The sequence below is a fragment of the Hypanus sabinus genome, chromosome 18, assembly GCF_030144855.1.
Source record: "Hypanus sabinus isolate sHypSab1 chromosome 18, sHypSab1.hap1, whole genome shotgun sequence".
NCBI lineage: Eukaryota > Metazoa > Chordata > Chondrichthyes > Myliobatiformes > Dasyatidae > Hypanus > Hypanus sabinus.
In genome coordinates, this window is record NC_082723.1 from 54651490 (window position 1) to 54939847 (window position 288358).

Here is a 288358-nt window from a genome sequence, read left to right on the forward strand (position 1 = left end):
ATTGCATGTTGCTGAGAAAAAGGGAAGAGAAGCACAAAATGAAAGGACTTGTTGAGTATTTCCAGCATGTGCAGTTTTTTGCTTTTTGACTACAGCTGAAATATTCATTTTTTAGTGAAATATTACAAAACTTTGGCTTTCACACGCACTACCTGGCCTTTAGGGAAAGGCAGCGGCTTAGGTGAAAAAAATGCTTATGAATGTGTTGACAAATCTGATGGGAAGCTCACAGAGCAGTGTGAAGTAAATGCTGGTCCAGAGGTTTTGCCAGGCCTGTCTATGGCTAATCCAAATCTGACCAGAGTACAATGATAGAATTTTTTTTGATCTAGCACACAGCCAGACTAGATTGGGTGTATGTTAGGTAACCAGGTTCAACTCACAATTACAGGTTCCTCTACTCAGCAAATACAGACCACTTCCTCCACAGTCCATCCTAAAGTGCTCTAAGTGTGTCATAAGGGAACAGGAGGCTGGACCCAAGCGCAGGATGCAGGCACTGAAGTACTAGGGGCAGGACAGGAACAACTAAACGAGAGACAAGACATGGGGAGACCGTGGTGTGCGTGAGGGACCAGTTCAAGGTGATGCTGGGGTTCCGAGAGAGTCTTAGAGTCCAGGCAGGCAGGAGGATCCCAGAGTTCAGAGATGGTCTTGGAGTTCAGAGTGGTCACAAGGCTAGGCTAGAGGATGGGTTCTTGGGACTAGGAATGCTGGGAGGATAGCTCCCAGGGCAGGCCGCAGAACTCCTGGGCAGGGCCAGGACCTCCCAGGCAGGACACAGGGGCCTGGGCAGGTTGCGGGGCACAACCCGTAGGAGGCAAGGGATCGGAAGGGGCAGTGTCCCCTTCTGGGCAACGGCAGTCCAGCCTGGCTTACCCGTTGGAGGCCAGGGATAGGAAGAGACAGAGCCCTCCACCAGGCAATGGCAGTCTGGCCTGACTTACCTGACAGAGGCAAGGGATAGGAAGGGACCCCAGTTCAGGGTGACTTCCAGACTCACTCGCAGAACTCGTCTATAACAGTGGGTACTCCAAACCAGGATGAACAGAGTGAACAGGACAACTCAGTCTGGCCAGGACTCCCCAACTCCACGCAGTCCCAGAGCCCCCTATATACACCACCAGCCGATGGGCATCAGGTGCACCTCCTTGAGCCCCAACAAGCCACGATGATCCACAGGTGTGACTACTTGGGCTCAAGGGTGAAAGGAGGGACGGCTACAAGACCGGGAGCCTGGAGTCCGTGGACCGGATCAAGAACCGGAATGCGGGTTCTGGACCAGACCATAACAAAGTGCAAATCTGAAAAAAAGCACAGCAGCACTCTGCTTCCTTATAAGTTTGCGAAAGTTTGGCAAGATATCTAAAACTTTGACAAACTTCTGTTAATTTGAGGTGGAGAGTATATTGACTGTTGCATCACCATCTGGTATGGAAACACTGATGCCCTTAAATGGAAAATCCTACAAAAAGTAGTGGCTATGGCTCAGTCCATCACGGGTAAAGCCCTCCCCACCACAGAACACATCTACATGGAGTGCTATCACAGGAAAGCAAAATCCATTATCAGGGACCCCCACCACCCAGGTCATGCTTTCTTCTTACTGCTACCATTGGGAAGAAAGTACAGGAACTGCACATCCAGAGCACCAGGTTCAGGAACAGTTATTACCCGTCAACATCAGGCTTTTGAACCAGAGGGACACTTCACTCAACTTTATTTCTCCCTTCATTGAACTATTCCCACAGCCTATGGGCTCACTTTCAAGAATTTTTCATCTGATGTTTTCAATATTTATTGCTTATTTATTTATTATTTTCTTTTGTATTTGCACAGTTTGTTACTTTTTGGACCTTGGTTGTTTGTCCATCTTATTGGGTGCTATTGTGTTGGATTCTATTGAGCTTCTTGGATTTACTATGTATGCCTGCAAGAAAACGTACCTCAGGTTTGTATATGGTGATATATACAGTATGTACTTTGATAATAAATTTACTTTGAACCTTTGGTGTATTCTCCCAAGATGCTGAAGGCGTGGCTTGACTTGGATTTATTGCACTAAGGAACTTCTTGCTTCTAACCCCATACTGGTCTCATTACAGCAGATTTATCCATCGTTCCAATTCAGAACAAGCACTAGGTATATTGGACCAGACTCATTCCTCGAATGGATCCACAGGGCCTGAGTTAGGCTGGGAACTGATCCACCCAGGGGAAGCTCTATCACCATGTGAACTGATGATCTACTAACCAGGAGTTGGGGTGCGAGGGAAGGGCTGTTTTTCACAACTGGGGGCTACGACACTTTACAGTTTTTAGTGGCTTTGTTGGAGGCAATATGCTCAGGCTGTTGATGTTTGCTGAGCTCCAGGCTGCTTTACTGCCTTAGTTCCTTTGTGCTCTCTCTCACTGCCCGTGCACTGAGCTCTCTATCTTACATACACTCTGCCACCAAAAACGTCTGTAAACAACAGTATTACACATTCAGATTCTGAGGTGCCCATAGAACCCGTACTCTTAATAAGATTGATATCCCTAGTCCAGCTCAGTCTCCTGGCTTTCAGCTATTCACTCATCACCCACCACTTCAAACCCAGCAGCATACACTCATCACTGACTGCGCTGTGATAGGTCAGCTGGGCAACACAATTCCTTGACCCATGATCAGGTTGTGTGGAGTTATGTCCTAGGTTGACATCATGTTGGATTAAAAGGGACCTTCTTTGTTCGGTGGGAGGGAGATGATGAACAGTGAGCCAAGTTCCAACAGTGCTAGAATCTCACTTTAACTGTAACGATTGGATTAATATTGGGATGACAAGACGGGAGCAGGGCCCAAAGGAAGGGATCTTACAGTATAGGGAGCCAGTGGGAGAGAGACTGGAGGCAGAGTGTGCATGAGTGGGCAATCAAGGTGCAATGAACAGTAGAAAGGTTCAGTGGAAGGCAGACCAGTGGCAAGGAAACAAGAGGAGGGGAAGAGATCAGGGTCCAGTAGGAAAGCGATTAAAGGCAGGATTCAGTGGGAATGCTGGGTCAGTTAAGATTTGCACTTTCCACAAGATCCTGGCTGATTTTCTGACCCCTATCCCCGTATCTCTTGATTCCTCCAATTTACAGATATCAATGTCTTAGATAGATTTATCGAATTTGTATTCACTTTTTTTTAAAACAAAGGAATATTTTAGAATGGAATCAAATGGCAGCTATTTGTTACTGTGTTCATCCAATACATATCTCAAATATTTTTTTCCCAAACACCTCATCCTGACATGGACCCAATCATTACAGTTAAACTCTGATAATCTGGCACTGTTAGGACTTTGGTGGTATGAGACTGGCAGATTTTTCAAACTATTCAATGTTACTGCTATTAGTATCTGAGAACACGTATTTCTTTTTTAAAAAAAACAGTACACAAAGTAGTATAATAACTTTTCTAGTGAAGCCAGTGAGTTAAGTGGGACAAGAATATTCTGTGGCTCTGGCTGGAAACCTACCCACATTCCTGACTTCTGGCATTCTGGATCCCAAACCTGGCTGCAGATGTGCTTCTGCTCTGAACTCCTGACTCCCCTAGATTAATGAGTGAGCAGATGCCGAACCACTTGGATTTCCAAAAACTTGGGTGCTGGATTATTACAGTTTTACTCTTGACTGGGTTTAATCTGTTCTCTAGGGTCTGTATGGTTTGTAATTTGTCAGTTACACATAACACCCTCTGATGCCAGCAACGATTTTATCCAATGAACCAAGGTGGAGTATGTAGGGCTGTCTTAGTAGAGTCAATAAATATTAAAAAAAACAACAGAGTTATGAAAACAGGAAATTCTGGAAATAGTCAGCAGGTTGGGCAGCATTTGTGAAGGGTGAAACACAATTCACGGTTCTGACCTATGACTTTTCTTTCACTTGAAACACAAACTCTTTTCCTCTCTCCACAGATTCTAAAGTTCCTGCTGAGTTTACGAGTCTTGTGTTTACTTTAGAATCATTGAATGTTACAGCATGAAACATATTTGTGCTAACTAACCTTCACCAGGGGTTAAATCTCATTCTCAATATCAATTAGTCTTCACTTTCCTTTGTATGAATGGATTTGTAGATATGAATTCTATAATTTTACTTGAATATACTTCGAAGTTTGCAAAGATTCAGCATGTCATTTAAAACTTCTATAGATGTATGGTGGAGGGTATATTGACTGGTTGCATCACAGTCTTGTATGGAAACACCAATGCCCTTGAATTGAAAAGCCTCCAAAAAATAGTGGAGCCCAGTCCATCATGGGTAAAGTCCTCAACGCCATTGAGCACATCTACATGAACTGCTGTCGCAGGAAAGCAACATCAAGAACCCCACCATCCAGGCTATGCTCTCTTCTCACTGTTGCCATTAGGGAGGAGGTACAGGAGTCTCAGGATTCACACCACCAGGTTCAGGAACAGTTATTGTACCGGTTATTGTTCACTCAACACAACACTGAACTGTTCCCACAACCAATTCAGACTCTTCATCTCATGTTCTTGATATTTATTGCTATTTATTATTATGTTTAGCTTTTTTGTTTCTTTGTATTTACAGTGAATGCCTACAAGAAAATGTATCTGAGGGTTGTATATAGTGATATATAACTACTTCGATAATAAATTTACTTTTAACTTTACTACTTTCCACATTATATAACTGTTAAGTTTGGACAGTTTTAGTTATATTACTAAATTCTGTAAACAATATTATTATTAACCTTTCTTAAAATCTCTGTCAGGTTATTCTTGAGTTTGAGTCTCTCATCATGAACACATTTCTTCAACCCTACAAAACTATCTATTGTCCATTGTTTGAATCCTGACACCATTTTACTAACCACAATTTGGCTGAGATTGGCAATGACTATATTTAGATTCAATGTTACACCAAGTAAATGGTGGTATGAGGTTTTCATCATAAAATTATTACAGCTCTCCTCTCAAAGGAGCTTTTGCAAATCAGAGAATGATATGGATAATGAAGAAATATGACAATGGTCCTATCCTAAATAGGGATTCACCATTCAGAATATGACATTATGGCACTTATTTTCCTATCTATCCATGACAGGGTGATAGAAGGCTTTTCCTTAGCCATCTCAATATGTAGTGAAAATGCTCCCATAATGCTGATGGATAGAAAGTTTCAGGATGTTGATGTAATTCCAATAATAATGTAGTATTTGGATGGTGTAACTTAAGTGAGGAATTTATAGGTGACAGCATATCCACACACTTACTGCATGGCCCTGCTGAGATGAAGGAAATGAATACTTAAGCTAGTGCATGGTGTGACAAATAAAATGGATTCTTTGTAATGATGGAATCTCACTTTTTGGGCAGTGCTGCTGCTGCTGCTGCATTCACTCGGACAAATGCAAAGTGTTCCCTTACACTCCTAACCAAGTTTGATGGTTATGGGGAGAGCCACATCAAAGAATACCCGACTGCTGATTGTTTTGACAAGCAAAAGTTGATGCTTGAGCAATGGTGTTTATTTGGTTGACAAATGATGAATCTGAGATGTAGATAATGGAGGCATGGCATTAAATGTCTTGAAGAATTTCCCTTTTTGACAACAGATATTAGTTTACACTTGTCTGACCTTTTATCTTGCTTCATGTATGAAATGTTTTACTATCTGAGGACTGTGGATGTGAATAGCCCCATTGTTGACATTTTGATGTCTGAACATTCACATATATAACAGTTGAGAATGGATGGTTCTAGGATGCTGCCATGACAACCACTACAATGACATCCTGAGGCAGATGTGACTAGCCTCTGACATCCATGGTTATGGTTCTTCATATGGTGGAGGTCTTTCCCCCCATTCTAATTGACCATAATAGCAGAGCTGCCTGATGACACATTCAATTAGGTGTTGCATTGAATATAAGATCAGACTCAAGTCTTTGTAAATTATTCAACCAAGGTTTTCAAGAGGTCTTGAGATAAGCAATGCAGATAGAACTACATTTGAAGCAGATTAACTGATAAATTGGTTTTAGTTGACAATCTTTTACCAGCATATTCCATCATCTTGCTGATGAATGGGTTAGTTTGACTGTTTGATAGCAATGTTTAGGTTGGTTTTCTTTGGCTTGCTGTGGCTATTCCATAATAACACAATCAAAGCCATGTAAGACATTCTCTATTCATCTTGGTCTGGTTTTATTACAGAGGTAGGAAAAATAATTAGATTAATAATTCATGAGATTGTTCATATGCACATTCAATCATTCTAAAGCTATATTAGCAATAGCATTTACATAAATTAAATATTTAAACAGATGATATCTACTTCTAAATTCTTTAAAACAGTTATTTACATTTTTCTTTCAAATAAGCATTTTCTAGTGTTACAGGAAGCAAAATTTACTTTGGTGCCTGCAAATTAAACAGGTGTACCACAATGATATTCCAGAATTATAACCCAACAAGTATCCTACATATATAAAGGCATTTTACACTATAATTCATAGTGGATGTGTCCCATACAAGTGATATGAAAAGATATTAGTACTAATTGTTTACTTTAATGCTGACTTCTTATTTACAGATTCTTGCTTTGGTGGCATTTTGTAGCTAACTTGCAGCATAGCTGTACAGGATAGGACAGAATGATCAGATTGCTAAGCACAGTAGGAAGCCATTTATCCCACTGAGTCAATTGGCTCTCAGCAGGGTATTTTGCATAGCTCAAATTTTGCTGCTTACTCCCCTTTGCTATTAGCACTAATGTACAGAACTCACTAAAAGAAACGTGCTTTTTTCCTTCAGCAAGGGCTCTAATCAAATGGGTTATGTCACAATACAACTTTACATAATGTGCTAGATACATCAGTAATAGCATCACAGTGGTAATGGAGTCAGGAGTCTGCAAAAATGGCATTACCTCATGGAAGGTTGGAAGTTTGCAAATGACAATAATGAGCTTCAGAGAGGTCTGAATTTCACTTTATCATCTCCCGTTCCTTGGAATGTCTTCTGGTACGAAAGCCTTATCGCTAAACTTCATAAATAGAATGTTACTGTATCTGCTGACTTTTACCGTGTCTGAGGTTGGAAACATTATTATGTCTAAAATTCAGTTATTCAACAGCTAAGTAATAAAAATCTACAACAATGCATACCGATTTCATACAATGCAGTCAATTAATCTGAACTACATTGACATAACCCACATTGTGAATCTCATTGCATATGGACATAATTCATAAGTGCTAACAGAGGCCACTACTCTTTGAGTTGTTGGCTTCCCACTCCGTAAGTATCTTACTCATGTGATCGCCTGTTGGGGACCTCCCACAAACCATCCTCAGTTCCTCTGCAATGCTGTTGCAACTCCCACTTATTCACCTGTTCAGAACCTAGCCACCTCACTCAGGCCGCAGCCGCCTGAATGGTTCAATTGGAGGTGATGAATTCCTGTATTGAAGCTGCCACACAGGAGACTGGCACGATCACTGGAGACTAATGATGTGAGGGGTCCAGCACCATCCAGGCAGAGAGACCCTACACAGACTATAATATAGAAGAAAAAGATTCTGTCAATCTCTGTCAAGCTTCCGATTTCTCCCATCAGAGTAATGCATACAAATGTCTTGCACCTTTCACAGCAGAATGTTAAAGGTAAAGGTTCCCCTCTTATCCTTGACCGGTTTTGATTTTACCGCAGCTCACTGGATAATCGATAATAACATCTGTGTCACTAGTAAAAGCTATTGAAAGAAATAAAGACCCTGCTTTATCAAGACTGAGAACAGACTTGTGCTCTCAACCAGCAGAGCATGGCATAGAAAGATAAGGATATAGATACCAGGCTGCACATAAAGAAAGAGAAGCTTTGAGTTCTAGTACTGATCGACAGGGCCTGCCTCAGTTGTTGCATCGTACTTGGCTGTACGGCTGCAGAAGGTAAGCAGCAGCAGAGTCCAAAGCAGTTGATAAATCCAAGCTCAATTAGAAAGGCAAAAAAATTTATATTTAGATGTAGCATCAATGAGGACTTCAGAATATCCCAAAATAAATGTTCCAGGCAATGGAAGTACAGAGTCAAGTTGTTTGAAGAGTTGTGAGTAATCTTTTGAACTCTTTTGCTGTTTTCCAGTGCCACCTTTTGGCCAAGGCACTAAACTGACACTTCATCTGTTCTCTCAAGGAATTAAAAAATCACATGGCATTTTAATTCAAAGAGCAGGGGAGGAATTTCTCATGCCTTGACCAATATTTATTCCTCTATCAATATCATTAAGATAGATTGGACTATAAAGTCAGTCAGTAGTTACTTATTTTAATTTTTAGCACAGTGAAATTTATTTTGGGTTGAGGGCGCCACGGCAGCATAGTGGCAGCATGATGCTATCACAGTTTGGAGTTCAATTTTGACACTGTCTGTAAGGAGTTTGTATGAATGCTCCGGTTTTCTCCCACATTCTAAAGATGTTCTAGTTAGTAGGTTAATTGGTCATCGTAAATTATCCCGTGATTAGGCTAGAATTAAATAGGTAGGTTGCTGGACTGTGCAGCTCATTGGGCTGGAAGGTCCTGTTCTGTGCTATATCTCTGAATAAAAATAAAATTATGGAATTTCAGTCAGACACTTCAACAAATTGTGTTGGTGTGGTTCAGCATTTTCCGTAATGATATGTGTGTCAAGGAATTGCTCTCCATGCAATACATTTTTATGGGACCTAGGGATTGACTAGCTTATGTGGTCCCATGTCATAGGATCTCAGTCCTTCTAGTTTTACAAGTGCTAGAGATTCTGCAGATACTGGAAATCTTCAGCAGTTCCCATAAAATGCTGAAGGAACTCAGCAAGTCAGGCAGCTTCTATGGAGGGACTAAACAGCTGACATTTTGCTAGAACTGCTTACCCTATAGCTATCAATTTAAAGGAGGCTAAACACATGCAGCTCTGAAAAAGTAACTGGGCAGGGCTCCCTGTATGATTTTGGAAAACCAATCTTCCCTCCATCTCAACAACTAATAAATGTTGCTGCTTATTGTGTGAGAAATTAAGTACAAAAGTACAAAGGTTATATTTCAGTTATATAGGGCATTAGTGGGAGTAACAGAATCAACAAACTTATTTGTAAGGCCAGTGATGTGGGGGTGGAACTGGACTCTCTGACGGTGGTGTCTGAAAAGAGGATGCTGTCCAAGTTGCATGCCATCTTGGACAATGACTCCCATCCACTCCATAATGTACCGGTTAGGCACAGGAGTACATTCAGCCAGAGACTCATTCCACCGAGATGTGACACTGAGCGTCATAGGAAGTCGTTCCTACCTGTGGCCATCAAACTTTACAACTCCTCCCTCGGAGTGTCAGACACCCGGTGCCAATAGGCTGGTCCTGGACTTATTTCCACTTGGCATGATTAACTCATTATTTAATTATTTATGGCTTTCTATTGCTATATTTCTTCACTATTCTTGGTTGGTGTGGCTGTAATGAAACCCAATTTCCCTCGGGATCAATAAAGTATGTCTGTCTGTAAATCTGGAGAACTGTATACAGTATTGGTCTTCATGATTAAGGAAGAATGTTAAAAGCAAAAATTAGTGGGGATTTAGGGGACTGGGAAGCTTTCAACAACCAACAGAAGACAACTAAAAAAAACCATGAGGACAGAAAAAATAAAATATAAAGGCAAGCTAGCCCATAACATAAAATAAGATACCATGTTTTTTTCAGATATATGGAGTAGAAGAGAGATGAGAATGGAAATCAGACCACTGGAAAATGATGCTAGAGTAGTAATGGGAGACGAAGAAATGTTGGGCAAATTTAATAAATAGTTTGCATTAGTCTTCAGACGACACCAGCAGTATGACAGAAATAATATCTGGGGTGGGGGGGGGGCAAGAAGTGAGTGTAGTTGATTTTACTAAGGAGAAGGTGCTTTGGACATTAAGAGGTCTAAAAGCAGACAAGTCACCTGGACGTGATGGACTACATACTAGATTCTGAAAAAGGGAGCTGGTGGAGATGCTTGTAGTGATCCTTCTAGAATCACTAGATTCTGGAATGGTTCCATAGGACTAGAAAATTGCAAATGTTAGTCACTCCACTCTATAATAAGGCAGGGAGGTAAAAAAAAGGAAATTACAGGCCAGATAACCCGACTTCAGTGGTTGGGAAGATGTTGGAGTCCATTAATAAGGATGAGGTTTAGGGTACTTGGAGACACATGATAAAATATGCCAAAATTAGCATAGTTTCTTTAAGGGGAAATCATGTCTGACAATTATTCCAGGAGCAGATGGACGGAGTGTTTTGGTAATACACCTCATAAGAGAAAATAAAATATCATGGGATATGTAGAAAACATGTGCTTTAATTTCAATTGAAAATGAACAAATGCATTACAACAAAATATCTGTCTTTGAAGTCCCATGGTATTTAGCTATTTATTGAAATGACTTTTAAAACACTGAAAATTAAATGAATAAAATACAGCTTTTTTTAATAGTAACAGTTATTATTTTAAAGCACTGAAAATTCTGTTATCCTTCAAGATATTATCATCATCACTCTCCTCCTGACCGTCTTTATTTCAAAAACGGTAGGAGATGCAGGTCTACTTGTCCTGCTCCTTCTTATTCAATTGTCCCCTGTGCCAAAACTCAACAACGACCCGCACAATGACAAAGCAGGGAGAGCGTGCCGGTATGCGGAGCTCTGTGCTCGCAAATCCCCGCAGGTGATCTCTCTTAGCCGGAACGCTGGCTAATTGTGAGCCGGTTCGGATGTGCCAGGAAATGGGTCGCCACAAGGTCACAAAGTAAAGCACAAATGTGGAGTAATACGCTGCACCTCAACAAAGGTCAATGTATATAGAGTGCGTCATCTATTGGGAAAACGCCAGAATTGCGGGCAGAAAACGTTAACAAGGTTTATTAATATAATTTCATCAAGTTCTGCGGGCCGGATTAAAAAGCTTAACGGGCCGCATATGGCCCGCGGGCCGTAGTTTGCCCATGCCTGGTTTAGAGCATGGATCGGTACTTGGAGCAATGATGTTGTTGCCATTATTACAGAGACTTCGATGTCTCAGGGCAGGAATAGTTACTTTGAATGTCAAGCTTAAGTTGTTTCAGAAAGGACAGGGAGGGAGGCAGAAGAGATGGGGGCATGGCGCTGTTGATCAGAGATCGTGTCACGACTGCAGAAAAGGAGGAAGTTATGGAGGGATTGTCTACAGAATCTCTGTGGGTGGAAGTTAGGAAGTTAGGTCAATAACTCTACTGGGTGTTTTTTTATAGACCACCCAAAAGTAACAGGGACATCGAGGAGCAGATAGGGAAACAGATTCTGCAAAGGTGTAATAATAACAGGGTTGTTGTGGTGGGAGATTTTAATTTCCCAAATATCGATTGGTATCTCCCTAGAGCGAGGGGTTTGGATGGGGTGGAATTTGTTAGGTATGTTCAGGAAGGTTTCTTGACACAATATGTAGATAAGCCTACAAGAGGAGAGGCTGTACCTGATCTAGTATTGGGAAATGAACCTGATCAGGTGTCAGGTCTCTCAGTGGGAGAACATTTAGGAGATAGCTGATCATAATTTTATCTCCTTTACCACAGCTTTGGAGAGGGATATGAACAGACAAGTTAGGAAAGCATTTAATTGGAGTAAGGGGAAATATGAGGCTATCAGGTAGGAACTTGGAAGCATAAATTAGAAACAGATGAGATGTACCCCAGGCTACTGTGGGAGGCAAATGAGGAGATTGCTGAGCCTCTGGTGATGATCTTTGCATCATCAATAGGGACGGGAGAGGTTCCAGAGGATTGGAGGTTTGGGGATGTTGCTCCCTTACTCAAGAAAGGGAGTAGAGATAGCCCAGGAAATTATAGATCAGTGAGTCTTACTTCAGTGGTTGGTAAGTTGATGGAGAAGATCCTCAGAGGAAGGACTTATGAACATTTGGAGAGGCACAATATGATTAGGAATAGTCAGCATTGCTTTGTCAAAGGCAGGTTGTGCCTTACGAGACTGAATGAATTTCTTGAGGATGTGACTAAACACATTGATGAAGGTAGAGTCGTAGATGTATTGTATATGGATTTCAGCAAGGCATTTGACAAGGTACCCCATGCAAGGCTTATTGAGAAAGTAAGGAGGCATGGGATCCAAGGGGACATTGCTTTGTAGTTCCAGAACTGGCTTGCCCACAGAAGACAAAGAGTGATTGTAGACAGCTCATATTCTGCATGGAAGTCAGTGACCAGTGGTGTGCCTCAGGGATCTGTTCTGGGACCCCTACTCTTTGTGATCTTTATAAATTACCTGGATGAGGAAGTGGAGAGATAAGTTAGTAAATATGCTGATGACACAAAGGTTGGGGGTGTTGTGGATAGTGTGGAGGGCTGTCAGATGTTACAACAGGACATTGATAGGATGCAAAACTGGGCTGAGAAGTGGCAGATGGAGTTCAACCCAGATAAGTGTGAGGAGGTTCATTTTGGTAGGTCAAATATGATGGCAGAATATAGTATTAATGGTAAGGCTCTTGGCAGTGTGGAGGTTCAGAGAGATCTTGGGGTCTGAGTCCATAGGACGCTCAAAGCAGCTGCATAGGTTGACTCTGTGATTAAGAAGGCATACAGTGCATTGCCCTTCATCAATCTTGGGGTTGAGTTTAAGAGCCAAAAGGTAATGTTGAGGCTGTATAGGACAGATCACACTTGGAGTACTGTGCTCAGCTCAGGACGTGGAAACCATAGAAAGGGTGCAGAAGAGATTTATAAGGATGTTACCTGGATTGGGGCACATGTCTTATGAGTGAGCTCGGCCTTTTCTTCTTGGAGCGACGGAGGATGAGAGGTGACCTGATAGAGGTGTACAAGATGATGAGAGGCATTGATCATGTGGATAATCAGAGGCTTTTTCCCAGGGCTGAAATGGCTAGCACGAGATGGCACTGCTTTAAGGTGCTTGTAAGTAGGTGCAGAGGAGATGTCAAGGTGTGTTTTTTTATGCAGACAGTGGTGAGTGTGTGGAATGGTCTGCCGGTGATGATAGTGGAGGTGGATACGACAGGGTCTTTTAAAACCCTGAACTTAGAAAAGTTCATGGAACTTGTTCCATGGAACAAAGTTCTAAGTACATGGAACTTAGAAAAGTAGAGGGCTATGGGTAACCCTAGGTAATTTCTAAGGTGAGGACATGTTCAGCGCAGCTTTGTGGGCCGAAGGGCCTGTATTGTGCTGTAGGTTTTCTATGTTTCTACATCTTCGGAATTCTTTGAGAAAATAACGTGCATGACAGAGAATGGAGAGTTGACCCTTTTGTACATGTCTTGCCTTCCCCAGAACAGATCCCAATGATCTGCAAATCTGAAACCGTGAATCCACGCCAATTCTTCAGCCACACATTCATCTGCTATATCATCCTATTCTTATCCTCACTGGTGCATGGCACAGGAAGAGGTTGTCCAGAGATATCCTGAGATTATCTCTTAGTGATCCCAAGATTACCAACTTTTTTTGAAACTTTGTTTCACTTTTCCACTTTTAAGTTCATCTTCTCGGTGTCTACCCTACCAATCTCTTCATAACTTGAGTGGTCATCTCTCAACTTTCTTCCCTTAAGAGAATCCCAGAATGAACTATCCAAGAAAGACTCCAGAATTTATATTACAGTGCAACTAAGGGCAAAGGGACAGACAGAAACTAGATTCAAATAAGTAAGTATGGAATTAGGAGTAAGGAGAGTACCTGCACTGTCACGGTTCCAGATCCTCACAGTACAGTCATGTGCAGAGGTGGCCACCAAAGGGAATGAAAAATTCATGCTTGGAAGAAAGATGCAGGCTGCAGTACTCTGTAGGTGTCCCTTATACTCACATACTTTATGTTTTGCCTGCCTTAAATCCCATAGCTGAAAGAGAAAGGGAAACTGGCTTGTCAGAACTCTGCTGGCTCTTTTGCAGCTGATCTTGTAAGTCTCTGATTTGCCAGATATCTGACTTTATTCCTTAGCAAAAAAAAAACTTATAGCAGGTTAATGATTTTAAAACAATTCTTCAAAAATCTTTTTGTTATATAATAATATTAATTATTTTGTTACAATCTGCTTGTGGATAAAAATAATATTTTCTGGCAGAGGGCAGAAATTAAACTGAGAAATGTTGCGGTCGAGGCTGGGGAAATGAGAACAAATGTTTTGGGGCAGAATTCCAGTTATACAAAGCAAGGCATAAATTCCTGAAAACCTAGGACACTCTCTGCTGAATGGACCATCTTTTATCATATGATTGAAATGCCAACAAGACAGATAAAAGGGAAGTGCGTCTCATGTTCAAAACAGTAACCATGGAGTGCAGGCAGACAGAGATTTCCACATTATACATTAATCTGGGCAATTCTCTTGTTTTTTTCAACTATTGATTATCTCTCTTTACAGAGAGTGATTAAATAGAATTGTAGACATGTGGAGAGGATGGGGGACAGGACAGAGAAAGAATATCAAAATGAGAAGAGAAACAAAAATGAATCAAACAAACAAATGTTTGCCTGTGGATAATTGAAAATGGCTGTTTCTATATGCATCCTCCAAGAGGACCACAATCTTAGGGTCATAGGGTTTGAAGGCTTGTATGCCTCAATGAGCCAGAGTGCTATGTTGGCTGGTGTCAGGGTCTTGTGCTTTGGCTCTTCATGGGGTCACCCATGCCGAAAAGGTCAAAGGGTAGAGACCAGGCTAAGAGTGGTCCACTGGTTCTCCAAATTCTAGAGTTCAGCTTTGGGCTAACAGTCCTGACTGGTCAAAAAAAAATTGTTACAGAAGCAGCAATGAAGAATCCTTCTATCCAGACAGAGATGGAGGACCTTCACTGCTGCCTTAAACGCCAGTGGCGTAACGAGCAGTAGGTTTACTACATGCATGGATAATCTTTTAGACAACATTCACATTGTTGGACAGATGCTCTAGTTTTACAAGTGGAATCAGAGCCCAATGCAATGAGAACTGGGAATATATAGTGTGGGAAACAATGGAAGGAATTTCAGAGCAAAGACAAATACCCAAGTAGCTGATTTATAAAAACTAAGTCCAAGAGTTTAAATAAGGAAATTGTGGGAAAAATGATAAATAGATGTGCAATATCTAAAATGGACATTGATAAAGTTCAGGAGGAATATAGTTTTCTAGGGGGAAAAAAACAAGAAAACTGGCGCAATTAAATACCACAGCAGAATTATATATGAGTGAAACTAGAACCAAAAAAGGAGTTTTTTAATGTTTTGTAACTTTTTTCGTTTATTAACACTACCCTCAATTGTGTATCACCTGAAATTTCTGTTACTCTACTTTGATTCTTGAACTGAAATTGCTATCGTAAATGATTAAGAACAGTATCCAACCAGTCCAGGTGAAACACTAATGCATGTTGATGTACATACTCTTTTTCTATTCAGTTCTTTATTTTACGTCCAGTTTTCTATCTTTGCCATAAACTAAATAGACTATGTGGAGAAATGCTGGAACAACTCTTGCATTGAGCTGCTCTCCCTTCTTTTTCCTCATCTTTCTATTAGAAAAGAGTCCTCGTCCTTGAGAAATAAAAACAAGAAATTTTTCAAGAAGTGAGAAAATAGCAAATAAACTAATTTGAGCTTTCAGAAGCTACACAAAAAAAATCGTGGTTAAAAAGCAGAAATATGGAAGTTCCTTTGTCTTAGTATTTATCTGTAAGACTTGGAAAATAGGTCAACATTTGAAGATAATAGCAATAATAAGAAGATTTATTAAAGAAAGAGATAAAATAATTAATGCCACATCTTTAGAGAGAATCAAACTCCTGTTTGGGATAGGTTATATATTGAAAGAAGTAATGGAACAAAGAGATGAATAAAATCAATAATGCTAAAGGATTAATTAACAGGTAATGTGATTTTGACATTTAGAAAGGAAGACAGAAAAAGTCAAAGGAAAAATTAACTAGGTTAACATCAGTGGTAGAAAATATAAAAAAGGCAATCACAATTTGCACAATTTGACAATCATCACCAAACTTAAACTTATTTTAGCTTAAAAGCAAATATTGCAGATGCTGGAAATCTGAGAAGGGAACTGAAAGTACTAGACACACCCAGCTGGTCATGCAGCTTCAGCAGAGAAAGAACCAGAGCTGAAGTTTCAGGTCAATGACCTTTGATTTGAAATGGGAAAAGTTAGATATGAAATATTCCTGAAACTTCAGTGGAAACGATATGGTGTGTTGCAGGTTCAGAGAAAACACGGGAAAGGATCTGTGACGGGACTAAGATCAGGATAGACTGGAAGGTATGTGACGGTGATCCCTGCTAAAAGATGGGGTTAAAGACTGGTGAATAATTAAAGGTGAGCTTAGGAGATAAATAAATAGGAGACAAATGAAATTTGACCTTAATCAGAAGGGAATTGAGGAAGAAAATAATGACAGAAATGTCATACAGAAGGCTGAAATGGTTGAATATCTGAAACTGTTGAACTCAATGTCGAGAGCTGTACTGTGCTTGGAAGGAAGATGAAATTACCTCAGTGGAATAGTGTTGGAGGCGAAACCTGCACAGGAGAATGTTTTTGAAGGCTGAATTTATCCTTGATCTCTATATTGTTTCTCCATTGTAGAGATCACGACAAGCACAGAATGGAGTGCAATGGATTACAAGTATTAATAAATTGCCAGGAACTCAAGATGACCCTTGTGATTGAATGGTGTTCTGCAAAGCAGTTTGATAAGAAGGTGGAGTACGAAGACGTCATTGTTCTCTCTCCTTCAGCTCATCAACACATAAAATAGCTACAAAAGAGTCAACTTGAATTTGAGTGTATTTCTCAGCCATGGGAAGGAATAATAGTTTTTAATAAAACTTCATGGAATATATTTCTCTTCTCCATATTATTAAACTGAAGTAGTGCTATTTGAAGAGATGTAAAAGAGTTTCAGAACATCATTTCACTAGGAAGAAGCAACTATGAGGAAAGATGGAACAGGCTGGGTATATCATGGAATATGCTCCTAGAAGCCATAGCTGAGGCAAGTAAAAGATGCACTTATGAGAGAATTAGACAAGCAAGAAAGAAAGAAAAATAAAGAACACTACTTTAAGTATCAAGGTGAAGGATGTGAACTGACTAGTATCTTTTTATAATATGGGTTTGATAAACCTAACCAACCCTCTCATGCAAGTTAAGTGGCTCAGAAGATGCCTTTCCCAGTACAACAGCTTATTTTTAAATGTTCTGACAAAATGTATTATTTTATTGGACTACAATATGGTAATTACGTACTGTGGCCTCACAGCCCTCGCCTCCAAAACCGTTGCTACAGGAGATGCAATATCTTCCATCAGGACTGGCATCACAGTGTGTCTGAATGTACTGTTTCATGGGGAAGGTGTGGGTCACCTGGAGCTCACGAATATCCCAAATCCTATAAATAGAACACAGATACCAAGAATTCAGAAACCTCTGGTTAATACTTCTAGCTTTTATTTTAAAACCCATTTTTAGATTACTTCAGTTGCCTTATCATTTAGAAGAAAAACCCAATTCCCTACTCTGTACCTCAAAATCAAACAGTACTTTCTATAATAAGAAATGTGTAACAAATCAGTTGTTGGTTTGTATGTTACACATTTCTTATTGTAGAATTGCTATTCTTAGAATAGTATGCCCAAAATTTTTTTAAAGTTTAAGATAAATTAACCAAATTTGGGTTTTTAAAAATTTATTTTAAACTTTAAAAAATGCTTGGGCATTGCTCTTCTAAGAATAGCAATTCTACTCCCCCCCCCCCCCATTCCCCATTCTGACCTTTCACCTCATCTCCTCTGCTTATTACTTCCCCCTGGGTTCCCTCCTCCCCCCCCCCCCTTTCTCCTATGGTTCACTCTCCTCTCCTATCAGGCTCCTTCCTCTCTAGGCCTTGACCTTTCCCACCCACCTGGCTTCATCTATCACCTTCCAGCTATCTTCATCCTCCTCCCCCCTCAGCTTTTTATTCTGGCATCTTCCCCCTTCCTTCTCAGTCCTGAAGAAGGGTCTCGAACCAAAATGTCGACTGTTTATTTATTTCCATAGATGCTACCTGACCTGCTGAGTTCCTCCAACATTTTTTCATGTGTTGCTTTGCATTTCCAGCATCTGCAGACTTCCTCGTGTTTATGCTTTTGCAATCTTGAATGGGCTTCTTATATGCTAAAGATGAACCCATAATCTCTCAATCTACCTCATCACGGTCCCTGCATTTTATGCTGTTGAATGAAAAGAAGAATCAACTAGAGATCTTCCATAAGTGATAATAACTTGCTACTTGTGTTCTCAAGGCTGATCTTATGAAGCTCTTGCTGTATATAGAAAAGATTGTTCTGCTCAGACCAGATTTGTTTATTACATGTCATTGAAACAGAGTGAAATGTGTTGTTTACGTTTACAACCAACACATCTGGGGCTGTGCAAGTGGCAGCTTGCAAATGTCACCATACATTGCGGCACCAATACAGCATGACCACCTTGGTCGGTAGAATAACACAAAACACAACAAAGCAGAAGACAACAAGCAACCAAACAAAAGAAGCTGCTTTCTGCCCTCACACACAGTCCACCAGTCTCCAGGTTTGGGTTATCGGGCTTCGATTTCCCATTGGTCTTTGGTATTGATTCCCAGACTAGCCAATGACAGGACCTGAAAACCAGGCTTACTGACCACCTCTTGCTTGCATGGATATCCATTCCTGGGACTGATTTCAGATAGACCGATGTCCACCGATCTCCTTTGCTACCGATCTACATTACTGGCTTTCGAGCATGGAGAGGAGGTCCTTCAGCCCCATGCCCACACTGCTGGCCTTTGAGCACTGAATGGATGGCTTGAATCTGGATGTCTTTTGTCACCTGCTCATGTCGCTGGACTTCAAATGTAGAGCAGAGGTCTGACCTTTAACTCCTCCATCTCCCTATTCATAGACCCCAGTTGGATCTCTAGATCCCCATATCAATGTCCCTAAACCCTAACTTGACCTCTAACTCCCCTCTTCATTCCCTAAATCATACCTATGAACTTAAAAGAACAGGTAAGTCTGATCCACAATCTTGATGGAGATTGAAAGTTAGTGCCATCTTGCTTGGATTACTCCAGTTCTGTGGACTGTGGTCTTCAGCTCAATTGCAGGGTGACAAAGCATGCTCTGACAAGATGTTGGGAGGGGGCCTCTTATTGTTGCATCATGCCTTTTCCTTCCAGTCTTCCTCCTGCTTTAGCAAGAAGCAGAAAATCATTGTGCTTAAGAAGTGGCCAAATTGGGTCAGATGGAGCAGGGCATTACAAGGGAGGAAACCCTTTCTGGAATGAACTCCAGTATATCTTTACTAGTCCAGTTACCTAAATTGTCGACAGAGGATTTTAGCAGTTGTCCCCACTATGCTCCCAGCTTTTCCTCTCTCTCATATCTAAATCCACTTGGCAACAGTTGTAAGATATTGGATGAGAATCCATGGCCCTAAAAACCAGTCAGCAATCCAAAATAAAGGGTTGTAATGTTGCAGGCACTGTGTATGGAAACATCTTGGGTGCATATGGTTGACCATAAAGATCTTACCATTGCATTTCTATACTATATGTGTATCCCTATTTTTGAATAGGTCAGGAATCAAGTGTGAAGCAGCATGTAAGTGCCATTACAAAGAATGCACTGCAGCACCTTTACTTTCTTAGAAGTTTGCACAGATTTGGAATGTCATCTAAAACTTTGACAAACTTCTATAGATATTGACTATCATGCCCTGGTATGGAAACACCAATGCCCAAGAACATAAAAGCCCACCAAAAGCAGTCGATACAGGTAAAGCCTTTCCCACCATTAACCACATCTACAAGGAGCACTATCACAGGAAAACTGCATCAAGGATTCCACCATTAAAGCCATACTCTCTTCTCACTGCTGCCACTGGGAAGGAGGTATGGGAGCCTTGGGTCCTACAGCACCAGCATGGATAACTTCACTCACCTCAACACTGAACTGTTTCCACAACTTATGGCCTCGCTTTCAAGGATTCTACACCTCAAGTTCTCAATATTATTTATTTACATTTTTTTTTGTATCTACAGTTTGTCTTCCTTTGCACAATGGCTGTTTGTCAGTCTTTGAGTAGTTTTTCATTAATTCTATTTTTTTAAAACTTTGTTCTACTCTGGATGCCTGCAAAAAATGTATCTTAGGGTTGTATATGGGGATAGTAGTTTGACAATAATCTTACTTTGAACTATTCAAGGAAATGCAAATTGAGAACAAAGCCTTGATGAAGTCATGAACAAAGCAACGAGCTGCAAACTGAGACTTCTGAATGTTAAAATGGTTGGTAGGATAGGGTCAAGCCTTTTGTAATCTTTGGACAGAATTCCTGGAATTACTCCTTGGCTGCAGCAGTTTGAAAACTTGGGTCATTGCTTCTTTGGAAAACTGTAGTCTATCGATTGCACATCTGTAGATTGCTTCTCAGTCAGATAGAAGATAACTCCTGAAAATTTCTTGACAGTTAGTCTTAGAACCATCCTGGCTAGAGAACTACTCTGCTTTCTCTTCCCTCCTTTGGCAAGAAACATTTGCCTTTGCAACCCCTCTCTTTTTGCCCCTGGTATGCTTAGCATCTGCCCCAATAACAACTCTGCTTTCATTGCAAAGACAAACAATAATGTTTCATCCATGATGGACACCTAAAAGTGTTCTGTGATTCAGTCCCCATTAAACCAATACATAATTAGAATCTATTTACAAAATGCAGGTGAAGATGCTTACACCCATTTCTTGTCCCCATTTCTGACGGTCTTAGATGCATATTACATAACTTAATTTGCCTGTGTTGACGTGAAATTGGCAATGCCTGAGGACTGACATCACAAATACCAACTCGACATACTTTGAACCTGTTGTACAACTCAATTTAATAAATAATGCAAGTTGTGTAATAATGTTGCAATCTCAGTTAATGGTTGAAATTTAGCACAAGTTGCTGAGAAAGGTGATGCTATACTGTCCAGTTTCTGGGCTATTTCTAACAGTCATTTCCAGAACAGTACAACTAAGATATATAATCTTTGACAGATATCACAGGGTCACCAGATGCTGCAGGCATTCACACAGGTGTAATTTTACTCTCCCTTTCAAAGAGTGCACAAAAAGCATTGAATTCATCTGGGAGTGAAGTATCACAGTCATTCATGATGTTAGGTTTCATCTTGCAGGAAGTAATGGCCTGCAACCCTGCAGGAGCTGACATGCATCCAATTCAGTCTCTAACTTCAATCAGACTTCTTGTTTTGCTTTTAAAACAGCCTTCCATAGATCACACTTGGACTTCTTGAATAGTTCTGGATCACTGGTCTTGAACGGCACAGATCCAGCCCTCAGCCGACTATGATTCTCCTGGTTCATCCACGGCTTTTGGTTTAGGTATGTCCAGAATGTTCTTGAAAACACAAACTCATCCACACAGGTTGTGATGAAGCCGGTAACAACTATGGCTTACTCATTCAGATTTGAAGATGTATCCCTGACCAGTCCACTGATTCGAAGCAGTCATGTAAGCACTCCTCCATTTCCCATGACCATAACTTCTTGATCCTCACAACTGGTGCTGTAGTATCAAGTTTCTGGGTGTCAACATCTCTTAAGATCAATCCTTGGCCCAACATATTGATGTAATTACAAAGGAAGCACAACAGTGGCTATATTTCATTAGGAGTTTGAGCAGAGATGTCACCAAAGATCTTGAAAATTTCTATAGATGTGCCATGGAGAACATTGTAACTTATTGCATCACTGTCTGGTATGGAAGGGCCACTGCACAGGATTGGAAAAAAATACAGAAAGTTGCAAACTCTGCCAGCTCTGTCACGGGCACAACCCTTCCCAGCATAGAGGACACCTTCAACAGGCAATGCCTCAGAAAGGTGGTATCCATCATTAAGGACCCCCATCACCTAGGACATACCCTTTCCTCACTGCTACCATCAAGGAGGTGGTACAGGAGCCTGAAGACACCCAAACAAAAGAACAGCTTCTTCCCCTCCATCATTTTCTCTTTTTGCTCTAATTTTGCACTCTTTTTTTTTTAAATATATTCCTTACTGTAATTTACAGATTTTTAAGATTTTTGCTGGCACAAAACGACAAAATGTCACGACATATGCCTGTGATATTAAACCTGATTCTGATTCTTTGGCTTCATACTTTGAAATGCTCAGGGGAGCTATGTTATGCTGCAAATTCGTGCATTCTCAATGGCTCCAAAAAAAGATTCATACACTCCCAACCTAATTCACCATCTTCCTTTTCACAGCAAAGTATTCTACATCCTCAAAGGGGTAGGTGTACTCCCTAAAAATATATAATTCCTCAGTTTAGCCCTGTGTACCTTCCACATTCTAAAAGACCACCAATCCATCCCTTCAGTACACCTCTATACTGTATATATTTCTATAGAAAAGGACAATCCTTCCTGATGTGCATCCAGCTCCTTTGTACTGTTGAGTTGAAATATGTACTAATCCAGTTCCTCAACAAGGTGGACAGCAAACTGTACTTAAATGGGGTGGTGCAGTGATGCAGCAGGTAGCTCCACTGCTTCACCGCTCTAGCAATCCAGGTTCAGTCTGGATGTTAGTATTGTCTGTGTAGAGATACTACACAGACAATTTGTGACTGACTGGACTTCCCGGAGTGGTCTGGTTGCCTCCCCAAAAGAAAGGCATACTGGAAGATAGGTTAATGGGCTACTGTAAAACACCTTTGGTGTGGGTGGCACAGACAAAATGCTGGAGGAACTCAGCAGGCCAGGCAGCATCTATGGAAAAAAGTACCATCGACATTTCAGACTGAAACCCTTCGGCAGGACTGGAGGGAAAAAAATGCTGAGGAGTAGAGAAGCCTTTGGTAAAACTTGGGGGGGGAGGGGGTGAGATGAAGCAAAGAACTGAGAAGTTGATTGGTGAAAGGCAGAAGGCTGTGGAAGAAGGAAAAGGGGGGAAGAGCACCAGAAGGAAGCAATGGGCAGGCAAGGAGATAAGGTGAAAGAGGTAAAAGGGGATGGGAAATGGTGAAGGGGGAGGAGCTTAACCACAAGTTTGAGAAATCGATGTTCATGCCATCAGGTTGGAGGCTATCCAAACAGAATACAAGGTGTTCCTTCAATCTAAGTGTGGCCTCATTATGACAGTAGAGGAGACCATGGATAGACATATCGGAATGGAAATGGGAAGTGGGGTTAAAATGGGTGGCTACTGGGAGATCCAGCTTCTTCTGGCGGACAGAGCGTAGGTGCTCAGCAAAAGTTTCCCATCTATGTTGGGTCTCACCGATGTACAGGAGGCCACACCAGGAGCATCACACACAGTATATGACCCCAACAGACTCACAGGGAAGCGTCACCTCACCTGGAAGGACTGTTTAGGGTCCTGAATGGTAGTGAGGAAGTGTAGGGACAAGTGTAGAACTTGTTCTGCTTGCAATGATAAGTGCCAGGAGGGAGATAGGGAGATCAGTGGGGCGGGACAAATGGACAAGGGAGTTGCATAGGGATCAATTCCTGAGGCAAGCAGAAAGAGGGATGAGGGAGGGGGAGGGAAAGATAAGTGGGATCCCATTGGAGATGGCAGAAGTTTCACAGAATTATGTGCTGGATGCGGAGGCAGGAGGGGTGGTAGGTGAGGACAAGAGGAACCCTATCCCCTGTGGGGTGGCAGGAGGATGGAGTAAGAGCAGACATGAGTGAAATGGAAGCGATATGGTTGAGGTCAGTGTTGATGGTGGAGGAAGGGAAATCCCTTTCTTTGAAAAAGGTGGATATCTCCTTCACTCTGGAATGAAAAGTCTCATCCTGAGAGCAGATGCAATGGAGTTGGAGAAATTGAGAAAAGGGGTGGCAATTTTACGAGTAGTAGGGTGGGTTGAGGTGTAGTCCAGGTAGCTGTGAGAGTCCATGGTTTTATAATAGACATCAGTAGATAAACTGTCTTCGGAGATAGAGACAGTGAGATCGAGAAAGGGAAGGGAGGTGTTGGAAATGGACCAGGTGAATTTGAGAGCAGGATGGAAGTTGGAGGCAAAGTGGATGAAGTCAACATGTTCAGCACTGATGCAGGAAGCAGCACCAATGCAGCTGTCAATGCAGTTGTCGATGTAGCGTAGGAAAAGTGTCACTAGTGTAGGCTTGGTACATAGACTGCTCGACGTAGCCAACAAACAGGAAGGCATAGCTGGGACCCATGCTGTGTGGGTGATTGGTAGAAGAATTAAGGTGCCATTTAAGTTTACGTGAGAGGGAATGGATTACAGGGAAAATAGTAGTTGAATGGACTCAACTGAGTTTTTTTGACAGCCAGCATAGATTCAATAGGCTAACATTTCCTTCACTGACATAAGAAGATAAGGTCAACTTTCAGAAGGGGAAGGAAGAAAATTTGTCAGATATCAATGTCCACCTTGTGCTGTTTAGACACAAAATTGGTGTACTTAAATTCAAGCTTCAGAAGTAGTAAATGGTTTTGATGTCTCCAAACAGCATTGTGAATGAACACAACTGCACAATTTAACAGGGGGGTTCTGTCAGAGGCTGCATGCTTCACATCATGCTCACTAGGGTTGAAAGATAAGCAGCACTTGTAATAGCCCAAAATTAATAACCCATTTTAAATTAATTTCCTGCTATTGGTAGTATCATTTAATGGAATATTTTAATTTTAGTGCTTTAAAATTTAGTATATAAAGTAATGTATATTAAATTTCACATTTACAACAATGACATCTATTTGGCAATGTGTTCATAAAAATGCAAGTCAAATCTAATATGACTAATTACTGCTGAATCAATCAAGGTTCAGTCATTAGCAAGTGATGCTGTCCAGTGGCACTTCCTCTCAATCACCATCTTGCAAGGACAAGACCATTTGGCTCCAGTACCCAATCAGTCTCCATCCAGGCACAACTCTGTGACAATGTCACATGCAGCATATGGCAAAGACTGCACACCATCGTGGACTTCAAGAGGAAATGCCAACATTGCCACCTCACTCCTGGATGAGCTAAGTTTTTCTTTTACTCTTGATCTGAGGTTGATAAGACTGAACCCCCAAGGAAAGACATTGATGAGAGCTGCTCTTTGGTCATCTCTGAGGCTGGTACGTAGAACATTCTAACCTGTCAACAGCTGCAAGGCAGGGGGGCCGGACGGCATCCCAGGGCAGGTCCTCAAAGAATGTGCGGAACAGCTGGCTGGTGTGTTTATGGACATTTTTAATCTCTCCCTCTCCCAGTGTGTAGTGCCCTCCTGTTTCAAATCATCCACCATTGCCTGTTACCATAGAAAACCAAGGTAGCATGCCTGAATAATTGGGAACCTGTTGCACTCGCCTCAATTATAAGCAAATGCTGGTTAAAGACTACATCTGCAGCATGCTACCACCCACACTGGACCCCTCACAATTCACCTACCAAAGGAACCAGTCTACAGATGCTGCCATAACCACAGCACTACACACCGTCCTCACTCAACTGCATGAAGTGGGGTGCATACATTACAGTGCTGCTCCTGGTCTACAGTTCAGCATTCAACACCATAATTCCCTCCAGACTTGACAGGCAGTTCAGAGGCCTTGGCCTGCACCCCTCCTTATGCAGCTGGATCTTGGACTTCCTATCGGATCGCCGACAGGTGTTAAAGATGGGGTCCCTCACCTCTGTCCCTCCGACCCTCAACACAGGTGCCCCCAGGGTTATGACCCGAGTCCCCTCCTCTATTCCTTTACACCCATGACTGACCACACAGCTCCAATCTGCTGATCAAATTTGCAGATGACACGACATTGATCGGCCTTATTTCTAGCAATGATGAGACAGCCTGCAGAGGGGACACAGTGGTACCAAGATAACAACCTCTCCCTTGATGTCCAAAAAACAAAAGAGCTGATTGTGGATTACAGGAGGAACGGAGACAGGCTTGCCCCAAACAACATCAGTGGAACTGCAGTTGAGAGGTTGAATAGTTTCACATTCCTCAGTATACATATCACCAATGATCTCACCTGGACTGTACACACTGGCTTTGTGGCAAAAAAGCAGCACAACAGCATCTCTTCCATCTCAAGCGACTGAAGAAGTTCAGCATGAGCTCCCAAATCCTCAAGACTTTCTACAGGGGCACCATTGAGAGCATCCTGACTGGCTGTGTCACTGCCTGGTACGGGAAATGCACCAACCTTGATCACTGGGCACTGCAGAGAGTGGTACAGACAGCCCAGCGGATCTCCATTGAGGACATTTAAAGCAGTAGGTCCATAAAGGAGGCCTGGAAGATCACTAGGAACACCAGTCACCCCAATCATAAACTGTTTCAGCTGCTTCCATCTGGCAAACAATACGCAACATTAAAGCCAGCTGTCCCAGGCTACGGGACAGCTTTCTACAAGCCATTAGACTTATAAATTCATGTGTCTGTACATTACAACAGAGTCATAACACAAAGATTTTTTACTCCCTCACGTTGTGGAATGGACTTAAGATTTTAATAAATTCAAATTCAATTTTATTCAAACATAGACCAAAGATCTGAATTCAGATAGGGAGGCAACAGTAAGTGTCTTTGACATCAAGGAAGTATTTGAATCAAAGTGCTCTGATAAAACTGAAGTCAACGGGCATGGCCGAAAAAACACTGCATTAGCTGGAATTGTATTTTGATTAAAGGAAAATGGTTGTGATTGTGGGAAGTCAATCATCGCAGCCCCAGAACATTCATGAAGGTGTCCATTCAGGGCAGTATCCTAGCCCAGCCATCTTGAGCTGCTTCACTGGAGATCTTCCTTCCATCACAGTATCAAAAGCAGAAATGTTTGCACATTGACAACTCCTAGCATATGAAGTAAGAGTCAAGCAACATTCAGACACAAGCTGATAATCAGCAAATAACATTCACTCTACACATGAAGGATGTGGTTACTATAGAGAGAATGCAGAGGAGATTTATAAGGATGTTGTCTGGATTGGGGAGCATGCCTTACAAGAACAGATTGAATAAACTCGGCCTTTTCTCCTTGGAGCGACGGAGGATGAGAGGTGAGCTGATAGAGGTGTGCAAGATGATGAGAGGCATTGATCATGTGGATAGCCAGAGGCTTTTTCCCAGGGCTGGAATGGTTAACACGAGGGTGCATAGTTTTAAGGTGTTTGGAAGTAGGTACAAGGGGGATATCACAGAGATTTTTCACACAGTGAGTGGTGGGTGCATGGAATGCACTGCCAGTGAAGGTGGTAGAGGTGGATACAATAAGGTCTTTTAAGGGACTCTTAGATAAGTACATGGAGCTTAGAAAAATGGAGGGCTACGTGGTAGGGTAATTCTAGGCAGTTTCGAGAGTAGGTTACATGGTCCACACAACACTGTGGGCTAAAGAGCATGTAATGTGCTGTAGATTTCTGTTCCTATGTCTAAATGTACCAGGCAAAGACAGGAAAACAACAAAAGGAAGTGTTGCCTATCTTTGACATTCAGCAGCATCGACAGTACCAATCCCATCCTAAAAATAACCCCAATGCCCACCATTGACTGAAAATTCAACTAGATCAGCTAAGTAAGTTCTGTGACAACAAGAGTACATTGGAGACAGAGTACCATGAAGTAACTAATTCACCTTCTGATACACCATATTCTTTCCACCATTTGTAAATCATGGGTGACTTACAGTGGTGCAGCTACCAAGTAACTACAGTGTCCCAGTTCAATGCCAACCTCTGGTGCTGTCTGTGATGGAATTTCTATATTTCCCCCTGTGACTGAGTGTATTTCTTCCTGATGCTCTTATTTCCTCCAACATCCTGAAGATGTGTGTGTTGGCAGATTAATTAGCTACTGCAAATTGACTCTAGTACGTAGGTGAATAGCAGAATATGGGGGCAGTTGATGGTAATGTGGGAGAATCAAAATGAGATGTGTAAATGGGGGCTTGATGATAAACACTGGTATGATGGGCCAAAGGGCCTGTTTCCATGTTGTGAGGCTGTGGCCTTTGACATGATTTGTTCTTAAGCTGTCTGGATGAATGCAATTCCTACTGTACTTAACAAGCATCAGCACCAGTCAGGGCAAAGCAACCTGCTTGATTAGCAACCTGTGTACTAACTGGACACCAGCAGAATTCGCTACAGGATGTGCCATCTACAGAATGTACTGTGGTTACTTCTCTAGGGTACTCCCACAAAACATTATAAACCTATGACTTCTACCACCAAGCAAAGGGGAACGTGCATGGGAATATCATCACCTCCAAGTGCTTTTTCAAGTAAGACAACACGTTGACTCAGGAATATTATTTCAATGTTACTGGATCTAAATGCTGGCCCAACCTATTCAACTGCATGTAGTGATAAAAACAGAAAATGCTGGAAAAACTCAGCAGATTAGGCAGCATCTGTGGGAAGAGAAACAAAATTAACCTTCCATCTTCAGGATCCTTTGTCAGAACTGGGAAGGAGAGCAAACAGGTTAATTGACAGTTGCAGAGAGGATGGCTGCCTGAACTGCAGAGCATTTTCTGTTGTTGTTTCAGATTTCCAGTGTCTGCAGTTTTTTGATTAGCATTGTAGGAGTATTTTCACCAGAAAGGTGGCAAAGTAGCGTAGCTTTTAGCATAATGCAGTTACAGTGGCACTGATCAGTGATCAGAGTTCAGTTCCCACCGCCATCTGAGAGATGTTTGCCATTTTCCTTGTGACTACATTGATTTTCTCTGGGTGCTCTGGTTTCCTCCCACAATACAAGTTGTGGCATACTATGTTGGCACAGAATGCATGATGACTTTTGTGAACTGCCCCACCACACACTTGGACTAGGTTGGTTGTTAACGTGAATGACGTATTTCACTGCATCTCAAAATACTGTACTCATGAGAAATAAAGATAATCATAAAGTTTATCTTAAATCTTACACTCAGCAGCTGTTCAAATTAGCTCACCACTAAGGATGATTAAGGATGGTCAAAATCCACATCCTGAAATATAGGTAAATAAAAACAATAGCTGATTCCATTTGAGTTTGTTGCATGCATATGCACAAGCAAATGATGCCATGAATATCTTTGCTGGCAGATTATCTGTGCCGGACACTGAGTAAAGACTCCTACTGAATTGTCTCCTGGTTGAATTGGGCCACGGTTCACCCACCTGACCATCTTGTCCTCTGAAGTCTGAATGACAAGTGACTCTGTAGGAATCCAGCAGATATGTGTCACCTAGAAAAGCCAAAGTCAATCAGTGCTCCCACATAATCAAATGGCAATAGGTTAACTAGTAAGTGAAGCAGTAATATATGTAACATAGAACAGTACAGCCCTGGACAGTTGTGCTGATCTTGATGCTGATTTATAGTAAATCTCCTCTTGTTTATCATTTATATACCTCAGTTTCCTTCATATTAGATCATAAGACAAAGGAACAGAACTAGACCATTCAGCTCACTGAGTTCGCTCTGCCATTCCATCATGGCTGATTTATCATTTCTCTCAACCCCATTCTTTCTGTAACCTTTGATGTTCTGACTAATCAAGAACCTATCAAGTTCCGGTTTAAATATACTCAATGACTTGGTAATGAATTCTACAGGTTCACCACGTCTGGTTAAACAAACTCCTCATCTCTGTTCTAAATGGATGTCCTATTCTGAGGCTGTGTCCTCTAGTCCTAGATTCACCATCCATAGGAACGTCCTCTCCACATCCACTGCATTTCAATATTTGATAGGTTTCAATTAGATCCACCCTCATTCTTCTAAACTCAAGTGAGTACAGGCCCAGAACCATCAAATGCTCCTCATTCCCAGAATCAATCTCGGGAACCTCCTCTGGACCCTTTCCAATGCTAGCACATCTTTACTTAGATAAGAGGCCCAGAATTGCTCACAATACTTTGTGTGGTCTGACTAATGCAATATAAAGCTTCAGCATTACATCCTTGCTTTTATATCCTATTCATCTCAAAATGAATGCTAACATTGCATTTGCCTTCCTTACAACTGACACAATCTGCAAATAAACCTTTAGGGAATCCTGCACAAGGACTCCAAAGTCCCTTTGCAATTCTGATACTGAAATTTCTCGCCATTTAGAAAATAGCCTACACCTTTATTCCTTCTACCAGATTGCATGACCGTTCACTTCTCTTCACTATATTCCATCTATTACTTCTTTTCCCATTCTCCAAATCAGTCTAAGTCTTTCGGCAGGCGCTCTGCTTCCTCCACACTACCAGCCTCTCCACCCATCTTTGTACTGTCCCCAAAATGGCCACAAAGCTATCAATTCCATCATCCAAATCATTGACATATAATGTGAAAAGAAGCGGTCCCAATAGTGACTGGTGTGCAACACCACTAGTCATCAGCAGCCAATCAGAATAGGCCCCCTTCCCACTCTCCGCCTTCTGCTAGTCAGCTAATCTTCTACCCATGCTAGTGCTTTTCTTGAAATATCATGGGCTCTTATCTTGATAAGCAGCCTGATTTGTGGCACCTTGTCAAAGGCTTTTGGAAAATCCAAGTACACATCAACCACTAACTGCAAACAATACTCCAAGTGTGGTTTCTTTTGTCAATCCTGACTGTTACTTCCTCAAAGAATTCCAACAGATTTGTCAGGCAAGATTTCCCATTAAGGAAACCATGCTGACTTCTGCCTATTTTATCATGAAGCCTTCAAGCACTCCAAAACTCATCTTAATAATGGACTCCAACATCTTCCCAACCTTGGCTAACTGGCCTTCCTCCTTCTTAAAAGAGTGGAAGGACATTTGCAATTTTCCAGTCCACTGGAACCATTCCAGAATATAGTGATTCTTGAAAGATCACTATTAATGCCACCACAACCTCTTCATCAACCCTGGGGTGTAGTCCGTCTAGTCCAGGTGACTTATCTACCTTCAGACCTTGCAGTTTCCCCAAGTACCCTCTTTCTTATAATAGTAATTACACTCACTTCTGTTCTGACACTCTTGAATTTCTGCTAGTGTTTTCCACAATGACGACTGACATAAAATACCTATTAAGTTCATCTGCCGTTTCCTTGTCCCCCATTAATACCTCTCCAACGCCATTTTCCCATGATCCAATATCCACTCTCACCTCTCTTTTACTTTTTATATATCTGAAAAAATATTCTTATATCTTCTTTTATATTATCAGCTAGATTACCTTCATATTTAAACTCTTATCTCCTTACTGCTTTTCTAGTTGCCTTCTGTTGGTGTTTAAAAGCTTCCCAATCCTTTAACTTTCTGCTAATAGTCATGTATTTATCTAGAAGCCTCTTAAACTCCATCAATCTGATCTATTCTGCTACCACCATTCCAAGCATCAACTACTCTGTCTAAAAATCCTGCCTCTCACATAACCTTTAAATTTCCTGCTCTAATCTTAAAACCATGTCCTCTAGTATTTGACAGTTTTGCCCTGGGAAACAGATTTTGACTGTCTGCCCTATCTATATCTTTCATAATTTATAAAGTCTCAGCCCGAAATGTTGACAGTGCTTCTCCCTATAGATGCTGCCTGGCCTGCTGTGTTCCACCAGCATTTTGTGTATGTTGTTATAAAACCTCTATCAGGTTTTCTCTCAGCCTCCTGATGCTCTAAGGAGAATAGCCCAATTTTGTCCAACCTGTTCTTATATCTTATACCCTCTAATCCAGGCAGCATCCTGGTAAATGTCTGCACCTTATCCCTAATCTCAAAATCATTCCTATAATGGGCCAACCAGAACTGCAAACAATACTCCAAGTGTGGTCTGATTGAAGTTATATATACTGTAATTGCAGTAAGGGATCTCTTTACTCATACCCAAAACCCCTACCAATGAAGACAAGCATTCTGTAATTTATCATTTTATCTCTGTGTAATCACTTTCAGTAAACTATCGACCTGGACCTCAAGCTCCCTTTATACATCAATACTATTACAGGCCTACCATTTATATGCATTCTCCTTCCATTTGACCTCCCAAAGTGTAACACCTCACACTTGCCAAAATCTTCAACTGATCTATGTCTCACTGTATTCTTTAGTAGACAAATTACCAGACACCATGCTTCTGTTTTTTGTGTGTTACTGAATCAGATGTACAGAGTACACTTCCAATAAAAAATGTAAGAGTATAGGGAAAAGAAATCAAGCTGCAATTGAAAATCAATCTTTTGCTAGAATTGAAATGTAAATGTTGTTTCCAAATTATGATGAATTATATACGTAATTTGAGTGGTATTTTTGGGTATGTGTCACCTTGATACTTCTGACAGTAGGGCATATTGAGAGAGAATTTAGACCATCTTGTCTCTGAATAAATATGATTGGTAACTCCTTTGGCAAAACAGCCTTACCTTTCCCCAGCTGTTCTGTGACCCTTACCAGGCGACTGTCAAACATATCCCAGATTCAAAATTGTAACGGATCCGATATTCTCCTGACCTTATAATTTCTCTAAGCCTCAGTCTCCAATCTAATGATCTCCCTCTACAACAATTAAGCAAAGCCCCTGATGATGATCACAAACAACCTTATCCACACTCCTCTAAGCCCTTCAACTCTCAGGGTCAGGATCAGCTCTGATCCTCGGCAGATCCTGTGCTTGATCGTCACAACCAGTAACCACTTACTCAGGTCACACTTCATAGCTGCGGTCCCCTTCTCCTTCCTGGCTCAGACAGATTTCTGATCCTTTTCCCTCCTCTGCACCCACACCTCCCCCCCCAATCCATCTTCTTCAGCACAACAAGCCACTTAGGCCTTTGCCCAGTGACCACCACAATCCCTGAATTTACCTTCATGTCAGCTGCTGATTTTCTTAGGTTTAAAAAGAGGCAATAATTCCAAGCCTCTGATCCCAAACCAATGGAAACTTACAGTAGGAAGGCACGATTGAAACAGTTGTTGCCACCTCAGTGCAACATCTATATAACTCAAACTTTTGGGTGCACTGTGGTTTCTAGCTTGAGTCACATTAACAAATTAAGTTCGAACAAAATAAGTAACAGTCATAACCAAGTGATCAATGTAAAGAAAAGAAAATGTGGCATCTTTCATAACCTTAGACTTCTTGCACTTTGTTGCTTTTTTTTATTTTGGAATGCACTAACAGTTCCAGTGCATGAAATGTAGCAGCCAACGCACACAACAAGCACCAGTGAGATGTACAGTTAAATAATGTATGTCGTTAACTACTTCTTTTGGATTTGGGTATTGATGGCAAATACAGGCTGGCTGATCCCTAAATGCCTTGAAAAGTTGGTGGTGAGCCACCTCCTTGAACCTCTGCAGTCTTACTGGTGAAGATGTTCTCACAGAGCTGTTCAGTGGGATACAGATGCTAGCAATGACTAACCCCACGCAGACTAGCAAAACATTTCCAGATCAGGATGGGGAATGATGTGGAGGGAACCTTGCAGGTAGTCATACTCCCAAGCACTTACTGTCTTTGTCTTTCTTGACAGTAGACAGTGAAGATTTGTAGGTGCAGCTGGAACGCATTTCATTTTATAGATGGTGCCGTGCACTGATGGTAGAGGGGATGAATATTTAGGGTGGTGGGATACCCAGTTTGGGTTGGTTTGTCCTGAAGCAGAGGTTATTCATTCCATCATGCCCCCAGTTTGTGCCTAGTAGATGCTGAAAGGACCTTGTGGTGTCAGAGGTAGAAATAACCCGCTTTTTAAACCAGTCCATGGGATCTTTTACAGTCCTCTGAGAGGGTACATGGTGAATCGATTTAACAGGCCATCTGAAATACCGGTTGTTTTTCTGCATTGTATTTGTAAGTATTGGGTGGTGGTGGGGTTGTGGGAGGTGGAACACAGCAAACATTTTTAATCAGCCCTACCAGATTCCTGGAAATAGCAGATTTCAGTAGACAGATTCCAGTTTCCACATCCCAGGTACACATGGAGTTATCTCGAGATCCTGTACACAGTTGCAAGCCACCTGGAAAGAGATGGAAAATACAATAATATTCAAAAAAAAGGCAGTTTTGCACCATAATCAATCAGTTTCATAATGGAAGTCCCAAGAAGGTGCAATGCCTTCTTGAATGTGGTCCCAAAAAAGAGTCAGGAAAGAAGAGACTGAACATCTGTTAACAAAATACTAATTAGAGCTCACAGAAAAAAAAGGCATTCTTCTCTTCTTGTCCTTTTCACTGCTTCGTGTCCATTCTGTAATCTTCCTCTCAGTTTCTCCTTTTCTTCCTGCTTATCAATTTTTAAAAATTATCATATAGACATCACTTTTTCCTTAAATATCCTTTAGATATTTTTCACTTGTCTCACCCGGTGAGCCTCTCACTTTGTCATCATTACTCAACTTGCCTGAAAACATACAATTTAGAAGGACTAGATTATTTGGCCTCCTACATTTGTTCTGCCATTTATTAAGATCTTGGCTGTTGTAATTATAACTTCAACTCTGCATTGTCTCCATCCACATAATGTTTTATCCCTTGGCTTATCAAGTATAAATCTGCTCCTGTGTAAAGAGTACTCTAAGAGTCTGCTTTCCACCATCCTCTGAAGTGAGTTTCAGAGACTCATAACCCCTGAGATAAAATAATTTAATTCCATTCCCTTTTTACACGGGTGATCCTTCAGTTTAAAATAGTGACTCCCCTTTGTTTTAGATTCGCCCCAGAGGAAATACCCTGCCATATCCATTCTGACCCAGGCATTAAATTTGTGAATCTTTTTTGAATTGTTTCTTACACCTTAACATCTTTCCTTAAATAAGTAGAATACTGGACACAGTGCTCCAGGTATAGTTTCACCTATACCTTATCTAACTGAAGCCTAATCTGCTTATCTTTGTATTCAACCCCATTTTGAATTTTCTCCTGACCCTCAATCTACCCTATTCAAATATACAATGGCAATGCACTCAACAACAAAATAAAAAAACTAAGGTGTTACAGAGAACAATAGCTTCCAATATCCAAACCTGGGCTCACAGCTAGGCCTGATACCCCCAGTGCATGGCCAGTAAACTCCTGCAGTGGTCCAGCTTTACAATCCACATCCCACATCAGGGCAGTTTTATCACGTGAAGCACTGAAGATTCTATTTGACTGAAAGTTGCAGGTTACCTGCAACGAAATGAGATGAGAGGTATAATTTAAAATAACCACATTCAATTCAAGTTTAATGTCATTCAACCATACCTGAATACTCACGAACACAGCCAAACGAGACAACACTATTCCAGGTCCAAGGTGCAAAACATAGTACCTTTAGTCACAGAAAACACGATGCACAGATAGCACATACAGTATAAATTCAGAATGATACAGCCACTCAGTAAGAGTCCAAACTCAAGCCACCCCTGGTGAAGTGCACTGGCTTTGACACCTCTCTCTGGCAGCTATAAACAGGCAACATTGTGGCTTTAGGCCTTGAATCCATTTAATGATGCCGAAGTTTGCAGTTGACTACAGCAGAGCTAGTTGTCTGTTCAGCAAACATTGGGGTGGGGCGGGGGCAACAACTCCAGCCTGGACGCTGCACTACACCGCCCCTGGCAGCTGCAAACAGGCAACACCATGGCTTGAGGCCCGCTCCTCACTATGAACAAGGCCACATGGCTCCCACGCAATCCACCCCTGCTCTCACCAATAAACCGGTAAATTGGACTTGCAGCATTCCACATTAACAATGTTCAAAAGGGCCTTGTGATCACAAGAAAAGCAAACAAGATGGTCACTCGCTAGTAGACTGTGAGTGTCCTTTGACTCAGACAGCAGCACGCTGCGCAGCTCCTTCATTTTCTCCATCAGGGAGCACCTTGCTGAAGGGGCAGACCTGTAGTACTTTAAGTTCTTGATGCATTGCAGGATTTTGCCATTATTAAAAATATGTTTAAAAAAAAGTAGCACTTTTTGTTGACTCCACAGAAGCCGCTGTGACCGAATGCACTGGTTATTTCAATGTAGGGTCGGATTTCAAACTACCACTGACCGTTTTGCACTCTCACCTACTTCACCCCTTAATCTCCTAGTAGACAGCTGGAAATAGCAGCTGACAAATTAGAAAACCTTGCACTATTTGGCAGCTTTATGCATGTCATATGCACATTCAACAAATGCAAAGACAAAGCACATGCATTAAATTGGACCAGATGATCTTCCCACACATCAGCTTCATCACACAGCCCAATAAAACTGCTCAAAATCTTAAAACTAGATGCCTATGAAAATTAATCTAGTCCAAGTTACTTACTTAAAGGTGATATTGGGGATCCATTATGGCTTTTGATTTCAAATGGGCAAAATAGGAAATAGAAATGAAAACAGGGAGAAATGTAGAGAGGCTGGCTGAAATTCAATTGCCCCAAATCAAACAGTCTTATCACTAATATTAATCTTCAAACCAGGGGTTTTGGTGACAATCTAATAAGGTGGCTGGACTTGAGCAGTTTGAGCTTTAAGTATGCATACTTATGGGACATGACCAAAGTTTCTAACCTTCTATATCCTCCCCCATCCATTTTTGTTAAGAAAAGATGTGTGTACATTCCCTGCATAGTTATAAAGAATGTAACACTCTAAGTTTCATTGCCAAGGCTACTGTAATGGATTTTATGTAATGTTCCACTGCTAAGGTAATGGTTTCTCTGTAGCAGCAATGTTTTTGTTATGACTAGAGATAATGGGGCTTTGGAATGCAGAGGCTATCCAACGAGAGAAATGTTGTTCTTTCTTGTGAGTCTGTGAGTTGTGAAGAAAGATTTTCATGGTCTTTCGTCGGGGGAGCAAAGGTGAGAGAGGACGCGAATGGAGAGAGCCAGAAAACCACCAGAGTGGACTGAGGAGCGAGGGGCCAAGGGCTGGCTACGCTTGGAGGTCGACGGGAACAAATTAACAAATGGTGAGCTCCAACAATGCGCAATGGACTGTTCTATGAGAATAGGCCCTTTTCTTCCGACGTCTACTACAAACCTACAGACTCTCACAGCTACCTAGACTATTCCTCCTCCCACCCTGTCTCCTGCAAAAATACTATCCCTTTCTCTCAATTCCTCCGCCTGTGCCGCATCTGCTCTCAGGATGAGGCCTTTCATTCTAGGACAAAGGAGATGTCCTCCTTTTTTTAAAGAAAGGGGCTTCCCTTCGTCCACTATCAACTCTGCCCTCCATCACATCTCCCATATTTCATGCACCTCTACCCTCACCCCATCCCACCAGCCCAACAGGGATACAGTCCCCTGAGTCCTCACCTATCACCCTACCAGCCTACAGATCCAACATATAATCCTCAGTAACTTCTGCCACCTCCTACAGGATCCCACCACCAGACACATCTTCCCCTCCCCCCCACTCTCGGCTTTCCGCAGGGATCGCTTCCTACGCGACTCCCTTGTCCATTCATCCCCCCCCATCCCTCCCCACCGACCTCCCTCCAGGCACTTATCCCGGCAAACGGAAAAAGTGCTACACCTGCCCCCACACTTCTTCCCTCACCACCATCCTAGGCCCCAGACAGTCCTTTCAGGTGAGGCACCACTTCACCTGCGAGTCAGCTGGGGTGACATACTGTTTCCGGTGCACCCGATGTGGCCATTTATACATTGGGGAGACCCGCCGCAGACTGGGAGACCGTTTCGCCGAACACCGGGGCTCAGTCCTCCCTGTGGCCACACACTTCAATTCCACAGACCACTCCCACTCCGATATGTCTGTCCATGGCCTCCTCTACTGTCAAGATGAGGCCACACCTTATCTCCCGCCTAGGTTGCCTCCTACCTGCCGGCATGAACATTTAACTCACAGACCTCCGTTGAACATTCAATTCACAGACCCTCCCTTACCCCATCCGTATCTATAATTTTAGTCTGGTTCTCTTTCTCTTTCTCCCCCCTCACTATAATCTCCCCACAGCCCTACCTTTCTTTTTATTTCCCATAATTCTCCAACTTCCCCCAGCCCATTTCCCAGCTCTCTACTTCATCCCCCCCCCCACTTCTTATCCCCTCTCAACCATCCCATGTTACTTCACTCCTGATGAAGGGTTTTGGCCCGAAACGTCGTCACTACCTCCTCCCATAGATGCTGTCTGGCCTGCTGAATTCTGCCAGCATTTTGTGTTTTTATTTTCTTTTTTTTTGTTTCTTTACTAACCATATAGTCAAATTAAGAATTATAAAGATCAATTGTTTAATTGCATATTGTATACTGTTTGATATCTTGCGGTTCAGATTTGTAACCGGGCAACACATCATGCAGCATCCACACAAACGAGATTTCTCAGTTTGGCGGAGCCAGAAGTTGTTTTCCCCTAGAAGAACACGTGCTGGCCGAGCCTGAGGGTTACAAGAAGAATTACACGTTTTCATAAAGGCAGGAGAAAGCTACAGGTCAGCTCACAGGCCTGTGCAATTTCTCATGTCATTTCATAGTCATGAAAAGATCCACTAAAGCAGAAAGCAGGAGTGAAATCATGGATTCTATTCAATTGAAAATTTGTATAAGAAACAAAACACACACATTTAAAACACATAATAAGATGAGTAGGGGAGAATGTAGAGGGTTGTAAACATTACAGTTGGCCCTTCTTATCCGCGAATTCCACAAGCGCGAATTCAACCAACCGCAAATCGCGAAAACCCGGAAGTGCTCTTCCAGCACTTGCTGTTCGAGCACGTACAGACTTTTTTTTCTTGTCATTATTCCCTAAACAATGCAGTATAACAACTAGTTTACATAGCATTTACATTGTATTAGGTATTATAAGTAATCTAGAGATGATTTAAAGTATACGGGAGGATGTGTGTGGGTTACTGTGGATCGGGATCAAAAACAATCAGAAGTTCTCTTACTAAGTAAGTCAGAACAGGTACATCCAGTATTATTTAGTGTCAGTTAGTCAAACGTTTGTCTTATATAGTATATATATTATATATAATATATATATTATATAGTATATGTGTTATATATTATATATATCTTATATATTATATAGTATATATTTTACCTTTCTATGCATATAAAACACTTAAAAATGTATGTTTCAGCACCGGGCTCAGGAACAGAAGTTCCTGAGTTTGATCCAGTGACAGATCGCTCCCGAGTGCGCTCTCCACCATGCCAGGTTGATGTGGAGGATCAAAAACACAAAACCCGAAAACCCAATAATTAAACTACTACGTTGCTTAGTAATAATTGTAGCTTCCATTGGAGCACAGCCTTTCTCACTTTATCCTTTAAAATTGCTCCGATTGTTGACTGATGTAGCCTAACACTTTTCCAATGACCGATGGCGTTTCACCTCTTTCTGATCGCTTTATTATTTCCACTTTATTTTCAATCACGATCATGATTATTTTCGTGAACAGAAACATTGCGGATTCAGATGTCTACCGCCGGGTCCTAATGTCCACCACACTGCGACAGGTTGAATAAGGTCTGGAGTTCTGCTGGGTCCTAAGGTCCATCGCATTGAGACAGGCTGAATAAGGGACTTGAGCATCTGCGAATTTTGGTATCCGTGAGGGGTCCCAGAACCAATCCCTCGCATATTAGGAGGGCCAACTGTACTTTTTTTCAACATGGATATCACTGTTTATAAATAGTAATTGATTTGAAGAAACTAGAAGATTAGTGAGGCCATAGTTGATGACTATCCTTGGAAATATAGTAATACTGCTCTTTAGATTACTTATAACAACTTTTAGAACTGGCAGTATTTTTGTGACAAGTACTTCAGTTTAAGACTGCACCACAGAATTGTAGATAGATATACAAGTTATTAATCCCAAAGGAAGTTACAGTGTCACAGTAGCATTACAAGTGTACAGATATAAATATTAGAAGAGAAGTAGAAAGAGTAAAAAATAAGTTGCCCTAAACAGTTCAACAGGAGAGGGCCATCACTTCCCCAGCTATAGGTTGACTTATTACAGAGTCTAATGGCTGAGGGTAAGAATGACCTCATATAGCACTCTTTGGAGCAGTGAAGTTGTCTTAGTCTATTACTAAAAGTGTTCCTCTGTTCAACCAAGGTGGCATGCAGAAGGTGAAAAACATTGTCCAGAATTGCCAGGATATTCCGTGGGGTTCTTTGTTCTACCACAGCCTCCAGTGTGTCCAGTTTAACTCCTATAACAGAGCCAGCCTTTCTAATCAGTTTACTGAGCCTGTTGGCATCACCCGTGTTGATGCCATTGTCCCAGGACTCCACCGCATAGAAGATTGTACTGGCAACAACAGACTGGTAGAACATGTGAAGGAGAGGCCTGCATACTCCAAAGGACCTCAGCCTCCTCAGGAAATAGAGGTGACTCTGGCCCTTTTTGTACATAGCCTCTTTGTTGGTGCTCCACTCAAGTTTGTCATCCAGGTGCAGCCCTCAGGTACTTGTAGATTCACACCACATCCACGTGGTGTGCCTATTAAAATGGATTACCCTCCATGATTTGAGTTTAAACTTAACACACCTATTTAAGATCCATACTTCAGAACAAAAATCATTACAAAAGGACTATGTTATTCTATTACAAATGTGTATCTTAATCTCTAGGATTTAAAACTTGACCTCAGAAAATGTAGTCCATGATATACCTCCACTTCTCCTCTTATGCATCTTGACTGGTAAATACACTCACTGGCCACTTTATTAGGTACCCCCTGAAGTGACCACTGAATATATGCGAGTGGTCTTTGCTATTGTAACCCATCCACTTCATGGTTTGATGTGTTGTGCATTCAGAGATGCTCTTCTGCACACCACTGTTGTAACACAGTTATTTTGAGTTACTATTGCCTTCCTGTCATCTTGGACCAGTCTGGCCATTCTCCTCTGACCTCTCTCATTAACAAGGCATTTTTGCCCACAGAACTGCCACTTACTCGTTTTCTTCTTGCTTTCTCTGTAAATTCTAGAGACCTTTATGGGTGAAAATCCAAGGAGATCAGCAGTTTCTGAAATACTCAAATCGCCCTTTTAGGCACTAACCATCATTTCACAGTTAAAGCCACTTAGATCACATTTCTTTCCTATTCTGATGTTTGGTCTGAACAACTTAATATCTTGATCATGCCTGCTTGTGTTTATGCATTGAGTTGCTGCCACATTGATTGGCTGATTAGATATTTGCATCAAGGAGCAGGTGTACAGGTGTAATGTATAAAGTGGCCACTGTCCTTACCTTGGTGACAGCATGTTCATGGCCCACAAATTTCTGCTGCACGCCACCAGATTTCCAGTTATATACGACTACAATCTACAAGGCAAGGAAATGAGACCTATGTGATTCCAGTACTGAGTTAAATTGGTACATAAATATTTGCAAGAATTTACATATAGACTGTAGATGCCATAACAGCAACCTATTTTGAATAACCATGTCAAATAGTAAATAAGGTGGAATTTATACTTCAGGACGAATTGACATTACAACACACACAGTACACTAGCTGTACTACCCTTCATAAATTAGAAAGAATACTACAGTAAGACACAAAACTGGAGAGATGGGAGAAAGAGGTGCATTATGACAGTATGGGTATGTATGTGTGTGTGTACATATACATGCACACACATGGATGTATATATTAGATTTAATATCATAAAGCTCTTTTGTACTACACATTGAGGTAAAGTCCCTCTCAAACACCTTCCTTCCATTTTTACTCTTTCAGAAGGTAAAAATCTCACCTTGTCATTTCCACCGGACACACATCGTTCACTTGAGAGGGAGGCTAGTGATGTCACAGCATCAGTGTGTGCAGGACTGTATTGCTGCAGGGTTCGAGTGGTGGAATAGCAGTTCTCACCTCTACCAATCCTGGAAAGAATAATCAAATTCAAAACAAACTTCAACCTACCAGTGCTGAGGCTTTATAACGCAGACATTACAGTCTAAGAAACAATGTGCCAGGAGGTTTACAAGAATGATCCCCAGAATGGAAGGGTTAATGTATGAGGATCATTTGGCGGATCCAGGCCTGTACTTGCTGTAAATTAGATGAATGAAGGGGGAAATGAAGAATCAAACCTACTGAGTATTGAAAGGGGGAATATGCAGAGGATGTTGCCAATAGTGGGAGAGCCTAAGACTAAAGGACACAACCTCAGAATAAGAGAACATCCCTTTAAAACAGCAATGAAGAGTAATTCCTTTAGCCAGGTGGTGGTGAATCTGTACAATACATTGTCACAGATGGCTGTGGAGGCCAAGTCATTGGGTATATTCAAAGCTGAGGTTAATAGGTTCTTAATTAGTACGACGTTAAAGGTTCTGGGGAGAAGGCAGGAGAATGGGGTTGAGAGGGCAATTAAATTAGCCATGTTTGAATGGTGGAGCAGACACAATGGGTTGAATGGCCTAATTCTGCTCCAATGTTTTATGCTCTAATAAATGAAAAGCAAAACAAAAATACTGAAGTCAGAAAGCTGAAATGAAACCAGGAGTCTCAGACATTATTTGTTAACTATGTCCTGTCCAAAGATTATGCCTGGCCAACTGAGTATTTCAGCATTTCCAGTTTTCAATGCCAGAGTAAGCCACATGGATTAGAATTTAACCTCTACCCCCTTCATTGCTTTAAAAGTAAAATGACTACTTACAGTGCAAGGCTGCTGCAATTTTATTCACGAGTAGCTGTCAGATCACAATGCATCACAGATTGATGTGATGCTACTTGTGTGAGTGTGAAAAGAGTTAACACATCACCTGCTGGCAGTTTCTGTGCCAGATGCTGGGGGGTGGCTTACTTACCATCAGCAATACAATAAGGAGAGACAACTTAGTAAATCTTTCCATCAGGAAGTCTTCTGTTATGCCTGCACATGGCAAAACAAAGAAATTGGTTCTACTGTGGCCTTTGCTAAAGCTATAGGGGAGTTTTGGGTCCTAGACATGCAATGCACAAGTCAACGGGCATAATCACAAACAAGAGAAAATCTGCAGATGCTGAAAATCCAAGCAACCCATAGAAAATGCTGGAGGAACTCAGCAGGCCAGGCAGCATCTACAGAAAAGAGTATAGTCTGACAACTCCTCCCTCGGAGTGTCAGACACTATGAGCCAATAGACTGGTCCTGGACTTATTTCCACTTGAAATAATTTACTAATTATTATTTAATTATTTATGGTTTTATATTGCTATATTTCTACATTATTCTTGGTTGGTGCAACTGTAATGAAACCCAATTCCCCTCGGGATCAATAAAGTATGTCTGTCTGTTTGTCCGTCAATGTTTAAGGCCGAAACTCTTCATCAGTCCTGTGGCACATATGAACCAAATCCTAGCATTGGACAAGAAGCTCTTTTTCCTTGTCTTGTGTTAACAAAAAGGCACACAGGTACAGGGAGGAAACCCAAGGCAGTAAACTCAAAAAGTCTGAAGTAGAATCCAAACATGGATTAATGCCGTGAATGTGTTTTCATTAACTCTTGCAACAAAGTCGGTGTCAAAATCTGCATTCCTTTGGACCCTGCCACTGATATCAGTGGTGGAGGAAGGGTAACCATATAACCATATAACAATCACAGCACAGAAACAGGCCATCTCGGCCCTCCTAGTCCGTGCCGAACTCTTAATCTCACCTAGTCCCACCTACCCGCACTCAGCCCATAACCCTCCACTCCTTTCCTGTCCATATACCTATCCAATTTTACCTTAAATGACACAACTGAACTGACCTCTCCTACTTCTACAGGAAGCTCATTCCACACAGCTATCACTCTCTGAGTAAAGAAATACCCCCTCGTGTTTCCCTTAAACTTCTGCCCCCTAACTCTCAAATCATGTCCTCTTGTTTGAATCTCCCCTACTGTCAATGGAAACAGCCTATTCACGTCAACTCTATCTATCCCTCTCAAAATTTTAAATACCTCGATCAAATCCCCCCTCAACCTTCTATGCTCCAATGAATAGAGACCTAACTTGTTCAACCTTTCTCTGTAACTTAAGTGCTGAAACCCAGGTAACATCCTAGTAAATCGTCTCTGCACTCTCTCTAATTTATTGATATCTTTCCTATAATTCGGTGACCAGAACTGCACGCAATATTCCAAATTTGGCCTTACCAATGCCTTGTACAATTTTAACATTACATTCCAACTTCTGTACTCAATGCTTTGATTTATAAAGGCCAGCATTCCAAAAGCCTTCTTCACCACCCTATCTACATGAGACTCCACCTTCAGGGAACTATGCACTGTTATTCCTAGATCTCTCTGTTCCTCTGCATTCCTCAATGCCCTACCATTTACCCTGTATGTTCTATTTGGATTATTCCTGCCAAAATGTAGAACCTTGCACTTCTCAGCATTAAACTCCATCTGCCAACGTTCAGCCCATTCTTCTAACCAGCATAAATCTCCCTGCAAGCTTTGAAAACCCACCTCATTATCCACAACACCTCCTACCTTAGTATCATCGGCATACTTACTAATCCAATTTACCACCCCATCATCCAGATCATTTATGTATATTACAAACAACATTGGGCCCAAAACAGATCCCTGAGGCACCCCGCTAGTCACCGGCCTCCATCCCGATAAACAATTATCCACCACTACTCTCTGGCATCTCCCATCTAGCCACTGTTGAATCCATTTTATTACTCCAGCATTAATACCTAACGACTGAACCTTCTTAACTAACCTTCCATGTGGAACTTTGTCAAAGGCTTTGCTGAAGTCCATATAGACTACATCCACTGCCTTACCTTCGTCAACATTCCTCGTAACTTCTTCAAAAAATTCAATAAGGTTTGTCAAACATGACCTTCCACGCACAAATCCATGCTGGCTATTCCTAATCAGATCCTGTCTATCCAAATAATTAATACTATCTCTAAGAATACTTTCCATTAATTTACCCACCACTGATGTCAAACTGACAGGTCTATAATTGCTAGGCTTACTTCTAGGACCCTTTTAAAACAATTGAACCACATGAGCAATACGCCAATCCTCCGGCACAATCCCCGTTTCTAATGACATCTTAAAGATCTCCGTCAGAGCTCCTGCTATTTCTACACAAACTTCCCTCAAGGTCCCGGGGAATATCCTGTCAGGACCCGGAGATTTATCCACTTTTAAATTTCTTAAAAGCGCCAGTACTTCCACCTCTTTAATTGTCATAGGTTCCATAACTTCCTTCCTTGTTTCCCACACCTTACACAATTCAATATCCTTCTCCTTTGTGAATACCGAAGAGAAGAGAAGGTAATGGGACTCTAATGTATAAATAGCCAGAACTTTCATATATTTTACCCAGGCTTGTGACATAAACATAAGACTACATTTTATTTGTAGAACATTAAAATAATACTTTAGAATGAGAATCAGATTTAATGTCATGAGCATATGCTATGAAATTTTTTTAACTTTATGGTAGCAGTACAATGCAATACATGATAAATATAAAAAAATTGAATTGCAGTGTGTATGTGTATATACTAGTTAAATTAAGATAAGTAGTGCAAAAACAGAAATTAAAATAAAAAGAGTGAGGCAGTGTTCATGGGTTCAATGTCCATTCAGAACTTCGATGGCGGGGTGCAGGAAGAAGCTGTTCCTGAATTGCTGACTGCGTGCGTTCAGGCTTCTGTACCTCCTACCTGATGGCAACAATGAAAAGATGGGATTGTAGCGGTGTGCTACATGCAGCGCTAAAATTACCACACGGAGTCGGTAACTGCGGTCGAAGGAAAAACTTTATTCGAAATCCTCAGCCTCACTTTTAAGCCTCCCTCAACCTGCCCCCCGTGGCGCAGAGGCTCCAAAGCTCTGTGCTCGCAAACCCCCATAGGCTATCTCACTTAGCCGGAAAGCTGGCTAATTGTGAGCCGGTTCGGATGTGCCAGGAAATGGGTCACCACAGGATGTTCTGAGTGGTGAGGGTCCTTAATGATGGAAGCTGATTTTCTTAGGCACTGGTCCTTGAAGATGTCTTGGATACTACAGAAGCTAGTACCCATGATGGAGATGACTAATTTTATAACTCTCTGAAGCTTACTTCAATTCTGTGTAGTAGCCCCCACCCCAGACAGTGATTAGCCCAACTTGACTGGTGTAGAGAATGGACAGCAAAGCTGCTGCCATCAAGTCCAGAGGTCAGCTGAAGTTGCCCCCCCCCTTAACTATTAAGATATTGACCTGCCACTGTCCAATTACTTCAAGGTATCCTTGAAATGTAAACTCAATATGTGGACCATATGCGTTGACGCAGACAAAACAAAATGAAAAGAAGAGGAAGACCAGCCCTTTGGCAAATTGGAACGTCAGGACCACATACACAAGATTGACAGCTAAGCTACAGCTTACTGACAACACCTGCACAAAACCTGGGATTGGTACAGAATGGGAACTTCTCAACATTAGTGTAGGACTCCTTGAATAAGACAAGACTTGATGCAAGTTCGTTAATGTTTCAGTTGAATGTAAAAATTTGAGATAAACAGGATTTTTAAGAAGCAGATTATGTAAGTCCACAAACATTTCTTAAATAGAAAAAGGCAATAAAGGAAAAAACACATTAAAGGTTCTGGGGAATAGTCAATGGATTGGGATCACACCAGTTAAACACAATTCATATTCAAGCTCAATTCTTACATAATTAAAAGAAAGTCAGATCAGAGATTGTTTTGTTATTGTTGCAGCAGGCCACAAGTCTAAAAGTTCAAATATCTCTGTGGCAAATAGATGTTTTTAAAAAGGTGGATTGGTGCCATGAAAATAAATATCCTGCCTCACATAACGTGTATAGCATGTGTTATACATTAGAATGAAGTGGGCTTCAAACAACTTGGGACGAGCATAAACAGTACATTAACTTTGGTGTTGCACCTGTGTACATCGAATGTAAAGCAACAGTACACTGTTAAAGGGAAAGACCCTAACGAGTGTTGATAAGCAAGTTTACAGCTCTATGAAAGTGACTACATAGGTTGATAGGGTGGTTAAGAAGGCATATGGCATGCTTTGAGGCAGTGAGTTCAAATGTCAGGAAGTCATGTTTTACAAAACACCATACAGACACATCAGGAATATTGCATACAGTTCCAGTCGCCCCATTATGTGAAGGATGTTGAGGCTTTGGAGAGGTTGCAGAAGTTTACCAAGATGCTGTAAGGACTGGAGGGCATGTGCTATAATGAGAGGTTGGACAAACTTTGGTTGTTTTCTTTGGAGCAGCAGAGGCTGAGGAGAGATCTGACTGGGTTTATAAGATTATGAGGGCATAGATTGAGCAGACAGATAGTACCTTTTTCCCTAGGGTTAAAAAATGTCTACTACCAGAGGACATGCACTTAAGGTGAGGGGGGCAAGTTCAAAGGAAATGTGAGGGGCAAGTTTATTTTATTGTATTTATTTTTTTTAAAACAGAGAGAGGTAGGTGCCTGAAGTGCTCTGCCAGGGGTGGTGTAGAGGCAGATGTATCAGGGACTTTTAAGAGTTGTTTAGATAGGCACAGACATGTGATGGAAATGGTAGGATATGGACATTGTGTAGGCAGAAGGGATTAGTTTAGTTGGCCATTTGATTACTAACTGAATTGGTTCTGCACAACATTATGGGCCAAAGAGCCTGTTCTAGTGCTGTACTGTTCTATGTTCTATCATCATTATGTGCTGTGTCATATGACGCAGGCCAGTGGTCCCCAACCACTGGGCTGCGAGGAAACAATATGATTTGGCGGTATGAAGCGTTAAGAGTCAGCTGCAGTGCAACTGACATATCGCTTCATATGGCCAAATCATATAGTTTCCTCGCAGCCCGGTAGCACATGCTTTGTGGCCTGGTGGTTGGGGACCACTGACGTAGGCAATCAAGGTCTATCCTTGACCATGATGGTTCTAGACAAATATTTCTACAGAAGTGGTTTGCCATTGCCTTCTTCTGGGCAGTGGCTTTACAAGACAGGTGACCCCAGCCAATATCAATGCTCTTCAGAGACTGTCTGTCTGGCATCAGTGGTTGCATAACCAGGACCTGTGATATGTACAAGTTGTTCATACGACCATCCACCATCAGCTCCCATGGCTTCACATGACCCTGTTTGGGGGGGTGGGTCTAAGCAGGTGTTACACCTTGCCCAAGGGTGACCTGCAAGCTAGCAGAGGGAAGGAGTGCCTTACACCTCCTTTGGTAGAGACTCATCGCTACCCCATACCAAGTTCCTTTGGTAGAGATGTGTGTTCTATATTTAACCATATTCCAAGAAGAAACACCAACAAATTCTTACTTTGCACATCCTTATTTCTAGAGAGTAACCTGCAATGTGATGATATATTTGTTAATTGTTGTTTATCATTACCACTGTTATTTATGGTCTCTGTGCTCTCACAATACCTGTATCGAGATATGTTGTGTTTCTGTTTGCTTTGCAGTTTCCCCATGCCAGCAAAGCATCAACTGGTATCAGCTAACGCGCATGTGAAGAGCTTACTTGGTGACATGGTATCAGCTGCACTTAATGGCACCCTTCAACTCGATGCATGACAAAGTCCAGGCCCTATGAGAAAGGAAAATAAACTGTGCAGGAATCAAATTGAAGTCGCAGTTAAGTAGACTTCTTAAAACTTTAATTAGATACACATCTACAATGTTTCCAAAAATGTTTTGATAAATATCTTTTTGCAACAGGTTTATTTAAAGAATTTGTTATTTGAGATCAATAAAGTACTTATTATTAGTTATGTAGCCAAAGAAACTATAATTAGGTATCAGAATACATTAAAAGGAGCTATATACACAGCAAAGCTCCAACAATCCTGCATCTGACCATTCAGAATCCCGGCGGTACAATATTAGGTTCACCAGGTAATATTTGCTCCTTTCCTACTCACCAGGAATTCCTTCCAATTTGGAGGAACACTAGAACTAGGGGACATAGCCTCAAGATTCAGGGGAGTAAATTTAGGATGGAGATGAGGAGGAACTGCTTTTCCCAGAGGGTGGTGAATCTGTGGAATTCTCTGCTCAATGAAGCAGTGGAGGCTAACCCAACAAATATATTAGAGACAAGGTTGGATAAATTTTTGCATAGTAGGGGAATTAAGGGTTATGGGGAGAAGGCAGGTAGGTGGAGATGAGTCCATGGCCAAATCAGCCATTATCTTATTGAATGGCAGAGCAGGCTTGATGGGCCAGATGGCCTATTCCTGCTCCTATTTCTTAGTTCCCACATTACCAGTCAACTCACTGGGGCATTTCTTTTATGGCCCTCTTCTATCAGAATAGCTTCCAATTTTCCACATGCCATTGAAACTTAACTGCTTATTAGAAAACTTACTCAAATATGATATAGTGTTTAGAAAACAATGAATTAAAGATTTATTTGTGTAATAATATCTAAAACTCTGGAAAACCTGCTAGTCCTGCACTGCCAAAATTCTGTCCTTGCCAAATCATTAGAGATCTACTGTAATTGCGGAGCATCAAAGTAAATGTTGTCTGCTGGCAACGTGTACAGAATGCAATGACCAAGACTGCATGATATTAAGGAAAATTATTGTTGCCTTATTTACTTAAATTATCTAGAAAAGTAAAAGCTAACCACATATAGTTACAAACTTGATGTCATGTACCATCATCTTTATCATTCTTCTAACATGGAGTGTGAACTTGGCACATAAAGTCTCCACATTTTCAAACCCAAAAGTGAGGGGGAGGTTGTTTACAGAAATGAAAGGGTTGGAATTAATATCACTGGCATATGTCATGAAATTTGTTGTTTTAGGCCAGCAGTACATTACAAAACATTGTAATAAAAACTAAGTTACAATAAGAACTATATATATATACACATATATACACACAGTACTATAAATTACAATAAGAACTATATATATACACTATACTATATATATATATATATATATATATACACACACACTGATTATTGCAAAAAGAAAGTAAAAAAAAGACAAAAAAGTCTTAACACACAATACCTTGAAAATTCAAAAAGTTCAAATTCATTAGGCTGAGGAAAATGACTGTCGACCTAGATACCGGACTATTTGTCAGGCTGATGGACCATGGGAGAATGCCAATCTCAGTAAGTTCTTTGCTTTGTGACAAAAGTGTTATCATTGCAAATCCTTTTGCCGCGGACTGATCCGATCAACATCGCTTTCAATGTGTTGTGTTAGGATTACTGTCTGCCAGAATGTGGTAGGATATTCTACAGGATATTCCTAGGCTCTAATGTTCTTCATATCTGCAGCTACTCGGCAGAACAACGGTAACCGACAGGACGGCATTGTGCTCTTACCTTAACACAGCAACAGTCAAAGCGGTATACGCTATTCATTATCAACATGGGCTGCATCCTATTTATGTATCTACTTCCTCTCGAAGGACTGTTTCATTACAATTTCTATAATTTCCCCATATTTTCCAATCTATTCATTTCGATATGCATTTATTCTTCTTCGTCTCTGCATTTTTTTTAGACCCACCTGCTTGCTTTTGCTCGCACCTGGCAACGCCTCTCCGGTATCCAAGGGAGTCCCTCCCTCTAACCAGCCCCAAGCCGCTGCTTCCGGTCCGTCAAATTAACTCCTCCCATCGCCGTTTGGTGGGAGCGGGGGACGTATGGGGTGCAGGGCATTGCTCGCTTTGTGCCCTAACACCAGAAGCAAAGTGAAGGAAACGCAGCCAATTCAAACGCTTTCATTTTTTTAATACGTAAAGATGTGAAAATCAATTAGGGATAGATAGTAGTCGGTTCTGACTTTCATCAAATTAACACGTAAATAAATACTGATTAATTTAAAATAGATACATGGATCGAATTCGAGTTATTCATTGCCATATGCGCAAATACAGGTATGCAGTGCTTAATGAAAAACTTGAGGCAGCAACTCAGGGACAGCATCAGATGCAAAACATACATAAAAATTATTTTTTAAGGAAGAACATAACTAGAACAAAAATACAGAACTTCATTTCAGAATTCAGACTCAGGTTTAATATCACCGGCATATGTCATGAAATTTGCTGTTTTTTCTGCAACAGTACATTGTTAATAAAAAACTGAATTACAGTAATATATATAATAGTTAAATCAAATAAGTAGTGCAAAAATGTAGTTCATGGGTTAAATGTCTGTTCAGAAATCGGATGGCAGGGGGGAAGAAGCTGTTCCTGAATCATTGAGTGTGTGCCTTCAGGCTCCTGTACCTCTTTACTGACATAACAATGAGAAGAGGGAATGTGCTCTATGGTGATATAGGGTCCTTAATGATGGATGCCGCCTTTTTGAGGCATCACTCCTCGATTCGGCGCCAGCATGCAATGCTCCCTTGGTTGACATCTTCCAGATAGCTCATGAAAATGCCTTTTTTACTTCCTTTACATCTGTTTTTTTGCCTTAAGTGTGTTTCTGGACTGTTAGAGCCTGTGATTTACAGTTTGGAGGTTGACTGAGTGATCCAGCATTTTGCTGCCTCCAAGAAGATTCCGGCAAACAAGTTTGTACTCAAACAGCCTCAATGTGAAGAAACTTTGAGACGGGGCATGGGTTATTGTTTGACTCTATTTCGCCTGTTAAAGCATTCCTTAATCACTGATTAAAACGTTGAGGAAGATTGATATATTGAGGCGAATTCATAAGTCAAATGAGAGTTCAGCCAGCGCCGAATGCCTACCTTTTGATTGCTGCTGGAGAAGGAATCTGTGAGTGGCCTCTCACCACGTGTCTCACTGTGGCAGGTGGGTAGGCCCCTCTGCCTCGTGTGCTTTCCCTCTTTGTTGAATGTCAGTGATATCTTAGGATGGTGTTGTGGTTCTGCGTCTATGGACTGGGTGTGGACATTTTCAGAATTATGGTTTTTATGTTCTGTGTTTCTTATCGCCCGTTCCTTTTCCGTTTTGTTGTGGGAAGGGAGGGTGTTTGGGGGTCGATGTTCCTGTTCCATTTTGTGCAGGGGAGGGGGGTTTTGGGGATTGATGATCAGGATGCTCTTCTTTTTTGTGCAGGGGGTGGGTTTGATGTTTCTCTCTGAATGACTTTCATGTCCTTTCTTTGTTTCGTGGCTAATTGGAGAAGACAGATTTCAGAGTTGTACATGGATACATGCTTTGTTAATAAATGAACCTTTGAACCTTTGAAGATGTCCTGGATGCTGGGGAGGCGAGTGGCCCCGATGGAGCTGACTGAGTTCACAACATTCTGTGGCTTCTTTCGATCCTGTGCAGCAACCACCCCCCCCCCCCCACTTCATACCAGACACTGGCACAGTTATTGAGAATGCTCTCCACAGTACATCCCTAGAAATTAGCGAGTGTCTTTGGAGACATACCAGATCTCCTCAAACTCCTAGTGAAATATAGCCACTGTCTTGCCTTCTTTGTAACTGCATCAATATGTCGGGCCAGGATAGATCCTGAGAGATGTTGACACCCAAGAACATGAAACTGTTCTCTCTTTCCACTTCCACTCTGCTGATGAGGACTGGTGCGTGTTCCCTCATCTTACCCTTTCAGAAGTCTACAATCAGTTCCTTGCTCTTCCTGACATTGAGTGCAGGGTTGTTTCTGCGACACCACACAACTAGCTGATAACTTGCTCCTGTACACCTTCTTGTCACCATCTGAAATTCTGTCAACTATAGTCATGTCGAGAGCAAACTTACGGATTTGAGCTGTGCCTAGCCACACAGTCGTTGTAGAATAGAACAGTACAGCGGAGTACAGGCCCATTGGCCTATGATATTATGCCTTCATATATTCACCTACTCCATGATCAATCAAACCCTTCCTTCCTGCACAGCCTAATGCATAACTCTCCATTTTCTTACATCGATGTGCCTATTTAAGAGTCTCTTAAATGTCCCGAATGTACCTACCTCTTCTACCAGCCCCAGCATTGTGTTCTAGGCACTCTCCACTCTGTGTTAAAAAAACTACCTTTGATATCTTCCCTACACTTTCCACTACTCACCTTGCAGTCTACATCCTATTTCAGCATCAAATTGTCAGTCCAAAGCCAAGAGCCAATTCACACCCGATTACACACGTCATTCAATGAGGACAATGTTAATCCTACATAACAGTTGACTAAGGTTACGTCCATACTACACCGGATAAATCCGTAACCAAAGCTTTTTCTCCGGTTTTCCCTCCGTCCACACAAAATGGCGTTTTCATCCCCCAAGACCAGAGCTTTTCAGAAACACTTTCCAGGGTGGGTATTTTTGAAAACGCCGCCTGGGCAGATCAGTGTGGACAGGGTAACCAGAGAAATCTGAAAATGCTGTCAGAAGGCAGCGCACTATTTCATTGTTTTCTTGAACGCAGCCTATCAGTTTCAGAACAGACAGCAATGAGACTGAAGCCAGAACTATTAGAAATGTACTCAACAAATACTTTGACCCATAACTCACTGAATAAATAAGTATACTCACTTTGCCCTGTTTTCTGTCCTTGCTTGCATGAAGGTAGTTTACCTATTTCTGCAAGTACTTCTCTGACAATAGATGTGTAACAGCCTAATGTAACATTGTATGGAAATACAAGATAACACTGATGCAGACATGTTTTACACATTTAACAAGGTGCTTTATTAATGCAACAGAGTTAGTCAGTTTTTCAATATTCGTTGTCAGCCGGGTCATACTGTCTGTGAACTCCCTGTTGGTTGCCTCCATATGCTCCAGTATTTGTGTTTTTTTACTTTAAGTCCTCCTGTGCGAGAGTCAACAGCTGCCCGTTGTTTAAGTTTTTCTAATCTGTAACTGAACAAATGCTCAGTGAGATTCAACACCAAGCATGTCGCCTGTTTTCGGTAATGTGTTCTGCGCATGCGCAGTAGCAGGAGATTCGCCAAAGTCCCTGTTTCAATGCGGACAGAGATATTTTTTAAAACGCATAGTGTGGACGCCTATCATTTTTACGCGAAACCGGCATTTTCAAAATTATCTGGTCTAGTGTGGATGTAGCCCAACACAGCCCAGACAACAGTTATCACCAAATCAGATTTTAACGAGCCAATCACGGATTACATAATTGGTAACCAGTAGAAATGGCACATATACACACACACAGACCGACTAATCACAGGACACATAAAAGACGAACAAAGTAGATCACCAACATTTCATTTGAAGTTGCACTGATGACGATGTTGCCCAGCTGGGTAACGAAATGCCTGCAAGATAACGAGCCAGTCAACAACATCCACTCACCTTGATCCAATATGCTCTGGTATTGGCCATTGCCACCCTGGGAGCAAAAGGCCCTGGCTGTCCATTCTGTCTAGGCCTCTCAAAGTCTTATACATCTCCACCAAGTTGCCTCTCATCCTCCTTCACTCAAGGGGTCAATATCTCACCAAGTCAAACTTTCAAAGTGGTCTTAGGGTTGCTATACTGAGGTTATGCAGGTTAGTTCACAAACTGACTAGTTGAAGGGAAGTGGCTGTTCTTAAAGCTGTTGCTGTGGGATTTCAGGCTATCTCTTGGCCATGAGAAGTTGGCATGATGATTGACGTTGGCACCTCATGCAGGTACCACAGATAGTGGGGGTTTCTTTTGGCTCCGCTTTTACCACTGAGGTTCGCCACCTCCACAATCAAAGTTCAAAGTAAATTTATTATCAACGTGTATTATATACTGAGATTCATTTTCATGTGGGTGCTCACAGAAAATACAAAATAACATAATAAAATCAAGGGAAAACTGCACATAGCTTAGGCGGACAATTAATATGCAAAAGACAACATACTGTGCAAGTACAAAAATAAAAATAAAAGTAAATAAATAATCAATAAATATCAAGAACACAAGATGAAGAATCCTTGAAAGTTGTGGAATAGGTTCAGTGTTAGGGTGAGTGAAGTTGAGTTAAGTTCTCCCCACTGGTTCAAGGGCCTGATGGATGAGAAGTAACTGTTTCTGGACCTGGCGGTGTAGGACCTGAGACACTTGTACCTTCTTCCTGATGTCAGAAGCAAGGAAAGAGCATGGCCTGGATGGTGGAGGTCCTTGACGACTGATGCTGCTTTCCTGTGAGAGTGCTCCTCAGCGATGCACTCAGTGGAGGGGAAGGCTTTACCCATGATGGACTGGGCCATATCCATGACGTCTTGTAGGATTTTCCATTCAAAGGTATTGGTGTTTCCACACCAGGCTGTGATGCAGCCAGTCAGTATTCTCTCCAAGTGGAGCAAGTGCCACACCTGCCCCTACACCACCTCCCTCACTACCATTCAGGGACCCAAACCTTCCTTCTAGGTGAGGTGACACTGTGAGTCTGATGGGGTAACATACTGTAGTGGAGCCTGGTTCAAAGGGTCAGAAGGGCCTATTCTGTGCTGTGTCTTTAAGATAAAATAAACAAATAAATCCAATTTTGAAATAGCGGTATAATGCAAAAGGATAAAATTATTATAAATAACAGAGATAGACAAATAGTGCAAACATTAGGGAGAATAATGGTAGTATTCGTGGACCATTCAGAAATAAAAAGTTTACAGCAGTCATTTGTATCTCCAAACTCAGCTGCTGGCCACTTAAAAACTTTACTTTGGCAACCTCCTCAGTGGCTCCTCTGCTGTGAAACACAGTGTCACTGTATTCCATCAGCCATTTCTTTCCCATTCTCCTAATCTAATTCCTTCTGTAGCCTCTCTACTTCCTCAAAACCACCTGCCCCTCCACCTATCTTCATTTTGCCTCCAAACTTTGCAACAAGGCCATCAATTCCATCATCCAAATCGCTGACATATAACGTTAAAAAGAACCAGTCCCCTGTGGAACTCCACTGGTCACTGGCAGCCAAGCAGAAAAGGCTCCCTTTATTCACTCTTTGCCTCCTGCCGATCAGCCACTGCTTTATCCATGTGTTCCTAGAATATCACCCATTCTCTTATATCTATATAAGAGAAATGCCCCTTTTCTCGTAAGTTAAGCTAATCTATGGGGTACGTTCATGAGGAGGGAGGGAGGGCAGGACGTGGATGGTTTGTGGGAAAATGAGGGTGTTGGATAGCTGTGATGCAAGGAAGGAGGAGCACGTGTCTCTACGTCTCCTTGAACCAAACAGGATCATCCAAATAATCTTCTATTTATCAATTATCAAGCTCTTAGCACAACAGGTTAATGTGTATTAAGCATTTCATGTAGCTTTGAACTCATGAGATGGCAATGGAGGTATTTTGCTTCCTTTAAACGCATATGTTCCATCAAACCCTGAGATTGTCATGGGCCTCTGAGTTTACCCGTGAGGACTGGCAGGCTCTTTGTTTAACATCTCAGCAAGTCTGAGGTTGCAGCGCTCATTCAACCACTTACTAATCCATTGTGGGCCAAAGGGCCTGTAAAATGCTGTAATGTTCTCCTTGGGTTCTGAAGTGACGGATAATGATAATTTCTTGCCGTCTTTATTGTCTTGATCCTTATAAGCACTATGTTGCTTGAACAAGTCATTGTGTATATCAAGCACACGTTCTGATAAAGTTAACACTGGGACTTGGGGGATAGCCAATTGTTGGCTATTTTGCACGTTAGGTTGAAAATATTGTATATAATTGCAGTGCCTTTCCTCAAGTTGTGAAAGCAGAGGCAAGATACATTTAATCCATTTGATTCTTGCACAAGTTGTTCTCACAACATAGAACACAAAAAAAACTTGCATTTTGGAATGAGCTTCCAGTAGAAGTGGTAGAGGCAGGTTCGATTTTTGTATTTAAAAAAAAAATTGGATAGGTATATGGACAGGAAAGGAATGGAGGGTTATGGGCTGGGTGCAGGTCAGCGGGACTAGGTGAGAGTAAGCATTCGGCACGGACTAGAAGGGCCGAGATGGCCTGTTTCCATGCTGTAATTGTTATATGGTGATATTTGTTTTGTGGCTTTTGACATTCAAACTGGAGTAGAGTCTCTGTTATAATTTGGCAGCTAAATATTCAGTGAACAAGGTCCCACAGATAACAAGGATATACTGGCTGGCTGACCTGTTTCAGTAATTTTGAAAACAGAAGTAGCTTGAAATGCTTAGCGGGTCAGGCATCATCTGCATTTCTCTTTCTGCTCATGCAGTCAGACCAGCCGAGTTCTTTTTCCAGCATGTTCGGTTTTAATTTCAATTTTCCAGAACGTAGATTTTATGTTCATTTATTGTTTTGGCACCGTGTGGAGGACAGATACTGGCCTTGAACTTGGGAAGAAGTTCCCTGCTTTCTTTGAGCATTACCCTGGGCTGAGTTTACCTGTGAGGGCTGACAGGATTCAGCAGACCTGACTGTGCAGCCCTCACTAGAATGATGGTCTGGAACTCACATTAGATATTACCTTGAAGAAAAAAAATACAAAGAACATTTTTCACATTGGCAAATCAAACCTTTATTTGGAAATAAATGCATTTCAACAAATCCAACAGGAAATTTCAGGTCCAGATTCCGGTACCTGCTTTAAACAGTCATTATTGACAGTTTTAACCATTTCTTTGCATACAATATGTGAAAAGTTACATTTGAGATTTTAAAATATCTACTGACTGCAGTAAAAAATACATATAACCTAATATCTTTCCCACTAATAGAAATTGCCAGATTCCATCACAAATACAAAAAAACCCTTTAAAATCAGACTTCTAATCTCCTGGAGTGCTGATTGTAGTCCATGAAACATTGAAAAGATAAGTAAATCTGTCAAATGTAATTTTCAACATCCATCTCATCTTCACCAATGAGAAGTTTGCTTAACAGTACATGCTGTCTGTGCAATTTTGCTTTTGTAATCTGAAGCACATTTTATTAAGACAGAACTGACCATGCTGTAAATATTTGAGGTATGCAAACAAAATTTTTAACTTGGAAAGCAATAGTTCAATAAGGGGTTTCATTAACAAATTAGTCAGTCAGATGGGGACAACAAAAACAAAAAGAAGTAATTGGCAAATAACCCACAAGCAGGATCTGGAGATTTGTTTTTAAATACTGCAAATTTTCATGACCTGGAAGGGTGAAGCAAACAGAACCATGGAACATCACAGCACAGAAACGGGCCTTTTGGCCCTTCTTGGCTGTGCCGAACTAGTCATAATTTCCAAAAGAGACTTGGGTACATAAATTAAAGGAAGAAAAAAAAACCGCACGAGTGGTGACAGAGAAGGGAGGTTACTTGAAAGGCCGATTCAGAGGGCCGGTACATATGATATGGGACAAATGGCCTGCCTCTGTAATGGACAATTCTAGGTGGGTTGCTGTGGTCATTGTGGTTCACAGGTTTTTTTCACTTATCCAACAGGAAGGGTTGGGGATCTTATAATTTTACTCAAAGCACATGCAAAGTTGGCAGGGAGGCCTTTACTTATCTGGTGGGTTAGTGTGAAACAAATCAGAAACATTTGCTGTTCTGAAGGCCAAAAGTGATATTTGAGACCAGCTCTATTGGCACACAGTCCCCTCATTTCAGGCTGAAAGTGTTCTCATGGGTTAGTTTCTGAACAGTTAAAATACTGATGGGAATAGAGGGTATTTCGATCTGACTGTGAAAGAAACTACTGTGATTCTACTATATGGAAAACTGTTCCACTGAGACTAGGTTTCTGGTTCTTGCTTCCACACCTCTGTTCAAATGTGGAGTAGCACCAGAGCTAAGCACAGCATCTGATAGATCAGGAGCTCACAAATTAATCATCTCATCTGTACCCTATTCTTTCCAAAACCAAAACTCCCCCCCCCCCCCAAGGCAAGAATGGTGAGTGTTAGGGGAGAGCAAGATGCTACCAATAGCAACAGTTTACTTCAAATGCACCTGATCATGAAGAACTTCCATCATTTGCAATTTTCCTCTGGGACTGGGACAGACTGTGTTCTTTTAACAGTTGGCCCTTTACATGTGCTAAATGAAACCAATTTTGGTGAAAAGGTTGGAAGCTGAAATAACAAAATAACACTGCTACAGAACAACTATTATGGTCAGAAGAAAGAAGGAAAAAAGAACAAATTAAACGCCTTATTGTTCTTGGAAAACTTGGCAGACAGAAGTAAACAAAAAGCAGTGCGGATGATTTCTTGAGTTGTGTTTTCAAGAAGCTTATGAGAAGAAATTACACTTGATTGATCTGATCATTTGGCCTTTAGAGCAAAGGAGACTTTGACACATGCCAGCTCTTCCTGGTTGCTGGTCAGCACTGCCATGGCCTTGTAGTTCCCACTGGTCATCCAAAATGGTAATTCAACAAAAGGGATGTTGAACTCAGTGTTTGGAAGAGAGTATCTACCCTGGTTAGCGAAAAAGAGAGTAGTGTTAAACAAGAAACACTTGTGTGTGACATAAGCTACCAGTTCTTACTTGCAGTAATTAATGATAATCTTCCTTATACCACCCAACCCTTGAATGTTGCATGTTTTTCTTTCCTCTTCTTTCTCTCGCTTTCCTCCTTCCCAGACTGGAACTGTGCTGAGGTTTTACACAGGGCTACACTTCAGTTCCTCAGTTTTCTGTTCCATTTTTCACATGAAAATCTAGAACAAGCCAAGTAACATTCCTATCCCTTACTCAATTCACCCCCCCCCCGCCCCCCACCCCCCGTCCGAAGTCTGGTACTCAAGAACTACTCACCCTGGCCATCTCAGACTTCATGAAGCAAGGCTCCCCCCCTCCCCCCACTGCATGTTTTAAAATTGTATTTCAATTTATGTCAGGCAGTGCAATATTTGTAACCAATTCATCAACGGGCTCACCAAGTGACTTAATCAACCTCTTACAAATTTGTTCATCCATTATTAGAGTGATGGTCACATTAACAGCTCTGAATAATTGTCCAAAAAGGAGTCTTGCTTGCTTCACAACCTCTCATATTCTTTATTTATCAGTTTCCTTTACCTTCTCCATACTTAAAACAGAATACCTGCCAATCCCTGATAAAACACATACGTCTGGTGTCTTTCAGCATAATCTGATTCAATTGTAAGATTTTAACACAACATGCAGATAAGGGGCAATTCATAATCTGTATACTTCATCCCACTTAAAGCATAACTAAGCTGGGAGACAATCTCCAAGAGAAGCTGGTTTCATTATTCCACCTACAGCGCTACAGAAAAGTGATTATTTCAAAGTCAACACCTTGAGTCCCTCTTACTGGAGTCAATTCAGGACACTGAGAGGCCGAAACGGAGAAATGCAAGCTGAGATATTAGACAAAAACCTAGCTGTGGCAACAGGTGAATGTGATGGAAATTGAATTTTTAATGAGAATGCCGTGCAAAGCATCAAGAGTTTATAAAGCTGGGATGGCAAGTTGTAACCCAACTTAGTTTTAGATATCGCAAAACACTCAGCAGATAAAAAATTCTGGTGGAGTTGAAAAATAATGCCATACATGAGAATTAAATGAGCAGATAAAAATGAATGGATGTATTAGCACCTATGGAGCCAACAGAGACATAGTGATCATGTGACTCTGTAATTGCCATTTTCAATGATGTTGAACTTACTCAGTGGTTTCCTCCATCTTGGAGACACATTAAATATTAAATTTCAGACATTGCTGCAGCAGTGACTCGAACAATTCCTAACCCGCTCTAAATCGAGAGCCTCCACTCCCAAGTTCCCATATTTATCTGGAAGCACTTTGTGATAGGATTTTCAGCTTGTCCAAGCTGAAGACCACCTCATGGAAATGGTTTCTTTATTTCCAACAGTTAGGGAGGGAATGAAAGCCGGGCCATTTATACAGAATGGCAGGTTTGCAATGACAGCTCCATTTTGGTCTGATGAACCATAAATGTACTTTGTGTCTGCACACTCTGATCAAAGCCAAGTTTTGAGACGTTGATCATATGGTACGAAGAAATGGTCAGAGTTCTACAGTGTGGAAACAGGTCCTTCGGCCCATCTTGTCGTGCCAAAGAAGGCAGCCCATTTGACCCATAAGCTTCTAAACCTTTCCTATCAATGTCTCTGTCCAACTGTGTCTGAAAAGTTGCTATTGTACCTGCCTCATCCAGTTCGTCTGCCAGCTGATTCCACATAGATACCACCTTCTGTGTAAAAACATCGCCCCTCTAGTTCCTCTTAAATCTCTCCTCTCACTCTAAACCCAAGCCCTCTAGTCCTTGATTCCCCAATTCTGAGAAAAAGACTGAGTGCATTCACCCTATCTATGCCCCTGTTCATAAGACCACTTCTCATTCTCCTTAACACAAATAAAATCCCGGCCTGTCAGTTTCTCAAGTCCTGGAAGGAGAAGAAGAAAGCCCTTAGGAGTCATTGGGTCGCTGTCGTGACGGTGTCTTATTAACAGGCTTTCTTGTTTTTAACAAGGCCGAGTTGCTAGCTCGACGCTCAACCCAGCACGGATGGAAAGCGTGCAAGGGAGTGAGTCCTGGAAGCATCCTTGTAAATCTTTGCTGCAATCTTTAATAACATCATTCCTATACCAGGGCAACCAAGTGAACACAATACTCAGAGTGCGGTTTCATCAGCATTCTGTACATCCCAACTTTATACTCAATGCCCTGACTTATAAAGGACAATATGGATGAAGAACTTGCATTCCAAGGTCCCATGTTCTATACTATTCCCCAGGGCCCTGCTGTTCACTGAAAAACCAACTTCTAATTGACTTTCCAAAATGCAACACCTTACACATATCTGAATTAAATTCCATTTGCCACTCCTTGACTAACTTACCTAGCTGATCAAAATCCCCCTACAATTTTTGATAACTTTCTTCATTGTCCACTATACCACACATTTTTGTTTTATTTGCAAACTTACTATTGTACCTTCTTATCCAATTTGCTGATAGAATAGACAAATAGCAATAGGTCTGGCACTGACCCTTCCACTATCACCCACTGCTTTCCACCACCAGGCCAATTGAGTATCAAATTAGCTAGCTTTACCCATTCGATATAAGCACTTGGGTTTAATAGTATTTCCAGGGCTATGGGCTTGGGAATTGAACTGGACCTTGCTTCTTGTGTCCTTCACTGCATTCATTGGGGCTGAGCTCCACAGGAATGATCACTGACCAGCACCGAACTTAGTCCGACTGTTGAAAAATAAACTGCAGGCCTGCTGTGAGGAGGAGGAAGAGGGTAATGGAAGATAATGCTCTTAATCAATTCTTGTTTGTCACTTCCAGCACCTTGGAGGCCTGCGATTTAGGCAGACTACCAGCGGATAGAACTGGTGTAGAGAAAAGTACCACTGGATAGAAGATGGTGTTGGAATGTCTGGAGTAACAGAATTCTGCCGACAAAACAACAGGCACCAGTTGGATAAAAGAAAGCTGTGCTCCCATTTGTTGGTGTGGGTTGTGCTCTTGCCTGTTATTTTACACTGAGTGTACTGAGTTACAGAAGGGTACATTTCGTTATGGTGTTGTGTGGCTCACTTCCAGACCCATGCTGCAATTAGGAAAAGACAATCGTCCTTTTCCAATTTTAGAGAGCTTGCCCATTTTGGAGGTAGCCATGCACTTTCAACAAAGATGAGTAAAAGCACAAGGGCTACAGAAAGAGGGCAGGAGAATGTGCTGAGAGGGAGATAAATCAGCCACCATCGAATGGCAGAGCAAACCGACGGGCCAAGTGATCCAATTCTGTTCCATTGTCTTCTGGTCTCAAAGGTGTTTTATAACCACACTTAGTAACAGTTAATTTTACCTGACACTATGTGGCTCATGTTTGACATCAGTAATGCAAGAAACAGAAGCAAGAACTAACCTTCCAGCTTCAATTCAGTCACATTGGTCATGTCCACTCCTTCACGCACAGACATATAGAACCAAATCTATCAAGCGTGATGCATAAAGCATTCACAAAATCTTTTAGGTAGGGAACTCCAACGATACAGAATCTGCTTCATGAAGAAATCTCTCATCACAGACCAAAATGGCCGATTCCCTTATTCCGCAACCACAGCCCCTAGCCTAGACTCTCTGGCTGAAGGATATAGCCTCTCAGCATCTAGTCCGCCAATCTCTCTCAGAACCTTGTATATCTTAATGAAATCATCTTTTTAAAAAAGACTTAATTGAAGATCAACTAATCTTGTTTCACAGGACAAATCCTTATAATCAAGTGAATTCATGCTCCAAAGGAATTATACCTTCCTTCAGAAGGAAAGTGCATTGCACTCTGAGGCTGAACCACTGCTCTGATCAATCTTAGAAGGTTGCTTACTTTGGTAGTTAAATCCTTTGGCACTCGCACTATCAATAGCTAATTGTATCTTTCCACTTCTGATAAACTAATGCAGCACTCTTTCTACAACTGGGTGCTTTGGAAGCGTGCTCTCTGTCGGAAAGCATAAAAAGGCAGCTAATCTGCAAACTGCTGTATTATTTTATTTCTGAATCAATGATCTGAAAATTAGTTACGAGCGTTATTAATTGAAGGACAAAAGTTGACTGGGATATTTGGGGAAATCCTCTGCTTTTGCTGGCCATTTCCTTTTTCTAGTGATACCCTCACCTGAAGAGGCTGACAAGGGTTCAGATCAACATCTTAGTTCAGATTGCACCTTTTGGTATCAATCTATTCGGCAGCCTAGTGCAATGTAGTCAAGACTCAAGAGTTACAAATGTGGAATTCCTAGTTCTGTTTCTAAAGTGAATAAACCAATTAAAGTGTGGGACAAATGGTTATTTGTGTGAAGAGGTGAAAGTCACATTTTGTTCCATTCCAAAGGCTTCAGCACAACATCTACATTGGCACGGTAGTTTAGTGCTTTATTCACAGAAATGCTTTATTTCAGAAGAGATGTCAACTGAAACCCCATTGTGTTCTAGCGTCCCAAAGCACTATATTAAAAAAGCAAAAGGGTTGATAGCTCTCATGTCTGAACCAACATCCATACCAATAACAATGGTCTAAGAAGGCGTGCTTCTGATTTAAGCAGCTACTGCTGAGGGCATGTAATTACTTGCTGGCAGTTAACAAAACAAGAAATGAAACTAAATTCTTTACTAATAACACTTCTTATGTTAAAAAATAATTATGGTAAATGATCACTGCAAACAAAAAAAGAGGTTATCTTCATGTCTTTTTTTTAAAGTGGGTTCCTTTCGGTTTCTTATTTTCTGGCAGCCTGTGAGGACATGAATCTCAAGGTTGTATTGTGTGTGTGTAGGCCTCCATTCGTCTCGATAGACCATGGATCTGCACCTTGGAAAGTTTCTAGGGCGCAAGCCTGGGCAAGGTTTTATTTTAAAAATGGAAGACCGGCAGTTGCCCAAGCTGCAAGTCTCCCCTCTCCACACCACCAATGTTGTCCAAGGGAAGGGCATTAGGACCCATACAGCTTGACACCGCAGAGCAATGTGTGGTTAAGTGCCTTGCTCAAGGACACACATGCAAGCCTCAGCCAAGGCTCGAACTTCAGGTAATTAGATGAACGCCTTAACCACCTGGCCACGAGCCAACACAAGGTTTTCTAACGTACACATAACTGGATGATAAATCTACTTTGAACAAGTACCTGTTTTTTTTTTTTGCTTCTGACTTGGGTTGTATGCAAGCCCTATTTGTAATTTGTGAGAACTTGTTATGTAGAAACCGACAGCCAGATCTGCTACTTTTTCATGACAACACTTGCGAAATATCTAATTTTCCCCAGAGTGCTTTGTGGTGAACTGCCAAGATCCAGAGCAAATGCACCTTTGACTGTATAAACTGTAGATCAAGCAAGACATGCACATTCAGAAGCTGGTGATGAATGGAATCACAAGTTCTTTTCGAATTGCACAGGAATTGCATCAATTAGAGCTGTATAAATGACCAGATCTCCTGCAAACACGCGGCTGATTCTGTTGGGAATATGAAATTTCAGAGCACTCCGTCAGTTTGCTTATGGGAAAAATTGAAGAGCATCTTACCGCTTTAAAAGGACAGTGACACGGGAGCCCGTATGTAAACAGTGGTTCTGGGCAGTTCTGCCCCGGTGGGATCAGCATATTGAGCAGTGCACAGACATCGTTGTAAGTGCAGCTTCCAATTTTACCCAAACAAGGAACTTCAATCCAGATGCCAGCTTCTTCCTTGTGCAATGTTAAATTAACCTGTCGAACATAAACTTGAATTTATATAGTGACTGCAACATAAAATACCCTAAGGGGTTCCCGCTTGTTTTCTCCAACAAAAAAACACCATCAAATCACGGAGGAAGCAAAGAAAACAAACTACAGGAGGAGTTCAGTGGGTCAGGCAGGATACAGGGAGACAGAGGGATGGTCCACTCACTGAACTCTTCAAGTAGTTGTTTTGTTTTTCCGTTCCATATTCCAGCATCTGCAATCACTTTTGTCTCCAACTAAGGGATAATTACAAAAGTGACAAAAAGTGTTGGCAAAGTTCAAGGGAGGAATTCAACCCTATGACCTTGTCTGCTGAAAGTGCAACCAACTATGGCAAAAAATGAGAGAAAGAGAGAGAGAGAGAGAGAGAGAGAGAGAGAGAGAGAGAGAGAGAGAGAGAGAGAGAGAAAATCAGGCATGTACAAAAGGCCAAGATTTGAGGGATATACAAGCCGTAGTGGGATTACAGCTGAAAGAATTTGGAGAGTGGGTTGTGTGAGGAAAGGTAGAGCAGGTACAGGAGGTACTTGAAGAAGTGTGAAGTCAGGTCAGGAGCAAAGGTAGATTGCTTTATATTGGGTGATGGGTGAATAGCCCTGTTTTGATACTGTCACAATTGTGGAGGGTAGCAAGTGCGAGCCCAGTTGGGGAAGTATTCGAAATAGTATAGTCTGGAAATAACAAAGGCTCAGATAAAGGTTTTCAGCAGCACATAACCTGTCTCTGCAATATAAATGGAACAAGCAAGGATAACTAACGATAAAGGATGTATTTATTTTCGGATCACTGCTACACGGATAGAACCTCACATAAAGAACAATATACTGGAACTAACATAGCCATTTGAGCCAATCCCAAGCCAGATATTCCGCAGCAAGCAAGAAGCGTAATGGAACTCTCTCTGGATTAGTGCAGGCCCAACACTAGAAACTCATTACAACCCTGGGCAAAGCAAGCAGCTCGACCGTTAGTCCCAACGGCAGATTCCCTCCGGGGTCTGCATGCCCCGGCTTTAGTGTGTCCTGATCACAACAATTACTACATCAGGGCCCGCTCTCGCACCCAGGAGCTGCATCTAGTAGAAAGTGGACAGATTGCATTTGGGTCCTACACCACTGACTTGGTCAGGGCAAGGCCCATCGTGGAACTGAACAGGCTGGGTACAGGGCAGTGGATTGATTCTTACTGTTAAAGGCGCTTCAAGGGTAACACTGGTGGAAGCTGTTGCACTGGCTTGAAGGTCCCCAGGAAGGTTGATTGGATCTGGTTGGATGGACAGAGCCTCAAGGACTGCAGGGTTCTTCTTACTCCCGCAGTTAGCCCAGGAAAAGAAGCCACGACTCTGAAAGAGAAGAGCAATGAACGAGAAGTGAACAAATGTCTGCTGGGCGCAATCTTGATCTTTCCTGAAAGGCTTTAAAGAGTGCATTCTGCAGAATTGCAAGAATCTGGAAACAGCCATTCGGCCCACTGAGTCAGTCTGGGTTCTATGCAAGAGCAACCAGTTGCCCTCACCCTGTAGCCCATCGAATTCTCTCTTTCAAAACCAGCCTCTTTACTATCTTGGTAGAGCACTCCACACCCTAACCACTCACTGTGTTAAAACAAAGCATTTCCTTGTGTCATTTTTATCTCTTTGACAATCACTTTTCCCTCGTTTCCTGTTCCTTTGCCCTTCTGCTGGTGTTAACAGTTTCACCACGTCTATTCTATCCATCCAGTTTGACATTTTACAGCCCTGCAGTTAATCAATTCTATTTCAAGAAGAACAATCCATTCCAAAGCCAGTTAACCCTGAATCGCTGAGGTAAATCTTTCCTGCAACCTCTCCAATGCGTTTACATTGTACTGAAACATGTTGCTCAGATCTGGACCAGTACTCCATTTATGGTGGTACCAATGTTTTATTAAGGTCCATCATGACTTCCTTGTGCTTGCCCTTGATGTCTGCTTTCAAGGCCAGAGCCCCCGTATTCTTTTCCTATTTTCCCAACCAGCCCCGTTGCTTTCAGTGAAATACCTGTGTTTCACCAGATCTTTCTGTTTATGTAGGCCTTTTAGAATGGAGCCCTATGGCTTGTAATACCTCACCAAAAGTGACCTGCACACACTGCGCTGGACGCCAAGCCAGTTACAGCTATTGTGAAATTTAAAAGGCTTTTACACAATCCAGATTCTTTTCTTGCAGCAGAAATGCATCAGTTATTCTTCCGACAGTTCTGCTTAATGGAATCAAGATTCAGTGATAAAATAGAAACGGCATCTCAGATCAGAGAACAATTAACAAAATATCCAAATGTCACCTTTCAACATTACACATCGCCTACTGTACCAAACTTTTCTATGTTCATGCCTCAGGATTCACCCCACTTCTAGCATTGTGCCAAATATAAATTTGGAAATTTTGCTCATCACTCTCTGATTAGAAATGCCAGTGTCCAGGAACAGAGGGGCCGTGGATTCAGCCCAGTCTGTCTCAGACAAAGCCCTCCCAATCATTAGGTACATTTACAACGAGTGTTGCCGCAAGGAAGCAGCGTCTATCAACAAGGACCCATCATCCAAGCCATGCCCTTTTACCATCGGGCAGGAGGCACCAGAGACCTTGGGGCTCCCACTCCACCAGATTCGGGAACTACCCTGCAGCTATCAGGCTCCCGAACCACTATGGATAACATCACTCACCTCAACGCTGAATTCACTCAACAATGTACGGACCCAACAATTCATGTTCTCAGTATTACTGATTTGTTCTAATTTATTACTTGAATAATTTGCCCTCTTGTGCACATTGGCAGTTCGTCAATCTTTGCTATGTATAGTTTTTCATAAATTCTATTGTATTTCTTCATTTTCCTGTAAATGCTGGCAAGAAAATGAATCTCGAGGTAGTATATGGTAACATATGGGTATTTTAATAATGAATTTACTTTGAACATTGAATACTTTTGATTTTATCTGTACCTCATACCACAAACAGAACAAGTGAGAGAATGACTGCGACTGTTTTACTGCCAGAATGGAACCGAATTGCTGAATATGGCTATTGATTTCACAACCGCGGTAACTGACCGTCTGGCATCCGGCACAGTGTGCATGGGTCGCTTTGTGGCCAAATTAAACCTCCGGAGTTAACAGTATGTCTGTCCCCGTTTGGACTTGGCACTTTTGTGCTGCCAAAACCATATCAACAAAGAATTTTTAAAAAGCTGGACACTTATTCAACACCTTCTACAGCCCAAAGAGGTCAATAAATAACCTTTTAGAGACGTCAGCACTTTAGAAACACAGGAAAGCAAGACTGGGTATTGATCAGAAACCTCTCAAAGCAAGAACAAAAAAACCCCACAAAAATTCTAGACATTTCAATGTTACTTTGGGATACACAGGGTGAGGACATTGCTCTTACATTTTACGCATCTACATCTCTCATCTTGTAAATAAAGCACGTTATTACATATACCTTTCTAACTACTTTTCCAACCCACCATGCTGCTTTCAAGGAACCTGATCGGTTCTACAGTGCATGGGTATTCTTCTATGTTTGAACACTCATCTGGAAAATGCCGCCCTGACACGGGGTCATAATTGGTCTCTGCATTTGTCTTTGCCTAGTGTGTATATGGGGTTTGGGTCAGTTGGGATATGTATTCTTATAAAACCATGGCAGCTGACTTATTGCTTTATTGTCCAGGATTACTTGCTTATGTGAAAGATAGATATTTCAGATATAATTACTAAGCTCTTAATGTTTCAGAGGCATGCAGCATCCCCGCTAGCCACTACTACCCCGTGCTTACCCCGCTGTCACCATTGCAACTGCCTAGCTGTTGAACTGCAACCCACCAAATTGGTGTCACCAAGAAGACATGAACCAAAAATAGCCCCTTTAGCTTGTGTCTCACTCCCTGTGACAACATATCTAATATAAACAGACCAGATGCTGGCGTTGAGCGACATCGTCCAGAGAAGAAAATTAACAGTCCACTTTTCTGCCCTGTCGGGGTGTCACGGCCATCTGAAGAGTACCTCCATTATACTTGTGTGTGACATTGCTTATAAAACTATGTTTCGCTGCATTTAAAGCCCTCGGAAGCTCACTCCTCTCTCTCTCTCTCTTCGGACCCGGCCCTCCTGGAGATTTCGTTGCTCCTCTCAATACCAACTTCGCATTTGATCTCCCACTAGTGGCAACTTTCTCATCTCACTTACACAGTCCCTCTGGTCCAAAACAGATCACTTCTCCATCTCATCTTCCTCTTTTACAGCGCTTCATAGAACTACTTACAGTAACCTGTCCTAATATTTTCCTCCCCAGCTATGTGACTTTTTTGTGTTTGATAATGCTGGATTATTAAATGACAGGCATTATATAAGATATGCGGCTGTTTATAATGTGCCGACTGCCCGGATCACAGTGAGAGTAGACGACGTACCAGCAGCTGCTTCCCACCACTCAACTCCCCATTATCCGCCAGAGACGTAGAGACAAACCCCAAACAAATGAGGAGGGTAAAGGGAATCGTCATTGCACCGAATCCTGTGTCGGAAAAAATGCAGAGAGTACAGAACGAATTAAAACAGTAATATGTCAAAACAGGCTCGGCTCCATCAATAAGCTCTTGCAACTGTGTTATAAACACAAAAGATACTTGCAGATGTTGCTCGGGCTGAGTTCAGCTTCCTGGCGCTCCGCTCGCTGCAGGTAGAGCGCCGTCCACAGCCCGACCACCCGAATGGGAGCAGCAGCTCCGGATAATCGGGACACAAGGACGCGGGGGAGGGTGCAAGAGGTGTCAGTTCCCTCGCAAGGACGTGAGCAGAAACGTTTCTTCGCCCTCTGCGGGCTGGATGTCCATGTATCGTCCAGTTAGCATTGAGTGTGAGGGCGATGTGCACCTGATCCTGCACTTTGCTGAGGGATCTGACCTGAGCCCTGAGCCAGGGCACACATGCAGACCTCATAGGTATTGCATCGGACTTTAAATTTTAAAGCATAGGGTAGCCATCATGTCTGGTAAAAATAATAGTGTTGATGACCTAGAATGGAAAAATAAGTGCAGGTGTTTTTTTTTAAGTTATTATTTTAAATTAATTTATAGCCCAGAATGGTGTTTGCAATCATTTTTCTATGTTTAAATCATTTTGAATTATTTTTAATCTCTCTGCTCATCAGAGACACTTAAAAGCAGTTCGAAGATATCTGACAGGGATGAGTCGAGAGTCAAGCCATCAAGGCAGTTCAGGAAGAGTGGCCCCTACCTCCGGCCTAGGTGTCTCTTGTGGCCTGTCAGCTCCACTGTGAAAGCTGGAGCCAGCGGGCCTCCTGTTCGCCAGTGCCCTGGGGGTTGGAAAAGTCAGTGTAATGGGGAAATAGTGCGGGAGGAGGCTCAATCGTGGCACGGTGTGACCCGTTGTCTGTGGCTCTGCTCACTGCACTTCAGGATCGACACCAAGAATTGGAGTGGGTGTGGAAGCTGCTGAAAGCTGAGAGACAGAGAGAGCGGGGGGTGGGGGACCTGGATTGTCTTTCTTGTCGCAGAGGAAGTGGAGGTGAGAAGTAACGGAAGTGCTGAAGTAAAAGTAGAAATAGACAGCAGCTCAGGCAGCATCTGTGGGGGAGCTTCCCACTGGCAAAACATTTTAATTCCCATTCCCATTCTGACACGTCGGTCCATGGTCTACTCTTGTGCCAAGACGGGACTGCCCTCAGGGTGGGGGAGCATCTTCTTATATTCTGTCTGTGTAGCCTCCAACCTGATGGCATGACTATCAATTTCTCCTTCTGATAAAGAATCCACCCCCTCCCCGTTTCTCTATTTCTCATTCTGACCTTTCACCTCTTCTCCCCTACATATCACTACCCCCATGGGTCCCCTCCTCCTTCCCTTTCTCCCATGGTCCACTCTCCTCTCCGACCAGATTCCTTCTTCTCCAACTCTTGACCTTTCCCACCCACCTGATTTCCCCATCACCTTCCAGCTACCCTCCTTCCCCTCCTCCACCTTTTTATTCTGGCATCTTCCCCCCCCCCCCCCGCCTTCTCAGTCCTGAGGAAGGTTCTCAGCCCAAAACGTCGTCTGTTCATTCATTTCCATGGATGTTGCCTGACCTCCAGCATTTTTCATGTGTTGCTTCCAGCATCTGTATTTACTGTTTCTATATGTATACTTAAGGCAGATGTTGATAGATCCTTGATTTGTCAGGGCATGGAGGGATACGGGAGAAGACAGGAGGTTGGGGCTGAGAGGAAAATTGGATCGGCCAAGATGAAATGGCAGAGCAGACTTGATGGGCCCCATGGCCTAATTCTGTTCCTGTACCTTATGGTCACCTACAGACTTTCTTGTGTTTATGATATATGGAAAGAGGAGTGTTGAATATTCCAGATCAGAAATGAACAGCAAAAGAGAGAAAACAAGTTAAACAAGTTAAAATACATTTCAGTTAGAAGTGGGAAAGGCGATGGGTGGAACAAAAGGAATATATCAGATAGCATGAACCCAGGTGGCTCAACGTTGAGTAATATTCTCACTTTATCAGAAATATTCCTTCTTTTCCACCCATCCCTCTTGCTCACTTAAACTCCTTGCTCTCTCATCCTCCCAGTTCTGATGTAGGGTCCTGGATTTGAAACATTATCTCCATGGATGCTGCCCTTCCTGCTGAATGTTTCTATCATTCTCCGATTTTTTTCTGCTCATCTCTACAAGTATCTGCTGCTTTTATTGACTTTCACTTAACAGAAATGCTTACTGTTGTAAGGGGTTTGACAGAGTTAAGACTGTAAGTCATAGGAGCAGAATTAGGCCATTCAGTCCATCTAGTCTGTTCCATGATTTGATCATGACTGATTTATTCTTCCTGTAAAGCCCATTGCCTTGCCTTCTCCCCAAAACCATGGACACCCTTACTAATCAAGAACTTATCAACCATCGCTCTAAATATGCCCAATGGTTTGTCCTCCACTGCCACCTATCACAATGAATTCCACAGTTCACCACTCACTAGCTGAAGAATTTCCTTCTCATCTCTGTTCTAAAGGGACATCTTTCTATTCTGAGGCTGTGCCTTCAGTCCTAGATTCTCCCTCAACTGGAAACATCCTCTCCATGTCCACTCTATCAGGGCCTTTAAATATCTGTTAGGTTTCAATGAGGTCACCCTCATTCTTCTAAACTCAAGTTAGTACAGGCCCAGAGCTGGTAAATGATTCCCATTCGTTAACCCTTTAATTCCCAGGATCATTCTCAAGATATGGGGCCCAAATCTGCTCTCAATACTCCGAATATGATCTGGTCAATGCCTTATAAAGCCTCAGCATTACATCCTTGGTTTTATATTCTAGTCCTCTCGAAATCGCTCAACCTGCAAGTTAACCCTTAGGGAATCCTGCACAAGGACCCCCGAGTCCTTTTGCACCTCCGATTTCTGAAATCACTGCCTGTTTAGAAAATACTCGATGCCCCAAAACCATCAAACCTGTCGTCCAAGTCATTGACTTCACATGAAAAATAGTGAAGCCCCCGTAATGTCAAGACTTGGCATATCCCTCAGTCTGCCCTTGCAGCTGGGCCAGGAAATCAATTCTGCCGCAGCGAAGAGTGTAGGAAGATGCTGCAGGAGCTGCACCAGGCCTGCTTAAACATGAAATGCCAGCCTGAACTACGATCATGCAGAGTATCAAAGGCAGTACACAATGGGTTGAGTATCTAATTCCACAGTCCGCAGATCAGCTCAGAGCTCTGCAATCCCGTCACATCTAGTTATGAATGACGATGGACAGCTAAATAAGTAATGAGAGAAGAATGTTACTGAGGTTGCTGCATTTGGATTTTTGGACCATGGACTATGGGCTTATCATTTTTATATTCTGTGTTTTCACCATTCTTTCTCATTGTTTTTGTGTGGGGGAGAAGAACTGGGGGGGGGTCGATGTTCTTGTTACATTTCATGCAGGGGAGGGGAATTTGGGGGTCGATGTTCCATTTCGTGTGGGGAGGGGAATTTGAGGGGTGTCGATGCAGGGGAGGGGGGATTTAAGGGGGGGAGGTCAATGTCCTTGTTGCGCCTTGTGCGGGGGAGGGGTGCTTTTGGCAGGGTTGATGACAGTGTTGGTGGTTTTTTTTTAATTTCTCTCTGAACTGACAACTTTTCTTTGCTCTTTGGCTGGCTGGAGAAGATGAATCTCAGAGTTGTACACTGCATACATACTTTGATAACAAATGAACGTTTGAGCTCGTAGAGATCCCGCCATTAACAATGGCAGGGCCCAGCAAGTGGACGCGGAAGGTAAGGCTGTCACATTTGTAACCATGCTCAGCTGGAAGTGCTTATTGTATGAACCAACTCAGCTTCCTTCTGAGATCCCTAACCTTGCACTCTTCACCAGTTCGACTCACTCCATTTGATATCAGCAAAACGCTGCGAACACTGGGTAACCAGACAACATCCCATCTCATTTACTGAAAACTTGTAGTCCAGAACTAGCCGTCCTCTAGCCAAGCTATCTCAGTTCCTTACAATTCTAGCACCAATTCAACAATGTGTACTATTGTCCAGATCTATCCCGCTCACAAAAAAAAACAGAACTACTGTAATCCGATCTGGCTAAATATTGCCCTATCAGTTTACACTCAGTAATCAACGAAGTGACGGAAGCTGTCATCAACAATGCCGTCAAGTGGCACTTCTCTCAACTAGCCTGAACATTAATACTGAGTTTGGGTTTAGCAAGGACCACTTTACCCTAGGCCTCATCCAAAGAGCTGAATTCTACAGGTGAGATGAGAATGCTTATTCTTGACACTTAGTCAGCATTTCACTGCGTGTGGCATAGTTTCACAGAAGTGACTTGGGATAAAGGAGGAAACACTTCGGTGGTAGAGACATGCCTCAGACAGAAAAAAGCTGATCGTCCCAGCCTTGGGACATCACTGTAGGAGTTGCTCAGTGGATCTTGCGCCCAATTATTTTCAGCCTCATCAGCGATGGTATTCCTTCCATAATCAGGTTGAAAGTAAGAAACAAAAAGCATTTCAAGATGTATATTGTATAAGACCATAAGATATAGGAGCAGAAGTGGGCCATTCGGCCCATCGAGCCTGCTCCGCCATTCAATTCTTCCAGCCAATCCCACTCCCCTGCCTTCTCCCCCTACCCTTTGATGCCCTGGCTAATCAAGAACCTATTTCTGCCTTAAATCCGTCCAATGATGGCCTCCACAGCCATTTGTGGTAACAAATTCCGCAGATTTACCACCCTCTGACTAAAGTAATTTCTCTGCATTTCTGTTCTAAATGTATGTCCTTCAATCCTGAAGTTGTGCCGTCTTGTCCTAGAATCCCCTACCATGGGAAATAACTTTGCCGTATCAAATCTGTTCAGGCCTTTTAACATTTGGAATGTTTCTATGAGATCCCCCTTCATTCTCCTGAACTCCAGGGAATACAGCCCAAGAGCTGCCAGACATTCCTCATACGGTAACCCTTTCATTCCTGGAATCATTCTTGTGAATCTTCTCTGAACCCTCTCCAACGTCAGTATATCCTTTCTAAAATAAGGAGCCCAAAACTACACACAATACTCCAAGTGTGGTCTTATGAGTGCCCTATAGAGCCTCAACATCACATCACTGCTCATATATTTTATACCTCTAGAAATGAATGCCAACATTACATTCACCTTCTTCACCACTGACTCAACCTGGAGGTTAACCTTTAGGGTATCCTGCACAAGGACTCCCAAGTCCCTTTGCATCTCTGCATTTTGAATTCTCTCCCCATCTAAATAATAGTCTGCCCAATTATTCCTTACACCAAAGTGCATGACCATACACTTTCCAACATTGTATTTCATTTGCCATTTTTTTTTGCCCATTCCCCTACAATATCTAAGTCTCTCTACAGGCTCTCTTTCCTCAACTCTACCCGCTTCTCCACCCATCTTTGTACCATCGGCAAATTTAGCCGCAAATCCATTAATCCCATAGTCCAAATCATTGACATACATCGTAAAAAGCAGCGGTCCCAACACTGACCCCTGTGGAATTCCACGGGTAACAGGCAGCCAGCCAGAATAGGATCCCTTTATTCCCACTCTCTGTTTTCTGCCGACCAGCCCATGCTCCACCCATGCAAGTAACTTCCCTGTAATCCCATGGGCTCTTATCTTGCGAAGCAGCCTCATGTGCGGCACCTTGTCAAAGGCCTTCTGAAAATCAAAGTACACCACATCTACTGCATCTCCTTTGTCTATCCTGCTTGTAATTTCCTCATAAAATTGCAGTAGGTTAGGTAGGTGGAATTTTCCTTTCAGGAAACCATGCTGGCTTTGGCCTATCTTGTCATGTGTCTTCAGGTACTCCGTAATCTCGACCCTAACAATCGATTCCAACAACTTCCCAACCACTGATGTCAGGCTAACAGGTCTATGGTTTCCTTTCTGCTGCCTCCCACCCTACTTAAATAGCAGAGTAACATTTGCAATTTTCCAACTGTGTGTATGTCTCTCTCTTGCCATAGGTGCCACTGAACTGCCGAATATTTATAGCGTTTTCTGTTTTTACTTCAGATTGCAGTGCCTACAATGTTGTGCGTATCACAGATAAAGTTGGTATCCTTTTCATTGTCACATAATAATAGAACTTTTATAGCATGCAAGGAGGCTATTCAGCCCATTGAGTCTGTTCCATGTCTAATCCTGCTAGTCCTGGCCTCATATCCTCTTCCCAGCAACCCTTTAAGATACTTACCCAGCTCCCCTTTGAACAATTAATTTGAAATTGTTTGTAGTGCATTCCAGATTCTCATCCTTGCCATATAGCAATATTTTCCTTAAGTCACTTTTGGTTCTATTGCCAACTATCTTCAAATTTTAAATACTTCCATCTGCTCCAGGGAGAACAGTGCCAGCTTCTCCATTCTACCTACATAACTAAAGCTCTCCTTGTCCCTGGAATGGTTTTGATAAATCTCTTCTGCACTCTTTCCTGAAGTGGGTCACCCAGAAAGGGTTCACAATATTCCACATGTGGCCGAACCAGTATTTTAAAAGGTTGAACATGACTTTCTTGCTCTTGTACTCTGTGCCTCCATTTATAAAGGCCAGGATCGGATCGGATGTACTTTCATAAGCTACTTGTGCCGAGATGAAGCACTCTTGGGGTGGAGGAGCAACACCTTATATTCCGTTTGGGTAGCCTCCAACCTGATGGTCTGAACATCAATTTCTCCTTCTGGCAGAAATAAATCCCTCCCCACCCTTTCTTCATCTGTTCCCCAACTCTGGAATTTTACCTGCCTATCACATCTCCCTGGGACCCCTCCTCCTTCCCTTTCTCCTGTGGCCCACTCCCCTCTCCTATTAGATACCTTCTTCTCCAGCCCCTAACCTTTCCCACCCGCCTGGCTTCCCCCATTGCCTTTCAGCAAGCCTCCTTCCCCTCCCCCCACCTTTTTATTCTGGCATCTTCCCCTTTCCCTTCCAGCCCTGAAGAAGGGTCTCGGCCCAAAACAGCGACTGTCTATCCATTTCCACGGGTGCTGCCTGACCTGCTGAGTTCCGCCAGTATTTTGTGTGTGTTGCTTTGGATTTCCAGCATCCTTAGACTTTCTTGCGTTTATGTTCTTGCAGATCTTTCAGAATTGTGCTGTCTAGTTTAAGTGGGCCTCTCCCCCATTTTTCCTACCAAGACGCAACTCCTGGCATTACTCAACATAACATCTTACCCACTGTATATCCCTGGTCCATATCTCCTTGAAGTCTCTTCCTCTCCTCCTCACAGTTCATTGCCACTCCAAATCTTGTGTCCTCTGCAGAGGCCAAGGATAACACCATCCTTTCATCTTCTCCCGGGGACCCAATGAGTCAGATTCGTTTGCATTTCTTTGTGCCTCTCCTTTACCCACTAGATTTCTCCGTTCCTTCACTCCTGGTTTGCCTATCCTTTGCCCTTAGCCGTTCCATCGGCAGACTAAGGCAGGGGTGTTAGGGTCGATGGAGCCCTCAGGTAACGGTGGGGTGGTCCACGGCCTAAAAAAGGTCGGGAGCTGCTGCTCTAAGGGATCCCTGGAATGAACGGTGAGGGTGGCTGCCTCCAACTTGCCTCCCTATTACGTGTGAGGAGACAGTGGATCAACAAGTTTAACAAGCACTAATGGTATCCCTTGGGCTTGAGTTTATACATATCAAACTCCTCTTTGTATAATTAGTGGCATTGCACGTCAGAGTTAACTACTTATTTGCTGGATTTATCGTTTCTCAGTAAGACGGCTTTTCCTGCTTTTTTGTACACTGCATCCCACCTATAACACCCCGCTGTTCTTCACTTTCATTGTTGCCAGTCCAGCTTGCCCATCTTCCAACACCAGTTAAAAAGTAGGATCGGTGATTCTTGATCGTTAAGTTGCCTGTTCCAATCCCAACTTGTATCCAAGGATGGAGTAGGTCCTACAAACCCACTTTTCTGTTTGGTAAACTGTTCCCCCTCTGCCCCTTTCCCCTTGCTTCCTGATCAGCACAGTTCCCCCTACACACCCTGTTTCTTTTCCCTCTTCCACCCATTTCATCTGCTCACGGTTCACACGTGCCTCCACTTATTCCCCTCCCATGACTACTCCTATCTTCTCTGTCCACCTCCCTTGATTCCAGGCTCCACCTTCCTTTCCTATCAGATTCCATCACTTGCAGTTGTCTGTCGCCTCCACCTATCAGCTCCCGGCTTCTGTCACTATTTTCATATTTCTCCTCCTCCATCTGCCTATCTCCCCTCCACACCCGGATCCACATCACCTTCCCCTTGTTCCAACCCTCCCCATTGCCTCTTTATACTGGCTCGTCCTCTCTTCTTCCCCTAGTCCAGCTATAGAGTCTTGACCTGAAATGTTGACCATCCATTTCCTTCCACAAATGCTGCCTGACCTGCTGAGTTCCTCCTACATCTTCACACACAAGATGCTGGTGGAACACAGCAGGCCAGGCAGCATCTATAGGAGAAACACTGTTGACGTTTCGGGCTGAGACCCTTTGTCAGGACTAACGGAAACATCGACAGTCTTTTGGTTAGTCCTGACGACGGGTCTCGGCCCGAAACGTCGACAGTGCTTCTCCTATAGATGCTGCCTGGCCTGCTGTGTTCCACCAGCATTTTGTGTGTGTGTTGTTGTTTGAATTTCCAGCATCTGCAGATTTCCTCGTGTTTCCTCCTGCATCTTGTTTGTTGCTCCAGATTCCATCGTATGCAGTCTGTTATGTCTTCTTGGTTTAACTGATCTTGGCTTCAACTCCACCTTATGGTCTGATCATGATAGCTATTGAATCTCAAAATCTATCTCTTTCTCAGCCTTACATGTGCAGGTATTTAACAATTCAGTGTCCTTAGTTTTCTGAATAGTGGATCCCCAAGGTTGCATACGTACATTTGAGAAGAGAAATTCCTGCTCATCTCAGTCTTTAATGAAAGTCCATTTATTTAAGACAGTGCATCCTGTTTTAGGAGCTCAAATCCTGCAATAAGCAGTCAAAACTCAAATTCCTTTATTCACTGAATTGTTGATGCAGACAGAGAGTTTGTACAACTCTTACAGTGATTACTATGTTTTTTGCATAGTAACATGTGATTTTATTTTTCACTTCCATTACACATAATGGATCAGCAATCTTTGATCAATCCTCAGAATTTACCTTGCAATCAATCTATGTTAGGACTCTTCAAGGTTCACTGAAAATTATTATTTTATTGGCCATATTCTGGTAACTACAGCCATCAATTATCCCTCTTTCCTACAGAGGTTAATGGCTTTGGAAATCAGCTTGTGGTACCTTTGAGCTGGAAAGCATCCCATCTCAAGCCAAGAGGTCAATTAAGTCCTTAACCTTCCTTTTGAAATCAAATCTGGCTTCTGTAATTGTTTAATAGGACAGGGACATTTGGTGCTTCATCAGCAGTCCTGATGAAGGGTCTCGGCCCAAAACGTTGACTGTTTTGGGCCGGCTGAGTTCCTCCAGGATTTTGTGTGTGTTGCTTGGATTTCCAGCATCTGTAGATTTCTCTTGTTGGTGCTATTTCAATATATTTTACCAGCTGCACAACTTCCCAAAGATGCCAGAGTAAAAAGGTGGGGGAAGGGGTAAGAGGCTAGCTGGAAGGCAATAGGTGAAGACAGGTGGGTGGGAAAGGTTAAGGGCTGGAGAAGAAAGAATCTTCTTCCCTCTTACTCAATCTTGAAGAAGGGTCTCAGCCTGAAACGTCAACAGTTTACTCCTTTCTGTCGATGCTGCCTAACCTGCTGGGTGCCAGCATTTTGTGTGTGTGGCTTTCTGTGACCGCGATCGTTCTTGGCGATTTTCTCTGCAGAAGTGGTTTGCCATTGCCCTCTTCTGGGCAGTGTCTTTACAAGACGGGTGACCCCAGCCTCCAGAGATTGCCTGGCATCAGCAGTCACATAACCAGGACGTGCGACACGCACCAGCTGCTCATAAGACCATCCACCACCGGCTCCCACGGCTTCACGTGACCCTCATCAGAGGGTTAAGCAGATGCTACACCTTGCCCAAGGGCGACCTGTAGGTTGGCGGAGGGAAGGAGCACCTCACACCTCCTTTAGTAGAGACGCATCTCCACCATGCCACCCAAAGTCCTTCATCTGTTATAAACCGGCACAAGCTCCAAGATATTTGATTCAAAGAAAGTAATGTCCTTATTTTTTCCCTGTGTTTCTTAAACTGTTGTCTTTTAAAATGCTGTTAATTCATAGAGATTCCAGGGCAAATCTAGATTGTTTGCACTCATTTATAATCAATCGAATGTTGAAATGTTACATACTGTATAAAAATATCCAGCATATTCATCATGAACTAGGTCATGGTGTGATGTGGTGAAAGGCACTTCTGTAAGTAAGTTAGCATTTATCAGGTAGTCAATCAGTTTCCTAACTATCTCCTCCTCACTAAAGAATCTTCTTATCTCCTAGTGTAGGCATCAGAAGGAATGATGCTATTTGAATTTGATTTACTAACCCTCAATTAGATCACTTCTAAACTGCTGAGTAAGTCAACGACACCAACTCAAAGGAGGCCTGAGAATAAATATTCAGGCGAGCTGCCTGGGTGTATCCAGTAGACTTCATTAAGTTCTGTTGCTAGCTGAAAATGATTGTACTTTCAATGAGTAAAACGTCAGCTGGTTCCTGAACAGTCTGAATATATGTATGGAACCTATACATCATCCGTGCTTGTGTTCTGTCACTCTCTAAACGAGGAAGTGTCCTGCTATTTTGCGCCCTGTATTCTCCCTAGATAGGAGGAAGGAGATGAAGCTCCCTCTCCTTGAGTAAACACCTTTATAGTAATATGAAGCGAGCCAAAAGCAAAGGAGTCGTCTGCCTGAGGAATAGTAGTTGAGATGTGGATTCTGGGGGAGAGCTACGTCTGCAGGAAGGTGGCAGATCTTTGAAAGGCAGTGCCTCTAGAAGGCTGCACCCATTATTAAGGAACCTCACCATCCAGGTCTCGCCCTCTTCTCATTACCTACCGTTGGGTTTGAAGGACAGGAGCCTGAAGACTTGCCCTCAACATCTTAGAGACAGCTACTTCCCCTCCACAGTGAGATTTCTGAATGGCCCACGAACCCTACCTGACTTTTCCTCGTTCTCCGCTACTTATTTAAATATTTTTCTTGTAACCTAGTTTTGTCTTGCACTGTCCTGCTACCAAAAAAACAACAAATTTCATGACGTATTTTAGTGATAATAAATCTGTTTCTGATTCAAATCCAAAGGAGCAAGTGCTTAGAGGATGTTACCTTCCTGAAAAAACATCAGATACAATTCCTATTTTCTCCATCTGGTACAAGTGTAATCGGAATCCCTAAGAGACGTTTATTGGATACTTTGGCTTTTGCTGGCAAGGGCTTTTGTCTTTGGGCCCTGGTCTCAGCCATGCTGAGGGAGCATTTGGGCTAAAACCAGAAAGGGGCATCCTGTATCTTGGATTGTACAATGCAGTTGTCCCCAGCTATTAATCTCTTCCTCATTACCCAGAAAAGGGTATTTAGGAACCCCTTGAGTATCCAGAATTTGCAGGGGTGGTGGCGGGAAGGTGTGGATATGGTTAATCAGACTTGGTTTCCAGTGTGTGGTTTACACTGTGTGATAGCTTGAACAGATGTGTCTCATTTTGGTCAGACAGGCGTCATCAGCATGGCAGCAGAATTGACGTCACCCGATGCAATTACCTTACTATGGTTGCATACAAAACTGTATGCGAATCTGCACCTGTAATGCTGACACTTCTGTGGTACAATGACCCTGTTTCATAGTCATGCTGGTGTCTTCTAGATAGAAAAATGATCAGTAGTTTGGTGATCCTCTGTGACCGTCATTTCCGAACAAGTTAGTACCGTAGCACTGTGTCAGCTCCCCGAACCTTGCAGACAGATCCACACAGATCAAGGGACTTTTACAAAAACCGTTTTGGAAATAAAGTTAATTAACGAAAAAAAAATACGAAAGACAACATGATTTTTCTGTACATTCACAACATCATTCAAGTGTTGTGAGTTGCTTACAAGTTAACAAAGTGCTTCTTCCTTGAACCTAAGCCAGCGTGATGACTTCATGACATTACTACTTAAACGTTTGTGTTCAATATTTGATAGCTTAATTTAACTATTTACTTCACAGGATTCAGTTCAATATCTGGACTCCATCATGCGTGAATAATCCCGAAGATATTTTTAATGTAATTCCTTTGTGAGTCTTGGGGCAAGTTTCAATGCTCCACCCATGTAGGTGCAGGCATGTTTCTGACTTGATCTTTGATTTTGTAATAAACTCTTGTAGAAAATCACTGTCAGTAACATATTAAAAAAGAGAACTGATATCCTTAATTACTATGTGATTTTCTCTTGCGCACGGGTTCCTGACGATGAATGAACTGATAGGAAAATGAGCAAGCCACAAGTTTCTGTGTCATTAGGTAAAGATAATCAGAAACATTCATAAAGCCCAAAGTAAATAAGCCTTCAATTGTGTCTGTTGAGTATCCTTGGCATTTGGTCTCATTTTAAATGCTTTTGTGATTTCCCAACTGGATAGGCAAAAACCTGTGTCTGCTTTGTTTGTCAGCCATGGTCCTGTGGCAATATTCTAGCCTCCACGAATGTATGTTGGCAGCCCATGCCAGAAAATTAATTGCATTGTCTACCAGAGCAATATTAATGAGTGATGGGTGAAGATATGAAATACATGCTAAGATAGCGAATGCTGAAAGGGTGTAATGGTTAATTTTATTTAAGTTGTATATTCCAGAAAGCACCAGACACAGTTCTAAAGGAGGCAAACTTTATAAAGGAACAGAGACTAAAGTCTATAATCAGTCAGATGCCAAGGCTTGTTACAGAACATCCTTATGTAGAACTAAGGAACATATCAACTTAGATCTTTACCTACATTTGGAGTATGGATTTAATTGTTACTAAAGTTTTCGTAATCATCTGCTGTAATTTAATTTAGGATCCAAGGATACCAGCAATGCAAGTTGTCTTTCCGAGGTCTCTGAGACTCCGGAGAATCAAGTGAAAACTGTTGGCCTAAGTCTCTTACCACTATAGAATAAACTGAGGTAAACTTTAAAGGATACCATGATGTTGCTTCTTACTCTTACTGAATATATTTGTAAGCAGACTTTAGAGTGGACCATTCAGTATTGATGTATGCACAAATATATTCCCATAAAGATGCACCACAAGGTGTCTTCATGTATTAGAATAGCTGAATAATGCCAGGGTCTAGAAGTGGTCAAAATACACTCCCAACATAGTTAAACTAAATGAATTTTCAAAGACTTCTTTGCTTTTACTTTAGCCTGGTTTTGCTTGATAAACACTACATATCGATTAGAGACGAGGCGAGTTGAACCACTCCCAAGCTCTCCCCGTTGCTGATCTGAAATAAATTGGTAGACCCCTTAATTGGGACAAGTCTGGGAAATACAAGGCTCCATTTTTTTTATGTTCACGCAACTTTTTACTTATTGATAATTTGTACACTGTGTGTTGCTGCTGAAATCAGCATCTATTACTCATCCCTAATTGTCCCCAAGAAGTCGCCTTCTTGCTCCTGTGCTTCTGGTGAAAGTGATACTGCAGCGATTTCAGGGAGAGGGAACAACAGTGTGATACTTCTGCGAGTCACGAAGATGTGGGATTTGGATGAACCTGAAGAAGGTGATCATTTCATGGTGGAGGACATGTGTCATCTGGAGCAGCCTGGCCATGTGACTGCAGGGCACCTAGCAGATGGTACGCACTGGAGCCACTCTGCTCCAGAGGCGGAGGGCATGATGGTGGATAGGCTACCTATCAAGTGGACTGCCTTTTCTCAGGATGGCGTCCACTTTTGTGAATTCAGCTGGGGCTGCACCAACCTTGGCAAGCAGAAAGTATTCCGTCACGTTCCTGAAATTGTGCCTTGCAAATGGGAAAATGGAGGTGCCAGGAGGCAGGCCTCTCCTAAAGTTCAAAGTTCGAAGTGACCTTATTATCATGCACATTTATGTCACCGTATATTGCCCTGAGGTTCTTTTTCTTGCAGGCATTCATGGCAGATACAAAGAAGCACGGTAGAATCAATAAAAAGCTGCATACAGAGAGGATGGACAATCAACTAACATACAAAAGATAACAAATTGTGCAAATACAAAAAAATGTAATAAGTATTGAGACCATGAGTTGCAGAGCCCTTCAACGTGAGTCCATATTTTGTGAAATCTGTTCAGTGTTGGGCTAAGTGAAGTTATCCACTCTGGTTCAAGAGCCTGATGGTTGAGGGGTTTCTAAACCTGATGCTGAGGGACCTAAGGCTCCCATGCCTCCTCCCCGATGGCAGCAGTGAGGAGAGAGCATGGCCTGGATGGTGGTGGCCCTTGATGATGGATGTTACCTTCCTGTGACCATGCTCCATGTAGATGTGTTCAGTGGTGGGAAGGGCTTTGGCTGTGCTATATTCATTACTTTTGTAAGCTTTCCCATTCTTACAGAGTGGTGTTTCCATGCCAGGTTGATTCCCATGAACCTCCTCTGGATTCTCTCCAATGACAACACATCCTTTCTGAGATATGGGGCCCAAGACTGTTGACAATACTCTAAGTACAGCCCGACTTATAAAGCCTCAGCATTTTCTCCTTGCGTTTGTATTCTATTCCCCTTGAAATAAATGCTAACATTGCATATGCCTTCTTTACCACAGACTCAACTTGTAAATTAACCTTCTGGGAGTCTTGCGCGAGGACTCCCAAATCCTTCTGCATCTCTGATGTTTGAACCTTCTCCACATTTACATATGTGGTCAGATGCTTTCTGTGGGCCCACCTTCCTGAAGGGTGCTTTCATGTTGGCCTCAGAGTCTGAAATCACGGGGTTGTCAGGGATTGTGGGAATTTGTGAAGGTGTCTAGTGAAAGCAAACATTGAGCTCATCTGGGAGCGAAACCCCGTTGTCGCATACGTTGCTTGATTTTGCTTTATAGCATTCAAGCCTTTCCATAGCTGTCGAGCATCTTTCCACGATTCAAGTTTAGTTCAGAATTTCCACTTTGCAAGTGAGATGGCTTTCTGGAGGTCATACTTAGATCTCCTGAATACCACTGATGAGGCTCTCAGCACATTGCGGATCTCTTGGTTTCAGCCAGGGCTTCTGGTTGGGGAGGACTCTGAATGTGGGGGTGCACTTGTCCACGAGTGACCTGATAAAGTCCATGACAACCTCAGGGTATTCATTCAGATCCTCTGACGAGTTCTTGATCACGATCCAGAACACTGACTCAAAGCAATCCCATAGCCGTTCCTCTGCGTCCTGCAACCACCTCATTGTTGCCCTTACCTCTGGGCCCTCGCGGTTTAGCCTCTGCCTGCATACAGAGTCAAATGATTCAATTTCCTGAAATGCAGTTTAGGTATGCAATGGTAGACATTTCTGATGATAATGTCGTCAAGTGTGTTGGGACCCCAGGTGCTGCAGGTGATATGCTGATAATAATTGGACAGAGATTTCTTCAAGCAAACCTGCTTGAAGTTCCTGGCAATGACTTGAAAGGTGTTGGGGTAGGTTGTTTCTTGTTAACTGTGGTACTCAATGCATTGAGTGCTTGCTTAACATCCGCCTTTGACAGCATATAAACTGCGGTAAGCATCATGAAGGAGAACTCTCTTGGTAAACAGACCAGAAGGCATTTAATTATTAGATGTTCCAGATGGGAGAACAATGAGATAAGATTGCTACATCAGAGCACTATGAAGAGTTTATTATAAAACACATACACCCCCCCACCACCACCTTTTGCCCTCTTTGAATCAGCAGTTTGGTCCACCCAGTGGATTGAGAAGCTCTCGGGTCTGACCGCTGTATCAGCATGTCTGGAATGAGCCATGTCTCCGTGAAACAAAGAACACAGCCATCACTGCAAAGTACCCCAATCTGACCTCCTCCTGTGGCCATCGGAATCATGTGGTTGGGCCAGCTGAGTTCCCAGCCACAGATAAACCAAGGACGTTAATAGTTGGGGACTTGAAACACCACCAACATCAAGGCCAGATGGTTTTCAGAGGAGGCTGAGAAGAGCTGGACGATGCACATACATCCTCAGGTCAGTCTGCAGATGCACAGGAGAGAGCGTCCTGACGAGCTGCAGTACTGCATGTGGCAAACATGGAGATTCAACATGAAAGTGGGCCTCTTTCGCCCACACTGACACAGTCTCCACACCATCCCCATTCCTAACCCTTTCCCCACACCCTGCCTGTCTCCCCCCTTTCCCCACACTCTCCTCGTCTCCCCCTTTCCCCACACTCTCCCGTCTCCCCCTTTCCCCACATTCTCCCCATCTCCCCTTTCCCCACACTCTCCTCGTCTCCCCCTTTCCCCACACTCTCCCGTCTCCCCCTTTCCCCACATTCTCCCCATCTCCCCTTTCCCCACACTCTCCTCGTCTCCCCCTTTCCCCACACTCTCCCGTCTCCCCCTTTCCCCACATTCTCCCCATCTCCCCTTTCCCCACATTCTCCCCGTCTCCCCTTTCCCCACACTCTCCTCGTCTCCCCCTTTCCCCACACTCTCCTCGTCTCCCCCTTTCCCCACACTCTCCCGTCTCCCCCTTTCCCCACATTCTCCCCATCTCCCCTTTCCCCACACTCTCCTCGTCTCCCCCTTTCCCCACACTCTCCCGTCTCCCCCCTTTCCCCACATTCTCCCCATCTCCTCCTTTCCCCACACTATCCCCTACTCCCCCTGTCCCCACGCTCTCCCCTTCCCCACATTCTCCCCATCTCCCCTTTCCCCACACTCTCCTCATCTCCCCCTTTCCCCACACTCTCCTGTCTCCCCCCTTTCCCCACACTCTCCTGTCTCCCCCCTTTCCCCACACTTTCCCTGTCTCCCCCCTTTCCCCACACTCTCCCCCGACCTTGCCTCATACTCCGACCTCATCTCAATCCTCCCCCCTCCACACCCAGCCTGAGCCTCTTTCTCTGCACTTTGACCCTGTCGACAAGGTCTTGCCCCAGGAAGGACAAGGGTCCGCTTACAAAACATGGAAACATTCTGTAGCTGGTGCAAGATTAAAGAGCTGATTTCTCGGCCCTTGCTGCTGCCGGTTTTCTATTGTCACATGCCCAGAGATTCCGCAGTGGCAAGCTTCTGCTTTGTGTGCGGTCCGGGCAGACCATGCTCGACACAAGTAATAGGGGTAGTCAAAAGAAAACGGAATGCGGTATTTAATGCTGCAGTTACGGAGAAACCTAGGATAAAAAGCCGCATAATTCTCAGCGAGGCGTCTATGGACGTCCTCGGGTCCAGCAAGAGAAAAATAAAATGCAAAGCAAATCTGTGTTTTATTTGTATACGACAGACTCACGTTTTAAAGGCAATCCCCTCGGGACATTTACCACTGCTTTTGGGCCCCGCACTTTTCAAGGACTTGTTCTTGATTAAGTTTAAAAACCACCCGAAGGTGAGAGCTAAGGAGTGTCTGTTCCAGTATTTCCTGCATTGCCTGCCTGGCCCCCTCCCTCCACAGTGACCTCTGTAGCGATCTCTATTTCCGCGTTCACCTGTTGCCGGCTATGTCTCAGCCAGGGGCCGAGAACCAGGCAGCTTCCCCCGCCTGCCTCAGCTGCTCGGCTCCCGGGCAGGGGTCGAGCCAGCCACAGTGCACCTGCCTCCGAGAGGGGAGCCCGGAGCTCGCCGCCCCGCCGGCGCTGGAGAGCGGCGTGTGCCCGGTTCACCGAGCCCGGGCAGACTGGTTCTGCTTCACCGAGGGCAAGGCGGTGTGCGCCCGCTGTGTCATCCCGGGAGCCTGCAGCGACCACCTGGGCGCGGGCATCGGGCAGGCGGCCGACTGCATGAGGGTGAGTGGAGAGGGGGCGTCAGGGGCAGGGCGAGAGGTTAAAGAGGGCAGTAGATTGGGGTTCAGGCAGAGGATACAGGCTGAATGAGAACGGGAGGGGTGGGGGAGATAGGGTTGACGTATTGGAGCCGAGATGATCAGGTACAAGAAATCATAAATTAATTGGGATACAGGTGTGGTACAGTAGTATTGTGTACAGGTGGATTGGGGTACAAGGAGTTAGGTACAGGTGATTGGGGTACAGGAAATTAGGTACAGGCCGACTGGACTACATTTGGATGGCATACAGGTGGATTTGGTCAGGTGAATTAGGTATAATTGGTTTCTAGTACAGGGGTATTGGGTACAAGTGAACTGTGTTATAGTTAGATCAGGTTACAGGTGAATTGAGCAAGGTGAATTAGGATATAATTGGTTTCTAGTACAGGTGGATTTTGGTGAAGGGAAATATGGTACTGGTAGATTGTACTAGTGGAATGTGGTACAGGTGGATTTTGGTGTAGGGGAAATGTAGTGCAGGTAGATTGTTGTACTGGTGGAATGTGGTGCAGGTGGATTTTGGTGTAGGGGAAATGTGGTACAGGTGGATTTTGGTGTAGGGGAAATGTGGTACAGGTGGATTTTGGTGTAGGGGAAATGTAGTGCAGGTAGATTGTTGTACTGGTGGAATGTGGTGCAGGTGGATTTTGGTGTAGGGGAAATGTGGTGCAGGTGGATTTTGGTGTAGGGGAAATGTGGTACAGGTGGATTTTGGTGTAGGGGAAATGTGGTGCAGGTAGATTGTTGTACTGGTGGAATGTGGTGCAGGTGGATTTTGGTGTAGGGGAAATGTGGTACAGGTGGATTTTGGTGTAGGGGAAATGTGGTACAGGTGGATTTTGGTGTGGGGAAATGTGGTGCAGGTAGATCGTTGTACTGGTGGAATGTGGTGCAGGTGGATTTTGGTGTAGGGGAAATGTGGTACAGGTGGATTTTGGTGTGGGGAAATGTGGTGCAGGTAGATCGTTGTACTGGTGGAATGTGGTGCAGGTGGATTTTGGTGTAGGGGAAATGTGGTACAGGTGGATTTTGGTGTGGGGAAATGTGGTGCAGGTAGATCGTTGTACTGGTGGAATGTGGTGCAGGTGGATTTTGGTGTAGGGGAAATGTGGTACAGGTGGATTTTGGTGTAGGGGAAATGTGGTGCAGGTAGATTGTTGTACTGGTGGAATGTGGTACATGTGGATTTTGGTTCAGGTTAAATTGGAACCCACAGAGTGTGGTTGTGGAGGAGAGCTGTCAAAGCTTTTAATGAGCTACAGACATGGTTATTTGATTAAATGTTCTGTGCCTTCTCCCAATCTAGTTCATCTAGGCTTTTGGTGTGTATTTTCCATTCTTTCCATCGTGTGTGTACTTAGCTTCTTAAATATGTATCCTCGTGCTATTTGCCTCAGGCACTTCCAGCGACGGTTCCACTTTCCTGCACCGGTTGTTCATTGCCCTTCGGGAGTGGATAGTGCAGGTACAGTTGGTGTGCTGAGGGTTCCAGCAGCTCTGCGTTCCTGGAGAGGTGCCACCGACTCCTTGGTCTTCTGGGATCAGTGAGCACCACAGGGGCTGAAGTGCATCCTGGACAAGGATGATAATGCTTCAGTTTTGGTGTACAGTATGTTTGTAAAGAATGGTGTAGGTACAGTATTATGTAAGTAATCCTCAATTTGGTGGGGGTGGGGGGGGGAGTCTAATGTTTTTGACCACTATCAAGCAGAGAGTTCAAGATCCTGATCATCCTGTGAGTGAAAATACTTTTCCCCACCCTTCTACTAATTTCTCCACCCAGCTTGAGAAAATTTGTCCTTTATAATTGCTCGGTTTAGACTCCCTGGAATTTTAAACAGCTCCTCTCTCTCTCTCTCTGTGGCCTTGTCCAACCCAGTAGCACCAGCCTATCTGATCTTCCCTAATAGCCTCTAGCTACCAATCCTGGTAATTTCTTCATCAGTCTCTACACTCACTCCAGTCTAATCGTGTCTTTCTTGAGATGTGGTTGTCAGAAATGTACTCGGATCTGTAGTCTAACTATTATTGTACACAGTTTCAGCAAAGACAGCCTCCAGTTGTTTACCTTTTAATGTTATCACCTTTAATGTTATCGTTTTGGCCAGACTAATTGAGGAAGTCTTCAGGAACTTTTCACTGGAGTTATTAGTAAACTTCTCACTCATTTTCACGCTTGAATCCTGGTTTTGGTCTCCCTCCAAAATGGAAACCTGATCAAACAATCACGAGTGCTCAACTTGCCCTGCACAGGAAAATTGATGACTGGGATTGGGCGTCCCAACAGAACAGCACGCGATCTTGAAAACAATAAGCCATCCTTCAGCCTACAGTTTTCTCAAGAAAAATGCATCTTGACAGTCATAATTTCTTGATTCTAAGCGTGCAAGTGCAGTGGTGGGGGAATTGGGTACAGGAGAGACGAAAGTTGAGCAGTAGAGGAGAAATAATTGAGCCAAAGCAGACATTCTTGCAGATCTCCTCAATGTTTTCTCTAGGAGACTCGAGACTGGCAAGACGTCTATCGTAGAAACTTTCTCATTCTGTTCACCGTCCTTTTTGTGTTTTCTTTATATTGGTGGGTGTGACAAGCTTCTTGCTGCCTCATCGCTGGCGGAGTCAGTGTCTTCCTGGGGAGCACTCGGCTGGGGTACAGTAGAGCCTTTGCATAGACATATTTACCAAGACAATTCAGGTTTTGATTCATTTATTTATCACATTTACAGTGAAATGCTTCATTTTAAACCATTTTAATTCCATTTCCCATTCCTATTCTGACATGGCCTCTTCCACTGCCACAAAGCAGTGGAGGCTATCTCAATATATTTAAGACAAGATTGGATAGATTTTTGCATAGTAGGGGAATTGAGGGTTATGGGGAGAAGGCAGGTAGGTGGAGATGAGTCCATGGCCAGATCAGCCATGATCTTATTGAATGGCGGAGCAGGCTCGATGGGCCAGATGGCCTACTCCTATTTCTTATGTTCTTATGAGGCCATTCTCATGTTGGTGGAGTAGCACTTCATATTTCATATGAGCAGCCTCAACCTGGTGGCATGAATGTTGATTTATCTAACCTCTGTTAATTTACCCCCTCCCCCTTCTTCAATTTCTCACTCAGGCTCCCCTCTTACCTCTACTCTTCTCCTCACCTGCCTTTAATACCTCCCCTTGGTGCCCCACCTTCCCTTTCTCCCATGGTCCACTCTCCTCTCCTATCAGATTCCTCCTTCTCCAGCCCTTTACCTTTTCAACCTATCACCTCCCAGCTTCTTACTTCAACCCCACCCATCTGGCTTCACCTATCACCTTCTAGCTTGTACTCATCCCCCTCCCCCTGCACCTTCTGCTTTTGGCCTCCCCACCCTCCCTTCCTTTCCAGTCCTGATAAAGGGTCTCGGCCTTCATTTCCATAGATGCTGCAGGTCCTGCTGAGTTTCTCCAACGTTTGTGTGTGTTGCTCTGTGAAATGCATTTTAACAACCAACACTACCCAAGGATGTGCTGGGGGGCAGCCTGCAAGTGTCACCTCACATTCCATGCCATCATGTTCACAAAACAACACAGGCAACAGAACAGGAGCAAGAAAACAACAGCAAATCAAACCCCTCCCTAGCACACGCGCGCGCGCGCGCGCACACACACACACACACACACACACACACACACACACACACACACACACACACACACACACACACACACACACACACACACACACACACACACACACACACACACACACACACACACACACACTCACTCCTCCAAGGGCAGGCAGTCTCTGAGCCTCCAGCTTCCAGTGGTCTTGGACTTGCAGACATTGGACCTTCGACTTCCCCAGTGGTTTCACAGACTCAGGACTCCGGTCATCGGGCCTTGACTTCTGGACGTCCGATTGACCTTCGGGCCTTGACCTTTGGAATCGATCCCAGGACGAATGAGGATCCTGATCTTCAGGTGTCAAACTCCGGACTCTCTGATGAACAAGTTGCCGAACACTTGGTGTCGAACCCTGGTCTTGCGGACTCGTATACATGGGGGGGGGGGGTTCACCAGCCCACTGTGCCAACGCAGAACTCCAAACCTGGAACCTGCCGATGACTCGTCTGGCCCAACATCTGACCATGGATGTCCTTCATCCCATGTACACGTTGCTGATCTTCAAACGTGGAGCGCAGAGCGGAGGCCTAGACTCTGTCTGACCTCTAACTCCCACACATCCCTGTCCCTAAACCCTAACTTGACCCCTAACTCTCCCCTGTGTCCCCAAAACCATTGCTATGAACCAAAAAGAAACCAAGTCTGAGCCATGGCCTTGACAGAGACAGCAGCTTGGCGCCATCTTGACTGAAAGTCACCATTACTCCTGTGTGAGCCTAGATATAGAGCTTTGTGGATTTTCTTTCACTACAAAGGGTGGATTGCTGCTGAGAATGATTGTGGGTTTTAGTGTCCCAGTCAGAGGAAGGAAGTAATATTCTATTATAATCTTGTGCCCCGGGAAAAACTTACTCACAGATGCTCGTATTGTGTTTTGCCAGGATCACTTGGCTCCAGATTCCTTCACAGCCTTGGCCTGAACATAGGCCAAAGAGCTGGATTCTAGAGGTGAGGTCAGAGTGGCATTAAGATAGCATTTGATGGAGCCTGACATCAAGGTACCCTAATGGTGGGTATCAAAGACTCTGGCAGTTAAATTCTTAGCTTGTTCTGGTTGTGGTAATCAGAAGTCAGTCAGTCTTCACTGCCCCAGAATATCACCACTGGAGCGAAAATATAACCTCCACTGGACCCAAGCTACAATCTGTCACGAAATGAGCAAGAATACGCAACTTATACCCTTCACTTTTGTTACGCCCCCCACTCGTGCGACTGGTTACCATAATAAACATGACAAACGCACAATGCAGTTGCTCCTAATGCAGACAGAGAACAAATACATGGCTCCTACATTCCAATCCTCTAATTGATTTTAGCATTTCTAAAATTACAAAACTTATGTTTTTTTACTTGTTTCCCATCTGACTCTTTTTGTTCTTGATTGTTCCCTCATTATTCACGATTTGACTGCTTGACTTTCCCTCTTAGTTATTCATCTGTATTTCACTCCGTAACGTGGTGCTTAGGGCCACTACATTTTGCTCTTACTGCACAGTTTCAGTCATTCATAGAAAAATAATTGTGCACAACGCAGCCTTAAAAATCCCTGACAACAAAATGCACAACAGGATGGCTGCCCAGTATGAATTACTCAGTTAAGCATTACAAACTCTCACAAATTATATTGAGTTGCATGAGTTGGTGCCAGCTGTCATTATTTTAAGTCTGCAATGCTTCTAAAATCTAATTTGTTAAGAGAAGCAAATTTATTTATTTATTATTGAGATCCAATGCAGGAAAGGCCCTTCTGGCTCTTCAAGCCATGTTGCCGAGCAACCCCCAATTTAATCCTAGCCCAATCACAGGATAATTTACAATGACCAATTAACCTACCAACTGGTACATCTTTGGACTGTGGGAGGAAACGGAGAGAATGCACAAACTCCTTACAGGCAGCGGTGGGAATTTTACCTCAGTGCCAACTTCCTTCACTATCCCTATATTTCTTGATTTCCTTAAAATGATTGTTCCATTATTGTCTGTAATTGATATGCTCAGTAGCTAAGCTTCCAAAATCCTCTTTCCTAGAGAATTACAGAGGTTTAGACCTCTGGGTGAAAATGCATCCCAGTCACAGCCCGAGGAAAGGCTTCATTGCATTATTAATCCTGTGGAAAGAGGAGCAGAGTTAACGCTTCGGGTCACAGACCCTTTGTAAGAACCGAAAAGGGAGAAAAGACATTGGTTTTAAGTTGCAAAAGAGAATGGCGGTGGGATAGATAGCACAAAGGGAATACTTGTGATCTCTCTGACAAATATGTCTGACGCCTCTTTCCACTTCCTCATTCGGTCTGTCTCTACTTCTGGAGAAAGATTGTCTACTGATATGTTTAATAAACCTACCAACTCTCAGAGTTATTTTGACTGTACCTCTTCCCACCCTTTCACTTGTAAAAATCCTTTTTCTCAGTTCCCGTGCCTCCACACATCTGTCCTCATCAATGGATTTCCCTTTCTTTACAACTGATGCTGCCCTCACCCGCATCTCTTCCATTTCCCAGACATCCACCCTCATCCCATCTTCCCAGTCCCATGACGGGGACAGGTTTCTCTTGTCTTTACCCACCAGCCCACAAGCTTCCGCATCGGGCACGTCATTCTCCGCAACTTCTGCCACCTTCGATGAGGTCTGACCACTAAACACATCTTTACCTCACCCCCACTGTCCGCTTTCCACGGGGGTCACTCTCTCTGATTCTTCCCACTTATCCCTGCAAACGGTGTATGTGTGATGCACCATCAATAACTCACACTAAGACGTAAGGCGAGATATCGGCTTTTATTGACTGGAAGAAGGAACCAGGAGTGAGTGTCCATCATACAATGTCCTGGAGACTGAGGCCGAGCGTCAGGCCTCAGATCGCCTTTATACAGGGGCCTGTGGGAGGAGCCACAGGAGCAGTCAGCAGGGGGCGTGTCCAGACAGGCACATAGTTCACCACATTCACCCCCCCTTTGTTTGAAAGAGTCCCCATGTGGCGAAGTTTCTTACAAGTCAAGCCTATCAGGTGGTCGAATCTGTCGCTGCGATCTACGTAGCACCGGCTGTGATCGCATAGGTGCCGGCAACATTGGTGATTGCACAGGGGACGGAGGTTGCGCTTGTTCTTGCCCACTAGGCGCCGGTGATCCCTCATGCATGTGCGAGGCGCCTGGTATAAATGCGTACGAAACGCCCGGTATACAAGTGTCGTGAGGAGTCTGTGTAGGGCCTGGTGTGTACGGTGTCACCTCTGGTGCAGGGTTCATAGTTACCGGAGAGCCTTCAGGGTAGTGGTCTGCTGCACCTACGGGTGCCAGGTCGCGGATGGAGACCGTGTCCTCCCGCCCATCAGGTAAGACCACGTAAGCATACTGGGGGTTCGCATGTAGAAGGTGAACCCTCTCTACCAGCGGGGAGTATTTATTGCTCCTCACATGTTTCCGGAGCAGCACTGGCCCTGGGGACGTCAGCCAAACTGGTAGGGTGGTCCCAGTGACAGACTTCCTGGGAAAAGAGAATAGGCGTTCGTGAGGGGTGGCTTTGGTGGACGTACATAACAGAGAGCGGATAGAGTGCAGTGCTTCAGGGAGGACCTCCTGCCATCGAGAGACCGGCAACCCCTTTGACTTAAGGGCTAAAAGTGTGGCCTTCCACACTGTGGCATTCTCCCGCTCCACCTGGCCATTACCCCGGGGATTATAACTCGTGGTCCGACTGGTAGCAATGCCCCTAGCTAGCAAATACTGGCGCAGCTCCTCACTCATAAAGGAGGACCCTCTATCACTTCCTGCGCGTCCCTTTCGGTGTCACGAATGGTGTCTCTGTCTTCCAGAGGGAAATGGGCCGGATGGTGGACCAGTACCAACTGCAGGCCACATTTCCCTATCTGGATAACATCACCATCTGTGGTCACGACAGGCCAGATCACGACGCCAACCTCCAACGATTTCTCCAAGTGGCCGCAGCTCTGAACCTTACTTATAACAGGGACAAGTGTGTGTTTGGAACCACCCGCCTTGCTATACTTGGGTATGTCGTAGAAAACGGGGTTATTGGCCCTGATCCCGAACGTATGCGCCCCCTGTTAGAACTCCCTCTTCCCACCACTCTCAAGGCCCTCAGACGGTGCCTGGGTTTTTTTTCCTATTACGCCCAATGGGTCCCCCATTACGCAGACAAGGCACGCCCCCTGGTCAAGTCTACCTCGTTTCCCCTCTCTGCTGAGGCCCGAGCGGCCTTCAGCTGCATTAAAGCGGACATTGCCAAAGCTACGATGCATGCAGTGGACGAGACCGCTCCCTTCCAAGTGGAGTGTGACGCCTCCGATTTCGCTCTGGCTGCTACCCTCAATCAGGAAGGCAGACCAGTAGCATTCTTTTCTCGCACCCTCCAAGGCTCCGAAATTCGGCACTCTGCGGTGGAGAAAGAAGCCCAGGCCATAGTGGAGGCTATTAGGCACTGGAGGCACTATCTTGCTGGCAAAAGGTTCATCTTGCTGACCGACCAGCGCTCGGTTGCGTTCCTGTTCAGCAACCAACAGCGGGGCAAAATCAAAAATGATAAGATTTTGCGATGGAGGATAGAACTCTCCACCTACACCTATGATATCCTGTACCGGCCTGGCAGACTCAATGAGCCCCCTGATGCTCTATCCCGGGGAACATGTGCTAGCACACAGCTCGACCAGCTGTACACCCTTCATGCACAACTTTGCCATCCGGGGGTCACCCGATTTTACCATTTTGTGAAAGCTCGGAACCTGCCATACTCCCTGGAGGACATCAGGACGATGACCAGGGACTGCCAAATTTGCGCTGAGTGCAAACCGCACTTCTGCCGTCCTGACACGGCACAACTTGTCAAGGCCACCCGCCCTTTTGAACGACTGAGTGTTGACTTTAAGGGCCCCCTTCCCTCCACTGACCGCAATGTCTATTTTCTCAGTGTTATCGACGAGTACTCACGGTTCCCCTTTGCCATCCCCTGCCCCGACACCACTGCCACGTCCGTCATAAAAGCCCTGCGCCAGCTCTTCACTCTGTTCGGGTATCCCTGCTACAATAAAATTGATGCACCATCAATAACTCACACTGAGACGTAAGGCGAGATATCGGCTTTTATTGACTGGAAGAAGGAACCAGGAGTGAGTGTCTATCATACAATGTCCTGGAGACTGAGGCCGAGCGTCAGGCCTCAGATCGCCTTTATACAGGGGCCTGTGGGAGGAGCCACAGGAGCAGTCAGCAGGAATCGTGTCCAGACAGGCACATAGTTCACCACAATGTGCTACACCTGCCCATTCACCTCCTCCCCCACCACCATTCAGGGCCCAAGCAGTCCTTCTGATGTTCCTGGTGCGGCCCCCTCTACATCGGTGAGACCTGATGTAGAATGACAGACTGCATTGTCGAGCACCATCGCTCTATCTGCAATAGGCATACTTACCTGGTTGCCAACCATTTTATGTGCACTCCCCATGAGAAAATAGTTAATATACTTGTTATGCTTGCTGCAAAAGGCGGGATTCTGTTGTGGCTACCCATTTAATTTGACTTCCAATTCCTATCCTGACGTGTAAGTCCAAGGCCTCCTCTGCCGTGATGAAGCCACTCTCAGGTTGGCGGAGTAACACCTCATATTCTGTTTTGCTGGCCTTCAATCTGACGACATGAACATCGACATCTCTAAGATCCAGTAATTTCCCCCGCTCTCCTTTTTCTCTTTCTTTTCTCTTCTCACCTGTCTATCAACTCACTCTCTTGTCCCTGCTTCTCTTTCTCCCATGGTCCTCTCTCTTCTCCTATCAGTTCGTTCTTCTTCTGCCTTTTACCTTCTCCACCTACCACCCTCCAGCCTCTCACTTCATCCCCACTCCCCCATACATGCACAGAAAAACTGTGTTGTCCGATATCGCCAATTTTGACATTTCGTAGGGAACTTGTACACTTGAACGAGATCACTTAGCTATGGAGAAATACGGCCAGTTTACATTCACTTCTCATTGGACACTAAACATATCCAGGAGAGGCACCACTTCACCTGCGAGTCTGCTGAGGTCGTCTATTGTGTCCGGTGCTCCTGATATGGCCTCCTCTACATTGTGAGACCTGTTGTAAATTTGGGGCAGCTTCATCAAGCACTTCTACTCCATCTTCCAAAAGTGGAACTTCCCGGTGGCCAAACATTTTAATTCCAATTCCCATTCCTGTTTCGACATGTCAGTCCATGGCCTCCTATTGTGCCACGATGAGGCCACCCTCAGGGTGGAGGAGCAACACCTCATATTCCATCTGGGTAGCCTCCAACTTGCTGGCATGAATATCAATTTCTCCTTCTGGTTTAAAAAAATTCCCTCCCCTTCCCTTCTTCTTCTACTCCCCACTCTAGCCTTTACCTCTTCTCACCAGCCTATCACTTCCCCCAGTGACCCTCCTCCTTCCCTTTCTCCTACAGTCCATTCTCCTGTCCTACCAGATTCCTCCTTCTCCAGCCTGTGACCTTTCCCACCCACCTGACTTCACGTGTCACCTTCCAGCGATCCTCCTTCCCCTCCCCCCACTTTTCTTATTCTGGCATCTTCCCCTTTCCTTTCCAGTCCCGCAGAAGGGTCTCGGCCCAAAACATCGACTGTTTATTAATTTCCATAGATGCCACCCAACCTGCTGAATTCCTCCAGCATTTTGTGTGTGTTACTCTTTGGACAATAGCCAAGCAATCAATCAGGTGAATCTTTATTGTGTTTCTTCGATTACAAAGATATATATCCTTCATAAGATGAGATTGGCATCTTCCAGGTGAATTAGGAAAAAGAAATCTGCAGATGCTAGAAATCTGAATTATAAGGTCATTGAACTGAAATATTTAAAGCTTTCCCCCCCTCCATGACACATGTCTGATCCCTTGAATATTCCCTGCATTTATGTTTTTATTTCACAATATTCCGTATGCAGCCTGGCCGGGAATCAATCGAGCAGGAAATCTTTGCTCTTGTACTCAAGTCCTCTTGCTATCAGAGTCAGGTTTATTATCACCAGCAGATGTTGCGAAACTCATTGTTTTTGGAGCAGCAGTATGGGGTTAGACATTAAAAGTTGTAAAAATAAATAAATTGTGCCGAAGGGGAATAACTAAGCAGTGTTCCTGGTTTCACGGACCGTTCAGAAATCTGACGGTGCAGGGGAAGAAGTTGTTCCAAAAATGTTGAGTGTGGGTCTTCAGGCTCCTGCACCCCCTCCCTGATGGTTGTAGCAAGAAGAGGGCATGTCCCAGGTGGTGAGGGTCTTTAATGATGAATGCTGCCTTCTTGAGGTGGCACCACCTCATGAGGATGTCCTCAGTGGTGGGGAGGGTTGTGCCCATGATGGAACTGGTTAAATCTCTGCAACCTCTTGCAGTCCTCTGCACCGGAGCCTCAAAGTTCAAAAGTTCAAAATAAATTTATTATCAAAGTGTATAAATATATATGTATGAGTGTACAGTTGAAGTCAGAAGTTTACATACACCTTAGCCAAATACATTTAAACTCAGTTTTTCACAATTCCTGACATTTAATCCTAGAAAACATTCCCTGTCTTAGGTCAGTTAGGATCATTACTTTATTTTAAGAATGTGAAATGTCAGAATAATAGTAGAGAGAATGATTATTTCAGCTTTTATTTCTTTCATCACTTTCCCAGTGGGTTAGAAGTTTACATACACTTTGATAGTATTTGGTAGCATTGCCTTTAAATGGTTTAACTTGGGTCAAACCTTTTGGGTAGCCTTCCAAAAGCTTCTCACAATAAGTTGCTGGAATTTTGTTCCATTCCTCCAGACAGAACTGGTGTAACTGAGTCAGGTTTGTAGGCCTCCTTGCTCGCACACGCTTTTTCAGTTCTGCCCACAAATTTTCTATCGGATTGAGGTCAGGGCTTTGTGATGTCCACTTCAATACCTTGACTTTGTAGTCCTTAAGCAACTTTGCCACAACTTTGGAGGTATGCTTGGGATCATTGTCCATTTGGAAGTCCAATTTGCGACTGAGCTTTAACTTCCTGGCTGATGTCTTGAGATGTTGCTTCAATATATCCACATAATTTTCCTTCCTCGTGATACCATCTATTTTATGAAGTGCACCAGTCCCTCCTGCAGCAAAGCACCCCCACAACATGACGCTGCCACCCCCATGCTTCACGGTTGTGATGGTGTTCTTCGGCTTGCAAGCCTCACCCTTTTTCCTCCAAACGTAACAATGGTCATTATGGACAAACAGTTCAATTTTTGTTTCATCAGACCAGAGGACATTTCTCCAGAAAGTAAGATCTTTGTCCCCATGTGCACTTGCAAGCTGCAGTCTGGCTTTTTTATGGCGGTTTTGGAGCAGTGGCTTCTTCCTTGCTGAGCAGCCTTTCAGGTTATGTTGATACAGGACTGGTTTTACTGTGGATATAGATACTTGTCTACCTGTTTCCTCCAGCATCTTCACAAGGTCCTTTGCTGTTGTTCTGGGATTGATTTGCACTTTTCGCGCCAAAATACATTCATCTCCAGGAGACAGAATGCATGTCCTTTCTGAGCGGTATGACGGCTGCGTGGTCCCATGGTGTTAATACTTGTGTACTATTGCTTGTACAGATGAACGTGGTACCTTCAGGTGTATGGAAATTGGTCCTAAGGATGATCCAGACTTGGCATCATTTTCTGACCTCAATCCGATAGAACATTTGTGGGCAGAACTGAAAAAGCATGTATGAGCAAGGAGGCCCACAAACCTGACTCAGTGAGTGAAGTAATCCTCTCGGGTTCAAGAGCTTGATGGTTGAGAGGTGATAGCTGTTCTGGAACCTGATGTTGTGGGACTTGAGGCTCCTGTACCTCCTTCCTGATGGCAACAGCAGAAGAGAGCATGGCCTGGATGGTGGGCAGCCTTGATGATGGATGCTGCTTTCCTACAACATCGCTCTTTGTAGATGTGCTCAGTGTTGGGAAGGGCTTTACTCATGATGGACTGGGCTGTATCCACTACTTTTGGTAGGCCTATCTGCTCAAGGGCATTGGTGCTTCCATACTGGGCCGTGATGCAACTAGTCAGTATTCTCTCCACCGTGCATCTGGAGAAGTTTATCAGTTTTAGGTGTTAGGCGGAATATTCACAAGCTTCTAGGGAATTAGAGGCCCTGCCATGCTTTCTTTATAATGACACTTATGTGCCGAGCAGATCCTCTGAAATGATAACACCGAGGAACTTAGAGTTGCTGAACCTGCCCTGATGGGGACTGGTTCTTCAGGAGACCAGAGGTGGAGACACTTAGCAACTTTAAATTCCTTGCTGTTCTCATTTCAGCGAGCCTCCAGTTTCCTCTTCCTGTAGTCAATAATCAGCTCTTTTTTGCTGATGTTGAATGAGAGGTTGTTGTTGTGGCCCACCAATCAGCCAGATTTTCAGTCTCCCTCCTATCTGCTGATTCATCACTATCTTTGATTCGGCCTTCAACAGCGGTGTTGTCAGAAAACTTAAATATGGAATTGGAACTGTCCTTTGCTTCCCCGTCATAAATATAAAGCCACTAGGCTTGTGGTGGTGTACCTGTGCTGGTGGTGATTGTGGAGGAGATGTTGTTGCTAATTCAAACTGACTGGGGTCTGTAGGTGAGGAAATCAAGGGTCCAGTTGCACAAGGAGGTATTGAGGCCTAGGTTTTGGAGCTTGTTAATTAGTTTTGAGGGAATGATAGTATTGACTGCTGAACTGCCTCTGGTGGACTGTGTCCTTTCCAAGGCGCAAGCCTGGGCGGGAAGGTTTGAAGAACCAGCTGTTGCCCATGCAGCGGGTTCCCCCTCTCCACGTCACTGATGTAGTCCCAAGGAAGGGCAAGTGCCGATACAGCTTGGCACCAGTCTCATCGCAGAGGTTACCAGAATGAAGTTGTAAACAACATCGAACTGCCTTAGAGACCCTGGCTCCAGATTTCTTCCTCGGGGTTTACTCCCAAAGCCTTTCCCATGGGTGGGTATGGCCGCAAGATAGCGGAGGTTTAAAATCAGAGTTTTCCTTCTCCTAGGCAAGTTGCTGTCCAAGGCTGAAAAGCCCCAGCTGCCGGATGCAGCTGGTTTTGAGGTTTTGAGCCCCATTACCACCCCTGGCACCTTAGGAACCAGGGGTTGTGATGGTAGGTGAATTGGAACAGATCCAAGTTGCACCTCGGGCAGGAGTTGATATGTTTCATGACCATCCTCTCAAGACACTTCATCACTCTGAATGTGAGTGCTATTGGACAAGAGTCACTGTGGCAGGTTACCACGTTCTTCTTGGGCACCGGTATAAATGAAGCATGGTTGAAGCGGATGGGTACCTCAGACTGCTGAAGGGAGAAGTCAAAGGTCTCAGTTGATTAGCACAGGTTTTCGGTATTCGGCCAGGTGTACTGTCTGAGCCGGATGCTTTCTGTGAGTCCATCCTCCCGAACAATGCTGTTACACCATCTCATACTAGACTGTGATGTATCCATTTGGGGGCTCTCCACTGTACATCTGTAAAGAGTCTTTAATGACATACCAAATGACTTACCGAATGATGTAGAGTCACTGGCAAGTCTTCTTTGTGATTGTGTCAATGTGTTGGGCCTGGGATAAATCCTCTGAGATGTTGACCCCTGTGGTGAACTATGTGCCTGTCTGGACACACCCCCTGCTGACTGCTCCTGTGGCTCCTCCCACAGGCCCCTGTATAAAGGCGATCTGAGGCCTGACGCTCGGCCTCAGTCTCCAGGACATAGTATGATAGACACTCACTCCTGGTTCCTTCTTCCAGTCAATAAAAGCCGATATCTCGCCTTACGTCTCAGTGTGAGTTATTGATGGTGCATCAACCCCCAGGGACTTGAAGCTTTTCACCTTTTCCATCACTGACACCTCAGGGAGGACTGGCGTGCGTTCTCCTGAATTATCCTTCCTGAAGTCCATAATCAGTTCCTTGGTCTCGCTGATGTTGAGTGCGAAGTGGTTGTTGCGGCACCTGCCTCCTTGTTGCCATCTGAGATTCTGCCAAAAACACTGATGTCATCAGTGAGTTTATAGACAATGTTTGAATTGTGCCCAGCCACACAGTCGCAAGGGTAGACACGGTAAAGCAGTGAGCCAGGCACACATCCTAGATTTGTGCCTATCAAGGCTGGTGGTGCCCCAGGCCACTGAGTCATTGGCAGGTTCTGGGATTGGAGTTTCACATGGGCAGGAGGCCTGCTTCTAGACCTGGAACTGATTCCAAAGATCCAAAATCCGCACATCATTGGGCTCATCTGTATCTGTTAAGGACAACCTCAAACTCTCTCTAAGATTTGTCAAACATTTCTTTTATAAATCCTTGTTTACTAGTCCTATAATTTATTTTCCAAGTGCCAGTTTACTACTTCCTTAATGACAGATTTTTAAAAAATTTTCACCCTACCACATGGCCAGTTGTTCCTATTTCAGCTCTTCATAATTAAGAAGCTATGTTGTTGTCCAGCTAATGCCCATTGCCTGAGTATCAGATCATACTCTCAGCAAGTTACAGTGGAGTAGATTTGAGGTGATGGATCTGATCTGCACGAATTATGAACAACAGTGTCTCCGTTGGATACCAGATCTCACAGTGAGCCACATTGAGAACGTCTTGCTCAGCTTTCAGTGGTCAATAGTTTGCAGAATGTGTGGTTTAGCTGTTGCTAATTGATGATATGCAATGAACTGTTAACCCACAATGGAGTATAATTCAAGAAAGTTAATTATGGGTGGACATAAGAGTGTAAAGTTACCACATCTGTACATGGGAAGTTTAGAACCAGAATCAGGTTTATTCCCCACTGTAATGTAACTTGTTATTTTGCATGAGCAATACAGTGTAAGAGATAAAAATTGCTATAAGTCACAAGGATAAATAAACAGTACAGAAATGAATAAGGTTGCTATAGTTGCCATATGAATTAGTTGCCATCGTTTCACCATTCAATTGGCTATTGAGCAGGCAAGCTTGAGGTTGTCAACCTTGTGCAGGCACTAAAAGTCACATGAGTTGAATTTGTTGAGGAAGTGTACTCATGCAATGTGTTTGAATCATTATCACATTAACAGTGATATTCAGCAGTTCACTGTGCTTGTGTGCAGCCTCGCTGCTACCGGAGAGCAGGAAATTGGAAGCAGATTTATTCAGCTGACAGGCAGAGTAAAACATTTTCTCTCCAGAACTTCTCCCATCCACAGTCAACCTGGAGGTTTCACATTGATTCACATTGCTTGCACCCACTGTGTTCCTTATCTTAATGAAGCTTTCTCCTTACAGTCTGCTCTGTCTGGAACTTCTCAGTCATTTGCCCTGGCTTCAAAATTACTCAGCAAACATTAGAAACAGAGGGAGGCAAAGAATTATTTACTCCCTGGTTCTGTGCTTCTCAGTTAATAAACCACTATGTAATACAGTCACTGGTCTGTTTACAAGGCCACTGGAACAATGCATAATTGTCATGTGGTGTAAGCAGGTGATCACTGATGTGAAGCCCAGTTTTCAACTTCAAAAGAAGTAAAAATTGAGAGAGTTGTAAACAGCCTTATCAATCTTTTTTTCTGATTCTGTTGGCCAAATTCCAAATCTGCCTCCTTAAACAGCAAACCTTTATATCCAAAATATTCACTTGTTGTGGAACATGCAAAAAAACAAATATTTCAGAATTATCTCTGAAGACTCTGTCCCATCCAGAGCCAGCGTGGAGGGAGGCAGTTTATTCAGCTGCTGACTTCCATTGTGTTCCTGATCATTATCAAGCCTTCTCCATACAGATTATAGTGGTAAGCAAGTAGTCTTCAGTATCATTTAGGAAACTGAGTAACCAGCTCTAATTGGTTAACAAAATAAGATAATAAAGCTGAAATCAGGTGAATTAAGTATTCTGGGATAGACTCTATTCCCTGAAATGAATGTGTGTGTGACCTTAGAGGCAATGTTGTCAGCCTGGTGCCAGGCTTGAGGACGTCCCCTTGGCGTTTAGAGTGGGGTTGTAGTCCAGTGATACAGAAAGGACAGCTTCAGTCCAAATTAAAAAGCAGCAGTCAGTGGATGACTTTCTGAAATCAGCTACAAATTGAATTCAGGTCAAAGTTTGATGTAAATTTGTGAACATTTTCAAAGTTCAAAGCAAGCCAGTGAGAGTTGGACTGGCTGGGTCAAGGATTGGCGTGAAAGAAATGCTGTTCAGATGGGCCTAACTTGAAATGAGCTTTGACCAGTGACCGGCGGGATTGAGTAGCTAGCTCTGTAGAGAAGGTTTTAAAGCAGATGGAGATGGCTGTAGTCCCTGCGAGGGAAAATTTAGAAAGGTTAAATGAATGGATAAAGTGACAGTGCGGGGTATCCAAGTGGGTAATAGTAACCAGAGTACACCAACAAGGGACAGAATGTGCAAATATGAGCATATACCTGGAATTAGGACAGATGGTAGAGAGGCACATGTGAATACATACAACATTCACTTCAAGATACATGAATTAATGGAGCAAACGGAACTAAATGGGTGACAGATGTTGTTAAGACCACAGGCAAAGCCAGCAATCAAGGTGTTGAGCAGCTACTCATATTACAATGCAAAAAGTATTATAGGAAAGGAAGATGAGCTCAGAGCATGGATCAACACATAGAATTATGATAGTGTGGCCATTGCTGAGACATGGTTTCAGGAGGGGCTGGACTGACAGCTCGATATTCTGGAGTCCTGTTGTTTTAGACGTGATAGAGTTGGAGGGATTAAAGGGGGAGGAGTGGTGGTACCAGTCAGGGAATATGTCACACCAGTGCTCAGTCAGGACAGACCGGAAAACTCGTCCAGTGAGGCTTCAGATTCCGATTCAGTTTATTGTCATTTAGAAACCACAAATACAATGCCGTTAAAAAATGAGACAATGTTCCTCCAGAATGATATCACGAAAAAGCACAAAACAGACCACACAAGAAACACCACGTAACGTTTGGCAATCCCCAATCCAGAGTCCGGAGAGGTTGCTGTGTATCGATATCGCACTACAGTCTTAGCACGTTCCCCGGAAAGGAACTACAAACCCATCAGACAAACCTAAAGCTACAAGACCTACACAAAACCACATAGTTACGTATAGTTATAGTTAACATATAGTTTCAACAGTGCAGACAATACCATAATTGATAAAAGACTAACTGACAAAGACCACATAATTATTACACATAGTTTCAACAGTGCAAAGCAATACCGTAATCTGATAAAGAGCAGTCCATGCACGGTTTAAAAGAGAGTCTCAAAGTCCCAACGGCCCATCATCTCACGCAAATGGTAGAAGGAAGAAAAACTCTTCCTGCCATAAGAAAGATATAACCACATTAATGGGATCATGTTATAGTCCCTCCCGCACCCCCCACCACCCCCACCACCAACAATCTGCGGGATTTAGAGGAACAAATTTGTAGAGGGATTGCAGACTTTTGCAAGAAACATAAGGTTGTGATAGTAGGTGATTTTAACTCTCCACATATTGACTGGGGCTCTTATACTGTAAAAGGACTAGATGGGGTAGAGTGTGTCAAATGTGTTCAGGGAAGTTTCCTTAATCAGTACATAGAAGTCCCAATGAGAGATCGTGCAATACTTATCTGCTATTAGAGAATGAGATGGGGCTGGTCACAGTTCCTGTAGGGGATCACTTTTAGTGATCATAATATCATTAGTTTCGAGGTAATTATGGAAGAGGATAGGCCTGGTCCTCAGGTTGAAATTCTAAATTGGAGAAAGGCCAATTTTGATGGTATCAGAAAGGATTTGGCAAATGTGGATGGCACAGGCTGTTGTCTGGCGAAGGTGTACTTGGTAAGTAGAAAGCCTTCAGGTGGAATAATGGCAGATGGAATTTAATGCAGACAAGCGAGAGGAGTTGCTATTTAGGAGGACCAAGGGTAGGTTTTACATAGTGAACGGTAGGGCACTGATGAGTGCAAAAGTTTTATGCAACGGGAATGTGGTTATTGATGGTTAAGGGTCTTTTAGGAAACAGTGATCATCAGCTGGTAGAACTACATTCTGTATAAAAATTGAAAATGGTTCAGTGCAGTCTGAAATCAGAGTCTGAAATGTAAATAAAGCAAAAAGAGCAGAAGATGCCAATGGTAGATTTGGAAACTATATTAATAGGGTATGGCAGCAAACAAGAAATGGCTAACATTTGAAGAAATAATGCAGAGTCCGGAAGTCATGTATTTCTCCTTAAAATAACAACACAGAGCAAAGTGGTCCACCTTTGTAATCAAGAGGGAGTTTTAGATCAAGCAGACAGACTTAGAACTGCCAAAAAATGCAGTAAACTTGGGACTGAGAAAATTCCAGGATAGTGCAAGGGAGAGCTGAAGCACTGATAAGGAAAGGCCAAATAGGATATGGGAGTAACCTAGTGAGAACAAACTGTGGAAATTTCTGTACGTATGTGAAAAGATAACTGGGTTCCTCAAAGTAGTAGAAATATTGAGGAGTAAAGCAATGATAGAGAAATTAAACAAATATTCAAAGCTCAAAGAAAATTTATTATCAAAGTACTGATTATCAAGTACCTTGAGATTAATTTTCTCCCAGGTATTTGCAGGAAAAAATATAGGATACAATATAATTTTATGAAAAACTATACATTAACAGCCAAAGACTGACAAGCAACCAAGTAAAAGAAGAGAAATTGTGTAAATAAACAATAATACTGATAACATGAGTCAGTAGGTTGTAGAATCAGTTCAGAGGAGTGTTGAATGAAGTTATCCATTCTGGACCAGGGTCTTGAACCTGGTGCAACGTTATCCAAGGGTTTTGTATCTCCTGCCTAATGGTGGTGGTACCCAAGGCTTCAGTGCCTCGTGTCTGATGGCATTAGTGAGAAGAGGGCATGGCCTGGCTAGCAGCCCTGGTGATGGATGCTGCTTTCTTGTGGTAGCGCTCCACATAAACGTAATACTTCACTGAAGAAAATACACAGTCACGCTGAAAGCTCAATAAGGTGTGAGGACCCACTGTCCAGAATAGGTGACAGTGGGGAAATGGGTTGTCCTCTTCCAGCATTCCACAGATTATAGAATGATTCCCATAAACTGGAACCATTGTATAAGAAGAGGTTGAGGCCCCACACCAATCCCTGTTATACATCAATCCTAACATCTAGCCAACCAGACAAAGACCCATTGATGCCTTTTCTCAGTTTTCCATTGGCTTGCCAATCATCTGTATTCACCAGTATGTATCTTACAATCCGTGACCTTATACTTTCTCCAATAATCTCACATGCCTTTTGGTAATCTGAGTATATTTCCCTTTTATTTATAGTACATTATTTTTATGTCCTGATGGACTACTATTATACAAAAGAGCTGGCATTCAAAAACTCAACTGTTCCAGAAATCTTGCATCATACTCTGGCTGATTAGAACTTCACAACTAAACACTTCCCTTATGGCAGCAATAAATTTAGCTCCTTTCCACGGTTACTCTGTGAGATTCCATCTTCTGTAGAGTCATGAGTCCCTCTGCTGGAATTGATGCCCATCATTCACTCACACACAGACTGGGCTGAATTGCTGAGAACGGGACAACTACCAGAACTGTGGTCATCGATAAATGGAGTCAGCACCCTCCAACCCTGTTCTCCTTCGCTGCTCGTCTGGCACGAACGTGAAGGAAGTTCATAAGTTGAAGGAGGACCGCTGAAGGATGATCTGATAGGTGGATTCAGAGTTTTAATCACATTGAAAATGATCGATGATCGATGAACTTGCAGGATAGATCAATACAAAAGACTGTGGCGACCCATTTCCTGTCACATCCGAACCGGCTCACAATTAGATAGCCTACGGGGGTTTGCGAGCACAGAGCTTTGGAGCCTCTGCGCCATGGGGGGCAGGTTGAGGGAGGCTTAAAAGTGAGGCTGAGGATTTCAAATAAAGTTTTTTTTCCTTCGACTGCAGTTATCGACTCCGTGTCGTAATTTTAGCGTTGCGTGTAGCACACCGCTACAATTGGTGACCCCGACGGTCCAAACGATTTTTGGACCAGAAATGACCGACGCCGCCTCTGTTCATGCGGTTTCGTTGAAACTGCCAGGTTTCTGGACACAGCGACCGAACCTATGGTTCCAGCAAGCCGAAGCCCAATTCCACGTTTGCCAGATCACCTCAGAAGACACCCGCTACTACTACGTGGTGAGCTCCCTCGACCAGGACACAGCGGCCCAGGTCGCGGAGTTCGTACAGTCGCCCCCGGCGGACGGCAAGTACATGGAATTCAAAGCCCTGCTCCTCAGGACTTTCGGACTCTCACGGTGCGAGCGGGCTGCCCGTTTACTGCACCTGGATGGCTTGGGAGACAGACCTCCATCGGCTTTAATGAATGAGATGTTGTCTCTGGCCGACGGACACACACCCTGCCTCATGTTTGAGCAGGCATTCCTGGAGCAGCTGCCCGAGGACATACGCCTGCTGCTGTCCGACACGGATTTCAGTGACCCCCGGAAGGTGGCAGCCTGGGCGGACTTGCTGTGGAACGCCAAAAAGGTGAGCGGGGCGTCCATCGCACAGATCTCCCAGCCACGCTCCCAGCAGCAAACCAGTCCAGGCCCGGCCGCAGAGCCCGCCAACCCCCGGCCCAACGAACACTGGTGCTTCTACCACCAGCGGTGGGGCGCAGAAGCCCGCCGTTGTCGCCCGCCCTGCAAGTTCCCGGGAAACGCCAGGGCCAGCCGCCGCTGATGGCTATGGCGGCTGGCCATCGGGATAGCCTCCTGTATGTGTGGGATAGAAGGTCGGGACGCCGGTTTTTGGTCGATACTGGTGCCGAGATCAGCGTTTTACCTCCGACGAGTTACGACACCCGCAGCAGGGCACCGGGTCCCCCCCTGAGGGCTGTGAACGGCAGCACAGTAAGGACCTATGGCACCCGTCAGGTGCAGCTACAGTTCGGCTCCAGCCAGTTCACGTGGGACTTTACACTGGCCGCCGTAGCCCAACCGCTTCTGGGTGCGGATTTTTTGCGGGCTCACAGCCTACTGGTCGACCTGCCCAGGAAGAGACTGGTACACGCCGAGACCTTTTAGACGTTCTCCCTGGGTGCAGCCCAGTTGCCAGCCCCTCACCTCGGCTCCATCACACTGTCCGACAACGACTTCACCAGGGTCCTGGCGGATTTTCCATCAGTTCTGGCACCGCAGTTCACAGTGGCCATGCCCCGACACGGCATACAGCACCACATCCTGACCCAGGGACCACCCCTCCACGCCCGCGCTCGGCGGCTTCCCCCGGACAAGCTCCGACTGGCGAAGGAGGGGTTCCAGAGGATGGAGGAATTGGGGATCATCCGGCGGTCCGACAGCCCATGGGCCTCCCCCCTGCACATGGTGCCCAAAGCGACAGGAGGCTGGAGACCGTGCAGCGACTACCGCAGGCTGAATGAGGCTATCACACCGGACCGCTACCCTGTGCCGCACATTCAGGACTTTGCAGCAAACCTGCACGGCGCACGGATCTTCTCTGAGGTAGACCTCGTCTGATGGTACCATCAAATCCCGATGCATCCTGACGACGTCCCCAAAACAGCTCTCATCACCCCGTTTGGCCTTTTTGAGTTCCTCCGCATGCCGTTCGGCCTGAAGAATGCCGCACAGACGTTCCAGCGGTTAATGGACGCGGTGGGACGGGACCTGGACTTCGTGTTCATCTATTTGGATGACATCCTCATAGCCAGCAGCAGTCATCAGGAGCATCTGTCCCACCTCCGTCAACTCTGCGCCCGACTGAGTGAGTACGGTCTTACAATCAACCCCGCCAAATGCCAGTTCGGACTCGATACCATTGACTTCCTGGGCCACAGGATTACTAAAGACAGGGCAACCCCTCTGCCCGCTAAGGTAGATGCGGTCCGCCACTTCCCCCGACCCACCACGATCAAAGGCCTTCAGGAATTCGTAGGTATGGTCAATTTCTACCACCGCTTCCTCCCTTCAGCTGCCTGGATCATGCGCCCCCTGTTTGCCCTGATGTCGGGTCCGAGCAAGGACATTACCTGGGACGAGGAGTCCGCCGCCGCTTTCGTTCAAACGAAGGAAGCTTTGGCGAACGCCGCAATGCTAGTACATCCCAGAATGGACGCCCCTACCGCCCTCACAGTGGACGCATCTAACACGGCAGTCGGTGGGGTGCTGGAGCAACTCATCGCAGGTTGCTGGCAACCCCTGGCATTTTTCAGCAAACACCTGCGGCCACACGAGCTCAAGTACAGTGCTTTCAACCGGGAACTGTTGGTGCTCTACCTGGCAATCCGGCATTTCAGGTACTTCCTAGAACGGGGGTCGGCAACCCACGGCTCCGGAGCCACATGTGGCTCTTTTACCTCTGTGCTGCGGCTCCCTGTTGCTTTGGGAAATAATTGGTCAATATTTAATTAAAATGTATTTTATGTTAGTTTGTTAGTTTTTGAAATGTAATTCTAAATTTGAAGATTATGGTGATCTTGTACAATCTAAATAAGACGTTGTGGCGACCCATTTCCTGACACATCCGAACCGGCTCACAATTAGCCAGCGTTCAGGCTAAGGGAGATAGCCTGCGGGGGTTTGTGAGTACGTGTCTTTTGCAGCATCCGTGCCCATGGGGGGCGGGTTGAGGGAGGCTTAAAAGCAAGGCTGTTTAGTTTGAATAAAGCTATCTTTGACTGCAGTTTACTGACTGCGTGTAGCACACCGCTACAACGTGTTTTTATCGCTGGCTGTCCAAAGGGGAGGTGCTGAAAAGCTTTGTCGCGTGTCTGGAAGAAGTGAAAACTTTCCTGGGCAGCAAAGGGCTCACCTTTCCTGAGCTGGAACAGCCAGAGTGGCTGGAAAAGCTACACTTCATGGTAGACATGACAGCGCACCTGAACACGCTGAACACAGCTCTTCAGGGGTAAGGACGTACAGCCCTGCACATGTTGGAGGATGTTTTGGCATTCGAGCGCAAGTTGACAGTGCTTGCCAGAGATTTACAGAAAGGCACATTGTCTCACTTCCCCAATTTGAGAGAGTTCAAACAAGGTCACGACATGATAAATTTGGAGTATTTACATTCTGCAATCATCGCAATGCAAACATCGTTTGGGAAACGCTTCTGTGAGTTCAGAGAGGAAAAAAACACATTATCCTTCCCGGTCACTCCCCTAAGCATCGATCCATCCCTACTGAATACGACTGCATTGGCAGGTGTGAGTCAACCTGACCAAGTATGATAAATATTTTAATTGCCTATTATTTTACGTATATTCATATGTTTTCATTGTTCAGTGAAATAGTCCTTTTATTTTTCAGGTTGACAGCTGGCTGATGTTATTTTTGGTTTGCTGCTGGCGGCAAATTTAAGTTTGGCGTTTTTCATAAATACAAGAAGGACTCAAATAGACATTGAGTATTTTACTTAAAAGTAACCTTAAACCCAACGTCTTTTTTTCGGAGTTCAAAATGTTTTTGTTGCATGCAGAAATGTAATTTCGTTTTCTCTGCAGGAGTTCATCAATTTCATAAATGCAACACATTATAGTTTGTTTATACATAGCATAAAGGCAAAACAAAACGTTGTATGCAGTGTTATTTCATTTTAAATGTCAAACGGGTTTTGCGGCTCCCAGTGTTTTCTTTTCTGTGGGAAACGGGTCCAAGTGGCTCTTTCAGTGGTAAAGGTTGCTGACCCCTGTCCTAGAAGGTTGGCCCTTCACCGCGTTCACGGACCACAAACTGCTTACCTTTGCGTTTACAAAAGCGTCCGACCCCTGGTCGTCCCGCCAGCAACGCCACCTGTCCTACATCTCTGAATACACGACGGATGTCCGGCACGTCTCGGGTAAGGACAATGTCGTGGCGGATGCGCTCTCTCACCCTACCGTTCATGCCCTTTCCCAACGGGTAGACTTTGAGGCACTGGCAGAGGCGCAGCAGGTGGATGAGGAGATTCCAAGTTACAGAACCGCAGTCTCCGGTTTGTAGCTCCAGGACCTCCCCGTAGGCCCGGGTGAGAGGACCCTACTCTGTGACGTCGCCACCGGCCAGCCACGTCCCGTCGTCCCGACAGCCTAGCGGCGCCGTGTTTTCGACTCCATTCATAACTTGGCGCATCCCTCCATCCGGACAACTGGCCAGATGGTTTCCAGCAGGTTCGTTTGGCACGGACTCTGCAAACAGGTCAGTGAATGGGCCAAAACGTGCATGCACTGCCAGACGGCCAAGGTGCAGCGGCACACCAAAGCCCCACCGCAGCAGTTCCATCCTGCCCACCAGCGTTTCAACCACATTCATGTGGATATCGTGGGCCCCCTGCCAGTGTCGCGCGGAGTGCGGCACCTCCTGACTATCGTGGACCTGTTCACAAGATGGCCAGAGGCGGTCCCGCTCACCGACACCACCTCCGAATCTTGCGCCCGAGCCCTGATCGCCACCTGGATATCTCGCTTTGGTGTACCAGCCCACATTACCTCCGACAGAGGCGCCCAGTTCACCTCCAGCCTGTGGTCAGCTATGGCCAGCCTTTTGGGGACTCAGCTGCAGCACTCACAGTCGAACGGGCTAGTGGAGCGTTTCCACCGTCACCTGAAGTCGGCCCTCATGGCCCGCCTGCGAAGAGCCAACTGGGCGGACGAGCTTCCCTGGGTCCTACTCGGCATCCGCACAGCGCCCAAGGACGACCTGCACGCCTCGTCGGCCGAGTTGGTATACGGCGCGCCCCTGGTCGTCCCCGGGGAGTTCCTACCAGCCCCACGGGGGCAAGAGGAAGATTCCGCAGCAGTCCTGGGCAGACTATGTGAGAAGCTCGGTAACCTGGCCCCCATACCCACTTCACAGCACAGGCGGAACCTGACCTGCGTACCCAAAGACCTGCAGAACTGTAAGTTTGTGTTTGTACGAAGGGGCGGGCATCGGCCACCACTGCAGCGGCCATACGAGGGGCCGTTTATGGTGCTCCGGAACAACGGGTCCACGTTCGTGCTGGACATTGGGGGGAAAGAGGAGGTTTTCACTGTGGACCGCCTCAAACCGGCCCATGTGGACCTGGCACAACCGGCCGAGTTTCCGGCACCTCGGCGCAGAGGCCGACCTCCCAAGCAGGTTCTGGCCCAGACTGTGGACATTGGGGGGTGTATCACCGGTTCTGGGGGGGGTGGTTATGTGGCGACCCATTTCCTGGCACATCCGAACCGACTCACAATTAGATAGCCTACGGGGGTTTGCGAGCACAGAGCTTTGGAGCCTCTGCGCCACGGGGGGCAGGTTGAGGGAGGCTTAAAAGTGAGGCTGAGGATTTCGAATAAAGTTTTTTTTCCTTCGACTGCAGTTACCGACTCCGTGTCGTAATTTTAGCGCTGCATGTAGCACACCGCTACAAGATCATGGATAGCCGATTACCATCAATTTCCCCACCTAAGGTTCAAGGGAAACTTCTTTACCTAGAGAATGCAAAACTCTCTACTACGTGGGGTGACAGTGTTATGATGATGATTGAGGCAACCAATTGCTTGTGTTTCCATTTCTCGCCTTAGGGAATCCAGGTTACTTAATTAATTAGCTGTAACTTTTACATTCACACCTGTATCTCTGTGTTATTTGTTCAGGCATCTGAATTACTTGCACAATAATCTAACCATTATATCACCTTTCTTTCATATAATGTAACTAATTCTAAAAATGGTGGGAGATCTTAAAAAGATATACAAAGTTATCAGGGGCATAGAGAAGGTAAGTGCAGGTAGGCTTCTGCCACTGAGGGGGGGGGGAACAATAGAAATAGATGCCATGGGTTAAGGGTGAAAGGTGAAATATGGAAGGGGAACTTGAGGAGGAACGATTTCAGTCAGAGGGGGGAATAAGTGTGGAACAAACTGCCAGTGGAAGTGGCGGATGCAGTTTTAATTGCAACATTTGCACAAATACCCTCTGATTGCTCTTTTTGGCACCTTGGGTGAAGTTGACATGCATTTGAGTCCAACTAAACGTTGAACATTATCTTTTGCATCTCTTTTGTCTAGACATTTAGTTCTCCTTAGGTGGAGAGATGTTGCCCCACCCACTAATGCTCAATGGCTGAAAGATATTATGTCCGCTTAGACCTTGAAAAGATTCATTATTCACCTCTTAATTTGGACTTAAAGTTTCATAAGGTGTGGGGACCTCTTCTTGAATATTTAGATTAACGGTTTATTTTTTTGTACTACAATCCCTTACTTTCAGCTTTTTTTTCTGGTTAAGTTTGACATTTTTTGTTGTGAAATAGATTATAGTTTAGGTAGGAGGCATTTTTTTGCGTATTTACAGCTCTGTGCTGATGAAAGCTCTGATTAACTTTTCTTTACATTGTAATAGTTGGCTTGGAGTTTTGTAGTGGGAGGGTGGGGAGGACACCAACTTTATATGATTTAATTTTGGGTGCCTTTTTTGTATTGTTATATTAGACATGTTTGTTTAGCACTGTATAGATCTCCATTTTGTTGGTGTTTTTTTTCTGTTGTAGTGTAGAAACACAAAAAAATTAATAAAAAATCATTTGCACAAATAAGTAGATGGGAGGGGTATGGATGGCTATGACCCCTGCAGGTAGATAGAATTGGGCAGAAAAATAGACCAGCCCTGACTAGATGGGCTGAAGGGCCTGTTTCTATCCTATAGTGCTTATGACTATGACTCCATGAGGGAAGTAACACTTAAGCTACTGTTGAGCAAAATTAGCTATCTCTTACCATTCCATGAATTTAAAGGATATGTGTTGAATTAAATCTTGTGGGTTAAACACCTTTTCAGTATGACTCGGTGAATAACTGTTTTATTTTCCCTTTCCTTTACTTCCACAAACCCCCCTTCCCTTGGCCACAGAATAAGGTGGTTGATGTTTGTGAAAAATTGCAGCTGAAAATAGCCTCTGTGCAGAGGTTCATGGCAGAGACTTTGAACAGTAAAGACCATCGCGTTAAAGTGAGTATCTTTGATCAAAAAAACCCGCCTCTTGCTGTGGGCAAAATTCTCCTTCATACAGAGAATGTACTGTGCAGGAACCAAAAAGCAATTATTCTGTACCTTTTAACGGGATTTATTTTGTAGCTGATGTCTGCTGGGGAAGTAGATAGGAGAAAGAACAGGAGTGGGACAAAGTGGATATTTCTTTCTAAGGACCTGTTCTTGTTGGCTTCCGGTGCTGTGGGAGCAATTTTAATCTAGCTTTCTGGTAGAAAATCTGAGCTAGGGTGCAATGCCAGTCACTGATTTGTCTATGTGGAGTTTGCACGTGCTCCCAGTGACCTCAGTAGGCAGGGGGTAAACCTACACACCCAAAATGTTGTGGGAACTCAGTAGGTCAGGCAGCAATCTACAGAGAGAAATAAACCGCAGGTGTTTCAGGCCAAGACCCTTCATCAGAATGTTTATTCCCCTCCATTGAAGCTGCCTGACCTGCTGACTTCCTCAGCATCATTCTGAGTGGCTCAAGATTGACAGTGTTTGTAGAATCTGTTGTTCCTCAAAGGGTAAGGCCAAGGTCATGAGCTTAAAATTGCCAAGATTTCCATGATCTTTCATCAAAGAAGCTTGAAACCTCCTTCCCCTTCGGTAAAATCACCTACCATAGTTAACCCAACTCAACATTTTCTTGCCCAATCTCTATTTCCATTGTTCCCCCCCCACTGCCCCCGGTGCAAAAAAAATCTGTTGGCCTTTGTCTTGAAGATAGTCTTTGGGCCAACACCCTCAAACCTTTGGACTTCGGAATTCCAGAGATTCACGCCCTCTTGTGTGAATAAAGTTCTCCTTGTCACAATTATAAAAATCCAGCTGAGACCACAATGCCTGCTTCTCTGCTCTTTAGTACTTTGGGAGAACACCAGTCAGTGTTTTTACCTGCTGGAATATCCAAGCACTATCTTCAGAGCACAGATAGAGGGGATGTGATACCTCTCATTGTCAATAACTACAGCTTCCTTTGATTTCAGTGGCTGCTTTTCATTGTTAATGCTGATTGTAGTGATGGGAGCTGGCGCCTACAATGGCAGTTGTTCCTAAAATACACATATTTAAAAATTCTCATCATTGTGCTCTAATCACTTTCTGACACCCCCCCCCCTTTCTCATCTCTATATCTCTCTCACAATTCTCCTTCAAACCATTGCCTTTGTCCGGACTTCGAGTCACCGACTCCGATGACGTCTCCAAAGCTGATTGTTTCAGTTTTGCGTAGAAGTGCGCCAGTGGGACATGTGAAGTTTTTGCATTTGAAACCCTTTTTTTACTGATCCACTCTGGAATTGCAGCTCGTTACCCCCTAACAGCCACTGAACTCCGTGGTGAGAAATGCACCTTTCTCAGGCTTCGTACGCCTAGGGAGTATATCACTATGGTCCCACCAAATCTCTGAGGTTGGGATGTCTCGCCCACCCAAACCCCAGTTTGTGTGAATGCTGTGTGACTTACTGCCCCCGGGCAATTGTCCGTCAGCATACGAGTATCAAGTAGTATATTTAAGAATGTTAACTTAAGCGGTTATTAAAGGAAAGAAAAGAAAACAAAAAGAGTGCATTATACTTAAACAGTCACGTGCACGGTGGAGCTCATATCTTCCCGAAGCCATTGTATCGATGTACACACCTATTCACAGTTTCCTGGTAAAAGCTCCCCTCTTGGGCTCCATTGACCAGCACGTTCCTGCCGGATCGAATTCTACGGCCAGTTCTCGAGCTCCTTCTCTTTCCATCTCCCGCTGAAATAAGACCTTGACCCACCTCAGTGTTCGTCACAAAAACTGCTCCCCCAGCTTTCTCTGGAACCTTCTCCCAGCTCTACTCTCCTGATTGGATGACACACATTCCTAAGTATCCCTTATCTTAACGGTAACCCAAACCCTGCCAGCAGAACACACTGCTTCTGCAGAAAGCCCTTCACATAAAATACCCTGCAACGCTAGCAGTAAAACCTTTACCAGGGCATTACACGTTGCTTTTTTAAAAAATCGCTCTTGATGATTTCCAGTGATTAAGTTTGTCATTGCTTTGATTAATGAGAACAGCTACAGCTTATCCTCACTGATGCCTTCACTCTCCTCTGGTGACAGGAAAGTGCCAGTGGTTCCAGGGAGGTGATCATCCAACGCTTGAACTTTATTCGTGATGTTTGTGAGAATGAGGAGCAGCGAGTGTTGGATGTGATCCACGACGAGGAGGAACGAGTGCAGCAGAGCATCTTAACCCAAAAGACCTATTGGATGGAGGCCCACCAAAAGCTAGTGGACATTAAAGATTATTTGGTGGACACACTGACTAGAATGGATGATGGGGTGCTTATGGTCAGTGGAAGTTTTCCAATAGTATTCTGTCAGATTTATGACTTGCTTCTATTTCAAATGAACTGAACTCACTTTTTTTTTACCCTGCAGAAACACCAGAAGGAAATATTTGAAAGGTATGTCCAGCTGATAACAATGAACTCAACTCGCCCTGCAAGTAATTCTTAAAAAAATTTGTGAATGTCTTTGAGATAAAGAAGCTGACATTGTACTTTGTCTGAACTAGTGGTAGCTCTCAAATAGTTCTCTTCCACGTCAGAATTTTTGAACAGAGCTTTGCCTTCTCTCATTAATAACAACAGACCTTGTCTGAACTGTCGACGTAGTACTGTACCTGCTCTAACTCTCGAATTGTGATATGCTTTGCCTGAACTCTGGAGTGCGCTGTGGCTCAGGGTAAAGTGGAGAATTGCCCAGGTCAGTCCCATCCATCAAATGGGACAACTAAATAGTGAAGAACTGGAAGAACCTGGGCAGACAAGCAGCGTCTGTGGAAAGCGAAGCAAGTCAATGTTTTGGGTCAAAAGGCCACAAGGCATCGGAGCATAATTAGGCTATTCAGCCTATCTAGTCTGTTCTGTCATTCCATCATGGCTGATTTATTATCCCTCTCAACCCCATTCTTTTGCCTTCTCCCCATAACCTTTGATATCCTGACTAATCAAGAACTTATCAACCTCGGCCTTAAATATCCCCAATGATTTGGCCACCACAGCCACCTGGGTTGTAGTTCTTCCTCAGAACTGAGCTCCATCTCAAGTTCATTGTGGCTAATTATTGGCTAGATGGCCATCGCTCGATTGCCACTGAATTAATGGAGGCTGTTGACAGTGTTGTCAAAGAATATCGAAGCCAGGTTACTTCCACCTCAGGTTACCTGTCTTCATCACAGCCTTGGTTCAAAGGTCCCCAAGATGAGGTGAGAGGGATGACCTTTGCCATCAAGACGGTTTTTAACCAAGTGCGGTTCAAAATAGTTCTGGCACAATGGGCAAGACTTCTGCCTCTACAGTGACAAAGGTTCAGGTGCTGTCTGTGTGGAATTTGTACCTGCTCTCTGTGACCTCATGGGTTTTCTCCTGTGCCCTGGTTTCCTTCTACATCGCAGTGATGTCAGGATCATTAGGTTAACTGGTCACCATGAATTGACCCAAATGCAGAGGTGAGTCGTGGTGTCTAGTTGATGTGAATGTGAAGAGAATGAAATGGTTGTGATCTCTCTCTTTCTCTTACTGCCTGTTACGCTGCTGGCATTTATGAAGGTTGTCCATCTCTGGTGGTGTTCAGGGCTTCCTTCATCGTGACAGCAGTGTCCTCTCAGTCTTTACTACTGTCAGCCATGCAAGTCCCAGACGGAGACTCAGGAATATAGTTGCACTCAGATGTAGAAGGGTTCTTCATTGCTGTTTCCTTAACAGCTTTGTTTGACCGGTCAGGGCTGTCAGTAGTTGCTTGACCAGGACTTGTGATAGGCACCAGCTGCTCATCACCTGCTCCCATGGCTCCACGTGACCCTGATCGGGAGCTAAGCAGGAGTTACACCTTTCCCAAGGGTGACCTGCAGGCTACTGGAGTGAAGGAGCACCTCACATCTCCTTTGGTGGAGAAGTATTTCCACCCCACCACCCATATTAGGCTATTAAGTGGCAGATAATATTTCTATCACAAACATGTTAGGTACTAGCAGTCTCCAACAGGCATGAGTATAATCTCTTAGCCTTTCAATATTCAATGGCTTTGCCATCGCTGCTGCAACCATAGATACCTTGAGAAGTCACCATTGAGCAGAAACAAGCCACAAAAACATTGTGGTTCTGGAAGGTTTAGATGGTAGGTATCCCACAGTGAGAAATTGACCCTCGTCCATCCCAAAGCCTTTCTACCATCTACAAAAGCATCTATCAGGATCATGATAGAATACCCTCCCAGATAAGTACAGCACCAGCAGTCAAGAAACTTGACACCATCCATTGCAATGCAATGTGACTGACTCTCAAACGCACCAACTTATAAATTCTAACCTTGCCCTAAATCATTAAGGAAAGGTCATATTGAGCTGTGTTGCAAACCGGAATGTGGATTTGTGAGTCCGAAGCCTGACTGAGTATTTCCTCAGGGTGCCAGTTCATATCCTGTGAATCAATCCTTTTGAATTTTTAATGTCAAAAATAGGATTTATTTATTTATGATTGAAAAAAATATATATATTTGAAGGTAGAAACAGTGGAAAAACCTTGATGTTCCTGGTTGATATGTTCAATAATGTAAACTTTAATGAAAGAGGGAGAAAATCAGAGTGTCATCAGAGAATCAGGTGGCTTCTCGAGGTGCTGCACCCTTTGATTGTTCGAGGGCTTCCCCACCCAACTCTGCCCCTCCGTGGGTGCTCGTGGAAGGCGCCTAGATTAAGAACCATCCCCACAGAGCCTTAGTACTGGTTGCACTGATTTTCAGTGCATTCCCAGTATGTATTCCAGCAGCCTGGACTGAGCCAGTCTGCAGCATTCCCTTGCAGGTATGAGAAGACCAAAGGGTGACCTTCAGTGAGTTGTTGACCTTCTAGCTGCATTTGATGTCCTTCTCCCTCCTGTGTTTTAATTTTCCCAGCATTGCCTAGCCTTCCCTGTCAATTACTGTGGTATTCGTCCCCTCCCTCTTATGCTTCAAGTAAAGGCTGACATGAGAGAGAAAAAGCTTGCCTCATCATCACATCCATCATGAGAACTAGTGAATGTTAGTGTTGGCTTTCTGTCTACAGGGCACCATTGTCCTATCCTCAGCTCCCTCCTAAACAGACTTCACACACAGTGCTACAGGAACTCGGCAGGCCAGGCAGCATCTATGGAAAAGAGTAAACAGCTGACATTTCAGCTGAGACCCTTCATCAAGACCCAACCTCCAACCTCCAACCACTGTCCTAAAACTGGCTTAAATGGTTTTGTAGCACTCAACCCTTTGCTGTGATTAAATTTTTACAAACACTCAATCAAAATCATTTCAATCCTAAAATGATACGTTAATTTTATTGGAGCAGATTACTTGCTATAGTTATCATTGTACTTGTAACCTTTGTTGAAATATAGGACATTGACCTCTTATGTCACACCATCTCCACCAAATTTAGTCTTTTTTAAATGCATGGCTGTTCTTATCATAACCACCACCAATGGTGTGAGACCATTATGTCTTTTAACCATGGAATTGCTCTTCCATAACAGATTTGTGGCTGGAGGTTTCAGATTGTTAATTTTCACGCCACTGCTTCCTTCACCAATATTTTTATTATTGAGAAACATGGGCAAAGAAATGCAGATAGTACAAAATTAATTTCAGTTGTCTGGTTATTGGAGGAAGTGTCCAAAGGGAACATCTTGAATTATTGAAGACTCCAAAATGATCCCAAAATGTTAGAAACTGTTCTCCACAGTACAATCTGTGTGTAATCCTCTCACCGGGCTCATATACAAACTTGGCTCGATAGCTAACTCTGCTAACAGCCCTGTGACTCAGCAGTAGAGAAGGCCACCTTTCATAAACAATATACATCTAGGGTCGATATGATTTGGGATTTATCCAAACAGGAACGTCGTGGTTTCAATTAAAGAAACCTCAATTTGAGTGAATGCTGTGTAAATACTGCCTGTACACATTTGTCGGTCAGCAAGATATGACAGATCATACTCCACATACAATTATAAAGAAAGTATATTTAACAATTTTGGCTTATTAAAGAGTCAGTAGGAGAGGGCACATTACAGTTAAACCAGTCCAATGTACACATAACTGCTGGAGCTCATACTGGAGTAGTTGGGGCTTGTGTCAGCATGAAAGCACCCGCCACATTCGAAACTTCCCTCGAAGACCATCTCAAGCAAGCTGGGTCTCTCTCTCTCAGGAGAAAACGAGAAAATCTGCAGAAGCTGAAGGGTTTCGGCCTGAAACGTCGACTGTCCTCTTTTCCTAGATGCTGCCTGGCCTGCTGAGTTCCTCCAGTATTTTGTGTGAGTTGCTGTCTCTCAGGAGTATTGGCCCTTCCTCCTTGGAGCCATTCATTTGTACAAAGCACTTCCTGCCACTGGGACTCTCTTTCCAACAGCAGTCTGCAGCATCTTCCCTTTCGTCCCACTCTGCAGTTCCCGCCAAAAGGACCCCAAACCAGCCTACTGCTCTTTAGAAAACTCCTCCCCACAGCTCTCTAGAATTTTTCCTCACATCCCACAATCCTGATTGGCCAAGTGAGACAACATGGCTCCTTATCTTAGCCAAAGCCAAAACACACTTTCCAGCGTGGCACACTGCTTTTACAAAAAACTGCTAATACTGTATGAACTACCTCATATCATAGCAGTAGAAATCTTAACCAGGGCATTCCATGTGGTATCTGTAAAAGTAATTATCTCAACCAGGAAGGTTGTAGGGATGTGCCAGCTAAATACAGGTTAGTCAGTTTATCTTTGTGTTTTTTTTGTGGGAAGTTCAGGAACAATAATTAGGGATATTATTAGAAGTTTGAGTTGATAACGGAGAGCCAGTGTGGGTTTGATAAAGTAAATAGTATCTGGTTAACTCAAAATTTGGATTAGGTGAAAGAGAAGTGAAGTTTGCCATGGATGGTCCCAAGCCCGGCTGCTAAAGGAGGAGTTTTGTACATGGGGCTAGCAACCCCATCACATAAAACCCAGAGGAAGGACACACCAAGACGATGGGCTACACCTGGGGACAACTCCAAAGGACTGGCCTGGGGCAGGGGACTCAGGCAAGCTATTGTTGGTGGCCTACACTCCAGTAGGGTTGATGGGCTTGAGGCAAAGAGAAGTGAATGAGGGAATTGCACTGGGTGTCTTCGACATGGATTTATGGAAGGCGTTGGATAAACCACACACTAAAAGGCTGGTTAGCCGATCCGAGGGCCATGGAATTAAAGGGTCACTAATCATGATAGGAAATTAGTTTGTAGGCAGAAAGAAGAGTAGAGGGAATGGTTGTTTATTAGACTGGAAGATGTTACAATGGAGTTCTGACTGGTACCATTTAGTTTTGTTGATGTACATTAATCATTTAGCCATTGGTGTCCATGGGAACATTTCCAAATCCTTCGATGGCCAAAGGTTCAATTTGTGGAAAACAGTAAGGAGGGTTGGAATAAACTGTGAGAAGACCTTAAACAGCTGATCGAATGGCAGTGGCAGCAATCTAATGGAGAGATGTGCAGCTTCAGGAGAATGACTGTGCAACAAAATTGATTAAATAGCACAATTGTAAAGGTTGTCCATAAATACGAGGAACTTTTCATCTTCCACCCGACACCAAAGCTGCTGTTTCAAACCCGATGAAACTCTGAATCAAATCTGCTGGGCTGTTGCCTCAGCAGTTACTTGATGCATGATGATGTTCTTCTGGTTGTGACTGATGAAACCTCTGATCACGCTGTGGACTATTTGATAACGATAGTTGGCTATTTGACAGTGGTGTTATACAGTTATACCTTCACCTCTTCATTTCCAGCTAACTAACCTGAAACTAGAAATATTGTTGGTTCAAAAGAAGATGTTTGAGGAATCTGATGCTCAGGTCTACCCCACCAAGCCTTCTCTGGATGGAATATACTTCAAGGAGCTAATCTTCCAAACTCCTGTGAACATAGGTCCAACTCACAAAATCCCTCCTATGTGGTCAACACTGTATTCCCAGGATGAAATTCCTACATGGGTCTCCAAGGTTAATGTGCCCCTTGGGTATGGAGAATAAAGCAGTCTTGCACACTGGGAATGATTGTTGCCCAATTCTTGATTTAAAGGACCAATGTATCACTTTTCTTGCTAATTGCCTGTCTATTATTTGTGTTCCCCATACTAGCTATTGTATGTCACTTGTGTACCAGTGTTTACTGGTTGCACACTAATCTCTATGTAGCAAAAGCCTTTTGTTCCCGACAACATTCCAGTAAATCTTCTCTATCTTTTTTTTGGGTTTTGACATTTTTCCTGATTCTTTGTGCTCATAATTGGATAGTGTAGTTCTAGCCGCGCCAGAGCATGAGTTAAAATCCTGCACTGAAGAAGTTTATTTGTGGCATTGGTAGAGTTGTTTTTTTGTAGAAGTTAACTTGTGATCCGATGAAAAGAAAAGCCGGGTAAGTCATTCCTGAAGCTCTGGCCAATCCTTCTCGTTCAATTGACATTGGTAAAATGGGTTATCTCGTCCTCAGCATATTTTCAGATCATGATCTCGAAGTGCTTGCATTGTCTCCTCTTTTAAAACACTACCTACATTGCAAAGTTACTTCCTTGGGTGTAGAGTGCTTTGGGATGTCCATAAGGTCATGTGTTAATGCAAGTTCTTTCTGTTGCCCTTGTTCTGAATAGGCTTCTTCTTTTGTTCCAGAGCGGAGGAAGCAGAGGGGATTCTGGAACCCAAGGACTCAAACAAACTGAACTTCAACCTTGCCTGTGCTCACAGCGACCTCCTTAGTAGCCTTTGGGCATCTGCGGTCATGATCTGTGTTGCAGGTCAGTAAGGGCTCATCCATAATAATTTATTGGTAACTTGAGGTAGGGGCCAGCTGTTTCTAACAGAGTGAGTCACTTTAACTGAGTAGTCACTCAACTATGTCAAAGGATAGGAAAGAAATGCTATTAATTTACCTTTGACACATCTTCCTTATGTTAATGAAGTTGGCCTACCCCCTATTTAAAATCATTATTACTGGTCCTCTATGCTTTTTCGTAACCACTTAAAAAAAATGGATCTCCAAATCTCCAAAATGATCCCTCCGTTTGACCAGCGACATCTTGTTGTGATTGGTCTTTCATTGTATTTAGGTCATACCAGATAAGGACATCAAATTTTCATCCCGAAGAACAGTAGTGGCCTTTTATAATAACTTGGTGATCTAATTACTGAGATTAGGCAAGCACTGAGAATGGAGAGGAACAGAGAGAACTTTGCTGTGTGTGACATAGCTCTTGAAGGTTAATAGAGCTGGTAGCTTGACAAGCATATTAAAAAGTGTTGGGAAACACAAAGAAAATCAGGAAGGTTAAGAGGTCACAAAGAATATTGGTATTCAGGATTAAGGTAAATCAAAAGGAGTCCTGTAACGGATATTAAGGGAAAACAATAACTAGGGACAAAGTAGGGCCAAATAAGCAATCTATGGACGAGCCAAAGTTTTGTTTGAGGTCTTAAATAAACACTTTTCATTGGTATTCACAAAGGAAACAGAGTTTGTGTTTGGAGAAGTCAGTGAAGGGATAGTTGAAAATATAGTGTAGGCCTCCTTAAACATACTCGATGTCTTCGCGGCTTTAAAGGTGAATAAATACGGGAGGCAAGGAAAGAGATTCCTGAGGCTCTGGCTGAGGTTTTTAACTGGTAGCGCCCCTTTTAAAGAAAGGCAACAGAGAAAAGCCTGGCAACCAGACACCCGTGGGCCTCATACCACTGGCCTGGCAACCGGAGGCCTGTGGGCCTCATACCACTGGCCTGGCAACCGGAGGCCTGTGGGCCTCATACTACTGGCCTAGCAACAACAGACTTGTGGGCCTCATACCACTGGCCTAGCAACTGTAGACATGTGGGCCTTGTACCACTGGCCTGGCAACCAGAGACCTGTGGGCCTCACATCACTGGCCTGGCCTAAAACTGGGGGACGTAGATGTGAGGTAACAGGAAAGTGATTAGAGGAAATGTGACAGGGAACCTCTTCAGCCAGAGATGGCTGATACCTTGAATGCACAGCCTGAATGTGATTGAAGTTGTGTAAATGAACACTTAAATTGCTTATGCATAGAGAGCTATGGACCAAATACTGAGCAAAGCAATAATGTGGAAGTGTGTCAACTGGTCAGCACGGACAAATTGGGCTAAGTAGCATGCTTTCATGTTCTATGACCCTGTGATTTGATATATGATTGTAACATCATATGTATGATTCATTGTTTCTTTCTCATGTAGCTCACTTGTTACATCCTTAAAAATCCCAGTAGTTTTGTCAAGCACGACTTCCCTCTCATGAACTCCTGTTGAAATTTGGTTGAACTAAAACAGAATCCCCTGTTTCAGGCACCAAGAACCTTCACATTGATGAGAAGACATTGCACTCATCCTTGGCACTGTCGGAAAATAAAAAGAGGCTGACGTTTGCAAACAAGAAGGTCTACTTCTACCCAGACTGCCCTGAGCGCTTTGACCATTGGCCCAACGCCCTGGGACTGGAGCCTATCCAAAGTGGACTTCACACCTGGAGAGTGGAAGTGGAGAAAAGTGGAGCCTATAAAGTGGGGTTGGCTTACGGCTCTCTTCCACGCAAAGGCGCCGGCCATGAATGCCGGCTCGGATATAACCCATCCTCCTGGGTCTTTTCCCGGTATGATGAAGAATACACGGTGGCCCACAATGGGCAGATGAAGACCCTGGACCTACTGAGGCGTCCAGCAGTGATTGGTGTGCTGGTAGACTATGAAGGAGGTGAAATCCTTTTCTATGACCCTGACACCTATGCCATCTTGCATTGTTACAGAACAAAGTTCACTCAACCTATATATGCAGCTTTGGCAGTAGCAAATGAAAGTATTGCAATAATCTAGTAGTAGGTGGGTGGATTGTTTCATCAAATGGTATCCCTAATTCTCATCTAATATTTTGGCTTTGGAATTCCTTATTCCTGAAGGAATTCTGATATAATAGTCTAGAAGTCAGCAACCTTGCCGAAACTAGTTTCAACTGACCCTCAAACACAGAGATGCTTCATCTATGGATCAGAGTTTGGATAAGATGTCGACAGTGTCAACATTTTAATTAACTAGTGAAAGGTTGGGTTGTACTTTCTGATTAAAATTGCCCTCTTAAAATCAAAATGATTTTCTTGCTGGTGTAATTCCTAATAAAAGTCATTCTTGGGACATGACGAGTCTGGTCAGGATAGGATTTTCTCCTCATCCGTGGTGGCAAGCTTCTTTATTGATAAAATGGTATTGGATCAAAGCAAGTGATGGTGTAGATAGGAGCTTACCCCCCTCCCCCGACCCCACTACCAGACCAGGTTAGACAGGGACAACAGATTTCTTTCCCTAAAGCAATTAGTGAACCAACAAATAAGAATCAGATTTAATATCACCAGCATATTCTGCAAAATTTGGTTTTTCCGTGGCAATAGTATAGTGCAATACCTAATAATAGAGAAAAAAACTGAATTACACTATATATATATGTTAGTTAAATTAAATACATAGTGCAAAAATGAAGTAGTGTTCATGGGTCCAATGTCCGTTCAGAATCGGATGGCAGAAGGGAAGAAGCTGCTCCTAAATCACTGAGTGTGCATCTTCAGGCTCCTGTACCTCCTCCCTGATGGTAGCAATGAGAACAGGACATGCCCTGGGTGATGAGTGTCCTTGATGGATGGAGGCACTGCTCCTTGAAGATGTCCTGGATACTATGGAGTTGTTATCTTGTGTCAATATTTCCAAAGCTATATTGATGTTGGCAGCTTTTTTATTTTCCAGGTTTAGAAGTGATCAACTTCCTGTGAAATGAACTTGTTCATGAGATTATTAACCCAGTTATCAATCTGCTTCAGTGAAAGCATCTAAGATCCTTGAGAGTAAATGTTGACAGGACATTTAACTGTTAGGGACTTCCGGGAAGGAGGAGTCTTTGGATAACGAGAATAGACATCAGTGGAAGTTCATCCTCCTCAAATGAGCTTGGTGTGATGGTCACAATCCTACCTGAGTCACGTGGTACCTGCTGGTGACTGTTAATCCAAACCTGGTAGCTGGCAACAGTCGTGAAGTTTTCAGGAAGGGCAGACATGTTTTATATTCAGACAAGGTCACAGTTAGTGTAGGACTCAGAACTTCCAGACTCGTTTGAGTTCACTGCAATGTTTAGGTCTTATTTCCATGTGACCAAGTGATCGTGAGTGGGAGAGGCTAGAGAGATGAACAGCGTCTCTCTATTCCAGTTCTTTCATGCATGTCCAAAGTCACAGCTCAATGATCCACGATAGAGAGTTAGGATGTGAAACTAATGTTATGTTGCTTCCCTCACTATGCCTCTATCTCTGTCTCTCTGTCCCTCTTTCTTTCCCTTCAGTTCTTGCACGTCACACTTCTCCCCCATCCTCATGACCCACCCATCACCTTTCTCTGGTTCCCAACCTCCTTCCCTTTATTCCACTATTCACTGTCCTCTCCTATTTGATTCCTTTTTCTTCAGCCCTTTACCTTTGCTGCCTATCACCTCCCAGCTTCTTTCGTCACCCACCTTCTCATCCGGTCTCATCCACCAGCTGCCAGCTTGTACTCCTTCCCCTCCCCCCTTCCTTTCCACTCTTGATCTAAAGCAGCAACGAGCTCCCTCCATTGATGCCCTGTGACCTGCTGAGTTCCTCCAGCATTTTGTGTGTGTTGCTCAAGATTTCCAGCATCTGCAGAATCTCTCGTGTCTATGTCATACTGTCAGATCATTTAGAGGGATTTAGAGAGGGATGGGTCAACCCTCTAGGGATTGAACTGGAATCTGCAGGAACTTAAATAATGCTCTGCACAGCACAAGGAAAAATTTAATAGGTGTAGCTAAATATATATGTATTTACCTCTTGGTTGTGAGTAGGTCGGTGGGAAGGGCAAGGAGATGTGGTGGGACACTGTTCTTGTAGATGGGACAAATTTAGCAAGAGATGACATCACCAGTGGCAGGATTAGGTGAATAGTCTGAAGTTTATCTGAAGTTCTAGTGGATTATGTAACTGAAAGACATTGTCACCCTGTATAGGGAATATAGGGGAATAAAAGGGAGGGGGTTAACATGGACGTCAGATCACGGGAAGGTCAGTTTACTCCAGAAGTAAGAAATTCCAGGACGTTGTCTCCATGCTTCATGCTGTCATCTGAAATCTCTCGATGCTGACTCAAGGACTACAGGTGCGGAAATCTGGAGCAACAAACAAGGTGCCAGAGGAGCTCAGTGGGTCAGGCAGTGTCTGAAGAGGGAAATGGACACTCAATATTTTGGATTGAGACCCTTCAGCCTGGACTGAAAGATAGAGGGGAGAGAGAGCATAAAAAGATGGGGAGTAGGTGTTGGGCAAAAGCTGGCAGGTGATAGGTGGACCCAGGCGAGGAGTGGTGAAAGGCAGATAGAGGAAGGGAGAGTGGAAATAGCAGAAGAGGACAGGTGAAAGTGGTAAATGGCTGAACATAGTGGAACCGGATGGGGGAGGAGGGTGGAACATTGAACCTATTATGGGAGGTGGGAGTGCAGATGGGAATGGTTGAGGCAGAGGAATCAGTGGGTGGAAAAGGGAAAGGAAATAGGGTACTGGGGGTGCTAGGCTTGTGTAGGAGGAATGGGTAGATTTGGAGGAAAGAGTAAATGGACAGAGGGGGATCAGTTTACGTGAAATTGCTTTCTGAATTCTCCAGTGCTCTCGATCTCCTTTTGGTTTTGATTATACTATGGGCATATATTTTTCCAGTGAATGAGCTGATTTTCGACCCAAAACATCCTCAGCCTGTTACAGAATTGCTATTCAGAGGCTCTCAAGGCTGAATTTCTGAAAGAACATCTTGCCTGGACCTTGATATTTAATGATGAATGTATTACTTAGTAGTCTGTTATAATTAACTAATGTATTTCATACCAAGTTTGTAATTTTTAATGAGTATACTTCATTCAAAACCATTTTGTCCTTCCCATACTTTCCCCAGCCTTTTCAGTCCTAAGCAATCTCTGACACCACCCAGTACAATGCCAAGTTCTTCCTTATGAGAAACTGAGTCAAAATGTAAACAAACAAGGGAGAAGCACAGAGAAGAGTTATTCAGAGTTTATTGCTTTGGAATGAGCTCTCATCCCTTTCAGAAATCAAGAAGCACGTGGTTTCTGGTTTGCAATTGGTAAGTGCTGCCTGAAAGAAACAGCTGATTTGCAGACAAGACAGGAAAAATAATATTCATTTTCTATTCAGAAGTAGTTGAGACAGAGGCTGGAGACCAATGTGGTGGGACAGTGTCACAGTGCAAAAGGGTAGAATCTGCCATTTTCACAGGATTGTAACTTAAGGAAGGCACTGTCCATTGAACAACACAAGACAATTCACCATGGAATAGCGGAAAGCAAAGGCTTTCGATCAATTCCAGCTTCCTGATGTCAGGATGTTCAGAGAATTGGCAAGATTTGAGTACATTGTACATTCTTCATTTGAGTACATTTTTCTGTTGAGAATATATTATCAATCAAATGATATTGAGACAATACATTCAGAGGGGAGTTATCTCACCAGTCCCCTTCTCCAGTCATCCCCTTGTGGATCTGCAGTGTCTTTCTCTCACACATTTCGATCAACTTCGTTTTGATATTTTTACCAGTTCCCTACACTAATGTGTAATTTACAGCTGCCGATTAACGTGCAGCATATCCATCGGATGTAGGAGGAAAGCAGGGCAGCAGGAGAAAATCCACCTCATCACTGGAGAACATTCAAAACTCCACATATTACCAGTTGGTCAGGATTGATCCTGGGGCTCTGAGGCAACAGCTATATTAGCTGTGTTGCTCTGAAATATTAAATCAGTCGTCACAAATTGGGCGATATCACCCCACCCCCCAGGGTTGGTGGGAGTTTCTAAAGGGGTGATAAAGATAAAAGGGTGGTGGGCAGGTGCTTGGTAGCAAGGGGAAACGAGGGATTACAGGCTTAATTTAAGAAATCAATTACTTTTATGAGTGTTTGATTTTGAGGGCCTCAAAGCACATTACCAACAGCATACTGCACGTGACACATAACACAAATAGCACATGTTTCAGAATGATTTTAGAAAAACATACAGTCCCAAAGGAAAAACAAACTAATATACCCCAAGTGCCTAAGTGGCATGACTGTAGATTGTGCTGGGCCAGCTAGTTCTTCCATTGAGCGAATACTGGAGGGCAGCACTGAATGAACAACATAAGGCAGCGCTGAGCAAACACTGGAGGGCAGCACTGAATGAACACCACAAGACAGTGCTGAGCAAACACTAGAGGGCAGCACTGAATGAACACCACAAGGCAGTGCTGAGCAAACACTAGAGGGCAGCACTGAATGAACACCACAAGGTAGCGCTGAGCAAACACTAGAGGGCAGCACTGAATGAACAACACAAAGCAGCACAGAGCAAACACTGGAGAGCAGCACCGAATGAACACCACAAGGCAGCGCTGAGCGAATGTTGCAGATTTTCTCTTAGGCTTTGCTCAAAATGGGTTATAGTTGTTGAAAAGCAATGTGACAGCTCTGTATTTGTCATATCATGGGGAATCTGGACTGACAAAATGTGTTATTTCTGGGCCTGCCTGCACATTATTGTTATTCACTACTGAAGTACAGAGTTAGCTAGTGTGATTCCCATACTCTAATCATGCAGTGCCGCAATCCCTGTGAATTAGCGTATGGTGTTCAATGGGGTAAAGTTTAGAATCTGCCCTTTCGAATGGTCTTCACCACATTTCTCTAGCTCACGACCTAACTGAGATATCGCTGCCTCACTTTATGTACCTTCAGACAGAGAGTCAGGTTTTATCTGAGCTATGATGACACTATAACTTTCCATTTTATTCATTACAGCAAATGAGAGGGTCATAAATAATAGGAAATTGAGCATGGTCATTAATCCACAATGAAAAGGGCAGAAGCAGACCAAACAAAAACAAAGTGTGAACAGTATAGTGTGGAGAATTTGAAATATGTATATATACCAGCACCAAGCAACCTACAGCATCCAATGTGCTGGTGTGAAAGAGATTTTTCAAATGAGGCAATGAAACCATCCGGGCTCCTTGAACATTTGAAGAGAATACACTCTGATTAAACTAATGAAACTTCGGCTTATTTTCAGTCACTTCGTGAAAATTTTCAGAAATGGAAATGGAAAACACTTCAAAACATGTTTGCCAGCACTTCACAACAAAACAGTGATGTGTCGTGTACTTCATACAACATTTCATACAACTACTCATTGCTAAGTCTAGAAAGCCCCATACAATTGGAGAAGAACTGATTCTGCCAGCAGTAAGGGAGGTTCTGAGTATGATTTTGTACAAGTCACTAGACCAAATAAATAAAGCAATTTAGTTCAGTGACAACTCTGTTCAAAGACAAATAGATGAAATGTCCCAGAATGTGAAAGACTCATTGTGCAACATACTTAGAAAAACAGAATTTGCTCAGCAGTTGTTTAAGACATGAGGTTTTTGCTTTCTTGAAAAAGGCAATACCTAACATATTTACCTTTCATTCTGTAATGTACAAACAACATCTTGTCGCAAAAAAACCTAAGTGATCAACTGCACATCATTAAATACTGTTATCACAGAGATAAATAAAATTAAGTCACGTGCTGTCAATTCTTAACTATTTCGAGAATTTTCTATTGAGAATGATGAACAGTCTGAATGCTTGCTGTTGCACACAGAAGTCAGATGGCTCTCAAAATGAAACTGCCTGAGATGCTTTTATGCACTTTTTGAAACTGTAATAAAATTCTTCAAAGATTCAAATGCTTCATTCAGTACTCAAGTCAAGGATATTAGACATGACATTACTTATTTGTCAGAACCATTTGCAAAGTTTAATGAAATTGATATTCAATTGCAAAGGAAGTGATGTGGATCTTATCAATCAGTCATTTCCAAATTTCTGTCCAAATTAGTGGCCATCGCAACCTTTTTCAATTTACGAACATCACACATAGTGAAGCATAGTTTTAGAGCAGTTGCCCAACATCTTTCAATGTATTGAAACAGACTGTAAATTACTGAACATAGCTTTCTGAGACACCTTGCAAATGACATTCAACCTGATGTTGATAAGCTGATACCACTGCACCAAACCCAACTATCTCACTGAAAGGTGAAAAAGCAATGAAGTTGTGAATAGTTGGGCTATTAATGTTCGCTCTAAAATTGTTGATGAAAATTATTTTTATTGCAATCAAATAAATAATTATGTTCGTAGCTTTAAATATATTTGATTACTTTTTACAATTACAGTGGATTCCATTTAGATGGACTGCTGGGTAATCAGGGCAGCTGATTTGGAACAACTCTTTAAAAAAAACCCACAAAAACGAATTAAGAAAATAGCCAGGATTCCCTTTGTTATTTGGGACACTATGGCGCTTAATTGGGACAAGAGACTGTTGCCCAATTTTCTAATTTGTATTAGTTACATACACTTGTGTGGTGATTAGACACTACACTGTGCTTAGAGCAAACAGTTTGTAAGTAGCATCATTTGCGTGCATTGCTGTTCAAAATGCAGTGTTTTTTCGTTGCTGATAGTTGGCGGGAAATAAGCAGCAAGACAATTCAGAGCTCTTTCGCTCACTGCGGTTTCAAGTATTCAGGCTTGGAGATGACAGCGATGGCTGGGGGTGAAAATGAAACAATTTCACTATTTCAAAATGTTAGGAGCTACAAAGAATTTGAAGGTGTTGACAATCATCTTGAAAGATACAATGAAGATGAAGATTTGGAGAATGCAATCTTTGAAAAGATTGTATGAAGGCAGTCCTTTATCTACACTACATGTTTGTGCTGATTTCGTTCATTTGCAGTCAATTAAAAGAACACGGCATTGTACACTGGATGAATACCTCTGTCAATAACTGTTAGGAACTACTACAAAGTCTTATACTATTGTAGGAGTTTTGACAGTGTTCTAATTTGTTCCGATTTTCAAAACATAATTTGTTACTCGAACCATAGTTTGTCTTTTTTTATACCTTCTCAATTATTTCTATGAAACTTCGGCTAATTAGGGTAGCTGCTTAACCGGGCCAAAATGTTCTGACCCCAATGTGTCCCATTTAACTTGAATTCACTGCACTTGTCACTGCTTTGAATTTGCAGTTCCTATTTTCTTTCACTGCAGATTGTAAATCAAAATTCTTTATAATTTTTCTGTAATGGCTGGACAGGGAGAAGGATGCCCTGAGTATGTGGTCCAGGAGCCAAGGGGGTAGGAACTCAAAAAAATTGTGAGTTATCTTGCCAATCTCCTCCTCTCATTCCCCTGTGGATCTGCAGTTGCTCCTTCCCTCGCATCTCCATCAACCTCCCTTTGATACTTTTACCAGTTCCCCACACGAAGAGGAACCCCATCCCTGGTAGGGTGGTGGGAGGATGGGGTGAGGGCAGATGTGCATGAAATGGAGGCAATGTCAGTGAGAGCAGCATTGACTTTGCAGGAAGGGAAACCCCTTTTTATGAAAGATAGGGTTCCTCTTGTCCTCACCTACCACCCCATAAGCCTTTGCATCCAGCACATAATTCTATGTGACTTCCTCCATCTCCAACAGGATCCCACCACTAAGCACATCTTTCCTTCCCCCCCTGCTTTCCACTCCCTATGTGAACCTCTTGTCCATTCACCCCCCTCCCCCCACTAATCTCCCTCCTGGCACTTATCCTCGCAAGTGGAACAAGTGCTACACCTGCCTCTTCACCACCTCCCTCACTACCATTCAGGGTCCCAAACAGTCCTTCAGAGTGAGGCAACACTTCACCTGTGAGTCTGTTAGGGCTATCTACTGTATCCGGTGCTCCCGGTGTGGCCTCCTGTATATTGGTGAGACCCGACGTAGATTGGGAGACCGTTTTGCCAAGCACCAACACTCCGTCCGCCAGAAAAAGCAGGATCTCCCGGTGGCCACACATTTCAATTCTACTTCCCATGCCCATTCCGACATGTCAGTCCATGGCGTTCACTGCTGCCACAATGAGGCCACACTCAGGTTGGAGGAGCAACACCTTATATTCCGTCTGGGTAGCCTCCAATCTGATGGCATGAACATCGATTTCTCAAACTTCCGGTAATGACTCCCCCCACCTTCACCATTCCCCATTCCCATTTTCCTCTCTCACCTTATCTCCTTACCTTCCCATCACCCTCTGGTGCTCCTCCCATTTTCCTTTCTTCCATGTTCTTCTGTCCTCTCCTATCAGATTCTCCCTTCTGCAGCCCTTTATCTCTTTCACCAATTGAATTCCCAGCTCTTTACTTCATCCCTCCCCCTCTCCTGGTTTCACCTGCCACCTTGTACTTCTTCCTCCCCTCCCCCCACCTTCTTTCTTTGACTTCTCATCTTTTTTTTCCAGTCCAGCCCAAAACGTTGACTGTTCACTCTTTGGTGTCTCGCTGTCTGGCCTGCTGATTTCCTCCAGCATTTTGTGTGTGTTGCTTGGATTTCCAGCGTCTGCAGATTTTCTCTTGTTTGTGATACTAGTAAGTACATTGGACTGGTGATGGATAAGCCATTGCCCCAGATTCAAAGTGGAGGGGAGGCTGCGTGAGTATGAAAATGCAGTGTTGCCTATCCTCCAGAGGTGTTCTGGAGTCGTCGAGGATGAAGATGAAGCTCCTAGATGTTGCTGCAAAAATATCCTGGTAGCAGCCGGCATGAACCATGACTCTACTACCAAACAGAACAAAGACAGCCAGCTCGTGTTCACACCATCTTAACATGGGACTACATTGCTAACCCTTCGTCATCATCACGGGTCTCAATTGCAGAACCTCCCATCCAGCAGCACCATGGAGGCATTTCCATAAGAAGGAAAGCAGGCTTTGAGAAGGTGTCTCACCACCATTTTCTCAAGGGAAATTAGGAGCGTTAATAAGTGCTGGCCTTGTCAGCAATGACTAGAACTACTAAAGTCGTTATGTTTAAAATAATGTGGGTAATTTCCACCTCGAGGCGAAGGGGGTGTGGTGCTGTGCATCAAAAAGACACTGTCTGTGAAGGTACCGTGTAATAGTGCAGCTAATACCACAAGTGATGTCCATGATGAGCAGAATCTCCATGGTGTAAGCATGATGTCCAGGGGCTGCTGAAGGAGAGCAGCAGCTGCCCGGGCCCTTCAACTGCGAAGACTCTGGGAGGAGATCCCCTGGGCTCAATGACTCTACTGGTTCACCAGCTGGCATTAACCCTTTCTCCACTGCGCCCTCTGCCTCATTGTTCACCAGGACTCTCAGTGTTATCTCTTTCTTTGCTTGGCCTCCCTTTGCTCAATGGGTCTCACTCGATTATCGTTATCTGCAATTCACTATGATAGTATTAATGCCTCATTTGCCATGGGGCACCATTTAAAGGCCCTTCGTTTGACTTGCAAGCAACATTCAGAACAAGACAAGGTATTTAATGCTCCAACTAGAAATAAATGGGTTTGATCTAATGACCACTGTAGAGAGGAGGTTCTGGTTGCAATGTAAACAAATGCTGGCTGGTCATGCTGCTGTTCTAATGGGTGCAAACAATAATTTCAGAAAAAAACACGAGGAACTGTTTCATGCACTTATTTTTGTTATTTGCTTTGCTTAAGCAGTATGGAGCACACAGGCAAGCAAGGTTAGGAAGGAGCGGAGACTTTGATTCCATCCCTGATACTGATGAATACTTTAACATTTTTGTTAAAGCAATTAACACTTTTGAGATGTTACAGAATCAGGACGTTATCTGTCACCAGTTCGATCTGTACCTCCTGTTTAAAACATAGAAATATAGAAATCCTACAACACAATACAGGCCCTTCGGCCCACAAAGCTGTGAACATGACCTTACCTTAGAACTACCTTGGCTTACCCATAGCCCTCTATTTTTCTGAGCTCCATGTATCCATCCAGGAGTCTCTTAAAAGACCCTATCGTTTCCACCCCCACCACCGCTGCTGGCAGCCCATTCCACGCATTCACCACCCTCTGCATAAAAAACTTACCCTTGACATCTCCTCTGTATCTGCTTCCAAGCACCTTAAAGCTATGCCCTCTCGCACTAGCCATTTCAGCCCTGGAAAAAAGCCTCTGACTGTCCACACGATCAATGCCTCTCATTATCTTGTACATCTCTATCAGGTCACCTCTCATCCTCCGTTGCTCCAAGGAGAAAAGGTCAAGTTCACTCAACCTATTCTCATAAGACATGCTCCCCAATCCAGGCAACATCCTTGTAAATCTCCTCTGCTCCCTCTTGATGGTTTCCATGTCCTTCCTGCAGTGAGGCGATCAGAATCGAGCACAGTACTCCAAGTGGTATCTGACCGGGGTCCTATATAGCTGCAACATTACCTCTCGGCTCTTAAACTCAATCCCACGATTGATGAAGGCCAATGCACCATATGCTTTCTTAACCATAGAGTCAACCCGCGTGGCAACTTTGAGTGTCCTATGGACTCAGACCCCAAGATCCCCCCGATCCCCCACACTGCCAAGAGTCTTACCACTAATGCTATATTCTGCCATCATAAACGAAAGGCTGAATGGAGTAATTATTGGATCCTACCAGCAGTATTTTCTGGGGATCTGCCCTGTGCCCAGCATGGACACATGGCATTGAAATGATTGATTTTGTCATCTACTGACCTGAACTGTAACTTCAATAATCAGTCTTTAATCAATGGGGTTGGTTTAATTTTCAAATCTTGCTCTTTAATGATGTTGATGTAATTGAGTGCCTCAGACTCACACCGAGCCATGAGCAGAGATTTCGAACTGAGCAGCAGAAATTTCACTTGTTCAAGCATGATCAGCAATACCCCTTTGTCAGCACATGTAGATAAACAGCCGGTGTTGTAGTTCAGAGCTTCAGCATTCAGTAAGCGGTCCTTCTTGCCGAGGTGAATCAGGTTGATCAAACTGCATCAGAGACAAAACGGATGTCCATAAGACATAGAAACAGAGTTGGACCATTCAGCTCATTGGGCCGGCTCCGCTATTCCATGATTGATTTGTTATCCCTCTCAATCCCGTTCTCCTGCCTTCTCCCTGTAGCCTTTGGCACTCTTACTAATCAAGAACCTATCAACTTCCCATTTCATTATAACAAAATAACATGGCCTCCACAGCTGTACATGGGAATGAATTTCACAGATTTACCACCTTTTGGCAAAAGAAATTCTCCTTGTAATTGTTCTCAAGGAACATTATCAGGCATTATCTCTCACTATAAGAGACATCCTTTGCAGGCACACTCTATTTAGGCCATTCAATTTTCGATAGGTTTCAATGAGATCCTTCCTCATTCTACTGAACTCCAGTGAATACAGACCCAGAACCATCGAACATTTCTAATATGTCAACTTTTTCATTCTTGGGATCATTCTTGCGATATTTCCAAACCTTGTCCCACGTATTTCCTAATATTTTCGTACAAAAGTGAATGAAACCAATGGACCCACTGGGAAACTTTGAGCTGTCTAAAGAACTCCAATACACCCAATCCACGGTATTTTACTCTCTCTCAATGTCCATCAATTCTCCCCAGTTCTCCTTCCACCCTCTTCCACATGAGCTGATTTACAGGAACCAGCTAAGACCATAAGACATAGGAGCAGAATTAGGCCATTCAGCCCATCGGGTGTCCACTGTCATTCCATCATGGCTGGTGCCTGATCCCACTCAACCCCATACATCTGCCTTCTTGCTACATCCTTTGATGCCCTGACCAATCAGGAAACAATCAACTTTGGCTTTAAGTATACCCAGGAACTTGGACTCCACTACAGCCTGTGGCAGAGCATTCCACAGATTCACTATCCTCTGACTAAAAATAAATTCCTTCTTACCTCCGTTCTAAAAGGTTGCCCCTCAATTTTGAGGCTGTGCCCTTTAGTTCTGGTTACCCCACCCACGGGAAACATCCTCTCCACATCCACTCTATCTCGTCCTTTCAACCTCCCAGCCTGCACAGCTCTGGGATCTGGGAGGAAACCAGAACACCAGGAGTAAACCAGAGTCACCAGGGGATAGAGCAAACCCACACAGCAGTATCTTGGGTCAGGATTGAACCCATGTCTCTGGAGCTGTGAGCCAGAAGAACTAACATCAGTCATTCATTTATTCGTATGAGATTTCAGTCCCCATGTCAGTCTCCCTGTTCCAGCCTCCTTGGCCAAAGTCTGAAATTCACCAGCACAGTTGGCTGCTGACCGACTACCCTGACACAACTTCATCAGATGATCTGAGGCTCTGTTTGCTCTGGCGGGATCCTGGGACACCATCTTCACGGTAAACATGAATTCCTCCAAGTCCGAGCAAATCTCCGACCTCTGCTCCCAATGCGTGGCGGCCCAGGCCAGGACTCTCACAGTCAGGGAAACGACGTTAAAGGCCATCTTTTTGTGCTCTGTAGGGGATTGAATGCAGCAAGATGTTTAACTTTGAGAAGAGATCAGAAAAATGGACAAGGAGACAAGGGAGCAGTAATGTTAACGGTGAAGCTAAAGGCAGCAGGGAGGAAGAATTGTAACTCAGAAAGAAGCTGAGAGATAGCAGGGAGCAGAAGATTCTGAAATACAGAGTTCAGATTGCAATGGAAGGAGAACTATACATTAAGGAATTAAGAGGTGATTGAAACAATATCCATAAGGGACATCAATCACTTTATAGACTTGGTGAACCAAACGAGGAGTAATGGGATTCAGGATGAATTGCTTACCATGATAACAGATGGAGGCCATTCAACCCACTGGGCCTGTGTCAGCTCCCAAAAGGCAAACCGAAGTGCATCACCAATTAGAGTGGGCAAAACCTCTGGTATTCCCACTGCTGGTGCTGGGATCGGGGAATAAATGAAGGTTCTCTGTTTCCACTCAGGGTTACACCAGCTCCATTACTATCCATTTTAGTTTGTTCTGGATGATGGGAACATCTGAATTTGAAATTCGGCCTCATCTGATTTAGATGATGGGTATAGGCTCCCTGGTTCAAATTCCCTTCATGTAGACAGCTGGAAGGCCAACCCTGGCACAACGCGTTGAGCGGTAGCCTCATGAGTCCAGTGGCTGTGAACGCATCCCGCTCCAGTGACCAAGGTACAACAATGTCACTACAGCACATTGCAATGTTGGATCCTGCACAGGTGAGATGTTAAACCACGGCCTGAGGAACTCACTCAGGAGGACGTAGAAGATCTCACGTAGAGAAGTGCAGGGCAGTTCTTGCTTGTGCCCTGATATGATTCCCTATGGTGACCATTGTTGATCCTGTTTACCACATTATTATCTTAATCATTAATATAGATGATAACCAATGTTATAGATAGTCAGCAACGGATCCAGGATTGATCCCTACAGCATATCACTAGCAACTGGCCTCCAGTCAGAGAGACAACCATTTATTTTCATTGATTTCTCCTACTAAGACAATGGTGGATTCAATTGCTACTTCATGCTCAGCGCCAGGACCTCAAGCTTCTCCACCATCTCCCAAGCAGTACTTTGTGAAAGGCCTTGCTAAAGCCGTGTAGAGAATGTCCGCCCTATTTCCTTCACTAGCCTTCTTGATAACCTTCCTGAAAATATGTATAAGATTGGTTAGACATGATCCACCACAAACAAAGACCATGTGACTAAACTTAGTCTTGGATAACCCAGTCTATCCAAATGCTTATGCATCCTGTCCTTAGAAACCAGCCAGTAATTCATCCACGACTGAAGTAAGTATCATTGCCATATAATTTCCCAGACACTCTTAAAGGTTTTCTTGAACAACAGCATTCGCTATCATCCAGTCCTTTGGCATCTCACCCGTGACTTAAAGGCATTTTAGATATCTCTGCAAGGACCCCTGAAATTTCCCCACTAGAGTCTGAGGGGACATTGTTGTCAGATACTAGGGATTTATCCTCCCTAATTCACCCCAAGACAGCCAGCACCTCCTCTTCCATAGCCCAGATTTGGCCCATGTCATGATTACTCAGTTCTATAGGCTCTTTGTCTTTCTCCAGCGTAAATATTGAAGCGTGGAGACAGCTGTGCTATTATCCAGCACCTTCCCTAATTTGCTTTCAGTTAGTTTCATTGCAGGGGACGTGGCATGCAATTGGTAGATCGCCAGTCAACTTGTAGTTGTAGTTGTCCCAGCCAATCATGTCCCCACAATGCTGGTCCGTCTGTTTTTACCACATGCAAACTCAATGGGGCTTGTTTGTTGTATTTCACTGTTATGAAAGTCATTCCCACAGGATTATCTTTTCTCTGGTATAAGTTCTTAGCTGGATTTCTTCAGGCTTCAGTTTAGTATCTCTGAAAGGCTGGTAAAACTAAGGTTGTGGAATGACTGCAATAGCTGAACCAGTGCATAAATTCCATTTTAGTTAAATTGCCAATCTCTTCTGGCATAAGCCACATTGCTTGTCCGGTGTTAATTTCACACTATTAATTCCAAGGCTACACAATCTTGTGTGACTCTCATCATTATCAGATCTGTCACTGTGGAGGAAGATATTGTAAGTCAAAGATTTTGATAGATAAAGGGTTAATATTGGGTTTTTGAGTGCGGAAACCAGTTTGCAGCTTAATTTGCTATAGATATGGCCTTGGCTTTCAGCAGAGTCAATTCTTAGAATAAATACTTGCAGTTGCTTATCTTCTAAGAATTAAGACTCGGGGGTATGAGAAAAAACTGTCAGTTAATACAAAGTTGTACACAGGACTGAATGTTTAATTTTTGGCTGTGGCTATGGGTATAGTTTATCACATGAGAACTGCATGTGAACCTAGCTTTACTTTTCTAATTCACAAGGTTAATGGAATAGCCTTTGCTTTGTACTTCATAAAAGGAACTGTGTTCTCTATTGTTTGGAGTTAGAGATTACACTCCCCGCAATATTGTGAATAAAGCTCCCTTTACTTCGAAGTCTGATTTACTTCCGATAAACTTTAATTGAATGTCCTTAGCAAACTGATTTCAACAGCATGCAAATTTGTCCTCTTTTTGAGGCTAAACTTGAATTTTCATCTTTTTCTCTTCCCTGTGCAGTCCGTTTATTTTTGTCTGCCCAACATACTCTTGGTAAGTATCCTAATTTGTTGCATTTTTGGCTAATCTCACATTTATATCTGCATTTGTTCAGTGTATGTGAGCCCCTGCCACACAGCATGTAATGTTGAATCTGGTTTGCGGGTCTGGCAAGTGAGACAGAAAATGCTCTGAGTTCAAATAGGTATATTAATCATTTACTTACAAACAGTAAAAATTCGACCAAACCTTCATGTTCCCCAAGTTACAGACAGTACAAAGCTGAATCCTCAACAACATACTTATTTAAAAATGAGTGTCGAGCACACCTTCCCGACTATCATGTGCATTCTTGTCTGAAACAAAGGAAGAAGAGAGAAAGTCCCTTCCACGTGCTGTTTTATATACCCAGGGTATTTGCAACTGGACACCAGGATCAATCCATTGGGAAAAGCAGCTGAAGCTTCTAAACTAACCAATCACAATGGAAGCGACTTTCGACAATCAGAACAGGGCACACCCACACAGGACACAGTAACACAATTGTTCGGCCAGGTCGGTTCTGCTTAGACGATGCATTTTTATTCATGCTCACTTTCATTCCTGACTGCAAGTCAATTGCATCTCTGTCTGCGATTTTTGATGTACCGCTTTTGATTCCACTTGTGAAACATAAAGCGTTTTGCAATCACCACTGGCTTCAGTTCTAAGTGTTCCGGCATCACTTTGACAATATCAGGAATGCTCATTTCTGCAGGCTTGGTTAGAGGAATCATACTTCAAAGTAAACTGTTTACCTTTAAGCAACATAAGTACTCGTTTCTCATTTACTATTTCATGCGCTTCAAAATACTGTTCCTATAATTCAGTATACCTGAGCCATTGTGCAATCAAACTCATCAATCTTTCTGATGTAGCCAGCCAGTTCTGACTTTTTAAAAATGATTATTATCACCTGGTACTCACTCTTTATGAACTCTGAATTTTTCCATTTCCTGGCTTTAAAAAATACTCAATCTTGTCTTCCCTCCCAAAGAACATGTGCTTCTCTACTTTGGACTTTGCATTTGATTTTATTTTGATCGCCTCACTCCACTTTGAACAGGTCTCAGGTTTGTTTTAAAAATACCTCATTTCATAACTTCAAAACATTAAACGTTCAAAGAAACGCGGGTGTCCGAAGAATGTGGATGCAGTTTGAGTTTACTTTAAGTGAGGTGCGCACGTATCACGTGACTGCGTGATGATGTATGCAATCAATGTAGTTTTACATGTAACCCATAATTAATTATTTAAATTAACTGGAATGCTTAAGAAAACAATATATTTGATCCAACTCCCTCAATTTGATCTCGTGATTCATGTATGAAGCAGCAAGACCAGCCGCGGTCCTGCATGTTGAGCTCTACCATCGTGATACCACTGGTTGTGAGCTCATCCCACTCTAGAGACTGAAATACACAATGTAAGATGACATTCCAGAGCATGCTGCCATGTTGGATCCTCCACTTTTCAGGTGAGATGTTGAACCAACCTATGACACTTCTGCAAAGAAGTGCAGGGCAGCACTTCATTGTTCCCTGACTGATCATCTCCCTGGAGACACCACTGACCAGATGAACCACATCCTGAAAAGAGATTTGAGAAGAAGTGAGTGAGGGGCAGTCAGGAAATTCACCGCTCCATAGATCACTAGAAGCGGTCAGATTGCGTGCAGTGGGAGCGAGGTTGGAAAGGAAACGAGTGGGGACATTTGGAACAGTGGGAATGGCAGACAGGATTGTGGAATGCTCCCCTTGCAGGATGTGGGAAGGCAGAGAGACCCCAGTGACCCTGTAAGAAATGTTCCCAGCTGCAGCTTTTTACAGGAATTGGAGATGAACTCCAGATCATCCGGGGGGCTGACGAGTTGATTAACAGGAAGTACAGGGAGGTGGTTACACCAAAGGTGCAGGATGCAGGTAACTGGGTGACTCTCAGGAGGGGGGAAGGGGGGGGGGGGAACGCCAGCCAGTGCAGATCACCCGTGGCCATTCCCCTTCAGAGCTGGTATACTGCTTTGGATTCTATTGAGGGGGGAATGACCCACCAGAGGAAATCCACAGCAGTCAGGGTTGTGGCACTGAAACTGTTTCTGTGGCTCAGAAGGGAAGGGTGGTGGGGAGAGGAGGTAAGCTGCAGTAAAAGATGATACAATGGACAGGGGAACAGGCAGGAGGTTCTGTAGATGAGAACAAGATTCCTATATTGTATGCTGCCGCTAGGGTACGAGATGTCAGGGACATCTCGGATTGAGTCAATAGCATTTTTTAACTGAGAAGGTGAGCAGCCAGAGGTCATGGACTATGACAGTACCAACAGCATCAGTAGAAAATGTGATGAAGCCCTGAAAAGTGAGTTCAGGGAGTTAGATGATAAGTTAAAGGACAGGACCTCCAGAGTAGTGATCTCAGGATTGCTACCAGGTGCTAGTGAGGCCTGAAATAAGAAGGTAATACAGTTTAAATGCATGGCTAAGGAAATGGTGCAGGAAGAAGATATTTGGATCATTGGGGTCTCTTCCAGGGACCTGTACAGACAGGACAGTTTGCACCTGAACTGGAGAGGGACTAATATCCTTGCGGGAAGGTTTACTAGTGTTGCATTGCAGGGATTAAACTAGAGTTGCAGCAGGATGTAAACGAGAGTATCTGAGCAGATAGTGGAGTGGTCATGAGAAAAGATGTTGTTAAACCTATATACATGATAGAGGGGGAAGGATTAAAGGGAGAGGGATGGCACTACTAGCCAGGGAAAATGTCACCACAGTGCTCAGACAGGGACAGACTGGAGAGCCTGTCTACTGAGGCTATATGGGTGGAACTGAGGAATAAGAAAGGGATAACCATGTTAATCGGATTATATTACTGATCACCCAATAACCACCAGGATTTAGAGGAGCAAATTTTTAGAGAGAAGGTTTTTTTAGAGAGAGAGTTGCAAGAATCATAAGATAGGAGGTTATTTTAACTTTCCACTGTTTACAAACTGGTTCTCACATACTGTAAAAGGACTAGATGGAATAGAGTTTGTCAAATGTGTTCAGGAAAGTTTCCTTAACCAGTACCTGGAACTCCGATACACGGTCTTCTATTAGGGAATGAGACAGGACAGAATGAGACTGAAGTGTGTGTCAGGGAACACTTTGCATTTGGTGATCATAATGCCATTAGTTTCAGAATAATAATAGAGAAGGATAGATCTGGTCCTGGGATTGAGATTCTTATTTGAAGATATCAGAGATGATTTGGCAAGTGTGGATTGGGACAGGCTGTATTCTGGCAAAGGTGTGCTTGGTAAGTGGGAAGCCTTCAAAAGTGAGATTTTAAGAATTCAAAGTGCGTATGTTCATGTCAGAATAAAAGGCAAGGCTGATGGAACATTGGTTTTTGAGAGACATTGAGGCCCTGGTTAAGAATAAGACTACACCTCCTGGTGCATAGCAGGTCCAGGTAGCAATGAAACAGTGAAGTACTTGAGGAGTATAAAATGCAAGAGAACCCTTAAGTAGCAAATCAGGAGGGTTAAAAGAAGGAATGAAGTTGTTCTAGCAGACAAGGTGAAGGAGAGCTTCTACAGATATATGAAGAGCAAAAGGATACTAAGGGACAAAATTGATGCTCAGGGTAGTCACCTATGCATTGAGCTGAAGGGAAGAGCTTAAACAGAATTTTTGTTTGTAAACATGTATTTACTTGAGAGACAGACACAGAGTCTTTAGAAGTGAAGCAAAACAGCAGCGAAGTCATGGGCCATATACGGATTACAGAGGAAGCTCTTGATGTCTTGAGGCAAATTATGGTGCATAAATTCCCAGGACCCATGACAAGGTGTTCCCTTGTACCCATAGGAAGCTAGTGCAGCAAACACAGAGGCCCTAACAGAGGTATGTAAAAGATCCTTAGCAACAGCTGATGTGTTGGAGGATTGTAGCATAGCTAATGTTGTTCCATTGTTTAAGAAATGCTCAAAGAGCAAACCAGGGAGTTATAGGCCAGTGAGCCTCATGTCAGTAGTGGTTATTCTAAGGAATTGGTTACATAAGTATTTGGACAGACAGGGACTGATTAGGGATAGTCAACATGGCTTTGTGTGTTATAGGTCGTGTCCAACCAAGCTTATGAAGTTATCAGAAAAGTTGAAGAAGGAACTGAAAGTTGTCTACATGGACTTTAGCTAGGCCTTTGACAAAGTCCCACATGGGAAGTTGGTCAAGAAAGTTGAGTCGCTTGGCATTCATGATTAGGTAGTAAATTGGATTAGATATTGGTTTTACTGGAGAAAGCAGATGGTTGCCTCTCTAAGTGGAAACCTATGACAAATGGTGTGCCACGGGGATCAGGACTGTGTCTGTTGTTGTCTGTCAACTAATCAATGGACTGGATGATAATGTGGTAAATTGGATCAGCAAACTTGCAGATGATACCAAGATTACGTTACCAAGTGGACATTAAAGAAGGGTATCAAAGCTTGCAGCAGGATCTGGACCACTGGAAAAAATGATCTGAAAAATTGCAGAGAGAGCTTAATGCAGACAAGTGTGAGCTGTTGCACCTTGGAAGGACGATCCAAGGAGAGTGGTAGGGCACTGAGGAGTACGGTAGAAAAGAGGGACCTGGGAATACAGATCCATAAATCCTAGAAAGTGCATGACAGGCAGAAAGGGGTGTAAAGAGAGCTTTTGGAACATTGGCCTTCATAAATCAAAATACAGAATACTTATGTTGGGATGCTCCACTTAGAAAACAGTCTATGTCTTTCTTCCTTCTACCAAAGTGCATGACTATACCCTTCCCTATATTCCACCTGCCACTTCTGTGCCCATTGTCCAAGTTCTTCTGTGAACTCCCTGCATCTTTAATATTACTTTCCCCTTCACCATTATTTGTACCATAAGTAAACACGGCCACAAAGCCATCAATTCCCTTTGTCCAGATCATCAATAACATGAAATGTAGCAGAGAAAACACTGGCAGGCAGCCAACCAGACAGGACTATGTTTATTCTAACTCTTTATGTTTGTTTCCCTTCTCTCAATCAGCCAATCTTCTATCCATGCTTGTATCTTTCCTGTAAAACCATGTGCTCTTATCTTGTTTAGGAGCCTCATGCGTGGCACCTTCTCAAAGGCTTTCTGAAAATCCCATTAAACAGCATCCACTGACTATCCTTAATCTGTCCAGTCTGTTATTTCCTCAAAGAATTTCAACTGATTTGTCAGCCAAGATTTTGTTGACTTCAGCCTACTTTATTGTGTGCCCTGTACCCTGAAAGCACATAATAAATAATGGTCTCAATTTGTTAATAATCTTTTCCAGGTGGTGATCAAAACTGGAAATTGCTGCTATACCCAGCTTCCTGCAATGAATCATGGTGTCCTCTACATCACTGAACACCTACCGGTTTGTCAGAACTGCAGAAGTGGTAATAAAGGTTCACTACCAGGGAGGACAGTACCTGCTCATCACTCTTCACCAAGACCGAAGATCTTTTTAATCACGTCCATCCATCGCTGGTGGGAGATCAATCCCTGGACTTGGCCACAGTTGGAAAACAGCTTGTCTTGCATTTGGTAGGTGGTTAGGAAATTTTTTTTTTAAAGAGCCTTTGTCTCCAGCTGGATTCTGTGGAGCTTGGAATCCAAGGAAAGCTCCTTAAGAGCATTACAGCCAGAACAGTACTGTTTGGATGTGGTCAATGTTTAAGCACGAACTACACCAGCTCAGTTCTGCCTGGCAAATTCCATAAACTACAAGACAAGGACTGAATAATGTGCAGTTAAGAGTTGGGGACAGACATTTTGTGGAATTTTCAATACCAGAAAGTTCCACACTTGTCAATTAACACAGGAAATTAGCTTCATTTTTCCCTCGCTGAGTAATCCAGGCTTGAGTTCACCATTGCAGTTTGGAAACAAAAAAATCAGATGTAAGTAACAAGATTAATCAAAAATAAACAAGAGTCTTTGAAATCTCAGAAAGCAAAATGGGCTCAGCATTTTACTTAGAGAAGCCAGTTTGCTGTTCTTAGTCCGTTCCATCTTTTCCTGCCACAACGTAGGAAAGTCCACAAACTATTCGGTGGGGCATCTGTAGAGGCGTAATTAATATTATCTTTGCAATTGTTGGCTACAGAAATTAATAATAAAGTCTCTATCGCTTACCGAAATAGAGACTTTAATATAGACCTCATTAGAGATTGACAGCCGCCTGCCTTCTCCCAAAGAAATCAATTTGTTTCACTATTAAGAGGGAAAATGCCGTACCAATCTACAATGTAATTAAAGATTTGTATTCTTATTTTGAAATCCCTCTTCATCCTGATATCCTTCCCCAGCCCTCCGACGCTTCTAACAGCCTCAACCTTTTCCTCTGGAGTTCCATCCCTCCCTCTATCCCAAATTCAAATGCCCCTCTCTATTGTTAGAATTTCACTTTATCCAATGATTTGACCACCTGTGACTATGCCTCAGTGTCCATATACATTTTCTGTGAGCATGTTCAGACAATCTAATACAGGAACTTATTGTGAATATGTAATACTTTGTCTTCAACTGCTTTCTATGGCATAGGCATAGCATAGGCACAAAGCACTGGGGGAGGAGATTTTCTCCTCATCTCGTGGTTAACTGACTCATGCTTTATCTTTAGACATTATCTCCTGGTCCTGGACTCCCTGCAAACATTATAGTAACAGGGGGCATGCTCATTAATGTAAATTTTGCACTGTTAGAAGTTACATTGGTGCAGTCGTATAAAAAGGTGTCACTGGGTTCAGATAGACACTGAAGTGGGTTGAAAGTTCACAGACTCTAATGCGAACAGAGTTAGAGGGAAAAAGAAAACAATAGATGCTCGGCCAAACAGGGCCATTAACTAACACTCTCAAATGGAAAACAAAGCCCACACTGTGGCTGAAAGGAATAACTAAATATAAAACAAATACTGAGAGTCTTCAGAGTCAATTGACTTGAGAGTCCAATTTCTCAGGCAAGGCCAAATGCAAGTAGGCAGCAAAGTGTTACTATGCTGGGTTCAAGTCTCGACAAGCACTACGACGGAAAGAATGGAGTTAAATACTTTAACAATGAAATACTAATTAGTTGACATGTGCATATTCACGAGCGCAATTGTCGTATCTGCCGCGCTGCCGAATCCGTGGCTGGGATGTTCGATCAGTGGTGGTTTCCCTTAACTTTTGGTTCACCAGTTTGTTTAATTTTACGTATTTTATTAATTTATTTTCTTCCCCTTTATTCACCCTAGTAGTTTGAAAGGGTTAGTTTGTAATCTATGGCTGCAAAGGTGTTGGGGGGGGGGGTTTGAGATTGAAGGAGGAGGGTGGGAGACTGTGGAATACTCCAGAAGACCAAAAAGAGGTGTATCAAGTGAAAGACCCGATGCAATAGGGGACAACAAATTGAGGAAAATGGGTGACTTGGAAGAATTTATAGTTCTGCATAAAATTAAAGGTCAAAAGGAATGGGAAAAAGGATTTAGACCCCTTAACCCTTTGAAAGTGGCAGCAGCATTAGAGAACCAAATAGGTACGTAAAGGATTCCAGGCCACGATTTTGTATAATGGATTGCTGAAAATTTGTTGCTTAGATGTTTACCAATATAGCAGTGCTAAAATTGTGGGGAAATTGGTTGTGAAAGTGGAGTGTATTACTCCGAAAGAAAGGAAGGAAGTTGGGGGGTAGTGTATGGTATTTGGTCTGGCACGACTGCAAAGGAAATTTTGGTCAATATTAAAAATGGTCGAGTGATTGAAGCTGAGCGACTAAAATCAAGAGAAGGAGGTGATAGGGATTCTCCTGTCTTACCGGTTTTTTCAGGAGATGTTCTTCCAACTAGTGTCTATCTTGGGAGCATGTCTTATTAAGTTAGAGAATATATTAGACCTCCCTTGCGCTGTTATAATTGCCAGAGATTTGGACACGTTGCTGGTTCGTGTCGAGGTAAAAGAAGATGTGTGAAATGTGGAGAGGATCATGATATTAAAGCGTGTAAGGCAGCGGTACCGAAATGCAGCAACTGTGGAGGGGACCATGTAGTGGCATTCAGAGGATGTGGGTATTTTATTAAGGCAAAGCAGATTCAGGTTGTTAGTAACCAACAGAAAATACCATATGCTGAGGCAGTAAAGAAAGTTGATAGAGAGCAAAGGGTAAGTAAAGAAAAGATTGGAATGATGGGGTGTCAGCACATTCTGCGTTTTCTAACTATGGTTCCTTCAGACATGTTGTTGATGACTAAAGAGTCTTTTTTTGCATTTGTTGTTGATGTACTGGTCAGGGCTAAAACTACAACCAAGAGGTCAGATATGATAAAAGTAGTTGTTGGAGCTGCAGGGAGATTCCTTGATATAAAACAGGTTTTACTGGAAAAATTACATGAGTATATGACAAACAATCACTGAATACTTCCCAGTTATCAGGGTCACAGAGTATGGAGGAGCTTTATGTGGATGAAGAGGCCGATAATTAGTATTTGAATGTTTTAAATATCACAATGGAATGCAAGAAGTTTAATTACAAATGATCAAGAATTAAAAAGATTTGTTGGAACTTTTAAGGATAAGCCTGATTTAATCTGTATACAGGAGACATGGTTGACGCCTCATTTAGATTTTGTGATCCCTGGATATGATAGTTTGAGAGCTGACAGAATGGGTAAATCTGGTGGAGGGTGTGCAACTTTCATAAAAACAGGACTTCAGTTTGGAAGACTTGATTTTAAATCTAACCTTGAAATTGTGGCTGTGGAGGTTTGGAGCTCTCGTGGTCAAACAACTTTGAGTAACTTTTATAATACATAAACTATAATGATGTTATCAGATTTTGATGAAATTATGAATAAGGTAAGATGCCCAGTAATCTGGGTTGGATATTTCAATGTCCATAATCCTATATGGAGGTAGTGAAAGTAAAGATAGTAATGGAGCAGTAATAGAGGGGTTTCTAGATAAATACAACATGGTACTTCTAAACAACGGAAGGCCTACAAGATTTAATATAGTAAAGAATACTTGTAGTCACTTAGACTTATCATCACTGGGATGTTATGGACAGATATACACTAGGAAGCAATCACTATCCTGTATTATGTAGATTTGGTAGAAATTTGATATTAGAAGTTGAGGAGAGGGCTGCTAGGTATAATTTTTCATTGGCCCATTGGGATGAGTACCAGGAGAAAGCTGTGGATATAATAGAAGAGATTGATAGTGAGTGTTCCATAGACGATTGGAATGAATCCCTCTGTCCTATAATTCATGAAGTTGCTCAGTTGGCTATTCTGCTGCAGAATGTTCCCAAGACTCGAGCATTAGTTCCGTGGTGGGATAAACATTGTGATATAGCAGTAGGAAACAGAAATAGAGCTTACAGGAAATTAAGAAAGTACCCAGTGTTAGATAATGTAATGGAGTATAAAAAGGAAAGAGCAGTAGCAAGGAGAGTAAGTAAAAATGCAAAGAGGGATAGTTGGAGAAGATTTTGTGGAACCCTGGGCCCTGAGACACCTATAGAGCAGCTATGGGTGATCATTCACAGAATGTCAGGGATATATAGAAAGCCATCTATCCCAGCTTTGCTGAAAGGAGATTTTGAAGCTGCATCTGACAAGAAAAAGGCTGACATGTTTGTAGAAGTGTTCCAAGCATTACACAGTTCTAGAGAGCCAGGTGATTTGAGAAAGGAAATTTTGTTAAAGGAAAGCTGGAAATTGGATGGGAGTTTGGATGATAGTAGCTCCATAAATTTGTTTTTCTCCCTTCAGGAATTGCAGGAAGCTGTCCAATCAGGTTCAAACACTTCTCCTGGTAGGGATGGAAGTATTATGAATTTCTTAAGCATTTAGATGACTCTGTATTAATAGAAATGCTAGCTTTGTTTAATTCAGTGTGGAAAGAAGGAAAATTACCAGTAGAATGGAAGCACGCGGTGGTAGTTCCGGTTTTAAAGCCAGGTACAGACGCGTCTAATCCTGGTTCGTATCGGCCTATTGCTTTAACATCAGTGCTTTGTAAAACTATGGAATGAATGGTCACCAACAGACTTGTTTATTTTTTGAAAAATAAGGGACATTTTGCTACCCATCAAAATGGTTTTAGAACTGGAAGATCAAAAATGGAATCTGTTGCCCTTTTAGATCATATTAAAAAAGCATTTCAAAATAGAGAATTAATGGTAAGCGTATTTCTAGATATTGAAAGAGCATTTGACCCACTATGGAAGGAAGGTTTATTAATTAAACTCAGTGATGCAGAAATTAGAGGTAGAATGTTTAATTCGATTAAAGATTTTCTTAAGGAAAGGACAATTCAAGAAAGAATAGGTGGAACAAACTCCAAGTCAATTAAAATAGGTAATGGGACTCCTCAAGAAAGCGCCATTAGTCCAGTTCTTTTTAATGTCATGATAAACGATACCTTTGAGCAGGTAGGGACAGGATTTGACAAATCGTTGTTTGCAGATGATGGTGCAATCTGGAAAAGAGGAAGAAACATCAAGTATATACAAACAGGTATTAAAGCAGGTACAAAAGGCTTTAAGATCAGTTGAAAACTGGGCAAATAAATAGGGTTTCAGGATTTCTGCTTCTAAGTCCAAATATATGATTTTTGGCTTTAGAAGAAAGATTCCTGATTGTGAATTGTGTCTTTATGATTCTACACTAGAAAAAGTTTTCAAGTTTTTAGGTGTCTGGTTGGATGAAAGACTTACTTGGAGGGTTCATACAGATAAAACAATTGGAAAGTGTGAGAAAGTTTTAAATGTTATGAGAAGTATTGCTGGAAATGACTGGGGAGCAGGGTGGGCAACTATGTAATATATCTAGCTATGATTAGGTCAGTTATTGATTATCGTTGCATTGCTTATGGTTCCACTATTACGGCAGTGCTTGGAAAATTAGACACTGTGCAGTCCAAAGCACTTAGACTCTGTTGTGGAGCTTTTAGAACAACATCAGTCCCTGCATTATGAGTGGAGATGGGAGAAGCGCCTCTACATTTAAGATGGGTTAAGTTGGGCCTGCAGTATTGGGCAAAACTAAATGGCTTCATTCACAACTGTCCATCAAAATGTCTTTTGCAGGAGTGCCAAAGTAAAATGAAACGATATCCATTTTTAGATTTGGCTAATAACTGGGCTGTGAAATTGAAACTGATTGAGGAGGACATAGCTGACCAAATTTGCATGCCACCCATTCCTTTTTGGCTTTTGCCAGAGCCAAAAGTAGACCTATTCCTCCTTTATCAGCTTCAAGGAAAGAATTTCAACAGCGTCAATAATAAATGAATATTTAAATAATAAATGGGGGTCTTATCTGAAGATTTTTACCGATGGCTCAGTGGACCCAGAGAGCAGTACGGCAGGATTTGGAATGTACATGTCACAACTTGGGAGTTGAGATTGGTCACAGGGTGTTTCTGTCTTTGCAACAAAATTATTAGCAATCCTCTGGGCCTTATGGTGGATAGAAGACTCTGGACCATGCAGGGTTGTCATCTGTTCCAATTCTGCTGCTGCGAGGCTATAAAAGGGAATAAATCAAAAGCTCATCCTGTCATAGTTATTGAGATTCTCCTAGTTTTGTTTAGAGTAGGGAGGATGGGTTGTGAAGTCAGATTTACATGGATACCTGGGCATGCTGGGGTGGAGGGAAATGAAATTGTGGATGGCAATGCAAAATCTTCCTTAGAGAGTGGGCAAGTAGGAATTAGAGTACCCCTATGTGGTTAACTACATATACCTGTCTGGACATGCCCCCCCCCCCCCCCCCCCCGCTGACTGCTCCTGTGGCTCCTCCCACAGACCCCGGTATAAAGGCGATTGGAGCCATAGACCCTTCCTCAGTCTCCAGGATGTTGTGTGGCGGTCGCTTGCCGCTTGTGCTTTCTTCCTGCCAATAAAAGCCTAACTTAACTCACATCTCCAAGAGTTATTGATGGTGCATCACCCTAGGCAGAGCAGAATTGAGAAGTAGGATGAAAAAAGTTATAGAGAAGAAGTGGCAGGAGGATTGGAAAAATTAATTTATGGGAAGGCATTTCTTTTCTAGTCACCCTCGAGTTAAAAAGGTCTCTGACCATTACTCTTTAAATCATAGTGATATGATGAAATTAACAAGACTTAGGTTGGGGCATTGTGGGCTAAACTATTATTTAAAGATAATAGGAAAACATGCAACTGGGTTATGTGACTGGTAGTCCAGAGACAGTTCAGCATGTAAAATTGAAAGGAGAATATTGTTCAAGAGGCTGCCTAACTTAAATATATTTTGTTTTTCTATTAGATCTTTGTTTGGCCACCAAGAGAACCACCATCTGATTGAAGAGCTTGTTATTCAGTTTCTACGTGCGACTAGCTTATATTCGAGAATTTAAGTTTCTTGAAATTCTGTAATTAATTACACATCCTGTGGAGGGCAGTAATACTCCTAGATGCGGCGAAACTGCCGGAAATAGAAGTGGAAGAATCCATGGTTGTGACAAGAGCACCAAGCGCTGACTGGCCGTTCTACAGCAACCTGAGTAATGAACACCTAAAGTAGCAACTAATCTCAGAAAAAAAGTGAGATGCCACTGTTTCATGCTCTTATTTTTACTCTTTTTAAAAATTGCTTTGCTTAAGTGATGCACCATCAATAACTCACTCTGAGACGTAAGGTGAGATATCGGCTTTTATTGACTGGAAATGAGTGACCACCATACTACATCCTGGAGACTTGAGAGGCCGGGCTCAGACCTCCATCGCCTTTATACAGGGGTCAGTGGGAGGAGCCACAGGAGCAGTCAGCAGGGGGCGTGTCTAGACAGGTATAAGTAGTTCACCACATTAAGTTAAATGGAACATTCATGCAAGCAATGTAAGGAAGAAGCAGAGACACTGTTCATATGCATAAAAGTGTGTACAGTTTCGAGCTGTTACAGAATTATGACGTTGTCAGTCACCACTTTAATGTGTTCTGTCAAAAACAGATGCATCGTGCACTTTACACATGTTGGAGTAATTCAGAGTCTCGGACTCGCACTGAGCCATGAGCAGAGATTTCGAACTGAGCAGCAGAAATTTCACTTGTTAAAGCATCATCGGCAATCCCTTATTGTCAGGACACGTCGATGAACAGCTGGTGTTGTAGTTCAGAGTTTCAGCATTCATTAAACGGTCCTTCTCTCCGAGGTGAATCGGATCGATTTAACTGCACCGGAGACAGAATGGTTATGTTAAATGGAATTAAGTGCCATGTTGTCTATTGTATCTGGTCTTTGCAGAATTCCCATACCGTGTATCACATTCACCCTGTTACGGGATCCCTCGTCAGCTATTACACATGAGACATGTAACAAATCCCCTTGTCTTTCTCTGTTCTGCAATGAAAACATTTAATCTCTAATGTGCGTGATCTATATAATGAATTCCATTTTGTTCGGTTGTTGGAAGGTCTCTCGCTCTGTTACACTTTCTCTGTGTGATATTATTGAGGAACCTGACCGTGACCGTACAAGGGAACAGAAACTATGAGCTTTTCTGAATGCAATTTCTTGGCAGCAAGGATTTAAAGACCTCTACACGAGAACAGGGAAGGTTACAGGTGATCGGGTGCCTACCCTGGGAGTTATGGATCTCAGTCGGTACGACTCATTTTCACTCAAGTGCAAGATGCACCTATCATATACAAAACACAGACTGAATTGATGAAGGACAACGTTGTAATTCTGTAACAATTCAACACTATACAAAAGTTTATGCACATGAGCAATGGAATCAGTGTCTCTGCTTCTTCCTTACCTTGCTTGCCCGAATGCTCCTAAGCAAAGCAATTTTAAAAATAAAAATAAGAATATGAAACAGTTGTTTTTCACCTTTTCTGAGATCAGTTGCGACTCTCGGCGCCCATTACTCACTATGATGTAGATCGGCCAGTCAGTGTTTGGTGCTCTTTATACTGCTGCACCAATTTAACTTGTAACAGTGCAAAGCTTACATTAATGAACACACCTCATGTTATGCTGTTTGTAGGGAGTACAGGAGGAGACATTGTTCGAAGATGAAGGACAAAATGAGAAGGAATTTACTTCCCCCCGGTGTCTTAGGCCGATGCAATTCTCCATAGAAAGTAGTTGAAGGCAAATTATTAAATATACTCAGGAAGTTCACTGGACTCGGGAGAGACTGTGGATACTGGAATCTGTCTTGACTCCTACCACTTTGTACTCTTCAAAGGGGTCTCTATGGGGATTCACCTCGGCCCTTACTACGCTTGCTTTTCTTTGGTCACGTGAAGCTAAGTTCTAAACTCACACAGGCACCCTTCACCACATCTTTCTCAGCTACTTTCTTGACCGTATTTGTGCTGTCGCCTGTTATCATATGGAAATCCTCAATGTTATCACGTTTGTTATTACAATTTCTCCTCCCCACCTAGACCCCTCACCGTGGAGAGCATTCTGACAAGCTGCATCACTGTCTGGTATGGGGGGAGGCGGGGGCTACTGCACAGGACCGATAGAAGCTGCAGGAGTTAGTAAATCTAGTCAGCTCCATCTTGGGTACTAGCCTATAAAGTATCCAGGATATCTTTAGGGAGCAGTGTCTCAGAAAGGCAGTGTCCATTGTTAAGGACCTCCAGCACCCAGAGTTTGCCTTTTTCTCACTGTTACCATCAGGAAGGAGGTATAAAAACCTGAAGGCACACACTCAGTGATTCAGGAACAGCTTCTTCCCCTCTGCCATCCGATTCCTAAATGGACATTGAACCCTTGGACATTACCTCACTTTTGCTAACATACAGCATTTCTGTTTTTTGAACATTAAAATCTATTCAATATACGTATACTGTAATTGATTTACTTTATTTTTTAAATGTTACTTATTTTTTTCTCTTCTATTATGTATTGCATTGAACTGCTGCTACTAAGTTAACAAATTACATGTCACATGCCAGTGATAATAAACCTGATTCTGATTCCATCTGACCATCATCCTTCCTCCCCTTATTTGGCTCCACGTCACCTTCCTGCCTCTGTCGCTATAGTCTGTCTCCTCTCCTACTTGCTAGCTTCAACTATCCATCATCCCCTTCAAACCTCCCAATTTTACCTATCAGCTTAAGAAATAGGAGCAGAATTAGTTCCTGGGATTTCACATCACCAATGACCTCACTTGGTCCTTTAATAACATCTCCCTGAACAAGAAGGCATAGCAGCAACTCCACTTTCTAAGAAGATTGAGGCAAACAAGGCTCCCCCCACCTTAATGGCGTTGTACAAGAGCACCACTGAGAACGTCCTTACAAGTTGCATCTCCACCTGGTATGGGAGCAGCCGAGCATCGGAATGGAAGTCCCTGCAAAGGACTGTGAGAACGGCTGAGAGGATCATAGGGGTCTCCCAACCCTCCATCTAGGACATTTATCAGGAGCACTGCATATACACAGGGCCCTTAGTATCATAAAAGAGGGCCCGTCCATCCAGCATCCTCTTTGACTTTCTACCATCAGGCAGGAGACTCCGATGCATCAAAACAGGGATGGTCAAGATAAGAAGCACAGACTTTTGCAGTTTCTATTTATTGTTGGTCTGCTTGAACTATTATATGCTGTAGAAAGGGGGAATGTAGGTAGTGTCTGTTGGTCTAGTTTATGCAATGTAGATTTGAATGGCATTTTGATTCAAGAGTTAAGGGATATAGGAGAAAGGCAGGAGATTGGGGCTGAGGGGAAAATTGGATCAGCCATGATGAAATGGCAGAGCAGACTTGTATGGCCAACTCTCAAATTGAGAGTTTTTGGAGAAGACATAAAGCTGTTAATCTGTAATGAAGACCATATTTAAGTCTTCACTTTGGAAACCATTAAAGAGTTTATTACTTTGCCCATGGGAGTCAATGGTAAAATAACATTAACTACACTTCTCTGGATGCCCTGCTGAATAGTTTGCCAGAACATTCCAAAATGTAGCAGGAACGAAGTCCCACATAAGTAGTTGTAGCTAAGCGTATAGCAAACTCTCTTCTCTAAAACGCTGCTGAACCCATTTAGCTTTTTGAGATTTCCATGCTTCTTATTTTTAATAGTTCTATTTATTTCCGATTTTTTTTTGTTTGCAGACTGCTGTGATGAACTGTGACGTGTTTCAGATAGATAGATACTTTATTGATCCCGAAGGAAATTACAGTGTCACAGTAGCATTACAAGTGCACACATATAAATATTAGGAGAGAAGTAGAAAGAATAAAAAACAAGTTACCACAATCTTGCAGGAGGGGTCATCACTTACCTGGCTATAGGTCGACTTATAATAAAGCCTAATGGCCGAGGGTAAGAATGATCTCTTACTGCAGTCTTTGGAGGAACAGCGTAGTCCTTTTAGTCTGTTAACAGAAGTGCTCCTCTGTTCAGCCAGGGTGGCATACAGAGGGTGAGAACATTGTCCAGGATTTTCCGTGGGGTCCTTTGTTCTACCACAGCCAGCCACAGTGGGTCCAGTTTGACTCCTATAACAGAGCCAGCCTTTCTAATCAGTGTACTGAGCCTGTTAGATGATTAGACCAGGGGAAATTAAAGCAAGGCTCCAGTACTCTTTTAAGTGTAGGGAACTTTGTGCCTTAGTGAACTTTCTAGTTAAGCAACAATATGTCTGCATAAACTGGTATTTAATTACATATGGAGTGTCTATCAAGTCCACAGTAGCTCAGTGCATTCTGTTAAGGTGGAGCACCGATTTCTCAGAAGGCATTTTCTTCATAACATTTATTGTCTTACCATTCCAATCTGTTAGCATGGCTGTACACACTAATACCCAGTGAATGTTTCCAGGCAAAAACATTTATCTCACATTCCATTGAGATGGGTTGTACAGACACTGATTTAAAGTAAAATAACACTTTTTCACAGTGAATATGAGAAACCGATCAAAGAAAAAAAAAACATTTCAAAAATGAAGAAACCACAACAGCAGAATGTTAATTGCTGGATTCTTTTTGATAAATGCCATCAACTGATGGCACACCACCAGAAATTTTTAAGAATTCCTCTGCTGATTGTCTAGATGGAGAGCATCTACTAGGAATCCTGACAGGCCCCCTCTGCCTCATTACTCAGGTTTATACAAGCTCATACTGCTAATTGTTGCAGGAAGAAATCCTACTTGAGCCTTCCAATAACTGTCAGAATTCTGAATGTTAGTGTTCATTGAGTGAGTGCTGATTTGGACATGCGCACGTGAACACCACTAAGCATTCAGTTAATGAGACCACACAATTGCTGCAGGGAATGGAGGATGTGGGACTTGGGCACCAATCCCTTTGCACCAGAGAGTTCCTCCTGTCTTCTGCAGATCAGGTAGCTCTCCATTCCGATGGCCCTGGCTGCCAGGTAATCCATTCCCACATCATCTCCAATGTGCATGGCCTGCTTGGGTTCCACTTGGGCAAGGCTCAGGGCGGCAGCGAAGATCCGTTGATCTGGCTTGGCGGTTCCAACATCTTCAGATGTCAACACAAACTTGAAATACTGCCGCAGGTTACAATTGGTTAAAATCTTCTCCAGGCGGCGATCAAAGTTGGAAATCACTGCCATGCTGATACCCAGGTTCCTGCAGTGTATCAGTGTGTTCTCCACATCACTAAACACTTGCCAGTTGCCAGCACTGCAGAACTGATGATAAAGGTTCACTGCCATTGGGGACAGTACCTGCTCATTGCTCACTCCACAGTGACAGAAGGTCTTTTTGACCACGTCCATCCACCACTGCTGGGAGCTCAGACCCTGGTCTCGGCCATAGTTGGGGAACAGCTTGTCTTGCATTTGGAGCATGGCTAGAAATGATTTGTCAAGAGCTTTGGCCTCCAGCTGGATTCCGTGGAGCTTGGCCTCTGAGGAGTACAGCTCACCGACTGAATGGCGAACACGGAGTAGAGTGCCTTTCACATCCCAGGTCAGGAGCTGGGGCCTCATCTTCACATCAACCAGTAATGATTGTGGTTATCTGTGAGAAGTTTAAAAAACTGCAATTACACAAAGCATTTCAAAACCCTAAGACATTCTTAAGAGCTTTACAGCCAGACCAACAGTACTTGAATGTTGTTACTGCTTAAGCACAAATTATAGTCAATAACTTTTGCCCAGGAAATTCCATTGATAACAACAAATCAAGAACCTGAATATTGTGCAGTCAATCGAAGGGGAAAAACATTTTGTGGACTTTACAACGCACTGACATTACTAGGTATCTGAAGCAACTCTGCAAACCTCCACATGCAATGTCTAGACAGGACATGCTCTAAGAACTCAATGGCTTCGGTCTGATAACTACAGAATCATCAATGCATACCGAGCTGCTAAAGTCAGAACTCACAAAATTAGTTTAAAGTGAAGTCAGTTTCAACAAGGGAAAGAAAGATATCATTAAAAAAAGGTAAGCTATTGACATTATCTTCTTTCAAATAAGAAATAAAAATGTCAAAAACCCTGCAGTTTTCAAAATAAAACATTCATAGCCAAGTGCACTGTTTTGCTCCAGCCCTAAATGTTTCTAGCATGTTGTGTGGGTATCCAGTAAGTGGTAAATACCATGTCACTTCCTTGCATGGATTTCAGTGCTGACTCTCGGGGTGAAGAGTAGATTTGCAGGTGTGATCAGAGGGAAAATTGTAAAGAAATCTTCTAAGATCTGCAAATTAGCCAACTGTAATCTTGATGCTGGATTTGAGGTCTTGATATCTGAACATTTTTCTCAGGTCAAAAACTGTACTGGAACTGGGTGTTTTGTGAAAGACCAATTTTCTCATACAGTTCAGGGAAGGAATCAATGATGGGGGGTTTCAATCACCAAGTGTCCACACTTTCAAGAATTGCCCATATGTTGCAATTAATTGCCCGAAACTGGTGTGATCTTGGTTCTGTTTTGAAGTGATACAGGTTGAATATTTCCCCCCATATTGTAGATCAACTCTGTTCCAGTAAGCACCTTAGTCAGTAAGTACCATTGGGGATATTTACTGGTGTGATATCGGTGCCTTGCTAGATTGCAGTTTGCAAGGTTCCCTACCCACCTGTATGCATCAGAAATACGGAGAACTGACAGCATGCACTATGAAAAACTACCTCCTGCAAAATGTTCTGGTTCCACTGGCAGAGTAGGCAACCAATGTGTGCACGATTTCCCCAGCACCATGACAACATCTCTAGCACGGAGTCATACCCAATGCACTGTACATAAATATAACAACTTGTATTCCTACAGCATGTTTAAAGTCACCAAAGGTCAGAGAGTATTTTTAGGTAATGTCAAAACAGGTAGGGACATATAAGATATGCTCTCGCATCCTGGTAAATCTCTTCTGCCTCCCCTTTAAAGCTTCTATATCTTTCCTATAATGAGGTGACCAGAACTGAGCACAATATTCCAAGTATGGTCTAAGCAAGGATTTATAGAGCTGCAACATTATCTTGTGGCTCTTGAACTTGATCCCCTGACTAATGAAGGCCAGCATATCAGACCTTCTTAACTACCCTATTAACTTGTGTGCATCTTTGAGGGAACTATGGACATGGGCCCCCAAGATCCCTCTGATCCCTTACACGGCCAAAAATTGTGCCATTAGCCCTGTTTTCTGCATTCAAATCTGACGTTCTGAAGTGAATCAGTTCATACTTCTCTGGATTGAACTCCACCTGCCATTTGTCAGCTCAGCTCTGCATCCTGCCAATATTCCATTGTATCCTACAACAATCTTCTACATTATCCTCAACTCCACCAACCTTTGTGTCACTTGCAGACTTTCTAACCCAGCCTTCCACTTTCCCATCCAAGTTATTTATAGAAATCACAAAGAGCAGAGGTCACAGAGCAAATTCCCATGGACACTTCTCGTTACCAACCTCCAGGCAGCATACACTCCAACTACAACCACCTTCTAGGAATCTTCTCCAATAATATGCCTACCACTGAAGTAAGACTCACTAGTCTATAATTCTCAGGGTTATTCCTACTCCCTTTCTTGTACAAAGGAATAACATCTGCCACCCAAATCATCTGGTACTTCTGAGGCCAGTGAGGACATAAATATTATCACCAAAGGCACAGCAATCTCTTCCCTCGCTTTCCGTAGTAATCTGGGGTATATTCTCTCCAACCCTGAGGACTTATCTATCTAATGTTTTTCAAAAGTTCCAGCACTTTCTTTTTCTTAATGTTGACATATTCCAGCATATCAGCCTGCTTTACCCTGTCCTCACAAATGTTAAGGCCCCTCTCACTGGTGAATACTGAAGCAAAGTATTCACTGAGAGCGGCCCCTACCTCCTCTGATTTCAAGCATGTTTTCTCTTCTCTCCCTGATCAGTCCTACTCTTACTCTAGTCATCTCCCTGATCCTCACATATGTATAGAATGTCTTGGTGTTTTCCTTAATCCCACTTGACAAGGCCCTTTCATGCCCCCTTCTAATTAATGACGTTCTTAAGCTCCTTCCTGGCTACCTTACATCTCTCCAGAGCCCTGTCTGATCCTAGCTTCCTAAACCTTAAGTAAGTTCCTTCCTTCCTCTTGACACAAAGTTCCATATTTCTTGTCAGCCATGGTTCCTTTCCTGTCTCAATGAGACAAGCCTATCCAGAGCCCCATGTAAGAGCTCCCTAAGCAACATCAATATTTCCATTGTGCATTTCCCTGAGTACATCCGTTCCCAATTGATGCTCCCAAGTTCCTACCTAATAGCATCATAATTCCCCTCTTCTAATTAAATACTTTCCCATACCATCTGCTCCTATCCCTGTCTAAGGCTATGGTAATGGTCAGGGAGTTGTGGTCACAGTCTCTGAAATGTTCACCCACCGAGAGATCTGACACCTGACCTGATTTCATTGTCTAGCTCCAGATCATTATGGCCTCTCCTTTAGTCAGAACGTCTATTTATTGTGTCAGGAATTCTTCCTGGACACACCAAACAAATTACACCCTATCTAAAGTGTTGCATTAAGGAGGTGCTGATCAATATCAGAGAAGCTGAAGTCACCCATGACAGCAACCATCTTGTTTCTGCACCTTTTCAAACTCCACCTCCTATATTGTTCCTGAGTTTTTCAGCTGCTATTGGGGTACTCTGCACTGTCTGTCTATTTCTTTTCCCTCCCCTGACAGTTGCCTAGCTACCTGATTCCTGCAACTTAGAGGTGACTACCACCCTGTAGGTCCAATCTATCACGTCCTCCTTCCCCCGTACAAGCTGAAGGTCATCAGCTGCTGCTCCAGTTCCCTAACATTGTGTGTAAGAAGCTGTAGTTGGATGCATTTCATGCAGATGCAGTTTACAGGGAGACAAGAGATCTCCCAGAACTCCCACATCTGACATGAAGAACACACAACTGACATTGGTTCGACCCATTCTTTCTACAACACTAAGCAGCAATGAACAACAAAAATGCCATGATGAGGCAAAACTCGGGTTGGAGGAGCAACACCTTTTATTCTGTCTAGGTAGTCTCCAACCTCATGGCATGAATATTGATTTATCAAACCTGGTAATGCCTTCCCCCTTCATCATTCCCCATCCCCCTTTGCCCCTCTGATCTCATCTCCTTACCAGCCCACCACCTCCCTCTGGTACTCCTCCCCCTTCACTTTCTTCCAGGGTCTTCTGACCTTGCCTATCAGATTCCCCCTTCTCACACCCTGATCTCTTTCATCAATCGGCTTCCCAGCTCTTTACTTCACTCCACCCCCCCTTCCCGGTTGCACCTGTCATCTACCACCCATACTTCTTCCTCCCCTCCCCCCACCTTCTTACTCTGACTACTCATCTTTTCTTCTCCAGTCCTGATGAAGGGTCTCGGCCCGAAATTTCAACTATACTCTTTTCCATAGATGCTACCTGGCCTGCTGAGTTCCTCCAGCATTGTGCATGTGTTGTTTGGATTTCCACCATCTGCAGATTTTCTCGTTTGTGATTGACCCACTCCATCAATGGCCACTCTGTTTAAACTGAATTCCCTTTTATTGGTCCTTGCCAAATGCCGAATAACCCAACGATTTCAAGAGCGCCTAATGACGCAAATGGCCCCACTACTTTTTTCGGAACTGGTGTTCAAAATCTAGTCTAACAGCTCTGCTGATTTCAAGATAAATCAATTACTGCATTCACCACACCCTTACTCATTCAATTATCCAGATTAAATTGTCCAGGTCTTCTCTGCATCTGCCATATGATTCATACAGCCTCCAAGTGCTGTAATCTGAGAAAACTTACTCCCATTAACAAGTTATTGATAGACTGTGTACAGCTATATCTCCAGACTGAACTCACCAGACACATCACCCAACCCCACAACAGTTCCCGATCGGCGGACGTTCCGAACCAATTTCTGTTTATTCCAGTACTTGCAGCTTCGTGCTATTTTCACAAGTTGCACAAGAGTATACAATGAATATAAATTCACGTTTTCCAAGCCAAACCCAGTAAGTTTAGTAAAATTTAAAACCTTTGGCGGAGGTCAATAGTCCAATTACTTTTTTCCCCTCTATGTCGGGACTGTTCGAAGCTTTTCTGTGGCATTTGAAACCTGCCCTCTTGTTATACTTGGGATATTTACACATTGAGACGAGTCATATCACACGACAAAACAAGGTCGATTCACAGAACACAGAATAGTACAGGCCCTTCGCCCCACATGTATCTATTCTCTCCATTACGTCGTTTCCCCGCCTTGTCTCACCCTTCTCGAAACCGCATCCCCCTTACATTTAACGATTGTATGTTCACAGCGCAGATCCCGGAGGCTCACAGCGGAACACTGGCGCCGCCGCTTCTCAAATCCCAACAACCCGGTACCAGCCGTCTCCCGGCAACAACCGACCGCGGCACGTAATCAACCGGCGACGTCGCGTTCATTTGACGCAAAGGGTTCGACACGGATTTTGGCTAGTGCATCTCAGGAACGCCCTCCCGTTTACTTGTCATGAAACTACTTCATAATCACATCGTGACAGTTTTCGTTGAGCAGGCGAGTGATCAGCACGGTGTGGTAAAACCAAACGCGGTTCAATTTTCACACATGCGCATTGCACCTCCTTCGAGCCCGTGAGCGGAGTGGTTCGCACGCATGCGTGGTGTTAGGCGGCCGGCGATGGCGGCAGCGAGACCGGAATCGCAGGAGCTGGGTTTGTCAGCCGCCTGGAATCGGCTGAGTGTCGGTTTGGCACCCGGCTCCCTCGGCTTGGTATGATGATTAATAACTGGTTGCCTACCAGGGGATAGAAACATAGATACTTCCTGGGACGGAGGGAAGGAAGGATGTGGAAGAGGGGGAAATTTGTGGAGGGATGGTGAAGTGAAGATGGAGTGCAGGAGGAAGAATGGGGTTGGGGAAGGAGTGGTATGGAGAGGAGGTTGGTATCTTTTTGTTTTAATTTTACCTCTTCCCTATTTACAGTACTGTGTAAAAAGTCTTAAGCACGTAGCCCACCCGTTGCTTGTCAAGAAACTAATTCAGAATCACATCGTGACAGTTTTTGTTGAGGCGAGGGAGCACTAGGATACCCCGAGATTTTTGCTTAATTCTGTATTTGTAACGTGGAGTGGAGAGCAAGTTTGTAAACGGCGGGAGTAAAGGTTGTTGGGGATGACGAGGGTGGAGCGCTGCGGGAGGGGTGTGGGACGGGGGCAGAGGAGGAGTGCCGGGGCCGGCTGGCGATGCCGGTGCAGACAGGCAAAGTAATTTGATTCCTAGCAATTGGTTTATTGATTATTACAGAATGTTTCTCTGGTGGTTCCTGCTTCCTCCCCTCTGCTTGTCCCCTTCCCATTCTCAGTCCACAATAGAGACCCGTATCAAATCAAGTTTATCATCACTTACAGATGTCACTTTTTTGTGGCAGCAGTCCAGTACATTGCATAAAATTACTTCTGCACTCTGCAAAAATCTTGAGCACCCTAGCTATATATATGTCTATAAGACTTTTTCACAAAGCTGTATATGTGTGATAGTATTATATTTAATCAAATCAAATATATGAAATAAATGATCATAAATTGACTAACTCACTCAATTTTGTTGTGTGTGCAAGAAGCTACATGTTCATAAGATTGATGACCGCTATCTTACTGTTTTGGAGATCCTGTTGGCTTCAGCGTCTGGCTCACTGGTCCCTGGATTCTTTGATGCTTTGCGTCATGGGTCCTGTTTAAGTCACGGTTTTGCAGTTTCACTTGAAAAAGTATTATTCTCATTTAAAACATATTAAAAATGTTCATTAAAAGTGTGTTAAGAGTATTGATAGGAACGGCACCCCAAAGTCCTAAAGATCTGGCAATCCAGCACTGCCAAAATCCCAAGCATGCTGGATTAATGGAGTTTTACTGTATTTTCTCCCTTATTCCAGTTATTTGATCAAGCTGTGTTTCAGTTTGCTGCATTTAAGATTTTACTAATTGTCATTGCACTGAAGAATTATTTTGTTCATTCCAGAAGATCAATTTGTCATCTGATGTTCTAGTGGCTTTTTTGGGGAGGTGCAATGAAATTGAGTTCATGGTGTTTAAATTTTTTTTCAGGATGTTCCTGGATTGGAAAGTCATGAGTTACTTGAGGGTGAACTACGAACTGCATTGGAAATTTTATGCCACTATGGTTTGCAATCAGTGCTTGTGGAATGGTTTATGGAGGTGCTACAGATAGACCTTCAGGAAAAAATTGCAGCAGAGTTCTGGGACTTTCTTACACAAAGGGAGAACATGGTGACAGAACAACAGCGCTCAAAGCTTCTGCACGATGCGTTTTGTACACTAAATCAGAGGCTAGCACCGTATCTACGTAGCCTGAAGTATTTGGAGACTTGGCTTGAAGAAGGACTGATTAACACTGTGGGACCTGGAACACTCAGGGACAAAGTCTACAACATGGTTAAAGCTGTGTTATTCTTCTCAAGTGTTCAACCCTTCCAGGAGATTATACATGAGTTTTACACTCGTGCTTTCAGTATCTATGTTCACCGTGACAGGAGAAATAGTTTGAGTGAAGATGATGAAGAAACTGTAGATGAAATGGAACTGATGACATGTGCGGGCTGCTGTTCAGAGAAAGAGAAGTGCTGGTGTAGCACTGCAATGGAACAGTTTACAGAGGTCAATCGTATATTGTAGGTACCCTGGTTTTTAAGCCACCTTTTTTTTTCAATGAGAGGGGACTTGCCCCTTGTTCTGAATTTTGTGGTACTTGTCTGCTAGACATAAACAAGTACTGGTGAGGTGACGTAGCCAGCTGAGGGGAAGGAAAAGCAAAGCAGCAAAAATTACTGAATGGATTGACAACTCCATGATAAAGTTCAGGTTCAGAACCTTCATGAAACTAGTTTTTACAGAATCATCATCAATTTGTCACATAGAAAATAAACCTAAAACATACATTTATTGAAATAAAAACTAAAAATCCAGATTATAATACTGATACCATGTAAATAACTATGCAAAAAATCCTTAAACACTAGAACTACCTATAAAAAGACTATAATTGTATAACTGTCCATAAGTACCCAAAGGATATTAATCATTTCAGTAAGAACAGCAAGAGTTACTTTATGTTTTTTTATTTGAGAAACTACTAATCCCCAAAACAGACTTTTTTAGATGTTAGGCAGTACTGTAACCACTTTTCTAGTGAACTTGGTGAGTTTATAGGGATTGCAGAAGGGGCCTGAAGAATTTAATGGGAGTGTGTGAAACATCATCCAATGAATCAGGTATTCAGCTATCTGGATTTTTTTAAAAAAATGAATACAGGTTATTGGAGTTTTGCTGTATTTTCTGTATGTTGATGGATGGGGAGAAGGGTAGTTGCAACTAGATCCAAATTTCCTTGTGCACCGAAACAAAAGACACAGTGGATGGTGGAAATCTGGATCACCACTCTCAAAATACTGGTGTAACTCAATGGGTCAGGCAGTGTCTATGGAGGGAAATTAACATTCAATGTTTTGGACAAGACTTCATCAGACCTTTCCATTACTAAGAGAAGAGAGCTTCCCATTGGTTTGTTTTCAACTTAACTTGAATGACATGTTTAAAATGTGTGTAAATTGATTTTTATTATTTGTTTTAGAGAGACAGTATGGAATAGGGTGTTGGTGCGTGGCCTAGTGGATAAGGCATCGGACTAGTGATCTGAAGGTCACTGGTTCGAGCCTCAACTGAGGCAGCATGTTTGTGTCCTTGAGCAAGGCACTTAACAACACATTGCTTTCTGATGAAACTGGTGCCAAGCTGCTTGGGTCCTAGTGCCCTTCCTTTGGACAACATCAATGCGTGGAGAGGGGAAGGCTTGCAGCTTGGGCAACTGCCGGTCTCCAATACCACCCTGCCCAGGCCTGCGCCCTGGAAACCTTCCAAGGCGCAAATCCATGGTCTCACGAGACTAACGGATGCCTATATAGAATAGGCTTTTTTGTCTCTTAGAATCACACCTCCCAGCAACCCCTGACTTAACTCTAACCTAATCATAAGACAGCTTACAATGACCAATTAACCTACCAGCTGGTACGTCTTTGGACTGTGGGAGGAAACCAGAGCACTCGGAGAAAAGCCATGCAGTTACGGGGAAATATGCAAACTCCTTAGAGACAGCAGTGGGATTGTGTGATGAAAAGGAGGCCATAGACACATTGGAATGGGAATAGGGATAGGAATTAAAATGGTTGACTACCAGGAAATTCTGCTTCTTGCGGATGGAGCTGACGTGAGCCACTGTGAAACTACACTTTTTGCGGTGGAGCTGAGGTGGAATCTGTTGGGATTGTTTACTGCATGTGGTGCTCCTGGTATGGCCTCCTCTACATTGGTGAGATCTGATGTAAATTTTAAAACTATCCTCTTCAGAAACTAGTTCCTTATCTCAAAATAGAAAAGTGTGGGATTGGCCATCCAATACAGTAAAATCAGTTAACCTTGAATTGATAAAAATCACAGCTCTGCCAGAGTATTCATCAACCTCGGTATCAAACTGAAGACCGGGCTCGTCCACAGCTAACAGGAGCAATATCTACTCCAGAGCTAAAAAAAACAAAGTCACCTTTGCTAGTTCTTATGACTGAGCTAGTTGGATTCAAGAAGGCATGACTACAAGACTCTTTTATAAGAGGGATATATATACTCGTAATCATGCATGCGGGAACATTTTTATCCTAGTTAAACTCCCACTTTGGACTGAGAAGACCTTGACCTCTTAAGGGACATTTTCTTTCTATTTTTACCATTTTTTTTTCACTGGCAGATATTTATCACACTTACTCAGCTTCTAAGGAGGCTCAGTTAGCCAAAAGAAAGGAATAAGGAATAAATATAGTGATTGTGAGATGAAGAGTTCTTGGAAAGTGAGTCCATAGATTGTGGGAACAGTTCAGTGATGGGGCAGTGATGTTAACCTCTCTAGTTGAAGAGTTTGATGGTTGAGGGGTAGTAACTGTTCCTGAACCTGATGGTGTGAGCCCTGAACCTCCTGTACCTTCTATCTGATGATTGCCGTCAGAAGACAGCATGACTTGGGTGACGGGCCTCCCATATGATAGATGCTACTTTCAAATCTTTGCTAACTTCTGGGAAAGTAGAAGTGCTGCTGTGCTTTCTTCATAATTGTACTTATGTACTGGATCCAGGACAAGTCCTCTGAAATGATAACACCAAGGAATTTAAAGTTGCGGACCCTCTCCACCTCTGATTCCCCAGTGAGGTCTAGCTCATGGACCTCTGGTTTCCTCCTGAAGTTAATATTCAGCTCCTCGGTCTTGCCAACGTTGAGTATGAGGTGGTTGTTGTGGCACCACTCAGCCAGATCTTCAGTCTCTTTCCTACGTGTTGATTCATCACCACCTTTGATTCGGCCTACGATGATGGTGTTACCAGCAAACTTAAATATGGCATTAGAGCTGTGCTTAGCCACACAGTCATAAGTGTAGAGTGAGCAGAGCAGGGGGCTGAGCACACAGCCTTGTGACGCACCTGTGATGATGGAGATTGTGGACGAGATGATGTTGCCAATCCGATCTGACTGGGGTTTGCAAGTGGGGAAATTGAGGATCCAACTGCAGAAGGAGATATTGAAGCCAAGGTTTTGAAGCTTATTGCTTAGTTTTGAGGGGATGATGGTACTGAATGCAGAGTTGTAGTTGATAAAGAGCATACTGCTGTATGTATCTTTGTTGTCCAGATGTTCCAGGGTTGAGTGAAGAGCTGATGAAATGGCATCTGCTGTAGGCCACTGGTGTTGGTATGCAAATTGGAGCGGATCCAAGTCGCTTGAACTTGGGGAGAGCGGATTTTCCACCGTATGTGATAGAAAATTATAGAAAATTGGAGCTGTGCTACAGAATTCCAGAAGGAGGCATGTGGAGTGTAATCAGAAAGGTGGCGAGGGGGTGCCTCCCTGTTTAGAATTTTGTATAAGTGGACCGCGAAGTGTTTTAGATCATCATTTATGTCATGACTGTACTGCTGATGTACAGGGTATGAGCATCACTTGAAAGACCACTGTGTAGAGTAAAGCTATGTAAATCTGTGACTTTGGTGCTGAACTAGCAGATTTTTCAGATTGTTGGATGTTATTCTTATTGATACCCCAGTTCACCTTTAATATCCAGTAGTTTCTAATGTCACATGGTAATGCCATAGGTTTTCCTGCGATCCTGTTAAATTTACAGGGAGTGCAGGAACCAGAGTGACGGTGTGTTTAAAGTGGGCGTGGGATCTATGGTCCCAGTGTGTTGGGAGTGCAAGAATCTGTACTAATTAAGCAGAGGCCAAACCATTGGGATTTCTGAACATTGGGAGAGTGGATGATCAGATTTTTATTGCTTGTGAATCTGTAATTCCTCAAAGGATTTTGGCTTAGTGACAAAGAAACTTGCATGGTTAATTGTTGTGGGAATTGTAGGTGATTTCTCCCATGTTTCTGCTGCTTTTGTACTCCAGATGCTAATGGGTTTGTGAAGTATTCAATTTGTTAGCAAGAGGGCTAGTTGATGTCAATAAATAATTGTTGTGGCATCTTCCAGGTAGCTAATAAAATGCAATGTGATCAAAATTTAAATAGAATTTAATTACGTATGTGAAGTCTGTGTTCCTCAATGCAAACATTTAGTGAGGGCTAGATTTTGGTGGATATGCGCTTCAGTAAATATATTGAAATTACAAAATGATGGTGGCTATTTTAGCCTTTTGGGTCCATGCTGGCTTCCTGGAGGTCAATGTCATCAGTTCTATTGCCTGTTCTGTAACTCCTGCCCTCCCTAGATTCCAGTGACTTATTCTCTCACATGTCATCACTCTTTTTTTTAATTTCTTTTGCTGTTCCCTTGAGGTAATTTAGAGTAGCCAATTAACCAAGCTTACCCTTGGAGTATTCGGTACAGTTCTGGTTGCTCTGCTAAAAGGAGGATGTGATTAGCTGGAGAGCATGCAGAGAAGATTCACAGAGAGAGTACTTGATGTCAGAGTCGAACACAGCTGTGAAGTTGCTGCACTAATTACTGCACAACCTAGGAATTGTCAGTGGCACCAGTTCGCTGCATTTAATGTTGTCCATTTGCTTTTGTCAGGCATTCACTGAACCTATTAGAACGCATCAGTGCTGATGCCATCACCACCATCCTGCACAAGATGATAGAGGAGCGCGTGGGAAGGTTGTGTCGTGGAGAGTATGAAAATTCCTTTCTGTCTCAGCTTGAGGAGGTAATTTTATGTTGTTTGATTTTACCTCTTCAAATCTGGATGGTAAAATGTTATAACTGATAGTTTTCAAAAATATATTGGTGAATGTTAATGTATCAGTAATCATCAGCAAGTTTGTCTTTATACAGATCTTTTGTCTTGGCCCAAATGATCCATGTAGCCAAACTTACCGATGTGTAGATTGAGAGCTGTACGGTGAGCAGTGATATGCAGAGCATTGTAATAAATTTGATGGGGGCGAATGAAAGAAAAATTGAAAACAAAATACTAATTAGAAACTTTACAAAACTTCACCACCATTTCAAAAAAATAGGTGGAATAATCTTTCAGATTGGTGTAACAGTTTCAGATGCTGATAACCTAAATATTTCCATTTCAAAGGTTCATTTATTATCAAAGTATACAACTCTGAAATCTTCTTCTCTCGATAGCCACAAAACCAAGAAAGAAAAGAATGACAGCGTGATTATCGATCCCCAAATCCCTCCTCCCAGCACAACGAAAATGAACTTAAACTGAACAGGCACGCTGAACCCCAAATCCCCCACCCACAAAAAATTAGAAAGATAGGTGAAAAACACAAAATACAAAAAACTATAAGGTCGGGGGGGGGGGTGGTGGAGTCTATAGTCCAAGTTCATAACTAAAATGCAGAAAACCTGGTAACATTCTCTGGGCACAGCGGCAGGCCTTTCCCTCTCTGGCAATGAGCAATCCCACCAGCGATCAAAAGGCAGTCTTCCATCTCTGTAGCAGGCAATCTCACCAGCAGCAAATAAGCGGTCTCCCCTCTCCGGAAGCAGAGCCATTTTCCCCAGTGATAAAAAAAGGCAGGCAGCCGGTGCTCACCTTCTGCATTTGCCTCGATGTTTCAGTTTCCCTTGTTGCTTTAATTGGTGAAATGGCTTGCGCCCTGTCCCGCAGCCTTCGTGCCATGAGGTTCCCACATGCTGCCTCTGCCTCCTGGAATCCTCTTGGAGACTGCAGAGCGCTGAGACACCCAAGCAATCTTCGGGAAATATATGGCTTCATGATCTATCCAGAAGACGTTGACTGAATGAGCTTTGTATACAGGCTCAATCTTGACTGGATATTTATTCAAAGTTGCTTCCTATCTTCCTGTGGTTAGCTAGATTTGGGGGGGGTGGGGTGGGATATCATGGCAGTGTAGCTGTTTAGCACCTCATAGTAGAGCAGGAAAAAGGGAAGAGTGCTCTGGGTCTTGGCTTTCATTGCAGAAAGGCCACTAAGGTATTATAAAACATGAATCTAAATCCATAGTTCAGACCTTTTTTTAACATTTAGTATGAGATTCAGGAGTGAAGTTCTGAGATGAGTTAATGAAATAGGAGCAATAAATCTACAAGGGAGGAGCTCCAGCTCTGTTGTTTATTGGAAAGATTCCAGTATCTTGGAAAGAGGATCACTCCTGTATCATAAATCAGATGACTAATTAGGAACCACAGACTAATTATTTCATATGAAATGGGTGAATGACCAGAGTGCAATTTATACAGAGACTTAAAAAAATATATTTTGCAGATTTTGTTCTTCCCTAGATTTTATGTTGCACAGGTGCTTCTGAAATGACTTCCTCCTTTCTTAACCATAGCTACCCCTCTATCGTAGTGGGTAGATGTCCGAGCTTGTATCTCATCTATTTCCTCACCTCTGCACTCATCTGTTCTCTATTAGAATTATCTTGGTCCTTCCACTCACCAGCCTCAGTATTCAATGGATCATCCTTTGTAATTTCTGTTAGCTCCAAAAAGATTCCAGTACCAGGCACATCAGTTCTCCCTTTTCAGCATTTTGAGGGGATCATCTCTTTGCAATTTGCTGATCCATTCTTGTGTCTCTGCCTACCACTTCCCCTGCATGATTACCTGTGATCTTCTATGTTGGAGAAGCCACACGCAGATTGGATGAATCCTTTGCAAAGCACTTGTGCTCGGTCTGCAGAAATGACCCTGTGCAAACATCTGGACGCTCAATGTAATTTGCTACTGCAGTACCACAGATGAGGCAATTCTTTATCCAGAGAGTGGTGAGTCCGTGGAATTCGTTGCCGCAGGTGGCTGTGGAGGCCAAGTCGGTTATACTTAAGACAGACTTGACAGATTCTTGATTAGTCAGCGCATGAAGGATACTGGGAGAAGGCAGGAGATTGGGACTGGGGGGGACAAATGGATCAGCCATGACGAAATGGTGGAGCTCCGATTCTGCTCCGATATCTTATGTTTAACAGTAATGATGTGTTTGGTGGAAGAACCCCTTTGAAGATGGTGGAAGTTGTGGTAAGGACAAGAGGAATTCTATCTCTCTTAAGGTGGCGGGAAGATGGGGTGAGCACAGATATCCAGGAAATGGAGGAGATGCAAATGAGTGCAGACTCGATGGAGGAAGGAAAGCCCATTCTTTCAAGAATGAGGACATCTCTCTGTCCTGGATAGGAAAGTCTCATCCTGGGAATAGATGTGGTGAAGACGAAAGATCTGAGAAAAGGGAATAGCATGTTTACAGGAGACACGGTGGGAAGAGGAATAGTCAAGATACTGTCAAGATAGAATTGGTAGGTTTATAAACGATGTTGGTAGATAGTTTGTTTCCAGAGATGCAGACAGAGATCAAGAAAGGGAAGAGAGGTGTCAGAAATGGATCAAGTGAATTTAAGGGCAGGCTGGTATTTGGTGGCAAAGTTGATGAAGTTGACAAGCTCAGTATGAGTGCATGATGCAGCACCAATGCAGTCATTGATATAGTACAGGAAGAGATGGGGAAATAAATCACATCAATCACTCTTGGGAGTCTGGGATAAAAGGGGACATAACTTTGAAATTGGAGGGTATTTGGGAGAGATATTAAGAAACTTACCTTCACATAAAGAGTGATACACATGAACCATTTGCTCTAAATTAATAATTTTACATTTTTCGTTGAACTTGATATTTGCTCGCCAAAGATATGAACGAGCTGTCCTGTTAGGATGAAAGTAGGGTGTAGTGAAATAAGAAGGCTTTGAACATTGGGAAGATTTGAAGGGCTGAATGGCTCATTTTTGTTCCTGTGTTCTCAGTTTAGGATTGGAGTCTTAATTCCACATTCTGAAGTGGATCAAAAGTGGTGGAAAGCATTTCTCAGCAAAGATCATTATGACATGGGTTCTTTCAAGACCTTATCACCCTGAAACTTAACAGTTTCTTGGCCCATAAGTTGTTGGGCTTTGACTATCTCTGCCTTTTCTATCAATAAAACTTTGTAGGGATCAGTGTTGAGTGCCATTGCTTTGGCACAGTGTAAGTGTGGGCTAATGAAGGAACGAAGATTTTCAGCTGTTAGCTGGTGTTCTCTTTTTCTCTTCAGTGGTTGGAGACGAAAGTGATTTGTTGGCTGAGCATGGTTTTCCTGCAGAAGGCCAGCATTAAATCAGCTTCTCCTCAGACAAGCAGCACACTGCAACGCTGGAGAATACATCTGCAATTTTTCCTCTATCAAGTTTATGCTAATATGAGGATTGAGGAACTCTTCAGCATCATTCGAGGCAAGAGAAAACAATTTCTTAAATTAGGTGTTTCAACCCATTAAAAAAATTTCAGTAACTTCAGTGTTTTTGGTTTGTGTCTGGATTTATACTGAATTATTTCTGGCTCACTAACAAGAATTTTGGAGAGGCAGGTGCCAGCATCATGTTCCAAAAATATAAATAACCTCTTTTAGCTACCATGTGATTACTGGATCACATTTTCTTTGCTTTTTCCCTCCTGTGGAGCCAGTGAAAGAAACAAGTTTTGGGGTTCAGGCACCACATTTTTATATTGTGTGGTAATTTTTGAGATGGGTATTGTGGTAATATCGGTAATAATTTTTCCATGGAAATTGCTAATCTGTGTTTTACTTTGAACTGTAGACTTCCCAGAATCCAAGGCTGCATTGCAGGACCTGAAAGTTTGTCTTGAAAGGACCAATCAGAGGCAACAATTGCTTTCATCACTGAAAATGGCCCTGGAGACCCGGCTTCTCCACCCAGGTGTCTGTTTAATACGTACATTCTAATATATACAGCGTAGCATGAGTAGTGTTTGGGAATAAGGTACCTGTTGTTCACATTCAAACCAATCATTTCTTGTTCTCAAAGTCTAACATTTCCAGAAAAATACACAGAAAATTTTAATTGAGTTGTTTCAGTGTTCAGGCTAGTGTTATCTTCTGTCATGAATCAGTGATGTATTTTGTCTTCATGAGATGTTCTAAAAAGGCATTTCAAACATCAACATTCAAAAAAACATGATTGTGAAATGAAGATTTTACATTTATGTGAATTAGCTTTCCGTAAAAGTGTTTGGATACGTACATTTATTTCCATAAATGTAAAAAGAATTGAGATAACGAATGGTTAAAAGGCTATCTAAGCACAGGCTGATTCTCTAGTCATGCTGTTGTGGTAATTGTTCAAGATATTGAATGCTGGTCGGATATATTGTAAAAGTAGAGAAAGAGATGCTTTCTGGCTATCAGAATTTGATAGAGGGTCATCTAATTGAGCGAATTTAAAAGGAGTACAGTAACTTGTAGTTCTGAGAATAAGTACTTAGATTGTGTGGTGCTTGGAGTACTGGAAGTTTTTAAGGAAAATAGACTGGCTGGAGATTATAGTGGTGAACTGTGTAGACATGGTGGGTGGATAGGCAAACACATGGCAGATACAGTTTAACACGTGCGGTTATGCACTTTGGTTTAAAATATATATTTTAGTAAAACTCTTCTATCGCCATTTGGATTTTGGTCTTTGCAGACTGGCATATTCTCTGAACTATTGGGTATTACTCCTACTAATCCCCAAAGCACACCTTTTTTAGATGTTGGACAGTACTGTAATCAGTGAACATGTTGAGTTTATAGGCAGTGCAGAAGGGGCCTTGATGAATTTAATGGGAGTGCGTGAAACATCATCCAGTGAGCCAGATATTCAGCTACCAAGATTTGTAAAAAAAAAGCAGGTTATTGGAGTTTTGCCATATTTTCTGAATGTTGATGGATGAGGAGAAGGATAGTTGCAACTAGATCTAAGTTTCCTAGTACACCAGAGACAAAAAACACTGCAGATGGTGGAAATCTGGATCACCACTCTCACCAACTCAGTGGGTCAGGCAGCATCTGTGGAGGGAGATTAACAGTCAATGTTTTAGGTGAGACCCTTCATCAGGACTTTTCTGGTTCCAAAAGAGCTATTCCATTGGTTTGGTTTCTACTTAACTTGAATGACGAGGTTTAAAATGTGTGTAAATTGATTTTTAATTTTTTTTACTTTATTTCAAACTGCGCCACCTGGCAACCCCCGATTTAACCTTAACTTAATCGCAGGGCAATTTACAATGACCAATTAACCTACTAACTGGTACTTCACTGGCGTGTGGGAGGAAACCGGAGTTGCTGGAGAAAACCCCCACATTTCACAGGCAGGCTGTACAAACTCCTTACAGAGGACAGCTGGAATTGAATTCCGAACCCCGACACCTGAGCTGTAACAGCATCGTGCTGACTACTAAACTACCATGGTGCCCTGTTTCAGTATTTAATGGCTGATGTTTCTTTATTTAGGAGTGAATACTGCTGATGTGATAACATTGTACATTTCTGCCATCAAAGCCCTTCGTGAGTTGGACCCATCCATGGTAATTTTGGAGGTGGTATGCGAGCCAGTACGCAAGTATCTAAGGTACAGTGTTTCATCTGTGGTTACTGTGAGCAGAACTGTGTTTTACTGAGTTTGCTGATCATTACCTCACCATAGGAATACTGAACACTTTACACTACAATGGACTTTGTTTATTGTTCTAACTGAATTGGCAATCTAGCCATAGACCAGTTGCATCACAATGTGGTGGTACAGCAATTCAAATTCACAGGAACTTAAACTGCAGAGAGTACCGTACTCAGCTCAACAAATTACTGACACGATCTCCCTAAATGAGGTGCCGCCTCAAAAAGCACTATCAAGGTCCCCACTCGCCCATGTCATGCCACGTTCTCGCATCTGCAAATGTGCAGAGGGCATAGTAACCTAAAGTTGCACACCACCGGGTTCAGGAACAGCTACTTCCTTTCAACCATTCGGTTGTTGAACCAACTGGCAAGACCCTGATCACTACCTCGGTTTAGCAATACTGTAACCACTCTGCATGACGTTGTTTTCTTTCTTGTAAAAATTGTGTATAATTGGAATTTTCTTATGCTGCCTTTCTGGTACTATGTACCTGTGATGCTACTGCAAATAAGGTTTTTATTGCACCTGTGCATAGGTGTACTTGTGCATGCGACAATAAACTCAACTTTGATGTTTTGACTTTTCTCACTCTGGTTAATTATTGCACTTTTTGTGGATGAGTAAATTAACATGTCACAGTTACTATTGGAGCAAGTTATCAGCAGTTATGTGGTTAGAAAAGTGCACTTTCAAATGGTGAACATTATGCTCAGTTCAATACACTACAGGTTTGCTGGAGTTAAGATGGAATGTATTACTTTGAATTGTGATGGAAATGGGAGTTGGCCTAATGTTTTGCTTGAAAGTCTGGGTAATTCTTGCACCAGAACAAAATGCTGTTTGGAAGCTTCCTTTCTTTTGTAAGGTGGATAACAGTTTAGCAGGAAAAATCAACAGCTTGAGAGATGTGAGTCTTATAAACATAAAAGATAGGAGCAGGACTTGGCTATTTTGCCTCTTGATCCTGCTGTGCCATTCAAGAGGATTATAGCTGATCCTTCCTGACCCATCTCCATATATCTTGATTTCTCTTACCGATGTGTTGGTTGGTAAAATAATTGACAACAGTAAATAATCTTTGTTGTGGGTTAGTAGTAGGAGCGTTCGAAAGGAGTTGATGGGTATGCGAGATAAATAAGGTGGGGATTGGGATTGATGGGAATCCTTTGAGAGTTGCCTCAGACTCAGCAGGCTGAAGTAGCCTCACAAGTTATAAGGGAAAATGGAAATATAGGAAGCTTTGCTGAACTCCATAGGAAGTATGGTCACGTTTTAGTAAAGAAACCGGAATTGTATAGAATTCCTTGAGGAATTCTCTGAGACTTCACCAAGACCTTGTATTATTGCTGTAAAACATTTATTCAATGTGTCTTTCCTCTATAAGTACATTTGCACGATACCTTTCAGTGATGTATACAAGAAGCTGTCTCTGAATACAAACACTTTCTTTCTTCATTATTCAAACATGTTTACGGCTGCATAGTTTATTCTGAGTTGTACTCCATTTATTATATTTTTGTCCTCTCAGCTTGTCTTTATTATCATGAAGCCTTTTTACATCTTCATTCTTGCTCAGTTTTGTCTCATCAGCAGACTTGAAAATATGACATTTGCTTTCCTCAACTACATCACTGATACAAATTGTGAAAATCTTGGTCCTAACTCCAATTCCTTTGACTCGTCACAAGTCACAGCCTGTGGACCTGGGAACGATCTTTTATTCCAGCTTTGTTTTTAAAAAATTAACTCTTAATCCACACTAGTATCCAATTACATGTGCCATTTATTTGTTCTCTAACTTCCTGCATGGAAATCTTTTAAAATCCGTATGCACTGCAATCATTGAGTCCACTGCATCTATTCGACTAGATTCATTCTTGAAGAATAGCAATAGATTAACCGAACACTATTGGTTTCATAAATTCATATTGATTCTTTGCAAAGCTGCTTTGGTTTTCTAAATGCCCTATTATGGCTTTAATAATATATTCTAGCATTTCCTTGTTCTCAGGCTGAGCCATTAGTATTTACATGTTTTTCTTTTTCCTCATTTCTTACATAATCAGATCTGCTATACTCCAGCCAGCAGGAACAATCCACAAGGAAATAGACACAGAATGTGCAGGAAACAATCAGCAAGTTGTGTGTCATCTGTGGATATAAAAACTGAGTTAATGTTTCAGGTTGGAGACCTCTCTCAGTATCAATGTAGCTTTAGAAGTTGGTAACCACCATGTCTTTAGGCATTTCTTTCAAAGTTCTGCAATACTGATCAAATCCTAGAGGTTTATCATCTCATAAGCTTTTCTGGTTGTATTTCTTTTCTACTATTAATCTGTTTTGTTTCTGGTCTCTTGATCCTTCAGAATTTCTGCAAGTTTGTCATGTTTGAGGAATGTTTGTTTAATTCCCGTTATTTCACTTTTATGTTTCTGTCTGTAATTTGCTCTTGTTGATCTTTTCCTTTTTATAGACCAACAGAAGCTCTCACAATCTCTCACAATTTCATTTTAGCGTAATCTAATAATTCAAGTTTTGCTTTATTAATTTTGTGGTCAGAGTTTGCTGACTTCTAAAGGAAATCCCAAACTTCAGGCTTGCTGCTTTTTTTTGGTTGGATTACTGGCCCTCCCCAGGTTATGAACAGCTGGCTTGTATCCAGCCAGTACACATGAGTGAGCATTTAGGAGACCATATTTGCTGGCTGATGTGGGGCTGTAGACATTTGTGATTCACAAACTGGCATACTGACACAGATAAAATTGTTCCAAAGTCGTTCCTCTTGATAACCCTTTTATTCTCAGAATCAGCCTTGTGAACCTCCTCTGAACCATCTCCAATGCCAGCATATCTTTTCTTAGATGAGGAGCCCAACATTGATCACAGTACTGAAGGTGAAGCCTCACCAGTGAGGCATCACATCGCTGCTGTTGTATTCTATACCTCTTGGAAAAAAAATGCTGACATTGCTTTTGCCTTCCTCACCACCAACCCTACCCTTTAGGATTCCCAAGTCCCTTGCATCTCAGATTTTTGGATTTTCTCCCTGTTTAGAAAATACCCTGCACATTTTTTCTACTGCCAAATTGCATGACCATGCACTTTCCAACATTGTATTTCATTTGCCACTCTCTTGCCCATTCTTTTAATGTTTAAGTCCTTCTGCAGCCTATCTGTTTCCTTAATACTACCTGCCCCTCCAGCAGTCTTCATATCATCTGCAAACTTGGCAACAAAGCCATCTATTCCATCATCTAAATCATTGATATACAGCATAAAAAGAAGTGGTCCCAACACAGACCCCTGCAGAACACCACTAGTCACTGCCAGCCAACTAGAAAAGGATGCTTTTATACCCACTTGCTGCTTCCTACCAATCAGCCAATGCTCTAACCATACCAGTAACTCCCCTGTAATGCCATGGGCTCTTAACTTGGTAAGCAGCTGCGTGTATGGCACTTTGTCAGAGGCCTTCTGAAAGTCCAAATATGCAACATCAACTGCATCCCCTTTATCTACCCAACATGTAATCTCAAAGAATTCCAACTGGGTTCTTCAAGCAAGATTTTCCCTTAAGAAAACCATGCTGACTTTGTCCGATCTTGTCCTGTGTCACCAAATACTTTAATCTCATCCATAACTATTGACTTCAACGTCTTCCCAATCACTGAGGTCAGGCTAACTGGTCTATAATTTCCTCTCTGCTGCCTTCCTTTTTTAAAGAGTGGAGTGAGATTTGCACTTTTTCAGTCCTCTGACACCATGCCAGAGTCCAGCGATTTTTGAAAGATCATTACTAATGCCTCCACAATCTCTAGCGCTACCTCTTTTAGAACCTGAGGGTGCAGTTCATCTGGTCTGGGAGACTTGTGTACCCTTGGCTCTTTCAGCTTTTGGAGCACCTTCTCCCTTGTAAGTACTTTTCTTCCCTCACAACCTTCAACATCTGGCACACTGCTAGTGTCTTCCACAGTGAAGACTGATGCAAAATACTCATTTCATCTGCCATCTCCTTAGACCCCTTTATTATTTCTCTGGCCTCATTTTCTAACAGTCCTATGTCTACTCTCATCTTACTTTTTACAATCTTGAAAAAGCTTTTACTATCCTTTGATATTGTTTGCTAGCTTTCTTTCATATGTCGTCTTTTCCTTCTTAATGATTCTTTTAGTTGCTCTCTGTGGAGTTTTAAAAGCTTCTCAATCCTCTACCTGCTAATTTTTGCTTTGTTGTATGCCCTCTTTTGCTGTTACATTAGCTTTGACTTCCCTTGATAGCCACAATTGTACTATTTTGCCATTTGACAATTTTTTTGTGTTTGGAATACATCTATCCTGCACCTTTCTCATTTTTTCTAGAAACTCAGTCCATTGCTGCTCTGCTGTCATCCCTGCCAGCATCTCTTTTCAATTTACTTTGGCCAACTCTTCTCTCAAACCACTGAAATACTGCTATGTCAGACTTTACTTTCTCCCTATCATATTTCAAGTTGAACTCAAAGTCATATTGTCATCACTGCCTCCAAAGGGTTCTTTTACTTTAAGCTCCCTAATCCCCTCCGGTTCATTACATAACACCATGTCCAATATAGCAGATCCTCTAGTAGGCTCAATGACAAACTGCTCTAAAAACCATCTGGTAGGTATTCAACAAACCTGCTCTTGAAATCCATTTCCAGCCTGATTTTCCTATCGACTTGCATGTTAAAATCTCCCATGACTATCATAACATTATTTTCCTGTTGTAATCTGTGGTCCACATCCCAGCTACTGTTGGGAGGCTTGTTTACAACTGCCATCAGGGTCCTTTTATACTTGCAGTTTCTTAACTCAACTCGCAAGGATTTAGCATCTTGTGATCCTATGTCTGACTGTCCTATCATTCTGATACAACATGTAACCTTGGACATTCAGCTCCCAATTACAACCATCCTTCAGCCAGGATTGGGTGATAGCCAAAACATCATACCTGACAAACTAATAGTGCAACAACATCATCTACATTATTTCTTATACTCTGAGATGTCCCTGACCCTGGCATTTGGGAGGCAACTTATCTTTTGGGTGTCCCGTTTACGTCCACAGAATCTCCAGTCCGTTCCCCTGACTATCAAATCCCCTATCACTACCTAACATAATTTATGGAGAAATTATTTTTGAAAATGGACCCTCACTGGCATTGTAGACTAGATTTTCTTTTCTGTTTGTTAGACTGATATGTAGCATTAATTAATTAACTCCTTAGCTTTCAAAGGTTATTTGGGAGTTAACGACTTCGATAGGTCTAGACCTACCGGTAGGCCATGCTAGGTAAGTGTGAGGGGATCGGGGTATTAACGGGTTACTTCAGGAAAGTGTACTGAAATACTAGGTCAGCTGTGGCCTTACTGAACAATGGGGTAAAAACAAAGGGCTGAACAGTGAACAATTTTTGATATTGTGTCAGAATGGGAGATTTTCTACCTTAAGGTAGGTTGGAAACAATCTTGCAGCTTCTTGCCTATCATTACTGATAAAGCTTTTTATTTTAGTGGAATTCAGCCCCATGTCTCAGTGGGCCAGGCCTGTGGATGTGAGATCCTGTACCAGGCTACCACATCCTGGGTGATGTTTCTTTATAACTAATTTATAATTTATTTTTATTTGTCAACTCCCAGGACTCGTGAGGATACTGTGAGACAGATTGTAGCAGGTTTGACTGATGATTCAGAGGGTTCAAGTGATCTTGCGAACGAACTCTCAAAAGCAGATCCAATCACTTTGGAGCACGGACAAGACAGTGATGATGACATGTCTGATCCAGAAAACTGGCTTCCTGATCCTATTGATGCAGATCCAGGTAATGTGAAATTTCCCAAATAGGAAGGAGAAACGTATGCATAGTTTTTAAGGAGTACCAGGTAGATAATAAAAAAAGAGCCAAGTCCCAACAAAACAGGTTCATGTTTAGATTCTAACAACAAATGGATTTCTCTGCAGACAAACTTTAGATTGTGAGTTGTCCTGGTAGACCATAATCACCCCGAGTGATTTCTCAGTAATGCTTCCTTGTCTTAATTATACTGATATTTTGTGTAGTTTCTTAGCAGAACCTAAATAACAGAAGCAAAGCTCTGAAATACCTCATCTCGTGTAAGAATTTGGTTATATTTTTTGATAAAGTGTTTGAGAAAAATGTGATGTAACTTGGTAAGCCAGTCTTAAATTTAAAGCAAAAATCAGGAAGAACCTTTTGCATATTTGCCACTTGGTCTGTTTTTTGTGAATTACCAGAATGACTGTAGTCCTTCTAAATTTCATTTTCAGGGAAATGTGGTTCTAAGCGCAGGTCTTCTGATATTATTACCTTGTTGGTCAGCATTTATGGCAGCAAAGAGCTTTTCATCAATGAATATCGCACTCTCCTGGCTGACCGAATACTCCATCATTTCAGCTATATCACATGCAGGTATCAAGATGCTTGTTTTGATCCACTGACCACCATTTTGTACCATATGATGTCTGATTAATCTCTACTTAAATTGAACAGACTAAGCACAGATTTCATTCCCTGCTTTTGGTGACTAATATTAATAATGCATTTCAATTCCCCTATTGCATTTTTAAAAATTGTAATAATTTTTCTGAGTATAATATTTAATGGGGTAAAGTATCCAAAGGCATTTTGTAAGAGCATTATCAAACAAGGTTTGATATTTAGCCCTATAGTGATTGAAAGCTTGGTCAAAGTGGTAAGATTTTAGGAAAATCTTGAATACGGATAGAGCTGCATTATTCTTCCAAATAGTATAGCCTCATATTTTCTGACATTATACTCCACCTGCCAAATACTTACCTATTCAATTAGCCTTGCTATATTTTTCTGCAGGCCCCTTGTGAGATCCTTGCAACTTTCTAACTCACCTGTCTTTGAGTTGCCAATAAATTTGTTTACAATACATTTAGACTTCAAATCATGTTGTTCTTGAGAATCTGAATGCAACAATATCTGTCCTCGATTCAATAGAATCTGCTATTTCCTTTGTATTCTCTGTCTGTTGGTGATGACCCTGAAGTTTAGGCAGAAATGGTCAGTCTCTATCTGACTGTTAGTATACTTGGAAAAGACAGTTTCCTTGTCACAAAATAGAATTTCATGAAATCAGCTGTAATGAGAGATTACCTGAGTTGTAAATGTATTGTTATACTAAGGTGAAGAAAGCTTACAGTTATAAAGAGCCGTAATAACTGTACAACTCATGTTCTCATTATTATTTATTATTTTTATTTGGTCAGTTTGTTGCCTTTTGCACATTGGTTGTTTGTCAATCTTTTTGTGTAGCTTTTTTTTATTATGTTGTATTTCTTTGTTCTGCAAGAAAATGAATCTCAGGGTAGTATATGGTGACATATATGTACTTTGATAATTTTGTAATACATTTTCTTTGAATTTTGAACTTCCAGCTGTCCAGTCTCCTAGTGATTTTTTTTTTGTTTATTCAAGTGGATTTTGCTGCTAGTATTTTTCCCCATCCCTGTTGGCCCTAAAAGATTGTGAACTATTTGACTTATTGAAGTGAGCTCTTCATCATGTCAGTAGTGTCAACTGCTGATCGCAGTACACTGTTGGGCAGGGTACTAAATCTTCTTTCCTGATTTTTCTTTTGAAGTTCATGATTCCTAGTAGATCAGGGAGTGTAATGGTTGTGACAGTTTGCTTTGGTTTGTGTGGCAGAACAGGACACATCTGCCCAATGGACTTCATAGTGGTTGTAGTTCTCTTAGCTGTGCATTCATTCAAAACAGTATTTCCCGTCTCTGATTTTAAAGCAATGACCCTTAGTTGTAGATTCTCCCACAAGGGAAGCATCATGTTAAGATCCCTCTCGTGATAGAAGCCTACCTGTTCGACCTTTCTACATAAGTAAAAGCTCAACTCTTCCAGGGAGCAGTGTGTTAAAACTTTAGACTGCTATTCAATGCTTCCCTAATTAAGATCAATATGTACAGCTGTGGTCTCATCAATGTTATATACCGTATAGCTGGTGCAAAATGCCTATATTTTTATTCACCTTCCCTTACAATAAATGGTCCCATTCTATCAGATTCTAATTAGTTTCTGTACCTGCATAATAACCTTTTGTGATACTTAACTAGGACACCCAAATCCTTCTGTGTATCACAGCCCTGTAGTCTCCCACTCTTTAGATAATATTTTTCCTTCCAAAATGGATTTTTTCCTGACAATGTTTCTTTTGTCACGTTTCATAATTAACTTACATTTATCACCCTTCCCCTCTGAGATCCATTAACCTACTATTCATTCATCATGTGCACTGGCCCTCCAGCCCTCACTTCCCTGCTCATCAGTTGGTTCTGGTTCCACCTGCCTTTTGTCTCTTCCCTAATGTTTTCCATTATCACAAATAGTCCTGCATCCTCACATATCACCCTCCAGAGGCTGTCTTTACCTTCAGACAGCCTTGGCCAGTGTCAGCCCTGATGACCTCCCCACCACTCCATCTCAGTATTGAGTGGTTTGCTCTGGGCGCCCAGCCCATCTCAACAGCAACCCCAATAAACAGATGTTCCACATTGCCTTGGTGGCTCACTCCGTACCAGGCAGTGTAGTGATGAGATTACTTTAACCCTGTAGAAACTGTTACTCTGGTTTTCTATTTCTGATTAGCTTTATTTTATTTTATACTCTTAATTTTTCATGTTAATCATCAGTCATTTTTGCTGTTTTCTATTTGGCTCAGTCTGTGGAAGTGGTTTGAATTGCCCTCTCTTCTAGGTTCAACAGAACCTAGGTTCAGCCTGTTGTGGGAGTCCTGATAACTCACATGCGATTTTTGCTGCAGGGAGATACGAAACCTGGAGCTACTGAAGCTACGCTTTGGAGAGGCTCAGATGCACTTTTGTGAAGTCATGCTGAAGGTCAGTGGAAGGGACTAGGGTTTAATCTGATTTTATTTTACCTTCAGTTTATTGCCAGTTTATTGGCTGTGAAGGCCAAGTCATTGGGTGTATTTAAAGTGGAGGTTGATAGTTGAGAGGGCAGGAGAATGGGGTTGAGAGGGATAATAAATCAGCCATGATGGATTGGCAGAGCAATGGGCTGAAAGGCTTAATTCTGCTCCTATGTCTTATGACTTCTGGGTTGAAAATGTATGACTGCCACTCAGATTTGTGGGGTTCTGAACAGTTGAGAGACACGTAGGATGTAATAGAAGAGGTAATTGACTGGGTGGTAGGTAATTTTATAGGTGATCATTTCTTTTGATACTCTGCTTTTTTTGTGTTTTTACCATTTCAAGCTCAGATGTGTTTGTTGCTGCAGATAAATCTCTGGGTTGGGGAGAGTTATGTAGTCAAAAAATAGTACTGATTCATTTTTATTGACAGCATCTTCCTTTTTGAAAAATTCATTTTAAATTGCTATTACGTAACATAAATATTCTCTGGGTTGTTTATTTATTCGTTTGGTTTAAAAGACAAGTACCCTTTAACATAACTACTGCTGAATAGTAACTATTCTGTTCATCTTTGGGTTTTGTCCTTCAGGATGTAGCAGATTCTCGACGGATAAACAGCCATATTCATGAGGAGGAACAAGAAGGCCCCTTACACCTAAATGCAATGATACTCTCTGGTGAGTTTTGGCCTCCATTGAAAGAGGAGAAACTAGAGCTCCCTCCTGAAGTGAAGGAAGCAATGGATGCTTATACCAAGAAGTATGAGAAGTTAAAAGTAAGTACTGTGTATTTGTAAAAATTACCTTTCTTTAATGATTGCAGAGATCCAGTGCAGGTTAAGATTGGAGATGATGGGCTATAATTTTCAAAGCTCAATACTGACAGACTTGGAATAGAAGGCTTATCTTCAGTGTTACCTTGCATACAAAAGTTGAAGTGGTTACTCTTTCAAGTAGCAATATTACTTGAGGTATTATCTCCCAACCAAGGACTCAGTTGATCAGCTGTGTGTTGCTAGTCCCGTGGTACTGTTGCCAGCAGGGTAAAAGAAGGACCTTGTATCTATTTCCTTTTGAGGAGCACTTAGTTTCCTTCCCAAGTCGCGTGACTAAGAGCAAATGTGGGAAATAAGACACATGTATTACAGCACTTGCACAAGAAGCTGATGTCTTGATTTTAATTATCAGCCTAGGTGCACGGTGTTTGTGCTCACTCATTCTTCATGAGATAGATCTGTTCAGGTGCTTTGGTATCACGTACTTCCTGTTGAACTATATTGTCTGTATGAATAGGAATTTTCAGTTGAAGATATTTTCAGGATTTGGAGCTTCTGGTTATTTTATGGAAGCTTAACATTTTTATTTCTGTATGTCTTATGATGGAGGGTGCTAAGATAGCAATGAGGCAATGAAGTGATGCAATTACAAGCATTTTGCTCTTGTGTGGATTAAAATTTGGAAACTCTGGAAAAGATACAAAGCATTTTGATTCTCTTTAGTAAGCTAACAATTGCCTTTAATTTATTTTTGAGTTATCAGACTGTCTGCTCCTTGAATATTGATGTTGTTTTTCTAGCCTTGGGGAAGCTATCTTAATGCCAATTGAGATGACTAACTGCTAATGATACTAATTTTTTACTTCTCTCTGCATGCCTTAATTTTGGTAAGATGGTGGCATGCTTGGTCACAGTGGCCTTTCCAGGTCCGACAAGTGGTACAAATGTGTAGCTTAAACATTTCTCTTGTGATTGCAAGACCCTGTTGGACATTGGCTATATGAGATACCGCTAGTTAACTGATGGTGTGGGAGCTGCATAGTCTCGGTAATTGTGCAGACCAGGCCCACCCGCCATGGCGTCATCTGTTACAGCACCCTGAGAGGAGGTACCGGAGACGGCGTGGGAGAGAACTGAGGTGCGGTGGGCGCATCGGAATCCATGCTGCGTTGGGGGCTGCTTCCTTCTGTCGGTGCTCCTCTCCACTGTTTGCTCCCTGGAAGACAAGCTAGATTGCCTGCAGCTGACCCTGTGCAAGACAACCCTGTGCCTTCATCTGCCGAACCAGCATGAGATGAGGAACTGCTGCGTACTTGTTCTTGAATAACTGTGGCTCCAGAACAACATCCCATGCACCATCAATCTTCAGGCCATGCCACTCAGGGACTTGTGCTAATATATTTTTGTGACTGTATGTGCTATCATAATAATATCTACTGTTTTGCACTGTGCCCCGGATGTATCATTTATCTGTATACATGTGTATGGTTGAATGACTATTAAACTTGAACTTAATTTCACTTGATGGTTTCAACTTGCGCAGGCCATGAGGTCTTTGAACTGGAAACCTCACTTGGGAAACGCTGATCTGGAGATTGAGCTGGCAGATCGAACCTTGTCTGTGTCTGTTTCCCCCGTCCATGCGGCCATTATAATGCACTTCCAACAGAAAAGTAAGTATCTGTACGAGTAGTGAGGGATATATTTAAAAAAATCATCTCTCAATATTTTATCCCAATTAAACATTAGGGTAATGATAAGTATTTATCTATAGTGGCCGGGTAGAATGTTGTATCAAGAATCTTCCTGGTGCACAGTACCTTCTGAGAAAGATAGTCTGAGTGTTAATAAGCCCTTGCCCACCTCCTCTTCCTCAATGCCACCATACAGGAAATCTTTATTCTAGTTCAACTCATGCTTATTTCACTTCCTTGGGTCATTATTAACACAATTGACTGGTGACTTAAAAAAAAAATGACCAGTAAAAACTGTTGAAGCACATTTGGGTTCTGTGGGATGCCAAAGTGGAAAAAGATTCTGCTTTTTCTTGTGCTCTTTCTGCCAATTTTCTTCCATCCCTACTGCTAATAAGAATATGATTTTGCCAATGTTAATCACTCCAGGAGGTGAATAAGACTGGCAATGTTTAATGGTCATGGTAGCCAAGTCTTGTACTTAAAAGGTGGAGGGATGCATTTTGCATTTTATAGGGTTATGAAACCTGGCTAATAGAGGTTTCCGAAAAAGACTAGTTTCCCCCATTGTTAACTTAAGAAATTATTTATTGAGATTTAGCACAGAATAGGTCCTTTTGGTCCTTAAACCTGTGCCAGCCAGCAAATGCCCTGATTCAATCCTAACCTAATTACAGGATAGTTTGCAATGACCAACTAATTTACCAACTGGTATGTCTTTGGAATCTGGAAGAAAACCAGAACACCAGGAGGAAGCCCATGTAGTACAAACTCCTTACAGGCAGCGGTGGGAATTGAACCCAGGTCACTGGTTCTGTAAATAGCTGTGCTAGCACTACCCTGCTGTGCTGCCCCAACTTGATCATGTCAAAGCCAGTTAAACCATCCCAAGTGATTTCATCACATGCCATTATTTGTACTTTAGAAATTTTATACTGTCTGATGCATTACTAATTGAGTGGGTCATTAAAGGGATCCAAGAGAAAAGGTGATTTTTGACATCATAAACAAACCACAAACAACAGAAAATCTGTCAAAGCAACAGACACAAAATGCTGGAGAAACTCAGCAGGTCAGGCAGCGTCTATGGAAAAAAAGTACAGGTTTGGGCTGAAATCCTGGTTCCTCCAGCATTTTGTGTGCATTGTTTTGACATAGTAAAATTTGCTTTCCAAATTTCTAGTATACCCTTGAGTAGTTTCAGAGAATTATACAGTTTTGAATCAGGACATATTGAAGATTATTCACTAAACATGGACAAGAGGATGAAATAATTGAAATGCTTCTTGAGTGTTTAAGGATAAAGGGGAAGCCTTTTAGGACCGAGATGAGGAAAAACTTCTTTACACAGAGAGTGGTGAATCTGTGGAATTCTCAGAAACAGTTGAGGCCGGTTCATTGGCTATATTTAAGAGGAAGTTAGATATGGCCCTTGCGACTAAAGGGATCGGGGGTATGGAGAGAAAGCAGGTACAGGGTTCTGAGTTGGATGATCAGCCATGATCATACTGAATGGTGGTGCAGGCTCGAAGGGCTGAATGGTCTACTCCTGCACCTATTTTCTATACTTCTATGTTTCTGTGAGTGAGTACTGAGTGTCCTTGCGTGTGTGTATCTGCAGGTACCTGGACTCTGGAGGAACTTAGTGATGTCCTCAAAGTTCCGCTCATTGCCCTGAGAAGGAAAATTGCACTTTGGCAGCAACAGGGAGTCCTAAAGGAAGATCCGCCAGATACATTTACAGTGATTGAGGAAGAACAGAAGGACCAGCAGGAGAAAATGGTTTTGATTGATAGTGATGAGGAGGGAGACTCTGCTATGGCTTCCCAAGCTGATCAGAAGGAAGAGGAATTGCAGGTTAGAGCTATTGGTTGCTTGCAAAGTAAATTGATGATGTGGGGGTTTTCTTCATCAGCACTTTACAGTGCACTGATATTCAGTTGCTCACAAAATCCTTGAACATCATGAGCCATAGATCAATCTTGAAGACATAAGGGAGTGCAGATAATGGAAAACACGTCCAGATGAAAGGTTTCATTACGAAATACAACTGTCCATTTTCCCTCACAGGTGCTGCCTGAATCAACATGACTCCCAAAGTGTATTTTTAATTTGGCCATTGTACCAATGTGATTATGAGTTTGAAGTTGTTTTTGTGTTGTCAGTTGAAAGGTGAACTTTGGCCAGAATTCCAGGAGCAGTACTTCAAAATAACACCAAGAGATCTGCAGTATGTGACTGAGATCACAGGCAATCTTTAGGCTCTGGTGAAAAAAGTCACAGACATGCTGGGTAAAAGCACTGCTGTGGCTCAGGATTCCAGCAGGAATTTGTGGCTTCAGGGGTAAGGGTAGTAATACTGCAGATGGTGTTTTGCTGCCTTTTAAAGAAAGCTGTTCATTGTGTTTTGCAGCTTTTCTGGACGTACATCCAGGGCATGTTGACAAATCTTGAGAGCTTACCGCTGGAGCGTATTCACACCATGCTCAAGATGTTTGTAATGACAGGCCCAGTACTGACTGAAATTGACATGCAGGAGCTGCAGGCGTTCTTACAGAAGAAAGTGAAGGACCACCAGCTAGTCTACTCTGGTGGAGTGTACCGGCTTCCTAAATCTAACTGCTGAGCATAGGGCTCATGCACAAAAAGGTAACTTTATTTATGCAAGGTTTCTGTCTGATTTGAAAAACGATGGACAGCTGTGTTGACCTTGGGTTGCTTCATGTCCAGAAATGTATCTACCACCTTCCATCATGGTTTTGGAAACACTAGGAAAAAAAATATTCAGCTGTTCACTAACAACATCTCAAATTCAAGATGATCTTTAAATCTACATTTTTAAAATAGCTATTCCTGTGTACTGTTTTGCTACTGTATATTATTATATCTTAAAAATATCAGAGCATTTTTGACACCACAGCATAATGTCCATGAAGGCTTGTTGTGTCGAGCAGTTCCAAAGACTTGGCATGCCATTCAGTTAGATTTACTGCCTTCTCAATGCCAATGAAGATGAAAAGCATGGAAAATACTGGAAATATTTAACAGTTCAAGTAGCATCTGATTACTGATTACTTTTTATAACTGAACAAAGATAATGTATGTTGCTCCAGGAAGAGTTTCACCTCTTGAAGGATATGAAGTCATCTTAGCGATTGGTATAAATGAAATTAATGATTGATGTCATAGTGTTTGTTTCAAGGTCATCCAAATAAAATTCACAAAAATGAAACAGCATTGTGCATTTTTCATCTCTCAGAAACATACCCAATTTTACCATTTACTCGTCTTATGGAGTGAATTATTGAAATGCTTTTTTGTAATAAATATTCATGACCAAGCAATAGTGGGAAAGAAGACATTCCATGAGGGCTTTTTCCAATAATTCTTGTTGGCGATTGCTATGACCGTGCAGTTGGAAAGATGTTCCCTTACAACTTGGATTGATTGTGGATGACTACAGTTGGCTCTCACCATGGAAGCACCAGCTGGTTACTGCAAGTTCTGGGCAGAGGAGCTACATTCTGAGTAAGGCATTGTTTAGGAAGCTGGTGGAAGCAGAAACTTTGACTTTCTGAGAGGGGACAGGGTTTTCCTGCCCTGCACTGCATTTGGAACTGCCATAAAACGATTTGGTCAGTGGCCTGTAGAGCTGCCTTGTTGCAGATCTCACAGCTTCTGTCAGAGCCTCCAGAGATGCACCAACAAATGCTGTGAATTGAGGTTGATTAAATTCTGCACCTATTAACAGAAGACAATTCTGACTGGAGCAGTTTACTCCAGAAAGACAGTAGGTTCTCCTCCATGGAAAGAGAAATGTGCTGACAACTGCTGTACAGTGCAAGTATCCAGGTCAATTTCAGAGTAGAAAGGAGCTCCTGGATGAATTCCTGTGAGAGATTGAAGATGGACTGTGACACTCACACTGTAGCATCTCTTGCATCCTTCTGGTGGGGCAGTTAATAATGCATGTGGCATTTGCACGTGCGTCACTTCAGACTTCCCATGTTTCCCTATTGAAGTCCTCAGCTGTGCTCTGTGAAGTACTGGTGTGAAGCCCTTTCCCTCCAGGGAGTTGGCATGTTCGTTGTCCATATGCATCTGGCCTGACTGTATCTCTCTAGATGAAATGCACCCCACCAACCAGATTTGTTTTGCCTTTGCATGATGTTCCTGCTTGGTGTGGGTGTGTGGCATGATACTGTGATGACCCCTGAGGGTGTGGTGATAAAATCAGAAGGACTATGGAAATTGTTAGTGCCTGGTGTAGTTATGCAGCAGTCATTGCCATGAGGAATGGAAATTAGAACTCCAGAAGTAGCTTTACCCAGAGGAATGTAACTGCTTGAAATAATGGCTCATTGCCATTTCCTTGAAAATAGAGTTGAGCATTAGTACTGGCCTTTACGGCAATTCCTAACCCCAAAAGCTGAAGGTCGAATCTGAAGTTTACTTAGGTAAGTTTTGTGCAAAATCTGCTTAACAGTGAACCAGAGAAAATATGGTATATCCCCGGTTAAGTGTCAAAAGGAGTCTAGTCTCCAATTTTTTCTAAAACTTCAAAATCACTGTTACTGAGAATTCAAAATCTTTTGTGTGTCATCTCAAAGTGCTTTCAGCCACCTTTCCCCAGCAGTGGGTTGCTAGAGAAATGTTTTAACAGCCACAAAAAGTTGCTAGCAAGATTTGTATTGTGCTGTAGAGATGGAGTTGGTGTTTGTGCTGTAGATTGTGGTGTTTTTAGATACTTCATTCTTATGTGGTCAACTGATAGGGCCAGGTTTCCATTTTTTAAACTGCCCTACTCCACCCACAAAAACAATTGAATTTCTTCAAACTGCACTCTCTGCTATATTACTAAGTTGAAAGAGGACTGCTTTGAGTACTAATTTAGATCCCTTACTTTCCAGGACAGACAGAAGGAATCAGATTTTGAAGTTCTGACTTACTGTCATCAGTGACCTTGATCAAAAGAAGCTTTATGTGGAAGAATTTGCCATTTTCCTGTAGATTATTGGAGGAACAGCAAGATCTTTGGAAGCTCTAGACTTTGATCTTGCTGTCCTGGATTCACTTCATTTCATCTGTACCCAAAATCTGTGACAATAATATGGCCATGGTGAATAAGTTAATGTCAACTGCATGAACCTGAGCAATTTGATCTGTATCACAGATGGACAGGAGCAAGGTTATCCAGCGGTAATTACCGTCACTCACCTGTACCTGTCAGAAGACAGTTTGTCTTTACATTCATCTCATGATAATTTTGTGAAAAACAGAGTTGGTGATCACTGATGTGACAATAAAAGTTGGATTTGTTTTTTCTTTAAATGTTATGTCTGTTACCTTGTTCAGTGCCATGCTTGAGTTCAGAATTTCTAAAGATACCCATCTAAATTTTGTGTATGTTGCCAGTTTATGCTCAGCCTGTAGAATCCATGATTTCTGTGTTTTTACTGTGAAACTTTCTGAGGATAGATTCTCATCCTTCAGAGTGTCATCATCTTCTAAATTAGTTTTTAGGTAACAAGATCACCTTTTAAATGAAAGGAGTACCTGAGCTCCATGCTTGTGGATTATTGAGCAATTCTCCATTGTGTTCAAAAGGGCAAGGCAATACTAAGTGCCTGATTTTTAAAATTCATTTTCCTGCTTGAGTAACTGATTTATTTCTTACAGCACACACAAGTATTCAACTGTAGTATGAGATGCCTTTAGTGTCTGTGGGGTGTCAGAATGTGTCACCGGCAGGAGTTGCTCTGTGCCTCTGCATGTGAACGTGTACTTTAGCAGAACCATCCCTATGGTCAGTTACCTTGACACTTGTGCTGCTTGGTTTCACAAAGGTGACAGCTATTACCTGCACTCGTCAGAGCTACAGTAGCAATGTACTGTGAACGTTGCAGTATATAATCACCAGTGAATACTTCAGGACAAGTATATCATCTGAGGAATTTGCAATCTTGGTTATCTGGCTTGTGATAAAGGTAATCTTATTTGCTTTGAGTTCACTAATCTTTGAGTACTTGTTTGGAGAAAATCTCCGAACAGTTTTTTTAAAACAAAACTTTAATGTTCAGTTACAATATCCAAATATTGGAATGCATGATTTGCCTAATATGGATGTTGGAAATAGTTTGCCCACTTTCATTCACTGTGCTGAAGACATAAAGGCTCCATGTATATACAGCAAAAAAAAATCAATCCATACGGATACACAGGCTTGTTGAGCCATTTCAGAAGACAGATTGCCAAATTTGTTGAAGCTACAATTTTTGTTAAATGCAGCCTCAGAAAGAGGAGTTACAATACAAATGGCTGCGGCAATAAACTTTGGATCTTTCCAGTATTGCAGTTTGCCGTCCACTGCCTCAGAAGGTCTCGAACTAGACACACTCTCTTTCGGTGTTGGCCCATCAGTACTGTTCTGTACTGGATTCTAATACTTTATACCAGTGATACCAAAACATTTTTGTGTTACTGCCTACTGGGCCACATTCCCAGGACCCTGTCTCCCTTTCTAGCCATTACATGAAAACTAAAAATAGATTTATGAGGCACAGTGAAAGAAAATATGAACTGCAAATTCAAAGCAGTGCCAAATAATTGCAAACATTATTCAAATTTATTTAAAGCTACAAATACATTTATTTGTTTTAATTATAATTAAATAATTTTCATTTCCAATTTGACTGTACATTAGTACTTTGCTTTTTCAGCTTTCGATGAGATGGATGGGCTTGGTACAGTGATATCAGCTTCTCAACGTCAGGCTGAAAGTCACTCAGAAGGAGGCTCAGATCCACATGCTCAGTAATTTGCAGTCTGTTTCGTTGCTTTTAAAGAAGTTGGGTGACTGCACTGAAACAGACCCCACTAAATATGTTGTTGGAAAGGCAATAAAGAACACCTTGCCCTTTTTCCACAGTACAGCATAGAGTTCAGAGATTTTTTTTCTGCAACCAAAAGTCCTCATGATTTTTTGAACCTCTGCTGAACCTCAGCCATTTTGTAGTGGCCAAGTGGTTAAGTCGTTGGTTTAGTGATCTGAAGGTCACTAGTTCAAGCCTTAGCTAAGGCAGCGTGATGTGTCCTTGAGCAAGGCACTTAACCACACATTGCTCTGCGATGACTCTGCTGCCAAGCTGTATCGGCCCTTGCCCTTCCCTTGGATAACATCGGTGGCGTGGAGAGGGGAGACTTGCAGCATGGGAAATTGCCAGTCTCCCATACAACTCTGCCCAGGCCTGTGCCCTGAAAACTTTCATAGGCGCAAGTCCATGGTCTCGCGAGACTAACGGATGCCTATTTGTAGTGAGATAAGTTTTTCCTCCATCGTTCCTGTTAATTCCTCATTACGTGTTCAGGAATGGATTTATTATCCAATCTGGAATTTGGACTGAGAGAAGATCCTGAAATCTCTCTCATGTGTATTTATGTAGCACATCCAGATGGGCTCAGTACACTTGAAGAGCTTTGTCTGGTATTTCTTTCTCTTCCAAGTCAGAGAGGCTTGGGAATTGGAAAAGGGGACAGTGACCAACGTTGCACTTAAATATAGTTAATTTGGACAGAAATGTGGAGATAACTGATTTGACTTTGATAAGATTCATAACACTTCTTTGCAATTCGAGTGATTTCATTAAACTTTTATGAATAATTTTGACAAATAAGCAATGTCATGCCAGATAGTCTTTTGAGTTGGTTACTGAATGAAACTTTCAAGTCTAAATTTTAACACTTTCAAAAAGTGCATTAAAATGTTTCAGGCAGTTTCATTTTGAGAGCCATCTGACTTCAGTGTGCAACAGCAATGATTCAAACTGTTCATCATTCTCAATACTGCTGGTGGAACACAGCAGGCCAGGTAGCATCTATAGAAAGTAGTGCAGTCGACGTTTCGGCCCGAAACATCGACTACTTCCTATAGATGCTGCCTGGCCTGCTGCGTTCCACCAGCATTTTGTGTGTGTTGCTTGAATTTCCAGCATCTGCAGATATCCTTGTCTTATCATTCTCAATGGAAAGCTCTCAAAATAGTTGAGAATTGAGAGCATGGAACTTGATGTTATTTCCCACTGTGATAATGGAACACTTAGGTGTTTTTGTGACAAGATATTTTATGTAAATTACACACTGAATGCTAAAAATGTTAGGTAGAGCTTTTTTTCCAAGAAATTACTAGCCCCACAGTGACATCCTCTCATTGACGGTGCCCCATTGTTGCACAAGAAAGAATGTTGGTTGGGGAGTGAAGTGTCCTCTTTGGAAAAATTGCTCATCAACTTGAAATATTGACTGCCCCTTCATGTCTGTTTCTAGTCCTCTTACAAATAACTCTTGAATCATGTTTTCATCTTTTATGAAGTGATCATACCCAAGAAACAAATATTTGTTGCTTTGCAAAGTTGACTCATACAACAAATTCTGTTCTCCTAAATATTTTTGCACAATGTGTTTTTCACATTCTCAGACATTTGATGTATTCATCTTTGAACAGAGTGGAATTAATTGGTCTGGTGACTTGTGCAAAACCATAATTAGAACTTCCCTTACTGATGGTGAAATCAGTTCTTCTCCAATTGTATGGGGCTTTACAGATTTAGCAATGTAGTGTATGAAGGATGCAAACCATCACTGTTTTATTGTGAAGTGCTGGCAAACATGTTTTGAAGTGTTTTAAATTTCTGAAAGTTTTCACAAAGTGAGTGAAATAATTCCAAGTTCTTGTTTGCTTTAGCAGAGTGTATTCTATTCAAACGTTCAAGGATGTTGGATGGTTTCATTGCCTCATTTGGAGAAAAAAACTCTTTCACATCTACGCATCTATTCTTTTTCTCCAGCCCTGCTTAAGTGTCTTGGCCCGAAACATCAACTGTACTCTTATCCATAGATGCTGCCTGGCCTGCTGAGTTCCTCCAGCATTTTGAGTGTGTTGCTTAGATTTACAGCATCTGCAGATTTTCTCTTAGTACTGGATTAAATACATTTTTCAGATACTTCACACCATACTATCTACACTTTTTCTGCCATTTACATTATGGATTATTTTCCAAGTCTAACCCCAAAACATCCATTAAGATGGCAGCATCCTCGGATGCAGCTGCTTCTACAGGATCAACCAAAGGTGTTATTGTCTTTTTAAATGTACTTTTTATGATTGCAAGACACTGCTGGACTTAAGAACTTAAAGTACCGCAGGTCTACCCCATCAGCAAATTGCTTGTTGGCGAAAAAACTGAAGGAGCTGGACTTGGTGTGGACTATGATGCCTGCAACAGAGACATTGGTGTTTGAAGGAGGTGTGCAGTCAAACACAAGTGATTGTCTTTGTCACTTGTGATTGAAAGACCCTGTTAGACATTGTTGGTGTGGAATGCTGCAAGTCCAATTCATTGGTTTCCTGGTGAATGTCGGAGCTGCGTGGCCATAGTCATTGCAAGCCTCATTGCCGCAGTGTCGCCTGTTTGCCATCGCCCAGGGGGAGGTGTCGAAGTCAGAGTGCCAGAGGCAGCATAACAAGTTCATGTTGGGAGTTGGTGCTGCCCCCGTTGTTTGCTTGGCAGAAGACAAGCTGTATCGTGTTCAACTGCAGACTGCTGCAGCAGTCATGGACTCTGGGAGTTGTCTTTTTTTTGTGTGATTGTATTTTACTGCTATCTTATGCCTGCTGTAAGCACTGTATGTGTTGTGCTGTGTGTGACGTTGGTACTGCGTTTTGCACCTTGGCCCCGGGGCAGCACTGTTTTGTTTGGCTGTATTCAGGAGCAAATGACAATTAAACTTGAGGTACTGCAATCAATGAAGGGGAAAGTTATGACATCATAATAGCTTAGGCAAAACCTCTCTGCCTGGAGGTACACAAAGTAGGGCAGCATTTTCTTGGTTGTGCCATGGGTTGGAGAAATGGGGTCAAGTCCATTTGAAAGGGCAGACTCTGAACTTTACCCCATCGAATTCCATCCCCTAATTCAATTGTGTCACTGATTACAGCATAGGTGTCAAACTCAAAGCCCGCGGGCCATATCTGGCCCGGCATACAATTATATCCGGCCTGCGAGATCATTTTAGATAGATCTATTATTTTAATTATTAATGGCCCGGCGATATGACGCCTATGATTGTAAGTTAATACCAATCATAAAAATAATGCTTGCTCAGCAGTCTTCTTCATAAGAAACGGAATTTGTTAAGTGAAACACTTTGTAGTTATAGCAGAGACTGAGACACATGAGAACAGGCTAAAAAAACGGAGGCAATGAAAGCTGCGTTCGCACGCGCCCGACTGATCCGTCCCGCATGAAGCTGCATTTTGCCCAATCTGGTCCATGACCTAAAATGAGTTTGACATCCCTGGATTAGAGTATAGGAATGATAATCGCAAACATTACCTCAGTAATGAATGGCAGTAATGCAAGGACAAGGTTAGGAAACAACACAATTTTTTCAGTTCAGACTTCTCGTGACATACCAAATACAGAAGTGTCACATTGCTATAATGACTATAACATGTCATAATGACTATAACATGCATTGATCTAACGAATGGTGGGTTAGCAAGAGATGAGATGGTTATGTGATCATTGTAATCAATTATAAGGCACTGAGGATCAAGTGCTTGTAATAAGTAATTCATTTCTCTAATTTAGCCTGAAATCTTTCAGCTGCCTGTCTTGCTATCAAGTGCCCCCCATCACCCCTTTTATCTTAATCACTCCCCTAGATACTCCCCTCACCCTGGGGGGGTTAATATTGCCCACTTTGGAACCACTGCTCTATACTAAAGGAATTCCATTATCAAAACTTCAGCTAGTGTGCCAAAGGCAGTGAATAATGCTGGTCACTACCGTGCACCCTGGAAGCAGTACTGATGACTCAATCTGTCACCTTTTCAGTTTTCTTTGGTTTGGCTGAAAAGCAAAAAAGGGAGTTGTGGCAACTTGCTTAACGATTCTCTTGCTGGCAACAGTATACAAACCATACCTCTACGGCATTGTAATTGATGTTCGCACAAAATCTGCCATTTTATGCTCCTCCACCTCCCTGAACCTTTTTATTTTGGCATCTACCCTCACTCTTTCCAGGCCTGATGATGCCTCTTGGCTCATCTCCCTCTACTGATGCTGCCTGGACTGTCAATATCCTCCAGCATTCATATGTGTTGCTCAATATTTCCAACATCTTTTGTGTCTCTGTGTACAGACAAATCCTGTTAGAGACCATTCCGGTAATAATGGTGCTCCTCCCCAGTCTGTCTGAAAGCCGTGCAGTTTCAATAAATCAGGTATCAAGACTGTCCTAGTCTGCTGCATGAGTTACATAAAAATGCAAGGGAACTCGGGTAAACTGCAGGTATGTATTTGAAACTGGCTTGCTTATAGAAGGCAGATTAGGGGTGGAAGGCTGTCGTTCTGGCTGTTAGTCTGTGACCAGTAGTATTCTGCAAAGATCAGTGCTGGGACCTCTGTTTGTGATGATACATCAATGATTTGGATGAATACGCAGTAGGGTGGATCAGTACATTTGTGGACAAAACCATGACTGGACTTGTGGACAGTATAGGACTATCAAAGTATACAATAGGATATAGATTGGTTACAGCTATGAGCAAAGAAATGGCAAATGGTATTTAATCTGGACGTGAGTGAGGTGTTGCTCTTTTGGAGGTGAAATGGAAGGAGGAAGTATATGGTTAATGATAAGTACTTTAATGATATCAGGGGATCTTGGGGTCCAGATCTATGGTTCATTGAAGATGGCTACACAAGTGGCTAAGTATCATGACGTGCATCCCTTCATTGATAGGGGTGTTGAGCAGAGGAGTAAGGAGTCATGCTGCAGCTGTATAAGACTTTAGTCAAGTCATACTTGGGGTACTGTTTGTATTTTTATTATTTTGTTTTTGTATTAAAAACCAGAACTCCAAACACACTGACATGGTATTCACAGGCAGATTTTAGGGTCCCTTGGAGGGCAAAATGATTCTCACCAGAGGCAGCAAGAAATAATCAGCTAGTAACAGACACATATTCATGTCCTAATCTCACCACCCATTTGGAAACTGTACTGGCCATTGCTGGGAGTTACAGTGCTTATGCCATGCCAGTAGTAGGGTACCTACTGTCAAATACAAATATGTCTTTAAAGCTAATCCTCTCACTTGTGTTCAACTATACACTCAACCTAGACTTCTGATTTACAGATTGTGTAAGTAAACAGCTTTTAATTTCACCTACTCCTTAAATCACAAAGCCTTGCCCCACCCATTCACTTCATTCCAATATGGCCATACTGTGCAAGAGCACCAAGCAGGTAAGATGAAAAATGCCACTCTGTTTCACCTTCGATTGCTTCCAGCTGAGATAAAATTGCTCACAACACTCCAAGTGAGGCCTCACCAGTGCCTTATACAACCTCAGCAAAACATCCTTGCTTTTATATCCTAATCCTCTTGAAATGAAATTACACTTTGCCTTCCTCACCACTGATTCTACCTGCAAATTAACCTTTAGGGAATCCTGCATGAGGACTCCCAAATCCCTTTGCACCTCTGGTTTTTGAATTTTCTCCCCGTTTAGAAAATAGTCTATGTTTTTATTCCTCCTTTTTCTTAGATGCATGTTATTCTGATTTCAGACTTGCATCAGTTGTAAGACTTCTCTTTCATCTCTTCCATTTGATCCTGGTGTAAAGGATTCATTCAACCTCTTTGTTCCTGCCTGAGCTACCTCAGGCTCAGATGAAATTTATTCTGTTTAAAATTGATAAGATCTGATTTAACAGAATTTAGAGAATTTTCATTATTTATAGATGCACACATGACAGTCAGGGTTCTGATTGATTGTCTTGGAAAACTGTCCAGTGTGTAGTGGTATGCTGTAGGAAATAAGTATCTTTCAAAACAGTCATCATTCTACAGATGTGCAGAACTTGAAAATGTCCATTTCCTGAAATCATATCCCTGGACTAAATGTTGAAAGCCTCTGAACACTACTCTAAATTCTGCTGAGGAATGTATAGAATCTTAATTTGAGCATTGGACATCTGTGTCTTCAAACACTCTTGCTGCCCTCTGGTTTTCTGTTGGATTGCTTGGCACCTAACATGCACTGGAGGCTCCTGGCTTTGTGCTTCTCTGTCAATGGGAGCATTTGTGCCTCTTGCACTAAATTACTTCAGATCGTGCTTCAGCTCACCCTGTGGAAAAGAGAACTAGCGTGTTCTGCCCTCCGTGATATATATATAAAACTTTGCACTTTTTAATTGTACTACTTGTTCCTTTCTATAATAAAGTTTCTTTTTAAAGTCTGTCCCGAGCCTTTAGGCTCATCAGGCCGGTGATTATGCCGGTTTTTGTGGCGTGAAGCGAATGAGAGTACGAGACTCCCCCCCCCCCCCCCCCCCCCGGATAGGATGCTAGTCTATCGCGAGGTTAACCCCCAGCAGTTTTGCCAGTACCCATTTTCAACTGGGTGGACTGGAGCAATGTGTGGTTAAGTGCCTTACTCAAGAACTATAATAAAGCCGGCATCAATTCCGCAAGTGTAATCTGACCAAGATTTAGGACAAAGGTAGCATAACCTGATTTTTTAAAATCCTTTCCCTTTTAAAAAAAAATAGAAACAGGTCCATCTACAATTTGCCCACGAGAAGTGTATCCTCTTTTGTTTCGTTTAACTTTGTAATTACATCACCACCTCTTCTGGCGGTGCATAATTGCATTCCCAATATCCATTAAGAACTTAACCTCTAGAACTCCTTCCCCTCAGCTTAAATTTACACCCTCTTGTTTTTGATATCCCTGTCATGGGGAACATCTACCCAATCTATTCCGAACTTTGTATATTTCTCTCAGGTCATCTCAGTCTCTTTTGCTCCAGGTAAGACAAGTCCAGCCTATCCAGTCTCTCTCTTCCTGTGCCTAAAATCCTCCAATCCAGGCAGCATCTTCAACACCACCAATCTCACCAATGTCATCTGCAAACTTGCTAGTTAAAAAAACTCAGAAGTTGCTGCACCAATCCCTAAGGCACATTACTGGTTACAGACTTCCAATCGGATAAGAATTCTGTCATCACCTATCTATTCATTTCTTAAGCTATTTTCGCATGTAACTTAACATTGTCACCCATGTCCACACTAAGATGAATCTTCCCCCATAAAAATAACACTACTAGCATGCAATATGTAATAGGTGCTTGTGGCAGGAGCAAACTGCACTACAGACCACGTCAGCCTAGAGCAGTTAATGTGTAATGAAAACCTTGTACTAATTTATTACCATTGTGAAATGAATTAGAATAAATATCTTTTCTCGCATAAAATAGCAACCAAACATTTAAAATATGAACTGAAGTGGTTGGTGTGCAGTAAACATCATATTCTTTATTTGTCAACAAGTAGCCATCAGAATGAAATTGATACCTTAGCAACAATCGAGGTAAACACTTAGCTATGTCTAGTTGGTGGGAGTGAATTGCAACTGGACAGAAAAGCCCTGTATGGGTGCTGAGGGAAACTGATCTGTGGATAGCCAAGATGAGTTAGAACTTGATTCCCAGAGAAGAAGCAACAGCTGCAACACTTCACTGGGTCCCAAACATAGCAAGAAAATTCCAGAACATAGTGACGGTTGAGAACTCCGAGTGTAAAACCAGGCATTGGTAAAGCAGTGAGTATAATAGCATTGTAAAGAAGAGTGACACCGGAGTGTTTCAATCTAGAAGTCTGACTGTGACAGCAGTGTGTAGCCTGTTGGTGAGTGTGACAACAGTTCAATCTGTTAAGTGAATGTGACAGCAGTGTGTTTAATCTGTTGGTGAGTGAGTGAGTGTGACAGCAGTAACACCCCTGCTCCAGGCTCTGACTTCATTTTGATGATACCACCACCTGTGTGAAAGGTTTTGCATGTTATGTGAAGCACACTAAATTCTGATGGACACAGAGTGCTGGAGAAATTCAGCAGGTCAGGCAGCATCTATGCAGCGGAATGAGCAGACAGCATTTCAGGCCGGGACCTTCATCAGGACTGAAACAAAGAAGGAAGAGGCCAGAATAAGAAGGTGAGGGAAAGGAAGGAGAACAAGCTGGGAAGCGATGGGTGAAATCAGGTAAGGGGCAAAGTGTGTGGGTGGAGGAGGGGGATGAAGTAAGAAGCTGGGGGGAAGGAGGAGGAATCTGATAGGAGAGGACAGTGGGACAGGAAAGCAAGGGAAGGAGGAAAATGCTGGACAGATAAGTGAAGAAAAGGGGTGAGAAGGGAGCCGGAATGGGAAAAGAGAAAACAGGGAGATGGGAGAAACTACTCAAAGTTAGAGAAACGGATGTCCATGCTACCAGGTGGGAGGCTACCCACAGTGTTTCAGGTGTTGCTCCCCCAACCTGAGTGTGGCCTCATCATGGACTGATGAGTTGAAATGGGAATGGAAAGTTGAATTGAAATGGTTGACAGTGACTCCTGCCTTTTGTGGTGAACGGAGCGAAGTTGCTCCTATTCCAACGTTGTTGTGTGTCATTCAAGGTTTCCAGCAGCTGCAAAATCTCTTGTGTTTAGATTCTGATGGACTGGCCCCGACTCATTTCCTCTGTTATCTCCATCTGCAGCTGCAAGGGAGTCACTGTCAGAGGTTTCAACAATTGCTATTCTCAGACAAAGTTGTTAAAGTTAACCGAAGATGAGACAAAGGCAAATGGGTTCCAAGCAACTTGGCTAATGTGTGGTGGTGAAAGGATGCTGATCTGATGGGAACTCTGTGACTGTTGGTGTACCACAGTGATTGATGCTAGGACCTTTGTTTGTGGTAGATATTTTGTTGTTCTGTCGTTTTAGTTGAGTCCGACTTTTCATGACCTTAGGGACCACAGAGTCCATATGGTTTTCATGGCAAGATATGGAAGTAAATTGCTATGCATTTCTTCCATGGTATATATTAATGACCAAAATATGATATAGAAGAATAATTATTAAACTTTTAGATGATATGAAAATTACTGGTATTATGGATAAAGAGGAAGATTATTCAAAGCCACAGGATATAAATCAAATGGAAAGTTAGGCACTGCATTTGGCAGATGGAATTTAATCTGGACATTTGCAAAATGATGTAGCTTGGAAAGCCATCAATGGGTAGGACTCGATGGAATGTTGATTAACAGAGATGCCTTGGAATTCAGGATCTACATACCCTAAAAGTGGCAACACAGGTAGTTAGGGTGGTGAAGTAGGCATATAAGGCATGTTTGTCTTTACAGGTCAGCGCATGGAATATAACGTGGGATGCTATGTTACAACTCTACCAAATGCAAATTGAATGAATGTGTTTGCAGGAATGCAGAGGAGATTCACCAAGATGTTGCTCGGACTGTTGGACTTTAATTTTGGGAAGAGAATGGATATGCTGAGGCTTGATTTCCCTGGAATGAAGGAGGCTGAGTAGGGACCTGATAGAGATATATAAAATTAGATGGAGTATAGAGAGACAATTAGAATATCCATGGTAGGGTTATCAAAAACAAAAGAACATAGATTTAAGATGAAAGAAAGGAAAATATATATTTTTTACAGAGAGCAGTTGATATCTGGAACTCAATGCCAGAGGATGTAATGGAATTATTTACAATCACTATGTTTTAGAGACACTTAGATAGCACTTAAAAGAAAAGGCATGGGACTAGGATATTCTACTGAAGCACAAGACTCAGAGGCTACTTATCAGGCTAATAAGACTGGAATTGGAGAGAATACTAGAGGAGAGATCTTGTTACTGAGGAATGAGCCAAACGTGACCTACTCCAGAAGGAAGTTTGAAAATATCTGAGTGTGAGATTAACAGATAGACCATGTGGAATTGTGTTTGAGTTCGGATCTCATTGAATTATGGAGCAGGTTGCACTTTATTTTCATGCAACCTAGAAGGAAAAACAGTATTTTCTGGCAGCTGCCACCCTTGTTAGATTGGCTGGTGGAGGCCACACTATTGAGAATTACTGCTATAGGAAAACAAATGGTAAAAAGGTGAGTACCCTGGTATAGCTTACCAAAACAAAGCACATTAGGAAAATCACAGAAAAGTACAGTAGAGAAACAGACCCACTATGGCCCATCTAGTCCATGCCGAACCATTTAAATGGCCTTCTCCTATCGACCAGTACCAGGACCATATTCCTCCATATCTCTACAATCCATGTATCTATTCAAACTTCTCTTAAACGTTGAAATCAAAGTTGCATGCACCACTTGTATTGGCAGCTTGTTCCACTTTCTCACAACCCTCTGAGTGAAGAAGTTTCCCCTCATATTCCCCTTAAATCCTTGGCCTATGACCTCTAGTTGTAGTCCCACTCAACCTCTGGAAAAAGCTTGCTTGCATTTACTCTGTTTATACCCCTCATACTTTTGTATACCTCTATCACATCTCCTTTCCTCTATGTTTTAAGGAATGAAGTCCTAACCTATTCAATCTTTCCTTATAATTCAGGTCCCTCAGACCTGGCAACATCTTTGTAAATTTTCTCCATACTCTTTCAATCTTATTTACATCTTTCCTGTACATAGGTGATCAAAACTGCACACAATACTCCAAATTAGGTCTCACCAATGTCTTGTACAACTTCAACGTAACATCTCATCTCCTGTATTCAATATTTTGACTTATCAAGGCCAATGTGCCAAAAGCTTTCTTTATGACCTAATCTACCTATGATGCCACTTTCAACAAATTATGGGCTGGTATTCCCAGATCCTTTTGTTCTAGCGCACTCCTTAGTGCCCTACTGTTCACTCTGAAAGACCTGCCTGGTTGGTCCTACTGAAGGGCAGCACCTCACATTTGCCTGCATTAAGTTCTATGTGCCAATTTTCCAGCTGGTCCAGATCCCTCTGCAAACCATGACAGTGTCCACTACACCCCAAATCTTGGTGTCATCCACAAATTTGCTGATCCAGATAACCACCTTATCATCCAGGTCGTTGATATAGATGACAATCAACAATGGACCCAGCGCTGATCCCTGCGGCATCCCATTGGTCACAGGCCTGCAGTCAGAAAGGCAACCTTCTACTACCACTCCCTGGCTTCTCCGATAAAGCCAATGTCTATTCCAACTTACTACCTCATCTTGAATGCTGAGTGATAGAGCTTTCTTGACCAACTTCCCATGTGGGACCTTGTCAAACACCTTGCTAAAGTCAATGAAGACAACATCCACTGCCTTGCCTTCATCAACTTTCCTGGTAACTTCCTTGAAAAACTATACAAGATTAGTTAGACACTACGTGTCACACACAAAGCTAAGCTATCTTTAATCAGTCCCTGTCCATCCAAATACTTACTCTTAGAATGCCTTCCAATAATTTTCCTAGAACTAATGTCAGGCTTACTGGCCTATAATTTCCTGGTTTATTTTTACAGCCATTCTTAAACAGAGGAGCAGGATTGGCAGTCTTCCAGTTCTTTGGTACCTCTCCTGCCGCTAAGGATGATTTAAATATCTCTGCTAGGGCCCTGGCAATTTCTGTATTTGCCTCTCTCAGGGTCTGGGGACTTATCTACCCTGATTTGCCTCAAGACAGCAAACACTTCCTCTTCCTCTGTAATCTATATAGGGTCCATGAAGTTGATGCTGATTTGCCTCACTTCTAGACTCTGTATCTATCTCCTGAGTAAATATAGGTGCAAAAATTTCATATCAGATCTCCCCCAGATCTTTTGGCTCCACACATGGATTACTGCTCTGATATTCCAGAGGGCCAATTTTATCTCTTGCAATCCTTTTGCTCTTAAAATCTCTTGGGATTCTCCTTCATCTTGTCTGCTAGGGCAACCTCATGTCTTCTTTTTAGCCCTCCTGATTTCTTTCATAAGTGTTTTCTTGCATTTCTTTTCTCCATAAGGACCTCATTTGTTCCTAACTGCTTACACCTGCTGTGCACCTCATTTTTTTTCTCTGAACCAGGGGCTCAATATCTCCTGAAAACCAAGATTCTCTACCCCGGTTATAATTTACCTTTTATTCTGACAGGCACATTCAGGCTTTGTCTTCTCAAAATTTCACTTTTGAAGGCCTGCTACTTACCAAATACACCTTTGTCAGAAAACAGTCTGCCCCGATCCACACTTGCCAGATGCTTTCTGACACATCAAAACTGGCTGTTCTCTGATTTGGAATCTCAACTCACGGACCAGACTTATCATTTTGCATATTTACATTGAAACTAATGGCATTCTGATCACTAGATGCAAAATGTTCCCCTACACAAACTTCTGTTGCCTGCCCTGTTTCATTCCCTAATAGCAGATCCAGTATCTCACACTCTCTCATTAGGATGTCTAAGTATTGATTGCAAAAACTTTTCTGAACACATTTGATGAACTCTATCCCACCTAGTTCTTTTACAGTATGGGAGTTCCAGTCAATACATGGAAAGGTAAAATCACCTACTATCACAAAAAGTCTTGTATCACAATATCTGAATCAGGGTCTTTCGAAGGAGCTTCAAGCCTGGCCGGCAGTTTTGAAGCATGGTTCCTTTGAGGCCAACTGGGACACCAACTTCCCATAAGCAACAGCATGATAGTGACCAATTACATAAATTAGACTGTGGTGACCCCTTTGCTCTTGGAATCTTTAGCACACACCTAAGAGAATTATTGCCCCCGCCACCATACACCCCCCCTGCAAATAAAGAGCCTGTGCTCAAGGTCTCAGAAATTGGAATTTGAAGCTAGTTTCACTGACCTGGAGGTGGGAATGTTACAGCTGAGCCTCACTACTGTCACCAGATCACTGGCAGCTCTGTGCTTTTGTGATTATCTGAATGTGTTCATTGATCGCAGTTGGTGATGATGTACCTTCTAACTGAGCTTGAGTGAGATTAGGTTAATATTAGAGAAGGTTTGCCCTTATCTCTGTTCTTTTATTTCTATTCTGTGTAGGTCGTCCTAACTGAACAAGAACCAGTCCACTAATTGAAGTCTGCCCCCCTGAATTTGAGTCTGAAGTCACCTCTGTACTTCTCCCTGCTGTCTGCTGTGCAGTGTCATACGTAGTTTTCAGTATGGAGCATCCACAGGATCTCACTGGCAGTGACTCAGATATTGAAGCACAAAAAAGTGGCCTGGGTCACTTCAGCAAACCTTCCGGCACTGTCCCTCGCTCTGGGATTATACAGCTGTTCTGCCCGACCCAAAATGCAGGAATTAAATCAGGGAAGAAATGTGTCTCAGGATCTTGCAAAGCAGCTTTTCAGGACATGCATCCTTGCAGCATAATTGTCATTGTCTTTGTAGCACTCTTTCTCATTCTGGGCCTCATCCTACTGTTCTGGAATTATTATTGTTCCATTGTCCAGCATTTCTGTGCTGAATAAAGGATAATGTAAATAAATCACAGAGAAGCAAACTGGTATATGGATTTAAGACTCCACATCTTAACAGAAACTGTCCTGCCAAAGGGTCTCGGCCTGAAACGTTGACTGCACTTTTTCCCATAGATGCTGCCTGGCCTGCTAAGTTCCTCCAGCATTTTGTGTGTGTTGCTCCCACTTCTTAACTCCCTTTTAATCATTTCAACTGCTTAGGCAACTCAGTATTTGTAAACAGCTTGGCCTTTCATGTTTTCTGGTCAAGGACAGCACTGGTTGGGTATTGGAGGCAGTTGTGGATAGATCCTACCCCCTCTTAGTCGCATGAAGAATCCAATAGCTTTAATTATCTTCCACAATTAAGACTAGTATTTCTGTATCACCTTCCTCAATCTCACAATATCTTAAAGTGCTGCAGCCAATGAAATGGTCTCTAGCTGTAGTTACTGATATAATCATGGCAGCTAAACATGGGGAATCTCACTTCTACTCACTGGGGGTTTGGTCTGTTTCCGTCCAGCTGGACTAAAATTAACCAAAGCTGTAAGCTACACAGCCCATAACTCTTTTTGTTTGTTAAAGTAAGTGAGCATTGCAACACACATAAGGCAGTAGAAATAATATACTGGTAGTTCTTCTAGTATGTGCTTGTTGTATTCTTGAGAAAACTCAGATTATGGAAAATTATATTATTAAACAATTGTGTCAATGCAAAACAACTGGCAGGGGACAGAGAATTTAAGACTTACAATAACTAAGGTACTTTTCCTGCATAATTTTCAGAAATAGAAGTGTTTTTAATAGCTCTAAGTTGATTTTAATAGTGCAAACTAAAATGCTTAAAGCTGTATGTTACACAATTTAACAGATTAACCTTGCACAACATCAATAGAAGGGGTTGCTTGTTGGTGGTCTCCTGTGGTGAAACTGGCTGCCTAGATTACTGAGAACAAGTGAGGTTTGATTACTGTGATGAGGTTACAGAGAAACAGCTTTGTGTTCTGCTTGTCATTTGCCTAGTTCTTTAGTTCCTGATTGAAACTCTGTTATTACCAATGAAACTGTGTAATACTAATTGTGTTCTTTCATATATCATTTATGTTATGGCTAATTCAATTCTGGAAATGTACATTATTGCAGAACTAGCTGTATAAACATAAACTATAAAAGAGTAAGACATGAAATGCTACAAATTTAGTGCACTGACATGGCTTCTGACTCTAACAATCTTTTTCACACTTTATCTCCTAACTGAAAATATAGTTTGAACTTGCATCTATTTTTGTCCTAACTTTGTTTCTGAACACCGCTCACTCCAGTGACCCCTTGTAGCAGCTCAATCCTGTCTGTACAGGTGACTAATCCAGTCTGCACTTAGCTTACAAGTTGCTCTAACCTTGCCCCACATCCCTGATGGAACATAGAGCAATACCCACAATATTGTGCTGACCTCTTAACCTGCTCTAAGATTACAGAGCACGATTATGCAGAAACAGGCCCTTTAGCCCATCCGGTCCATGCAAAACTATTATTCTGCCTAGTCCCATCAACCTAAACCTGAACCACACCCTCTTCCCTATATAGCCCTCAATTTTTCTATCATCCATGTGCCTATCTAATACAATAGGATTGTACATAATACATCTTAATAGTTGATGGAAAATATTGTATTAGATATAATAGTTTAATTATAATATAAAAACACCATGACGATTGATGTGAACTGCACCCTTTTGATTGTACCATTTTTGACTAGCCTATTCCTTATGTTCATAAATTGTACTTTTTATCAACTTACAGAGAAATTGTTTGACTGTAAAGAACTCCTGTTGATCCATGCCTTATCTGTTGACTTGTAAATTCTCTGGCTTGTCTACTACACGAGTTCCTTGGCGATTTCCAATAAATAAATGTGTCTGATGTTTTTGTTTGTGTCTCTGTATAAACAACTCCTTTCACAGATTCTTCAACTCGCTATTTGTTTTAAAAGTTACTTCAGAAAGTTTCATGGGCTCTTGCGCCATCTGACAGGTTTAACTCTGTTTACCGTCAGTTAAATGCAATATTGTTACGGATTTGTCTTCCTTGAGTGACCAGTGCCCTGACAGTTAGTGGACTTGGTTGCTTCTTCCTGACCCACAACCATGTACATTAATTTTCATTGCTGCTGCTTCTGTTGAAAGCTTCTCCTTCACTGCTCAGAGTGGAGTACAAACGTTCAACACAAGCAGCTATATCTCTCTATGACTATGATTTTGTAATCTGATGTTATAATGGAACACTGTGATAATAAAAGAACAATTTTTGTCAGGCAACCTACATTGGGGAGGTAGAGTACATGACAGAATTTGATTATGTTTACATGATTGTTGCACTGGATTGTTCCCAGGATTCATCCCTGCTATCAGACTCCAGTTCATTATCACTGGCTTGTGTTGTGAAATTTGTTAACTTAGCAGCAGCAGTACAGTGCAATACATGATAAATATAGAAAAAATAAGTAAATCAATTACAGTAAGTACATGTATATTAAATAGATTGAAAAACAGTGCAAAAATAGAAATTTTATTTATATAAGTAGTGTTCATGGGTTCAATGTCCGTTTAGGAATTTGTATGGTAGAGGGGGAGAAGTTTTCCTGAATCACTGAATCCTGAATTCAGGTTCTTGTACCTTCTTCCCGATAATAACAATAAGAGGGCATGCCCTGGACGATGGGTGGGGGGGGGGGGGGTCCTTAATAATGGATGCCATCTTTCTGAGGAACTGCTCCTTGAAGGTATCTTGGGTACTATAGAGGCTAGTAGCAAGATGGAGCTGACTAATTTTACAACCTTATGTAGCTTCTTTCAGTCCTGTGCAGTAGCCGCAAACCACTCCCCCCAACAATCTCCCGTACCCGACAGTGATGCAGCCTGTCGCAATGCTCTCTATGGTACATCTATAGAAGTTTTAGAGTGCTTTGGTGACAAACCAAATCTCTTCAAAGTCCTAATGAAATATAGCTGTATCGATATGTTAGGACCAGGTTAGGTTCTCAGAGATCCTGACACCCAGGAACTTGAAATTGTTCACCCTCTCCACCACTCCTGATCCTTCTAAGAGGATCGGTTTGTGTTCCTTCATCTCCCTCCCGCGACTACCTCCTGCTTGTCTTGATCTCTGGAGCCTTGGTCTTTAGGCTCTGTCTGTAAGAAGGTAGTAAGAGTACAGCCAAATGATCTGACTTGCAAAATACAGTCTTGGAAAGGAACTATAGGCATTCCTTATGGTAGTGTGACAGTGGTCTAGTGTGTCGGGACCTCTGGTGCAACATTTATGTGCTGGTGATAATTGGACATGGTTTTCATCAAACGGACCTGGTTAAAATTACTGACAGTAAGTTGAAAAGTGTTGGGACAGACCGTTTCTTGTTTACAGACAGTGTCATGCAGTTTCGTGAGTGCTTGCTTACAATCAAGCACTGGAGAAATGTAAATTGTGGTCAAATTCACGGATGAGAACTCCTGAGGCAAATAGAATGGTCTACATTAAATCGTTAGTTGTTCTAAGTCAGGGAACAAGTTGGCATAACCCCAACATCTGTGCACCAATAAGAATTGGTGCACCAATAAAGCATACACCACCACCTTTTTCCTTACTAGAATTCATAGTAAGGAGTTAAGAAGTATTTCAAAGATACTAAAACCTGTAGATATCCAACTAAGAACTAACACTGGAGATAACTCTAGTGGGAATGACACTCATAACAGTGAAATACAACAATTAACAAGCCCAAACCAAGAGGAGAGATCAGATCATAAAGGAATCAATAGAAGGTTTAATAAGAGTACTATAGTGAACTAAATGCACCATCCCAAGATACATATCCTAGAAAAAAAAGAGCAGGAACAAGGGAGAGAAGCAAGGATCGAAATAGATCCAGAGAGAAAAGCCAAGAAAAGGAAAAGAAAGGTGTCCAGAGGTGTCTTGGAATCTCAGAATCAACCCCTACAATCACCACAGAGGAGGACGCAAGTCTCATTGGCCAAGCAGAGTGATCCCCCTTGTTATCCCACAAGAGTAAGAAATCCTCCACAGATTAAATTTTTAGGCCAGAATGGGACAATTTAAAATTTACTGTGCTGTGGATGTTGTATTAAATAGTATTCACACCAAATGCTAGCTGAACTCAGCAGGCCTGGCAGCATCTAGGAAAAGAGTACAGTCAACACTCTGGCCCAAAATGTTGACTGTACTGTTTTCCTAGATGCTGCCTGGCCTGCTGAGTTCAGCCAGCATTTTGTGTGTGTTGCTCGGATTTCCAGCATCTACAGATTTTTCTCTTACTTGGTATTAAATAGTATACTGTGTATATAATTGAGATGCATTCTATACAGTTGGAGTTTATAACTAAATGCAAAGGAGTGCTGTGTATTTAAGTAATACTTGTGTAATCTTGTTAATCTTGTGTATATTAAATTATTAATTATGGGTTATACTGTCCGTGCAAATATGTGAATTGCATACATCTTCATGCTATAACGTGATACATGCTCGGCTTGCTTAAAGTAAACACGAAGTTAAATTCAAATTCTGGACTTCCGTATCTTGCTTTGAATTAGTTTAATGTTTTGAAGTTACAAAACACGGCATTAACAATCACATTGGGACAGAACTTCAGATGCAGTTTTAGGGCAAAGCAGTGTCCTCAATTTAAATAAGGGCAATTATAAAGATACTAAGGTTAAGACAACTGGAAAGGACTGAGAAAATAGACAAAAAAAGGACTAGTAATAAGCAGTGATAAATATCTAAGCAGCTATTTCATGATGTTCCACAGAAGTTTCTCATAGTTAGAGAGAGGAACTCAGTAACAAAGATGAAACATTTGTGACTAACAAAGGAGCCAAAGGGAAGTATTCAAACAAACGAGTTCCCAAAATGACGAAAACTATGGTACACCAGAAAAATGGAAGATTTCAGGAGCTAGTGGTGAGACAGTAAAAAGCTAATAATTGTATTAGAAGTATAAGGAACTATAGTGAACACGTCAGCTGCAGCTGATAGTCTGAACTCAAGAACTTAAGAATTTAAAGTCTCATAGTCATCACTGAAGCTACAGCTGTATTTATGAAAGGTAAATGCCCCAGATGTCATGGTAGGATTTGAACTTACCTTCTGACTTTGTCCATGCCTCAAATTACTGGTCCAGTATTTAAACAACTGAAATGGTAAGCTTTTGCATCATATGTGAAGAATGGTTACTTGGCTAAAGTAGGGGGATTATGCTTTACCTGGAAGTTTATTACTTTGAAAATAGGTTTCATTTGGACATAAAAGTGATTTAGAAGAACAAAGAACATAGAATACTATAGCCCAATACAGGCCCTTAGACCCATGATGTTGTTGCCGACCATTAACCTACTCTAAGATCATTCTAACCCTTCCTTCCTTCATGGCCCTTCAGTTTTTTCTATCATCCATGTGCCTAGCTAAGAGTTTCTTAAATGTTCCTAGTATATCTGCCCTTGACAGAGCCTTCCACACAGTCAGCAGTCTGTATAAAAAAACTTACCTCTGGTATCCCGCCTATACTTTCTTCCAATCACTTTAAAATTGTGCCCACTCGAATTAGCCATTTCTGCCCAGGGAAATAATTCCTAGCTAGCTACTCAACCTGTCCTCCTTATCATCTTATACACCTCTACCAAGTCAACTGTCATCCTCCTTTGCTCAAAAGAGAAAAGCCCTAGCTCGCTCAACCTATCCTCATAAGACATGCTCTCTAATCCAGGCAGTAAATCTCCTCTGCACCCTCTCTAAAGTTTCCACATCCCTCCTATAATGAGGAAACCAGAACTGAACACAATATTCCAAGTATGGTGCAACCAGGGTTTTATAGAGCTGCAACATTACCTTGTGGCTCTTACATTCAATACTCTGACTAGTGAATGCCTGATTGAATTTGATTGAATTTTTTGAGGACGTGACTAAACCCATTGATAAGGGTAGAGCAGTAGATATAGTGTATATGGATTTCAGCAAGGCATTTGATAAGGTACCCCATGCAAGGCTTATTGAGAAAGTAAGGAGGCATGGGATCCAAGAGGACATTGCTTTGTGGATCCAGAACTGGCTTGCCACAGAAGGCAAAGAATAGTTGTTAATGGGTCATATTCTGCATGGAGGCCAGTGACCAGTGGAGTTTTTATAAATGACCTGGATGAGGAAGTGGAGGGATGGGTTAGTAAAGTTGCTGATGACACAAAGGTTGGGGATGTTGTGGATAGTGTGGAGGGCTGTCAGGAGTTACAGCGGGACATTGTCAGGCTGCAAATCTGGGCTGAGAAGTGGCAGATGGAGTTCAACCCAGCTAAGTGTGAGGTGGTTCATTTTGGTAGGTCAAATATGATGGCAGAATATAGTACTAATGGTAAGACTTTTGACAGTGTGGAGGATCACAGGGATCTTGGGGACCAAGTCCATAGGACACACAAAGCTGCTGTGCAGGTTTGAAACTGTGGTTAAGAAAGCATTCGGTGCATTGGACTTCATCAATTGTAGGACTGAATTTAGGAGCCGAGGGGTAATGTTGCAGCTCTATAGGATCCTGGTCAGAACCCACTTGGAGTATAGTGATCAATTCTGGTCGCCTCACTACAGGAAGGATGTGTAAACCATAGAAAGGGTGCAGAGGAGATTTACAAGGATGTTGACTGGATTGGGGAGCATGCCTTATGAGAATAGTTGAGTGAGCTTGGCCTTTTCTCCTTGGAGCGATGGAGGATAAGAGGTGTCCTGATAGAGTACAAGATAATGAGAGGCATTGATCGTGTGGACAGTCAGAGGCTTTTTCCCAGGGCTGAAATGGCTAGTGCAAGAGGGCATAGCTTTAAGGTGCTTGGAAGCGGGTACAGAGGAGATGTCAGGGGTAAGTTTTTTTTGTGCAGATAGTGGTGAGTGAGTGGAATGGGCTGCCAGTGGTGGTGGTGGAGGTGAATACGATAGGGTCTTTTAAGAGACTCCTGGAATGGTACATGGAGCTAAGAAAAATAGCGGGCTATGGGTAAGCCTAGGTAGTGGTAGTTCTAAGGTAAGAACATGTTTGGCACAGCTTTGTGGGCTGAAGGACCTGTATTATGCTGTAGCTATTCTATGTTTCTACACCAATAAGCATCCTTAACAACCCTATCAACTTGCACAGCAACTTTGAGGGACCTATGGACGTGAACCCCAAGATCCTTCTGTTCCTCCACATTAATTCAAGTTAGATCATGCTAGTGATTATTTCTGGATGAAACAGTACTATTCTGACTGTTTGCTATACACTTACATCTGCTATTTATTACGGTGGTGCCAGATGCATACACAATAATATAATCTACTTTTCTTCCTTTATATAACACATGAAATAAGACATTAATTGAAGTTTGTGGAACACTCTATGGCTTTCATTGTATAATCATCAAATAAAACAAGAAACCTTTTACGGTGAGATGGTCAGCATGACACCAGTTGTCAGGTTCCCATTCTGACATCAATATCCTGCACACTGCATGTACGAAGTTAGATCATACTAGTGATTAATCCACTTTTCAATACTGAGAATATATGAAATATTGCAGCTTTATGAAACTCTATTAGGCTGCATCTGGAGTGTTGCATTCAAGTATGGTCACCCGGGATGCTGCCTGGGTCAGACGGCATGTCTTGTAAGCAGAGGTAGGACAAACATCAGTTGTTTTCTCTGGAGTGGTGGACACTGAGGGACATAGATGGAGTGGGCAGCAGGTATCTTTTCCCCAGGGTCAAAATGTCTAATAACAGAGGGCATGCATTTAAGATGAGGGAGGGAAGTTCGAAGGAGATGTGCGGGACAGGTGGGTCCCAGAATGCATACGAGGAGTGATGGTGGAGGCCAGTATCATAGAGGCATTCAGAATGCTCTGAGATAAGCACGTGAATGTACAGAGAATGGAGGGATAAGGATGCTGTGTAGGCAGAAGGGATTAGTCAGTCATTTAATTTCTAGTTTAATTAGTATGGCAGGTAATTATGGACTGCCCCTCTGCAGTACCGTAGTATGTTGCCACTGATTACTCAATCACTACTTTTATCATTTAAACTCTGTAGATCAGATCTCTAGGCTGCAACATCTGTATCACTGATCATCCCTATCTCGAGGTTTGTAACGTGGCACAATTAGGGCAGAAAATCAGCTGGGGACACCTGCACATATTCAAAATTTTTGCCCATCCTGTGCATTCTTCCCCAACTGTAAGGCAGGCTTTCATATAGCTACTCTGAGACTGACATGTAGAGTTTGTTTAAAGTCTGATACCCCACCAATGATCACTGTGACAAAGACGTGGAAGATGGAAACTCTTCATCTAATCCTACACAATATAACCCTGTGTTAAAGGAAATTTGCCCTTAAGGAATTAACTCTTAGGGAATTCATGTGAAAAATTATATACAGAAAAATAATTTACCAAGGACAATGATTGCACAGTGGGAGGCCACAAAGCATTTGCTTTGGGAAACAGCAAAGCAGTAGTTTCTATTTATATTTGAATTTACTTAATTAAACATCCCATTTCTTCTTAAACATTTTCTATTTTGTCTAGGATACAAGCAGAATTCCCTTATCTCTAGACTGGATACCTACAGGGACAATATTGTTGAGAGAAACTTTTCCTGTAGAAATCCACCTCCACTCATAACATGGAATTCAATGGGGTATAAAAGGGACTTGCATTGTGGAAAATGGTTTTCTAGGAATGTAATTTATCAGTATTGTAGTGAAACTGAATTTATACAATACAGGAGACCATTTGGCCCATCAGCCAATGTTATTTCTGAGGGGAGCAATTCTATCAGTCCCATTCCCCAAATTCAGATTTCCTTTTTTTATTTAAGTATCCTTACAAAGTTTTCATTGTGCTGTATGTGCTATTAAGCTGAGATCAAATCAAATGCACCTGGAAACCTGTAAAATTCATATAGGATTTAAATAATTAAGAATCTTGTTTATTTTCTTTTACTAAGAATGTAGAATGCTTTGGTTCCTCAGTAGAAGATGCCAGATTTCCCATACTACCTAATGAATTAAGATGGGATTGATATTCCACAGGAGCATGAAAAAAAAGGAAAATGAGTTGGTGCTTGGCTGTGAGATTGTTGCTATGTTTTTAATAATGTGTACTTACTGCAGGTAAATGCAGAGGCACAATTTGTTTATGCAATAGAATTAATGTAGTCAAAGTTCTGAATATTTATTATTAATGATGTGAAAGAGAGAAATTTCCCAGTACTGATGCTGATATTAGACCTAGAGGAAGAACAGTGTTTCTGTCTATTTGAATGGAGAAGGCTGGCTATTAGCTATGTTATAATAGCAAAGCAGAATAATGTTTAACATTTTTAATAGTTTGAAATTTTTAATGATTTCAGAGAATCTTGGTTAGATTTGTGGGCAACTGTGCCCCTTCCCTCACACTACTGGAAGGCTATCACCATGTAGAGGCTTTGTGGAGCAAGTTGGCCATTTTAATTTAGATTTTTTATTTAGGTGGGCAGTCAGCATTGGAGCACTTCGATAGCATAAAATTTGATTAAAATGTTTTAATAAAATTGTGGTGTGAACAACCATGATTTTGATAAGGTAGCTCATTCTTAAGTTAAGTATTACAGACATTTATGAAGGAAGTTTAATAGTAAGAAGCATTTGGGTTGGTGATCTGTAACACTGTTAACTGATGAAAATGATAGGATGCTTAGAACTCTAATACACAAGTGCAAGGTTTATCTCAAATGGATGTGTGGAAAACTATCTTTATAAAGATCAGTTACAGCTTATCATAGTTAACTAATTCAACTTAAATGGGATTTTGACCAGTACTTAAATAAAACAATACATATAAGGTGTACTTGAGCTTCTCGAAGCTCACAAATAAAAAGCATGCAAGGAGACTGTAGGGCAATCCATAGGTCTCAATAAATATTCAGTGCTCAAATCTATCAATACACACAACTCCCCAGGTCAATCAAGGCATTCATAAACCAGAATGGGTTTCAATGTTCAGCTTGTGTACAGACACAAGAAAAAGTTGATGCCAAACTGAATTTGATTCCAATGGAGCAGCTATGTTATTTTCATTCTGCAGTAATGCAAGATTTCCCATCACTGCGGATCTGTGAGGCGATTTGAATTAACCTCTGGCAAGAAATTGACACCTTTCACAAACATTTTTGTTTTTTCTGAACCGTGGAGTCAAGCAGCAGGTGGCATGTGCCCAGTCCATCACACGCACAGCCTTCCCACCACTGATGGCATACACAGGATGTGCTGCCTTAAGAAGGTGGTGTGTATCATCTTGGATGCCCACCATCCAATTGTGCCCTCTTCTTGCTGTTACCATCAGGCAGGAGGTACAGAAGCCTGAAGAACTACACCACTATGTTCAGGAACAGTTATTTTCCTACAGCTATTAGCTTTTTGAACTGACCTGCACTGCCCTAACACTATCTCAGTAACGTAACATCCCTTGTACTACCATGTCTGATGGTTTCTTTCACTTTGCACTAAAAAGGTCTTGTTTTGAAATCCTTTTCTTCTCTCCCTCTCTCTCCCCACTGCCTTGTATAATTTACATTCTGTGTGCTGTCTGTAACGCTCTTTGCCAAGTAGGTTTTTCATTGTACCTGTACCACATATGACTTTAAAATTAGTAGTGGACTGCCTAGGAGAGAAGTTAGGGAACACTTTCAGCTGCATAATGTGGTTGAACTTTGGCACTCCCTTTAACAAACAGCAATTGCTATGTCAATGCAAGATTTTAGATGCAAGATTTATCTCTGGAACGATCTTGGTACATTCCACTTAGTGTGCATCTTTTAGGTAGGATCCCATAAGGAGAAGAGGAGGCAAACATGAAAACGACTTTATCCTATCCTTTGAGTGCGACTGTAGGGCGCCAAAATTGCAAATGTGATACCCTGTGCTACATCAAACTGAGAAATACTCCCTACACACACACAGCTCCACAGCAACACTAACACATAAAAGTCAATGCCAGTGAAGATGTAGAAGGTGGTTTCCTTAGAAATTTGAACACAGGGAAAATGAGGTAAATTTTAACTTCTGGCTTGTGTAAAACTAATATTGAGAATCAGCTATGTGTTACAGAATTGATTTTCACTTTAAAGAAAATGGATGTTTTCTCTACCAAGCAAGCAATTACAACAAAAATCTAATACCCAAGGAATAACTTGAAGATCTATCTATTATTTGGAATCTTTACTAATGCATTCATTTTAACAAAACCTGATTTATTGCACGTACTATTCCCAAGTATGCTATTTTGTTGGGATTATATAAATAAACCTAGTAGGTATTTCAGGAAGATAAGACTAATGCACGTTCTAGACACATTTCTGGAAAATGATAGGTTATGGATTATAAATTTGAAAGCAAGGTTTCTGCATTACATTTAACACACTTCATTAAAAACATCAATATTTTTCTGGAAGTCTTTTCAAAATCAGTCTTTACTGTGAATAGATCAGAATCAGCGTCATTGTTAAACATAGATATATTTTCATCCTGATTGCAAATCCAGATTGCTTATGGTATTTGAAATATCAGCAGAATTTAAAAAAGAGCTTTACATCACACAACCAAGATTAAATACCATTACTTCATGAACTGAAATAATTCAAGAAGACCCAGCTTCCCAGGGATATTATTGGTGTGCACTAAATCAAGCCTCGCCAATCACCCATGTCTGAATAGCAAAATGTATACAAGCTAGTTACGAAAAATAGCAACATATATCTACTGAAAAAATGAGTCTTGATTTCACAAACATAGCAAAATAAATTTTTGTGTAAACTTTACAAACATAGATTGAATATAATGTAAAATGTAAGCATAAATGACTGGAAAAGGCTATGTGAATGTTAATACAGCTGTAGATTAACGGTTTGTATTTCATGATTTGCCATTTTATTTTCAGCTGCTCATAACACCACAATATACAGTGAAAGTACAGTGTAAAAGGTCAAGCTCAATGGAATGTTTCATTCCAGTTGTAGTTTTACTGTCTCCACTTGACAGGTATTCAATATTCTTTGAATAATTCATGATTTTGAGTGAAATGCTCTTATGACACCAATTTTAACACCACTGAAGATAAAGCATTTCTACTGAATTTACAGCCTCTTGAAATGACTAAATTAACATGATTCATTCTGGATCCTGCTGTTGAAGTTTCCATGATAAAGCCTACATTCCAATGAAGAATTATACAAAACAAGGAAATAGAAACTATTATTTTGCCTTGGTTTTTCATGTTTTTAGATGATATGATATAGGAGCAGAATTAGGCCATTTGGCCCAACAAGTCTGCTCTGCCATGACTGATATATTTTCCCTCTTAGCCCCAATCTCCTACCTTCTCCCCATATCCATTCATGCCCTGACTAATCAAGAGTGTATCAACCTCTGCCTTAAATATACCCAATAACTTGGCCTCCACAATCACCTGTGGTAACGTATTTCACAGATTCACCACTCTGGCGAAAGAAATACTTTCTCATCTCCGTTCTATCCTGAGGCTGTGTGCTCTGGTTTTACGATTCCACCACCATAGAAAACACTCGCTGTTGCTATTCTGGTACACAGCCCGAGGCATTGTTGAATCAAATAACAACTGTATTTTATGCTCTCGTTATTTATTGCTATTTACTTATATTTTCATTTGCACAGTTTGTTGCCCGTTGATCTTGTTCACAGTTACTGTTCTATAGATTTGCTGAGTATGCCCCAGAAAAAGATTCTCAGGGTAGTATGTGGAGACAGGTATGTACTCTAATAATAAATTTTACTTTGAACTTTTTAAACTTTGTCAAACTTTATCGGGAAATTTTCTGACTCTAGGGAAAGCATCAAAATTAAATATTTGTCTCAGTGCTCAGATGCTAATGGAGTTTCAGATGGTAGTGGGATATGTAGAGAGATCTATCCACTCATTGTGGGGAATTCTCCTGACAATGCTGTGCCACTCTAGGGTGGGTGCTATTCAACATCATGTTCTAAGACCATCTGCAGTCACCTCCAGTTAAAGGTGAGCAGCTTGCACCAGCTTTGCTACAGCCATTAGGGTAGGTATGCTTTAGAGTATCAGATTGTGTAAAGAAACAGAACACCTGTGTGATTAACATAAACAAGAGTAATTAATTGAATAGTGAATAGTAAAAGAAAACTTCAGACTATAGAAATTGTAAATAAAAACCCAAAGAAAATGCTGGAAGCACTCAAGAGTTCATACATAATCAGAATCAGATTTAACATTACCAGCACATGTCACGAAATTTGTTGTTATGCGGCAGCAGTACATTGCAATGCATAATATTAAAATCTGTGAATTACAGTAAGTGTATATAGATATAATGAGTTAAAAGTAGTGCAGAAAAAGTAGTGCAGTAGTGTTAATCGGTTCAATGTCCATTCAGAAATCTCTTAGCAGTGGGGAAGAAGCTGTTGCTGAATTGTTAAGTGGGTGCCTCCTCCCTAATGGCAGCAATGAGAAGAGGGCATTGTTATGAGACGCTCCCAAACACGCCAGCTTCCGAGATTTAAACGCTCTAACTCTCTGGAGTACAGATAGCTGGCATGGAGATGTTCCCGTTAATTGATAATTGATGATCATGTTTTAGGCACCAAGAATTGTGTATTTAAGGAACACCTCAGCAAAGGTTTAGTGTTCAATCGTAAGCCTACCAGTGATTTCCTCTAGTGTTTGTTTTGAACTCAGCTTCTTGATCCTGGGTCTCGACTCCAGCCTTGGGTCCAAGCCATTCTCATCAAGGACTCTTGTCACAGGCATGTCCTGGGTGATGAGGGTCCTTAATGATGGATGCCACCCTATTGAAGCATTGCTCTTTGAAGGTGGCCTGGATGCTACAGAGGCTGGTGCCCATGATGGAGCAGACTTAGTTTACAGCTTTCTGCAATTTCTTTTGATCTTGCGCACTGTCCCACCCATACCAGACTATGAAATAGCCAGTTGGAATGCTCTCCATGGTATATCAGTAGAAATTTGTGAGTGACTTTGGTGAAATACCAAATCTCCTCAAATTCCTCATGAAATATAGCCACTGGCATGCCTTCCTTGTAACTGTATTGATCTGTTGGGGTCAGGATAAATCCTTAGAGATGTTGACACCTAGGAACTTGAAATTGCTCACTTTTTCCACTTCTGATCGCTCAATGAGGACTGGTATGTGTTCCCTCATCTTACCCTTTCTGAAGTCCACAATCAGTTCTTTAATCTTACATTGGGTGCAAGGTCGTTGCTGTGACACCATTCATCTAGCTGAAATACCTCACTCCTGTATGGCTTCTTGTGACCATCTGGAATTCTGCCAACGATAGTTGTGTCATCAGCAGATTTATAGATAGCATTTGAGCTGTGCTTAGCCACACAGTCATAGTGTAGAGATGATAGATCAGTGGGCTAAACACTCATTCTTGAGGTGTGCCATTGTTGGTTATCAGTGAGGTGGAAGTATTATTTCCGATCTGCAGGGACTGTGGTCTTCCGGTGAGGAAGTCAAGGATCCAGTTGCAGAGGGAGGTACAGAGGCCCATGTTTTGGAGCTTTTTGATCATACCTATAGGAACGATTGTGTTAAAAGCTGAGCTGTAGGCAAAAACAGAAGTTTGATTTAAGTATTAGTATTGTCTGGGTGATCTAAGGCCGCGTGAAGAGACAATGAGATTGCATCTGCTGCAGATTGGCAAATTGCAGTTGGTCCAGGTCCTTGCCAAGACAGGAGTTGATTCTAGCCTTAACCAAACTCTTAAAGCACTTCATCACCGTAAATGTGAGTGCTACTGGATGATAATTGCTAAAGCAGCTTATCCTGCTCTTGGGCACCGGTATGATTGTTGCCTTTTTGAAGCAGGTGAAAACTTCTGACTGTAGCCATGAGATTGAAAGTGCCTTTGCTATTGCAACTGACACAACATGCAGTATGAAAGTAGACGTATAATAATTAATCCATGGGGATCAATTTTTCTTCTGTAGCATCTAATCAATGATGATTACAGAGTTAAGCTTAGAAGCTAAAATAATATAGAAGTCCAGTCAATGCAACCTGTCCTTATCCAAAGAATATCCGGAAGTAGGGACATGGTCTCAGGATAAAATCTTCATAACTGTAACAGCAGAAAACCTTGTGACTGAGACAAGGAAATTTTTTTTCCTCTTAATGGCTTGTGGAAATACTCCACCACAGAAAACTAATGATGTTGAACTTTTAAATATGCAAAGCAAAGATGGATTTATCTTTGGACTATGGAAGAATCAAGGTGTGTCACGGTCAGTTAAGAAATGGAATTGAGACCAATTTATTACCAAAGCCTAATTTTGCAAATTTTTCTAATGTTCTAATTGAATCTCAATAACCACTAGCACCTGCGCCATAGTACCCCATTGTGATAACATTTGTGGGGATGCTGGTGGGTAGTATTCATATTTAAGGAAAGTGAACCTGATCATACAGGGGTTCAGTTCAATTCAAAAAAGGGGGAGGGTGGAAGCTGTGTTTACATAGGGAAGATTCTGGTTACTTGGAATGGGAGGCGGGTTTGTGGTGGAGTGACTGAGGCAGAGGTATACAACTGCACAAGTGGTGATGGAAAAGCAATTAACATTTCCATTTAAAGTCATCCCCACACTGTAGCCTTCAGGTTTCTGAAGGTATGAAGCTTTTTTTTCTGGCTGTATCAGTCATGTCCTCATTAAACATAATCCTTTCACAGTCACTAATGATGCAACGATAAGTGGGAATGCAAATTGGAAGACTCTCTCAATCACTCAAGCACATTCTCCTTATACATGAGTATGCTGAAGCCAGGGCAGGGAAACTGAACCAAACAGTTACTAGCTGCTCTGCAAAGTACTGGAGCAATTACTTCTGTGTCTGATTGTTATTCAGCAACTTTAATGATCCCAACAATATTTACTATACCGAATGTATTATTGAGCTAGGTGTATTTTAACAAGTAGGCTAAATGTCTTGATTTGGCTGGAACACTTTAAGTTTTTATATGAACATACCAGGCGACACCATCATTAGAATTTAAAACCTGAGAAGATTAAAAGATCTACTTTACTCACTGTGATGACATCTGCAATTCATGAAGAGAATTTGATTGTTTCAGAATTCTGCTGGTGTAGTCACTTTGAGGACTAGGATGAAGTTAAAGGAAAACATTTGAGTTACGTATATTTTGTTTTTTTGCTAAAATAACAATAGATCAGTGTTCCCTATTACTCTGATCTTATGCAAGTGCAATATTATCACCATGTGAGAATCTCTTAATTTGAAGCTGTTTGTGAGGGTTTAGTGTTATATTGTAAGTCAATATTTCACCAAGCCAATAGATATAATTTAGATTTTCAATAGGAATTGTTCTTTTTGTCATGTTTGTGTTATGGATACTGTTGGAGCATGTGACATACAGCTTGGAACTCGATCCAACGATTGAATGATAGTACTATACTGTGTCTGAAGAGCTGCCTCGTGGATATCAGAGACAGGGGTCTGTATAGGACCAAGAACACAAGCCAACTCGTGGAAAAGACCACAGACGAGACACAGGGTCATGAATCGCTCCTGATTGAGGCCACTGGATTGGCAGCTTTCAGACCCGGTTAGCGATTGCTCACTACGGAGGCCACTGAGGTGAATGCAGAGTGGGTCAGCGATCACTCCCAACGGAGGCCACCAGTCAGACCAGGTGTGAGTCATGAATCACGGAAGGATGGACTATTCAATGCTCTGAGATTTATGTGATTGGACTGCTCTTTAGATTGGTCTCCTTCAGTTTTTTGGCATTTTCTTTCTTGTTGCAGTTTGGCGTGTGGGTGATCTTTTTTTTGGGGGGGGGGGTGAGTGTGTTGATGCTACTGTCGCTGTTCTTTCAACATTTAAAAACTTTACACATAATTGGTGGAAAACAAGTACTTCACAAAGTGAACATATCACATGATTTCATTCAACTGTTATTGAAGAGTAGCAATATTACCTTACTATAAATAAATATATATGTAAATCTCATGTAAAATTGTTAAAGCCTCCCAGAGATTTTCTAGTTGAGAATGAGCAAGATCCTGCAAGGTACCAGGCCATTGCCTATGTAATCAGAATGACTTTCTCTATGTCAATAGCACTAAAAAGGATGATCTTTGCATCTTAGATGATGTTACATGTGAACTCAGTTTTAGGCAATGCACTTTCATTCAACCAGAAGCTATCTCTTTAGATTAAAAGTAGGCAATAAGGGTTTACAGGATTTACAATGTGTAAAAGACAAACTTAATTCATTGTAAATGCAAAGAACCAGCATGGCAGAGCTCATATCCTTAATGGACCTGGTTAAATATTACTGAAGACTTTTACCACTGTACAGAGTCACTGCTTTATCAGATGCTTAAAAAGTAATGTAAAATGGAAATGGAATAGATATCCTGAGGCTGTGTCCTCTCATCCTAGACTTCCCCCACTGTGGGAAACATCCTTTCCCACTTCTACTCTGTCTAGGCCTTTTAACATTCGAAAGGTTTAAATGAGATTCCCACTCACCCTTCTGAATTCCAGCGAGTACAGACCCAGTGCCATCAAATGTTCTTTGTAAGATGACCCTTTCATTCCTGGAATCATTCTTGTGAACCACCTCTGGACTTTCCAATGCCAGCATGTCTTTTCTTTGATGAAGAGTCCAAAACAGTTCACAGTACTCAAGGCGAGGCCTCACCAATGCCTTATAAAGCCTCAGCATCACATCCTTGCTCTTGTATTCAAGACCTCTTGAAATGAATGTTACTGGATGATAGAAACATAGAAAACCTACAGCACAATACAGGCCCTTTGGCCTACAAAGTTGTGCTGAACTTGTCATACCTTAGAAATTACTAGGGTTACCCACAGCCCTCTATTTTTCTAATCTCCATGTACCTGTCCAGAAATCTCTTAAAAGACCCTATTGTATCCGCTTCCACCACTGTTGCCGGCAGCCCATTCCACGCATTCACCACTCTCTGCGTAAAAAACTTAGCCCTGACATCTCCTCTGTACCTACTCCCAAGCACCTTAAACCTGTGCCCTCTTGTGGCAGCAATTTCAACCCTGGGAAAAAGCCTCTAACTATCCACACGATCAATGCCTCTCATCATCTTATACATAACTATCCCCATGCTGAACATCATGAATCATTGCCCAACAGACGACAAACAGGTTTTGGTGTAACTTCTTTGCCTCAGGTTAGAAAGCACATTGGACCAAGGTATGACCATGCAGCTCAAAGGGATTGTGAAAGTGTTTGAAAGCTGGGGTTTGACTACAGCAGTCTTTGTAGGTAACATAACTGAGAAAGCTTCTGGTATGTTACTCAGGCAGTTACTTGTGAAATGTGGTGATGTTTTAAGCCAGAAGAGAGTTCAAAGAGCTTCAAGGAAGTTGCAAGTATTCAGCTTTAGTGAGTATCAGAATCTGTGTGCATTAATGTTATTGTATGAACTTCAAGTGGTAGACAAAAAGCTGCTTGTAAAAATGGATGCAAAGACCAAAGCTCAGATGGATGAATGGAAGGCCAAAAAGGAGTCAATGGAGATACCAAATCAGAGGATTTGTCAGATGAAGTTGTGGATGAGGAAACCGAGGAGACATCAGATTGTAAATGGAGAAATAGATGGATTAATAAGAGAATGCTCCAGTGAACTAAATGGACCTTCCCGAGATCAAAATACACAAACTTGAAGAAGCAAAAGGAGGGAAAAGATGGAGAGAAAGAAAGGGATCGAAATGGATCCAGAGAGAGAAAAGGAGAAGAAAGGTGCTCAGAACTGTCAGAACCACTTCCTACAGTCTCAGAGTCTGAGATTGTTTCACAGCCACAGGTCTCACCTGCTAAGCAGAGTGATCCCCCTTGTTAGGAAGGACATTATCCCACAAGAGTAAAAAATCCTCCAAAGCAACCGAATCTTTAGACCTGAATGGGACAACTTAAAATTTACTATGCTGTGGATGTCTGTATATAGTAGTTGTAATATATAGTATACTGTGTATATGGTTGAAATGCATTCTCTATTGAGTTGGAGCTTATACCTAAGCAAGGAGGAGTGTCATCACGCTACCATGTGATATATGCATGGCCCAATTAAAGTAAACTTGAAGTTAGACCAACATTTTGGACTCCCGTGTCTTCTTTTGAATTAGTTTAATGTTTTGAAGTTACAAAACATAACAACTATGATACCATAAGAGGCGTAATTTGTTCTGTTTACTCTCATGTTTTCCCTAAAATATTAGACTAAGGAGAAAGTATTAGGAAGACTGGCTATACTGAAGTAATGTAGTCACCTGGTTCTGATGTGATAAAGGAATATTTTCTGGAGATTGCAAAAGAGTTTGCCATAAGCTTTCAATCTCCAGTAGTTACAGATGATATGCAAGAGGACTAGGGAACGGCAAATATGATGTTGTTGCACAGAAATCTGTATAAGGGCATAATAGTTTAACCTCAGTATGAGGGAAGCTATTAGAACCAATGTTCAGAACTAATTTAAAAGATTTTTCTGAAATTTGATCTACTATAGTGGAGCCAACATTTTAAAAGCAAATTTAGTTTGATTAACCTGAGTAAATGTTTGATAAGGTAACAGAAATGGCTGCTAAATGCCCTACATGAGATGTTATCTATATAGATTTTAAGAAGACAATTGGCAAAGTCCCAGACGGTTAGCATAAATGGAGCCAAAGAAACAAAGAAGTCAGTGAAAACATAGGTTGAAAAATAAAGATACAATATGCCTCAAGGACAGAAGGCAGAGTTTTACAGACTTGATGTTCCACAGGGATTATTATTATTTTTTGATATAGTAAAGACTAAGGCATGGATCTGCTGAATGCATTTTTGATATCTGCATGCAACACCATGCTTCAAGTTATGGAAAGCAGCTGTTAATAGGTTGCCCAAACAACATCAATGGACTGGGAAAAAGAACAGACATTTATCAAGGAAGAGGACTGCTGGCAAAACGTCAATGGAAATAAATAATAGTGATAGCAGGGAAATGCGAAGTGATGCTTTGTGACAATAAGAACAATATAGATAAAATGAAATAGAGTAGGCAGTGAAACATATGGAATCAGAATCAGGTACACTATCACTGGCATACTGTATGTCATGAAATCTAATATCTTGTGGCAGCAGTATATTGCAATACATAACAAAACTATAAATTACAATAAGAAACTTATATTAAATTAGTAGTGCAAAAAGTGAGTAGAAAAGGAAAAAATAGTAAAGTAGTGTTCATGGGTCCATTAACCATTCAGAAATCTATTGGCGATGGGGAAGAAGCTGTTCGTAAAACGTTGAGTGTGTGTCTTCTGCTTTTTTAGGTAATTTTTTCTTCTTCGTGACTTTTCAGATTTGATCGGAAGGATTTTTCCTCCTTTTTTTGAAATTATATCCTCAAATGGAATGCCCAGTCTTTTTTTTTGTTTTAGGTTAGTTTAGTGTTTTTTTTCTTTTTCTTAATACTGGCAATTTTGATCTTTTTATTTGAATTGTTAAGAGGAGTTGTGGATATTGAGGAGCTCAATATTATACTATATATGATTTTGACGGTGTACACTCCTTTTTTGTTGTTTGTACTTCCATTGGAATATGTATTTGATATAACCTCCTCTGATTTGTATTTGTCTTTATATATTTTTAAATCAATAAAAAAAGATTAAAAATGAAATGAGTGTGTGTCTTCACGTTCGTGCACCTTGATGGTAGCAATGAGAAGAGGGCACGTCCTGGGTGACGAGGGTCCTTAATGACAGATGCCATCTTTTTAAGGCATCCTTTTGAAGATGTCCTCAATACTGCGGAGTCTAGTGACCATGATGGAGCTGGCTGAATTTGAATTCTCTGTATCTTTTTTGCGTCCTGTGCAGTGACACCTCCATACCAGACAGGGATGCAACTAGTTAGAATGCACTCCACATTACATCTAGAAATTTGCCAGTGTCTTTGGTAACATACCAAATCTCCTCAAACTCCTAATGAAAATAGCTGCTTTCAAGCCTTCTTTGTAATTGTATCAATATGTTGGGCCCAAGGATAGTTCTTCAGAGATGTTGACACCCAGGAACCTGAAAATTCTCATCCTTTCTGCTGCTGACCCCTTATTGAGGACTGCTGCATGTTCCCCTTCCTGAAGTCCACAATCAACTCCTTGATCTTACTGAAGTTGAGTACAAGGTTGCTGTTATGACAGCAGTCAACCAGCTATTGTTGGCGGGCTTTTGGGGAGATCGGCGCGAGGGGGTGAGAGAGAGAGGACGCGATGCTGTAAACTGGGCGAGGAATGGACCCCAAGGGGGGGGGGGGTCCAAGGCCAGGAGGTACCCTGAGGAGAGGAGACAACAATAGATATGCTTGGTTGACCACTTCGGGTGGTCCTGAGCTGCGAGTTGAGGAGTTCAGAGGGGATCGAATGGTGGCCAGAAGACTTCAGGAATTGAGCTCCAACAGTTGTGCATGAAGTGGTTTGGACTTTGATAAGTTTGGCGCCTTTTCTTTATTTTTTTTCTTCATATATACTGTATCATTATTAATCACTTAGTTATAGTAACCTTTATAAATTGTACTCATTTAATCACATATGGTGTACTGTCTGTTTTTTGGCTCAGCTCCTCCACTGCCTGCCTGAGATTGAATGTACACCACTACCAGGATGATGGAGCCTTAGCTTTAAGTGAAGGCACAGTCTACAAAAGCAATAAGGTCAATTTGAATTTTTATAAAGCACTGGTTAACTCACAACTACAATATTAGGCCCACCTCCAGCCATCAAAAAGTCCTAAAAATACTACAGAAAGTCAAAAGCAAATTTGAAAATGTTGCACAATAACATGAGGTATAGAGAGTGTTTACAGTCATGATGGTCTTGGCCCAAAACATCAACTCTTTATTCCTCTCCATAGCAGCTGCCTGACCTGCTGAATTCCTCAGCATTTTGTGTGTGTGCGCACTCTGGATTTCCAGGATCTGCAGAATCCCTTGTTTACATTCTCTCTTCTTATTCTCTCCACCGACTCAAATGGGTTGTTCCTATTCAGCCTGCCCCAGTCTCTCATTGCTATACATCTCTTAAATCCTCTTTACAGAATCCTTTGTTAGATTAATTGCAGTGTAGCTGCTTGGTATATCCTTCTTCCATTTTAAACAATGGTTCCACATTGGGTCCTATCTGTTTTGGTTGAGTTCTATATTTGGGATAATAGTTAGTATTACAAATTACAAGGACAGATAGTGAAGATATATAATGGCTATCAAAAAAACTAATTCACTGAGATGGAAATACAAACTCTTAATCTCTTCACAAGAAATGGCTAGAAATTCACTTTTTTTGAAAAAGATTATTGCAAAAAATAAGGAAGATACTTACTTAATATGGAATGATGGTGAAGACTCTCTCCGAATCCTAGGATTAAAAAAGATATATTTTCTTTTTCATACTTTCAATAACAATATTACCACAGCAGCAGTGTGCGGTGGTCACAACTGCACTCTTATTGCTGCCGTGAAGCAATGGACATCTATCAGAGTGCTGAATATCAGATGAAGATGAAGAGGTACTCTCTTCTCACAAATATGGCTTTTGGTTGTAAATGATAAAGTGCTAGAACATTTCAGCAGATCAGATAAACAGAATTAGCATTTCAGGTCAGTGAAGATTTATCATATGAAGGGCTCTAATAAAAGATCATCATTCTGAAACAACGCTGTTCTGTCTCTCAACAGAGGGTGCTTTCTTAGCTGAATTTTTCCAGAATCTTCTGTACTTATTTCTGATTTCCAATAGCTACATATTTTATGTTTGGAAGTAGGAGCAATTCAGATGGCCCACAAAAGCTAGGAAAGTGGCTTTTATTCCACAAGATATTTCACAGAATAAGGAACATACTTGTCTACCGATCATTCCAGAATTATTTGTTTTTATTTCTGATTTCCAGCACCTACACATTCAATTTTGAAGTATGAGGTTCTGATCTCTGTGCTCATGGAAGGAGGTTCAATTTTTCATGAAATCATTTTTTCTTTACAAAATAAGGAAGATACTTACTTATGGAATGAAGGTGAAGGCTCCCTCAAAATCCTAAGACATCAGAATCAAATATATTCTATTTTCAACTTTTTCAAATATGCATTTAATCATTCATAAGTTCAGTTTATAGTTTTATTCAATCGTAGTTGTAGCATTGTTTCATTATGACATGCAGATAATATAAAGGCATATAGCTATAATTGCAATGCTGAGAAAATACCTTCATATTGACTACTGAACATGGTCCTGACATTTAAAAAAGTGTAATTTGTGGGTTTCCAATTCCTCTGTTTTTATTGTTATTAAAAACATACTCAAGATATTGGAATTTCTGGTAAGTTTGGCAGCTATTGGACTCTTTCTTGGTGCATTAAACAGGTGTTGCATGTGGTACTGGTACCTTATCAGGTGAACTGCACAAGTTAGGAAAGATGCAAAAACAACAATTGAAAGTGTTTGGGATGGCTTTCATTCTGCAAATTATTTATCAAAATTAGGAAGATATTTATCGTGGAATGAAAGGGAAGTGTCTCTCGGAAACCTGGTGAAATAACCACATATTATTTACTTTTTGATAACTATATTTAACCATTTTTAAGTTCAGTTTTCAGTCTCATTCAGAAGCATTGCTCCAGCATTATGATATTCCTGATCACAGAGATAAAATAGAATCAGAATCATAATCAGATTTATTATAACCATATAACAATTACAGCTCGGAAACAGGCCATCTCGGCCCTTCTAGTCCGTGCCGACACTTACACTCACCATGTTTTGTTTAATCTGTTAACTTAGCAGCAGCATTCAATGCAATGCATTATAGAAGGGAAAAAATAAATTACAGTAAGTATATATGGTATACATATATATATTGTAGATTAAACAAATATTTAAAAAATGTGAGGGAGTGCCTATGGGTTCAATGTCTATTTAGGAATCACATGGCAGCGGGGAAGAAACTGCACCAGAATTGCTGAGTATGTTCCTTCAGGTTCTGCACCTGCTTCCTGACGGGAACAATGACACGAGGATATGTTCTGGGTGATGCGCGTTCTTAATAATGGACATCACCTTCCTGAGACATTGCTCCTTGAAGACATATTGGATACTATGGAGGCTGGTACCCAAGATGGAGCTGACTAATTTTATGACTTTCTGTAGCTTCTTTCGATCCTGTGTAATTGCCCCCCGTCACTACTCAATACCAGACAGTGATGTAGCCTGTCAGAATGCTCTCCATCTATAGAAGTTTTTGAGTGTTTTAGTTGGCAAACTCCTAATGAAATAGAGCTGCTGTCTTACCTTCTTTATAGCTGCATTGATATGTAGGGACCAGGTTAGAACCTCAGAGATCTTGACACCCAGAAACTTGAAACTGCTCAATCCCTCTTCCCTTCTGAGCCCTCTGAGGATTGGTTCGTGTTCCCTCGTCTTTCCCTTCCTGAAGTCCACAATCAGGTCTTTTGTCTCACTGATGTTAAGTGCAAGGTTGTTGCTCTGGCACCACTCAACTAGCTGGTATCCCTCACTCCTGTATGTCCTCTCATCTCCATCTGAGATTCTACCAACAATGGTTGTATCATCAGCAAATTTATAGATGGTAGTTAAGCTATACCCAGTCACACAGTCATGGTTATGTAGAGCAGTGGGCTAAGTACATACCCCTGAGGTGCACTGCTGTTGATCGTCAGCAAGGAGGAGGTATGATCACCAATTCGCACAGATTGAGATCTTCCAGTTAGGAAGTTGAGGATCCAACAGCAAATGGAGGACCGGAGATCAAGATTCTGTAACTTAACAATCAAGATTATGGAAATATCGGTGTTAAACGCTGAGCTGTAGTTAACGAACAGGTGATGCCTCACCTTGTGTATTGTGAACAGTTTTGGGCCCCTCATCTTAGAAAAGATATGCTGGCATTGGAGAGGGTCCAGAGGAGGTTAACAAGGATGATTCCAGGGATGAAAGGGTTATCATATGAGGAACATTTGATGGCTCTGGGGCTGTACACACTGGAATCAGAAGGATGGGGGGGGGGGGGGGGCGGGATCTCATTGAAACATTTTGAATGCTGAAAGGCAAAGTGGATTTGGAAAGGATTTTTCCCATGATGGGAGAGTCTAGGACAAGAGGGAACAACCTCAGGATAGAGGGGTGCCCTTTCAAAACAGAGATGCGGAGAAATTGCTTTAGCCAAAGTGTGGTGAATTTGTGGAATTTGATGCCACATGCAGCTGTGGAAGCCAGGTCATTGGGCATATTTAAGGAAGAGACTGATAGGTTCTTGATTGGACATGCATCAAAGGTTACGGAGAAAGCTGGGAACTGGGGTTGAGGAGGAGATAAAAAAAATGAATCAGTTATGATTCGATGGGCCAGATAGACTAATTTTGCTCCTATGTCTTATGGTCTAACAGCATCCGGACATAGGTGTTTGTATTGTCCAGGTAATCTAAGGCTGTGTGAAGAGCCATTGAGATTGCATCTGCTGTAGACCTATTGTGGTGATAGATTTCAGTGGGTTCAGGTCCTTGCTGAGGTAGTTCATTTTGATCATGATCAACCTCCCAAAGCATTTCAGCACCATAGATGTGAGTGTTACTGGGCGATAATGATCAAGGTAGCTCACACTATTGTCTTTTAGAAGCAGGTGGAAACTTCTGACTGTAGCAGTAAGGGGTTAAAAATGTCCTTGAATACTCCCGCCAACTGGTTGGCACAAGTTTTCAGAGCCTCACCAGGTACTCCATCAGGGCCTGATGCCTTGCAAGGATTCCCCCTCCTTAACAACAGCCTAACATCGGCCTCCATGGTCACAGGGTCACCGGGTGCAGCGGGGATCTTCACAGTTGTAATCTTATTCTCTTTCCAAACGGGCATAGAGGGTGTTGAGCTCATTTGGTAGTGAAGCATCACTGCCATTCCTATGCATGCTATTGAGTTTCACTTAGTACGAAGTAATGTCCTGCAAACCTTGCCAGAGTTGACGTGCATCCGATGTTGCCTCTAACCTCGCTCAGAATTTTCTCTTCACTCGAGATAGCCCTTTGCAAATCAACCCTGGTTTTCTTGTACAGACCTGGGTCACCAGACTTAAACGCCACAGATATAACCCCCAACAGATGATGTACCTCTTGGTTCATTCATGGATTTTGGTTTGGGAACCAAAATATACTTTCATTTATGATTGAATAAGGTCTCGAAATTTAAAAAAAAATCTGTATTTTTTGTGTAAAACAAATTGTTTTTTTTTAAAAGCATTCTTAGGATGGGATTTTTAGTAAGATTGGCACAGCCCTCAACAGCAATGAAGTGCTTTGTGTGGCTGGTTATGGATTGTATTAAATCCCATGTTCCTGTTACACTGGACGCTTCCAGTTTACGTCGCTCAAATCGGTCCACTGATGATGCCATAGCCTCTGCATTCCATTTCATCCTGCACCACCTGGAAAATGGTGCCTTATATACCAGGATGTTGCTTATCAACTTCAGCCTGACATTTAATACGATCGTCATTCAGAAGCTGGCAAGTAAACTGTCCTTGTTGGGTCTCAACATCTCTTCTGGATCCTGGACTTCTTGGCAGAAAGGTCACAGTTAGTCCGTTTTGTCGTAAACATCTCTAGATCCATTATGTTGATCACTGGTGCTTCCCATGGCTGCATGTTCAGTCTGCTGCTGATGCATTACTGAACTGCTAGATGCAGTTCAAACCAAATCATCAAGTTTGCTGATGATACAACAGTGATTGGCCTCATCAACAATGATGAGATGGCAGACAGAGAGCAGGTAGAACGGTAAGAGCAAACAACTTGAGTCTCAATGCAGACAAGACCAAAGAGATGATTGTGGACTTTAGAAAGGTGCAGCCTGACCATTTGCACAGCTCCTCAGTGAGAGACTTAGGATCACCCAGTTTCCAGGAGTGCACACAATGGACATTCTCACCTGGTCCATCAACACCATGTTTGGTCAAGAAAGCACGGCAGCATCTTCACTTCCGGAGGAGAGTGAGGCGAGTGTGCCTCCATACCAGCGTTCTAACCAATTTTTAAAGAAGACCCTACAAAGGATTTTAAGGACTGCTGAGAGGATTATTGGGGTTTCTCTTATACCCCTCTTTATCAGGAGTGCTGTATATGCAGGGCCCTTAACTTCATCAATGATCCCTTCCATCCATCTAACAGCCTGTTTGACCCTCTACCACCAGGCAGGAGATACTATAGCATTAGGACAAGAACGGTTAGGATGGGAAACAGCTTCTTCCCCAGGTTGTAAGACTACTGAACTCCCTTGTCACCATCCAGGTCTCATCACGCATAAAGCTCCAGCAGCATTACACTATTAATTTCTTAACTTGTGTCATAAATGCATCTTATTATTTGTTAATTTACTAGTGGTAATATTACTTGATGTGTTACGTGTGTGAGCTATATGTACTGTATTGTGTACCTTGCTCCAGAGGAATGTTGTTTCATTTGGCGGTATTCATGTATACAGTTGAATGACAATAAACTGCACTGCTAGATCACATTGCACTAAGACAGATGCCAAGAGATTCGAGTCTTCCTTGGTGCATTAAATAGGTATGTGTGAAATGCTCACACCTAACTGTTAGAAAAGTGGCAAAAAGAAAAGTTAAAATAATTTAGGATAGTTTTCATTTTGCAAATTATTTCATAAAATTAGAAGATACCTACTGATCATGGAATGAAAGTAAAGGCTCTCTCAAAATCCTGAGACATAAGAATCAAATATATTTTATTTTCAACTTTTCCAAAAAAACGTATTTAATCATTCAGATGTTCAGTTTAGTTTTATTCAATAGTAGTTGCAGCATTGGTTCAATATTACATGCAGATCATATAACTAAGGCAAATAGCTCTAATTGCTGTGCTGAGAAAATACATTCAGCTTGATGACTGAACTTGGTCTTGACATTAAAAAAGCTGTAATTAATGGTTTTACAATTGCTTTGTTTTTCATTTTATTGAAAGCATTATCAGAATATTGGAATTAAGTTCAGCAGCTATCAGCACTTGCTCTTAAGGCAGATGCCAAGATATTGGAGTTTTTCTTGGTACATTAAACAGGGGTGCTGGCATCTATCAGGTCACTCACTTATCATGGAATGAAAGGGAAGAGTCTCTCAGAATCCTGGTGAAAGAAACACATATTATTTACATTCCTTTCCAAATTTTCAATAACTATACTTAACCATTTGTAGGTAATGCCCAGTCACAATCAGAAGCATTGCTCCAGTAATAGTTGTAATTTCATACCACATACAGGTAATATACTTTCATTTGTTGTTGAAGAAGGTACTGAAATTTAAAAGTCCGTATTTTTGAGTTAATTCTTAATTTCATTTTTTTGAAAACTATTCTCACAATATGGGAAATGCTGTTAAGATTGGCAATTGTCACCTGTTGCCACAAGACAGATGACAAGACATTGGAGTTTTGCTTGGTACTTTAAACATATGTGTCTAATGCCAACACCTAACTGGGTGACTGGGAGAAGTTAGAAAAGTGGCAAAAAATGTTAAAAATGTTCAGGATAGTTTTCATTCTGCAAATTATTTCATAAAATTAGAAGATACTTACTTATCATGGAATGAAGGTGAAGAATCTCGTAGAATCCTGGTAATAGAATCAAATACAGTTTCTTTTTCAATTTTCAAAAACTATTCAACTATTTGTAGGTTCAATTTCCAATCTCATTCAGAAGCATTGTTTCAACAATATTTGGTTTTCATTATCCCATGCAGATAAAATAATGCTTTCACTCGTTTTTGAATGTGGTCTTGACACAAAAACCTTTATATTCACGTTTTTAACATAGCTTTTTATTTTTTAAAGCATTCTCAGGATATGCGGATTTCTGGTAAGACAACTACATCATCTTTTGCTCTGTAGAGATATGCCAAGAAATTGGAGTGTTTCTTGGTGTGTGTGATGCTGGCACCTGATCAGGTAACCTGCAGAAGTTAGGTAAAAGGAATAAAAGGAAGTGAAAACTGTTTAGGATGGTTTTCGTTCAGGAAATTATTTCACAAAATAAGAAAGATACTTACTCATCATGGAATGAAGGTGAAGAATCTCCCAGAATCCTGGGAAAAGGAACAAATACATTTTCTTTTATGATTTTCCAGTAACTGTTTAAAATTTGCAGGTTCAGCTTCCAGTCTCACTCAGAAACATTGCTCCAGCATTACTTGATAAGCTTCATAACATGCAGATAATAGCTTCACTTGTTATTGAACAGGGTTCTAACATAATATTTTGTATATTTTGGGTTTCTACCTTTGCTTTTATTTTTAATAAAAACATTCTCAAAATATGAGGACTTCTTGTTGCCCTTAAGACAGAAGCCAAGAAATTGAGTTCTTTCATGTTACACTAAACAGCTGCTGTGTGCAGTGTTGGTATCTAAACAGGTGACATACAAACCTCAGGAAACTGGCAAAAAGAACAGTTAAAAGTCTTTAGGATACTTTTCATTTTGCAAATAAGGAAGATACTTACTTATCATGGAATGAAGGTGAAGAATCTGTCAGAACCCTGTTGAAAGAATCAAATATAATTTATTTCAATTTTTCAATAACTGTTGTACCATTTGTAGTCTCAGATTCCAGTCTCACTTGAAGCATTGCTCCAGCAATAATTGATATTTGTTACCACATGTAGATAATCCTTACACTTGTTATTGAACAAAGTCTTGATACAGGAAATCCACATTTTTGGGGGTTCTAACATCTTGGTTGTTTATTTTTATTAAAACATTCTCAGGACTTAGGGAATACTGGTAACCGTAGCAATTGTTGCCCGATGATATAATACAGATGCCAAGACATTGGAGTCTTTCTTGTGCATTAAGCAGATGTGTGTCTAATGCTCACATCTAACCAGGTGACTGGGAAATGCAAGGAAAGTTGCAAAAAAAAAGATAAAACTGTTTAGAATAGTTTTCATTCTGTAAATTTCATAAAATTAGAAGTTACTTACTTATCATGGAATGAAGGTGAAGAACCTCTCAGAATCCTGGTAAGAGAATCAAATACAGTTTCTTATTCAATTTTGAGTAACTCTATTTAACTGGTGGTGAATATTGGTAGTTCATGTTAGGTGTTTGATGTTCTGGGGTAGGTATAACATGTAGAAAAGGGATCAGCCACACATGAACACAAGGAGCACCAATATCTCTCAGGCAGGTTTACTAGAGGTGTTGGGGAGGGTTTAAACTAATTTGGCAAGGGAATGGGAAGTGGAGTGATGAGGCTGATTATAGGAATGTTGGTTTACAAGCAGAGACAGTGTGTAGCGAGACTGTTAGGAAGGTGTGGTGAACTACATATACCTGTCTGGACACGCCCTCCCCGCTGACTGCTCCTGTGGCTCCTCCCACAGACCCCTGTATAAAGGCGATTGGAGGCACTGCTCCTCCCTCAGTCTCCAGGATGTTGTGTGATGGTCTCTTGCTGCTGACTTCTCTCTTCCAGCTAATAAAAGCCTAGATCTCGCCTCACGTCTCCAAGAGTTATTGATGGTGCATCAGAAGGGCAGGGAATTAATAGGGCAAAATTGCAGTCAGTGGATGTACAGGGACAAAAACGAAAAGTGTGACAGGACTGAAGGTCTTATATTTGAATGCAGGTAGTACACAAAATAAGGCAGGTGATTTTATAGCAAAGTTAGAGATAGGCAAGTATGATGTTGTGGGTACATGGAGTTATGGTTAAAGACGATTGTAGTTAGAAGCTTAATATCCAAGGATATACTATCTATCGAAAGTACAGGTAGATAGACAGTGGAGAAGTGACTCTGCTCGTAAAAATTTAAGTGAAATTTTAGAAAGGGCTGACATAGGATAAGCAGATGTAGAGTCCTTGGGGTAGAGTTAAGAAACTGCATGAATAAGATCCTGATGGGAGTTATTTACAGGCCTCCGAAAAGTAGCAAAAGGGAAAAATTTGCCTGACAAATCTGTTAGAAGTCTTTGAGGAAATAACAAGGATAGACAAAAGAGAATCAGTGGATGCTGTGAACTTGGCTTTTCAGAAAGCCTTAGACAAGGTGTTGCACTTGAGGCTGCTTATAAGGTAAAAACCCAGGGAAGATAGCAGCAGGGATAGAAGGGTGGCTGATTGGCAGGAGGCAACTAGAGGTGTTCTGCAGGGGTCAGCACTTGGACTGCTCCTTTTTATGTTGTGTATCAATGACTTGGATTACGGAATTGATGGCTTTGTGGCCAAGTTTGCATACAATATCAAGATAGGTGGAGGGCAGTTATTATTAAGGAAGGAAGTAGGTTGCAGAAGGACTTCAACAGATTAGGGGAACAGGAAAGAAGTGGCAAATGGAATACAGTTTTGGGAAGTGTATTGTCATGCACTTTGGTAGAAGGAATAACAGCACAGACTATTTTCTAAAGAGGAGAAATTTCAAAAATCTAAGGTGCAAAGGGATTTGGGAGCCCTTGTGTAGAATTCCCTAAAGGTTAATTTGCAGGTTGAATCAGTGGTGAGGAAGGCAAAAGCAATGTTGGCATTCCGTTCGAGAGACATGAATATAAAAGCAAGGACGTAATACTGAGTCTGTATTAGGCACCGGTGAGGCCTCTTATTTAAGAAAGGATGTGCTATCATTGGAGAGGGTTCAGAGGAGATGCATAAGAATGATTCTGTGATTTAAAGAGATATCATATGAACAGCGACTGAAGGCTCTGGGCACATAATCTCTGGAATTTAGAAGAATGGGGGGGGGATCTCATTGAAAACTACTAAATGTTAAAAGGCTTAGATAGAGTGGATGTGAAGAGGCTGTTTCCTTTGGTGGTAAGTCTAGGTCCAGAGGGCACAGCCTCAAAATACTGTAGAGGGATATTCATTTAGAATGGAGATAAGGATGAATTTCTTTAGAGGAGAATCTGAGGAATTTGTTGCCACAGGTGGTTGTGGAGGCAAGATCACTGGGTGCATTTAAGACAGAGGGTGATCAATTCTTGATTAGTCATGGCATGATAAGTTATGGGGAGAAGCAAGGAGAATGGAGTTAAGGGAAATGCAGCAGCCATGATGAAACGGTGGAGCAGACATGATGGGCCAAGTGGTCTAATTCTGCTCCTATATCTCCTATTTATTCCAGAAATACGGATTTTATTTCAGATTTCCATCAACTACATATTTTAGTGCTTGGAAGAGTTTCCACTCTCTCTACTCATGGGCAAGAAGTGACCAGAAGTTTATTCTTTCTAGAAACAAATAATTTTACAAAGTAAGGAAGATACTTACTTATCATCGAATGAAGGTGAAGGTTCTCTCAAAATCCTGTCAAAAGAATGAAATATATTTTATGTTTCAATTTTGCAATAACTTTATTCAATCATTCAGTTTAAAATCTCAGAAACTGGCATTATCTGGTATTCTTTATTACATGCAGATAACAAAGGCAAATTGCTTAGAATGCAAGTGACATAATACTTTCATCTTGAGCATTGAAAAATGGCACTGAGATAAAATAAATCTGCAGCTTTGTTGTTCTGACTTCTTAGACTATTTTTATTGCAGATATTTTCAGGATATGGAGATTTCAGTTAAAATTGGCACTTATCACCTGTTATCTTTAAGACAGAGAGCAAGAAGTTGGAGACTTTCTTGGTGCATTAAATGGGTGCTATGTGTAATGCTGGAATTTTGTCAGGTGACATGCAAATCTTTGGAAAATGGCCTAAAGAACAGTTACAAGTGTTTGGGCTAGTTTTTCATTTTGGCATAGCTAAAAAGTCTTCAACACATGTCTCTACAGTTGCAGCCTGCAGAGGTCAGACCTACTCTGCTATTGCTACCATGAAGCAATAGGTAGCCGTGAAAGCACTGAATGTCAAGGGAATATGGTTATACTCTCTTTTCACAAAGATGAGTATTGTCTGCAAATGTTAATAATTAATGAAGTGCTAGAAACACTCAGAAGATCAGGGTGCATCTCTGGAGAGATAAACAGACTTAGTATTTCAGTTCAGAGAATGGCTCTAACAAAAGCTCATCGAGCTAAAACATTAACTTTATTTCAGTCTCATAACTGCTTGTATTTTCTCTGAACAGATGGTATTTTGTCGGCTGAAAGTTTCAGGAACTTCTGTTTTTATTTCAGAATTTCAGTTTCTACATATTTTGAGTTTGGAAATAAGAACTTCTGATCTCTGTGCCAATGGAAGAACATTCATCCTTTCTGAAAAGGATATTTGTTTGGGAACACTGAAGATATTTACCTATGGAATGAAGGTGAAGACTCTCTCAGAATCCTGGTAAAAGAATTAAATACTTCTTAAAATTTCTTTTTGTTTTTTCAATGTATATAGAACCATTTGTTAGTTCAGTTTCCTGTCTCATTCAGATGCAGATAATACTTCACTTGTTATTGAATATGGTCCTGACATTTTTAAAAAATCTGTATTTTTAATGTTTTTCACTTCTTTATATTTATTTTTAATAAATGCATTCATAGGATATGGTGATTTCTGGTAAGACTGCCACTTATCACTCATTGCCCCTAAGAGTGATGCCAAAAAATTGGGGTCTTTCTTACTGCATTATACAAGGTGATGTGTGTGGTGATGGCACCTAATCAGGTGACTTGCAGAAATTAGGAAAGTGGCAAAAACAGTTAAAACTATTTAGAACCGTTTTCATTCTAAAATCATTCCTCAAAGTAACAAGATACTTACTTATCATGGAATGAAAGTGAAGAATTTCTCAAGTTACTGGTAAAAGAATCAAATATATTTTCTTTACAGTTTTTCAGTAAAACTCCGTTTAACAATTTGCAGGTTCAGTTACCAGTCTCATTCAGAAACATTACTCCAGCATTACTTGATATTCCTTATCACATGCAGATTATATAATTGAACATAGTCTTGACATTCAAATGTGAAGATTTTGGGGTTCTAACATTGTTTTTATTTTTAATAAAATGTTACAACAATGAATATATGATTGAGACAGGTCTTTTATAACAAGTAAAACATTTATTAAACACTGCTTAAAAAAACCCAAAAGTAAACAAACGACTAACTTAACCGGAAGTCAGCTGCGATACGGCAGCTCGAACAGTTCTAAAAGCGAGAATGCGAAAACAGTCCTTAGAAGTCGTAATGCGAAGGTCCAAAGATTTACCCAGTCGCTTAGGAGAGACTTCTTGAAACAATTTAAATTCTCTTTCACGTCGTGTTACTGCTGTTCCCAGACGAAGTATGCTTTGATCAAAGGATTCACGATGAAGAAAATGAAACGGCTTAAAGGCACCGACCTTTCTTTGGCGAAACTTTACCCAACCCTCTATTCTTCTGGCAGAACAGGAGTTATCATGGGCATAGCTGATGAATTCCTTACAAATGAGAATCAAACAAGGTCGAACCTGCTTTATCGTAGAAATCAACTTTCCTCGATCATTAACTTCCCGAACTTCAAATCTTCACTCTCCAATGACTGGACTGGCAGTATTATGGCAAAACTGTCGGCAATAACCTTTGACTTAAGGCAGAAAGTAAAACTCCACTTTTAAATGAAACTGTGTCATAACTTCGGAATATGCAGCAGCATGGAGTCACTACCAAATTCAACCATGGACTGCCCACATCACAGGGTGGGGTTCTCCTTTTATACCCAGTTGGAAAAAACTATCACATGACCTCTTACTGGCAGGAAAATGACATCACTCCCCCACCACAAGACCATTACCTCATCTCCAGCATAGCTTCAATTACATCATGGTCACGTGACAGGTACAAGATACCCATGGGTACATAACAAAAAGTATTCTCAAAATACGAGGATTTCTAGTAAGAATGACACTTAACAACTGTTGCCTCTAATACAGAAGCCAAGAAATTGAGTTCGCTTTTGTTCCACTAAACAGCTTCTGTGTGTAGTGCTGGCATCTAAACAGGTGACATACAAACCTTAGGAGACTGGCAAAAAGAACAGTTAAAAATCTTTAGGATACTTTTCATTTTGCAAATGATTTCACTTAATAAGGAAGGTACTTACTTATCATGGAATGTAGGTGAAGCATCTGTCAGAATCCTGGCAGAAGAATCAAATATAAATTATTTCACAATTTTTCAATGGCAGTTGTACCATTTGTAGGTTCAGATTCCAGTCTCACTTGAAGCAGTGCTCCAGCAATAATTGATATGTGTTACCACATGCAGATAATCCTTACACTTGTTATTGAACAAAGTCCTGATACAGGAAATCCATAGTCTCTGGGGTTTCTAACGTCTTGGTTTTTATTTTTATTAAAACATTTTCAGGATATGGGGAATACTGGTTATGTTAGAATGATAGTTTTCATTCTGTAAATTTCCCAAGATTAGAAGTTACTTACTTATCATGGAATGAAGGTGAAGAACCTCTCAGAATCCTGGTAAGAGAATCAAATACAGTTTGTTATTCAATTTTGAATAACTCTATTTAACTGGTGGTGAATATTGGTAGTTCATGTTAGGTGTTTGATGTTCTGGGGTAGGTATAACATGTAGAAAAGGGATCGGCCACACCTGAACCCAAGAGGGACCATTATCACTACAGGCAGATTTACTAGGGGTGTTGAGGAGGGTTTAAACTAATTTGGCAAGGGGATGGGAAGCAGAGTGAAGGGGCTGATTATAGGAATGTTGGTTTACAAGCAGAGGCAGTGTTGTTGTCTACCTGGATTTTTAGAAACCCTTAGACAAGGTGATGAAACGGCGGACAGACTCGACGAGCCAAATGGCCTAACTCTCCTCCTACATCTTAGTCTTATTTATTCCAGAAATGCAGGTTTAATTTCAGATTTCCATCAATTACAGATTTTAGTATTTGAAAGAGTTTCCACTCCCTGTGCTCATGGGCAGCAAGTGACCAGAAGTTTATTCTTTCTGGAAACAAATAGTTTTACAAAGTAAGGAAGATACTTACTTATCATTGAATGAAGGTGGAGACTCTCTCAAAATCCTGTCAAAAGAATTAAATTTACTACATATTTCAATTATGCAATAATTTTATTCAATTATTCAGTTTAAAATCCCATAAATTGGCATTATCTGGTATTCTTTATTACATACACATAATATAATAAAGGCAAATTGCTTAGTATGCAACAGTGACATAATACTTTCACCTTGAGTATTGAAAAACTGCACTGAGATAAAATAAATCCACAGTTTTGTCCTTTGGCCTTCTTATTTCTTTCTTTTTATTACAGGTATTTTCAGGATATGGAGATTTCAATTGTATTTTCTTTCAACAGATGGTATTTTGTAAGCTGCAAGTTTCAGGAACTTCTCTTTCTAGTTCAGAATTTCAGTTTCTACATATTTTGAGTCTGGAAATAAGATCTTCTAATCTCTGTGCCCATGGCAGAACAATCATTCCTTCTGGAAATGATATCTGTCTAGGAACAAGGAAGATACTCACCCGTGGAATGAAGGTGCAGATTCTCTCAGAACCCTGGTAAAGGAATTAAAATACTTTTTTATTTTCATTTCTTCAATAAATATATTTAACCATTTGTTCATTCAGTTTCCAGTCTCATTCAGAAGCATTTCTTGGTATTCTTTATCAGATGCAGATAATATTCAGTTGTTATTGAACATAGTCCTGACATTTAAAAAATCAGTTTTTTTATGTTCTTAACTTCTTGGTTTTTATTTTTATTAAAAGCATTCCCAAGATATTGGATTTCAGGTAAACCTGCCACTTATCACCCATTGCCCCTAAGGGAGATGCCAAGAAATTTGGGTCTTTTCTAGTACACTAAACAGGGTGCTGTGAGTGGTGATGACACCTAATCAGTTGACCTGAATAAGTTAGGAAGGTGGCAAACAAAGTTAAAACTATTTAGAATGGTTTACATTCAAAGATTATTTCACAAAATAAGAAGATACTTACTTATCATGGAATGAAGGTGAAGAACCTCTCAGAATCCTGGTAGAGGAATCAAATATCATTTATTTCACAATTGTTCAATTCCTGTTGTACCATTTGTAGATTCAGCACCCAGCCTCATTCAGAAGCATTGCTCTAGTGATAACTAATTTTTGTTATCACATGCAGATATTACTTTCACTTCCTGACATATGAAATCCATATTTTCAGAGTTCCTAACATCTTGGTTTTTATTTTTCCTAAAAGCATTTTCAGGATTTGGGGAATACTGGGAACCTCGGCAATTGTTGCCCAATGCCAAGAGATTGGAGTCTTTCTTGGTGCGTTAAGCAGGTGTGTGTGCAATGCTCACACCTAACCAGGTGAATGGAAGTGCAAGTAAAAAACTATTTAAAATAGTTTTCATTCTGTAAATTTCACAAAATTAGAAGATACTTATTAGGGAATGAAGGTGAAGAATCTCTCAGGATCCTGGTAAGAGAATCAAATGCAGATCAAGTTGAGGCGTTTGATGTTGTGATGCTCGCTGAACTTGGCAATTAGTTTGTGTACATTTTATTTTCTGTAAGAAGATTTGGTTGACTTGGCAGATGAATAGGTGGCTGAGAATCTGCACGGGAGCAGCATTTCAGATTCCTGGATTAGTGGAATCATTTCTTTTTTTTTTAAAATAATTTTTTATTGCATTTTTAAATGATTACAAAGTATGAAAAAAACAATGTATATAACCCATACCCCCTCCCCTTAACCCCTCCCCCCTAACTGCCCCTTAGAAAAAAAAGAAAGAAAGAAAGAAAGAAAGAAAGAAAGAATGCCTGGTGGTTGGAAGATCTCCACATGCTCCATGGAGTTCATAATAATTTTAATATGTATATTTATTTCTTTCCCCTAATAACCAATTGTTTCATCTTAAAAGCATCTATATATTTAATCCTATCTTTTGTAAATAAGGGCTCCAAATTTTCAAAAATGTTTCATATTTATCTCTTAAATTATAAGTAATTTTTTCTAATGGAATACAACCATAGATTTCTTTCTTCCAAGAATCTATACTTAAATGTGAATCCGATTTCCAAGTAACTGCAATAGCTTTTTTGGCTACTGCCAGTGCAATTTTTATAAATTCTTTCTGATACTTATTTAGTTTGAGTTTCGGTTTTATCCCTTCAATATCACCTAGTAAAAATAATATTGGATTATGAGGAAATTGTGTTCCTGTAATTTGTTCCAGTAAAAGTCTTAAATTTGTCCAAAAAGGTTGAATTTTAGAGCAAGACCATGTCGAATGTAAAAAAGTACCAGTTTCCTGGTTACATCGGAAACACTGATCCGATAAATTTGGATTAAATTTTTTTATTTTTTGTGGTGTAATATATAATTGATGTAGAAAATTATACTGCACTAATCTTAACCGAACATTTATTGTATTTGTCATACTGTCAAGGCATAGTCTTGACCAATTTGTTTCTTCAATTTTAATATTCAAATCACTTTCCCATTTTTGTCTTGACTTATGGACTCCTTGCTTAATTACCTGTCTTTGAATCAAATTATACATGCAAGATACAAATTTTTTGATATTTCCTTTTTGAATTAAAATTTCTATTTCATTAGATTTCGGCAATAACATTGTTTGACCTAATTTTTCTCTTAAATAAGCCCTTAATTGAAAGTAACAAAATAAAGTGTTGTTTGATATTTTATATTTATTCTTTAATTGTTCAAATGACATTAATATACCTCCTTCAAAACAATTCCCTATATATCTAATCCCATTTTGAATCCAATTATATAAAAGTTGATTGTCCATTGTAAAAGGAATAAGTCTATTTTGAATTAAAGATCTCTTTGCTAATAAAGATTTTTTTATCTCATCATCAACATTTATCTTATTCCATAAATCAATCAAATGTTTTAATATAGGAGATTCTTTCTTTTCCCGTATCCATTTAGATTCCCATTTGTATATAAAATCTTCTGGTACATTTTCTCCTATTTTATCTAATTCTATTCTAATCCATGCCGGTTTATCTTTCTCGAAAAAAGATGCAATAAATCTAAGTTGATTTGCTTTATAATAATTCTTAAAATTTGGAAGTTGTAATCCTCCTAGATCAAATTTCCATGTCAATTTTTCCAATGATATTCTGGACATCTTACCTTTCCAGAGGAATTTCCTCAAATATTTATTTAACTCTTGAAAAAACTTCTGGGGTAATTGTATTGGTAATGATTGAAATAAATATTGTACTCTAGGGAATATATTCATTTTTATAGTATTTACTCTACCTACTAATGTTATTGGTAGTGCCATCCATTTTTCAAGATCTTCCTGAATTTTTTTCAAAAGTGGTAAGTAATTTAATTTGTATAAGTTTTTTATATCATTATCAACTCTTATACCTAAATATTTTATACCATTTACTGGCCATCTAAATTGAGTTATTAATCGACATTGATTATAATCTCCTTTAGTAAGAGGCAAAATTTCACTTTTATCCCAATTTATTTTATAACCCGATATTTTCCCATATTCTTCTAGTCTATAAGATAATTTGCGTAGTGAATGTAATGGATCTGTTAAATAAATTAGAACATCATCAGCAAATAAGTTAATCTTGTATTCTTCCTGATTAACTCTGAAACCCTTAATATCTGGGTCCATTCTAATTAATTCAGCTAATGGTTCTATTGCCAACACAAACAAAGCAGGTGATAGTGGGCAACCTTGCCGAGTTGATCTTGTTAACTGAAATGATGTTGAAATTTGACCATTTGTCACTACTTTAGCTTTGGGATTAGTATTTAAGGTTTTAATCCATTTTATAAATGATGTTCCTAGTCCATATTTTTCCAATACCTTAAATAAAAAATCCCATTCCAATCTATCAAATGCTTTCTCTGCATCTAAAGCAACCGCCACACTCATTTCCTCCCTCTTTTGTGCTAAATGGATTATACTAAATAACCGAGTTACATTATCTGCCGATTGTCTATTTTTGATAAATCCTGTTTGATCCATATGCACTAATTTTGGTAAGCATTTAGATAATCTATTAGATAAGATTTTTGCTATTATTTTATAATCAGTGTTTAATAAAGAAATAGGTCTATATGATGCTGGTTTTAAAAGGTCTCTATCTTTTTTTGGCAATACTATTAAAATAGCTGTTGAAAAAGATTCTGGAAGTTTATGCGTTCTTTCCGCCTGATACATTAATTCCATAAAAGGAGGAATTAATAAATCTTTAAACTTTTTATAAAATTCAGGTGGAAAACCATCTTCTCCTGGAGATTTATTACTTTGAAGTGATCCCAAAGCTTCTTCAACTTCTTTCACTGTAAAAGACATACCTAATCCCTTCTGTTCTTCTGTATTTAATTTTGGAAGAGTTATTTGTGATAAAAATTCTTCTATCTTAACATCGTCATTCTTTGATTCTGATTTATACAACTCAGAATAAAAATTCTTAAAAGCCTCATTAATTTCTAGAGGTTTATAAGTAATTTCATTCACTTTTGTTCGAATTGCATTTATTGTTTTAGAAATCTGGTCTGTTTTTAACTGCCATGCAAGAACTTTATGTGATCTTTCACCTAATTCATAATATCTCTGTTTAGTTCTCATAATTGCTTTTTCTGTTCGATATGTCTGGAGTGTATTATATTTTAACTTCTTATTAATAAGTTGTCTTCGTTTTTCTTCTGTCATATTTCTTTGAGATTCTTTTTCTAATTTTATAATCTCCAGTGGAATCATTTCTGATGTAGGTATGATCTGTAGAAAAGGGATGGGCTGCACCTGATCCCAAGTGGGTCTAATATATTTACAGGCAGGCTTCCTAGAGGTGTTGGGGAGGGTTGAAACTAATTTGTCAGGAGGATTGGAACTGGAGTGATGGGGCTGATTATAGGAATGTTGGTTTATAAGCAGAGGCAATGTATACTGAGATGCTCAGGAAGGACAGGGAGTTAATACGGCAAAATTGCACTCAGTGGGATAGGCTACAATGTAACGTGGACAAAAATGAAAAGGGTGACAGGACTGAATGTCTTATATTTGAATGCATGCAGTACACAAAATAAGGTAGATGATTTGGCGCAGTTAGAGTTAGGCAGGTATGATGTGGGTATCATGGAGCCATGGCTGAAAGATGACTGTAGTTAAGAGCTTAATATCCAAGGATACACAATCTATCAAAAAGACAGGAGGCCAGGCAGAGCAGGAGAAGCACTTTGCTGGTAAAAAAATTAAACAAAATTTAGAAAAAGCTGACAGAGGATCAGAAGTAGAATCCTTGGGGGTAGAGTTAAGAAATTGGATGGGTAAGAAGACCCTGATGTGAGTTATATATAGACATCTGAAAAGTAGTCAGGATGTGGTTTACAAATTACAATGGAGGATAGACAAAGCATGTCAAAACGGCAATATAATGTTAGTCATGGTGGTTTTAATATGAAGATATATTGAGAAAATCAATTTGAAGCAGATGCCATGAGAGAGAATATTTGGAACACCTCAGAGATGGCTTTTTGGGGCAGCTAATGGTTGAACTTACCAGAGGATCTGCATTTCTGGATTGAGTGTTGTGTAATGAAGTGGATATAATTATGAAGCTTAAAATAATGGAAGTGACAGTGATATAGTATGATGGAATTCACCCTGCAATTTGAGAGGGAGTAGCTAACGACAAATATATCAATATTACAGTGGAGTAGAAGGAATTTCAGAGGTACAAGAGAGGAGCTAGACAAAGTTGATTGGTAGGGGATGCCAGCAGGGATGATGGCAGAGCAGCAATGGCTGGAGTTTCTGAAGAAATTCGGAAGGTGCAGGATAGATACATTCCAAAGAAGAGGAAGTATTCAAAAAGCAGGATGAAGCAACTGTGACTGGCAAGGGAAAGCAACGCTAGCATAAAAGCAAAAGAGAGGGCACATAGTAGAACAAAAATTCATGGGAAGTTAGAGGATTGACTATATTTAAAAACAAACAAGGCAACTAAAAAACCCATAAAGGGGGGAAAAGGTGAAATATGAAGGTAAGCTAGCCAATAATTTCAAAAATTATATCTATAGTATTTACAGATCTATAAAGAATAAAAGAGAGGCAAGAGTAGGTATTGGACCACTGGAAAATGACACTCAAGAGATAGTAATGGGGAACAAGGAAATGGTGTATGAACTGAATAAGTATTTTGATTCAGTCTTCACTGTCGAAGACACTAGCAGTATAGTTCAAAAGTGTTCAGGGAGCCGAAGTGAGTGCAGTTTCTATTACTAGGGAGAAGGTGCTTGGGAAACCGAATGGTGTGAAGGTAGATAAAGTCACCTGGACCAGATGGACTACACTACAAAGTGCTGAAAGAGGTAGCTGAGGAGATTGTGGAAGCATTAGTAAAGATCTTTCAAGAATTAATAGATTCTGGCATGGTTCCAGAGGACTGGAAAATTGCAAATGTTAGTCCACTCTTCAAATGGAACCAGAAGCAAAATTATAGGCCAGTTAGCCCGATCTCAATGGTTGGAAAGATGTTGTAGCTGATTGTTAAGGATGGAGGCAGATGAGAAACTAGGCCAAAGTCAGCATGGTTTCCTCAAGGAAAAACCTTTCCTGACAAATTTGTTGGAATTCTTTGAAGAAGCAGCAAGCAGAAAAAAGGAGAATCAGTGGAGGTTGTGGATTTCCAGAAGGCCTTACACAAAATGTTGCACATGAGGCTGTTTAACAAGGCAAGAACCCAGGGTATTACAGGAAAGATAGTAGCATGGATAGAGGCGTAGCTAATTGGTAGGAGGCAAAGGGTGGGAATAGGGGGAGCACTTTCTGATTGGCTGCTGATGATGAGAGGTGTTCCACAGTGTTTGGCATTAGGATCGTGACTTTTTACATTGTATGTCAATGATTCAAATTACGGAATTGATGGCTTTGTGGCCGAGTTTGCAGACAGAATGAAGATAGGTGGAGGGCAGGTATTATTGAGGGAACAGGTAGGTTGCGGAAGGACTTGGACAGATTAAGAGTATAGGCAAACAAGTAGAAAATGGAGTACAATGTCAGGAAGTGTATTGTCATGCACTTTGGTAGAAGGAATAAAAGCACAGAATATTTTCTAATGGGGAGAAAATTTAAAAATCTGAGGTGCAAAGAGATTTGGGAGTCCTTGTGCAGAATTCCCTAAAGGTTAATTTGCAGCTTGAACTGGTGGTGAGGAAGGCAAATACAAAGTTAAGATTCCTTTCAAGAGGACTTGAATATAAAAGCTAGGACGCAATACTGAGTATGTATAAGGCACCTGTGAGGCCTTACTTAGAGCCCCATATATAGTAAAGGATGTGCTGATTTGGAGAGGGTTCAGAGGAGGTTCATGAGAATGATTCTGGGAATTAAAGTATTTGACTTCCGGGGTGCCTCGAGGCGATTCATGTGGCAGCAGAACTCTCAATGGATACAATTAAATATTCTTGTTTCAGTCTGATACAGTAAAAAGGACAACTGCTTTCAAGGTCAAGACTTCCAAAGTCTTAAAGATGTCTTAATGTGTTTAAACAAACTATCACTGCTTAACATTGATGGAACCTGTGGTGAACTACATATACTTGTCTGGACACGCCCCACCGCTGACTGCTCCTGTTGCTCCTCCTACTGACCAAGGCTCCTCCCACAGACCCCGGTATAAAGACGAGAAAATGCCTACAGTGCCTAATAGCTTTCACCATGGCCTGGGCTTCTTTCTCCACCGCGGGGTCATTGGCCCTGATCCCGACCGTATGCGCCCCCTGTTAGAACTCCCTCTTGCCACCACCCTCAAAGTCCTCAGATGGTGCCTGGGCTTTTCCTATTATGCCCAATGGGTCCCCCATTACGCAGACAAGGCCCAACCCCTGGTCAAGTCTACCACTTTTTCCCTCTCTGCCGAGGCCCGCGCGGCCTTCAGCTGCATTAAAGGGGACATTGCCAAAGCAACGATGCATGCGGTGGACGAGACCATTCCCTTCCAAGTAGAGAGTGAGGCCTCCGATTTCACGCTGGCTGCTACCCTCAATCAGGCAGGCAGGCCAGTAGCATTCTTTTTTCGTACCCTTCAAGGCCCTGAAATTCGGCACTCCGTGGTGGAGAAAGAAGCCCAGGCCATAGTGAAAGCTATTAGGCACTGGAGGCACTATCTCACCGGCAAAAGGTTCATCTTGCTGACCGACCAGCGCTCAGTTGCGTTCATGTTCAGCAACCAACAGCGGGGCAAAATCAAAAATGATAAAATTTTGCGGTGGAGGATAGAACTCTCCACCTACAACTATGATATCCTGTACCGGCCTGGAAGGCTCAATGAGCCCCCTGATGCCCTATCCCGGGGAGCGTGTGCCAGCGCACAGCTCGATCAGCTATACGCCCTCCATACACATCTTTGCCACCCGGGGGTCACCCAATTTTACCATTTCGTGAAAGCCCGGAACCTGCCGTACTCCCTTGAGGACATCAGGACAATGACCAGGGACTGCCAAGTCTGCGCTGAGTGCAAACCGCACTTCTACCATCCTGAAAAGGCGCAACTTATCAAGGCTACCCGCCCCTTTGAGCGACTGAGTGTTGACTTTAAGGGCCCCCTTCCCTCCACCGACCGCAATTTCTACTTTCTCAACATTATTGACGAGTATTCACGGTTCTCCTTTGCCATTCCCTGCCCCGACACCACTGCCACGTCTGTCATAAAAGCCCTGCGCCAGCTCTTCACTCTGTTCGAATATCCCTGCTATATCCACAGTGATAGAGGTTCTTCCTTTATGAGTGACGAGCTGCGCCAGTACCTGCTGGCTAGGGGCATTGCCACTAGTCGAACCACGAGCTATAATCCCCAGGGAAATGGACAGGTGGAGAGGGAGAATGCCACAGTGTGGAAGGCCACACTTTTAGCCCTTAAGTCAAAAGGGTTGCCGGTCTCGCAATGGCAGGAGGTCCTCCCCGAGGCACTGCACTCTATCCACTCCCTGTAATGTATGTCCACCAATGCCACCCCTCACGAGCGCCTATTCTCTTTTCCCAGGAAGTCTGCTACTGGGACCACCCTACCAGCTTGGCTGACATCCCCAGGGCCAGTGCTGCTCTGGAAACATGTGAGGAGCAACAAATACTCCCTGCTGGTCGAGAGGGTTCACCTTCTACATGCGAACCCCCAGTATGCCTATGTGGTCTTACCTGATGGGCGGGAGGACAGCGGACCACTACCCCGAACACTCCACGGTAACTATGAACCCTGTACCTGAGGTGACACCGCGCACACCGAGCCCTACACAGACTCCTCACGACACTCCTATACCGGGCATCTCGCACACGCATGAGGGATCACTGACGCCTAGTGGGCTGACACCTCCAGTTAGGCCGGAACCAGCACAACCACCGATTCCGGTGCAATCACCACCGGCACCTGTGCAATCACAGCCGGTGCTACGTAGATCGCAGCGACAGATTCGACCACCTGATAGACTTAACCTGTAAATATACTTGTAAGAAACTTCGCCCCATGGGGACCCTCTTTTAAAACAAAGGGGGGTGGTGAATGTGGTGAACTACATATACCTATTTGGACACACCCCCTCGCTGACTGCTCCTGTGGTTCCTCCCACTGACCGTGGCTCTTCCCACAGACCCCAGTATAAAGGTGATTGAGGCCTGAGCCCTGCCCTCAGTCTCCAGGATGTAGTATGGTGGTCAACTACTGCTTGTTCTTTCTTCCAGTCAATAAAAGCCGATATCTTGCCTTACGTCTCAGAGAGTTATTGATGGTGCATCAGAACCCATGCCAATTGTGGATAGATTCCTAGTCGATTCCATGCAGGAAATGTGGCTGTAGGTTAGGGATACAAGTGCGTTTAAGGAAACGGGGTTTTAAATTCCCAATACCGACTACCTTGCCGGTGAACATGTAGTCTCTGGTGAATGAAATCCACAATCTCAGAGCTAGGGTGCTGAATCAGAGGGACGTTAGGACCGTGTGTGTCCTTTGTTTCACAGAATCCTGGTTAACCCCTTCTTACTGGATGCAACGATTTCGATCAAAGGGTTTACTATACACAGTCAGGATAGACCTATAGTCTCTCAAAAGCAGAGGTGGAGGAGTATGCCTCATGATCAACTCTTCTTGGTGCACAAGTATACCAGTGCTGTCCCAATTTTGCTCACCAGACCTGGAATATCGTGCCATGCGTTTTACCTGCCACGGGAGATTTCCAGGATCACTTTGGTAACAGCATACATTCCACTTTAGGCCAATGTCAATCAGGCTTTAGATGATCTGAGCAATGAGATCAACGTGCATGAAACAGTGCACTCTAACACCTTCATCATCGTTTTGGGGGATTTTAACCAGGCCAGTATGAAAAAAATCACTAAGCAATTACCATCAACAGATCACTTGCAATACCAGAGGAAACAACACACTAAACCACTATTACACCAGCATCAAGAATGCCTACCGTGCTATTCCACATCCTCACTTTGGGAAGTCTGATCACTTGGCTGTATTTCTAACTCCCTGAGTATATGCAGAGACTAAAGACTGCAGCACCAGTAGTGAGGACCAAGAAGATATAGACAAGGAAAGCACAGGAATGCCTACAGGACTGCTTTGAATCGGTGGACTGGACTGTATTCCAGGATTCATCTTCAAACCTGGATGAGTATGCTGCAGTTGTTACTGACTTCATTAAAACCTGTGTGGATGAATGCGTGCCTACAAAGACTTATCAAACATTCCCAAACCAAAAACCGTGGATAAAACAGGAGGTACGTAGTCTGCTGAAGACTAGGTCTGTGGCAATCAAGTCTGGCGACCCAGGCTTGTACCAGAGAACCAGGTATGATTTGCGGAGGGCTATTTCAAGAGCAAAGCGACAATTTTGAATGGGGTTGGAGGCGACATTGGATGCATGACAACTCTGGCAGGGTTTGCAAGATATTACTTTGTACAAAGTGAAACCCAGTAATTTGAATGGCAGCGATGCTTTGCTACCAGATGAACTCAATGCCTTCTGTGCCTGCTTTGAAATAGAGAATGTAACTACAGCTGTGAAGGTTTCTGCTGCCCTGATGACCCTGTGATCTCTGTCTCAGAGGCCGATGTTAGGCTGTCTTTAAAGAGAGTGAACCCTCGCTAGGCAGAAGGTCCAGATGGAGTAGCTGGAAAGGCCCTGAAAACCTGTGCTAACCAATTAGCGGGAGAATTCAAGGACATTTTCAACCTCTCACTGCCTCGGGTAGAAGTTTCCACTTGCTTCAAAACAGCAATAATTATACCAGTGCCTAAGAACAATAATGTGAGCTGCCTTAACGACTATGGCCTGGTAGCACTCACATCTACAGTGATGAAATGCTTTAAAAGGTTGGTCATGTCTACACTGAACTCCTGTCTCAGCAAGGACCTGGACCCATTGCAATTTGCCTATCACCACAATAGATCAATGGCAGACACGATTTCAATGGCTCTCTACATAGCTTTAGACCACCTGGACAACACAAACATCTACGTCAGGATCCTGTTCATCAACTATAGCTCAGCATTTAATACCACCATTCCCACAATCCTGATTGAGAAGTTGCAGAACCTGGGCCTCTGTACCTTCCTCTGCAATTGGATCCTCAACTTACTAACCAGAAGACCACAATTGGTGTGGATTGGTGATAACACATCCTCCTCGCTGATGATCAACACTGGTGCATCTCAGGGGTGTGTGCTTAGCCCACTGCTCTATTCTCTGTATACACATAACTGTGTGGCTAGGCATAGGTCAAATATCATCTATAAATTTGCTGATGATACAACTGTTGTTGATAGAATCTCAGGTGGTGACAAGAGGGTGTACAGGAATGAGATATGCCAACTAGTGTAGTGGTGTCACAGCAACAACCTTGCACTCAATGTCAGTAAGACGAAAGAGCTGATTGTGGACTTCAGGAAGGGTAAGACAAAGGAACACACACCAATCCTCATAAAGGGATCAGAAGTGGAGAGAGTGAGCAGTTTCAAGTTTCTGGGTGTTAAGATCTCTGAGGACCTAACCTGGTCCCAACATATTGATGCAGTTATAAAGAAGGCAAGACACAGCTATACTTCATTAAGAGTTTGAAGGGATTTGGCATGTCAACAAATACACTCAAAAACTTCTAAAGACGTACTGCGGAGAGCATTCTGACAGGCTGATCACTGTCTGGTATGGGGGGTGGGGGCTACTGCACAGGACTGAAAGAAGCTGTAGAGCACTGTAAATCTAGTCCGCTCCATCTTGGGTAGTAGCTTACAAAGTACCCAGGACATCTTCAGGGAGCGGTGTCTCAGAAAGGCAGTGTCCATTATTAAGGACCTCCAGCAGCCAGGGCATGTCATTTTCTCACTGTTACCATGAGGTAGAAGGTACAGAAGCCTTAAGGCACACACTCAGCCGTTCAGGAACAGCTTCTTTCCCCTCTGCCATCCGATTCCTAAATGGACACTGAATGCTTGGACACTACTTCACTTTTTTTAATATACAGCATTTGTTTTTTGCACGATTTTTAATCCATTTAATATATGCATACTGTAATTTATTTATTATTAGTAGTAATTTTATTTATTATTATTATTATTATTTTTTTCTCTTCTATATTATGTATTGCATTTAACTGCTGCTACTAAGTTAACAAATTTCATGTCAGATGCCAGTGATAATAAACCTGATTCTGATTCAGACACACATAATATTCACTTGTTATTTAATATAGTCCTGACATTCAAAATATGTATTTTTCATGTTTTTAACACTTTTGTTTTACTTTTATTAAAAACATTCTCAGGATATGGGGACTTCTGGTAAGACTGCTACTTATTGCCCCTATGGGAGATGCCAAGAAATTGGGGTCTTTCTTGCTGCACTAAACAGGTTGATGTGTGTGGTGATGGCACCTAATCAGGTGACTTGCAGAAATTAGGAAAGTGGCAAAAAAACATTAAAACTATTTAGAATGGTTTACATTCCAGAATCATTTCTCAGAATAAGAAGATACTCACTTATCATGGAATGAAGGTGAAGAATTTCTCAGATTACTGGTAAAAGAAACAAATATATTTTCTTTACAGATTTTCAGTAACTCTGTTTGCAGGTTCAGATTCCAGTGTCATTCAGAAACATTACTCCAGCATTACTTGATATTCCTTATCACATGCCAATTATATAATTGAACATAGTCTTGACATACAAATGTGAAGAGTTTGGGGTTCTAACTTTGTTTTTATTTTTAATAAAAACATTCTCAAAATATGAGGATTTCTAGTAAGATTGACACTTATCACGTGTTGCCCCTAAGACACAACAAGAAATTGAGTTCTTTCATGCTGCACTAAACAACTGCTGTGTGTACTGCCGGTATCTAAACAGGTGATATACAAACCTTAGGAAACTGGCAAAAAGAACAGTTAAAAATCTTTAGGATACTTTTCATTTTGCAAATGATTTCACTTAATAAGGAAGATACTTACTTAGCATGGAATGAAGGTGAAGAATCTATCAGAATCCTGGTGAAAGAATCAAATATAATGTATTTCACAATTTTTCAATAACTGTTGTACCATTCATAGGTAGCATTGCTCCAGCGATAATTGATATTTGTTACCACATGTAGATAATTCACTTGTTATTGAACAAAGTCTTGATACAGAAAATCCACATTTTTGGGGGTTCTAACATCTTGGTTGTTTATTTTTTTTAAAACATTCTCAGGATTTAGGGAATACTGGTAACCGTAGCAATTGTTGCCCGATGCTATAATACAGATGCCAAGACATTGGAGTCTTTCTTGTGCATTAGGCAGATGCGTGTGTAATGCTCACATCTAACCGGGTGACTGGGAAATGCAAGGAAGGTTGCAAAAAAAAGATAAAACTGTGTAGAATAGTTTTCATTCTGTAAATTTCATAAAATTGGAAGTCACTTACTTATCATGGAATGAAGGTGAAGAACCTCTCAGGATCCTGGTAAGAGAATCAAATGTAGTTTCTTTTTCAATTCTGAGTAACTCTATTTAACTGGTGGTGAATACTGGTAGCTCATGTTGAGGCATTCGATGTTGCAGGGCTCACTGAGCTTGGCCATTAGCTTGCAGACATTTCATCTTCCGTGAGAAGATTTGGATGAATTGGCATATGAATTTGTGGCTGAGAACTGGCACAGGAGGTAGTGTTTCAGATTTCTAGATTAGTGGGATCTTGTCTGGGGTAGGTATGACCTGTAGAAAAGGGATGGGATGCACCTGAATGCATGGGGTGTATTGCGCTGTTTTTAAGTTATTTCCAGGCCTCTGAAAAGTTGCCAGGTTGTGGTTTTCAAATTACAATGGGAGATAGAAAAAAACATGTCAAAAAAGCAATGTTATGTTAGTTGTGGAATTTCAGTATGGAGAAACACTGAAAAAATCAAGTTGATGCTGATACCACAAGAAAGAATTTTTGGAATGCCTCCGAGATGGCTGCTTATGGTTGAACTCTTCTGTGGGAATCAGCACTTTTGGATTGGGTGTTGTGTAATTAACTGGGTGTAATTATGGAGCTTAAGGTAATGGAGGTTACAGTGATCATAATATGATGGAATTCACCCTGCAATTTGAGAGGGTGTAGCTAATGTCAAATGTATCAGTACTACAGTGGAGTAAAGGGAATTTTAGAGGTATGAGAGGGAACGCCAGCAGGGATGACGGCAGAGCAACAATGGCTGGAGTTTCTGGAGAAATTCGGAAGGCGCAGGATAGATACATTACACAGAATGTATTAAAAGCAGGATGAAGCAACTGTGACTGGCAAGGGAAAACAACGCTAACATAAAAGCAAAAGAGAGGGCACATAGTAGAACAAAAATTTATGGGAAGTTAGAGGATTGACTATTTTTAAAAACAAATAAGGCAACTAAAAACCCATAAAGGGGGAAAAGGTGAAATATGAAGATAAGCTAGTCAATAACAAAAAAAATTATACAAATAGTTTTTTTCAGATATATAAAAAGTAAAAGAGAGGCAAAATAGATTTTGGACCGAAAATGATATTCTAGAGAAAGTAATGGAGGACAAGGAAATGGTGGACTAACTGTATCAGTCTTTACTGTGGAAGACACTAGCAAGTTCCAGAGTGTCAGGGAGCAGAATGAGTGCAGTTGCTATTACTAGGAAAAACATACATGGGAAATTGAAAGATGTTAAGGTTAAAAGGTCTGAAGGACCAGATGGACTACACTCCAGTGTTCTGAAAGAGGTAGCTGAAGAGATTGTGGAGGTATTAGTAATGATCTTTCCAGAATCAATAGATTCTGGTGTGGTTCTGGAGGACTGGAAATTGCAATGTCACTCCACTCTTCAAGAAGAAAGGAAGGCAAAGGAAAGAAAATTATAGGCCATTTAGCCTGACCTCAGTAGTTGGGAAGATGTTGGAATTGATGTGAAGGATGTAGTTTCAGGGTACTTGGAGGCAGATGATAAAAACTTCAAAGTTAACATGGATTCCTCAAGGGAAAATCTTGCCTGACAAATCGGTTGGAATTCTTTGAGGAAATAACAAGCAGGATAGACAAAGAAGAATCAGTGGATATTGTGTACTTGGATTTTCAGAAGGCCAAAACATGAGAGTGCTTAACAAGGTAAGAACCCAGGGTATTACAGGAAATATAGTAGCATGGATAGAGGATTGGCTGGTTAGCAGGATACAAAGGGTGGGAATAAAGGGAGTCTTTCCTGAATGGCTGCTTTACAGGGATTGGCATTCAGACTGCTGCTTTTCACCTTGCATGTCAATGACTTGGATTACAGAATCAATGGTTTTGTGGCCAAGTTTGTGGATAACATGTGCAGGCATTGTTGAGGAAGCAGTTAGGTTGCAGAAAGGCATGGATGATTCTCCAAAAGGTAAAAGAAGTGGCAAATAGAATACAGTTTCAGGAAGTGTATTGTCATGCACTTTGGTAGAATGAAGAAAAGCATAGATTATTTCCAAAATGAGGGAAAATTCAAAAATCTGAAGTGCAAAGGGATTTGTGAGTCCTCATGCAGAATTCCCTAAAGGTTAATTTGCAGGCTGAAATCGGTGGTGAGGAAGGCAAATGCAATGTTAGCATTCCTTTCAAGAGGACTTGAATAAAAAAGCAAGGACATAATGCTGAATCTGTATAAGGCACCAATGAGGCCTCACTTGGAGCCCCTTATTTAAGAAAGGATGTGTTGACATTGGAGAGCTGTCAGAGGAGATGCACAAGAATGATTCTGGGAATTAAAGGGTTATTATATGAACAGTGATTGAAGCCTCTGGGCCTGAACTCTCTAGAATTTAGAAGAATGAGGGGGGACCTCATTCAAACCACTGAATGTTAAAAGGCCTAGATAGAGTGAATGTGAAGAGGATGTTTCCTTTGGTGGGGGAGTCTAGATTCAGAGGGCACAGCCTCAGAACAGAGTGATGTCCATTTAGAACAGAGATGAGGATGAATTTCTTTAGTCAGAGGGTGGTAAATCTGTGGAATTCATTGCCACAGGTAGCTGTGGATGCCAGGACACTGAGTGCATTTAAGGTGGAGGTTGATTGATTCTTGATTAATCAGGGCATGAAAGACTATTGAGAAGAAGGCAGAAGAATGGTGTTAAGGGAAATGGCAGAGCAGACTCTACGGTCAAAGGGCCTAATTATGCTCCTATATCTTATGGTCTTATTTATTCCAGAAATGCAGATTTTATTTCAAATTTCCAGGAACTACCGGTACATATTTCAGTGTTTAGAAGAGTTTCTAGCCTCTGTGCTCATGGGCAAGAAGTGACCATAAGTTTATTCTTTCTAAATATAAATGACTTTAAAACCTAAACAAGATACTTACCTATTATCGAATAAAGGTGGAGGTTGTCTCAGAGTCCTGTCAAAAGAATGAAAAACATTTTATGTTTCAATTTTGCAATAACTTTATTTAATCATTCATTCAGTTTGAAGTATCATCCTTTGGCATTATTTTGTATTCCTTATTACATGCAGATAATACAATAAAGGCAAATTGCTTAGAATGCAACAGTGACATAATACTTCACCTTGAGTACTGAAAAATGGCGCTGAGGTAAAAGAAATCTGTAGTTTTGTCTTTCTGTCTACTTGGACTTTATTTTTATTACAACTGTTCTGAGGATATGGGGATTTCTGTTAAAATTGGCATTTATCACCTGATGCCTCCAAGACACAGGTCAAGAAGTTGGAGACTTTCTTGGTGCATTAACCTTGTCAGGTGACATGCAAATTTTAGGATAATGGCATAAAGAACAGTTTTAAGTGTTTGGGCTAGGTTTTCTTTCTGACATATGTAAAATGTCATCAACATGTTTCATTGCAGCTGCAGCCTGCAGGGGTCACACTTACTCTGGTATCGCTGCCATGAAGCAACAGGCAGCCATAAGAGCACTGACTGTCAATGGAAGATGGTTATACTCTTTTTTTTTCACAAAGATGAGTATTGTCTGTAAATGATAATTATTAAGAAAGTGCTAGAAACACTCAGAAGATGAGGCTGCATCTCCAGAGATAAACAAAATAAGCAATTCAGGATAGTGAAAGGCCTTAATAAAAGCTTATCATGCTGAGACATTAACTTTGTTTCAGTCTCTCACAGATGGTATTTTGTTGGCTGTAAGTTTCAGGAACTTCTGTTTTTATTCAGAATTTCAGTTTCTACATATTTTGAGCTTAGAAATAAGAACTGATCTCTGTGCCAATGGCAGAACAATCATTCTTTCTGGAAACAATATTTGTTTTGGAATAAGGAAGATACTTGCCTATGGAATGAAGGTGAAGACTCTCTCCGAATCCTGGTACAAGAATAAAATATTTTTTAAAAATTTATTTTAATTTTTTCAATAAATATATTCATCCATTTGTTAGTTCAGTTTCCAGTCTTATTCAAAAGTATTGCTTAATATTCCTCATCAGATGCAGATAATACTTCCACTTGTTATTCAATATGGTCCTTACATTTATAAAATCTGAATTTTGTATGTTTTTAAACTTATTTGTTTTTATTTTTATTAAAAGCATTCACAGGATATGGGAGGTTGCACCCTTAGGATAGATGCCAAGAAATTGGAGTCTCTTTTGGTGATGTGTGTAGTGCTGGCACCTAATCAGGTGACCTGTAGAAGTCAGGGAAGTGGAATAAGAAGATTTAAAAGCGCTTAGGACAGTTTTCATTCTGATTTGCACATAAATTCTTTACTCCATGATTCTCCATAACAACAGCCTGCAGAGATCACATTGGTTCTGTCTTTGCTGCCATTAAGCAAGGATTTCCAACATCTGCAGAATTTCTTGGCTTAAAATAAATAATTTTCACCTTGACGGTCAAACATAGCCCTTCAATAAAGTAAAATCTGAATCACTGTTTTGATTTAAATGCATTCTAAGGACCCATCAGACTCCTGAATTAGCACAGGCATCTTCACTCACCTTAACACTAAACTGATCATTGAACACAGTCTATGGACTCACTTTCAAGGACTCTACAACCCATGTTCTCAGTATTATTTACTTTGTTATTATTATTTAGTTATTTTGTATTTGTAGCTTGTCTTCTTTTGCTTGTCAGTATTTGTTTGTGTACAGCTTTTCATTGAATTGATTGTACTGTGAAAGCCTGCAAGAAAATTAATCTCAGTGTAGTATGTGACATACACATACTTTGTATAGACTTTGAGTTATTCTGGAATTTTATAATAGATTACTCTACAAAAAGCCTATAAATAAGAACTTCTGAATGCTTATAAATTGGAATTCTTAACCTGATGCTGTATGTATTGCAGTGGCAATGAGCACAGTTAAAAGTCCTTTGGCTTTCATCCCAAGGCAACAAAGGGCTTTCATAGCAGCATGCCACTTTAGCTTTTTATGGCAAGCCAGAATTGAAAGAAGTACTTTTCACCAGTGAATTTCAACCATAAATACAATAAAATGATGACTAGGAAATGTAGGAATATGGGAGCAGGAATGACTAATTCTGTATCACAAACCTACATTAAATTAAATGTAATTTTTATCTCATTCATTTTCCTATTCTGTGCCTTTTCTCTTGAACACTTAAAAATATATCGATCCCACTCTTGAATACTTCAAACATTTGCAATTAAATTTTTAGAATTCTTTTAGCAAAATAAATGTCTACCCAATCATTGTAAACATATCAGCTGTCCCCTCATATATCTAATCTCTAGTGAAATTTATCTCATGACAGTGATAAAACCAATTACTTTTTTCCCAATAGTAAATTAGATTACAATTGACAAATGTATACAGTACAGTGAAAAACTTGTCTTGCACACCGTCCATTTAAATCATTCCATTACAACACTGAACTGAGATACTACCAGGTAAAACGATAATAGAATGCAGAATGAAGTGTTACAGTTACAGAAAAAGTACAGTGAAGGTAGACAATAAGGTGCAAGGTCATAACAAAATTGACTGTGAGGTCAAGAGTCCATCTTATCGTGATAGTCTTGTAACATCAGGAAATAACCTGTCCTTGAATCTGGTGGTATGTGCTTTCAGGCTTTTGCATCTTTTGCCTGATAGGAGGGAAGAGAAAAGAGAATGTCCAGAGTGTGTGAGGTCTTTGATTGTGTTGGTTGATTTACAGAGGCAGAGAAGTGCAGACAGAGACCATGGGGAAAAGGCTGGTTTCTGTGATGTGCTGAGCTGTGTCCAAGACTCTGCTGTTTTCTTGTGGTCATGGGAAGAGTAGTTGTCTTAGCAGGGTACAATGCACCTGGAGGGTGTAAGTTACAAGATGCATGAGTCTCTATAAATAAATGAATGAATGGGTCGGGTGCATGTTAAGATTGACAAGAGAAGCTCTTAAAATGCCTTTTTTTTTTGCAATGAGTTGACCTGCATATGTTCCACATTCAAGTTTTCCAGATGCTCCTCAGTTCTGGCAGAAAAGGAGTAAGAAGGGTTTCCTTTTGGAATGCAGGTCATAAGGTGTCGCTTTAGAAATTTCTATAGAAGAAATATTGGACCTGATTAAATCATGATGGCTTCATGTAAGTACCTTGATGTGTATGATTAGAAATTGAGACAGATGAGAGAAAAATAATTTGAACACTATGATATTTTCACATTTGGAAAGTGTTCAAAACACACTGCATTACTGACCAATGTTTGTCTCTTCAATTTGTATTTGTTTCTTCCCAGATCTCAGGCATGTTGAAGCTGCTGATCTGCTCACAATTAATTGTTTTGCTGACATCCCTATCTACTCAGTTGGAACTATTGGTTTAAAGAAGAGGATCAGTTGCTATTCAGCAGCACATGGATCCATTAATTATATTATCGTCACCTGATATCATAAAGATTGTTGCTCCAGATTCTAGTATATGCAGTCTCTTGTATCACAAGCTAATCTACCCAATCACCATAAACTGAACTCAGCCATGTTGAGAAGCATCCATTATAAAGATGTTTGATCCTCAGTCACCCTCAGGCATTCCGAAAACAAACCTGACTGTGTCTACTAGCTGAGTGTGGAACAGAAACAAAGATAAATCGCAGTAGGCCATTTAGACCTTTGAGTCATTCCTACCATTTGATATAGTGATGATTGATCCTTTATTCTCAATACAGTAAACTCTCATTGATCCAGTATTCATACATTTGCAATTATTGAGCAAATAGCAAAATTTTATGGAAATAAGCTCAAATAGTGAATTTTATTTCGTGTTACGCAAAATGATTAACTGTAACATCCTCTATGAAGGTTTGGCACTTGGCATGCATATATCAACTACATCAGCTCTTCATCAACTACAGTTTTGCAATCAATACCATCATCCCCTCAAAATTAATCAATAAGCTTCAAGACCTTGGCTTCAATACACACTTGTACAATTGGAACCTCGGCAACATCTCCTCCACAATTTCCATCAGCGCAGGTGCACCACAAAGTTGTGTGCTTAACCCCCTGTTCTACTTGCTTTACACTTATCACAATGTGGCTAAGCACAGCTCCGATGACATATTCAAGTTTACTGATGACAGCATGGAGAGAGATCGAAAATCTGGCTGAGTGGTGCCATAACAACAACTTCTTACTCAATGTCAGCAAGACCAAGGAAGCTGATTATTGACTTCAGAAGGAGGAAACCAGAGGTCCATGAGCTAATCCTCATCAGATGATCAGAGGTGGAAAGGGTCAGCAACTTTAAATTCCTCGTTGTTAACTTTTCAGAGGACATGTTCTGGGCCCAACACATAAGGGCAATAATGAAGAAAGCACAGCAGCATCTCTACTTCCTTAGGAGTCTGTGTAGATTCAGCATGATATCTAAAACTCTGAGAAACTTCTATATACAAGTAGTGAAGAGTATATTGACTGGCTGCACCACAGCCTGGTAAGGAAACACCAATGGTCTTCAACAGAAAATCTTACAAAAAGTAATGGTTTTGACCCAGTCCATCACTGGGAAAGCCCTCTCCACCACCGAGCACATCTATACAAAGTGTTGTTGCAGAAAAGTCACATATATCACCACCCAGGTCATGCGCTCTTCTCTCTGCTGCCATCAGGAAGAAGGTACAGAAGCCTCAGGATTCACACCACCAGATTCAGGAACAGATATTACCTCTCAACCATCAGGTCATGAGCCAAAGGAGATAACTTAGTTCAACTTTACCTGTTCAATCACTGAAATGTTCCCACAACTTATGGACTCACTTTCAAGGACTCATCATCTCATGTTCTCAATATCTATTGTTTATTTATTTATTATTATTTCTTTCTATTTGTATTTGAACAGCTTTTTGCATTTTGCACACTGGTTGAATGCCCAAGTTGGTATGATTCTATTATTGTTACTATTCTATTATTGATTTTTTGATTATGCCCGCAAGAAAATGAATCTCAGGGTTGCATATAGTGACACATACGTAATTGGATAATAAATTTACTTTGAAATTTATAATGCTGAGTGTAATCATTCATTGGATTTATTTTTTCCTGCATGTTACATTCTTTAGCTTTGAAATAAATAATTGTCATATAAAACATTATTTTAAAGGATAAGGGATTTTAAAAGATAGACAGCAGTTTATGCAAAGGCTTATGCAAAGAATACCAGTGTGCGTTGTAGAATGATATGTTTTTCTAAATAATTCTCATGAAACTAGCACTATATATTTCCGAATCGTGCCAGATCACTGGGAGCATGTTATTGCAGTTTTCCACTTTCTTTCCAAACCCTCTGTTTGAATACCATCAAGGTTGTGCTATATGGAGACTTACTGTGACTTCATTTGTAGTGTGGTTGCAAATGAGATTAAATATTGTACAATCACCTAGGGATACTTTAACCTTATATTGTAACTATCCTAGATGAAAATTTGGCAGTAGTTTTCAAAACATCCATCAGGCTACACTTGAAGCAATTATCATTTCAAAACGTGGATACATCTGTCATACAAGAGAAGTCTTTTCCTGAGCAGCTGGTGTGTCATTGCCAGCAGAAGTGGAGGAAACCCGACAGCCCTGCTAAAGGCCTATCTGTAACAACAGTGGCACACCAACCATTGAAGGGAGCTGGAGCCTTTGTCCTGTCCTGGTCAAGTGGTCTGACTCTCAACCAAAGGTTGAACTGAATCTGCAGGTTGAGTCTTAGAAACAGGTGCCATGGTACATAAGACCATTCACGCCTGTTGATTTTATCCATACCCCTCATGATTTTATAAGATTTCTATGATGTCATCCCCCATCTTCCTGTGCTCTAACAAATAAAGATCCAGTGTGGTCTCTCCCTGTAACTCAGGCCCTCTTGTCCAAGACAGCATTCTTGTATATCTTTCTTGCACACTCTCCAAACTTGACAATGTCTTCCCTATAAAAGGGTGACCAAAACTGTACACAGTAGTCCAAGAGTGGCCTCTCAAATGACTTGTATAACTGCAATATAATGCCCTATTCCTAATATTGATGCCCTGACTGTTGAAGGTCAGTATGCTTCATTGGAACAAGACACCTTAATTTTGAATCATCAGTAAACTTGCTTACTGTGTCATCTAAATAATGATCACATCCAAATCATTTACATAAGAAATGAATTAACAGAGGATACAACACTGACCCAGCGGGGCATTCCATTAGTCACAGGCCTCCAAATGAAAAATCAACCTTCAATCATCACTGTTTCCTAGCATCTAACAAATTCTGAATACACCTTGTTAGTTCCTCCCTAATCCCATGCAATTTAGCCTTCCATCTCAACCTGCATTTGGGACCTTGTCATAAGCCTTACACTGTCGTCCACATCCATTGCCCTACTTTCATCTATCCCTTTCAAAAAACTCTGAGAGGTTAATCTGACATAACTTTCCATGCACAAAACCATGCTATTCCCAATCAGGCCTGATCTCTATCACATCACCTTTCTGATGGTGCTCCAAAATTCTCAGACTCCCTAAATTCTCACTCTTTTGGTTATTACATCATTGTCACAATAGCATTTCATTTTGCACTGATTCCGATTGCACAGCCATGCTTGCACCATTCTGCCGTTTTGCACTTGTCACTGTCGTTAATGTTGTATTTATTATTATGTATCCTGTTTACTCTGTGAGCTTCATGTGCACAAGGCATTTCAGCACACCCTTATGTATATGACAATAAATTAAACTTAACTAAATTAGCTAAAAAAAAACCCACATCGCCATGTCCAGAATGAACTGCTTCTAAACCACTTACTGCGTTGAGGGTGAAGGCTGCTTCATGCTGAAACAAAGCATAGAAGTAACATTGAGAATTTTGTGTTTGGGTTCTTCACATTCTATTGAAGTATTTTGATTTCTTAAGTCAAATCAATTATCAAAATATGTTTATTAACACTATTTCTAAAATAAGGGCGAGAGTTGAAATAATAATGCTGCCTATAGAAAGTTGATGGACTGAAAATCCCCAAACAAAAATCCAAGGATCACAAGGCCCATTTACCTTGTGATCATTTGAAACAGGCAGTATGGCATTGTGTGTTGCTAATTATTAGCAAAACCAGTGCAATGCAGTCAGGACTAATGCAGTAGACTGGCTACATACATCTGCTCAACATTGATACTTACTGGCATTGCTTAAAGATAGCTTATAATGCTTAATGCCAGTCTCCATCTTCTAACAGAGAGCTGCATTGTAAATGGAATGAGTGTTGAGATCCCTTTGCATCTGATCTGGGAAAGAGAGAATGGTTGAAAATGGAGAAGAACAGGCACCCAGGTTGCAGAAGGTACACTGGAAGTGGGATCATAAGATTGTGAAGTCCTTGCTCAACCAGGACAATCAGAGAGGATTATTCTGTATTAACCCCAAAGCACAGCTCTTGGTCCATTGCCCTCTATGCCAAAGTGATTCAAGTGTTCATCAAAACACCTCTTAGATGCTGTCAGAGACCCAGCCTCAACCATTTGCTCAGGCACGGCATTCAAGGTACTCACCACATTCTGAGTGATGGTGGTCTCCTTCACACCCCCTCTGAATCTCTTCCCCTTTGCTCTGGACCTACATCCTCTAGTTTTATCTATCTCTGATATGGGGAAAAGCCTGCTATCAAACCTACCTATATAGGTCATAATTTTATATACCTTTATTATTTTATGTGTCTCTTAACCTCCACTGTTTAAAAGAGAAAAGACCTTCAGTCCACCAGAAGATTAAGGCAAATGAGAATTGGTTAATTCAGAATTGGCTTGTACATAGAAACATAGGCTAGGGTGGAGGGCTGCATGGGGGACTGTGGCCACGGTGTTCTGCAATGATCACTGCTGAAATCTACAGTATATGTAGATTAAATTTAGGTGTGATGATGAGTAAGTTTGCAGATGACACAAAAATTGGCAGGGTTGTGGATAGGGAGGAAGGTTGTAAAATGATTTAGCTGGATACAGACCAGCTGGAAATAGTTAATGAAAATTGTCAAATGATTCAGCTGAATATAAACCAGCTGGAAAATGGTCAAAGAAATAAGCAGGCAGAGTTCAATCTAAGCAAGTGTGAGGTGCTACATTTTGAGAGGTAAAATATGAGGAAAGTATACACCGAAAGGCAGGATCCTTAGGAACATTCATATGCAGAGGGATCTTGGGATGCAAGTCCACAGCCTCTATAAAGTGACAACACAAGAAGATGGGTGGTAAAAAAAAGGCATTTGGCATACTTGCATTCGTTGGTTGGGTTGTTGATTATAAAATTCAAGAAAGCATTGGAGTTCTGAATGCAATTTTGGTCATCACACTACTGGATGGATGTGGAGGCTTTGGATGCACTATTCTATATTGACAATTAGTGCAGTATGTTTGAGATATTCATCATAAAATTAGTGGAGAGATGATATGATAAGGGATATTTAGTCATTTAGATTTATAGTACAAAATAAACCTTTCCGGTCCAATGAGCTGCACCACCCAGCAACCCACCTATTTAACCCTAACCTAATCACCGGACAATTTACAATGACCAATTAACCTATGGAAGGAAAATGGAGCACCCGGGGAAACCCATGCAGTCACAAGGAGAATGCACAAACTCCTTACAAACACTGCTGGAATTGAAGTCCAGAACACCCTGAGCTGTAATAGTGCCATGCTAGCCTCTATATTACTGTAGTGCTAATCAATATATTTTATATATTGTTACATGAGAAATAAATAGAATAACATAAAACTTTGTCAAATCCTTTCTGAACATATCAGATGCATATGATGTAGGTTCAACTCATAAGGGCAGGCTGGTCAGATACCTGGCTTACAGCCTTAGTTGTGCCATAGAATGCAAACTGCTCTTCTCTGATAAGCAAATGTATGCTGAGATCAGTTAGTCTTCAGATACATAGTGGAAAAACGGTTTTCAATGAGGCAACATAACTGGCTTTGGCTAAAGGTTGAGCAAAAGGCAAAAAAGGAAACATTCACCTACACGTTGCCTTGCATTACAATCCATTTTCACAAGGCCAACACCCCTCTAATCTTATCACATTGTTGAAGACCAACTTGGTTTGAATCAGTCACACATTGTAAGGGTACAGATAAAGTACCATCCTATTAAAGTGGTAGGCAAGTTGGAATCTAAAATTAGCATAAACATGATCAATCTCTTCATGAACTCCTTTGAGAGACTTATCTGAAATTCAGCTTGACACCTCCTTTCTCTATTGTAGAGAATACGTGAACTTTATCTATCAGTACATAAGTAATTTTCTTAAGTACCAAAAACATTATGTTCCTAAATCTTTTCCAAGATTCAATATCTACGCCCAACTGAGAAAAATATGGAGGCAAGTCTGCACAACTGTACCTACAGTGAGTGACAACTCCCAAATCATTTTTTAAATATAACTTACTGGATGAAGATCCTAACTATGTAAGCAATCTACCAAATTGGTACATAAAACAGTATAGCACCACAACAAGTCCTTTAGCCAATGTTGTACCAAACTGATTAAACTAATGACACTTAACTCCCTCTGCCTACATACAGTATGATCCATAACACTCTATCCTTGCCAAATTCATGTTCCTATCTAAGAGTCTCTTACATACCTCTACCTGACCAAACATCACCCCTGGCAGCACATCCTAGGCATCCACGACTGTATACAAAACTCTGCCCTGCACATCTTTGAACTCTCCCTATCCCACCCCTCCTTAAATGCATGCCTTCTAGTTTTAGACCTTTTGCCCTTGGGATAAAGATACTGACTGACTACTCTATCTATGCTTCTCATATTTTTATGAACTTTTGTCAGGTCGTTCCTCCGCCTCCGCTGTCCCAGAGAAAACAATGATAGATAGGTTTTCTAATATTCATCTTGTGAAGGAATAAGAATTACTCTTGTGTATGTTCTGTGACAATTGCGTATACTTGTATGTCATTAAAGGCAAGTTGATATGATATAGTTACAGCAAAGTCATAATAGTGACAATTACAATTCTCAGTCTTCTTAGATTTCAGACACTAATGAAATAGTCATCAAGAGTGGGCAAGAAGTATTTGTAATTCTATCTCTAGCTACTATATGTCTATATTTCTGTTTTCTCTCAACTTGCACTAATGTTGTTATGTTTATTTTAATGAGTCATCTTATTGAATTACATTAATTTATGTTTGTCATATTTGTAATGTACAATGCTGCTGCTGCAAAAGGCAAATTTTCCATGATATTTATACCCTGGATATATACGAATATGACAATACATTTAAACTAAGTTCTCTGTATATCCACCTTCATCTGGAAGGGAAGGGGATGTAATTTCTGTCTCCAGGTTTATTTCTCTGCATAAGTAAAGTGGACAATTATAGCAGCTCATCTCCACTCCTGCTCCTCTTCTTCATGTTTTGCAATTTCCTCTCTTTCATGAAGTGAAACAAATCTATGATTTGGCTACATACCTCATACATGCACTGCATTTAGTGAGGCAACAATGAGGCTGACACACTGCATTGTTGTGAATGATGGCAGTAGATGTGTAAGTAGGAAGAAATCAAAATGCCTGGACAATTGAAGCAGGTTGTTGCTGAATGTTTTGTAAATCCAATGAGGCATCACATATGGAATGTTCAGTCAGTGTGTTTGAACTACATAGTAGTAAATCAACAAATGTTTTCAGTGCTTCTGGCTTAGTTGGTTCATTAAAATGCTTCTTATTCTTTACCTAAGATCAGGGCTCACCTCCTTGACTACTTCCAAAAATATCTCTCGGTAGGAGTTGCAAGTTTCTTCCCCTCACTACTGGAGTAAACTCTTCATGATTGTGCTCAGTAGTAACTTAATCACAGAACCAATCATTCATCCTAAGCATCTCCAATATCCCTAGGCCGTTCCTTTAAATACACTAAGACTGTCTCATGCACATCATGTCAGTCACACAATGTAAGGATATAAATCCTGGAAGTCAAAATGAATCAGCTTTAATGGAGTTGAGATTGTAAATTCTGGTCTGCTCAGTTGACTTCTAAGAAATACCACTCCAGTATTACTGCAGCCTCACTTCAACTAATGCTGGATCCATTGTCTCAATTTGGTAAATCACACTCTGACTGAATATACTTTCTACGATAAGAATGCAGTATATTGTATACGGTGTCAGACAGTAGTTTAGTGACATCCGCACTGGACTTCGAGGCCTGTGGTCCAGGGTTTGAATCTGGCTGGCTCCTTGCATGATTTCTATCCGTGCTGGGTTGAGCATCAAACTAGCATCTTGAGCCTCATAAAAAAAAGACAAATGCTAAAGAAATGGCAAGGCTACTGCCCAATGTGCACAAGCATGGAAAGGAACAACAACAATATTGTATACAGTTGAACAATATCACATACCATGACCACATTATATGTTATGCTCAGGTATTCTGACTATACCATACAACAGCTGACAAATTATTACACAGGAGTGTTACAAATGTTAAAATATCACTCCATAAAAAAAATTACATTGTACATTCAACATCGAGATAAACAATCAGCAATCACATTATTTTTACCTTTAATATGAGTTATCAACATATTGTACTCTTGTAACATCAAATTCTAATTTAATAGCCTTCTATTTTTGTTTTTCATCTTACTCAGAAACACTAACAGATTACAGTCGGTGTAAACAATAAGTGGGTTTTGAGTTGTACCAACATATACATCAAAATGTTCTAAAGCTAAAAGAAGAGATAACAATTCCTTTTCTATTGTCGAATAGTTTCTTTGATGCTTATTAAACTTCTTAGAAAAGTAAGCTACGGGATGATCAACCTCATCACCCTCATTCCTTTTGCAATAATACTGCTCCTGCAGTCTCATCGCTAGCATCTAATGAAAAAGGTTTTCCAAAGTCGGGTGCCTTGAGCACAGGTTGTTGACATATCATAGTTTTCAATTTTTCAAATGCTTCTTGACAAGGCACTGTCCACACAAACTTCTCATTCTTCTTCAAGAGGTTAGTTAATGGAAGGGCAATTTGAGCAAAATTTTTGATAATATCCTACCATTCCCAGAAATCTGAGTTTTTTTTCCCAGTTGGAGTGGAAATCTCTAAAATTGCCCGAACTTTTGCCTGAACTGGAGCTACCTTACCTTGACCCACAACATAACTAAGGTAAGTTACAGTAGCATGTCCGAATTCACTTTTAGCTAAATTAATAGTTAGCTTTTGAAAGCCTTTCAAATAATTTCTCCACCACAATAATGTGTGCTTCCCAAGAATCATTTCCTGTCTCTAAATCATCTGTATCTTTCAATCCCTGAATCACAGTTAATCATCCTCTGGAAAGTACCTGGGGCATTCTTCATCCCAAATGGAAGAACATTATATTCACATCACCCAGATGGGTTTACAAATGCAGATATCTCTCTACCTCTATCCATTAATGGAACACACCAGTACCCTTTCAATAAATCAATCTTTGTAAGGAACTTTGCTTTTCCCACTTTATCTACACAATCATCTACTCTAGGAATTGGATACGCAACTGTTTTCGTTACAGCATTCACCTTCCTATAGTCCGTACAAAACCTAATACTACCATCTGGTTTTGGCACCATAACGCAAGGTGAACTCCAATTCGAGTTAGAAGGTCGAATAATATTATTCTCTAACATATATTTAATTTCCTTCTCAGCAAGTTCACATTTTTCCATGTTCATCCTATATGGGTATTGTTTAATGGGTTTGGCATCTCCAACATCTACATCACATGAAGCTATTGTGGTCCTCCTAGGAACATCTGGAAACAAATCCTTATATTTAAAAATTAATTGCTTCATCTGCTGTTTCTGCTCTGGCTGTAAATGTGCTAATTTCTCACCAATATTTTCCAGAATGGTTGAGTTTGGTAACCTGACAAAAACAATGTTGGATTTAGACTGAGTTTCAGATGAATCATCTATTATGTTCCTAGTTAGATCAGACTCATTATTAATTGCAACAGTCATAGTAGCAGACTGTTTCTCATAATATGGCTTTATCATATTTATATGACAAGATTGAGTTGGCCTTCTACAATCTGGAGTTTTACCAAAGTCCAAAGTTTTACCAAGTCTGTTAACAAGAGTCTTTCCTTCATAACTTAAGTTCTCTTTCGTGGCGTTAATGTCGATTCCCGTCGAAGATTTTTTTTTCCCAGAAAATTTACAAAGCCAACAATGAAACAGCTTAAAGGCACTGACCTTTCCTTGGTGAAATTTTACCCGACCCTCTATTCTTCTGGCAGAATAGGAGTCATCAGGGCAAATGAATTTCTTCCGAATGAAGATTAAACAAGGTCGAGCCTGCTTTACCCGTCGAAATCGACTTTCCCTGATTCTTTGGGGTCTCTGAATGTCGGTGAATTTTACTCTCCATGGCTGAACTGGCAGTATTAATGGCGAAAGTGCCTGCAATAACCTTTTAAAACTTAAGGCAGAAAATAAATCTCCATTTTTAAGCAAAACTGCGTCATAATATCAGAATACGCAGCAGCATGGTGTCACCGGTGAAGTCAACCACTGACTGCTCCGCATCACAGGGAGGGGTCCTCCTTTTATACCCTGTTGAAAAAAAACCTATCACATGACCTCTCACTGGCGGGAAAATGACATCACTCCACCATCACAAGACCATTACCTTATATCCAGCAGCTCAACACCACGGTCACGTGACAAGTACATGATACCCACGAGTACGTAACAACATATACAGCTTCAACGTAATTCAGCCAAATCTTAACTTGATGCAGTTGTATTAAAATAGGTTATGCTATTTCAAAGGGATTAAGAGCACTTGTATTATCCACCTGATCATTCCATTTACTACTTACACTGAAGAAGAAATACCTATGATGGAAGTGTTGTCTCTCTGTGCATTGTTCACTTCATCACACCACTGAACAATTGAAGGCCTGAAGTGTAGAACACAACAAAATATGGAAAAGAAAATAATGAGTATTTTGCAGATAGCAAATTTATTCCATATGACTTAACCCTTCCCCCTCATTGACCTTGTCAATCTGGAACGGTCATTGCCAACTTTCCATATCATGCTCTGCCATTTCCTTATATGATCTCGGCTCTTTAGGCCAAGCATATATGAGAATAAAATGGTGGAACAGTAAAACTACAAAGAGTACAGAAAAGGCAGCAAATTTTGCAGAAGATTATTGTGAAATAAATTTAAAAACAATGGGGGCGGGGAGAGGAGGGAGGGGAGGGGAGTGAGAGAGATTTGTTGAATACTACAAGTCATGGGAAAAATAGGGAAATACGTTCTAAAACTAAGTCACCAGAGAAGGTGAGAAGTGATAAGATATTATGATATGGAGAAAGACTGATGAACGGGTGGAAAAAATATGAAAATATTAGCAACAGTATCATGGATATAGAGGACTATGAAACTGTTATATTACATTAGATCTGGGGGAGAAAATAGTTGAAAGAACTGGATGAAAAAATAAGACAAGAACAGAAAAAGAAAGAGTAATTCTAGAATTAGAAGGAAGCTAGGGTGGAACTTAAGAATGGACTTGGAAGGATGAGTAGGCCTTCGCAAGCTATTCTATACATACCTGAAGAACAGAAGGATGACTAGAGTGAGGGTAGTACTGATAAGGAATAGAAGAGGTAACATGTGCCTAGAGTCAGAGGAGGTCCTAATGAATACTTTGCTTCTGTATTCATCAGTGAAAGAGACCTTGATGTTTGTAAGGACAGCATAATAAAGGCTGATATGCTAAAACATATTGACATTAAAAAAGAGAATGTGCTTGAACTTCTGAAAAACATTATGATAAATAAGTCCCTGGGTCCAGATGGGATATACCCAAGGTTACTAGAGAAAATGAGTGAAGAGACTGTTGGGTCTTTGGCAATGATTGATGACTAAGTTTGGTGGTGTTGTGGATAGTGTAGAAGGTTGTTGTAGGTTACAACAGAACATTGATAAGATGCAGAGCTAGGCTGAGAGGTGGCAAATGGAATTCAATCCAGAAGAGTGTGAAGTACTTTATTTAGTAAAGTCAAATTTGAAGGCACAGTACAGAGTTAATAGCTTGATTCTTAGCAGTGTGGAGGAACAAAAGAATCTTGGAATCCATGCCCATAAATCCCTTAAAGTTATCGTGCAAATTGATAGGGTTGTTAAGAAGGCGTATAGAGTTTAGCCTTCATTAGTTGGGGGATTGAGATCGAGTTGTGAAGTAATATTGCAGCTCTATAAAACCACCTATTAGTACTGTACACGCTTAAAATATTGTGCTTAGTTTTGTTTGCCTAATTATAGGAAGGGTGTGAAGATTTAGAGAGGGTGCAGAGGAGATTTACCAAGATGGTGCCTGGATTAAAGACCATGTCTTATAGAGAGAGGTTAAGTGAAGAAAGGCTTTTCTCTTTGGAGTGAAGAAATATGAGAGGTGATGTGATAGAGGTATACAAAATGATATCTACAGATTGACTTGACAGCCTTTTCTCAGGGCAGAAATGGCTAATACAGGAGAACATAATTTTAAGGGTTTGATAGAAAGTGTCAGGGTGAAGTCAGAGGTACATCATTTACACAGGGTGGTAGATGCATGGAACACATTGAAGGGGTAGTGGCAGAGGCAGAGACATTAGGATATTTAAGAGACTTAGATAGGCACATGGATGATAGAAAAAACGGAGGGAAGGGTTAGAATGATCTTAGAGTAGGTTAAAAGGTTGACACAATATTGTCGTCTAAGGCCCTGTACTGTGCTGTAATGTTCTATGTTCCATGAAAGACAACCAGATATTAAATAGAAAACATAATGATAGCAGCAACATTTAAATGATATTCAGAGTGAATGAGATAGAGGCAGAAACGTGAGAAAAATACAAAGACAAAGGACACAAATATATTTTATGTACATAATAAATGGCAATACAGTGTTTTCTGGTTAATTGGGACACATCAGGACCAGTACATTTTGGCCCAGTTAAGCAGCTGCTGCAATTAGTCAGTTTTAAGGAAATAGTTAAAAGGTATAAAAAAAGACAAATAACCATTTAACTGAGTAACAAATTATGTAAATGAAATACAGTACAAATTAGAAGACTATCAACACTACTACAGTACTATTAAACTTTGTATTAGTTCCTATTAGTTGGTTTGGTGGTTGTCCGTCATATCTAACAATGACAGGTAACCTGTGCAGGAGAGTTTGTAAAGTGGAAATGCCATTGCACTGGGACAGTTCCACACTTTCGAACTCGGAAGTTCAGGTCTAGTGGTACAAAGGCCATCACAACTAGGGTCTTCCCTGGTTGCAGTGGTTGACCATGATTTCTTTTGTGCCTTGTCATGCCCTTCGCTCTCTACAGGACATTGCAGAACTGCATTCCTGGCATTGGATCTTATTGTAGATCGCAACTACACAGTCTGCTGGAGCTGACTTTGCAGGCTAGGACAGGCATGTCCCTATTTCACCAGGGTAGAAGGCCTGCTGGCTATCCTAACCTGGCTTAGCCCAGCTGTCAAAGCGATGTGCCAGGCTGTGCCTGCTGTCCCATGCAAACAGCTCCCTGGAGCCACAGGTGACAGCTGAGTGTATGCTCTTTTGATTGACTGTAAATGAACAAAATCAGCAAAGACACCTAGTGTAGATAATTGGCTGCCTTTATTTAATTTTCAACAACTGTATCCTTCAAATCTTCAATTATATTGTAACATTTATGATGATTGTTGATACTTTCAAATTCTCTGTAGCTCCTAACTTGTTGAAGCACTCAAATCATTTCATTTTCTCTCCCAGTCATTTCTGGCATCTCCAAGCCTCAATGCTTGAAACTGCACTGAGCAAAACAGTTCAGAATTGTCTTACTGCTTATTTCTTGCCAACACTCATTAACAAGAATCACTGCTTTTTAAAAAGAAGCACATGCAACTAAAGCTATTTAAAAATTGTTTGATAACTGGATTAACAATTGATTTAGGCAAATGTCAAGGAAGTGCAGATGCAAGAAGTGCAGAGATGGAGAGATTCTTATTAGAGTTCAGCTCCATTGCGACCCATATTGGGCAATCAGACTGATTATAAAAGTAAGACCAAAAGATAAGACAACGTATGTTGGCTGTCCAGTAATGTAAACAAAAATTGGGCAAGACCATACCACCTACCTTTCTTGGTTTTTGAAGATGAACTTTATTTAATCTGGGACATTTGCCCTTCCATAGATGGGATGAAATGATAGAATCTAACGAATCAAAAAAATCTTTAGAAATAAAAATTGGTAAAGATTGAAATAAGTATAAAAATTTAGGAAGGATATACATTTTAACAACATTAATTTGACCTATCAGAGACATGGACAAGGGTGACCACTGTGCTAAACTCTGTTTTGTATGATTTAAAAGATTAGTAAAATTTTCTCCAAAAAGACACTTATAATTTCTTGTTACTGTAATGCAAAGGTAAGTAAATTGATTATTTACTACTTTAAAAGGAAGGTTATAAAATTCTAGTAATTGGTGCTTCGCTATTTATTGGAAAGAGTTCGCTCTTATGTAAATTAAGTTTGTATCCGGAAAGCTGGCTAAATTTGTTAAGGAGTTTAAACACTGGGGATAAGAAGGTAGTTGGGTTTGATATAAAAATTAAAAGATCATCAGCATAAAGAGAGACTTCATGCTCAACAACCCCCCCCCCCCACCCAATTCCCCATCAATTCAGCACAACTTCGAAATGCAATTGCCAGTGGTTCTATAGCCAAATCAAAAAGTAAGGGACTTAAAGGACACCCTTGCTGGGTGCCACATTTAAGATTAAAAGGTTGGGATTGCTGAGAATTAGTCAAGACAGAAGCAGTGGGGTGTGAATATAATAATTTAATCCACATAATAAAGCTTTGTCCAAAATCAAATTTTTCTAAAACTGCAAAAAGATAATTCCACTCCACATGATCAAACGTTTTCTCTATATCTAGAGAAATGGCACATTCCTTGCCATTTGCCTAAATCAATTGTTAATCCAGTTATCAGACACACTGAGAATATGGGCTCAGTTCAGAAAATATAACGGTTTTTCTGTCTCTAGTCCTATTCTACATAATCATCTTTTTCCGCTTTTTATGCAGGATTTAACATTTCTGGACTGGCAGAGAAAGGGCATTAGATGCTTTGAAGATCTTTTCATAGACAAGTGCTTTGTATCTTTTGAATAATTGTCTGTAAAGTTTGGTCTACCTAACACTCATTTCTTTAGATATCTCCAAATTAGACATTTTATCAACCCTTTAATACCAAACTTTCTTGAGGTACCCATTAAAAATGTTGTGGATTTGTTTCTTCGTATGAATCCACTGGGTAAAGGTTTAATTTCTACTATTCGAGACCCTAAGGTCTCGGCCCGAAACGTTGCCTGCTCGCTTCCACGGATGCTGCCCGACCTGCTGAGTTCCTCCAGCGCGTTTGTACATGTTGTACTTTGTGTTTACGATTGATAATGCAGTATTTGGAGTGTTATGTCCAGTGCTAGTCACCCCAATGCAGGAAGGATATGGAGGCTTTGGAAAGGCTGTAGAAGCTGTTCACCAGAATGTTGCCTGGATTAGAATATTAGCTATAAGAAGAGTTTGGATAGACTTGGATTATTTTCCCTCTGGAGTATGGGGAGACTTGATAGATGTTACAAAATTATGAGAGGCTCAGATAAGGTAGATAGTCAGTCTTTTTCTTCAGGCAGAAATGTCAATATTACAAGGCTTTATGGTGATAGGGAGAAAATTTAAGGGAGATGTGTTTTTTTACACATATAATGTAAATGTGTTACAAGGAGACATGGTGGAGACAGATATGATAGTAGTATGTAAGAGACATTTAGGTAGATGCATGAACATGAAACGAAAGGAGGATACCAATCATGTGCAGGTAGATGGGACTAGTCTGTTAATTTGTCATTTTTGGTTGGCACAGAGATCATGGGCCAGAGGTTCTGTTCCTGTGTTGTTCTGTTCCATGTTTAAACTTCTAAAAAGACTGATTACATAAACACAGCTTTATTATTTACACTAACCTGGGAGCATATATCATGCTGGATGTATCAACTGGCCCTATGTTACTCCTGACTGGAAAAGGAGACCTATATGCCAAAACACAAAAAGGGAAACAATGTTAATTAAGTATTTGTTGGATTTTGTGAAATTTACAAACTTAAAATAATATTGCTTTAGGAATTCAAGCATTTATCTGAATCATTCTTAAGTATGTGCTATTCTCTCAGTAATCATATTCATGTGAAAGATGCCAACAAGTGTAGCTGACCCCCAACAACTTCAATATACAACTATATTTTTCTGTACATACTGAACAAAACAGGACCATTCAAAGAAAGTAGACGAGAGTTTTAGAATAAAAATAAGTGTATTCTCTTCTACTTGCAGAGTGTGCATTTTATGTATGTTTACATGCACATGAAAACACTCACAAAAACAAGATTGTGAATAGAATCTTATACAACTTGATTCTATATTATGGAGTTCTAGCTGTTGATCGATTATTTTTGACTATGGTAGTCTTGCATTTTTTTAAAAACATGGGTACCACATATTATAAGTGTACGTGAAGATCACCCGTTTTGCGTACGGCATTGTTCATTCTGACCTAACTCTGACCATTGTTCATTCAGAGCCGACTGCTCCACTCTCTTTATATTCATGATTACTTGGCTAAGCATAGCTCAAATATCACCAATAAATTTGTGAATGACACCACTTTTGTTGGTAGAATCTCAGATTACGATCAGACGGCTCACAGAAGTGAGAATATCAGTGAGAATAGAAGTGAGAATGTCACAGAAGCAACCTTAGACTCAATGTCAGCAAAACTAAGGAACTAATTATGGACTTCAAGAAGGGGAAATCCAGAGAATACACATCAGTCCTCATTGAGGGGCCAGTGGTGGAAAGGATGAGCAGTTTCAAATTCCTTGGTATCAATGTCTCTGAGGCTCTATCCTGGGTCCAACACATTGATGCAATCTCAAAGAAGGTATGCTAGCTGCTCTATTTGATATGTCATCAAAAACTTTAACAAAGTTTTATAAATGTACAGTGGAGAGTATCCTGATTGTGTCACAGCCTGGTATAGATGAAGCCTCCAAAGTTCAGGATTGCAAGAGGCTGCAGAGGTTATAGATCCAACTACAGTAGCTCCATTACGGGCACAACACTTCTTGTTCTTGAGGCTTCATTTCTGGGATTGACCTTGAGTGTGATCTCCTCTTACTACCACTTGAGTTACAGAGTTGGTGGCTAAATTAGGCCCATGCAATACAAGACCTTTCTTCTCACTAAGCTATCTGAATTACTGTGTCCCTTTCACAGGCTGAAAACAGAAATAATAATGTTGAATTTAGCAGCACTAAACCAGTGTTCTATTTTTGAGCACTTAGAAGTTGATAGATTAATTACAGAGTTAAATTAGACATCTCAACTGCTCATAAGGTACAAATTCAGTTACACTGAATTACTCAGTAGAAACACACACAAAATGCTGGAGGAACTGACCTGTAAGTTGCCATGCGGCTTGCTCCATTACCTTTCTCTTCATACATGCATTCATCAGGACTGTCAAGGCTTGAAGACCTAAAAGATGAAGAGAAAACAGAACACAAAGAAAAATGCATGGGAAGAACATATAGCCTGTATAACTGATCTGAGAAAGAATACTGATGTAGGTATTTATTTTATCAATCATGAAAATATATTTATAAGTTTATATTCAATGTTCCAAATATCTTAAAGTAGGATTGTTCCCACATTTGTTCAAAAAGGCAACTTGTGTTCATTTCATATATCTCTACTTCTCAAAGAACAATAATTCAAAGCTGTGATGGATATTCACTGTCCAGGTCCACGTTCAGGGTGCCTCTCTTTTTTGCCAAGCTCAGTTTTCTAAACACAGCAGCTGACACTTCTAGAGATGAAATTGTTGCTTTTAAGTGAGTTAAACTTCCAACCAACAGCTTTTGTTCAACTGCTTGTTGTAAACGGGAGCCAATCTTCAGTTCTTAATGTAAATGGAAACAATTCTCACCTTGAAGATAATAGAACACTTTTGCAAATAAGCATTGCCTATAGAGCAAATGCAAGAAAAGCTGCAGATGCTGGAAATCCAAGCAACACACACAATATGCTGGAGGTACTCAGCAAGTCAGGCAGCATCTATGGAAAAGAGTAAACAGTCAACGTTTTGGGCCAAGACCCTTCATCAGGGCAGCAAAAAAGATGAGAAGTCAGAGCAAGAAAGTGGGGGGGGGGGGGGGGGAAGGAAGTTGTACAAGATGGTAGGTGATAAGGTGCTACAGAGCCTTGCTGGCTCACAGCAACTGGCTCATTGCTGAAGAGGTGCAGTAAAAGACAATGTGTTATTTAATTCAGCTTGTAGAAAACCAGACAACGCTGGCTAAGTTATTTAGTTCAAGGAAGCTTGCAAATTGGATTGATATAATGACTTAGTATATCAAATAGCTGATCTGTTAATAGTTGGAAGGTTGTGTAATCAGGGAGTCAGCTTCACAGCATCAATTATGAGTACCTGGAACACTGACTCAAGAATTTTTAGACCTTTTGTATCAAAAGGTATCTGAAAAAAATATCATATGTGTGTGAAGTTACCCAAGTGGCAGTGAAACAGTATAAATGTAGAACAGTCCAGGATTTTTAGGACTGGTTAAGGAACATCAAGAAAATGACAGAAACATAGAGTGAATTAGACTCTGTCTTCAATTTCTGTGAGGAATTTATTGGTATGATTTTTTTAGCTTATAGGTATAGTACCTATGTTTTGGAAATCCTCTGTATTTTAGAAGTGATTTGTAATTTTGAAGTATTTTATAAGCTAAAAAGTTCTGTGAGTCTGTGAGTTTTAAATGGGTTTTAAGGATTTTCTTTTGATTTAAATGCATGTTGTATCAAACAAAAAGAACAGTGTTTAATTTACTTGGTTAGCTGGAAATACTTCCTCCTTGGTAAGGAGGGGGACCCACCACTCAAATGGTATGTACTGGCAACTAAACTCACTTTGGAGGATAAACAGAGAAGTGTTGGAAAAGTGGGTAGTTACCCTTTAGTGAGGGTAACCGTAGCTCTGTACAGTATCTTTGCTTCAGTTTAGATCTTTATAGTCAGCAAAACCAATACCGTCACAAAGCAAAGCAAAGCAAAGCAAACTTACAGTTTGATATCATTTTGATCTGAACATTCATTAAAGAGCTCTCCAAACTGCAGCCCTACTTAGAGAATTGATGCTCATCAGTTATGGGGTACTTTCTCCTTGATCTTACAGATTTTCACCACATTCTGAAGGCCAAATTTATTTCATAGACGGAACTGTACATATAAACTATAGACATGGTTTTCAACACAGGTATTTCACTTCATAAACTAACTTTGCCTCACCTTATTTTGCCACTAATACTGACCTGTACATATTACTGTAGTCAGTTGTTCCATCTTCGTCTGGATACGTTGTTTCATCAATGGGCATTTGACTGGAAAATCTACATTGTAAACAAAATAAGACAAAGATAGAAGAAAATGCAATTTGTGAAACTGAACAGTTCACTTTATTTTCCACACTGAATTAATTTATTGTTTGAGTGCTTAAATAAACCAGACTTGATAAGAGAGAATTCTATTACAGTAGTTTTCCCTCCTTTCCTCAATGAAAAATAAGGCTGCTGAATTACACTGTAATTGCAATATCTAAATATTTCACAGATATAAAAGCTATATTTACACATCAAATTCTTTTAATACATGAGTCAGCAGGATTAAATGAACATCAGAGCAAGTTTTATAAACTAAACATTCTAAATTTAAATAAGAATCAGAATCAGAATCAGATTTATTATCACCGGCATGTGCCGTGAAATTTGTTAACTTAGCAGCAGCAGTTCAATGCAATACATAATCTAGCAGAGAGAGAGAAAAAAAATAAAACATCATAATAAATAAACAAGTAAATCAATTATGTATATTGAATAGATTATTTAAAAATGTGCAAAAACAGAAATACTGTATATTAAAAAATTGAGGTAGTATCCAAAGCTTCAAAGTCCATTTAGGAATCGGATGGCAGAGGGGAAGAAGCTGTTCCTGAATCGTTAAGTGTGTGCCTTCAAGCTTCTGTATCTCCTACCTAATGGTAACAATGAGAAGAGGCATGCCCTGGGTGCTGGAGGTCTTTAATAATGAACGCTGCCTTTCTGAGACACCGCTCCCTAAAGATGTCCTGGGTACTTTGTAGGCTAGTGACCAAGATGGAGCTGACTAGATTTACAACCTTCTGCAGCTTCTTTTGGTCCTGTGCGGTAGCCTCTCCATACCAGACGGTGATGTAACCTGTCAGAATGCTCTCCATTGTACAACTATAGAAGTTTTTGAGTGTATTTGTTGACATGCCAAATCACTTCAAACTCCTAACATAGTTGCTGTCTTGCCTTTCTTATGACTACATCAATAGGCTAGATCCTCAGAGATCTTGACACCCAGGAACTTGAAGCTGCTCACTCTCTCCACTTCTGATTCCTCTATGAGGATTGGTATGTGTTCCTTGGTCTTACCCTTCCTGAAGTCCACAATCAGTTCTTTCATCTTACTGACGTTGAGTGCCAGGTTGTTGCTGCAACACCATTCCACTAGTTGGTATATCTCACTCCTGTACGCCCTCTCATTACCACCTGAGACTCTACCAACAATGGTTGCATTGCCAGCAAATTTGTAGATGGTATTTGAGCTATGCCTAGCCACACAGTCATGTGTATAAAAAGAGTAGAGCAGTGGGCTAAGCCCACACCCGAGAAGCACCAGTGTTGATCGTCAGCGAAGAGGATATGTTATCACCAATCCGCCCAGACTATGGTCTTCTGGTTAGGAAAGTCAAGGATCCAATCGCAGAGGGAAGTACAGAGGCCCAGGTTCTGCAACTTCTCAATCAGGATTGTGGGAATGATGGTTTTAAATGCTGAGCTATAGTAGGTGAACAGCATTCTGATGTAGATGTCTGTGTTGTCCAGGTGGTCTAAAGCCAGGTGAAGAGCCATGGAGATTGCATCTGCCATTGACCTATTGTGACAATTGGCAAATTGCAATGGGTCCAGGTCCTTGCGGAGGCAGGAGTTCAGTCTAGTCATAACCAACTCTCAAAGCAATTCATCACTGTTGATTTGAGTGCTACTGGGCGATAGTCATTAAGGCAGCCCATATTATTCTTCTTTGGCACAGGTATAATTGTTGCCTTTTTGAAGCAAGTGGGAACTTCCGCCTGTAGCAGTGAGAGGTTGAAAATATCTTTGACTACTCTCGCTAGTTGGTTGGCACAGGTTTTCAGAGCCTTACCAGGTACTTCATTGGGACCTTTTGCCTTGAAGGGTTCACTCTCTTTAAAGACAGTCTAACATTGGCCTCTGAGACAGAGATCATAGGGTCATCAGGTGCAGCAGGGACCTTCACAACTGTAGTTGTGTTCTCCCTTTCAAAGCATGCATAGAAGGCGTTGAATGAAGCTCTACTTCGTTCATCATAAAACGTTGACACATAAAAATTTCTATCAATCTGAATGAAAGCCAAAACCAAACATCGAAGATAAGAAAAAACTCTAATTGGCCTGTTCTTTAACACCATAAGCAATAGCTCTATACTCCTCAGCCAGGGGAGACATGCTCTCTATATCTGCTCCCATAGCCCCACTCAAAAGTTGAATATTTCAACGAGGCCACTTCTTTTAATGTTTTATTATGTAATTGTGTCTGCTTATCCAGCTGTTTTAAATGTAAAATAATTTAGAACCTCACTGAACATGTTCTGAACAACTTATAGTATAAAGAACAGGTTACATTTTTTCAGACATCCTTAAATTGATTTTTCCCAATAACCCAAAGAGTACACAAAAATCTCTTGACATGGTACCATACCTCTAGTATTATAAGCAACGGTATCAAAAAGAACTTAAAAAGAAAGATAAATTATTTAAAGTGAAAAGAAAAAAAATAGTTCTGCTGTTCTTAGGGATGAATGTATGCATGCATGTCAGATACTTGAATTTAATAATATTATTGGACCTCAGGGACAGCTGTCCATCCAAAACTCTAATGGCAGAGTTTTGAAGCATCCCATAACACTTAAATTATGATAAAACTGCCATGTCCTCAAATGCCATGGTAGTTTATTTATCCATATTCTCTACAGAAGTGTAACTGACTGCATATCTGGTAGAATTTACATACAGTAGTTGCAGTATTTGGTCTCATTACCATGTGATTTAATTCCTCATTCAGATAACCAGATCTTCTGTTCAATCACAGTTGTCAGATATTTAATATATACTAAACATTTTGGTAACACTGATGCTAGAATTATATAATATTTCAATTTAAGAAGCTGTAACTTCCAGTCCATATTTTACTAAATTCAATTTACTACATAGGCATGGTAGTAATTTTCTTTTGCTTGAGCTTGTTTCCCTAAGACCAGAAGACATAAGTGCAGAGTTAGGCCATTTGGTTCATCAAGTCTGCTCCACCCTTCAATCGTGACTGATCCTTTCTCCCCCTCCTCAGCCTCACTCCCTGGCCTTCACCATGTAATCTTTGATGCCATGTCCAGTCAAGAATCCATCAAGCTCTGCCAAACACACCCAAAGAACTGGCTTCCGCAGCTGCCTGTAGTAGTAAATTCCACAAATTCACCACTCTCATACAAAATAAATTTCTCCACATCTCTGATTTAAATGGACACCCCCCCTAGCCTGAGGCTGTGCCCTTATCCTAGACTGCCCCACCATGAGAAACATCCTTTTCACATTCTACTCTCTCTAGGCCTTCCAACATTCAAAAGGTTTCAATGAGATTCCCCCCTCATCCTTCTAAAGTCCATTGAGTACAGATCCAGAACTATCAAATATTCCTTGTATAACCCTTTCATTCCTGGAATCACCTTTTGAATCTCCTCTGAACCTTCTCTAATACCAGCACATCTTTTCTTAGATGATGTGCCCAAAACTGTTCACAATTCTCAAGGTGAGGCCTCACCAGTGCCTTATAAAGCCTCAGCATCACAAATCTGCTATTGTATTCTAGACCTCATGAAATGAATGCTAACACTGTATTTGCCTTCCTCATACACCAACTCTAACTGCAAGTTAACCTTTAGGGTGTTCTGCACAAGGACTCCCAAGTTCCTTTGCATCTCAGAGTTTTGGATTTTCTCCCCATTTAGAGAACAGTCTGCATATTTATTTCTACTACCCAAGTATATAATCATGCATTTTCCAACATTGTCTGTAGTCCTCTGCAGCCTATCTGTTTCCTCAACAGTACCTGGCTCTCCACTAATCTTCGTATCATCTGCCAACTTAGAAACAAAACCACCTATTCCATCATCTAAATCACTGATATAGAGCATAAAAAGAAGTGGTCCCAATACTGACCCCTGTGGGAAAACTCTAGTCACTGGAAGCCAACCAGAAAAGGATCTTTTTATTCCCACTTGCTGCCAATGGCTGTCTCTCAAACTACATTTACCCATCTTTGTTCCATATTTTTAATAGAAATATTAAACATAATGAGAGTCAGCAATGCCACATTCAGTTGGAAACTCACCAAAAACAGATTC

At 41.6% G+C, this 288358-nt stretch overlaps 6 protein-coding genes across 18 annotated transcripts; 2 read left to right on the plus strand and 4 right to left on the minus strand.

Annotated features, from left to right (window-relative positions):
- Positions 1 to 6191: 6191 nt before the first annotated feature.
- wdr31 (WD repeat domain 31) lies at positions 6192 to 50594 on the minus strand. 3 transcript variants are annotated; one of them, XM_059994351.1, is made up of 10 exons: positions 50521 to 50594; positions 48410 to 48572; positions 41757 to 41886; positions 41248 to 41322; positions 35050 to 35194; positions 33944 to 34044; positions 29247 to 29314; positions 17326 to 17467; positions 13767 to 13929; positions 6192 to 7559 (listed from the first exon to the last, which is right to left on the minus strand). In XM_059994351.1, the coding sequence occupies exons 2-10, from the start codon at positions 48454 to 48456 to the stop codon at positions 7399 to 7401; spliced, it is 1032 nt and encodes a 343-aa protein (XP_059850334.1). In that variant the 5' UTR covers positions 48457 to 48572; positions 50521 to 50594; the 3' UTR covers positions 6192 to 7398. The 3 variants fall into 3 exon arrangements, with proteins under 3 accessions (XP_059850334.1, XP_059850333.1, XP_059850335.1); XM_059994350.1 differs by lacking the exon at positions 50521 to 50594 and adding an exon at positions 50334 to 50425; XM_059994352.1 differs by lacking the exons at positions 6192 to 7559; positions 50521 to 50594 and adding exons at positions 9934 to 12336; positions 50334 to 50426.
- Positions 50595 to 58300: 7706 nt separating this feature from the next.
- LOC132407601 (ganglioside GM2 activator-like) lies at positions 58301 to 69632 on the minus strand. The gene is made up of 4 exons (XM_059994353.1): positions 69535 to 69632; positions 66285 to 66440; positions 64901 to 65083; positions 58301 to 59291 (listed from the first exon to the last, which is right to left on the minus strand). Exons 1-4 carry the CDS (start codon positions 69625 to 69627, stop codon positions 59136 to 59138), a joined length of 588 nt encoding a protein of 195 aa, XP_059850336.1. The 5' UTR covers positions 69628 to 69632; the 3' UTR covers positions 58301 to 59135.
- Positions 69633 to 86802: 17170 nt separating this feature from the next.
- Positions 86803 to 132481, plus strand: bspry (B-box and SPRY domain containing). The gene is made up of 6 exons (XM_059994356.1): positions 86803 to 87499; positions 115066 to 115164; positions 117290 to 117520; positions 117611 to 117636; positions 123905 to 124029; positions 125585 to 132481. Exons 1-6 carry the CDS (start codon positions 87215 to 87217, stop codon positions 126106 to 126108), a joined length of 1290 nt encoding a protein of 429 aa, XP_059850339.1. The 5' UTR covers positions 86803 to 87214; the 3' UTR covers positions 126109 to 132481.
- A 19221-nt stretch (positions 132482 to 151702) lies between these two features.
- On the minus strand, positions 151703 to 164231 carry hdhd3 (haloacid dehalogenase-like hydrolase domain containing 3). Of its 2 annotated transcripts, XR_009516532.1 has the most exons (3): positions 164095 to 164231; positions 157632 to 159341; positions 151703 to 151835 (listed from the first exon to the last, which is right to left on the minus strand). XR_009516532.1 is itself a non-coding variant. In XM_059994357.1 (2 exons), the coding sequence occupies exon 2, from the start codon at positions 159308 to 159310 to the stop codon at positions 158594 to 158596; it is 717 nt and encodes a 238-aa protein (XP_059850340.1). In that variant the 5' UTR covers positions 159311 to 159341; positions 164095 to 164231; the 3' UTR covers positions 157486 to 158593. The 2 variants fall into 2 exon arrangements, 1 of the variants encoding a protein (XP_059850340.1); XM_059994357.1 differs by lacking the exon at positions 151703 to 151835 and having other exon boundaries at positions 157486 to 159341.
- Positions 164232 to 164454: 223 nt separating this feature from the next.
- anapc2 (anaphase promoting complex subunit 2) lies at positions 164455 to 210550 on the plus strand. 2 transcript variants are annotated; one of them, XM_059994355.1, is made up of 14 exons: positions 164455 to 164572; positions 165907 to 166490; positions 170937 to 171069; positions 174433 to 174610; positions 174977 to 175096; positions 176668 to 176785; positions 182490 to 182671; positions 183139 to 183280; positions 185676 to 185751; positions 186379 to 186564; positions 188108 to 188237; positions 189880 to 190115; positions 190672 to 190907; positions 208193 to 210550. In XM_059994355.1, exons 1-13 carry the CDS (start codon positions 164456 to 164458, stop codon positions 190882 to 190884), a joined length of 2415 nt encoding a protein of 804 aa, XP_059850338.1. In that variant the 5' UTR covers position 164455; the 3' UTR covers positions 190885 to 190907; positions 208193 to 210550. The 2 variants fall into 2 exon arrangements, with proteins under 2 accessions (XP_059850338.1, XP_059850337.1); XM_059994354.1 differs by lacking the exon at positions 208193 to 210550 and adding an exon at positions 193169 to 193589.
- Positions 210551 to 236513: 25963 nt separating this feature from the next.
- Positions 236514 to 275239, minus strand: LOC132407606 (uncharacterized). Of its 9 annotated transcripts, XM_059994358.1 has the most exons (20): positions 274925 to 275239; positions 268468 to 268494; positions 262520 to 262552; positions 261580 to 261615; positions 258669 to 258704; positions 258213 to 258248; positions 257745 to 257780; positions 245710 to 245745; positions 245236 to 245268; positions 244738 to 244773; positions 244166 to 244201; positions 243826 to 243861; positions 242505 to 242540; positions 242049 to 242081; positions 241072 to 241107; positions 238787 to 238822; positions 238307 to 238342; positions 237856 to 237891; positions 237386 to 237421; positions 236514 to 236936 (listed from the first exon to the last, which is right to left on the minus strand). In XM_059994358.1, exons 2-20 carry the CDS (start codon positions 268491 to 268493, stop codon positions 236897 to 236899), a joined length of 669 nt encoding a protein of 222 aa, XP_059850341.1. In that variant the 5' UTR covers position 268494; positions 274925 to 275239; the 3' UTR covers positions 236514 to 236896. The 9 variants fall into 9 exon arrangements, with proteins under 9 accessions (XP_059850341.1, XP_059850344.1, XP_059850346.1 ...); XM_059994361.1 differs by lacking the exon at positions 258669 to 258704; XM_059994363.1 differs by lacking the exon at positions 257745 to 257780.
- Positions 275240 to 288358: the final 13119 nt, after the last annotated feature.

Coding starts and splice junctions, on each gene's coding strand:
- wdr31 (XM_059994351.1), bottom strand. CDS start 48,456: ATGGGGAAACTGCAAAGCAAACAGAAACACAACATATCTCGATACAG. Junction 41,887..48,409: donor CACAACATATCTCGATACAG/GTATTGTGAGAG, acceptor TATTCTTTCCAG/GATTGGTAGAGGTGAGAACT. Junction 13,930..17,325: donor GCGAGGGCTGTGAGGCCACA/GTACGTAATTAC, acceptor TTTCTCTTTCAG/CTATGGGATTTAAGGCAGGC.
- LOC132407601 (XM_059994353.1), bottom strand. CDS start 69,627: ATGACGATTCCCTTTACCCTCCTCATTTGTTTGGGGTTTGTCTCTACG. Junction 65,084..66,284: donor CCCTTGAAGCGCCTTTAACA/GTAAGAATCAAT, acceptor TATGTTCGACAG/GTTAATTTAACATTGCACAA. Junction 59,292..64,900: donor GTCACTGTCCTTTTAAAGCG/GTAAGATGCTCT, acceptor TTCGCTAACCAG/GGTAGATACTCTCTTCCAAA.
- bspry (XM_059994356.1), top strand. CDS start 87,215: ATGTCTCAGCCAGGGGCCGAGAACCAGGCAGCTTCCCCCGCCTGCCTC. Junction 117,521..117,610: donor TGGATGATGGGGTGCTTATG/GTCAGTGGAAGT, acceptor TTTACCCTGCAG/AAACACCAGAAGGAAATATT. Junction 117,637..123,904: donor CAGAAGGAAATATTTGAAAG/GTATGTCCAGCT, acceptor CTTTTGTTCCAG/AGCGGAGGAAGCAGAGGGGA.
- hdhd3 (XM_059994357.1), bottom strand. CDS start 159,310: ATGAGGCCCCAGCTCCTGACCTGGGATGTGAAAGGCACTCTACTCCGT.
- anapc2 (XM_059994355.1), top strand. CDS start 164,456: ATGCGTGGTGTTAGGCGGCCGGCGATGGCGGCAGCGAGACCGGAATCG. Junction 164,573..165,906: donor CACCCGGCTCCCTCGGCTTG/GTATGATGATTA, acceptor ATTTTTTTTCAG/GATGTTCCTGGATTGGAAAG. Junction 166,491..170,936: donor ACAGAGGTCAATCGTATATT/GTAGGTACCCTG, acceptor TGCTTTTGTCAG/GCATTCACTGAACCTATTAG.
- LOC132407606 (XM_059994358.1), bottom strand. CDS start 268,493: ATGAAGCAGCCTTCACCCTCAACGCA. Junction 258,249..258,668: donor TCACCTTCATTCCATGATAA/GTAAGTGACTTC, acceptor TTCTTTCACCAG/GATTCTGATAGATTCTTCAC. Junction 236,937..237,385: donor TCACCTTCATTCCATGATAA/GTAAGTATCTTC, acceptor TTCTTTCACCAG/GATTCTGAGAGACTCTTCCC.